Source organism: Ornithorhynchus anatinus, chromosome 12, assembly GCF_004115215.2.
Source record: "Ornithorhynchus anatinus isolate Pmale09 chromosome 12, mOrnAna1.pri.v4, whole genome shotgun sequence".
Lineage (NCBI taxonomy): Eukaryota > Metazoa > Chordata > Mammalia > Monotremata > Ornithorhynchidae > Ornithorhynchus > Ornithorhynchus anatinus.
The window spans coordinates 10,025,321-10,294,198 of NC_041739.1; the positions used below are offsets into that span (position 1 = coordinate 10,025,321).

Sequence of the window (268,878 nt, forward strand, 5' to 3'; positions counted from 1 at the left end):
CTGCTCCCCTAATTTAGTCATGACCCCAGTGTTTAGTACAATGCCTGGCACCTAGTAGGCACTGTGAGCTCGTTGTGGGCAGGGATTGTCGCTCTTTATTGCTATATTGTACTTTCCCAAGCATTTAGTAATAATAATACTACTAATGGTATTTTGTTAAGTGCTTACTATGTGCCAAGCACTGTTCTAAGCCCTGGGGTAGATACAAGGTAATCAGGTTGCCCCACGTGGGGCTCACAGCCTTCATCCCCATTTTACGGATGCGGTAACTGAGGCACAAGGAAGGGAAGTGATTTGCCCAAAGTCACACAGCAGACAAGTGTGCTTGGGAAGCAGGGTGGCTTAGTGGAAAGAGCCTGGGCTTGGGAATCACAGGACATGGGTTCTAATCCCTGCTCCGTCACTTGTCTGCCGGGTGACTTTGGGCAGGCCACTTCACTTCTCTGGGCCTCAGTGACCTCATCTGTAAAATGGGGATTAACTGTGAGCCTCATGCGGGCCAACCTGATTACCCTGTATCTCCCCCAGCGCTTAGAACGGTGCTCTGCACATAGTAAGCGCTTAACAGATACCAACATTATTATTCTCTGGGCCTCAGTGACCTCATCTGTAAAATGGGGATTGAGACTGTGAGCCCAATGTGGGACAACCCGATTACCTTCTATCTACCCCAGGGCCTAGAACTGTGCTTGGCACAGAGTAACCTTCCCATGAAATAGAAACTCCTCACTTTTGGCTGCAAAGCCGTCCATCCCCCGGCCCCCTCCTGCCTCACCTCCCTTCTCTCCTTCTCCATCCTAACCCGCACGCTCCGCTCCTCCGCCGCCCACCTCCCCGCCGTCCCCCGTTCTCGCCCGTCCCGCCGTCGACCCCCGGCCCCCGTCCTCCCGCCGTCCCGGAAGGCCCTCCCTCCTCACCTCCGCCAAACTCATTCTCTTCCCCTCTTCCGAGCCCTACTGAGAGCTCACCTCCTCCGGGAGGCCTTCCCACACTGAGCTTCCCCTTTTCCCTCTGCTCCTCCTCTCCCCACCCTCTGCTCTTCCCCCTTCCCTTCCTCACAGCACTTGTGCCTATTTGTATATATTATTTATTACCCTATTTATTTTGTTAATGATGCGTAGATCTCTACGATTCCATTTATCTTGACGATATTGACATTAGAGAAGCGGCGTGACTTAGTGGAAAGAGCCGGGGCTTGGGAGTCAGAGGCCGTGGGTTCAAATCCCGGTTTCACCACTTGCCCGTTTTGTCACCTTGGGCAAGTCACTTCACTTCTCTATGCCTCAGTTCCCTCATCTGTAAAATGAGCCCTACGTGGGACAACCTAATGAGCTTGTATCTACTCTAGCACTTAGAACAGTGCTTGGCACATAGTAAGTGCTTAACAAATACCAACATTATTATCAGTACCAAATACCGACGCCAGACTACTTGTTTTGTTCTGTTTTGTTTTGCCGTCTTTCTTCCCCTTGTAGACTGCGAGCCCGATATTGGGCGGGGATTGTCTCTATCTGGTGCCCGACTGTCCATTCCAAGCGCTTGGTACAGTGCTCTGCACATAGTAAGCGCTCCACAAATACGATTGAATGAATGAGTGAATAAGCGCTTAGTAAATACCATCGTCATTATTATTATCATTAAGTTCATTCATTCAATAGTATTTATGGAGCGCTTACAATGTGCACAGCACTGGACTAAGCGCTTGGAATGGACAAATCGGTAACAGACAGAGACAGTCCCTGCCCTTTGATGGGCTAATCGGGGGAGACGGACAGACAACAACAATAGCAATAAATTAGAGTCAAGGAGGGGATTAAAAAAACATAATGATGGTATTTGTTAAGGGCTTACTATGTGCCAAGCACTGTTCTCAGCGCAGGGCGAGATCCAAGGTCATCAGGTGGTTCCACGTGGGGCTCCCAGTCTTCATCCCCACTTTCCGGATGCGGTCGCTGAGGCCCAGAGAAGTGAAGCGACTGGCCCAACTTACCCAGCTGACAAGCTCAGCGGCAAGAGCCCGGGCTTGGGAGTCAGAGGTCATGGGTTCGAATCCTGACTCTTCCACTTGTCAGCTGGGTGACTTGGGGCTGGTCACTTCACTTCTCTGTGCCTCAGTGACCTCATTTGTAAAATGGGGATGAAAACTGTGAGCCCCACGTGGGACAACCTGATCACCCTGTATCCCCCAGCGCTTAGAACAGTGCTCTGCACCTAGTAAGCGCTTAACAAATACCATCATTATTATTATTAAGTGAAGCAGCGTGGCTCAGTGGAAAGAACCCGGGCTTGGGAGTCAGAGGTCATGGGTTTGAATCCCAACTCTGCCACTTATCAGCTGTGCGTCTTTGGGCAAGTCACTTCACTTCTCTGGGCCTCAGTGACCTCCTCTGCAAAAAGGGGACGTAGACTGCGAGCCCCACGTGGGACAACCTGATGACCTTGTATCTCCCCCAGCGCTTAGAGCAGCGCTCTGCACCTAGTGAGCGCTTAACCAATACCAACGTCATTATTGTTATCGCTCCAGTGCTTAGAGCAGCGCTCTGCACCTAGAAAGCGCTTACCCAATATCAACGTGATTAATATTATCGCCCCAGCGCTTAGAGCAGCACTCTGCACCTAGTAAGCGCTTAACCAATACCAACGTGATTATTCTTATCGCCCCAGCGTTTAGAGCAGCGCTCTGCACCTAGAAAGCGCTTAGCAAATACCATCATCATTATTATTATCGCTCCAGCGCTTGCTTAGTACAGTGCTCTGCACTTAGTAAGCGCTTAACCAATACCGTGATTATTATCATCACCCCAGCGCTTAGAGCAGCGCTCTGCACCTAGTAAGCGCTTAACCAATACCAACATCATTATTATCACCCCAGCGCTTAGAGCAGTGCTCTGCCCCTAGTAAGCGCTTAACCAATACCAACGTGATTATTCTTATCACCCCAGTGCTTAGAGCAGCGCTCTGCACCTAGAAAGCGCTTAGCAAATAGCAACATCATTATTATTATCACCCCAGCGCTTAGTACAGTGCTCTGCACCTAGTAAGCGCTTAACCAATACCAACGTGATTATTATTATTATCATTCCAGCGCTTAGTACAGTGGTCTGCACCTAGTAAGCGCTTAACCAATACCAACATCATTATTATTATCACCCCAGCGCTTAGAGAAGTGCTCTTCACCTAGTAAGCGCTTAACCAATACCAACATCATTAGTATAATCGCTCCAGCGCTTAGTACAGTGCTCTGCACCTAGTAAGCGCTTAACCAATACCAACATCATTATTATTATTGCCCCAGCGCTTAGTACAGTGCTCTGCACCTAGTAAGCGCTTAACCAATACCAACGTGATTATTATTATCGTTCCAGCGCTTAGTACAGTGGTCTGCACCTAGTAAGCGCTTAACCAATACCAACATCATTAGTATTATCGCCCCAGCGCTTAGTACAGTGCTCTGCACCTAGTAAGCGCTTAACCAATACCAACATCATTAGTATAATCGCTCCAGCGCTTAGTACAGTGCTCTGCACCTAGTAAGCGCTTAACCAATACCAACGTGATTATTATTATCGTTCCAGCGCTTAGTACAGTGGTCTGCACCTAGTAAGCGCTTAACCAATACCAACGTGATTATTATTATCGTTCCAGCGCTTAGTACAGTGGTCTGCACCCAGTAAGCGCTTAACCAATACCAACATCATTAGTATTATCGCCCCAGCGCTTAGTACAGTGCTCTGCACCCAGTAAGCGCTTAACCAATACCAACATCATTAGTATTATTGCCCCAGCGCTTAGTACAGTGCTCTGCACCTAGTAAGCGCTTAACCAATACCAACGTGATTATTATTATCGTTCCAGCGCTTAGTACAGTGGTCTGCACCTAGTAAGCGCTTAACCAATACCAACGTGATTATTATTATCGTTCCAGCGCTTAGTACAGTGGTCTGCACCCAGTAAGCGCTTAACCAATACCAACATCATTAGTATTATCGCCCCAGCGCTTAGTACAGTGCTCTGCACCCAGTAAGCGCTTAACCAATACCAACATCATTAGTATTATCGCCCCAGCGCTTAGTACAGTGCTCTGCACCTAGTGAGCGCTTAACCAATACCAACATCATCGCATCGCTGCATCTCGAGGCTCAGGAAGAACGACTGAGTGAGATACCATCGCTCCCCTCCCCCCCCGCAAAAAAAAAAAAAAGAAAAGCAACGACCGCGCCAAGGTCACGCAGCTCCCCGCGCCCCCCCCCCCGCTGATTGACAAGGGGCGCCCCGCCCCCCTCCAACGGCCAGGCGCGCGCCGGGCGGGGGGCGGGGCCGAGAGGGAGGGGCGGGGGCGCTGGCCAATCCCCGCCCGCGGCTCCCCCGCGCCCCCCCGATGATTGACAGGGAAGCCCCCCTCACCCTCCTCCAACGTTCAGGCGCGCGCGGGGGGGAGGGCGGGGCCGGGGCGCTGGCCAATCCCCGCGCGCGGCTCCCCGCGCCCCCCGATGATTGACAGGGAGGCCCCCCTCGCCCTCCTCCAATGTTCAGGCGCGCGGGGGGGGGGCGGGGCCGGGGCGCTGGCCAATCCCCGCGCGCGGCTCCCCGCGTCCCCTGGATGATTGACAGCCCCCCCCCCCCCGCTGCCTTCAAAGTCCTGGCGCGCGCCGGGCGGGGGGGGGGAGGAGCGGAGACGCTGGCCCATCCCCGCGCGCGCGCGCTCCCCTCCAGCCCCGCCCCCGGTCCCCTCTCCCCGCGCGCGCGCTCCCCTCCAGCCCCGCCCCCTCTCCCCTCCCCGCGCGCGCGCGCTCCCCTCCAGCCCCGCCCCCGGTCCCCTCTCCCCGCGCGCGCGCTCCCCCAGCCCCGCCCCCTTCTCCCCGCTGCGGCTTCCGATTGGCGGGCGGCGGAGGTGGTGCTCCCGGAAGTAGTTGGCGCGCGCGCGCGCAGCGGCCCCGGCCCGAGGAGAAGGAGGAGGAGGAGGAGGCGGAGGAGGATGAGGAGGAGGAGGATGACGACGACGACGACGACGACGGGCGGCGGCGGCGGGAAGCGCAGGACCCGGGCGGCGGAGCAGGTAGTCCCTCCCTCCCTCCCTCCCTTCTTCCGCCATTCCTACTCACTGACCGCCCCTCGGGGCTTGGGGGACGACAGGAGAGCGGCATTCACTCATTCAGTCTTCATTCATTCAGTCCTACTGATGGGGCGCTTGCCGTGTGCGGAGCACTGGGCTGAGCGCTTGGGAGAGGACAGGAGAGCATCATTCATTCATTCAGTCAGTCAGTCCTGCTGATGGAGCGCTTACTGTGTGCGGAGCACTGGGCTGAGCGCTTCGGAGAGGACACTGGTATCATTCATTCATTCAGTCCTACTGATGGAGCGCTTACCGTGTGCGGAGCACTGGGCTAAGCGTTTGGGAGACGACAGGAGAGCATCATTCATTCATTCATTATCAGTCCTACTGATTGAGCGCTTCTGTGTGCGGAGCACTGGGCTAAGCGCTTGGGAGACGACCGGAGAGCGCCCTTCATTCATTCAGTCTTCATTCATTCAGTCCTACTGATTGAGCATTTACCGTGTGCAGAGCACTGGGCTAAGCGCTTCGGAGAGGACACTGGTATCATTCATTCAGTCCTACTGATTGAGCGCTTACCGTGTGCAGAGCACTGGGCTAAGCGTTTGGGAGACGACAGGAGAGCATCATTCATTCATTCATTATCAGTCCTACTGATTGAGCGCTTCTGTGTGCGGAGCACTGGGCTAAGCGCTTGGGAGACGACAGGAGAGCGCCCTTCATTCATTCAGTCTTCATTCATTCAGTCCTACTGATTGAGCATTTACCATGTGCAGAGCACTGGGCTAAGCGCTTGGGAGACGACAGGAGAGCACCCTTCATTCATTCAGTCTTCATTCATTCAGTCCTACTGATTGAGCATTTACCATGTGCAGAGCACTGGGCTAAGCGCTTGGGAGACGACAGGAGAGCACCCTTCATTCATTCAGTCTTCATTCATTCAGTCCTACTGATTGAGCATTTACCGTGTGCAGAGCACTGGGCTAAGCGCTTCGGAGAGGACCGGAGAGCATCATTCATTCAGTAGTCCTTCTAATGGGGCGCTTACTGTGTGCGGAGCACTGGGCTGAGCGCTTCGGAGAGGACACTAGTATCATTCATTCAGTCAGTCCTACTGATTGAGCGCTTCTGTGTGCGGAGCACTGGGCTAAGCGCTTGGGAAAGGACAGGAGAGATTCATTCATTCATTCAGTCCTACTAATTGAGCGCTTACCTTGTGCGGAACACCGGGCTGAGCGCTTCGGGGAGGATAGTAGAGCATCATTCTTTCATTCAGTCCTACTGATTGGGCACTTCCTGGATGCTGAGCACTGGGCAAGGCGCTTGGGAGAGGACAGTAGAGCACCATTCATTCATTCAATCGTATTGATCGAGCGCTTACTGTGTGCAGAGCACTGTTCTAGGCGCTTGGGAGAGGACAGTGGAGCATCATTCATTCAATTCTATCGATTGGACACTTCCTCTGTGCAAAGCACTGTTCTAGGCACTTGGGAGAGGACGGTACAACATCATTCATTCAAGTCGTATTGACTGAGCGCTTCCTCTGTGCAGAGCACTGGACTAAGCGCTTGGGAGAGGACGGTAGAGCATCATTCATTCACTCAGTCGTATTGATTGAGCACTTCCTCTGTGCGGAGCACTGTTCTAGACGCTTGGGAGAGGACGGTAGAGCGCCGTTCAGTCCTACTGATTAAGCGCTTACTGTGTGCAGAGCACTGTTCTAGGCGCTTGGGAGAGGACGGTAGAGCATCATTCATTCAATCGTATTTATTGAGCATTAACTGTGTGCAGAGCACTGTACTAAGCGTTGGGCATGTACAGTTGGGCACCAGATAGAGACAATCCCTGCCCAACAACGGGCTCATGGTCTAAAAGGGGGAGACAGGCAGCAAAACAGGTAGAAAGGCAACAAAACAAGTAGACAGGCAATCACATACGTTCGCTACTCGGTTCCCTGCCCACAACGAGCACATGGTCTAGAGGGAGAGACTGACATTAAATAAATAAATAAATAAATAAATAAATAAATAAATAAATAGAGCAATTACAGATGTATAGAGATCTATTATTGTTATTATTAAGGGCCATTGAGTCGTTTCCGATTCATAGCGACTCCATGGATATACTTTCTCCAGAACGTCTAGTCCGTGGTATTTGTCCTCTGCCATAATCCTCGATGCAGATATCTATATATACATATAATAATAATTAATAATGATGATGGTATTTGTTAAGCACTTACTACGTGCCAAGCACTGTTCTACAAGAAGCAGCATGGTCTAGTGGATAGAGCACGGGCCTGGGAGTCAGAAGGTCATGGGTTCTAATCCCAGCCCCGCCACCTGTCCGCTGAGTGACCTTGGGCATGTCACTTCACTTCTCTGGCCCTCAGTTACCTCATCTGTAAAAACGGGGACGAGATTGTGAGCCCCACGTGGGACAGGGACTGCGTCCGACCCGGTTTGCCTGTATTTACCCCAGTGCTTAGTACAATGTCTGGCACATAGTAAGCGCTTTATAAATACTATATTATAATTACTATACAAGGTGATCAGGTTGGTCCACATAGGGCTCACAGTCTTAATCTCCATTTTACAGGAGAGGTAACTCGGATACCACGGACTGACCCCAAAAACCAAACAAATGGATTTTGGAGCAAAGTAAGCCAAAGTGGTCTTTGGTATTTTGGACACGTAATCAGGAGGACCGATTCTCTGGAGAAGACGCTAATGCCAGGAAAAATCCAGGGAAAACGTGAAAGAGGCAGCCCGGCAGCTGGAAGGATAGAGACCGTAATGACCATAACGGAAGAACCGTTAGAAAGGTTAGGGATTACGGCAGAAGACGGGACGTTCTGGAGAAAATAGATGGGTAGAGTCGCTATGGACGGGAAACGACTCGACGGCACGTAATGATATTGGGGCATGGAGAAGTTTAGTGACTTGCCCAAGGTCACAGAGCAGACACGCAGCGGAACCGGGATCAGAACCCATGGCGTGTGTTGTGGAGAAGGGAGGGAGGATGAATGGAGGAGCAAGGATGAGCGGCGCAGAAGGGAATGGGAAGACAGGAGGGCTCAGTCAGGGAAGGCTTCCTGGAGGAGATGGGCTTTCAATTAAGCTTTGAAGTGGGGGAGGGCAATTGTCTGTCCGACGTGAGGAGGGAGGGCGTTCCGGGCCAGAGGGAGGATGTGGGCTACATCGAGGTCTCCCCCGATTAGACTGTAAGCCCATCAAAGGGCAGGGACTGTCTCTATCTGTTACCGATTTGGCCATTCCAAGCGCTTAGTACAGTGCTCTGCACATAGTAAGCGCTCAATAAATACTATCGAATGAATGAATGAGGTACGGTGAGAAGGTTAGCGGCACCAGAGGAACGAAGTGTGCGGGCTGGGTTGTAGTAGGAGTGTGGTGAGGTAAGGGGAGGCGATGCTTAGTACAGCGCGTTGCACACAGTAAATGCTCAATAAATACGATCGCGTGAATGAATAATAATAATGATTAGCTGATGAAGGCCCACTGTTAATGCTGGGGTAGACACGTTTTGACCGTGAGGGGATCACGGTCCGAGAGAGCGGGAAAACAGACCCTCCCCCCCATTTCAGAGATGAGCACACCGAGCCACAGCCAAGTTAACCGACTTGGCCGAGGTCACACAGCAGGCGAAGAGCCTAGCAGGAATTAGTATGAATCAGTCCATGGTATCTGTCGAGCGCCTATTGTTTGCAGAGCACGCTACTGTATTGTACTCTCTCAAGCTCTTACTAAGTGCACTTAGTATTCGATCAATTGCACTACTGCGCTGTCCGTGCAGAGCACTGTACTAAGCGCTTGAGAGAGGACAGCTCAACAGAGTTAATAATGTTGGTATTTGTTGGCACATTCCTTGCCCACGATGAGGCTACAATCCGGGACGGGAGACAGACAGTAATATAAATAAATAATTCAAGTTATCGACGTGGATAAAAGTGATGTGGGGCAAATACGACATGCTCAAAGGGTACAGGTCCGAGTCTACAGGTGACACAGAAGAGAGAACCAGATTCCCAGTCCTGCCCTTGATCCCCTCCACTCCGGGAACTCCATTTATTCCACGGGGTTTCAGCTCTGGGAGCTTCTGTTTTCCTCACAGCCCCTTGAACTGGAACGAAGCCCTTAGCACAGAGCTCTGCGCACAGTAGGCAATCAAATGCGATTGATTCATTCACGTGGAGCGGCGTGGCTTAGCGGAAGGAGCCCGGGATTAGGAGTCAGAGGTCGTGGGGTCTAATCCCGGCTCCGCCACTGATCAGCCGTGTGACTCTGGGCGAGTCACTTGACTTCTCTGTGCCTCAGTGACCTCATCTGTAAAATGGGGATGAAGACAGCCCCACGTGGGACAACCTGGTTACCTTGTATCTACCCCAGTGCTTAGAACGGTGCTCGGCACGTGGTAAACCCTTGACAGATACCCTCATCGTTATTATTCAGTCATATTGAGCGCTTACTGTGTGCAGAGCACTGTATTAAGCATTTGAGAGAGTAAAATGTAACAGGCACATTCCCCGCCTACAACAGACGTACAGTCTAGAGGGATGGATTGATCGATTGACCGATTGAGTCCTAGCCTTTCTAATCCCAGGTCTGAGGGAAAAGTCGGAGAGCTTCCCAACTGGAGAAAAGAGCCCCGATCCGGCTTTTCTGACCCATTAGCCGTTCAAAACGTGCCACCGCAAGGTCCAGCCGGGCGCCAGCCCCATCTGAAGACGGGTCCACTGAGAATATGGGATTGGCAGCCAGTGACAGGGGAATGGAGTTAAAATTTGCACTGAGGCAGGGACAGGTATTTCTGATGTGCTTGGATTCCCACCTCGTAATTGATTCTCACCCCAAGGCATATGAAGTTGGAGAGGGGGGTTGGCTCCCTGAAATGTGAGCCTTCCCAGAGCCCCAGGGACTCCAAATGTATGGCTGACCCAAGCTTCTCAGCGGGGAACAAAAAGAACCTGCATTTAACTGCATTTTGTTGCACCCTACCTTCAACTCTTTTAACGTTGGTATCTGTTGGTATTTGTTAAGCGCTTACTATGTGCAGAGCACTGTTCTAAGCGCTGGGGGAGATACAGGGTCATCAGGTCGTCCCACGTGAGGCTCACAGTTAATCCCCATTTTACAGATGAGGGAACTGAGGCACAGAGAAGTGAAGTGACTCGCCCACAGTCACACGGCTGACAAGTGGCAGAGCCGGGAGTCGAACTCATGACCTCTGACTCCGAAGCCCAAGCTCTTTCCACTGAGCCACGCTGCTTCCCGTTTATTCATATTCCCGTTATTCATTCACTTTATTCAGTCAGTCAGTCAGTCGTATTTATTTTGCGCTTACTGTGTGCAGAGCACGGTACTAAGCAGTTGGAAAGTACAGTTCGGCAACAGATAGAGCCAATCCCTACCCAGCAACGGGCTCCCAATCTAGTACTGTTACTGTACTGATGTGAAATCAGCAATGCAACCATAAAGAAACAGCCATGAGTCCAAGACAGTGGACAGAGTGAAACACTCTTAATACATTCTAGAAATTCAGTTTGGGAGAGTTCTTCAGTAAGGGCCAGATGGAATGAAGAAGTTTTGTTTTTCCTTGAGCTTAGCTATTGCTTTTGTCTCTGCAACTCTGATTTTTTTTTTCTGAAGCATCTGTGGGTCAAAGGTTTGTCACCCAACAGGTGTTTCAGTGCAGATCATGCGCATGATAGGATGGGCAGGGCCGGGAAGGAAACAGGCTCTGGAAGTGTGCCGCTTTTCCGTTCAAGGAGGGTGCTTCCTCTTGGAAGCCACCTGGCCAGGTTAATCTTCTGCTCTGCCTGCTGCGGCTGCTGCTGCCAATCGATGGTATTTTTTAAGCGCCTGCTCTGTGCCGAGCACTGTTCTAAGCACTGGGTTAGATACAAGGTCATCAGGTTGTCCCACGTGGGGCTCCCAGTCTTCGTCCCCATTTGACAGAGGAGGGAGCTGAGGCACAGAGAAGTGAAGCGACTTGCCCAAGGGTCATACAGCTGACAAGGGTCGGAGTCGGGATTAGAACCCACGACCTCGGATTCCCAAGCCTGTGCCCTTTCCACTAAGCCACGTTGCTTCTCAGTGGTATTTACTGAGTGCTTACTCTGTGCAGAGCACTGTACTGAACGCTTGGGAGAGTACAGTATAACAAAATTGGTAGATACGTTCTCACCCACAATGAGCTCACCACAGTGTTAGTATCGCTCTCTAGTGTGGACATACTTGTTGTTGTTAAGGATGTTAAATCCAAATGAGGAGTGAAGCACGTGGGGGGCGGGAAATACCTAGAAGGCAAAGAAAGCTGATAGTAATGTAGGAAGACGGTAGCTGTCCATAGGTAGCTAAAAGATGGAGAAGGTATGGACACTGAGCCGGTTGGTAAGAGTGTTTGGATAGAGTAAGAGTTGAATTTTTTTTTTTCTAATGGTACTCGTTAAGCACTTAACTATGTGCCAGGCACTGTGCTGAGTGCAGGGGTAGATATAAGCCAGTCAGGGTGGTGTACTCGTCTGCTCAACTGTATATATTTTCATTACCTTATTTATTTTGTTAATGAAATGTACATCGCCTCGATTCTATTTAGTTGCCATTGTTTTTACGAGATGTTCTTCCCCTCGACTCTATTTATTGCCATTGTTTTTGTCTGTCCGTCTCCCCCGTTTAGACTGTAAGCCCGTCAAACGGCAGGGACCGTCTCTATCTGTTGCCGACTTGTTCATTCCAAGCGCTTAGTACAGTGCTCTGCACATAGTAAGCACTCAGTAAATACTATTGAGTGAATGACACAGTCCATGTTCCACTTGGGACTCACAGTTTTAATCCCCGTTTTGCGGATGAGATACTGAGGCACAGAAAAGTTCAGTGACTTGCCCAAAATCACACAAGACAAGAGGCGGAGGCAGGATTAGAACCCAGGTCCTCTGACTCCTGGACCCGTGTTCTTTCCGCCAGACCCCACGGCTTCTCAGTTATGAGATGTCAGCTCCAGAGCGTTGCGGTATTATCGCAAGGGGAACGAAAAAAAGGTAAGTGGAGGAATGACGCGATTCTGTTGGCAATTTGCAGGGTGAGAAGACTAAAGAGGCGAAGAAGAGACGATCCAATCAGGCAAGTGTTTCCGATGAGCTGCGTCAGGAAGTGGAAAATCGCTATAGACTCACAATGCCGGAAGATTTCTACCATTTCTGGAAGTTCTGTGAAGAACTCAATCCTGCCAAACCAGCCGGTGAGTGGCCACCTGTGGTGCTCTCCTTCCTGCCCTCTTTATTTTCCCCTTTTGTAACTCCCCGGCCAGTCAGGTGCCAGGGCTCTGTTCACAGGGAGCCCTTAATAGATGCCATCGATTGCCAATTTTAAGATCTCTTTATTCAGCAGGCCGAACGGAGCAGAGATGAAGCCGTCAACTAACTAGCTCGTCGGGTTGATGTTCGTCTTCTAAAATGGGGTCAGATGATGCTGGGAATCGAAGACCTATTTAAAGATCAGGCCATATTAGATCGAGTAGAGCGCGTGGAGGAAAAGAGACTTTTTTTTTTAACGTAAGAGAAAAGAAGCGGAAGAAGGCGACGGTAAACCACTTCCGTATTTTTACCCAGAAGACTCTATGGATCCGCTTCTAGAACGACGGCAGATGGAGGTGGGGCGTTGTGGGAGAGATGCGTCCGTGGAGTCGCTCTGGGTCGGAGACGACCCGACGGCATATGACAAGACAAGAAGAGAGAAAGGGCGTTTAAAGTCACTGATTTTGATTTTAAATCCGTTTCCTTCTTAGGAAAGGAAAATCAAACTCACCAGTTATCCTACAGGTTCTAGGTCCCTGTCGGTTGATTTAGCGATCTGCCAAAGAAATCGGTCTGGGAAAATGGCCCGTGATCTGGTAAAGGTAGCTTCTCTGGAGATGAGGGGAGCAGATCGTTGTTTGTGCCCCGTAAGGACCGTCCTGCACGTGTCCGTCTTAATCTTTGCCTTGTTAGACTCCCCCCCACGCTCCGAGTCCGGGGAAACCTCCCCCGCACACACCTCTGCCAGCTGCTTCCGATCCCACATCTAACGGACCCGGCCCTGGCTTCCCGTTCCGACCCCACGCTTGCCTACGGTCCCTCGACTCACTGCAGGTAGGTGAGTTGACGTCCCGATTGCCTTGGAAGCCGTGCCAGTCTCCCGGCGGCGTCAGGAGCCCCCAGGCTCACGAACATTTTGAAATTCAAACCCGTCTTCCAATAGGCAGGTAGCCTGGCTTTCTCATCCGCCCACCCGGCACGTGATCAATCCTGGCAGCCCGGGCCGACCTCTGACGACCGTTGCCGGAGGCCCTCTGGGTCCATCCTGTCTTGTAGCAGAAAACAACTTTCTAACCTGTTCACACCACCATCCCTGGTAGGGCTTCCCCAGCTATTCTGGTTGGGGGTACTTTCACCGGACCTGGTCCGCGGACACCACCTCCCGGGTTTTGACTATATCTTTTCCGTTCATCGACGCTCTCACTGATGTCTGTTAATTCTGTTGCATTGTACTCTCCCAAATGCTGCTTAGTACGGTGCCCTGAACGTAATAAGCACTCAATAAATGCCTTTGATTAATTGATCAAAACCTGAGGAGGTTGTTTTGGGATATGGCCAAAAGACTTTGCCAAAGTCAGCATAAATAGCAGCTATTGCTTCTTGGCTCTGAATTATTTTACAGAACTTTTTTTTTCTTTCTTTCTTTCAACCTTCTGATATTAAATGTCCACCTGGAAACCTCAATACGATTTGCCTCCTAAGTATTTTTCCACACTTGGAAATAGCCTTTTCTTTTTTTCCTAATGAAGCTTGAAACTGACCCAGCCTTTCAGCAGGGCAGTAGTCTCAGCCTACTTCTTCAAAGAAGGCCAGAAAACGTTTAAGACTGAGTTTGTGCTTGCACTGAACTTCGGTGGTGGTTGTTTTGTTTAAACGGGAACAGATTCCTGGAGATGTAAATATGGGATGTCACTCTCTTAATAAATCTAAACAATTAACTGTCTATGAGACTCCAGAGTCTAATAGAACCTCTAGTGATGTTTTGTGGTGGTTAATGTTCATAGAAGATATCCAACACACTTTAGTAGTATGCACTTCCAGCTTCTGTGTATTTTTCAAGAATAATCCTTTTTTTTACTGTGAAAGTAGCTATTTTGTTGTATTTTGTTCGACAGTGTTTTTGTTTCTTGAAAGTGTAGTCATTCTTAAAGTCGGGTTCTTTTTGGTATTGCAAAGTTTGAATTGCCTGGTTAACTTTGAGGATTTCTGAAGCTTTTAAAAAATTCCTTTCAAATAACGTATTCTGGACTTGTTTCCCGCCAGGTGCTACCCTGGCTTCTTTATGAACTCACTGTTTGGGAATAGGACTGTTGATTTCCGTAAACGTTGCCCTTTACGTGAACTTAATTTTATTTGCAGATGCGTTGTCGATAAGCCTTGGACTTCAGCTAGTTGGTCCTTATGATATCCTTGCTGGAAAACACAAAATGCTGAAGAAATCAACAGACCTGAACTTTAACCTTCACTGGAGGTTTTTCTATGATCCTCCAGAGTTCCAGACTATTATTGTCGGAGACACCAAATCTCAGTATCACATGGGCTATTTCAGGTTAGGACCGCTCAGTGCTGTGTTCCCTCTGTCCCCACTAAAGAGCTCTTGTTCTCTCTTGACTCCTGGCAGCCGGCCCCTTGGCCAGATTGTCCCTGGGGAGGGATGGTGCGGGGTCCGGGCCTCGAAGGGCCTTTTGCCGGCACTGGGTGGTGGTCACTGCCGACGTCTCGTGAACGTACGGGTCCGGGCTTTGTCCGATGTGGTGGTCGGCCGGCGTGCGCTCCTCCATCCCCGTAGTGCTCGCCTGGCAGCCATGCATCCCGGTCCCCAGGGCAGGATAGCTCCCGTTCCCACCTGGAGACAGAAAGGCTTGTCTTCCGGATGGTGCCCTCTATGCCCGTGTGCTCCTGGGAGCTTCGGAGGCAGCTTCCCAGTTCCTGGACTGGGTTGGTGGGAGTGTGGGTGGGTGGGTGGGTGTGTGTGTGTGTGCGTGTGTGCACGTGATGTGATGTCTTCCCAAATCTGGCAGATGCTGGATGAGCACAGTGAGAGGCTCCCCCCCAGCTTGTCCCTCTTGCTCTGCAGACTATTATTAGAATTATATAATGTATCATTATAATATTATTATTATGTGATAATAATAGTCTGCAGAGCAAGACTTAAGTGCTTACTATGTGCCAAGCACTGTTCTGAGCACTAGGGTAGATGCAAGTTGATCAGGTCGGGCACAGTCCTCGTCCCAGGTGGGGCTCACGTTCTTAATGTGAAGCATTGGGAAGCAACGTGGCTCAATGGACAGAGCCTGGGCTCGGGAGTCAGAGGTCATGGGTTCTAATCCCAGCTCCGCCGCTTGTCAGCTGGGTGACTTTGGGCAAGTCACTTGACTTCTCTGTGCCTCAGTTCCCTCATCTGGAAAATGGGAATGAAGACTGTGAGCCCCACGTGGGACAAGCTGATCACTTTGTATCCCCCCAGCGCTTAGAACAGTGCTTTGCACATAGTAAGCGCTTAAATGCCATCAAATTTTTTTTTAATTCCCATTTTTGCAGATGAGGGATCTGAGGCACAGAGAAGTTAAGGGACAAGGTCACACGACAGACATGCGGCGGAGCCAGGATAAGAACCCAGGTCCTTCTGACTCCCAGGCCCATGCTCCGTGTGCCCGTTGAGGTGAAAGGGCTGCTCCCATGTGACCTTCCTCCTAGCTTGATCCACTGTAGGATCTGGCTTGTCCAGGTGACCTTGAAATGAGGTTTCATGGCTAAGCTAAAGACACCTTACCCCTTCTCCAAGAACTAGGAAGGAAAATGACAAGAAGGAGCTTACCGTCTCCGGGTGCTTCCTGAAATTACTAGACACTGGGCTAGCAGAGGTGAGAATGCGGCAAGGAATGCAGAGCCAAGTAGAGAAACGATTCTCGTTCATGAAAGATTCCTACTGCTGCTAGGGATAGTGCACCTTATGCCGTCAGTGGGCTTTTTGGGAAAGCCGTGTCAGCTCTCGTGATATGCAGACGGTAAATATAACCTGTTCAACAAGAATGTGTGTCTGAGTGTTTCTCTCTCGCTTTCCAGAGACACTCCAGATGACTTTCCGGTGTGCGTAGCTGCAAATGAGGCCAAGAAAAGCTGTACGATCGCTCAACTTGGAGAAAATGTGTTTGCTGCAGTCAAGTGAGTCATAGCTCTTCCTCCTAGCCCTCCCTCCAAACAAACCGAATCCATTCCTTCTGTGGCAAGGCGGGGGACTGGAACTCCTGGAGCAGGACCCTGGTTTTGCCAGCCTCTTACCCTTCTCCTTGCTCTGCACCTGGCCTCTCTGAGGTTGGTGCGAAGTGGGCAGAGCTGCAGGTCAGAGGTCGTCATGGGTTCGAGACCCGTCTCTGCCTCTTGTCAGCTGGGTGACTTTGGGCAAGTCACTTCACTTCTCTGGGCCTCAGTTACCTCCTCTGTAAAATGGGGATGAAGACTGTGAGCCTCACGTGGGACAACCTGATGACCCTGTATCTCCCCCAGCGCTTAGAACAGTGCTCCGCACACAGTAAGTGCTTAACAAATACCAACATTATTATTACTATTATTATTTTCCCTCTTTGGCCACGGGTGGCTACCTTATGACCTCCCCATTCTCATGCTTTCCCACCTCGGGGCTGCCACGGAGGTAGAGAAGGGAGGGCAGGGAAAATGTCTACCAACTCTGTTATATTGTACTCTCCCAATCGCTTAGTACAGTGCTCTGCACCCAGTAAGCCCTCAGTAAATACGGATGGATCGACTGAGGGATGACCTCCAGGTCCATGGGGACCTGAACCCTGCTTCGGGCCCCTGGGCCATGGCTGCTGCTCCTGTGGGGCAAACCTGGAGATTCCCCAGAGCAGTAAAAGTAAGAGAAGCCACACGGCCTAGTGGATGGAGCACGGGCCCGCGAGTCAGAAGGACTGAGTTCTAGTCCTGGCTCTGCCACTTGTCCGCTGTGTGACCTTGGGCAAGTCACTTAGCTTCTCGGTTTCCTCCTCCTCTCTAAAAGAGGGATAAAGACGACGGTCAGCCTCACGTGAAACAGGGACTGTGTCCAACCTGGTTATCTGGTATCTATCCCAGGGCTTAGAACAGTGCCTGGCACATAGTAAGTGCTCAACAAATACCGTAAAGAAGAAGGAAAGGAGCTGTGGCATCCAGGATGCCCAGGGCCGGGCCCCACCAACTCAGGAACTGTGAACCCAACAGAAGCTGCCTTTTCTCTCCTCTCTTCTCCTTGGATGTGGAGCAGGGGTGACCTTAGGGAGGGAGGGTGGTTTGGGCTTCGGGGTAGCTCTCCCGTTCTCTACCGTCCATCCTCCTCATTCTGCTCTTATTCATTTCTTGCGGGATTTCTTTTTAGAGTTCGAGCTTAAAGTTATTGCCTTGTCTCTTCAGATACGAGCCTCCGGTCTCACCTGATGAACTTTTGGGGTATTCATTTAGGCCGGTCGCACTAGGGTGACTTTATATTTTGTGGAAGGTTTTCTCCACATTGGGTTCCCCCCTGCCTTAAGGCAAAGCTGAACTCAGGCACTCCAGGGCCTGTGAATTAGTTTGTTCCGTGCTTCTTCGGCCTTTTTCTGAACGGGGCTTGGTCGGCGAGTGTCATTTCCCTACGATAATGGCACTTTGTTGTTATGATTATAAGCGTAGATACCAAATTGAGCAGAAAATAAATTCCATGAAACACCTATCAGATCTTCTTGCCAAGCCACAAATGGGTACTGGTTCACAGCTCATTGCCCCAAGTCTCTACAGGAAGTCTTCAGGCCTCTTGAGCTCTGCAGGTGTCCTGAGGTGGTCTGGAAAGATTTGTTTTTCATGTTGGCAACATTAGGGCCAAAATCAAAACATCTCTCTCCTCCATTTTATTTTATAGGGTGAACAAAAGTGTTGATGAGACCTTACCCCTGTGGTCATCCCAGTTACGTCAGAATCAAAACTTCACCAGCCTTGGGAAAACAGGATTCGAATAATAATATTAATAATAATAGTATTTCTTAAGCGCTTATTATGTGCCAGGCACCGTACTAAGGGCTGGGGTGTATACAAGCAAATCGGGTTGGAGGCAGTCCCTGTACGACGTGGGGCTCATAATCTCAATCCTCATTTTATAGATGAGGTACCTGAGGCACAGAGAAGTGACGCGACTTGCCCAGGGTCACACAGCAGACACGTGATCCATCTGTCTAGGAGCCTATAGTTTTCTTTTTAGACTTGCCAGTAATAAAAGTGAAATTTATGCTTGGAGCCTGCAGTTCATTAAGTAGATACCTTAGCTAGGTACTGGCCCTTAACACTCCCCAGCTCCTCAGAGTTTGGCCCTCCTGTTTTAACCATTCCGGACCAGTTGAAATATTTCCAGGAGCAAATGCACATTCTTTTAAAAATAACCCTTTCTTGGTTTTGTTCAAAAAAGTCTGTGTCTAATGGGTAAAGTAGTTCTGCGGTTTCTTTGAAGGACGGGTACGTGGGAGTTTGAACCACTTTGGCTAGACTGTAAGCTAGTTGTGGGCTGGGAATGTATCAAAATACATTCTTTTGATTGTCGTATTCTCCCAAGCACTTAGTACAGTGCTCTGCATACAGTAAGCACTCAGTAAATACGACTAAATGAATGAACAATTTCTGCCTTAAAGCAGTTTTCTCCTACTCGTTGAGTCCCAGTGTTTTGTTTCTTCCCCCGCCCCCCCCGCATCCTTTCTTCTAGAAGATCTCTACTCAGGGCCTTAGCCTAGGTCGTAGTGGAAGAGTTGAGACAACCAGGTGTGCAGAATGTAATGAGTTACCTGGATGCCTTCTTTGAGAGCTTTGAGTTTTCTAATGATCAAATGAGAGGATCAGCAATATAATGAGACTATTCCCTTCTGTTTCAGATTGTTTTTATCGAAAAAACTGAAGGAAGTAACAGATAAAAAGAAGAGTGGTCTTTTGAGAAACCTAGATGAAAAACTAACAGAAGCAGCCAAAGACTTAGGTTATTCCCTGGAACCGAGGACCATGAAGATGAAACAGAGAGATAAAAAAGTACGGTTTAAAACCCCGGAGCTGATAACGTATAAAGTGTGATTTTTTTTTTTCCTTTTCCATTCCACTTCATAGAGAAGCAGCGTGGCATAGTGAATTAGAGCACGGGCCTGGGAGTCAGAAAGACCTGGGTTCTAATCCAGGCCTCGCCACGTGTCTGCCACTTGTCATTTCTCTGTGCTTCAGTTACCTCATCTGTAAAATGGAGATGAAGACAGAGCCCCATGTGGGTCATGGACTGAGTCCAACCTGATTAGCTTTTCCCTATCCCATCACTTAGTACAGTGCCTGGCACATAATACCTGTTTAACAACTACCATTAAAAAAATTTCTTGTTGCTGTAGATTTTGAAGGACATGAAATCACAACTTTATCAATTTGCCTTGGATACCCCAAGGCAGAATGCTAGGAATTGCTCGTTTGAGGATGTTAAAGGATGGTGGGAGGAGGGAAGCGTCGTGTCGTCTGCTCTTTTACGTCGCCAGGTGTATTTACTGCGACAGTTCTGCTTTTCTGCTTTAATTTTTTTAAACTCCCTTTGTGACTTTTCCCTTGGATTTAGGTGGTGACCAAGACCTTCCATGGAGCAGGCCTCGTCGTCCCCATTGATAAAAATGATGTCGGCTACAGAGAGCTCCCTGAAACAGATGGTAATCTACTTCTTAAAAGTGGTTGTTGAGGTTTTTGTTTTTTTATGAGGGGGTAGATTTGTAGGCAGATGCTTGATGGAGCTGGTCTTCCTTTAGCAGCGTGGCTCAGTGGAAAGAGCCCGGGCTTGGGAGTCAGAGGTCATGGGTTCGAATGCCGGCTCTGCCACTTGTCAGCTGACTGTGGGCAAGTCACTTAACTTCTCTGTGCCTCAGTTACCTCATCTGTAAAATGGGGATCAAGACTGTGAGCCTCACGTGGGACAACCTGATTACCCTGTATCTACCCCAGCGCTTAGAACAGTGCTCTGCACATAGTAAGCGCTTAACAAATACCAACATTATTATTATTATTATTTAGCAATCCAAGACACTAACCTAATTCTAAAAGTATTGTTTCTTTTTTCCTGCTCCCTTTGTGGCATCATAGACCACTCCTTTAGTAATGAATGAATCCATTTATTAGGCAGCCTTACAAGTCCAGGGTTTGTTTGGTTTTTTGTTTTGTCTTGGCGGGGGACGGAGGGCTGCCCCCATTGACCTGAAAACTTTCAGCAGTTGGCCTGGAAGTCTGGACCTGGCTGTGCTGATTTATTTTTTATTTCAAAGTCTGGCCCCGGCTGTGCTGATTTCTTTATTTTGTATTTCAAGATAACTTACTTAAAAAGTAATCACACACATATGAAAAGCTAATTGTTATTCTTCCCCGTCATAATGTAAACTCTTTAAGCAGCGGGATCGTGTCTTTTCCACCTGTCATACTCTCCGAAACACGTAGCACAGTGCTCTGCGAACACGGGGGGCTCATTTTAATGCTATCGATTGAAAACTCGGCTTTGGAAATGGCCATGTTGCGCTTGTGTAGAAGCAGGGCTCTTTCTCTGCATCCAGTTCTCCTCCGAGGCAATTCCCCGAGGGTTGGAACTGTTCTCACCGCCCGGACTCAGACCTAACTGTGCCTAGCACCTCTGGGTGCCTTCTCACTGGCAAGTTAGAAGGAGGTGACATCATTTCTCCCCTCCCACCTCCCCAGTCTCGTCCAGACCTCCCGTATGGGCTTGCCATCTATTGAGGAAGGTGATCTCAGGTTGGCTCACTGGCTTGGTGTCAAATGTCTCTTGAAGGAATGTTGAAGCAGAGAGTTAAGGCCCTGAATTATTTCTGTTCCTGCTCAGAGAGAGAGCAAAACTGGCATTTGGGAGCAGACTGCATAGGCGCCCCCCCCCCCCCCCCCCCCGGCAGCTCGGGGACCACGTGTGGACCGTTAAACAAATCACAGCCTGAAAACAAGGCCCTAACCCCGAGCCCTAAATGGCGATTCCATCCCCTTTGGGAAGCTCTGTCGTAAAGGCCTGGAACGGTGTCTGCTCTTGCCGCAGCTAACCTCAAGAGAATCTGCAAGACGATCGTCGAGGCCCCAAGCGACGACCAGCGAATGAAAGCTTTTGCCCCTCTTCAGGAGATGATGACGTTCGTTCAGTTTGCTAATGACGAATGCGACTACGGGATGGGACACGAGCTGGGGATGGACCTCTTCTGCTACGGCTCCCACGTGAGTATGCGGGCGGGCGGGAGCTCAGGGCGGGGCCCGTCTCGGTCGGCGCTCCAGAAAGGGACCGGTTCTAACACTTTTTTGGCCAATGATACCCCAAGAGCGGGGAGGACCAAGTCGGTTATATGAAAGCGGTCCCGATTGCTGGTGCCGATTGCTTGGACGGTCAGCGATTGATCGAACAAGCGACGCGGCCTGTACAGGGTGCACCCCAAAGCACTCGAGAAGCGGTGTGGTCTAGCGGGTGGGGCACAGGCCTGGGGGTCGGGCGGGCCTGCGTTCCAACCCCGGCTCTGCCACGTCTCTGCTCTGACACCTTGGGCAAGTACCTTAACTTTGCAGTGCCTGAATTCCCTCATTGGTAAAGTGGCGATTAGACTCTGAGCCCCATGTGGGACACGGACTGCAACCGACCCGATTAGCTTTTATCTTTCCCAGAGCTTAGTACAGTGCCCGGCCCAAAGGAAGCGCTTTACGGATACCGTTGTTTTTCCCCAAGGCACTTGGAAAATCCGAGTGGATCGTCATCATCCTCATCAACGGTATCTATTGAGCACTTACTGTGTGAGAAGCACTATCCTGAAAGCTTGAATAGAGCATGGTCCTGGGAGTCAGAAGGTCACAGGTCTAATCCCGGCTCCATCATTTGTCTGCTTTCCGACCTTGGGCAAGTCACTTTGCTTCTCTGTGCCTCAGTTACCTCATCTGCAAAATGGAGATGGAGACTGCGAGCCCCTTGTGAGACAACCCGATTTGCTTGTGTCCACCGCAGTGCTTATTACAGTGCCTGGCACAGAGTAAGCACTTAATAGATCAAATAATTATTATTACCACATAACAAAATAGGTAGACGTGTCCTCTGCTGAGCTTACGGTCTGGGGTGGGTACCAGGGGTAACTTTGGAAACTCCATATTTAGTTTTTGTTTTCCTCTTAGATCAACCTCCCTTAACTTTTCACTTTGAAGCCACTGACTGTTTTGGCTCTGATATGTAGTTTATGTTAAATATTATAGGATAGCGCTGATAGGAGGCATCCAAAGACCCTGAAAGAACTTTCTGTAACTGGCATAGTGTTTTCACCGTTTTCTCCGTCAGCCGAATTTAGGCCGTAGGCGGCTTAAAAATCACTCGAGCAGAGTCGGGAATCCGCCGTGGGGAAACTGGCCGATCAGAAAGCTCCCCCGCTGTAAGAATTAGGCTCATGGGAGAGGCACGGGAGGTTCACGCCGTGGTCCTCCGTACGAAGCGGGCAGGGAGAGGAGCCCCTTGGGTGGCCTGTGCCTGATGTCACTCTGATCCGACATTCAGCTCCAGGGCACCTGCGGCTGGGCCGGGCCGTTTCAGCCCGTGGGTTCACCAAGGCCTCGTCCGCTCCGTGACGCTGACCGTCACGGTACAGTCTCGCCGGCGGCATTTGGAACCGGAGGGCAGCTCCGCTCGGGCCACACGGCCCGCGACCTTTTGGCAGAAAGAGACGGTCTCACACTGTGAGAGCTCAGGATTTCCTGAGCATGGTTTGGGGCTTTGCGTGTCTGAGGTTGTCTGTTCCAACACCCCTGGAAGCCGGCGGGGGTTCACCTGAACCCCCATTCCATTCCCCTCTAGTGAGATGACTGTGCTTTTCTGTCAGCACGAGCTTTTCTCACCGGGCCAGAGTTTCTCTTTCTTACTCTGTCTCTTGGCCAAAATTCCTCACTGGGTTGAAAAGAGGAGTGGGAGACAAAACTGTTGTTTGGGCCATTCCTGCTGACAGTAGCGCATTGAAACTTCCTCCTCCGTGGAGAAATATCTTCTCAGGGCCCTTGACGGTTAACGTTGCCACTCTGCCGGGTCTGGAGTTTTGGTGGGCGGAGCACGGCCCTTTGGGTCCGCCGCCTTCATCTCGTCGTATTGGGGTCGGGGGGAGAAGGGTGCTGCCAGCGGTCACCGTCTGCTCACTTCATCTTCCGATCTTCAGTATTTCCACAAGGTCGTCGGGCAGCTCTTACCTCTTGCCTATAATCTGTTGAAGAGGAATCTGTTCGCGGAAATCATCGAAGCTCACCTGGCCAACAGAAGTAAAGAAAACGTGGACCAACTCACGGGATGACTAGAGGAAAAAAATGGCTCTACTTCTATTTAAGTATTAATGGTGTCAGTCAAGTCTGTGGTGGTCTATTTTGGCATTGCTGGTACTGTTTTTTTTTTTTAAAAAAAGGTGAAAATAAAAAAAAAATTGTGGTAAATAAAACTTCTTTTTTCTAAAATCCGGGCACATCTAAATTTTTTTTTCCCTACTTCCCATTTCTGACCCCGCTGCGTTCTCTCGGGCAGTTCCCCAGCTACCCCTGGGAGAGCGTTTGTGTCAGATGAGGAGTTTCAGCAGCCGGCGGCGTGACCGGCGGGGACAGGTGCGGATCCGGAGGTGTCCGCTGGCCCCGGCTTTCTAGAGAGCGGGAAGGACCCGAGCTGTGGGCTGGTGGGGCGTGGCCCACCTGGACTAGGCAATTCTGAACGTGTGAACGAGGTGGACCAAAGCTATTTTACCGGTACCAGACGGCAAAGGTGAACAAACCTACCCTTAAGGAGCTAGCGCTGGCTCACTAAAAGGGCAGAGGGGGAGAAACGAATCCCCAAAGGGCGGTGGGTGTGACGGTAATTGGGTTTCCTGACCTTTTTGTTTATATCCTTTTTAGGAATAGGCCGAGGGCCCAAGAAGGGTCCAATTTCCTAATCTCTGAATATGCGACGTCCCAGTCGGGTAGCCAGACTTTTAAAATTCTCACCCAACCCGGCTGGCTACTCCCTAACCCCGTTGGAAGGCGTTTTTTTACTGGGCGCTCTCTATGGAGCCAGAGAGGTCTTAGCCTTTTACTGGGCTCTGCCCTTTTCAGTCACCGGATGAAGGGCAGCTGTTAAGCGTGGCATTAGAAATAGGCCGTCGGAGCGATTTGGAGCGCACCGTCACGGGGGCTACCGAACCAGAAATAACCTCCAAGGGAGAATTAGCGAATTAGTGTGTTTCCTCTAAGTCGTTCCAGGTCCCAGCTCCCTTTGAACCGTCAGGAGTTCAGTCCACAGGTCTACACGGGAAGATAAAAAGATCCTACTGTCACAGACTTAATTCTGTGGCAGAATACACCGAGTCCTCTTTTGGCTCGCGAGGAGTGGCATTTGGGGACTGTTGGAAAAGGAAAGCAGAAGAGCAGCATATTCCTACCCCATTCTTCCTTGAATGACCCGGCAAGTGTCTTTGCAAACTATCTGGCTGTGGTACCACTAAGGTTGAGTTAACTATTAGGAAAATTGCACAATACACCACTCCCAGCGTAGGTGTGAACCGACGGTGCAGATACTGATAAACCTGTTTTGACGGTTGAAGACACTGAGGTTTTAAAACCAAAAACTTAGCCCCTTGTGGACAACTGGCCGATCCCTCGATCCAGCTGGCAAGTCTGTTGACCGAAGTGCGGCGTTAGCTCACTGACTCACGTTGCGATGTCCGTAAGGGCCCGGGGACTGCTCGACTTAGTTCTGGCCTCATTTCTCCAAGCAGAGAGGGCTGTTGACAAATCAGTATTTACATCACTTATTTTCCTTTCATTCCTTCAATTAGTCCGGAGTCCTGTCAAACATTGGGGAGTGACAGTTTCAGTTTGGGGATTTTTTTCAGCTCCTAGCCGAAAATTATATTAAGCCTCTTAAGGTCATCTCTCCGCCTGACTAGAGAGAGGTAGGGGTAAAGATGCTCTCCCCATAGAGCATCCAGCAGGCCCGACTACCCCAAATACCTGGTTCCGGGTCCTGAGTGCTGAACGTTAACGTAAAGCCGAACGTTCCTGCTGAACGTAAAGAAGCCCCTGGCCTGCTGAAGAGGAGAGGCAAAAATCAGAACGTGGTCCAAATGACCCTGATGTGGTCTAGAAACCCGGGCTTTTCGGAAAAAGTCATTTTCTGAATTGCTCAAGCCATTCCGACTTGGAAGACAGAGCGTGGATGGGTTAAGTGGGAGGCTACTTTGGTTCTCAGGCCAAGCTCCTCATCGATGCTTGGGCTGTGCTGGTGACAACTGGGTGGCTGGTGGCTCCCCTGGCCGCCTAAAGTCACAATAAAAATAATAATGATGATAATGGTTTTTGTTAGGCGCTTACTATGTTCTAACACTTTTCTAAGCTCTGGGGTAGATCCGAGCCAATCAGGTCAAACCCAGGTCCTGTCCCTCACGGGGCTCAGTCTCAAACCCCATTTTACATATGAGGTAACTGAGGCCCAGAGAAGCAAGTGACTTGCCCCAAGGTCACACAGCAGACAAGGGATGGAGTGGGATTAGAACCCAGGTCCTTCTGACTCCCAGGCCTATGCTCTATCCACTAGTCTGTACCGCTTCCTCGGAGGTTTACCAGTTTTCCTAGCTCACGCAACCATCTTAGACGCTTAGTACAGCGCTCTGCGCCATAAGCGCTTAACAGATGCGACAATGAACGAACGGTACCGTGTAGACCCTGGGTAGACTCGTTTCCAAGCGATGCCGGTGGGGGGGCCCCACCCACTTGGGACCCCTGAAGACCACCAACTCCGCATGTGCCCACGGATCACCTCCCAACCCTTGGGTCGCCCCTGCCCGGTGACCGTGGAACCGCATCCTCCGTGGGGGCTCCGGCTCTGCACGCCGCTCCCGTTTCACCCCCGGCCCTAGGAAGAACGCTATCTGTTCGTCTGCCAGAGCTTTCCCAAAATGGCCATCTCCAGTCTTGCCCGCAAAGGGAATTCTCGGAAACCAAACGGTGCCGGCGGAGCTCGGCTTGGGGGTGGGGGTCCGTTGCTCGCAAACTACAGGCCGCTTTACTTTTCCACCTGTGAATGCGGAGTCTTAAGGGCAGCAGCAGGAGCGATGGGGAAGACTTCCTAGGACACGATAATTAAGAGCCGGACCACCACTGTCATACAGATTTTTTTTAATAGAGTGTAAGTGACATCACGGTAAATCTCTCACCGCGACGATACGGAGCTCTACTACACTAGTATAAATAAAAACAGATCGATATTAAATACGGCTCTAGGCAACATCACGGATTAACGAACTAAGCATTCTTCATGAACCCATAATCGAACAGTTTGTTAAAAACAAAGAAGAGATGCTGACGCCCTCGCCCCCTTCTCGCCACCGATTCGAACAAGGCTCTGCAACGATCACACCGGTCGTAAACTTTGGCCGGACTGCACAGGCACGCGGGGTTTCCAAACTGTTTCTCCGTTCGGTCGTCCACACCTCGCTTTACGTGGCGGAGAAGGAGAGCGTCGGCAGGTAGCGAACCGTACCGAAGGGGACGACCGCATCCACCGGAAACGGCGCTCGGTTCTGTTGTTCGGCAGTGAGACACATCAGGGGGTCCGATTACACCGTTTCACTTCGAGCAGAGAAACAAGATGTGACTTCACAACGCCCATCCTGAAGTGTCAGACTGCAGAAAGAGCTTGGGAGGGCTTGGGAGGGTAGAAGATGAACCGAAAGAAATAAATAAAAATGAACAATTTGGAAAATGAGACGATGGCTTGAGGATTCGGGTCACGATGGAAGCCGTGAAGGGAAGGAGCCGGGGCTCCCGGTGCAGAAGGCAGGCGGGTTGCCGCCCTCCGCCGTGCCCGGGGCCATGTCGACGAGGGCCCGGTGCCCGGCCGGGGGACCGCCAGACCGATCTCTAAAATCCGTCGGTGGCTGCAAAACCACGCCTTCGAACGAGGCGTTGATGGGCTCCGGCGGGAAATCTGGCCGAGTCCCGGGGGAGGGCTCGCCATCCGCTCCGGACGGACGGGGCACCGTCGGCAAGGGGGACGGACGGCTGCCCGGTCCCCGCTAGGCGGGCCGCGTCCCCAGCCCCGACTCCCGATCCCAAAAGTTTGGGGCCGTCGGGCCGCCCGGCGGAGCTGCCTTTCCTGATAAATGGAGAGAATTCAGAGTCGCCCTTGATTAAGACAGAGATTTCTGAAAACAGAACATGAAAACCCAGGAAGGTTTCAATCCATCCAGTTAAAAAAAAAACCCAAAAAACATGATGTGGACGGACTTTCCATTCCATCCAACACTCCAAGTGACAGTTTTGACTTTTGCCCAAAGATTACACTTCAGCTAGAAATGCAGCTGCTAGAAATCTAGATTCCTAAAAACAAGGGTGGGGTGGGTGGGGGTAAAAGTCAACACTGGTCTACACTAGATTGCTTTTGTTTAAAAGAACAAACAAACAAAAAAAAAAACCAAAACCCACCTCCAGCAAGGTCCTGCAGTGGGAGATGCAGAGTTTGCATTTTCCAGTTAAAGGGTAATTTTTCTGCTTACGATTAGCTCGCTCTCAGGGTGACGGCAGTGAAGGTCGGGATCGACAAAGCTATCGTGGACATATCGGATCATAAAAGAAATAGCGACAACCCCTTTTTAAACCCTTATTATTCCCCTTGTAAACTTTTGCTCGATGCTCCATCCTCAGAAAGGAGTCTGAATTCGTTTATAAAAATCACATTAAAAAGGTAAAATTATTTAAGTGAGATATTAACTGATCGACATTTAATAGATCTTTTAATCCATAAAAATATAAATAAGAATGGTAAAATTGTAAGGAAAAAATATACATTTAGTGCAAGTTATGAATTACATTTCTTCTTTTGTGTCAGCAGTGGCCACCTTGTGGAAAAGAAAAATGACTGAATCTCAAGAAAAAAATATTTCCAGTGTTTTAGCATGCAAACATTACCCAGGTATAGCTAAACAGAATTATTCCTTCGCTTTAACTGAGCAGCTGAATTCTTTGTTTCCTTAATGCTGCACAGCATCGGTACAGATCATAGTGTTTTCAAGCATACAAAAATGTCCAGAAGTCCAGGTCACATTATCCAGAGTCTAAGGCAAAAGACACCGTTTTGCCTCGGAAGTCAAGTTTTGCGTGTGTTGTTATTATTTTAAACCGCAGCACCTGAGGCTGCAAGATTTCCCCACTCGCTTCGTATGAGGTTTTCCCTGGTGGATTCATTTTCGCAGTGCATATCTCCCCGCTCCAAGCATTCCGTCACCAACGAACCGCCTGCTCAATGGCCCAAGGGACCCTCCCTTCTTGCCACGAGCCCCTCACAGTAAGGCCACAGTCCCTCTCAATATGAGAAACGACTGCTTCGAAAGGGCACGCCAACCTTAAAGAGGTTTTGTAACAGCTCAGGAGAGAGAGACAGAGAGAGAGCGCGAGCGTGCGCACGAGAGAAAGAGAGACAGAGAGAAACCAAGAGCTCTTCGGGAATGATGGACTATTACCAGACGTTTCATGAGATAAAAGGAACAGGTTTCAATGGTGAAGTAGGGCACGACCTTCCAGTCTCAAAGGCAAAGAGGCCCTCCGGAGATGTGGTGCCTCCTCAGTGCTAGGGGAATCGCGCCAGGGACTGCAGAACCTCCCATCACCTCCGCGGAGGCTCGCACGGTACCGTCACGGCCGAGCAGACGCCGTGGAGCATCCGGAGCAGAATGAGCAGGACCAGACATCCCCTGCTTTCCGCTGTAGTACCTCACCTCTTTTTCCTCCTCTCTTCTCCCTCCAGCCCCTCCCCAGACCAACTCCTTAAATCCAGAAGCATTATTTTGCCAACTGGGCTGCAGAAACCCAGCTTTCACTTACTTCCCCCCGGCCGGCAAAAAAGAGAGAGAGAGAGAGAGAGAGAGAGAGAGAAATAAAAAGACCATCCCCCCACCACGCCCCCCAGATTAAAGTGTTGTGCTATTCAACAAATGAACTTCCTCTTCCGTTTCCTCTCTCTCCTCAGCTATGGGATTCAGTTGAACATTATTGATGCGGGGTCGTGGTTTGCCGTCTGGGCCATATGACGGAGGATATCTTTTTTTGTTATAATGCCAAGGAGGCGCCTGAAAGGGATAAACAGAAAATGGCTATTAAAATAAAAAGGAAAAGAAAACATAAAACTAAATCTGTAGCCAAGTCCTTTTTGTTGACAAGAATAGAGCCAAGCAAACAGCCTGATTTTGGGGGGGAAGGGGGAAGCGTCTCCGACAAAATTGTTTGGGGGGAAAAAAAAAAGATCAAATGTAACCACGTAACCATCGTTCTGTTTGCCCTGATGTGAGGCGCCCAATGGTGATGGTCACGACGGGGGTGAGTGCCTTCACCAGAGAGACACACCCCGAGTTCATGCCCCGTTCAAGTACGATTTGCTTCCCACCAAGTGAACGAAATTTGGATCAATGTATGCCAACAAAAAAGTAATAAAGCAGGAGGGCCCTCCCCGCCAAAAAAAAAAAACAAAACAAACCCAAAAGAAAACAAAACAAACAATAAAAAACCAACAACCAAAAACCAAAAGTATGAATAGGAAGTGATATTGACCCCCTGAGAAGGACAATTAATTTTAGTTCTCATTTTGCTGCCCAGGAAATGGAAAGACGGCTTGACGGCCGATCGCTTTTTGCATGAATATCAAGCAATCAAAAGAGGTCGGAGTTGTCCGGTTATTAATATACTGCAATCTTCATGAAAGCACATAGGAGACCAGAATGCGTAAAAGTCAGCACTGAAAAGCATTTCATAATTCGGAATTCTAGGAATAAACCTTGGAGAGCCCCTCGCTCCCTCCCACCCACCAAGTTTCGAACCTCCACTTCGTTTGCCTTTCTGTCGACTCTGGTTTAAGTATTCAGGTGCCGTGCTTTTATGAAATGATCTTGTTATTCTGGCATCCAGAGGTCAGTGGGGAAAGAAAAAAATCGAGGCCAGAGAGCAATTGTGAAGGACAATATCACAGGAGAAGCAGAAAGCAGAAGGGATGAGCTGTTGCCCGTGGTATTCTGGTTAGTACTTTTCATTTGGGTTTTTCCTTTATAAAAAGGAGGCATGAAACACTTGTGAAATATACACAGTCAGGCAAACACAGTCAGGTGTGCGCTTAAGCAAACTGGGAGGACAGGTTTAATACAGCTGACTACTGCGGAGCAATGGCTTCAGGAAATACTTGTGGCACCTAGACAGTCTTGAAGTTACGAGTAAGATTAGAAAACAAACTCAGTCTTCGTTAATACAACGACAGGACGTGAAGCCGGTAAAAACAAAAATATAGCCGACCCTCTCGTTAGTGGCTTATGGCATATGGACAACACTGTACAGAGCGGGCACATACAGTACACGGATTTAGGTACAGTTCGTTTATGAAATGACTGGACATACGTTGCAGCACACACACACACAAAAAAAAAAATACGGGCTCCTCTTGAAAAGACCGGCCCTTGAAGGTCTTTGAGGCAATGGCAGAAAAACAACTAAGCTGTGAGAACAAAAGCATTCAAGTTACGGCCTGAACCGATTCCAGTTGAAAGATCATAAGGAGATTCTGGGCCACGATCAGCAATCCTTACATTGCTACGACCGGTGGGAAGAGTTCAAACAATAAGGTTTCCTACAAAAAACGTCACAGTCGGCGAGTAGGAAGGGAACAACAACAAAAAAATATACCAACAAAACCAGGCCTCTGCTAGTCTGGGGTACCCATCGAGTCACGGGGACTGTGACCGTCTTACTTTTTTTTGGTTGTCCAACAACATACTAGACATCTGACCTCTTCCTGCTCACATTGTGTACATCGTGGCTAGAACCTTTCTTCCGCGAACGGGGACTGTGGTGGAATTTCTGTGGGTGGAGTTTTACATATTCTCAAGTTCTCTTAGAGTTACAGTTTGGCTGATATAATACAAATGTGATTGGTTGCATAGTATGTTTTTGTTGTTCAGCTGAAAATCGGGGTAAGAGAGCACTGAACAGTTCACAAGTTTCATGCTTCCTGACTTCTAAGGTGTCTAATTAGGAGATCTGATATATCTAATCACCAGGGGTTCGACGTGCTGCTTTAGTTGCTCGAGATGCTCTAATATGTTCTTCTTTGTGATGATCCCCAAGACAATCCTGAAACAGATCATGTTATGCTAATAACTGTGTGGGAAATCAAATGAAAAAGAAAAAAAAGGTTCCAATCATAATGATAAAAGATTAGAGAAAGAAAATGAAAACATAAATCGCAAGGATGCTCTTAATGAAATAGAAAAAATCCAAACGAAACCAAAAATGATAAGAATCAGTGCCCTTTCACACAGGCTCCTACTTTGTTTTCACAAGGGCAAAATAGTACTTTAAAAATCACCTTTGGAAACCATGAAGTTACTCCGGTGCCCCCTGAAAATGAATAAACCCAATCATCCTGCCATTCATCCAATCTTCTTGGACTCTGGAAACCAAGCTAGCTTGCAGTTAGTTCCACCAGTGCCAACGGGCGTTGTCACCCACCTCGCGTTCTGGCTCAACCGTGACATGATGGCAGAATTAGGATCTTCTGGCAACGAGGAAGGGGGTGCGCTCTTGGCCGAGGATACGGCATGAATTTCAGAAAGCGAGCATCCCTACCGCAAGGGATCATCCAAAACATAAACCCCAGGGTTCTAGGAGAACTGACTCAAACCAGATTCATTCATTCATTCATTCAATTGTACTTATTGTGTGCTTTCCGTGCGCAAAGCTCGGTACTGAGCGCTTGGGAGAGTACAACGCAACCTGCCCACAAAGAGCTAACCCGATGTGCTGTTCTTGTGGATGTTGGAAACAGGTAGTCACTAAGGTTTGGGATAACCACACAGCGGGCAGAGGGGAAACGCTCCCTGACCTGTCAGTCACCGTGGAGGGAATTCTATTGTGAAGCAACTTTCGTACAACAGGAACGACTGGGGCTAAGTTCTTTGATACTTGCCCAACTTGCTCATCCCAAATAATGATAATAATGATAATTATGGTATTCGTTAGGTGCTTAATACGTGCCAAGCACTGTACTAAGCGCTACATCATCGGTCATCGGCTCAGGCATTGTCCATTTCCTGTGAATGGGGAGCAACCTTCTTGCCACAGAACAGCTTAAAGCTCACACTGTTTTAAGAGAGGGCCAGAAACTTGGTTTTCTATGTGGGTGGACATTCAGCAGTCGGACGAGATTTGACCAATGAATCTACAGTGCGAAAGGAGATGTGCCTGACACAGCACTCATGGATTCTAACTCTGCCAATTTATATCAATAATAATAATAATAATAATAATAATAATGTTGGTATTTGTTAAGCGCTTACTATGTGCAGAGCACTGGTGTAAGCGCTGGGGTAGACACAGGGGAATCAGGTTGTCCCACGTGGGGCTCACAGTCTTCATCCTCATTTTACAGATGAGGTAACTGAGGCACAGAGAAGTTAAGTGACTTGCCCACAGTCACACAGCTGACAGGTGGCAGAGCTGGGATTCGAACTCATGAGCTCTGACTCCAAAGCCCAGGCTCTTTCCACTGAGCCACGCTGCTTCTCTGGCACTTATGTATATATCTGTAATTTATCCCTTTGCCAGAAGCACTCATGCACATATCTGTAACTTTATTTACTTGTATCGATGTCTGTCTCCCCTACTCTACACTTGGGTTGGTTGTGGGCAAGGAACTGCATTGTTTATGGCTGTACTGCACTCTCCCGGGCGCTTAGTACAGTATTCTGCACACAGTAAGCACTCAATAAATATGACTGAATGAATGAATAAATGAAGAGGACCCAATGCTTCAGTGGAGCTTCCAAATTCAATTACCTCTTTTCAGCCGGGCTTGAGGTCTCAGATTCACGGGGAAGCAGAGGTAGCAGAAACCCTAACACATAGGTAAGTGACAGCAGAAACAGAAGTTCTCTTCCTTAAAGAAGGAAAACTTTTAGGAAGCTCTTTCCACATCAGGACGGTTCTGACCCATCTCTCGGTACCCAGACACATGAGAAAAACGAGGTCACTTGCATCTGATTGAAGGCTAACCTGGGACGACTTGTGCAATTTTAAAATCTGGGTTCTCCCTGAACCCAACTTGATCCCTCTGGATCAACTCTGCCTATTCCACAATTTTCTTCTTGCAGTCACTTAACCCTAGCTCTCTTCCGTGCTCCTCCGACCCTATTCCAATCAGGTCTGGATAGCTGTATATTTTTAATTCAACCTGCCACCTCTTCACACAGAGACAGACAGGAAAGCATTACAACAGTAAAGCAACAGCCCCCTGCAGAAGAGGCACATGCAGGATTTCTCAAGCCAAACAAGGAAGGGAGCTTGAGCTGGAGGAGGAAGGTAGGAGGTGGGAGAGAATATCACATTGAGTCATCAAGTCTTTTTAACCTGTGGAATGACATTCCTGAGGCACTGTCAGTCCCTATGAAATTGCCCTGTGGAGGCCAACTGTAGGATGAGGGTGCCTCCCCCCAAACCCTCCACAGAGGAATGGGGGTGGGGTGGTTCAGCCAACCCCCTCTCACCTGGATGGAGGATGCCCAGAACTGAATAAAACCTTGAGCTCCCCTGAAAGAACTACTTCCCACGTACAGTCTATAAATGCAAAGCGTGCAATTTTCTTCACTGAAGGTTGAGAAACAGGTAAGACAGTGAAGGGAATGCTATAAAACCCTGCAACAAGGCTGCCGGTTGAAACATCCCTGCAAGAAATTCAGAAATCATCAACAAAAGGGGGACAGTCTCGTGGAACTACGTTTCCTCCTCTGGTCACAAACACACTTCACACTAACTGCTGCCTCATATCTCCAGCTAGTCGGAATTTAAAGAGCGCCCCAGAAAACCTGTCGAGAAAGAACAGCAGTTCTTGGAATAGGTCCTGGTGAGAGTTTACTTTTAACAACTGGGGCTTGGTGAGCTGGAAACAAATTATAAATGTTTTTCACTGTCTCAGCCCAAATAACTACACACACACACTCTTTCTCTACACAACTGGCTTTGTGACCTTGGCAACAGCTGCTTCCCCAAACCATGCCCTGCCAGGGCCCTCAGGTTTATCTTTGAATTGGGATCACAAAGGGCAGGTTTTGTGCCTAAATCCCTCAGGCTCTGTACTGATTACTGATCTTGATATTCACAGAGGGGCTACTGTTCCAGGTGCTGGGCACTAATGAGCCCGATAAGAACGCACAAAGGAAGAAAAGCACAGTGCTGGGGGTGGGGGGCGTTTTCTTCCCCTTTTAGGTTCAGTGGGTGGGACCCTGCGTGGAACCCTAGCTCATGCCCTTTGCAAATGTGCCACTTTTCTCTGAAAACCAGCCCTTGGGTGACTTAGAAATCAGCTGATCTCATCCATTTCAGCCGGCTACCGGGTTAAACTGGGGTCTGACCCACTGCCATCGTGCCAAGACGTGGCCCACGTGGCAGCCGTCTGACAGGCTTCACGACCAACCCCCTGCCCAGACTCCACTGCAGCGGGCAGAGAGCGAAGCTCTGCTGCTGCCGCTGGGCTAGGCTGGCGGCCGGACGGGTTTCTTCGGCGGCCAGCGGACTCACCCGTTGTGCGTGACGAGGCACTGCCTCAGGCCCAGCTTGCGGAAAATATCCACCACGATCTCCATTGGGGTGTGGTCCGTCACGGTGAAAGGGCTCATGTCCAGAATACTTCGAAGTTTCAAAGGCCGTGGACTTTCGGCTGGAAGGGACGGGGTGTGCTGGGCAAAGCAGACGCGGGAGCTGCCAACGATGCCCTCTTGCTTTTTCCTGGCACTTTCTGGAAGAGGCGACAACACGGGTAAATGCAAATAAAGGGCTCGTCGGAAGGGAGCCTGGACGTTCTGAGGGAAAAATGCATCTCCTGGCCAGAGTTTCTTGACTTTTCTTGCCCGGGTCTATTTCGGTGTGGCCTGGTGGAAAGAGCACGGGCCTGGGAGGCAGAGGACCTGGGTTCTAATCCCAGCCCTGCCATGTGACTGCTGTGTGATCTTGGGCAAGTCATTTAACTTCTCTGTGCCTCAGCTTCCTATCTGTAGAAAATGGGGATTAAGACTGTGAGCCCCACGTGGGACAGGGACTGTGTCCAAACTGATTAACTTGTATTGACCCTATCAGTACAGTGCCTGACACCTAGTAAGCGCTAAATACCGTAAAATGGGAGAGGAGGAGTGATTCATAGACAAACCCAACCCTGCCTTGCATTTGTCCTTGCTCTTCCCCCGAGATGTTAGCTGAGCTGCCCGATTTGGCGAACACACGGCTTCCGTTGAACTTCGGAATTGGGTGGGGGCAGTTACACCCTTTGCAAGGGGAAGGACGGCTTCTGGGAAAATCTTAAGCGTGACCGGGGAAAATGTCACTCATCCTTTACATGATACCCACCATTGCGAAATGGATTGCTGTGGTAATGATGACCATAAATTGAAGCGTTTCACAGTACTCTCAACAAACGGTCAGTAATTGTGTTGCCGCTCCTTTATACGCTTGAGGCTGAGGCCATTTTCAAACAGGAAAATAGAACCAGAGAACCAAAGAAATAGGGGACACTATATTGCAAAACTATGAGCTACAAATAGAGAGGGTCTCCAATGACTACTTCATCTCTTAGTCTGGGGTGGAGGTTTGGGGAGGACGGCAGGGATACACTTCTTCAAACACACTCCACGGCTCTAGAGCCAGCCTGGGCTCAAGGCAGAGTAAGCCAAATTTTGGGGCGGTCCGGCTTTAAAGCACTCAGTCAGCTTGCCTCATCCTCACTGACCTATCTCTTACTCCAGCCCAGTCTGCACACTGTGTTCCGATCTCATTTATCTCACCGCTGATCCCTTTCCCAAAATCCTCCCCCTAGCCTGAAACTTCCACCCTCTCCACATATGCCGGACCACCACTCTCTCCACCTTCAAAGCATTATTAAGGTCTCATCTCTTCCAAGAGGCCTCGCCTCATTAAGTCCTCTTTTCCCCAGCTCGTGTGGGCAGGGAATGGATCTGACCAACTCCGTTAAATGGCTCTCCTCCACAAACAGTATATGCTCAATTGATATAATTATGTTTTATATCTAAGCATTTGGATCTGTGACCTTTGGGCAGTTAATATTCACCCCATCCTCAACCCCACAGCACTTATGTACATGCCTTTAAATTACATATTATAAATTACTTACTTATTTCACTAATGTCTGACTCCCCCTGCAGACCGTAGGCTTTTATGGGAAGATAACGTGTCTGCTAATTCTGTTGATAGAAATCTCCCAAGCACTTAGTACAGTGCTCCGCACTTAGTAGGCACTTGATAAATATCAGATTGGCTGATTGGGATTCGTGGTTTGACATAGAGGCAAACTAGAAAACAGCGCCAGGTAGTGCACGATGGCCTTTTCAGCCACGCATGCGCTTAGAGGTGGACTTCACTGTCAGTGGTCTTTTTTTTTTTTTTAAAAAAAAAAAGGTATTTGTTATGCACTTATTATGTGCCAAACACTGTACTAAGCACTGGCATAGGTACGGGCTAATCAGGTTGGAGACCGTCCATGTCCCACATGGGGCTCACAGTCTTATTCCCCATTTTTCAGATGAGGAAACTGAGGCACAGAGAAATGAAGTGATTTGCCCAAGGTCACACAACAGACAAGTGGCGGAGCAAGCAGATTAGAACCCCAGTCCTTCTGACTCCCAGGCCCCTGCTCTATCTATCCCCTATGCCACACTGTTTCTCCAAATACTCTGAAATATTTGGTCTTCCTCAAATGCCAAGGACAACTCTACAGGGAGTGAGTCTGGTGAAGTTCCAGGTCTCCTGACCTCCTTGGAGGCAGAGTTTTCTGATTAAACTGGTGATTTTCACTTGAAAATGAAAGATGGAGGAGCAGGGAGGGATGAGTAGTTCTTTTTCATAAATGAGAAAACCCGAGGCTGACAGCTACGATCAGGTGCTGTTAACTTCAAACAGAAATTATGACAGACAGAATGGTATACAATCAAAGCAGTTCTCATCGAACCCTGGTGAGCTCCCTGTGGTAACTATCTGGTGGTCTTACCTGCCCCTTTCCTACAACTTCAACTCAGGGCTAAAACACAGCCTGTTATGGGAATAATTAATTCCTTTTCTTTAGATGGCCTTCGCCAAGTGATGACATATTCATTGCTTTCACATTACAGTGCCAAGCCAATGAAAACCAACGCTCACCACACTTAATTTCGGCAAACACCTAGGTAAGTGAGAAATGATAAATACCATGTCACTCTTAGCGTGACCTGTCTATGCTTTCAATAGGACCAAAGTTTGCATTTTCTGATTATAATAATAGTGATAATAATCGTGGTATTTGTTCAGTGCCTACTCTGTGCCAAGCACTATACTAAGCACTGAGGTAGTAACAACACAGGTTGGACAGAGTCCCTAAAAAATCCCAAATGGGGCTCACAGACTAAGGAGGGAGGTCAGACCTGAGGAAAACGAGGCACGGAGAAGTTAAAATGGGCAAATGGTGGAGCGGGATTAGAACCCGGGTCCTCTCTCCCAGGCCCATGCTCTTTTCATTAGGCCAATAGATGTTTAAAAAATAACCTTTCGCCTCTCGTGACAGTGTTAAAATGAGAAGGCAGGCTTTACTTTCGCCACTACAAGTGGTATGCTCATTATTAAAGGGAACTGGGGTGATTCAGAGGCCCAATGTTTCAATGAGCTCAGATAGTCACTTCCAGAGGTAGAGCTGGAATAAGTGAACCCCAAGAATACCCATGAGACCCTGGCTGCTCCCACCATCAGGAGCAGCTGCTAGCATTTCACACTGTCCAGACTCCACTTCTCAAAAACCTAGCACGGACTCCCATTATCTGCATTCTCAGGTCACTCAACTGTTTTGAGACATACAGACACATGTCTATTATCCAGAATCAGTTGGAAGTGAGATGAGGTAATTACTGATATATTTCTTTCATGTTCTAGCAAATGATCAAACAGGTTTTCCGTAAAGATGAGGTCACCAACCTAAAGCAACACGTTGCCAACTACAAGCCCAAGGAAAAAAAAAAATCAACTCCATGTTCTTTGATAACAGATTTGGCCTGGGAATCTATTATCACACGGTACTGCAGTGTTACCCAAGACTTAAGTATCCCTCACCGAATCCTCCCCTCTTTCATCCTGAAGCTAAACCCTTCCTTATGTTGTATTTTGCTTTCACAAGCTCTGCACACAGTAAACACTCAATAAATACCACTGATTGTTAAGCATCTGGGTAGGGATTGGCTCTTTGTTGCTGAATTGTACTTTCCAAGCACTTAATACAGTGCTCCGCACACAGTAAGTGCTCAATAAATACGACTGATTGAATGAAGAGTTATGCTTTGTGCAGATCACCGTACTAACTACGTGGGAGACTGCAAAAGAATCTGTAGTCCCTGCCCTTAAGGAACTTAAATCTCTTAGGCAATGGTTATTTAAATTCATTTGTTCTGGGTGTTTCACCTCATTCTAGTTTTTAAAAGACCTTTTCATATAAATAGTTGTAGACAAAGGCAAATGCTGGGTAAAGGTTTAAACATCAGTTTATCCATTTTGCAATACCAGCAGATATTCTTTAAGCTCCTTTCCGAGTTCCTCTCTCGCCTTGCTTTTGCGGGTGCTCCCCAAGCAATGAAATTCGAGGCAACTCAGGTTCCGGGGAGATGTGAATGCTCTGAGGACAGCAAGAACGCCTGTCCAGCCACTGCTTCCTGTGGGCAGAGATCGTGCCTATAGACCCCACTGGGTCGTACTCTCCCAAATGTTTAGTACGGTGCCAATAAATACCACTGATTGATTGCCTGATCGATTTTTCCAAGAGCATTTCCCCATGGGTCCGGAGGCAATTCTGAGAAGAGCTGAAAGGAAGCGGGAGTCTCTTATAGGTAGGGAACTGAAGCCCTATATAGCTGCACTGGCAGAGGTAGGAGGCAAGTGGCGGCTTAGTGGATAGGGCACGGGCCTGGGAGTCAGAAGGACCTGGATTCTAATCCCGGGTCTGTCACACGTCTGCTCTATGACCTGGGAAAAGTCACTTCATTTGTCTTCCACAATGGTTCAACTGTTGACAAAACGCTCAAGGAGACAGCAGTCCTGCTTACCGCTCCAAAATAAATGTTTAATAGCCTTAAGCGCTCAATCTGATTAGCAGCTGAGCCAATCTGGGGGCAACAAATCTCTTAAACGGTGTTCAGAGTTCCCGGTTTACTTACTAAGGTGTCCTGCAGCTGTCTGCAGTCTCAAAGCAAATCACAGCAGGTAAACAGAAAGCCAATGGGCTGGAACAAAGGATCTGTAAGCTCACAGTGGGCAGGAAACATTCCTTACCAACTATGTTATGTTGTACTCTCTCCAGCCCATGGTACAATGCTCAGCACACAGTAAGCGCTCGATAAACACCATTGATGGATTAATTGAGCTGAAATTTTAAATACCACCACTCCAGAGTAGTTGCAGAGATTAAAATAGCTTCAAGAAGGCTAAACTTGAATATGACTAGGTGACCTGGGTGAGCATAAATTTTGAAGTAGAGTGAGCACCAACTGCTTAAACCCTACATTTGACAAACTCCAACACCAAAGCTTGTGTTTCGTAGCTTGACAGAAAGACCGTACGCTGGAAACAAGATACAATAAAGTCTTGTTCACTCGCGTCTGAAATAGCTTGTTCTACTGGTTAGAGCACAGACTTGGGAGTCCAAAGGACCTGGGTTCTAACCCTGACTCTGCCACATGTCTGCTGTGCGACCTCGGGCAACTCATTTCACTTCTCTGTGCCCCAGTTCCCTCATTTGTAAAATGGGGATTAAGACTCTCAGCCCTATTGTGGGGCAGAGACTGTGCCCAACCCAATTAGCTGGTATCCACCGCAGCGCTTAGAACAGTGCTTGGCACAGAGTAATCTCTTAACAAGTACAACTACTACTATCATTATAATAGTTAAATTAAATAAATTAAATTAATTAAATAATAATCTATAATGCTGTACTCTCCCCAGTGCTTAGTACAGTGTCCTGCACATAGTCAACACAATATATTCTATAGTCAACAGTGACTATATTCTACTGAATATGCCCCATTATTTCCCTCTACCTAAGGTTATTTCCCTTGCTCCCCAACCTCCCAATTTATTCACCCTTCCACCTTCTCTCAAGGCTATGAGTCCCCTGTGATTCAGGGGTAGTGTCCGATTCAATGATCCTGGACCTTTCTCCAGTGCTTACCACAAAGTACAAGCCCAGAAAATGCAATAAATACTCATTTTGAATTCAGTGAGTTCAAACTGATGAAGGAACAGAAGGGCATCAAGACCACTGGGGAATAATATTTGTGTAATATGTTGTGAATAACCCTAGTCAGGAATAACAAGGTTTCACTGCATCCTCCCCCATTAAAAAAAAAGAACCAGCCTGTTTCAGTGCCCGGGGGGCAAAGCACCTTGAACAAAGGCAACAAAAAATACAATTCATTACAATGTAAGTTTCTTCCTCAGTGTGAGATGAGATCTAGAAACCATCATCCCCAATTCCTTGTGCCTATGTCAATTTGCCAATGCCAATGTCAACACCTGGCCCATCAGGGATGCTCAATCAACATTAAATTAACTTAACTTGGGGTTTTTAATGGTATCTGATAAGTGCTCACTATGTGTCGGGCATCGTACTTAGCTCTGGAGTAGATACAAGTGAATCAGATTGGGCAGTCTCTGTGCCACTAAGGCCCTCGGTCATAATCCCCAATGTACGGATGAGGGAACTGAGGCACAGAGAAGCAAAGTGATTTGCCCAAGGTCACCAGCAGACACCCAGGTCTCTCTGACCGCAAGACCACTGCTGTATACCACACCACTGCTCCCAACAATCATGACAACTGAACTCTAAAACGTGGGAGAGGAAAACCCTGCCAGCTCTTACCTATTGCGATAGTCAAATCTCTCCGGAGGGCGAATCCCACTAGCCTTTGAGATTCCTTGGACATGATCACCGGAAACCCGTTATAGCTGGTCTCGTTGATCAGGTTTTCTATATCGTCCACTGTCATGTTATCCTGGGTTAAGACCGCCAGCGGGGGTTCGTTCCGCCGGGGCCTCATGACGTCGGCGGCCAGGGTGGTGTGGGTGAATTCCTCCTTGGCGTCCAGGAAGGGGTACCCGTTCAGCCGGATGTGTGCCTCGTAAATGCCTTCCCGGCCGAAGGCGTCGCCGACCCACTTACTGGTCATCACTGCGGCCATGAGGGGGACGATGTACTCCAGCCCTCCGGTCAGCTCGAACACAATAACCACCAGGGAGACTGTCATCCTGGTCACGCCACCTGCCAACACCCAAAAGCACTCATTAGCCTCGTGCTCGGGGAGGAGGGACCAACCAAGGGACAGGAAGCATCTTTTAAAACAATTAGTACTAATAGTATCATTGTTAATAATAATGATAACGATACCTGCCTGTCAAAGAAGCATGGTGTACTGGAGAGAACTCGGAAGTCAGGGGGTCATGGGTTCTAATCCCAGCTCTGCCATGAGACCTTAGGCAAGTCACTTCACTTTTTTGTGCCTCAGTTACCACATCTATAAAATGGGGGTTGAGACAGTGAACCCCACGTGGGGTAATGACTGTGTCCAATTCAATTTGCTTGTATCCACCCCAGCAGTTAATACAGTGCCTGGTGCATTGGAAGTACTTAAATACCATCACCACCAAATGCCATTATGTGCCATGTACTGTGCTAAGCACTGGGGTAGAGGCAACCTAATCAGGTCAGATACAACTCCTGTTCTACATGAGGCTCACAATCTGAGGAGATGAAATACCTGTTTATTTAAGACCCATTTTACAAATAAGGAAATGGAGGCCTAGAGAAGTTGGTCAGTCAGGTGATTGTATTTATTGAGCATTTACTGTGTGCAGAGCATTGTACTAAGTGCTTTTGAGAGTACAATAAAATAATAGAGAGAAAATCCCTGCCGATAACGAGCTTATAGTCTAGAGGGAGAAACAGACATTAATATAAATTACAGGTATGTACGTAAGTGCTGTGGGGCAGGGTGGTGAGGAAACGAATAAAGGGAGCAAGTCAGGGTGATGCAGAGGGAAGTGGGAGAGAGGAAAGGAGGGCTTAGTCAGGGAAAGCTTCTCCCCAGATAATATTAATAATGTTGGTGTTTGTTAAGCGCTTATTATGTGCCGAGCACTGTTCTAAGCACTAGGGTGGATACAAGGTCATCAGGTTGTCCCATGTGGGGCTCACAGTTTTAATCCCTATTTGAGAGATGAGGTCACTGAGGCCCAGACAAGTTAAGCGGCTTGCCCAAGGTCACACAGCAGACAAGTGGCAGAGCCGGGATTAGAACCCGTGTCCTCTGACTCCTTAGCCCGGGCTCTTTCCACTAAGCCATGCTGCTTCTCTCAGAAGTACTAAATAAGTACTAGACTTGCTCACAGTCACACAGCAGGCAAGTGGAGGAGGCTGGAAGCAGAATTAGAAACCCTGTGCAGTTTCCACTAGATCATGCTGCTTCCCAGTATCTTCCTATGTTTGCTGGAACACCAAACACACTTAGCACTTCCACACTGAGCACATGAGCAATTTGAAAGCAGAACACTGACTTAGATAAACCCAATTATAGATTTTTAACAGTGAATTTGGGATAAAGTGTATTAACCTGCTCACTTCAATCATGAAACACAAAAGCTAATTTAATTCCAGTGACAGGGGAAGAATAAATTTTCATGGAAACAGCATGGCCCAGCAGAAAGAGCACAGGCCTGGGAGTCAGAGGACCTGGGTTCTAATCCCCGTTCTGTCACTTGTCTGCTGTGTGATCCTGGACAAGTTACTTCACTTTTCTGTACCTCAGTTTCTTCTCTTGTACAATGGCGACTCAAAACCCATTCTCCCTCCTACCGAAAGTCCCATGTCGGGCAGGGACTGTGTCGACTTGGTTAGCGTGTATCTACCCCGGGGCTTAGAACGGAGCCTGACACAGAGTAAGTGCTTAACTACAAAAATAATAACAATAATGCTTCATGCTTTATGATTCAAATATGCAGGGTGAGAGACTCTGTTCCAAACTTGCTCTTAAGGTGCTGCAATTAGGTTTTACCCAATTGCCAATACTTTTTTTTAAATGACATTTAAGTGTTAACTATTTGCCAGGCACTGTATTAAGTGCCAAGGTAGATATGAGCAAATCAGTTTGGGCACAGTCCCTGTCCTACGTGGGGCTCACAGTCTTCACCTCCATTTTACAGACGAGGGAACTGCTGCAAAAGAGAAGTGGCTTGCCCAAGGGCAGAACTCAGGTCCTTCCGACTCCTAAGCCCGTGCTCTATCCACTCGGCCACATTGCTTCCCCATAAGCATTCATTATCTTATGAACTTGCGGGGTGATGGCTTTAGTGGAAAATCAAGTAGTGACAGCGTGAGGAAAAGAGAGGGGAGAGAGACAGAGAGAGCGCCAGCACGGATATATAAAATAGGATTACCTAAGCATGCTGCTGCTCCAACCATGGCATAAAGGCCTGGGGTAATGCAATCTGCTCCAACTTCACACCATTCCTTAAAGATGAACCAGTCGTGGTGGTAGTAGGCCAGCTGCTCCACTGCAATTCCCACAATTCTCCCAGCTATGGCACCAATTGCCATGCTGGGGATGAACAAGCCGGACGGAACCTAAACAGCAGCCACAGGACGGTGAGCAGGAGAAAGGCGGGAAATAGTAAACCGTCAGAAATGCGGTAATAAACCAAAATGTAATCCCTCCAAGTGCGTGCCTGAAACCGGTATTCTTTGAGGTTCTCTATATTCGCTAGATATTTTTCCTTCATGCTTTTTGTATATTTTCCAATTCATCTTGGATTTTTCTACGCTTGATTCGCTTCAATCAGAACACTGGGTTAAGCATGGTTTACAGGTGCAAAGGCATGGATCATGACACTCTGTTAGTGGTTTTACTGAGGTTGCCACAAATTACTCTAGAAATTGAGAAAAACAAAAATGCAAATTCCAAACCATAAACTATGGAGAAACATTATGAAATCTCCTTGTTAAAAAAAAAAATCCAAATAAAAAACTAACAATCTTCTGTTCTGGATGGTTTTGTCCTTTGACAGGAGGATGAACGAAGCCCTCATTAGTAGTCCTCTCCAGCTTTTGGAAACTATAATTTTTTTTTTGATGGTACTTGTTACGCACTTACTATGTGCCAGGCATTGTTCTAAGCGCTGGGTAGATACAAGTTAATCAGGTTGGACATAGTCCATGTTTCCAAATGGGGCTCACAGTCTTAATCCCCATTTTACAGATGAGGTAACTGAGGCCCAGAGAAGATGTGACCTGCCCAAGATCGCATAGCACACCAGTGGCAGAATTGGGGTCCTTCTGACACCCAGGCTCATGCTCTATCCACCAAAGACACACAAGCAAAACATAAACTGGTAGATCAACAAGTGGCCAGCCTAGAAATAGAACAGAATAGGTAGACTGGAATAGTGTTCTACTTCCTTGAAGACTAGGGGAGTTATTAAAATACCTAAAACCCGGAAGGTCGTTCCACAATTGAAGAGGAAAGAACCATCACCAGGTAAAACGGACTGATGCCTAAAGGTGTTTTTTTTTATGGTATTTGTTAAGAGCTTACCATATGCCAGGCACTGTTCTAAGTGCTGGGGTAGATACAAGCTAATCAGATAGGACACAGGTCCTGCCCCACATGGGGCTGACACTCTTAATACCCATTTTAAAGATGAGGGTACTGAGGCACAACAGTGACTTGCCAAAGGTCACAGAGAAGCCATGTGGTGGAGCCGGGATTGGAACCAGGGTCCTTTCGCCTCGCAGACCCGTGCTCTATCAGCGCTTAGAACAGTGCGTGGCACATAGTAAGCACTTAACAAAAACCATCATCATCATCATCTCAAGGCCACGCTGCTTCCCCAAAAGAAGCATAGGGAAGCAACTGAATGGCTGTGGATGGGGTGGGGAGAAAGGGGCTGAATGTAGGTGAGAGGCCCCTGCACCCTCCCACCTGTCTAATTCCTACCTATGTATTCTTTCCCAAAGCTTACTACATGGCTCTGCACACAGTAAGTGCTTCATGGACTGTAAGCTCTTTATGGGCAGGGAATGTGCCTAATTCTATTGTGTTGTGCTTTCCCAAGCACTTAGTACAGTGCTCTGCACCTAGTAAGTGCTCAATAAATACCACTGATTGATAAGTGCTATTACTACCACTTCTTCCACAGCCTGGCCTAATGGATAGAGCACAGGCCTGGGAGTCAGAAGGACCTGGGTTCTAATCCCAGCCAGCTCCGCCACTTGTCTGCTCTGTGATCTTGGGCAAGTCACTTCACTTTGCTGTGCCTCAAGTACCTCACCTATAAAATGGAGATTAAGACAGTAAGCACCATGAGGGACAGGGACTGTGTCCAACCTGATTATCTTGTATCTACACCTGTACTTAGAACAGTGCCTTAACACATACTAAGCCTTAACCAAAACCATTATTATTCTCATTACCACCAGAACCACCCACCTCTGAGTCTGTCTCAGGAATCCTGCTGTCAGCACTCTATGGAGTGAAAGAGCATTCATTTCTAGCCCTTTCATTTCACGGGGCCTTTCCCCTAACCCCGAAGCTTCAGAACTGTCCTCAATCCCGCTATCAAAAGAGGAGATTCCCGGGACAATTAAGAGACATGAATGGGTTGAAATCCCATGCCCCCGAAATCCTCATCTATCATTTTTCAGCCCTATCACGCTGGATCAGGACAAGCTGCCTAAGAGCAAAACCTAACAATCTCTAAATCATTAGTGTTGATTGAGTGCCTGGTGTGTGCTGAGCACTGTACTAAGTTTGGGAGAGCAAAGGTGAGTTAGAGGACTTGCCCTCGGGAAGCTTCCAATCTTGCAGGGGAGATGCACAAAATAAACTTCAGGCAGGAGGAAGAAGAGAATGGAAAGATGGATAGAGTATGTAAGTCTAAGCCCTCAGATGTGCTACTGGAGGCTCCAGAGTGCTGAGTTGGTAATTGCTCTTATTATTACTTTACTGATTCCTGAGTCTAGGATAGCCATCAAGGTTAAGACCTAGCTGAATTTCAAAAATTTTTTTCAACCTGCCGTTACCATGCACCGATGCGTATGAACTCTCTGGTATCCTGACCTCAGCTCTACAATTCCATCTTCACAGAAATAACTCTCACCAGTTGCAATGGGAACACTTTTCTGCGATTGCATCAAACTGTGCTGATTCCATTTCATTCAGAAGGCCAATGATACAATGCAAGAGGTCTGCAATGTTGTCAGTGCAGCAGAACCAGAAAATTTACCAGAAAATTTAGCTTAAAGAGCCCAATACTGTCTACAATATAAAGTTTGCGCTCAATGTGAATGCATCTATCTTTGCTGGTGGATAATCATCAGCTTCATTATACTTCAACCTTTCCACTCGTAAAAGACTATCTGCCAAGTAAAAAGCATTTCTATCACATGCCGATTTCTAAGGAGCTAAAGGCGCAATAAAAGGAAGAAATTCAATCACTAAAATTGCACTTTGAGATTTCATATTTAAAGCCACTTCAGAAGAAATATTAAAAACTGCTTAAGCAGAATACTTTCAAATGAAGCTGAAAGTAAATGTACAACCCTCAAAATGGAAGAATTTGCTGTAAGCTCAGTCATTCACAGTCATCCGGGCCAGACTGTGAAACGGCCTTAAAACATTTACTTAAATGGAGAAAGTGTTAACTGGCTGACTAATGAATAAGGAAAAAGAAGCACTAATTGTTGGAGGGTAAGACTCCATTTAAATGGTGATGACTTCAATCTGACAGAGTTTGACATGAAAAGAACCAGTGGGATGTGAGCCATCCTGGGGAAGCCTCTAGGCCTCACTTTCCCCCTCCCAGGTCCTGCCCTCAACTTCTTGCTTTGCAGGGTTGTAAGAAGGGTGGGGAGAAGGGTGTAGCAGCCCACTAAGTGCTGGGTAGATACAAAATAATCAGGTCGGAAGCATTTCCTGTCCCTCGTGGAAGGGCGGAGGAACGAGATAACCAATTCCCATTTTACAGATGAAGAACGTGAGGCTCAGATATTGGCTCAGTGGAAAGAGCACGGGCTTGGGAGTCAGAGGTCATGAGTTCGAATCCCGGCTCTGCCACTTGTCAGCTGTGTGACTGTGGGCAAGTCACTTCAGTTCTCTGTGCCTCAGTTACCTCATCTGTAAAATGGGGATTAACTGTTAGCCTCATGTGGGACAACCTGATTACCCTGTATCTATCCCAGCTCTTAGAACAGTGCTCTGCACAAAGTAAGCGCTTAACAAATACCAACATTATTATTATTATTATTAAATGACTTGTGTCATGTGTTCTAGGCAGTGGGCAAATGGCCAAGCCAGTAGTTAAGGGAGGACTCATCAGGACATGCCTCCAGTTTATTGGGGAAGGAGACAGGGAGATAGGGATTTGTAACAAGGGAAATACAGTTACCTTCTGGCCAAAATGGCCTGAGGTGAAGGGTTGGGGGAGGAAGGAGAGGGAAGAAGATGAAGGTCAGGAAAAGGGCAGGGAAACAGCCTGGATTCAGTCACCACAACCCCTGCCCTGAGGAGACTGAATATTCAGAACACTTTGCACTCATTTCTACCTTCCACCAGCAGTTACAATAAACCAACTGATTTCGATTCCTACGGCAACCTCAAGGGTGTTACCATTCATCTAACCTTCTGCAGGGGACTCAAGAAAACAGGCTCCGGATGGTGCATTCAAGGGGAAATCTAAGATGTGGCTTGAGGGCTCATTCTTATTAGTGAATTATCTACGGTACAACAGAATTTCTCACTGAGAATTAGTGAATTAATAAGTAAACCATCACTAATTATTATAAAATATACCATTTCAATAATGTCTAAATTAAATTATTATATAAAAATTGCAATATAAATATCAGATAAACTTTACAAATTAATAATTAATAAAGAACCGCAAGCATCGCTTCATCTTCAAAAGCATTTTTTTGGAGGGGAAAAACTGAAGATACTTTTTGGTCTCTTGGTAGTATAAAACATCATCTTAGATTATTCCCTCTGCAGATCTTCCTAAAAAGCAACCTTCCTGGGGACTCCACTTAACCCCACCCCCCCCAACATTCCCAGTCACACCACTCAACCAGCCAAACCGCATTATTGCACTTTTTATTTCATTCACTTGTATTTACTGAGTGCTTATGGTGTGCAAAACACTGTACTAGAGAAGCAGCATAGCTCAGTGGAAAGAGCCTGGGTTTCGGAGTCAGAGGTCATGGGTTCGGCTCCCGGCTCTGCCACTTGTCAGCTGTGTGACTGTGGGCGAGTCACTTAACTTCTCTGTGTCTCAGTTCCCTCATCTGTAAAATGGGGATTAACTGTGAGCCTCACGTGGGACAACCCAATTACCCTATATCTACCCCAGCGCTTAGAACAGGGCTCTACACATACTAAGCGCTTAACAAATACCAACATTATTATTACTAAGCACTTGGGAAAGTACAATACAGCAATAAACAGTGACATTTCCTGCCCACTGACTAGCTCACATCTAAAATGTTTTTACTTCCTTGCTCCCTGATTTAATCCATCCTCTCTCTTGCAATCATGGTTTATCCATTAATAAACCCCTCAACTCTTTTCCCATTAGATTATAAAACCCTCAAGGGCAGAGATTGAGTCTTCTTTAATATGCTCCCCAGGCACCCGAAACACAAGCGGGGGTCAGATACACTGTTTTATGGAGCTTGTTAGGCGTTTACTATGTGACAAACACTCTTCTCACTGCTGGGGTACATATACAAGTCAATTAGGTCACACACAGTCCCTGCCCTGCATGGGGCTCCCAGTCTGAAGGGGGAAGGAGAAAAGGTACTGAACCTCCACTTTACAGTGGAGGAAACCGAGGCCCAGAGAAATAATGTGACCTGCCACAGTCATACAGCAGGCAATCGGCGGAGCCGAAATTAAAATCCGGAATTAGTGCTCCTTGCACTAGGCCTCGCTGCTTCTCCGGCCGCTGCTCCCGAGGATCTGCTGGAATTGCCCCTTCAGCCTTCTTAAACACGGAAAGCACCTTCGGTCTTACCTTGATTCCGAAAGTGAAGACGGTCATGATGATTTTAAATATCAGGGCCAAGCAGAGCTGCCATATGGCTGAGTACACCCCGGTGCCGGCGGGCCGGTCGGGGATATCGTCCACTATCTTACTGGCGTTCATGTCGTTTCTGTAGTCGCACAGGGAGGAGGACTCCAGCGGGCCACAGTCCGTGAAGAGCTCCTTGATCAGCTCGCTGGTGTTGAGCCTGGTGTAGGGGTTGGGGAAAGCGATGACGGCCGTGATGGCCGCCACGACGATCACTTCCAGCACCGGGTACTTCCCGAACCTGGTGGATTTCCGTCGACGGCACCAGGCGATGTTGGCCCGGATGAAAAACGCTCCCCACAGCCCTCCGAACACCCCCAGGAGGATGAAGGGCAACAGTTCGAAGAGGTACCAGGGGGTGTGGTACTCGACGTAAAAGAGGACCAGGCGGCTGTTCCCGAAGGGATTGATGGATCGCAGAACAAATGCGGCCACTAGAGCAGCGAAAAACGACCTCCATAAGGTTTTCAGGGGGAAATAATAGCTCACCTGCAGAGAAACAAGTGAGAATCACCGTGACCATCTTGTACAAAATGGTCTCTATGTTACCAGGTCGCTGGAGAGAATTCCAGGACCGCACTCTACTTCTGCTCAAGGAATTGATCCTGCAGAGGTTCGTTACAACAAGGGACATGCTTGAATTCAAGCATCTTGCCCTAGTGGACCCGAGCAATGGTCAGGGAGTCAGAAGGACCTGGGTTCTAATCCCAGTCTCTGCCACAGGTCTCCTGTGCGACCTCGGGCAAGTCACTTCACTTCTCAGGGCCTCGGTTCCTTCATATGTAAAATGGGGATTGAGACCGTTGGGCCCTCGTGTGAGACAGGTACTGTATCCAACCCAATTTGCTTGAATCCACCCCGGCGCTTAGTACAGTGCTTAGCACACAGTAAGTGCTTAACAAATACCATTATTATTACCATTAGGTTTAATGACCCTAATGGTCACAGCCCTGACTTCAAGACAGCAGCATTGCAAACCGGAATTGGGCACAAATGTTGAGTAAGAGTAACTGCTATTTAAATACTTAAATATCCACTCTGCTTGCCTGAAGCTTTGCAATAACGATTTCTCTTTTTTTTTTTTTAAATGGTATTTGTTATGTGTTTAATATGTGGCCGGCACTGTACTAAACACTAGGGTAGATATAATCTCATCAGGTTGGACCCAGTCCATGCTCCACATGGGGTCTTGCAGTCTTGATGCCCCATTAACTGATGAGGTAAATGAGGCTCAGAGAAGTAAAGCGACTGGCCCAAGATCACATAGCAGGCAAGTGGTGGAGACGGAATCAGAACCCAAGTCCTTCTGATTTCCAGGCCCATGCTCTATCCCGTAGGCAACAATGCTTTTCCATACTTATTTCTATAAATCCTTTTCCTTCCAAACAAGTGCACTTTTATGCTCTCCCAGCTGGTGTCTGACATACAAACTATCCCCAGAAATGTTTGTTTGGTTTTTTTGGTGTTTAAAGACAAAACAAAACAAAAAAACCAAACTGCATCCTCTGAGCAAATGAAAACATACAAACAAGAGGCTAAAGAGGAAAGGGTTGACAATTGCAAGAAACCCCGGTTTCTCAAAAACATACAAAAGAAAAGGATTTGGGCATTTTCAGAAAAATAAAAGGTAAAAAGAGGTGTGCTATAAAGAGATAATCTATGTTATGCTGAGCTAAAGAGAAATGGAAAGATCAGTACAAAGTTACGGGAAAAATACATCTATGTGCATTGGACAGTTTTGTTCTCACTACTAAAGAACAGATGTTTAAAAACTCATAACTATGTAATTTATAACATTCACTTTGGTAACACTGCAATGATAGAAATAAAACCATTTGTTCCTTTAAATATACTTAAGTGTCACCGGGAGACAATTACGAACAGTCCCACAAAAAGCAATTCAATTCTATCCAAGTTTTTAGGATTTAATAAAGAAGGCAGACTTGATCACAACATAAATCAACCTTTTTAAAAATACTACAGGCAATAATTTAAAAGGCCGTGGGGACACCTTCATATTCTCAATTACAAAATTAAAACTTTGATTCCCCAAATAATTAATACCAAAGAGCAAAGAGAAGGAGCATTTAATCATTAAAGGTAAGGTAGGGACTTAAAAAAAAAATGTTCTCCAGACCCTATAAAGCCAGAGCACCAAAGAAGACTAGATCTTCTGTCCAATCCAGGGCAGAAGACTAGAACAAAGCTAAGAAAGATTCTGCAATTTCATTTCAATCCTACTTATTGAGTGTTTCCTGTGTGCAGAGCACTGTACCAAGCGCTTGGGAGAGTACAATACAACAATAAACAGGCACATCACCTGCCCACAACAAGCTTACAATTTCTACTGCTCAATCTTCACATACCTCTTCCAGACTAAAAAGGACTCCCCCAATGGGAGCACCAAAGGCTACAGACACTCCAGCTGCGGAAGCGGCGGACAGCACCTGGAAGAAAATATCATCAGGCTTCAGTTTGGTCCTTAATAACGAACCCAAATGTGCAGATCAGAGAGAACTGCTCACTCTGACATAACCCATCATTTACATGTTTTGTTGGTTTTTAAAAAAAAATTAGTATTTGTTAAGCGCTTACTATGTGCCAGACACTGTACAAAGTGCTGGGGCAGATACGAGTTCATCGGGATGGACACGGTCCCTACCCCAAAAAGGGCTCACGCTCTTAATCCCCGTTTTACAGATGAGGTAACTGAGGCACTTAGAAGATAAGTGATTTGCCCAAGGTCACACAGCAGTCAAGTGACAGAATGGGGATTAGAACACAGGTTCTCTGACTCCAAAGCCTGTGCTCTGTCCACTAGGTCAGGCTGCTTCTCACATTTTACAGGTAACCTCTTTTATATAGCTCAAAAGCAGCACTCCATCCCTAGAAGGAAATGGATTTGTTGCCTGAAAAGTAGGATTTTTTTTCTCATTCTACTTCCACAGAGGATATTTAAAGCTTAAGCCCCTTTTTTCCTCCCCCGCACCACACATGTGTATTTGTGTTACCTTAGGTTCTTTGTTTTCACTGGAGCATCAAGTCTTGGAATTCCTTACACATGCTATTATTAAAGCATTAATTCATAAATGTACATATATATACACACACACACACACACACTTCATCTTCTTCCCCCATCTATAGATGATTTCAAGGCATCTCCCCATCATAATGTAAACACCTTGCAAAATTGTAGTAGTAATACTATTTAAGTGTTTACTGTGTGCAAAGTACTGTATTGAGCTCTGGCAAAGAACAGAAAGGTGGATGGGGGAAGGGAGGGATGGGGCTCACAATTTTGAGAGCAGGGATCCAGTGTAATTCCAGTATACTCTCCCAAGCTCTTAGTACAGTGCTTTGCACGTCAATTCAACCTGGAAAAGAACTACCTGTTCATTTATCAGTAAGTGATTTCTCTTTATTAGCCCCTAAAATTCAAATGGTAGTTTTGGCTCTATCCCCGAAAAATATAAAAATTACACTGTCAGCTGTATCCCCTTAGGACATCTACACTGAATCTGTTAAAACCACCCCCATGCTTGGCTAGAAATGCAGGAAGAAGACTTCAACCTTGGATTCCTAGCCCTAAGGATGAGGCAATGGTGCCAGCTGCTACCACGGGTGACCATGGCTGGAAGGCCCCGTTCCGAACCATCGGTATGAGGACAAGGATGGCTGACAAAAAAATACAAAAATAACTAAATTCTAATGAAAAAAGGAACTCAAAGGGAAATGGGTTCATGACATTCAACCATGATCTAATGTGCTGCACACCGCACACACAATCACACTCTCTCTCCCCTTCTCCCTCCTCTTCTCCCTCCCCATTTCTACTACTTTCTACTACCAGTTGCTAGAAGTCTTCACTTTAGTCTGGAGAGTTATTTCCCAAAGCCTAATAAACCCAGAAGAATTTTTTTGTCCCCAAAACAGTGGCAGTATAAAAGGCACTTACCTCCCTTTTTTTAGCTTCATTTGTGCTGTACTTGGGAAAGAGGTAGGAAAAAATATTTCCACAGCAACAGGCCACATGTACCAAAGGACCTTCTTTCCCTAAACTCAACCCCGATGCTACTGCCAGTACTAATGTGATAGTTTTAATCATCAAAGTCCATTTGCCCAAATATCCTCTGATGATGAATCCACTTAGAATAGTTTTAATCTATAAGAAAAAAAAAATTACTGAATTTTATTTTGTTCTAGAAACATATCATAACTTAATTTCCCCGATTTATTCTCATTTTTACTTGAAGAGTATGCCCTTTAGAATGAGATTTTCAAATTATGAAAGATTAAAAATATTGAATACGAATACATGGGAATGTGAAAAAAGTACATTATTAACTGAACTGGAGAAAGAGCTAGTTTTGCAACTGAAATAATAAAACAAACTGGAGATGATCACAAATTCTAAAGCTTAGCCTGCTAAGCTAAGGACATTTTTCTCAAACTATGGTTACTCTTAAATGATTACCTGAAAGGCATTTGTGTCAATAAGTACATAATATGGCTAATGCACCACAAGAAAAACTGCTGCATCATTTGAGCATAGACTCATTGCTCCACTGCTACTAAACTGACAAATGGGAAAAGTCTCTTTCAGTCACCTTAATATTCCCTTGTTTGGAGCAAGGCTTTTGGTTTTTTTGGTATTTGTTAACCACTTACTAAGTAGCAGAGTTACTAAACTCTGGGGTAGATACAAGTTAATAGGGATGGACACAGTCCCTGTCCCACATAGCACTCAATCTCAGTCTCTCTTCTACAAATGGGGTAATTGAGGCACAGAGAATTTAGTTACTTGCCCACAGTCACACTGCAGACAAGTGACACAGCCGGAATTTCATTCCAGGTCCTCTGATTCCCAGGCTCATGCTCTTTCACTGGGGCCACACTGCTTCTCTTCTCTATTTTGCAATAGAGCATATGCCATTTACCATATTTATATGTATAAGTGCCTCTACTGCATAACCCCATCCCCACTGATTTTTGAGAAGCATGCATGGGGTAGAAAGAAGGGAAGGGCCAGAATACATGAACACCACACAGGATTATGTCAGGGAACTTCTTCTTTGAAATCCATGCCTGAGTGTTGGAGAGGGTGTTTCTTCACTGAGGAGAACAAATTCCAGGGTAAGAAAATGAGAAAGGAAATGGGAGGTTAATTCACTGAGTGACTACTGTATTACTGCTCACTCCCGAGATTGTGCAGTAATGATAAGAGACCCACCTTTCTCTTACTTTTCTCTTCCTTCTCCCCTCCTTTTTCCTCCTGCTTTTCTTATTACTACTTTTAATTCTTAGAAGACCTTGGTAATGCCTCTTTTGGGGGTGCAAAAATTATGCAAAAAGTGGGACAATCATGTCAGTAAATATGGCATTTCCTTTTTCCTAAAGGCAGAGGACAAACTTCCCCGAAAGCTTTCGATGTTTAATCCCATTCGATCCATCAGATCTTACCTCTGGAATTCCAGAGCCACAGGCGTATGGAGCAAATATCTTCACCAGAGAGACAGCTAGGAAGGCAAAGCCCAGAGCCCAGAAGATGTACATTATGTAGTTCATGATGTAAGAACCCGGTCCCTAAAAGACCACATGAGATAATGGTGAAAATTTCATCTGTAACAGATCACGAAAATCAAAGCAAATGCCAAAGGTCTTTGATCACACTCTGGAGCTCTTAATGCCACATTTCACAATAATCAAAAGGCTATCGCTATGCGTTTAGTGGGGAACACCAACGCTTCTTGGCCATGAAAGTGGCTTTGTTCTAGCTGCTTCCCCTCGGAGTCCTCCTGCCAGGACAGCTTCCTCTGGTGTAAGGGAGAGAGCTGGGACCCCCCTGAACCCCCCCTAAGGCGGGCTTCTCCCTAGCACTGGTCTCTGTTTCTAGAGATGCAGCACAGGGGAAATCCCCCCAATCCATCAATCAATCATATTTACTGAGCACTTAAGTGTGCGCAGAGCACTGTACTAAACAGTTGGGAGAGTACAATAATGTTCCCTCTAGTCCGTAATTTTTAGAGGGCAGAGATCATACCTACTAATTTTATCATACTCTGCTCTCCCAGGTGCTTAGTACAGTGCTCTGCACCCAGGAAGTGCTCAATAAATACCATTGATTGACTGGGGATAGGAATTCCCTCCCTGTCTTCTCTGCAGTCACGAGAGTCATAACAAGTGATGCCTGGCAGGAGAAAATTAGGAAGGATGGGAAGGGAGGGTCATGGCTTCACACTTTTTCTAAGTTTAAAATTAATTATTGGGCAATTTTCCACCATTTATTAACTTTAAATTCAGATAATGAAACAGGAAACATGGGGAGGGGAGCCTATTTTGGAGTCAGTACTTTGTGAGGGGTTCCCATCTTTCTCCTGGAAGATGCACCACTCCCCCTCTTCTTCAGTCCACCTGCCCACCTTTCAGGTATCATTTGTACTCATCCTAGTAAGAGCAAGCAGGGGGTTACAGAAGTAGTAACAGTATTTGCTGAATATTGCTGAGTGCAATGCACTGTACTAAGCATTTGGGAGAGAACAACAGCGGCACAAGACATGAATAGGAAAGATGAGGCTGCAATCAGTCAGCCCACACACTCACACTTGACTTTTAGTGACAAGGCTGGGCTACAGTGAATTCATTTAGGTGGAAAGAGCTATGTTTATGGATTAAACGACATGCTGTGACCACTCCACTATTGTGCACTGAGGAATACTGAATGAGTCAAACAACTCATCGCGCCATCATACAATAACATCAAGTACCCTAGAAAGAAACATTAATAATCGCACCAACTGTCTACAGAATTTCATATCTTCTTTATCTGACCAACAAGTCTTAGGGTCTGCAGAGGGTAGGTTATTCCAACAATTGAATTTCAATATCACAGCCGGGTCTCGCTGTCCTCATGTTTGCTCTACTCTGATTTAGAAAACAAGTTGTTTTTTTAATGAATTCTAATGAAATTCAATACAGTCCTTCTTCTTGAGGCCTCTCAAGACTCACACTCACCTCTGCTTGACCGATGATTAGTTCTGCCCATGTTTTCCACTGCGGACACTTATCTCTCTCTTCAAATGTTGTCTCATTAGATCCCCAGCAACACTGCTCATGGTTGTACCACAATGCACTAAGGCAGATGCCCTCTTTCAGATCAGTCATCCAATCGGCAGCAATGTCTATTAACCCTGCCAATGCCCCTGTTGGTTAAATGTTTTAAGTGAAGACTCAGTTGTTATCAAAATTAAAAAAAAAATTAATTACAATTAGAGAGGTGAATGCTGGCCACCTGAACAAACTAAATGCAAGAAAAAATTACAGTCCATTTACACCACACTAGACATCGTGGGCCACCCTTCCACACCTCTGCCAGGATAAGATCATCTTGCAGTGGCTATGAAAGCACGTTTAAATATGGGGTCTGAGGTGACTTTCTTCAATGCTTAGAGGGCCCTCAATGCCCTCACCCTGAATGCTGTGTACTACAACCCTACATCGACTACAAGTTCAAGATCTGGCTCACACCAAACCAGTATTGATCTTCTGACCATCAAGAAGTGCTCTGAGCCTCGGTAAAACCACGAGTGAACACGGGCTCATGTCCAGTGGTGTTCCTAGGTGGCGTGGAGTTTGGTTACGCCAGTAGACGGCAGCCCACAGGCCCAGCCCAATGTATGTGGAGAGGTGCACTTGCGTAGGGGAGAATCAGCACTGCATTTCTGCCCCTTCCTGCCCAGCCCCAAAACGGGATGGAGAACCTCAACTGAGTTCAGCATTATGCTGATCTGATCTGGTCCTGCAGCAATGACTCTGAGAAACGCTTTGAAGAGTTCTGTGTACCACGACTGACTGTACTAAGGGGCCTATGACCGGGAAGAACAGAAGTTACAAGCACAGTCTGAAAAGCTCCCACCTATGCCCAAGGCAACTTCTGCAGGACCATTATGTATACAGAAGAGAGACTCATAAGCAAGTCTGACCTACAATTTTTAATTGTGCTTTATAAAGGAAGAGACAAATAGCATTTCCTTAAAACAAATGATTGGTTATTTTTAAGTGCCAGTTACTTTTGTCAAAAATCAATTTCCAAAGAACCTTCTAGACCTAGAACTTACCTTAGCTTCTTCCCTCCCACTCATTCCTGTGCCTCTATGGCTCAACTGTCAATTATTTCCTTTGAATCCACCCCAGTGCTAAGTGCTTAAAACCACTATTCCGAGCAAAGATATTCTCCCCCGATTCTCCCCCGATTAGACTGTAAGCCCGTCAAACGGCAGGGACTGTATCTGTTGCCGACTTGTTCATCCCAAGAGCTTAGTACAGTGCTCTTGCACATAGTAAGCGCTCAATAAATACTATTGAATGAATGAATGAATATTCATGTCCCTTAATTTTGGATTTATTCAAGACTCATACTTCTGTCATCCAGTGATTTTCAAACCTGCTATAAACAATAATACGCTTTTCTCCACCCTTTTCCCATGGTGTCACTATGTGTTTGTTCCCTGGAGTTATGTTTGTGGTGTGAACTAACAAAGAATTCTAAAAAAACCCCCCAAACTGAGACCCAAAGTGCATGATAACACAGAAGAAGCAATCATTGCTTCATTGCTTAGAAAAAGACTGCATTTATAAATTGTCATTACCTGAAGCCAATCCCGTTAGGGTAACTACTAGCCATCCTGACCAAGCATCGTACAAACTTTTTGTCATTTCCCAAGCGGATTCTTTCTTTTTGCTGTTGATCTGGAATTAGAAATAGTTATGCTTCACTTTTCAAATGGAAAACAGCAACTACATTAAATCTGGACAGTTGACATTATATTTATAGAAGTGAGGCAATACGACTGGGAGAAATGGTGGGGGTTAGGCAGTAAGAAAGCAGTCAGGGAATGGAGAAAATAGTGCTCCTTGGCCCATAAGAGACGGAGATAAAGCACAGGGTAAAGATAACAAAGAAATACACTGCAGAACCACCCTGAGTGACAGTTCTCCAGTCATTTGTGCTATCTAAAGACAGGCTTTGGGTGATTAGTGATCCATGGGAGAATGGGTGTGACATGTCCTAAGGTTTGGACCAGAAGCTACGGAAAATGCTTTTAACTGGTCAGTCAGTTAGTTGTATTTATTGAGTGCTTACTGTGGGCAGAGCACTTTACTAAGCACTTGGGAGAGTACAATATAACAATACAGACCCATTCCCTGCCATTCCTGTCTTGACACTGTACAGTGGTCGCTGGGGGCCCTCCACCAAAGTCCACAAAAACCTTAAAATCGTGTTTCTGAAGCCGGGAGTGGGTTTTCCATAGCCACCTCAGATGTGGCTCAGCTCAGGTGTTCTCACAGCAATTGTGTCAAAGCTGACCCTCCATGAGTCAGGATTTGGCAGCTCTGTTTTAACTGATCCAGCCCCTGCAGAATAGTGATGTGGCTAGGCCTGGCGCTTCTGCTGTCTGGGATGGAGAGCATGAGAGGATTCCCCAGCTCAGCATCACTATTAATCCCCATCTCTGAGCCAGTATGTGAGGATTTGGGGATATGGGTTTGTTTTTATGTTTTCACACATCTAATTCTGGGTGTTTGAACATAATGGGAAGAAATGTTCAAAATCCGTTTGGGTGGTGGTGCAGGTCAAAGCTGTAAATAATTAAGGAGCCAAACCTGCCTAGGAACAATTGAAAATACCTAATATATTACACCCAGAAAGAGTCTTAAAAAATAATCTGTTGAGCAGCTAAGTCAGGGAAGACTAACTTTTCTTTATAAAACAGCTTACTCTAAATTGATTTCCAACACCACCAAGTCACTCCTACTATGTAACAGGAGCTGCATGTTGCAGTTAAATAGTCATATTTAATCATCTGACACTGCTTATTCTAAAGCAACTTGAAGTTTTTTGTTTTGTTTTAAATGGTATTTGTTAAGCCCTTACTATGAGTCAGGCACTGTATAAAGTGCTGGGGCAGATTTAAGGTAATCAGGTTGGACACAGTCCATATCCCCACATGGGGCTCATAAATCTTAACCTACATTTTAGAGATGAAGTAACTGAGGACAGAGAAGTTAAGTGACTTGTCAAGGACACACTGCAGACAAGTAGCAGAGCTAGAATTAGAACCCACATCCTTCTGACTCCCAGACCTGTGCTCTATCCACTAAGCCAGGCTGCTTCTCATGGCCATGTATCTTCTTGACATTACATTAGAAGTTATTTTTCTCAGAGAACGCAATACCCACAGTCCTGCAGTCAACATACAGACTGAATCTGCACTGTGGAATTCTAGTAATAATAATAATAATAATACTTTCAGTATGAGTCATTACTTCTGTTGTGTTTACCAGAAAAACATTAGTCAGCTAACATGAGAGAGATTTGCTCTATAGTCAGTCCTAAGTCTAACAAGCACCAAGGTAAACTTTCAAATGTTTTTTTTTTTGGTTAACAGGTATTTTCTAAATAGACAATTCCAAGCCTCCATGATGTTAGCTGTAATAACTGCTTTCTAAAATATCTCTTGTTACCATTTGGCTTAAACTGAAAAAAGCCTTAGGCTGAGGGACAGGTAGGAATATTTTTTTCCACAGAGTTAAACGCTTACTGACGCATCCTGAATGACTCATCAACTAGTGGGTACTGCTTGGCTGAAATTCTGAGTGGGACTAGTGGCATGGCCGCATTAGGACAGTCTTGTGAATGTCAGCATGGCTCTTAAAAATTAAACCTACTCCTCCAAATAGGTCCTATCCTCTGCCCTCAAAAAAACCGAGTGCCATGCAGTCAGGACCCCTGGAAAAAAAAATCCTTCTGGGTCCTTTTGCCTCCTAACTTCTCTATCAAAACTCTGTGGTGCACAGCTGGTTCGAAAATTACTAAAACCTAAAGTACATGTTTGAAGTCACAAATTTGTATTTTTCAAACCAGCTGTTTCTGGGAGGTGCCGGGAGATTCAAAGATTTGGGTTTTTTTCCTCCTTGACATTAGGTCGGACCATGGCTTTCATAGTCTGATATACTGCTTCCAGAAATGCCCAGTTCCTGATGCTTCAAAGGGAAACAAATATCTCCCATTGTACCCTAGAACGAATGTTCTAATTCAGAGTTTAACACTCCTAATTATTTGACATGTCAAGCACTCTAAATTCTAGGCCTTCAAAGTTTGGCAGTGCCTTTTGAGGCTGCTGTTCTATTTTCAAGGGATACTAATTTCATCATTTCTAAACAGTTACATTCACAGCAGTGGGACATGAACAGGGTTTAATAATGTGCTTGCATCATTTCCACTGTAAGTGGACACGGAAGGAAGAAAGTGAGAGAAAACAGCTAAACAACAACATTGTTTTGGTGTGAAAATGCAGATTGTTATCTGATCAGTCAGGTCACACGAAATTAAGTGGTGAGTAGGGCTAGAATTCCACCTGTCCACCTTCAAGCTGACACACCAGGGACAGCCTGATCTTTTGTGTTGCCATTTCCAGTAAATCAGTGGCCAAAGCCTAGTATTCAATTATTTAGGCCAATATTTTACCCAAACCACTTGAAATAACTAGTCTGTACATACCCGCCTGTGTCTTTCTCTGTCTTTACATTTCTCCCGCACCCAATCGATCGTGTGGAAGTCATCATATGTTCCAACTCCGGGGATGGGTTCATCCAAAAGGTCCAGTAAGTGTGTTGAACTGTTAATGCTTCCTCCATTTGTCATTGTATAATGTGTTCCTGTTGAAAAAGACAACAGACAGTTACACTTCACATACTGATATTTACAAATAATAATAGTGGGATCTGTGAAGCATTTACTATGTGCTAGGCACTGTACTAAGCACTGGGGTAGATACAGGATAATCAAGTTGGATACGGTCAGTGTCCCACATGGGACTCACAGTCTTAATTCTCATTTTACAGCTGAAGGAACTGAGGCAGAAAGAAGTTAAGTGATTTGCTCAAGGTCATCAAGCAGACAATGATAATAATTGTGTTTCTTAAGCATTTATTATGTGCCAAGCACTGTACTAAGCACTGGAGTAAATTCAAGGTCCTACAGTTTAAGTAGGAAGAACAGGTACTGAAATCCCATTTTGCAGATAAGGGAACTGAGGCACAGAGAAAAGAAGTGTCTTGCCCAAGGTCACCCAGGTAGATTCAAGGACCTACAGCTGAAGTAAGCAGGAGAACAGGTATTGAATCCCCATTTTGGGGATAAGGAAACAGACACAGAAGTGAAGTGACTTACCCAGGGTCACACAGCAGGTAAGTGGCAGAGCCAGGATTAGAACCCAGGTCCTCTGACTCCCAGACCTGTGCTCTTTCCACTAAACCACACTGCTTCTCTAATAATAATAATAATAGTACTGGTATTTGTTATGTGCTCATTATGTGAGTTCGTTGTGGACAGGGACTGTCTCTATTGCCATATTGTATTTTCCCAAGTGCTTAAGTACAGTGCTCTGTATACAGTAAGTACTCAGTAAATACGATTGAATGAATGAATGAAGTATGAAGCACTGTTCTAAGTGCTGAGGTAGATACAAGTTAGTCAAGTTGAACCCTGTCCCTGTCCTACATGGGGCTCGCAGTCTAAGTGGAAAACAGGTATTGAATACTGGTATATTTTAGAGGTGAGGAAAATGAGAGCATTTCCTACATAACTTAACAAGCTCACTTTCTAATGAATTTTGAGAGTAATATCAGCTGTGATGGTCTACACCTATCAGTCCTTCGTTTAGGTGTTATGAGTCTCCCAGAAATGGGTCACACAAGTTCCAAATTGTGATCGGTAATTAGGGAAAGTGTTGAGAGCATGACTTAATTTTTTTATATACTTATACTTCTGAACTGAAGAACTTTCGACTACTGTATCTATTTCAACTGTACTCTTCCAGGCTTTGTTCTCCACCTAGACTGTTAACTCATTGTGGGCCAGGAACACATCTACCAACTCTGTTATACTGTACTCTTCCAAGCTGTGCACAGGGCTCTGCACAGCCTTAGCGCTGCTCATAGAAGCAGCTTGGCTTAGTGGATAGAGCACAGGCCTGGGAGTCAAAAGGACTTGGGTTCTAACTCCAGCTCCGCCACATGTCGGCTGTGTGACCTTGGACAAAGAAATCACTTCACTTCTCTGGGGTTCAGTTACCTCATCTGTAAAATGGGAATTAAGAGTGTCAGCCCCATGTGGGACAGGGAATATGTCTGACCTGATTGAGTTGTATCTACTCCAGTGCTTAGAAAAGTGCCTGGCACATAGTAAGTGCTTAACAAGTACCATTATTATTATTATTAGTGATAACAATATAGTTGATTGATTTTTGCACAGAGCTCGTAGAGTAGGCACTCAAAAAATACTACTAATGACTTTGAAACTGGTTTTAGATTACTTCCCTCCCTGAAATAAGGATGAGGCCACAGTGAGGCCTGTATGAGCCTGGCCCTGCTAGAGGTCCCGCCCCTCTCAGTTTCCTCACCACTGCTACTTTCCATTAGTCAGTATGGTCACGTCTCTACTGCGGGCAAAGCACAATGGAAGGAAGACACAGTCCCTGAAAGAGCTAACAGCTGTGGAGAAACTCACAGCAGCCACAGAAGGAGAGGTCCTGCTTCACCACAAGTCCTTATGATAATAATAAAAATGAAGAGAAGTGACTTCCCTAAGGTCACACAGCAGATATGTAGCAGAGCCAGGATTAGAACTCATGTCCACTGCCTCCCAGGCCTGGGTTCCTTCCACTAGACCACAGTGCTTCTCACTGCCAATACTGCTACTGCTCCTGACCTCAAGCTACTCTGGAGCGTGGCTCAGTGGAAAAAGCCCGGGCTTGCGATTCAGAGGTCATGGGTTCGAATCCTGGCTCTGCCACCTGTGTGACTGTGGGCAAGTCACTTCACTTTTCTGGGCCTCAATGACCTCATCTGTCAAATGGGGATGAAGACTGTGAGCCCCACGTGGGACAACCTGATGACCCTGTCTCTCCCCCAGCCCTTAGAACAGTGCTCGGCACATAGTAAGCGCTTAACAAATACCAACATTATTATTATTATTAGAAACCCAGTCTTCTTCCTATCTCTCCTCTGATTCCTCTCTCCATTCCACACCTGGCTCCATACCACCCTGCAGGTGATTCTTTTAGAATACTAGAATGACAGAAGAGGCAAAGAGCCAGAGGAATAAAAATAAATGTTAAGGAAAGTTTTATGGTAAAACTCCAGGCTCTCCGGTAAACTAAAGTGAAAAATGTTAACTTGTAAAATGAAAACCGGTTAATAATCCATGCGAAAGTAAGCACAGTTCCTGAGGACTCATGCAATTTTACAATTCAGTTATTAACAACTTGACGATAATAACCTGAATGCCTGCCATGTTTCCCCTTAGTTTAGTTTTGCTATTGCTGCTTTCCAGGTTACCAGAATTGCATTCAGGGACTCACCATGCTAGTAACAGGATAAATGTATATATATTTACATACACTCACCTGCAATGCCAGGTAGAACACCAACCAAGACACTCCACTCTCATTCCCAGTTAGTTCTGGAAATGAAGGGCTGGGAGGAGAGGGTAACACAGCCTCAATTCATGGTACTTAATGATTACTATACTATATGCGGGGTGCTTGAAGTGTATTAAGTGTTTGGGAAAGTACAGTACGTAAAGGTTGGAATACAAGGTCCAGTCTACTGTGTCCGGGTGGTCAAAGTGTTTAGTTACTGCCTGTCCGGGGCACCTGAGAACCATCAAAATCGTTCTGGTCTATTACCTTAGGTAGGTTTCCTGATATTTTACTCATTGTGAGCAGGGAATGTGTCTACCAACTCTGTTACACTGAACTCTCCCAAGCACTTAATACGGTGCTCTGTACCCACTGAGCACTCAAAAAATACAGTTGATTAGCACTTGGATTTGCTCCCTTTATTCACCGCTCCCTCAGCCCCACGGCATTTCTGTCCCTATCCGTAATTTATTTATACTGATGTCTATCTTCCACCCCACCTTGACTCACTCCTTTTGCTCTACCCCCTCCCCACCCCATGGCACTTGTGTGTATATATATATACATATCTATAATTGTATTTCTTTATATTAATGCCTGCTTTATTTGTTCTGACGTGCATATACATCTCTAATTATATTTATTTATATTGATGTTATTGATGTCTGTTTACTTGTTTTGATATCTGTCTCCCCCCTTCTAGATTGTGAGCCCATTGTGGGCAGGGATTGTCTCTGTTGCTGAATTGTATTTTCCAAGCGCAGTGCTCTGTACATGGGAAGTACTCAATATGACTGAATGCATGAATACTCTCCCAAGCTCATAATACAGTGCTTTGCACACCATAAGTGCTCAACAGATACGACTGATTAGCACTGAGCATGGGCGCAGGATGAAACAGATGACGCCCAAATCTACATCTCCTCCAGCCTCCAGGACGTCTCCACCTGGATGTCTTCCTGCCACCTAAAACTCAACATGTCTAAAACTGAGCTCCTTATCTTCCCTCCCAAACCCTGTCCTCTCCCTGACTTCCCTGTCACTGTGGACGGCACGACCATCCTTCCCGTCTCACAGGCCCACAACCTTGGTTTCATCCTCGACACTGCTCTCTAATTCACCCCATACATCCAATCCGTCACCAAGACCTGCCGGTCTCACCTTTATAATATCGCCAAGGTCCGCCCTTTCCTCTCCACCCAAATGGCTATCTTACTGTTACAGGCTCTCATAATATCCCAGCTGGATTATTGTGTCAGCCTCCTCTAAGATCTCCCTTCCTCCTGTAGCTCCCCGCTCCAGTCTATTCTTCATTTCGCTGCTCGGATGATCTTCCTATAGAAACGCTCTGGGCATGTCACTCCCCTCCTCAAAAACCTGCAGTGGTTGCCTATCAACCTCCGCACAAAACAAAAACTCTTCACTCTTGACTTCAAAGCTCTCCATCACCTGGCCCTCTCCTACCTCACCTCCCTTCTCTTTCTACTGCCCACTCCGTATACTGCGCTCCTCTGCCGCTCACCTCCTCACAGTCCCCCGTTCACACCTGTCCCGCCGTCGACCCCTGGCCCACATCCTCCCGCTGTCCTGGAATGCCCTCCCTCCTCACCTCCGCCTAACTCTCCTCCCCTCTTGCAAGCCCTAATGAGAGCTCACCTCCTCCAGGAGGCCTTTCCAGACTTAGCCCCCCTTTCCCTCTGCTCCTCCTCCCCTCTCCTTCCCTCCCTCCAGCCCTCTGCTCTTCCCCCTTCCCCTCCCCTCAGCACTGTGCTTATTTGTATATATTTATTACCCTATTCATTTTGTTAATGAAGTGTATAACTCCATGATTCTATTTACCTTGATGATGTTGTCTTGTTTTGTTTTGTTCTGTTTCGCTTTGCTGTCTGTCTCCCCCGTTTGAACTGTGAGCCCGTTATTGGGCAGGGATTGTCTCTATCTGTTCCCAAATTGTACATTCCAAGTGCTTAGTTCAGTGCTCTGCACATAGTAAGCACTCAATAAATACTACTGAATGAATGAATGAACGAACCATTATAGCAAAGTTACTTTGACTGTTTAAGCGTTTTTTTATTAAATAACTTGTGTGCACTTTGATATTCACCCCACCTCTTGCCTCACAGGACTTATGTACATATCCTTACACTCTGACATTTCTCTATTTATAACTTAGTGTCTATTCCCCTTCTAGACTATGAGCTCCTTGTGGAGAGGGGTCAGTCCACCAACTCTATTATCATCTACTCCCCAAGCACCTAATACAGTGCTCCGCACAAAGTAAGGACTCAAACACCATGGATTGACTGACGTTCTCCTTTGAGTGGAACATGGTGTGCATGTCTGTATGTGCAAATACACATAAGTTTTCCCCCCTATATTGAGATCGTACACAGGTGGGGAGTTTTTCCCCAACCTTTAGTTTAGACAATTTCTTTTGAAAGCAAGCGCTAGAGGAATTTCAGCAAATTATTTTCCTCTTAAATATTTCTGATAATATTTAAGACCTGCCTGCCCCCTAAAACTCAACATGTCTAAAACCAAGCAGCCTTAGCATGGGACTTCTTGTCCACAAGACCAGGAAAAGAAGTTCAGCCAACAAGTCGTTTACCCTTCAACACACCCTTGCTAAAAGTTAAAGCCAAAGTCTGATTAGAGATGAACCTTGCACTGTGTCCTAGAATTACCAGGCATATGCTTATTGGCCTATCTCACCCTTCTTGGCCTGCTAATCTTCATAACCACCTTATCGCTAACCTAAAGAGGTCTAGATGATACTGCCAGCCTTCCTGGCACCTCTTCATTACACGTTAAGGGTGAGGTTACGGGATGATTTAGCATAAAAAGTCTAGTAAGAATAAGATACCAAGGGAATTGCTTAGACTGGAAAGTGTTGATATTTTGTGGGAAAACGCAGGATCTTTCACTTGCTCATACCATGGGGCAGGACTTTAGAAGAGACAGAACCTGAACACAGCTCTAGTAGGGTAAGCAGGATGGCTTGGTGGAAAGACCGTGGGCCTGGGAGCCAGAGGATCTGGGTTCTAATCTTGGCTCAGCCACGTGCTTGCAGTGTGACCTTGGACAAATCACTTAAACTTCTCTGTGCCGCAGTTTCCGCCGCTGCAAAATATGGGAATTCAATACATGTTCTCCCTCCTAATAAGACTGTGAGCCCCATGTGAAACAGAGACTGTCCCCGTGATGAACCTGCATTAACCCCAGTATTATCTATTATCAAGCATCAATTATGCTATTGATGCCTGTCTACTTGTTTCCTTTTGTTTTGTTGTCTGTCTCTCCCCTTCTAGACCGTGAGCCCATTGTTGGGTAGGGATTGTCTCTACTGGTTGCTGAATTGTATTTTCCAAGCTCATAGTATAGTACTCTGCACACAGTAAGCATTCAATAAATATGATTGAATGAATGAATGCATGAATGACTAATAATGCTAAACACCTTAAATACCACGAAAAAACAAAAACTGAGGATTATAGAACAAATTGAAAATTCAGAAAAACCTCAGGCAAGCCATTATTATTATAGTTGGCACTCATATTAATATATTGTCTTTTCCCAAATACTTCCAATAATGCTCTGTAGCCAAGAGTCAGTAAATACTGATTGATTTCTTTTAACTTTCCTTTGACTCAGTTTCCTCATTTCTTAAAAGAGGAAACTCCTCCATCTGGAGAACATGGAGGAACATCCATCAACCATTTAACGGTATTTATTGAGAGCTTACTGTGTGCAGAGCATTGTACTAAAAGTTTGGGAAAGTACAATACACCAGAGTTGGTACATGTGATCCCTGCCCCACAAGAAGCTCAAAGTCTACATTAACCAATCAATGATATTTACTGAGCACTTACTATGTGCAAGAGTACTGTTGTATGTATTTGGGAGAGTACAACACAACAGAATTTCCAGGCCCGTCCCCTGCCCGTATCAAGTTTACAGTCTAGAGATGAAAGTGCTTGGGAACAATGAAAGCCAAACTTGAAGTGGAGGTCATGGGCTTTATATTTTAGAAATAAAATATGTTCATTATCCATATTGCAGTTTATCCAAATAGTCTTCCGCAAGGTAAGAGTATTCCCAAGGACCGAGGACACTCTCGCTCGCTTCCTTGGCCACTTCAGCCTTCCCACTTTGAGGGTCAGGAGAGTGGGAGAGCACATAATTTGACGTGACCTTGAGCAAGTCACTTTACTTCACTGGGCCTCAGTTACCTCAACTGTAAAATAAGGATTGAGACTATGAGCCCTAGTCAGTACAGGAACTGTGCCCAACCTGATTAGCTTGTTTCTACTCCAGTATTTCGTATAGTGCCTGGCACATAGTAAGCACTTAAATACCATTAAAAAGAAAAAACCCACCACAAGCCAAGTAAACAAGCTAGCCTGTAGCCAAACGGAAAAAAGGATTCCTGAGCAACAGACGGGGTGGCATGCCGGGCCAAAAAGCCTCCAACCTTGAACATGAGAACCAGGTGCAAAAAATAATCCGGCATCCTGACTGTGGCTGGGTCCCTTCCGTCTGCCCTACATTTCTCTGCTACCTTCACGAGCTGAACTAGAGAGAGGTTGAGCCATATCATTAAGAGTTTACTGTCCATTTTCTTCCTATACTACACACTTTTCTTTCCTACTGGCAAATGGTAACTTCATTACAGAACAACTTACATGATGCAGAGTCTCAAAGTGCAGTGACCTGAGGCAAAGAGCAGCATTATTTGCCAGTAGTAGTTTGTGCTTCCTGAAGTTTATTTTAGTCCCAGAGGCTGAAATGCAGGGGGAATACACACATTTCTCTCACAGTCTCCTTTAAGGACACTTTCTGCTGATAAAGAAGGCAACTCCCAATTTTCATTACATATGAATTTGGAGGAAGCACTAAAAAACATTCACACAATAGTTTTTCTTTAAAAAAAAATATTTGGCTACTCTGCCAAAACCCATGGGGTCATATTATACAACTCAATTCCACATTTTCAAGGATATATCATTAGTTTAGCTCTGGACCCAAATAAAAATTGCCCTGAATGACCGTTGGTTGTATGAACAGCCTCTTGCAAGTGACTCAAAAATGGCAGTTGCTGATTTCTCAATGGGAGAGGTTTCCTACAGATCAAAAAGTACCACTGGTGGGAACTGGGGCCATGTTTTTATTGAGTTGCCCAGTTACCAGTCCTTAAGAGTCTGTGTGCGGAGCCCAGAGAGGGTTAAGAAAGACAGTGCTGCAACTGCACTGTCCCTTTTTATGTCTTCTCTTGGTGACCTCATCAAGTGACCTCTATTATTCAACTGCACTTCAACTACTGAGCTTATGGATCTAGAAAGCAGAAAGGAGAAAACCCTCAGCACTCAACTCATTAAAACCATTCAGCACTTCAAAAAAATTAAGAAACATCACCACGGGTTTTTAGAGAGGCACAACTGAGAGCACTGGGGAGTTCTCATGCTTGTGCTGCCTGAGGAAGGCCTACGGTTCTGTCACACGGGAAAAAGTCAGTAGCACTAAATGAAAGGAAAAAAATAATAATAAAGCACTTACCATCTGCCAAGCACTGGGGTAGATTCACGTTAATCAGGTTGGACACAGTCCCCGACCCACATGGGGCTCAAAGTCTTATCCTCACTTTACAGATGAGGGAACTGAGACCCAGAGAAGGTCACCAAGCAGACACGTGGTGGGGTCGGGATTAGAACCCATGGCCTTCTGACTCCCAGCCCCGTGCTCTAACCACTAAGCCATGCTGCTTCTCTATCCTCGCTTAGTCTGCAGTGTTTGATCACGTAAATCTGTCCCTAGCATGGATACCAGACAAGGAGAACTCCCTGACTTTCCAATCTCCACAATGCCAGGGGCATATCTTTATGTATTTTGCATTCCTATAGAAGTTGCCGTCTTTGATTGTGCCTTAGAAGGCCCACAGTCTGAGCATTTAAAAGCTGTTCTATTGTTTGTAAAACCATAACAAGACTGACTGATTGACTGATTTACATTAATCAGTGAGAAGCTGGGTTGTAGGTAATCACACAGAAGTTACAACCAGCTAGAGATTTTGAAAGCCATATTACTGCAGTAAACTAGAGATTTTGAAAGCCATACTACTGCAGTGAAGCCAAAATGAAATGTCAGAAAGTCAGAGCTTTGAGGAAGATAAAGGAATTAATCTTAAAATAGAGAAGAGCAGCGTAAATTAGAGAAGCAGCGTGGCTCACTGGAAAGAGCACGGGCTTTGGAGTCAGAGGTCATGGGTTCGAACCCCGGCTCTACCACTTGTCAGCTGTGTGACTTTGGGCAAGTCACTTAACTTCTCGGTGCCTCAGTTACCTCATCTGTAAAATGGGGATTAAGACTGTGAGCCCCACGTGGGACAACCTGATTCCCCTGTGTCTACCCCAGCGCTTAGAACAGTGCTCGGCACATAGTAAGCGCTTAACAAATACCAACATTATTATTATTATTAAAATAGCATTAGTTAACATTATCTAGTTGAATAATCTACGAAGTAAAGCAACAAGATATTGGATAACACCTATATATCTGACTAAAACCTTTTTCAAAACCCTGGTGATAAGAAAAGTCTTCTAGCTATTCTCTCTTTTTGGCCAGATATGTCACACTTGAATTTTCACTCTCAGATTCCTCCAGAATTTAAAACCTGTGAGATTTGATGGATTACTCTTATTGTCAAATTCTAGAACATTTTGCAGGCAAGGGAGGACTTGATATTTGCTCTTCTTAAATGGTGGACTATGCAACAGACTCTTTTACATGAAATACCAAAGGAATATAAAACTAAAAGACACAAGACGGCCAATGGGGCAGGTGTAACTATCTAGTGGAAAATTCCATCTCTGACCCAAATCAGCAGAGGGCAAGTCTAAGCATTTAAGGTTTCTGCTAACACTGGGAATTTTCCCAATGTAGGCAAAATTCACATTTTTTGGAGCCATTTTCCTCTAGTCTAGCCTCTCTCCTGTCCCAAGGCCTCTGATATCGACAGTCTGCTTGGTTGACAAAAATCATTTGGGGCTTTTCCAGCTTTGGGCCTTGTGCCCCACCCAGCTGTTATCTTGTGGGAAGCAGCATGGCCTAGTGAAGAGACCACGGGACTGGGAATCAGAAAAACTTGGGGTCCAATCCCTACTCTGCCGCTTTTCAGCTTTGTGACCTTGGGTAAGTCACTTCCCTTCCTCTGTACCTCAGTTACCTCATCTGTAAAATGGGGATTAAGACTGTCAGCCCCATGAGGTTTCTCTCCAATCTGATTAGCTCGTATCTATCCTAGAATTTAGAACAGTACTTGACACACAGTAAGTGCTTAAATATTATCATCACTATTATTATTACTGCAGGACCTGAGGCAGGATAACAGAAGCGTGAGGGGAGTAGCTGGAAAGTCAGGTCAATCAGGAAGCATGGGAGAATTCAGTCTAATATTTCCCAAAAAGCCTGTCTTTATGATCGGTCTATCTAATGCGTTTCAGCCTCACAACAACCCCCAATCATGAACTGACTCAGAGCTATGAAGAAATATATATCCGCTTCAAAGTTTTTCACCTGATGTTAGGTTTGTCTCATGATGATTCTGCCAATCAGAGGTGAGAGAACTGGGATGATAGCCCTGGTTTAGTGAAGGAATCAACTACTTTTTTCCTTGGTGTATATTCTGGAACTCACTTTCATTTTGCGATAATGGGTTGTGTGATGTTTAAGATCCAAGAGTTCCCCTCCTAGGAGTGGAAATAAGAGGTCCTGTTGCTCACAATCCCATAAGGCAAATAAATGTGTTAACTCCTTGTTGGTTTCTTTCAATGAGATCCAAACACTAAGACACTTGGTGTGGATGGTCAAATCATTCCTCACCCCCCCCCCTTTTTTTTTTTCCAAGCATTGGGATTGACTGGTGAAGACTTGACTTCCCACTATCAGTACAATTCAGGTCAATTATCCACAAATTTCAGGTGATGGAGGGGGGAAGCTTTCCACAGAGACAAATAATTGAGGCCAAATTGTATTCTTTGGCCTTGCCACTCAGATAACTTGCTAATGAAGGCTTGATTTCTGAATCACTATCTTCAAGTAATTAGCAAACACCTAATTCATAATAAGAATTTTGGTACTGGAGTAATATCTGTTGAAAACTATAAACCACGTTGGCCAGAACCCCTTTCTCACCTAAGGATCAGAGTTTAAGTAATAGGTTAAGCACATAAACAAGTAATCTCACTGTGGGCAGATAATGTGTCTGTTGTGTTGTACTCTCCCAACCACTTAGTACAGTGCTCTGCACACTGTAAGAGCTCAATAAATTTGATTGATTGAAACAAGCTACAAAGAAACACAGCAGAGAAAAAGATGACCCAAAGCTCACTTACAAGTACTGAGTCCAATCTGCCCATCGAATTCATTCCTCTCTATCTCCATCCAAAGAATGAGTTGACAAAACCCCCAGAGGGGAAACCACTATAACAAAATTAAAACAGCTAGAAGGGAGGATCTTGCAGCAACAACTTAGAGGTGCTATTACTGTTTATATGCATCTTCAGAAGAGGAAAACTCTCTGCGGTCAGGGAAAAGTACCAACCCTGTTGTATTGTACTCTTATAAAAGTGCTTAGTACAGTGCTCGGCACACAGTAAGACACTCAAATAACCGATTGCTTTTTCAATAGTTTGAAAAAATTGTTTTCAATTAAGCAATGTGGGGGGGGGGGGGCTGTGTGGCAGAAAGCAGCACACTGTTCATTATCTGAAAAGTGCTCAAAGGCAAGAAATATAAGCTCACTATGAGCAAGGGAACGTGTCTGCTAATTCTGTTGTACTGTATTCTCCCAAGAGCTTATTCATTCGTTTCATTCAATCGCATTTACTGAGTGCTTACTGTGTGCAGATCACTGTGCTAAGCGCTTGGAGAGTACAATTTGGCAGATAGAGACAATCCCTACCCAACAACGAGCTCACAGTCTTGAAGCTTAGTACAGTGCTCTGCACAGAGTACATGCTCAATAAATACAATCGATTGATTAATGTCAGAACTTTATAAAAAGTCTTCCAGGTTAGCTTAGGTCCCCAGGCCTAAAGCCAATCTAATCCTGGCTCGCTCACTTACTGTGTGCAGAGCCCTCTACTAAGCGTATGAAAGAGGACAATCCAACAGAATTAGCAGACATGTTGCACTTTAATTTGCACCCTTTGTTCACCCCTCCCTTAGCCCCTCATATCCATAATTTATTTATATTAATGACTGTCTCCCCCACTAGACTGTAAGATCATTGAGGGTAGGGAACATGTCTATCAACTATTTCACTCTCCCAAGCACCAAAAGCTCTGAATACACTAAGCAATCAATAAATACGATTGAATAAAAATACAATGAAACACTTTTTTAGAAAAGGGGAAACCTTATGAACTTAACTTGGACAAGATATTGTTAGTGACAGGAGGAGAAAGAGAAAAGAAGTCTAGCTCTGTAATAAAACCTAGGAGCTGGTTTAGAATGGACCTGACTTCTCTGACCAGGCTGCAAACCCCAAGGGATCTAGTCTCTTCTAACAAAGACAGAAGAGCATTCCCATTAGCACTAAAAAGATCCTAATAGTAAATAAATGGAATCAATATCTCTGAATAATGGAGTTGACTGGATTTGGGGGGGGGGAGGGGCGAGGGAGGCTACTCTGACATGTTGCACAATTATAGCTTGAACGTGAGTAGGTAACATCCAAGTTACAGTCTTAAATCCATGTTCCTTGAACCAAACAGTTTAGCTTGAGTACTGGAAGGAAACGTACAGTTCACCAACAGTTATGAACACTTGATCTCCTCCCCTGCATCAACAATAAATTGGAGATGTTTCTCCGAGTTGGCATTTATGCAGCTACCAGTTTACAATGTAACATCAAAAAGTAGACTTACCTGTCCAAATAATCATCATTCCTAACCATACTTTATAATGCATTTTTTAAACTAAAAGTTTTTTGGAACAAAAGCCACCCACAGTGCTAGAGGTGAAATGTCCCCAGATACTAGTTTCTTAATATCAGTACCAAAGCATTTTTAGGGCACTTACTGAATTCAGTCCTCAACTTAGAAGATGTAATCCCCTCACCCTCAAGTAAATATAACTAATCATCCAAGATAAAAGGTAGGTAACTGTAGGAATTTCTCTGTTTCTTTAAAAGTAAATAATTTCCTAAATGAAGCCCTACTAGACCACACTTTGTTTCACCTTCAACTGAGCATGCATGACAAGAAGTTGGGCCCTGTAATAAGTGCTTGAGTACATTCAAGTTAAACAGGTTGGACACGGCCCATGTCCCACATGGGGCTCACAGTCTTACTCTTCATTTTACAAACAAGTTGGGGCAAGAGTCAAAGGACTTTTATTGTATCACTCAATCAATAGTATTTATTGAGCCCTTGGTCTGCACAGAGCATCATACTAAGCCCTTGGGAGAGTGCACTAGTGTAGATAATTCCTACCTTCATAAAGGTTAAAATAACAATACTGAGCGTACTACGTTCTATGTTTACTATGTTCTATGCCCTCTACAAAGGGCTGGGAAGATACAAGACAATCAAGTTGAACACAGTCCCTGTCCCACATGGGGCTCACAGGCTAGGTAGAAAGGAGCAGGATTTCACCCCCGTTTTGCAGATGAGGAAATGGAAGCAGGGACAAGTCAAGTGACTTGGCCACACAGCAGAGTTATGGCAGAGCCAGGATTGAAACCCAGCTCCTCTATCAGATGGTGCTCTTTCCGTGAAGCCAGGCTGCTGCTGCACAATCTCCCAAACACTCAGTACAAGTACAATGCTTTGAATTCCGTAGAGGCTCAAATGCTAATGATTGATTACATCATGAGAAGGGTTGAAAGAACCAGAAATGCATGGGTGGGTTTTACCCTAAGGATGGGGTGGATCGGTAATATCTAGGGGTCCACGGGGACCTTCAAATGTGCCCTGGAATAAACATGAATCACTGCAAAGCCAACACTACTTGGGACCAACCTCAATGTTTGGCAAGTAGCAGCAGGTCATCAAAAGCCTTGGGGAAACAGTAAATGTCAACACAAAAAACCCTGGCGAATCTCCTCTCAAGGGATCAAGGTTTCAGATACACCCAGTTCTACAACGCAGGGGTCACATTCTTGCAGAACCGAGCATTAAGGAAAACTCACTAGGTACCGTGTCATGCATGTGTGTGCAACCGTTTCCTCGGTTAGGAAAAGGCGGTGTTAGACTCTGCAGACCAGCTTTTGCTGTCAGAAGAAACCTACCTAATGCTGCGGTTGCATTCTGGCCAGAGTGTGTGGTGAAAACAAGTATTAGGGAAGAACTGAGGATACTGAATCTGGGACCATATGACACATAATTACTTGAGATCACATGAACTGTAGTAAAACACGTTTATTTCTTATGTTACCATCTCCAGCTCTATCGTCTAAAATAGTATCATATTTTAAGATCGGAATTGATAGGAGTTAAAAGGTTAATTGCTGAAAACAAATAAGGATTCTATTTGCCCTTTCAGTCTCTCTGGAATGCTTTAAATGCCTCACAGAACGTGTCCACCAACCCTGCTGTACTGCACTCTGCACACAGTAAGCACTCAATAAACACCACTGATTGATGGAAAGGCCATTTGTGAATTATACTAGGGTAAATATAAAGGACAGCAGTGGTTTCAATTTCTAGTTAGCCAAAAATTAAGATTTAGTGCAGCGGCACAGACATCCTTAAACTGTCTGACCAGTAACTCTACCCTAGTGCAACATCTCCAATCTACAGAGCACAGCGGATTTATGAGAGGTTCAGGACTGATTAACTATTTACTGAGTACTTACTATGTGCAGAGGATTATATGAAGCGCTTGGGAGAGTGCCATATAACAGAATTAATAGGCACATTCCCTGCCCACAGTGAGCTTACAGTCTCGAGGGAAAATTTCGGGGACGGGACTTTCCGTGTTAAAGCCCTATCAGTCAAGAACTGTTCTAAGTGCTGTGGTAGATACATATTTATCAGGTTGGGCAGAGTCCCTGTCCCACAAGGGGTTCACAATCTGCCACTTTTAGATTAGAAGCCCTTGAGGGACAAAGCTCCTGCTTAGCCCCTGCCTGTATACTCTTTCCCAGCGCTCAGTAGAGTGTCCTGAACACAGTAAGTGCTTAATACTGACTACTCCTACTACTATTACAATCACCACCCCTTTCTTCACTTTCCCCTTCTAAAAGACTACAGCTGGCAGTAGCCCCGGACTGCATTTTCTTCCCTCAGAAGCTTCTGCTCTTCAAATCCTCCTTCATCCTTGCATCGGCTACCAAGGCCACTACAGGGTCCTCGCTAGCAACCCTAGCACAGCTCCGGGAGACCGACCATCTTCTCCAATGCCAACACCTACATCCCCACATGTGTGCACCCACAGACCTAATGAATGGCAGCAAACTCTGAAATCCACCGTTAAATATGGTATAGGTGGCTCTCCCAACTTGGACTTCCTACTAAAAGGGGTTAAAAAAAAAAAATTCTTACTAGTTGTGTAATGGATAGGAAGATGTAGACATTTGTTCACTAGGAAGTGAGCCAACAAGCTTATTTCATATTGGGCTCATTTCTTTCCACGGATCTGAAGGAGAAATATTTCAGTGATCCTCTTAGCTGTTATTTTCAAAATAAACAAAGTCACTTGTGTTAAATGGTATCTTAATAGCTACCTTGAATTTCATCGTGAGTTAGACTGAGGCCTAAAGAACGGCAATTCAAGAGTATTGATCGAATATGGTATTTGGTATCAAATATGGCAATATCAATGGCATTTATCAAATACGAGACGCAGCACAGCCTAGTGGAATGTACATAGGCCTGAGGGTCAAAGGACCTGGGTTCTAATCCTGCCTCTTCCACATACCTGTGTGACCCTGGGCAAGTCACTTCCCTTGGCCACAGTTACCTCATCTGTAAAATGGGGATTGAGAGTGTGAGCCCCATTTGTGTCCAACCTGGTTGGTTTCTAACAACCCCAGGGCTTTGAACAATGCCCGGCAAATAGTAAGTGCTTAACAAATACCATAAAATTGTAAAAAAAACAAAAAACTCTGTGTGGAACAGGGTTCCAAGTGCTTGCAAAGATACAATAGGGCCCAAATAACCATGAGCTCTTTGGCAACTGTTAATTGACTAAAAAAAAACAAATCTAATCTCTTTCAGGCATTAAGGATTTCAGATCATTTCTTCCTTGCCAGGAAGGAGGAGGCAGCAGTTTGCTGGGACATTATAGCAGCGTTAAGGTAAATATTAGCTTAGGAGACGAAAGAATGTAAAGATGGACCATTTTCTTTATTTCCACTGTAAATGAGAGTTCGTAAGAAGCGGTAAGAACCTACAAGCCGCAATACTAGTTGCCATATTTTCTAATATCCAGAAATGTTCATTGACCGGCCTCTCGGAAGGAATTCAAATTTCCCTGAGTCCTGCCTGGCTGAAGTCTTATCATCTACACCTAACATGCTGCAGTAATTTAGCAAGGCACCGCCACGACATTTTATTGCTTGATTACAGTGTAGTGAATAACAAAGGCGATGAAGAAATGTCACAACTACAGCTTTCGCTTTTTTCTCCTGCGTGTGAAGATCTTTGCAAGGCTCTCTGACAGTAGTCATGGTAGGAAAATTTTAACAAAGCAATGTTTCAGACTATTTCACCCACACACACCCCAAGAGAAAAAAAAACCACCTCAGTTAAGCAGGTGCAACCAAACGTGAGTGATGTGATTCAAACAAGAATTTACATGAAAAATCGGAGATCTTGAGCAAGTTACACAATTAGTTCCCGAAACCAAAAACCATACTGATTGCCATACTTTACTTATCAAAGTAAATAAAGAGCACAACTACTCCCTGAAACACTAAGTAGACTGAAAGGGCTACAAAGCCACGGAACTAATAATGATGGCATTTTGTTATGCGCTTATTATGTGCAAAGCACTGTTCTAAGCGCTGGGGGGGGCTACGAGGTGCTCGGGTTGTCCTACGTGGGGCTCAAAGTCTTCATCCCCATTTTCCAGATGAGGGAACTGAGGCACAGAGAAGTGAGTGACCTGCCCAAAGTCACACAGCTGACAAGTGGCGGAGCTGGGGATTCAAACCCACAACCTCTGATTCCCAAGCCCGGGCTCTTTCCACTGAGCCAGACCTCTTCTCTAATCTACTAATCATTGTAGAGAGATAAAAGGTTGGATAAAACCAATTACATCTGTTAATTCAGGCAGCTTCATTTGAAGACACCTCTCTTTAAATTCTCATTTATTTTTCTAGGAGGGCAATTGGCGAGGGCTGTTGAGAATAAAGAAAATGAAAGGAGGAATAACCATCTTAAATAGCATTAAAATAGGTTTGAGTAGATTGGAGTCCAGCCCGCCCCTAATCCTTCCTTTCCCCTCTCCAGGCAGAGGCTGAGGATGCTTTGCCTTTTCCCCCTTTCAGCAAGTCACCTCCCTTGTCTGGGCCTCAGTGACCTCATCTGTAAAATGGGGATGAAGACCGTGTGTCCCACGCAGGACCACCTGATCATCTTGTAACCCCCTACCCCACCGTTTAGAACAGTGCTTCGCACATAGTAAGGGCTTAACAAATGCCGGGGGAAAGAGCAGGGAAAGTGGCTCAGTGGAAAGACCGTGACGATTGGGCAGGGACTGTCTATCTGTTGCCCAATTGTCCATTCCAAGCGCTTAGTCCAGTGCTCTGCACATAGTAAGCGCTCAATAAATACTACTGAATGAAGGAATGAAGTGGCTCAGTGGAGAAGCAGCGTGGCTTAGCGGAAAGAGCCCGGGGTTGGGAGTCAGAGGTCATGGGTTCTAATCCCCCTTCTGCCACTTGTCAGCTGGGTGACTTTGGGCAAGTCACTTCACTTCTCTGGGCCTCAGTTCCCTCATCTACAAAATGGGGATGAAATCTGTAAGCCCTACGAGGGACACCCTAATTACCCTGTACTACCCCAGCGCTTAGAACAGTGCTTTGCAGATAGTAAGCCCTTAACAAATGCCATCATTAATATTAAAAAGCACGGGCTTGGGAGTCAGAGGTCATGGGTTCAAATCCAGGAGCAGCCGCCTGTCAGCTCTGTGACTTTGTTTGGGCAAGTCACTTCACTTCTCTGGGCCTCGGTGACCTCATCTCTACAATGGGGATGAAGACCGTGGGACCTCCTGACCCCCCTTGCATCCTCCCCAGCGCTTAGGGCAGGGCTCTTGCACATACTAAGCGCTTAATAGAAATGCCATCCTCGTGGTTACTATTATAACCCCACGGCAAATCTTTTCACATCTGCTGGACAAATGCAACGTGTTGGGAACAAATGAACAAAACCCAACTGCGGCCTCCCTCCTTGACATCTCGAGGGCAGGACTGCCAGCCCCGGATCGATTCTGATTGAACATCCTTCGATGGCCGGGGCTCGGTGCGCCTTCCTGTCACGATGAGGGTATTTCTAAAGGCGCTCACCCCGCTCCAAGCACTGCTCTAAGCGCTGCGCGCCCGATCCTTTTGCAGTAAATGGTCCCGGGGGCCCCTAAGGGCAGGCCATCACCCCAAGGCCAGACGCCCACCCATCTCCAAGTCCGACGGCGACGCCATCCCCCTTTTAGTCATCCAACAGTATGTTTTGAGCGCTTACTACGTGCAGAGCGCTGTACTAGGCGCTTGGAACGGATAGAGACCATCCCTGCCCATCGACGGGCTCACAGTTAAGAGCCGGGAGGGGAACCGGTCCTTGGCCGACGCATTCAATAGCATTTACTGAGCGCCGACTCTGTGCAGGGCGCTGCACTAAGCGCTCGGAATGGGCAATTCTGCAACAGATAGAGACCATCCCTGCCCCAACGACGGGCTGGCGGTCTAATCGGGGCAGGCAGAGGGGCCAAAGCAAGACAACTTCATGGCGATTAAATAAGATGATGCCCACCGGGGGAGGCATGCAAGGCCTGGGGGTGGAGGGATGGCTTGGGTGGGCGCAGCTGGGGAAGATGGAGGCCCTTGCATTCGATAGCATTTATTGAGCGCTTACTCCGTGCAGGGCACTGGACTGAGCGCTTGGAAGGTACCCTGGCCCTGCAGGAGGAGACCCCGGGGGCCGTTAAGGAGGATGCCACCGGGGCCTTGCACCCACCCACTCGGGCCCGTGCACGGCTGCACGGAGGGGCGTCCAATGCGTTACCTCGCTTATGCAGCTCTCTTAGGGGAATGCTGTCTCCTCCTCCTCCTCCATCGTAGGGCAGGTAGGGGTCGGAGGAAGTGTCCATGGAGGCTCCCTGCGGAGGAAGGACCGGCTTGGAGAGCTCAGGGGGACGACGGCGTTCGGGAAGCCAGAGGACCGGGCGCCCGCAGCAGCCGCAGCCGCAGCCGCAGCCGCCCCGCCATGCTCGCCCAGGCCCAGGCGGGAGCCGGGGCCGCCTGGGCGGGGCCGGTGACGTCACGCGGAGGGGCGGGGGGCGCCCGGCGGCGGTGACGTCACGCGCGGGGGCGGGGCCGGTCGCCCGGGGCGACGGCAACGTCACGCGCGGGGCGGGGCCGGCGGCGGTTGCCGGGGGCGACGGGGCCGCCGTGACTCAGCGCCCCGACCCCCCTGACTCAGCGCCCCCCCCCCCCCCCGCTTGGCTTTTGCACCTTCTAATAATAATAATGTTGGTATTTGCTAAGCGCTTACTGTGTGCCGAGCACTGTTCTAAGCGCTGGGGGGGGGGGGGGAGACCCAGGGGAATCAGGTTGTCCCACGTGGGGCTCACAGTCTTCATCCCCATTTTCCAGATGAGGGAACTGAGGCCCAGAGCAGTGAAGTGCCCTCTTTGTTTTGTTAATGAGACGTACGTCGCCTTAAGTCTATTTATTGGCTACTGTTTTCATGAGATGTTCTTCCCCTGGACTCTATTTATTGCCATTGCTCTTGTCTGCCTTCCCCCCGATTAATGATAATCATCACGTTGGTATTTGTTAAGCGCTTCCTATGTGCCGAGCACTGTTCTAAGCGCTGGGGGAGAGACAGGGCCACCAGGTTGTCCCACGTGGGGCTCACATCTTCATCCCCATTTCAATAATAATAATAATAATCATGTTGGTATTTGTTAAGCGCTTCCTATGTGCCGAGCACTGTCCTAAGCGCTGGGGGAGAGACAGGGCCATCAGGTTGTCCCCCTTGGGGCTCACATCTTCATCCCCATTTTATTCATAATAATAATCATGTAGGTATTTGTTAAGCGCGTACTATGTGCAGAGCACTGTCCTAAGCGCTGGGGGAGAGACAGGGCCATCAGGTTGTCCCACTTGGGGCTCACATCTTCATCCCCATTTTAATAATAATAATAATCATGTTGGTATTTGTTAAGCGCTTACTATGTGCAGAGCACTGTTCTAAGCACTGGGGGAGAGACAGGGCCATCAGGTTGTCCCATTTGGGGGCTCACATCTTCATCCCCATTTTCCAAATGAGGGAACTGAGGCCCAGAGAAGTGAAGTGACTTGCCCACAGTCACACGGCTGACGAGTGGCGGGGCTGAGATTCAAACTCATGACCTGTGACCCCCAAGCCCAGGCTCTTTTCCACTGAGCCACACTGCACACCCATCAAAGGGCAGGGACTGTCTCTATCTGTGACCGATTTGTCCCTTCCAAGTGCTTAGTACGGTGCTCTGCACATAGTAAGCGCTCAATAAATACTATTGAATGAATGAATGCTTTTTTTAAATAAAAATTGCATTTCTCAGGCCCTTACTACGTGTCAAGCACTGTTCTAAGCGCTGGACACCGTCTGTGCAGCGCGGAATGATGATGATGATGATGGTATTTGTTAAGCGCTTACTATGTGCCAAGCACTGTGCTAATAATCACTGGGAGAAGCCTGCTGTTGGGCAGGGATTGACTCTCTCTTTTGCCCAATTGTAACAATAATAATAATAATGATGTTGGCATTGTGGGGAAGCAGCGTGGCTCAGTGGAAAGAGCCCGGGCTTGGGAGTCAGAAGTCATGGGTTCGATTCCCAGCTCCGCCACTTGTCAGCTGTGTGACTGTGAGCAAGTCACTTCACTTCGCCGTGCCTCAGTTCCCTCATCTGGAAAATGGGGATTAACTGTGAGCCTCACGTGGGACAACCTGATTACTCTGTATCTCCCCCAGCGCTTAGAACAGTGCTCTGCACATAGTAAGCGCTTAACAAATACCAACATTATTATTGTCTCTGTTGCCCAAATGTAACAATAATAATAATAATAATGATGTCGGTATTTGTTAAGCGCTTACTATGTGTCAAGCACTGTGCTAATAATCACTGGGAGAAGCCTGCTGTTGGGCAGGGATTGCCTCTCTGTCGCCCAATTGTAATCATAATAATGATAATGGTATTTGTTAAGTGCTTATTATGTGCCAAGCACTGTTCTTACAATCTTAATTCCCATTTTACAGATTACATAACTAAGGCACAGAGAAGTTAAGTGGCTTACTCAAGGTCACACAGCAGACAAGTGGCAGTCCTCACATTAGAACCCATGTCCTCTGATTCCCAAGCCCGGGCTCTTTCCACTAAGCCATGCTGCTTCTCTTCTCATTTGTTAAGCGCTTAATAAGAATCATTATGGCATTTTTTTAAGCGCTTCCTATTCTCAAACACTCTTGTAAGCGCTGGACACTGTATTTGCTAAGCACTTAATAATAATAATTATGACATTTATGAGCGCTTACTATGTGTCAAACACCATTCTAATCGCTGGACACCTATTTGCTAAGTGCTTACTATGTGCCAGGCCCTGTAATAATAATGCTGGTATTTGTTAAGCGCTTACTATGTGCAGAGCACTGTTCTAAGCACTGAGGTAGATACAGGGTAATCAAGTTGTCCCACGTGAGGCTCACAGTTAATCCCCATTTTACAGATGAGGAATTTAGGCCCAGAGAAGCAGCGTGGCTCACTGGAAAGAGCACGGGCTTTGGAGTCAGAGGTCATGGGTTCGAACCCCAGCTCTGCCACTTGCCAGCTGTGTGACTTTGGGCAAGTCACTTAACTTCTCAGTGCCTCAGTTCCCTCATCTGTAAAATGGGGATTAAGACTGTGAGCCCCACGTGGGACAACCTGATTCCCCTGTGTCTACCCCAGCGCTTAGAACAGTGCTCGGCACATAGTAAGCGCTTAACAAATACCAATATTATTATTATTATTATTATTATTAAGTGACTTGCCCACAGTCACACAGCTGACAAGTGGCGGAGCCGGGATTCGAACCCATGACCTCTGACTCCCAAGCTTGGGCTCTTTCTACTGAGCCACACTGTACTAGGAGCTGGGGGTGGATATGAGCTAATCGGGTTGGACCCAGTCCCTGTCCCACCTGGGGCTCACAGTCTCAATCCCTATTTTATGGTTGAGGACACTGAGGCCCAGAGAAGTGAATTGACTTGTCCAGGGTCATACTGCAGACAAGTGGCGGAGCCGGGATTACAACTCATGACCTTCTGACTCCCAGCCCCGTGCTCTATCCACTATTCAATCAGTTGTATTGATTGAGCGCTTACTGTGTGCAGAGCACTGTACTAAGCGCTTGGAAAGTACAGTTCGGCAACAGAGACAATCCCTAACCAACAACAGGCTCATGGTCTAGAACTCCACTATATCCTATTCCTATCCTATTTGGTTTACTATGGTGCCAGGCACTGTTCTAAGCGCTGGGGTAGATACAAGTTAATCAGATTGGAGGCAGTCCATGTCTCACATGGGGCTCACAGTCTTAATACAAATAATCAGGTTAGGGAAACAGTGTGGCTTAATGGATCACCCAATTAGACTGTAAACCCGTCAGTGGGCAGGGATTGTCTCTATCTGTTGCCGAATTGTCCATTCCAAGCGCTTAGTACAGTGCTCTGCACATAGTAAGCGCTCAATAAATACTACTGAATGAATGAATGATCCAACATGCACCTGAGCGTCAGAAGGACTCCCTTGTCACTTGTCTGCTGGGTCACCTTGAGTAAGTCTCACCTTGAGCAAGTCCCTTCACTAGGCCTCAGTTCCCTCATCTGGAGAATGAGGATTAAGACCGTGAGCCCTTTGTGGAACAGGGACTGTCCCCTGCCCAATTACTTTGTATCCACCCCAATGCTTAGTACAATGCCTGGCACATCATAAGCACTTGGCAAATACCACAATTATTATTATGCTTAATAAATACCATAAAAGACCCAGCAGTTTCACCTTTATTTTTTTCCTCGTGCAAATGCCCCTGCTTTCTACCTTCTCCACCTACAAATGTGAGTGGAGATGGGAGGCTCGTTATGGGGAAGGGGATGTGTGTCTGTAGTCTCTACTTCGCTCCGCTGCCTGGATTATCTTTCTACAGAAACGTCTGGGTATGTCACCCGCTCCTCAAAAATCTCCAGTGGTTGTCTGTCCACCTCTGTATCACAAAACCTTCATAACAAACAAAAACTCCTCACCATTGGCTTTAGTGCACTCCATCACCTTGTCCCCTCCTACCTCACCTCCTTTTTCTCCTTCTATAATCCAGCCTGCACACTCTGCTCCTTTGGTGCTAACCTTCTCGCTGTGCCTCCATCTCCCCTGTCTCACTGCTGATCCCTGGCCCACGTCCCGCCTCTGGCCTGGAACGCCCTCCCTCCTCACATCCACCAGACAATTACTCTCCTCCCACTTCAAAGTCTTACTGAAGGCACACCTCCTCCAAGAAGGCTTCCAAGCCTAAACTCAGCTTTTCCTCAGCTCCCACTCCTTCCTGAGTCACCCTGACTTGCTCCTTTTGCTCTTCCCCCTTCTCCCCACCCCACAACACTTGTATACATATCTGCAATTTTATTTATTTATATTGATGTCTGTTTACTTGTATTGATGTCTGTCTCCCCTCTTCTAGACTGTGAGCTCTGTTGTGGGCAGGGATTGTCTTGGAAAGCATTTGGGAAAGTACAATTCAGCAAAAGGGAGAGACAGTCTCTTTTATTGCTGTATTACACTTTCCCAAGCGCTTAGTGCAGTGGTCTGCACATACTAAATGCTCAATAAATACAATTGGATGAAAGAATGCTAATTCTGTGGTGTCCTGAGACCATTTAGTACAGGGTTCTACACATGGTAAGCATTCAATAAATACCACTGATTAACTGACTGCTTAGAAATGTAAACTGATCTACTAGCTATGGATTAAAAAAACCCTTGTGATCCAGTCCCTATTCAATCAATGGTATTTATCAATTGCTTACTATGTCTAGAGCACTGTACTGAGTGGACTGCTGCAAACACTAAATTCTGCATTGTGTTTAAATATGTATTTTTTAATTAAAGCTAAAAGGCCTACTACACTAAAGAAATAATTTCTCAAGAAAGCTTTACCATAACCTCAGACTATATGCAATAAACCAGAGGATTCTGGCACAAATCAATATCCCTGCTATGAGATGATCGAGTCACTTTGCCTTTGAGTACATTGATCCAACTTCAAAATCATCCTGCCATTAATCTATGCCAAAGAATGTCAATCTGAATAGAGTAACAGCTAATCAGACTCTCTAGCCAGGAAAACTTCTTAGAAAGAGAAATTAAAAATTAAAAAGAGAGAAGACATAAAATGTGAATGTAGCCACTGGGGAGCTCTTAAGGGTTTTATAGTCCCGAGCTTGAAAAAATGTTTTAAGCCATTTACTCTAACTCCCCTTTCAGTAAATTGAATATCCAAGTGAAACATTGCAATTTTCCTAGATATTTGTGCAGCCTTTTTTTCATTCAAAACAGGGTTGATTTATGGTATTCAGCATCTTCTGCATTAAATATTATGCTAAGAACAGGGAAAAATGCAAATAAAATAGCATCCTGTGGATGGATCCTCAAAGATTAATTGGTGAGATTTAGAGTCAGAAACTAACAATAAAAAAATCACAGCTTCCTCAAACTTTTTGGGGTACTTTTCCTCTCCCCCCCACAACCCCGAGGATTGCTTCCATGCAAGGTTTTGTTAAAGTATGAAGAATGTGATAGTGAATTTTGCTTCATGTGACATTTACAGACACAGTGAGGCTAGGGAGAAGTTTCTCATGTAAATACAATGGTTAGCAACACCAAGGCCCAAGGATTGTGTCTCCCCCATGGCACCATATCAGCACCCCACAAGGGGTTATGAACTCAATCCTGGAGCTAGAAAAGTATCTCTAGCCTTTCATTGCCCTTAGTTTCCACATGAGGTTCACAAAAGGCTAAAAAGGACCATCAAAAAGGAAAGGACCATCAAAAAGGAAATTGCTAATAAATCCATGTTAGTGAGAGGCAGCATGGCCAATAGGTAGAACATGGGCCCGGGAGTCCAAAGGACCTGGGCTCTGATCCCGACTCTGTCACTTCTCTACTGTGTGACCTTGAGCAAGTCACTTCACTTCTCCGTGCCTCAGTTACCTCATCTCTACAATGGGGTTTAAGACGTGGGACACGGACTATGTCCAAACTTGATTAGCTTGTATAATAACTGTGGTATTTGTTAAACGTTTACCACTTGCCAGGCACCGTACTAAGCACTGGAGTGGATACAAGCAAATCGGGTTGGACACAGTCCTTGTTCCACGTAAGGCTCACAGTTTGAATCTCCATTTTACAGAGGAGGTCACTGAAGCACAGAAAAGTGAAGTGACTTGCCCAAGGTCACACAACTTGTATCTACAGTGCCTGGCACTTAGTAAGCACTTAACAAAGACCATAAAAATGAAAAAAAAAATCAGGTTCCAAGAAAGTGGTGAGCAGCAATTCATTCATTCATTCATTCATTCATTCAATCGTATTTATTGAGCGCTTACTATGTGCAGAGCACCGTACTAAGTGCTTGGAAAGTACAATTCAGCAACAAATGGAGACAATCCCTGCCCACAAAGGGCTCACAGTGTAGAAGGGGTGAGACAGACATCAAAACAAGTAAACACGCATCAATAGCATTAATATAAATAAGTAGGATTAGAGATGTATATACCCATCATTAATAAAATAAGTAATATTATAAATATGTACACATATACACACAAGTGCTGTGGGGTGGGGAGGGGGTAGAGCAGAGGCAGCGAGTCAGGGCGATGGGGAGAGGAGGGGGAGCAGAGGAAAATGGGGGCTTAGTCCAGAAAGGCCTCCTGGAGGAGGTGAGCTTTCAGTAGGTCTCTGAAGGGGGGAAGTGTGCTAGTTTGGCAGATGTGAGGAGGGAGGGCATTTCAGACCAGAGGTAGGATGTGGGCCAGAGGTGGACAACGGGACAGGCGAGAACGAGGCACAGCGAGAAAGTTAACGGCAGAGAAGCAGTGTGTGCGCGCTGGGATGTAGAAGGAGAGAAGGGAGATGAGATAGGAGGGCACAAGGTGATGGAGAGCTTTGACACCAATAGTGAGGAGTTTTTGCTTGATACAAAGGTTGATAGGCAACCAATGGAGATTTTTGAGGAGTGGGGTGACATACCCAGAGCATTTGTATAGAAAGATAATCCAAGCAGTGGAGTGAAGTACGGACTGAAGTCGGGAGAGGCAGAAGGTTGGGAGATCAGAAAGGAGGCTGATGCAGGAATCCAGGTGGGATATAATGAGTGACTGTAAAAAATAAATGGTGGTATTTGCTAAGCGCATACTATGTGCAAAGCACTGTTCTAAGCGCTGGCGGATACAAGGTGAACAGGTTGTTCCACGAGGGGCTCACAGTTTTAATCCCCATTTTACAGATGAGGTAACTGAGGCGCCGAGAAGTTAAGTGATTTGCCCACAGCCACACAGCTGACAAGTGGCAGACTGTACTAACGTAGCAGCGGTTTGGATGGAGAGGAAAGGGCGGATCTTGGCGATGTTGTTAAGGTGAGAGCGGCAGGTTCTGGTGACTGATTGGACGTGTGGGGTGAATGAGAGAGAGGAGTCAAGGATGACACCGAGGTTGCGGGCTTGTGAGACAGGAAGGATGATACTGCCGTCCACCGTGATGGGAAAGTGAGGGAGAAGACAGGCCAATCCCAATGGAGACCGCTTCCAACCCAGACTTCCACCTCCCATTCCCCAAGTTCTGCTGCATTTAGCAGGGGCCAAAGGCATTATCTTCTTTCCTCACACTCACTCTCACCTTTACTTTCTGCTTCCTTCTCCTGCTCATTCTTTCCCCTTTACTGCCACTCCAACGCTTTAACTAATAAACCCTAAGCCCTTTTTGGCACCCTTCCAACAAACACTGTTGACTCCAGTTCTGCTGGTTGAATTGCAGCTTCGCAACATCAGTGTAGCAGCAATTTCCTTATTGCTGATTCTTTTCAACATCTTCAGGCCAATTTCTTTTCCTTTGTATTAAAGTAAAAATATATCTCCCTTAAATAGGCTTGCCTCTTGCCACATTCAGTATCTCACAGGTTGTCACTAAACCTCAGATCAGTGCTCTTTGACAATAACCCAATTAATGAATTCTCAATTATCTGAGGCTCCTCGAAAGGCATCGTGTTGAGTTGATTAATAAAAAGAAACTAATATTAAAAACATTATGATTTTAATCCCAAATTTCAACCATTTGTGTATTTTGTGCCCTTTTCTAGTCCCATCTATTCTGATTACTTGGCATTCATACAGCAATTTAAAAGTTTCAGAGATTATCTGTAATTACGATTTTAACATGTTATCTCTGCAAAAAATCAAATTCAATGATTTGAATATAGGTTGCCTGGTTGCCCAAGTATTACAGTCTACCACTGTAATACTTAGGCAAAACCTATATTCAAATCACAGTCCCTCATGAATTGAAAAAAAGCATCCATCACCATAATTACCCACATGAGAGCAGCTGTGGCTGAAGAGACCGGTTTTGAGGTTTCTAGGCTGTTCGCCTATGTAATCTATTTTCTTATTGGGGTCCCAAGAGGCTTTGAACAAAGCACTGGGTCTGCAATTTTGGCTCACTTAAACAAGAGTTTTTGTTCAAACTGATAAAGTCTTAGGTCTTCGAATGTGAACATATGCAGCTCTACCTCCAGTGCCGAAGCAGCTTGAGAGACAACTTGGTTAAAACATCCTGATTCAGACTCAAAACAATTAACACCAACTTAATTTCATCTTTACTGTGGCCGGTAGCAGTTTTTACAACTAGTTTTTCTTGATCTGCCATTCAGGCATGAAGGAAGGAGGAAAACCACTGAAACTAAGTATTGGCTACGGAAGTTTACTTGATCAAATTACGATAATTTCTTCTCTATAAAAGGGTACTAACCTCAGAAAAAAGCTGTAGGTCTGGTCTAGTCAAGACACGAAAGGGGAAGGAACCGGAGAAACCTCCACCACTCAGGCTGGATCCCTATTAAAGATGGTCAGTGTTTGTGAACTAGTCTCATGGCTTTTGGGAAACGGAAGCGGGTGAGAAGCAGTGTGGTCGAATGGATAGAGCGTGGGCCTGGGAGTCAGAAGGATCTGGGTTCTAATCCCCAATTCAGCCACTTGTCTGCTGGGTGACCTTGGGCAAGTTGCTTCACTTCTCTGTGCCTCAGTTACCTCGTCTATTAAATGGGGATAAAAAGGGGCCAGGGAGGACTGACTTGCACAGGGAAGGGATGTGTAGGGCTACTAAATTAATACTTGTAGGGATATGAGTTAGAGGAATCCTCTTGGGAGGGACTGTCTCTATCTGTTGCCGACTTGTTCATTCCAAGCGCTTAGTACAGTGCTCTGCACATAGTAAGCGCTCAATAAATACTATTGAATGAAAGAAGGGTGGAGAGGGCTCTACTTAGGTTCAACATTGCCCTCCTTGCCCCACAGCACTTATGTACATATCTGCAATTTATTTATTTTAATGTCTCTCTCCTCTCTAGACTGTAAGCTTGTTGTGGGAAGGGATAGTGTCTATTTATGGTTATACTATACTCTCCCAAGCACTCAACACAGTGATCTGTACACACTCAAGTAAAGTGCACTCAATAAATTCAGTAAGCACGCAATAAATTCATTCAATCGTACTTATTGAGTGCTTACCATGTGCAAAGCATTGTACTAAGCGCTTAAATACAATAAATATGATTTCAATACAAGAAATACCATTGAATTGAATAAAAAGGTGAAAGAAGGGATGGAACTAGAAGGATCAGGAAAGAAACATTAAAATTGGCTGCCCAACTCAATCACAATCAATAATAACAATACTCAAAAGAACCGTGGTTTAGGATTTTCACTTTCAAAACTCACCTGTGAAACTAATACTTGGATCTTTAACCTCTGGGCTTTTGGAATTTGCCCCACCCTAAACCCAAAGCACCCATATACACATCTATAAATGATACATTATAAAATGATTGATTTATATTAATGTCTGTGGTCACTCTCCCCACCCCAGACTGTAGGCTCATTTTGGGCATGGAACTTGTTTACAAACTCTGTTGCACTGTACTCTCCCACACGCTTAGTACAGTGCTCTGCACATAGTAAGTGCTCAATAAATACGATTGATTGAATGAATGAATGCTCTGCATAGAGGAAGCACTCAATAAATGCCACTGACTGAATAAGCATTTTTAAATAAGGGCTGTTTTAATTGCTAAGGTCATTCAATGAAATTGACCATGGAAATGCAAAAATGCCCACCTCCTTTCTCAAGCTCTACTAGGAGTGGTTGACCAACTTGTTTACAAACCACAAACAAGTTTATCTTAACTAAAATATTTGCTTTACAGTTGCAATAGGATTCACATGAGTGTTCTGGGCTGTCTGACTGCAGGCTTGAGCTGCTTAAAACAGGAAAAAAATGCAAAATCTTTTTAGAGTGGGAAACCAGATTCAAGTCAGCTGAGCCAATACATTTCACATTTCCAGAAGAGGGACCTGTAAATTCTCAGAATTAGCTACTTCTGGAAGGTGAATACCAACCAGAGTTGCCATGCAATATTTACAGTCCTTCACACAGCATTTAGGGTGAGGCACGATTCTCTTGCTAAAACTCAGTATTTTTTCCTAATTTCAAAATAGGAAAAGGGCCTGCATTCATACAGGTATAACCAAAAAAAACCCTCATAACTTCATTATTTAAAACTCAAAATAATGATGATTTCTACTATAAATGTGTTAAATTTACCCCAGTGATAAAGAGGTGGAGAGTAAAGTAGAAAAGATTAGGATATCAAAGTTGAGAGGACAGGAGGTGGGGGGACTGTTTTTCTTATGACCTTTAAGGGTCAGAGGGGGGAAGAGCCCAGAGGAATAATAATAATAATAATTATGGTATTTGTTAAGGGCTATGTGCAGAGCACTGTTCTAAGTGCTGCGGTAGATACAAGGTAATCAGATTGTCCCACATGGGGCTCAGATTTTTAAATCCCCATTTTTACAGATGAGGTAACTAAGGCACAGAGAAGTTAAGTGACTTGCTCAAGGTCACACAGCAGACAAGTGGCGGAGTCAGGATTAGAACCCATGACCTCTGACTCCCAAGCCCGTGTCCTTTCCACTAAGCCACGCTGCTTCAGAAAGTGCTACCACCAAAGAATAAAATATAGAGCCTGAGGTGCAGTGGAAATGAGCTCAGAAATCAATCACTGGAATTTATTGTGTGCTGTGTACAGACCACTGTAGTAAGTACTCAGGAGAGTACAATACAACAAAGTTGGTAGACACATTTCCTACCCACAATGTGCTTAGAGTCTAGCTGGGGAGACAGGCATTAAAATGAATTACAGATTAGGGAAATTGAAAATGCAATTAAGCAAAATAAAGCAAAATGATAACCAAACTGTTCCATCTTGTACCAACTCATTCAAATTTATTTACCTCCACCCTTCCTGTTTCTGTTTGTTTATGGTTTATGAGGGTTGGTACTGGCCACCAATTCATTTCACAAAGTGAAATAGTCACAATGACGAACTTTAATTTGCCGACTAAAAACCCACAATTTGAAAAAAAAAACACCTAAGGTTTCTTTTTTGTAAATTTTAAGACTGCACAATGAAATGACCTGCTTCCTTAAAATCTGTGTGTTTACTGACAGAAATTATACTTGAATCAATAGTAAAACAACTCAGAATCTGCAGACTCACCTTATAATAATAATGATGAGGGTGGTATTTATTAAACGTTTATTCTGTGCTAAACTCTGGAGGAAATACAAGATAATCAGATTAAAATTTCTGTCCCACCAGGAGGGAGAACAGGTTTTGAATCTCTCTTTCATAGATGACGAACAGGTAGAGGGAAGTTAAGTGACTTGCCTAAGATCACACAGCAGGCACGTGACAGAGTCAGAATTACATAACCATGCTCTTTCTACTAGGCCACTCTGCTTCCTGGCCTAGTTGAGAGAAATGCCACACACAAACAATTACTAATAATGATAATAAAAATGATAATGGTACTTGTTAGGCACTTATTTGTTACTTGTTAAACCAAGCACTTTTCTAAGCGCTGGGGTAAGTACAGGTTAATCAGGTTGGACATAGTCTCTGTCCACTGTATATATTTTTATATATTTTCATTACCCTATTTATTTTGTTAATGAAATGTACATCGCCTTAATTCTATATATTTGCTATTTTTTAATGAGATGTTCCTCCCCTAGATTCTATTTATTGCTATTGTTCATGTCAGTCCGTCTCCCCCGATTAGACTATAAGCCCGTCAAAGGGCAGGGACTGTCTCTATCTGTTACCGATTTGTACATTCCAAGCGCTTAGTACAGTGCTTTGCACATAGTAAGCGCTCAATAAATACTACTGAATGAATAAATGAATAAGTTTTGCTCTGACGTCTATCTACCCCGATTAATAATAATAATAATAATGTTGGTATTTGTTAAGCGCTTACTATGTGCCGAGAACTGTTCTAAGCGCTGGGGTAGACATAGGGGAATCAGGTTGTCCCACGTGGGGCTCACAGTCTTAATCCCCATTTTACAGATGAGGGAACTGAGGCACGGAGAAGTTAAGTGACTTGCCCACAGTCACACAGCCGACAAGTGGCAGAGCTGGGATTCGAACTCATGAGCCCTGACTCCAAAGCCCGTGCTCTTTCCACTGAGCCACGCTGCTTCTCCAGACTTCTCCAGTCACAGATTAGACTGTGAGCCCGTCATTGGGCAGGGATTGTCTCTATCTGTTGCCGAACTGTCGATTCCAAGCGCTTGGTACAGTGCTCTGCCCATAGTAAGCACTCAATAAATGCTACTGAATGAAGTAGGAGTAGGATTTAATCCCCATTTTACAGATGGGGTAACCTAGGCACAAAACTTGTGATCTGCCCAAGGCCACATAGCAGACAGGCAGAGCTGGGATTAGAACCCAGGACCTCTGACTCCAAGGACCACACTCTTTTCACTAGGCCACGCTGCTTCCAGATAATAGTATAGTGAAGTGAAGTGGCCACACAAAAGCAAGATGGGAGAAATAAGGGGACACCAAACCACAGTCTTAAGAGATGTGGCAGAGACGTGAACCAGAGAAAAACAACAGTGGCAGAGACTGACCCAGTGTACTGACTGACATGTTATCCCCAGTGCCTAACACAAAGTAGGTGCTCAATACATACTGTTTGAGGAGAAGCAGGCAATGAGGCAACACCACAGAGTCGTTTGCCTATAAACAGCAGCTGCCGCTACAATTTAAAGAACAGTCTACAAGGGTGTGTTGCCCAAGAAATACTACTGGTATTGTTCTTCTAACCCAAACCAGCCCATGTTTTCTTTTTTATGGTATTTGCTAAACACTTATGTGCCAGGAACTGTTCTAAGCACTGGGGTAGATACGAGGTAATCGGGTTGGACACAGTCCATATTCTACATGAGGCTCACAGTCTTAATCCCCATTTTACAGAGGAGGTAACTTTAGCACAGAGAAGTTAAATGACTTGCCCAAGGTCACATGGCAGACAAATGGCACAGCTGGGACTAGAACCAATTTATAGAAGGAGTATCACCAATAAACATACAGGAAATCAGAAGGAGAAGGCAGACAGAAGGACAGTGTAGATCTCAAATTAGTCCATTCTTACAAGTACATCACCCTAGAATTGTTTAAAATATAAACTCCTTCTGTTCTTCCACAAACTAGAATATAAACTCCTTGATAGAGGGGTTTATGTCTACTAGAAGCAGCAAGGCTTAGTGGAAAGAGCGTGGGCTTGGGAGTCAGAATGTGGGTTCTAACCCTGGTTCTGCCACTTGTCTGTTGTTTGACCTTTGACAAGCCACTTCACTTCTCTGTGCCTCAGTTCCCTCATCTGTAAAATGGGGATTAAGACTGTGAGCCCCATGTGGGACAACCTGATCACGTTGTATCTACCTAGTGCTTAGAACAGCGCTTGGCACAGAGTAAGCACTTAACAAATACCATAATTATTATTATAGCTATTACCAAATGCACACAGTAAGTGTTCAATTAATTAGGGATTTGTTAAGTGCTTACTCTGTGTCAAGCAATGTTCTAAGCACTGGGGAAGATACAAGTTAATCAGGTCAGAGAACCTATGTCGGAGGAAGAATGGGTTTTAAATCCCCATTTTACAGTCAAAAAAACTGAGGCACAGAGAAGTGAAGTGACTTGCCCAAGGTCACCCAGCAGGCAACTGGCAGAGTCAGGATCAGAAAACAAGATCCTCTCACTCCCAGGCCCGTGCTCTTTCCACTAAGCTTTGCTGCTTCCCTAATAAATTTCCAGTAAATACCACTGATTGATTGAATGACGTATTTCAATGCAGGTTTTGGCTAAAACAATGGGGAATGTTCTTGTGTCAGTAAGAAGAGTGGAAAGAACACAGGCATGGGGGTCAGTGGACCTAGGTTCTAATCCCAGCTCCGCCACTTGTCTACTCTGTGACCTTTGGAAAATTACTTTAACTTCTTTGTGCCCAAGTTACTTCATCTATAAAATAATAATAATGAGAACGATGGTATTTGTTAAGCGTTTACTATGTGCCAAGCATTGTTTTATGTGCTAGAGTAGATACAAGGTATTCAGGTTATCCCACGTGGTGCTCACAGTCTTCATCTCCATTTTACAGATGAGGTAACTGAGGCACAGAGTTAAGTGTCTTGCCCAAAGTCACACAGCTGACCAATTGTGGAGCTGGGATTAGAACCCACGACCTCTGACTCCCAAGCCTGTGTTCTTTCCACTAAGCCACGCTGCTTCTAAAATGGGGATTAAGACTGTGAGCCCCTTGGGCAATGGATGACCTCCAACCTGTAAGCGCTTAACAAATGCCATTAAAAAAAAAGTGGGTCAGTTCAGACTCTGCCAATCCCATTTCCAGATGAAACTGCTCATGCTCAGGTGTCCTGCATCAGAATGGGTGAGCACTACAGCACGAGTGCTCTTAAAACCGCAACCCTTGTGATAGAGGAGAACTTGCTATTTCTGAAAAGAAATGTGATTTCATGAAAGTCGGAGACTACATAAATGCACTCATTTCTATATCAGATTAAGATTTTCAACTCTTCATTTTACTAAAAGTCCAAACCTTGAGCTTTCAGTTTTCCCAGGTATTAGTCCATCACTGAAGAGTGAATACTGACTTTCGTTTGTAGATTCACCACCAAATCTGATCTCCAAGGCCAATTCTGTCAATCAGCGATATTTATCTTACTCTGTGCAGAGCACTGTTCTACACACTTGGAAGAGTACAGTACAATGGAGTTGGTCGACTTGATCCCTGCCCTCAAGGAGCTTACTATATCACCCACTAGAACAATATTATTAATGTTAACTCTCCAAATCATTCTGATATAGGTAAACGCCAACTAAAACAGCGAAAAAACAGTTCACCTGTTTTCTACAAAAACTTCTATATGTGAGTAATTGTTGAAACTCTGCAGCAAAAAAGAACTTATTCAACCCCCAAATACTTCACTTAAATTTGAAACTGTACAGAGGGACTGCCCTCAAAACATACCTTTTTTCCCTCTGACAGAAGGCTGTGGAAGACCTACATTTTAGTTTAGAAGGTCCTGACTTGCAGAAGGCGTGCTATATGCAGTCAAAACAGAATCCATTCTAAAAACAGCAGGCTTAAAGCTCCAACTGGCTGGGGCTTCCTGTCTAAAGAGGAAGTGATTCCAAATTCTATGCCACCCTGCACAAAATGTGTTGGGCATTCCCTCAACCTACTTTCCATCTGCACTATTCTCAAGATGTCCTATTTGTTGGAAAAAATATAAAACTATAGAATGAACTAAATTAACTACAGACTGCTTTATGGGCCAGATTAATCTTGATATTAAAAGTAATTAAGACAACTGGTGGATTGGCCTTATAAAATGAAAATGCAAAGCCTAAAAAGCAGCTTTTAAGTTAATGTCTGCTTTCCATTATTATTCAATGCCTGATGTTAAAAATGTACTCATCTCTCCCAATCAATAATATCATTTTCTTCATGACATTGAGCATCCCAGTGGATGGAACTATAATTCATTCAGTCAGTCAATCAATAGTATTCATTGAGCGCTTACTGTGTGCAGAACACTGTAACAAACAACTTGGGAGAGTACAATATAACAATAAAGGGGCATGTTGCCTGCCCACAGTGAGCTTACAGTCTAGAGGGGGAGACAGACATGAATAAAGGAGGAGAGGATGGCAAAGTCTTATTTCTGAACAGTTTCAAGTGGATGGAGTCCAGGCTTAGGAGCCAGAGGATCTGGGTTCTAATCCTGGCTCCGCCACGCACCTGCTGCAATACCTTGGGAGAGCCTCTTAAAACGTCTCTGTGCCTCAGTTGCTACATCTATATAATGGGGATTCAATATCTGTTCTCCTTCCAACTTTCATCTTAATCCCTGTGTAGGACAGGGACTGTGACTGATCTGATTATCCTCTATCCTCCCCAGCACTTAGAACAGTGCTTGACACAAATTAAGTGCCTAACAAATACAACCCTCATTATTATTACTCCCTTTATTCTATCCTGTATCAGCCTAAGCTAACGGAAGAACATCCTGAAGAGGAAAAGGGAGAAAAATGAAAGTATCTTTGCCTTTATGACCAGCAGAATACACAGAAGGGATGCTGCTGTAATTTAACTGAGACTTCAGCTTTGTCCACGGACAAACAGAAAAGCGCTTTTTCCACAAAATACACTGCCAACAGGTCAGAGGCTTGGAATGCATTTTACCAGGTTAGGCTGTGAGCCCACTGTTGGGTAGGGAATGTCTCTATTTGTTGCCTAATTGTACTTTCCAAGCGCTTAATACAGTGCTCTGCACACAGTAAGCGCTCAATAAACATGACTGAATGAATGACTTCATCCAGGGTCTGTACAACAAAGATGCGGTGAAGTGTGCCACTGACTTGCCGAATCTCAAAGCTTCCAACTAGCCAATGCCAATAATCACAACGTTTATAATCCATGTGTAAATATACATTTATTCTGCAGTATTAAAATGCTTCCAAAAAGACAGAGAGAAATGAAATGCTGGGAGTGAGCAGGGGGAGTGAAGGGGTAGATATGAAAACCCATCAACAACCCAGCACGTTCTGTCTGCAGAGTCAATTCTTTCTTATTCTCAGCCCTCGTGGAAAGCTCATCCGTTGGGTGAATGACTTTAGTTCCGCTTACTGCCCCTGAGTAGAGTTGTTGGAAACCAGGGCATCGGTCCATCTGACTGAATTACTCCTTCCAGAACGGCAAAGAAAATCTGTACAGGAGAGAAGCAAAGTGTTTACAACCTTAAAGGTCAGCTCTGAGTTAAACATTAGCCTTTCCTAAAGATATGAGAATGGAAATCGGGCCACTTACAATGTTTCTGTTCTTGAATAAAGGTGACATCTAGGGCACCTATTTGATAAACACCCTGAAGAAATCAGAGAGAAAGGAGTCTTGAGACAGGGTAAGCAACAAAAGGCGTTTATACCCAAAGAAGTGATAAGAAATATTTCCATCATACCTTATTTGCTACTGAATCCAGGTCTTCTGCGTTCCGATGAGATGAAGCCTAGCGATTTCCTCTCCTTCATGTTTGCTTTAACAATATATAAGTTTCCTCATTTTTGGTCCTCCAAAGAATAACGTGTAAACAAAAGAATCCTTAAGTCATTTCTTCATACACCTTGCCTCTCAAGATCACCCATACATTCCCAGTGACTGAGATGCATTCATCTACACACAAGATCAGGGACAAAGGTTAAATGGAGCGAAGATCAGTCAAATCCTTTATTGAGTAAAGGGGAGATAAAGGAGCAGCACTGCTACAGAGAATCAGCCTTCTCTTACTGAAAAAAAACAAAAAAAAAAATCCAAAATAAAATAAAAATAAAAATCAAGTGGCAAATAACAGAAAGTCAACTCCTTGAGAAGGACTTTGTCATCTCTTCAGTGCTTCGCACAATGTTCTGCACGCAGCTAATTACCAGCCTCACCCTGCTATTGACCCTCTAAAGAATAAGCTCATTGTGGGCCTGAACGTGTATTCTAACTCTGTTGTATTGTACTCCCCCAATGAATTAGTACAGTGCTCTGCTCACGATAAGTGCCCAATAAATACGATTGATGATGATGACGGTCCACTGAAAAGAGCACTGCCCTGGGAATCAGAAAATCTGAGTTCTAGTCCAGTCTCTGGCCAGGGTTTAATCTAGAAAGGATTTAAATGCGGGCACATGAACCTTAAAATCTACTGACAATTAGGAGGAAAGGCAAATTTTTTTTTTTATGATTACAAATCGGGAATTCATACAAAGTATTTCTCAGAACTTCAAAAATTCTCTACCAAGTCAAAGCTACTTTATGAAAGAGGAACTGATAAAAGCAGAACAAATCAAGCCAATGAAATATATACCCCAAGTCTCTCAAGGGATGTGTTCTTGCAAAGGTCTGTGGCATTCACCCATTCCATTATCATGTGTATAAGCTGTTCTCCGATTACATGGCACACCAAAGCCAACTAGGCTCGCACTGTCAGATATATGTTCCCTCACACTCTTACCGCCCTTTTGTTAAAATGCAGAGTGAACGCATGTACTATAGCAGAACTGAGTGTCGCTCAAATCAAACTCTTTGGTAGAAGAAAGAGTTAACAGGCCTGTTGGCAGTCCATGAGTCAATCAAAGGAGACTGGAGAATTCAGGGCAAGTGAACAGCTGCTCAAATGATTCTTTGCTGCCTGCTCAAATTATTCATCTTTGTCTACCACCCCACAAGATTTTAAGCCACTGAAGGCCTAAGTTCCTACTGTACCCTTGTGAATTTGTCAAATACCATGCGTCAATCAATGATTTTTAACGCTGTACTAAGCGCTTGGGAGAATACATTAGAGTTGGACTCTATTCTTAGGAATTAGCACTGTATTAAATGCTAGTTAAGAATACACACACATAAGAATTAGATACAGTCCACTCTCCCAAGGGCTCACTACCTTGCTTCCTACTCAATCAATCATCATCGCCAGTGCTCTTTATTGAGTCGCTACTGAGTAGGAAGCAAGGTCAATCAATTAATCATATTTATTCAGTGCTTACTATGAGCACTGTACTAAGCGTTTGGGAGAGTTCAATGCAACAGAACTAGCAGAAACATTCTCTGCCCATAACGAGCTTACAGTCTAGAGGGGGAGGCAGATAGTGATATGAAGAAAATGATGAGGATACTATTGAGCCAACAGAAGCTCCCTCAGCACAGGGGGTGCCCAAAACCCTAAGTCTGTCATTCAGAGGAGCCCCAGGAATTTTATGTTTTAATGGCATTTCTTAAGTGCTTGCTATGAGTCAAACCTGTTCTAAGCTCTGGGGTAGGTACAAGGTAATTACGGTGGAAACACTCCTTGTTGCTCAAGGGACTCACATTCTAAGTAGGAGATTTAATCTCCGTTTTGCAGATGAGGTAACTGAGGCATAGAGAAGTTAAGTGACTTGCCCACGGTCACCCAGCAAGCAAGCGGCAGAGCCGCGATTAAGATCCCAGGCCCTCTGACTCCCAGGCCCATCTTTCCACTAGGCCACGCTGCTTCTCTGTAGAATTTAGTCCAGACCTAGATTGGGACTGCCCAAGGCAGGCCAGAGGCATGTCAGGGACTTAGCCCTAATGATAATTTCTCATCCTCTCTGGAGGAGACTTGATTTGCTCCGGGGTATCTTCTGAATGGGGATGAGCTGAGGTTAAACTCCTTTTTACCCTCAGTTTACCCTGTGGGCTCTCAAAGGCCTAGTCTGCTCAAGCCCCTCTACCTAGAGCAGGTACTGTGTCGAATGGGGAAAAGAAGGAAAAAGGGAGGAAGCGAAAAAAGGCCTGGTTTGAGCCATCAATTGGCTAATCCAATACAGAATAATCAAAAGTCTAGAGCATTTCACTAGGCTCTTTTCTCTTTAAAGAACACTGGATCTGTGTCCAGATGATGTTAAAAAAAACCACCCTATTCTGAATCTAGAATAAAGCAGGGGTTTTTTTCCTGTCCCAGTGACATTTTGTACAAATATGGTAGCTACCCAGCTATGATGGGCAGACCTGTCCTCACTGGTTAGATACCCTGGATTTAATTTTCTCTTTTAAAAAGTGAGAATTAAAAGGTATTTGAGCAACAGAACCAATGAAACAGCAAAAATCTACAAGGTGATCAAATTCCATAAGGCACAATGTCCACTTGATCTTTGTCTCATTTTGATCGGTTCTGAAAACTGAATTTACAAACTGGCACATGGAAATAAAACTGAATGTAGTTTGGTAAAATAGCAAAGTTGGGAAATATTAAACTTGGAAAACATATCTGGTATTACCTGATGGTTAACAGCCTCTTAGGGATATGTTAAAAACCTTACACTTAAAATTTATTTTCTCATATTCGCTGACAAAAAAGTTGGTTTCAAATTTTTTTAATTCAAAATTTATAAACTTTCTTCAATTACGTCTATCCTTCAAATGCTAATTCTGATACCTACCCTGGTGTAATGTAATAGCAGAGTCCATTTTATTGCTTTATTACTTTTATATTAGAATTTTTATGCCTACAGGTCCAAAATTTATCAGCAAGGTTAATTTTGAGTTGACTGAGATAAGCCTACTCCTCCCTGAGGATATGTGAAAAATATGATCAAGTTACAGAGTGATCAGCACTTTACATAAATCAATGTGCATTTTAAGGGCCTGCTGTTCATAAGAGGAGGATTAACTCTTCCTTGACATCAGCTCTACGTGCTTCCATTTAGAACCCACACGAGACAATTTATTCAATGACATCCTCTCCTGACAAAGAAGCTCATGGGGTGTTTCCCAGTCACCTTTTCCAATGGCCACTAAAACAAAAAAAGTGAGGAAGCAATATCAGCAATTTTTAGGAGATTCTCTCCACCACTGATTTAAGTCCATACTATCTTGAGAAAAGTGAATTCTCTTCACAGGCAATCTCTTCACCTAAAGAAGTTTATACACTAGATCACTACATTAAGGCCACTTTTATAAATAACAATACCTAGGAATATGGAAAAGTTTCCTTCTTTCTAAGCCATGTGACCAAAAATACATACGGTATACACCTCAATGAGCCCCTTGCAATCTGAGTAGAGAAGAGAGGCAATTTGAACCACCTGCATGGAAATTCAAAAACCCTACAGGCTGTCAGTGGCAACTAGAAAATGATTGTAAAAAATGCACCAAGATTCTAACACAGCATTTTGCACGTGGTAGGCATCCAATAAATACTAAGGATGATAACGAATGGAATCTCAAATGAAGTCCCTTTAAATGATAACAGAGAAAGGGCCAAAAATGAAACTCAGCGGGAAAGGGGAAAGGCCATCTAACAAAGAATGCACCATTCCTTGGTATCACTTTGTACATCACAAAAAAATATAGTATGGCTCTGTAAATACTTATGAAAACAACAAAAACAAACAGTGCAAACACTCTACAAAGGGCATTTTTAGCATTTGCCATTCAGGAGACTCTTTTCTATTTAGCCAGTAAGTAACCTCTCAAATGTAAGCTCCTTGTGGGTAGGGTAGGTGTCTGTTACATTGTACTCTCCCAAGCACTTAGTACTCTGCACACAGTAAGAGCTCAATAAATACAACTGACTGAGTCACCTACTCCTGGCTTTGCAAACTACACACTAACCATGGCAATACTGCAAAGTGTCTATCTAAACTGACAGGCAAAGTGTCCTGTCAGCCCCTTGGTGGGAAGAATGATTGACTTCAGTTGCTAGGAGAGTGACAAGCTTCAGCGCCCAGGATGTATTGTTTGCAAACTAGGAGCTCCCTTTTGGCAATTCACAAAAGGTTTTATAAGACTGGCTCAAGTGACTACCTTTGCAACCTATTCTTGAGACTAATATTTAGCTCAATATTCAAGCCAGGTGAAGTTTTTTGGGGTTTTTTTTGCTGTTTTTTAAGCTGGAGCTCTCCAATTTGGCTGCATACACTTTGAAAATGAGCCTGGATTCTTTAACAGTCTGCCTTTTGAATCAGAAAATAACATCCTGCCAAATTCCCTTTTCACGTATTTCGGTAGCAAAAATGATTACTGGTAAAAACTGCACATTTCTATATATCTGAATTAAATTTCCTGCATTTATACAATCAGGGAGACAGGAGTTTGACAGAAGGTGTCAGGTGAATTGGCCCGTAGTCAGAAGCCGACATGGGCTCTGGGAATCAGACCCCCTTGTATCATGTCCTTTTCTTGGTGCTCACCAAAGAAGCATGGGAATAGCTCCAGAAACAAATCTAGGAGCAATCAAAGTATCAGCAGTAGAGAATACAAATCTTGGGCATAGCAACAATATTTTACATTTCTAACCAAAGCAGTAAAGACCCCAAGACGCACAAAGGAAAACCAAAAATTAAAAGGAAAAAAGGGGAAAAAAATCCCTAATGAGTTAAAAGGAAGATTTGACCATCAGCAGAGGATTTTTAGATCATTCACTCATTCAATCGTATTGAGTGCTTACTGTGTGCAGAGCACTGTACTAAGCCCCTGAGAGAGTACAATAGAACAGAGTTAGTAGACACGTTCCCTGCCCACAGCGTTACAAATGTGGTGCACAAGGAATGCTGCTATGACCATAACACTACTTTTAGTCTCTTCAAATTGCTTTGAGAACTCAATGCGCCAGATACTGACCCTGGCTGTGAGAAAGAAAATTACATTACTCGATTTCAAGAAGTGCTATAACTCCTTAAGTTCTTCATTTTCTCTAGAAAAAGTACACTGGAGTAGATTTGCCTTAATGCATCTTTAAAAGTGAGCCACTTACTCCCTTCTAATGGGATACTCTAAACCCAATCCCTGGTAGTTTCACAGCGCTGTTAATGAATGCAGAGCGAGGAGACACTTAGTTCTTCCCATAATGTGGATTTTCAGAGAGAAAGCGCAAGGCCTAGTGGAAAGAACACGGGCCTGGAAGACAGAGGACCTTGGTCCTAATACCAACTCTGCTACTTGCCTGCTGGGTGACCTTGCGCACGTCACTTAACTTCTCTATGCCTCAGTTTCCTCATCTGAAAAATAGGGATTCAATACTGTTCTCCCACCTACTTAAACTCTGAGCCCCACGTGGGACAAGGAATGTGTCCAACCTGATTATCATGTACCTACCCCCAGGGCTTAGCACAGTGCTTGACACATAGAAGGCACTTAAAAAAGACCACAATAATAATAGCATTATCCATGTTGGATAGCTCCCTAATGAAAAACTAGGCATCAGTCTTCCCTCCTCATACGTCTGGATTTAGCACAATGTGGGGCCAGAATAAATGGTTTTGAGCACGTGTGCGGCATTAGTCAAAGTGTGGGATCTACAACATGAGTTTTCTGTAATGTAAAGTTTTTCAGGTACAAAACCCTTGCATTCTAGAAGAACTTACAGAATTTACTTTAGCAGCATAGCATTCAAGTGATAATTTCTAAACGTAAGTGATGATGACATAAGGGTCACAGCTCATTTTCATTTGACAGAACTGCGATTCCGGTAATAAGAAGTTGGGCTAAAGGTCATAGGACTGGTCTGGAAAGAAACTGAAACTAGAATCCTAGGGCTATCATTCTGGGGTCCATTCTTTTTCACTACTTCACTCCACAGATTCATGAGTTTTCCTTTCCTTAAATTCTAAAGTAAAATAAATACCACCCAAATAATTGCCCAATTTTGAGTCTCGCTTTCAGAAAATAAAGGGGAGATTAAAATGTTTCAGAGGAGGCTGGCAAGGTAATCGTTTTCATGAACTATCCTCCCCTCTTGCAAATGTTCGCCAAAGGTACATCAAGTCTCAGTTCAGTCTTTTTAGTCATCGGTAAATAAACAGCCTGCGTGGAAAAGCAAATCACATTCATTCAGGAAAGACTGTTGCTGCTGTGGGCTCTATAATTATATAATATGACGAGGGGGCTTATTTGATCCATGTCATTGGTGAGGGCAGAGTCACAGGTGAGGATTTTGTAAATCCAAAAGACTGAGGACACCATAGTGGTAATCAAAAGGAACAGTTCTGCTTTTATTGATTTATAAAATATATCTGAAACAAAGACGCTGGCTAATCGACCCCTTAGGTTCTTATGTAAAGGAATGCTTTATCCTCAAACTACAAAGTCCAGTGCCCTCGTTAATTCATATTTCCCCTCGAGATACATACATATAAAAAATGCATTTATTTGAAAACATACTTCCATCAGTAATCTGCTCCTGAACTCACCCTTAAAAATCACTAATCTGATTGCAACCCCCACTCATTTTTCTCTCGTTCTCTTTCCCCCTCCCCTCACCACCAAATTTTCAGTCAAGACCTCTCTTGATCCCAGACAACAAGCAGTTCAAAATTTCTTACTTCTGGGGGATGACACTCAGTTCTCCTGCAAAAAACCTCACTTAGAAAAAACTCATGCTGTAGAACACCCAGTGTCTGATGCTGCACACTCTCAAAGGCTGCTTCTTTTGACCCCTCGGCATTCTATAACCAAACAGGCTCATCCTCTCAAAAAAAAAAAATGCCCCCCAATTTTCTGTTACTATTCTAACAAATTCATAAAAATGCATTTGAAAACATATTTCCATCAGTAACCTGCTTCTGAACTCATCCTTAAAAATCACTAATCTGACTGTAACCCCCACTCATCTCTCTCTCATTCTCTTTCTCCCTCCCATCACCGCTGAATTTTCAGTCAAGACCTCTCTTGATCCCAGACAACAAGCAAGGATTGACCCCTCATCCCTCACCATTCTATAACCAAGCAGGCTCATGCTCTTCCCCCCGCCAAAAAATGCCCCCCAATTTCCTGATACTATTCTAACCAAATTAATTGTGAAACTGGGCAAACCTGCCTGACATAAACACTGTCTCTTGTGTTACAGACATGATAACAACAGCAACAGTAATAACAATACTTGTCCAGCACTTACTATGCACCAAGAACTCAGATTGAAGACAGTCCCTGTCCCATATGGGGTTCACAGTCTAAAACAGTGGGAGTAGGATTTAATCTCCATTTTGCAGATGAGGAAACTGAAGCACATAAAAGTGAAGCGCCTTGCTCAAGGTCACACAGCAGATAAGTGGTAGAGCCGGGACTGTAACCCGGTCCTCTGCGTCCCAGGCTCTTTCCACTAGACTACACTGCTTCCTTCATCCCATCCCTCAGTCTGGCAGGACTGGCACCCCAAACCTTCTTTAATGTATCTCTGAAATTTAAGGCTGACCCCTCAAACAGGATTTCAAACCCTCAGACGGACACCTTCCAGGGCCTCATCTGGCACATCCTGCTGCCCCGTTGGTCTTAGCAGAGCAAACCCTCAGCAACCCCCGACGCTTTTATCCTCTACCTCTAATGTTGGCTTCTTGAGAGCCTCCGAAGGATCTAAGAACTTGCATATGCTTAGGAAAAAAGGGAACAATAAAAGACATCTGATTGAGCTACTTAAAATGTGGAGTGAAGAAAGCAGGCCTTCGTATTTCAGCCCTACTCAACTGTAGGGGAAAGAAGGGTGTCAGACCCATCTTGGGATCGTCTCTTCTGAAGGGAGCGTCAACTCAGCTCTGGGAAACTGCATGGGATCAACAGCGCTGTAAATACATTCAAGCCACCACTCTCCAACTGGCTAGCCTCTACACTATAAGCTCACTATGGGCAGAAAACGTTATCTACTAACTCTCTGATAACGTACTCTCCCAAGCATTTAGTCCAGTGCCCTATAAATACCACTGATTGATTGATAGCCTGCTTACTCTCATGCTGAGAAGCCGCATGGCATAGTGGATAGAGAATGGGCCCGGGAGTCAGAAGGTTACGGGTACCAATCCCGGTTCTGCCAGTTGTCTGCTGTGAGACAACTGAGACCTTCACTATGCCTCAGTTACCTCATCCGTAAAATGGGGGTGGAGACTGTGAGTCCCATGCGGGACAGGGACTGTGTCCAACCTGATTTGCTGGTATCCACCCCAGCGCTCAGTGTCGGTGCCTAGCACACAGTAAGCACTTAAATACCATAATTATTTTAATTATTATTCCTACATCAGATGACTGACTGATCCTTGGTGCTGGCCTGCAGTGACACCTCCTGGAGAAAAAACCTTAAACCAAACTGCCTCCAGGAGAAACACACCCAGCTTTCCACACCAGTATTTCCCTCACTTGCTGCAATCGGTGGTTTTTCCTGTGTGCAGCTCTTATTCAGTCGTGCGTATTTTTCGAGCGCTTACTGTGTGCAGAGCACTGTATTAAGTGCGTGGGAGAAGACAACAGAACAATAAACAGCCACATCTTCTGCCCACAAGGAGGAGGGGAAGGGAAGGGAGGGGAGAGATCAAGGGAAGAAAGAGGATGAGAGGGGAGGGAGTAGAGTGACCTGCCTGGTTCCTGTCTACTGCCTGTGACCTACAGGATGGCAAAGAGTCCAAGCACTGGATTAAGCATTCGGGTGAGTACACTACAACAAACCTGTAAGACACATTCCCTGCCTCCAAGGAACTTACCGTCTAGAGGGGGAGACAGACATTAAAAATAAAATAATTATGGATAATTACATACCTAAGTGTGGTGGGGTTGAGAGTGGAGTGAATATCATGTAATTAACAGTTACAGATCCAGGTACATTCATTCAATCATTCAATTGTATTTATTAAGTGCTTACTGTGTGCAGAGCACTGTACCAAGCGCTTCGGAAAGTTCAATAAAAGAGTGACAATCCCTGCCCACAATGAGTTCATAGTCTAGAGGAGGGAGACTGACATCAATACAAGTAAATAAAAGTAGAGATATATACATAAATGCTACGGGACTGGGTGGCGGTGGGGGGAGAGCAAAGGGAGTGAGTCAGGACGATGCGGAAGGGAGTGGGAGCTAAGGAAAATTGGAGCTTAGTTTGGGAAGGCCTCTTGGAGGAGATGTGCCTTCAGTAAGGCTTTGAAGTGGGGGAGAGTAACTGGCTGGTGGATTGGAGAAGGGAGGGAGTTCCAGGCCAAGGGTCTGTGGCGAGACAGGCGAGATTGAGGCACAGTGAGAAGGTTAGCACCAGAGGAGTGAAATATGCGGGCTGGGTTGTAGAAGGAGAGAAGCGAGGTGAGGTAGGCAACCCAGAGGAGAGGATAGGTAGGGGAAATGAGGGGTTAGTCGGAGAAGGCCCCTTAGAGGAAATTTTAGGAAAATTTTGAAGGTGGGAGGAGTGATGGCCTGTCAGATATGAAAGGGGAGGGAATTCCAGGCCAGAGGGAGGATGTGGGCAAGGGGTTGGTAGCGAGATAGATGAACAGACAAATAATGCAAGAAGCAGCAAAGCACAGCTGATGAGCGTGGGCCTGGCGGTGAGGTCATGGGTTCTAATCCCGGCTCTGCCATTTGTCTGCTTTGGGACCTTGGATGAGTCACTTCACTTCTCTGAGCCTCAGTTACCTCATCTGCAAAATGGGGATTGAGACTGGGAGCCCCACATAGGGCAGGGACTGTGTCCAACCCAATTTGCTTGTATCTACCCCAGTGCTTAGTACAGTGTCTGGCACATAGTAAGCACTTAAGTACCATAATATTTATTATCAGTGTGGTAGCAATATGGGTGGAGAGGAAAAGATGGATTTTAGAAACACTGTGAAGATAGAACCGACAGGATTTGATGAGATCTGCTGTGTGACACAATGAGTCAAGGATCATGTCACGGTTATGGATTTGAGAGGCAGGGAGGATGGTGGTATTGTACACAGAGATCGGAAAGTCAGGGGAAGGACAGGATTTAGGTGGAAAGATGAGGAGTCCTGTTATGGACATATTAGTCTGAGGTGTCAGAGGGACACCCAAGTAGATGTATCCTAAAGGCAGGAGGAAATGTGACACTGCAGAGAAGGAGAGAGGTCAGGGCTTGAGGGAGAGGTAGATTTGGGAATCATCCGCCTAGAAATTGTAGTTGAAGTCACAGGAGCAAAGTTCTCCAAGGCAGTGGGTGTAGATGGAGATGAGGCAACACGAGACAGGCCACTGAAATACTTTCTGTTCATGACAAAAAGGCTTTTAAATGCACATTTTGCCCTTTTTCCCTTTACTGGGCAGCACACAGGCGAAGGTATTCCTGATCCCTAGCCCACGTCCTCACACTGTCCTGGAATGCCCTCCCTCCTCACCTCCACCAAACTCTCTTCCCCTCTTCAAAGCCCTACTGAGAGCTCACCTCCTCCAAGAGGCCTTCCCAGATTAAGCTTCCCCTTTTCCCGTTGTTCCCTCTCTGCTCCCCCTTCACCTGCCCTCAGATAAGCCCTCTTTCCCCCCTTTCCATCTGCTCCTCCCCCTCTCCCTTCACCTCCCCTCAGCACTGTGCTCATTTGTATATATTTTTAGTACCCTATTTATTTTGTTAATGAGGTGTACATCCCCTTGCTTCTATTTATTGCTATTAAATTGTCTTGTTTTTGTCCTTCTGTCTACCCCGATTAGACTGTAAGCCCATCAATGGGCAGGGATTGTCTCTATCTGTTGCCGAATTGTACATTCCAAGCGCTTAGTACAGTGCTCTGCACATGGTAAGCGCTCAATAAATACTATTGAATGAATGAATGAAGATTAGGGGGGAGCAGAAGCTGAGAAGGAGAGCTACTCCTGACCCCGACTCTGGGAGGGGTCAGACCATCACTCAGGCTCATCAAGATAAAGCACTCCTTGCTGAGAGGGCTCCATGGTTTGCCTATTTCTCACCATCACCTCTCTCCACCCTTTCCTCAGAATCCTTTCCATCACAATTTTACTGAATTATTTTCAGTTCATTACCTTTTCCTGGCTGTAAATAACTGTCGATATGGCCTCTGATGCTTGATAAACTTAACACAATGGAGGATCCAGGATAAAAGAAATGCCAAATAACCCAACTTAATTCCATTTTTGGGGGGCCAAGATACCAAGAGAAAGTTATCTTTCACCACACCATTGCATTTTCTGAGCACTGTGACAACATGCAGGCATAGAACGTTTTACCTGAAACTACTTGTAATTCAACACCTGATAGGTCTCTGAACCATTCATCCACCCGGAGGATTTATGGATGTGCTCCAGCCACAAACCCCTCCCATCCCATGATGCTAAGGCGTCCCTTTCCTCCACCGACTGCCATTTTGGGTAGCCGGCCTAACTCCCCTCTTGGATTTCTATTTAAAGTCGATACTGCTCCACAACCAGGACTTAGACCCAAAAGTTCCTTCCACTCAAGGCCAAATTAAAGTCATTTATATAGCTTTTTTGTGTGGTATATACGTGGGGGGAAGTGGTTCTGAAGATCTACAAATCTATCAATCATATCGATTGAGTGCTTACTGTGCACAGAGCACTATACTAAGCACTCGGGGACGTACAATATAGCAGACACATTACCTGTCCAAGACGAAATCTGGGAATAAAAATAAAATGTTGAAAATTCAACCTAAGAGAGTGAAACATCTGATCTGTTCAAGGACATCAATAATCAACAGCATTGTCAGCAACTGTCAGACAATAGATGAGGCAGACAGACAGCATTCAGAAAACATGTAACTTACCAACCGATGCATCACCGTCTAACAGATTGTCATCTTCAGAGGTCTGGAAGTCCATAATGACACCTGCTCCATCTAAAAGCTCCTCATCACTACTGGCACTAGTAATACTGTTATAACTGTTTCGATAGTAGCCTCTGTGGAACAACTGCTCAGACTCCATTTAGCTGCTTGAAAACCTAAGAAAAATACAACCATGCTTTGAGATGACATTTTCTCAGGGTAATTCATGATTCAGCCACTCCCTTCCCTCTAAAAGAGCACATAAGAATAAGTTTGGATTACTGGAGATTTCAAAAAAAGGGAAGTCCCTACCAGCAATATGGCAATAGGCTAACTTTCTTTTATTTATATCCATTTCTGTAATATATAAATGAGATTTCTGGACATATTTCCAATCAGGAAAGAGCCTAATCACCCTTTCACTGATCTTCTCACCCCTGGAAAGCCTGAGACCTAACCCTTCTCTCAAATAAGTATAATTCAGCAACAGAGACAATCCCTGCCCAAGCTGGGCTTACAGTCTAGAAGGGGGGAGATGGACATCAAAACAAGTAAACAGTCAATCTCCCCACCTTCAAAGCTCTCCTAAAAATCACATCTCTAAGAGACCTTCCCTGTGTAAACCTTAATCTCCCCTACTCCTTCTCCCTTCTGTCACCTCTTCGCTTGGATCTGTACCCTTGAAGTGCTTGACTGTGGGCAAGTCACTTAACTTCTCTGTGCCTCAGTTACCTCATCTATAAAATGGGGATTAACTGTGAGCCTCACCTGAGACAACCTGATTACCCTGTATCTACCCCAGTGCTTAGAACAGTGCTCTGCACATAGTAAGCACTTAACAAATACCAACATTATTATTAACACTATTATTACTGATATTAACACCCCATCCTCAGCCTCACAGCACTTAGGTACATATCTGTAATTTACTTTAGTCTGTCTCCCCTTCTAGACTGTAAGCTACCTTTTGTCAGGGAACGTGTGTACCAACTCTATTGGATGAAAATCTCCCCAGTGCTTAGTACAGTGCTCTGCACCCAAAAAGCACTCAATAAATACTACCAATTGATTAACTGACTGATTACCCATTCCACCTTTAGTGACTTGAAAATTCATAGGGGTATTTTAACTGACAAAACCTATCGGATAAAAATGGAACATAACTCAATGACCCCATGCTAAAGGCATATTTGAATGATCACATTTAAAGGAAGCAAAGGGCTTTACAGATGTATTGATCAAAGGCATCAAATGAATACCAAGTTTTGTTTTTTAGACAACAGCTCTGCTGTTTTCTCCCAGAGACCCAGACAACTCAGGCAACTGTTCAAGTCACAAGGATGGGTCTCGAGTTCCCAGGCAAGTTCAAACCTCTTGATCTTGTAAGATATTTTAACATATTTTTATAGTATTGCCTGACTATAACTCTCCTTACTACACGAAACAATCGGTGCAGTAAAATGGGCTGTGCTTTGGTCTCATTGGGTCACAATGAATCCAATTATAAATTCTTCTCAATTCTTATTTTCAGCATGTCTTAAGCTCAAAGTAAATTTAACTAGCAAGAGAACTGTCACTAGAAATGCAAATTAAAACACAAACACTTTTTTCTACTTCTGTCTAGAATGTTAACAACTCCTATACGCTACTCCTTGCTGAATGACAGTGTAAGAGTTGAGCTGAACTGTTAATGCAAAGACTGACAGGGATTGAAGTATGTGGTTACACTGGCCAAGTAGAAGTCCTGTTATCTCAACCCAGAGAACATAATAAAAATGATCGATTTAGCAGACTCTGGTGGGAGTTTTAGTTTTCAGGCTGACTTTTCCAACTCGACAAATCATGTGGGTTCCCTTCCAAACTCTCCTATTTACAAAATGGTGCAATGATAACATTCCAAACAGAGCCGTAAAAGGAAAGAATTAAAGTGATTTTTAAAGCTTCCCTAGTGCTCTTTACAAAAAAGTCAAATAACATTAATGGAAAATAGCCATCTGCTTACCTGCAGACTCATTCAGATTGCTTTTTACATAAAATTCCTGACAGTAAGCCTGCTTTGCAGAAATCTAGAGAAAACAGAATGTATAAATTGGCTAAGGAAGAAAAATTAATCCAGTCATGCCAGGATCATGTACTGTTTTAATCACTAATGAAGATACAGATTTCTTCAATCTAGATACCCCCATCCCCCCATAAAAAATCAGCAAGGATTTTTTAAATTTTTTTTTACATACACTACCTTGTATTTCAGGACACACTGGATAGCAAGCTGCTAGTTACCTCGGATGGAAAACTCTTAAAAGAGGCAGGAGTATTATTTTCAGGTTACTGTTTTAGATTGTGAGCCCATGTGGGAGAGGGACTGTGTTGAGCTGGATAATCTTGTATCTACCTTAGTTTAGTGGTTGGCACGTTGTAAGCACTTAACTTACCTACCACAATTGCTATTATTATCATTATTATGCCAAGTGGGGGGCATGGAAAAGTGGTAGGAGGTTCGGTAGGGCTCACTACTCTTCCTATACTGCCCTTGTCTCCTCCGTAGGAACTAGCAGCTGGGAAATGGGAAAAGGGTGGAAAGGGCTGCCCACACTTCTTGGGCAATAGTGGAATACGAGAGGTGAGACACTGCAAAAAGCTGGTTTGCCAGGGAGGGGAACTTGTTTGCTATGACACCAACTGGCATGTACGTTGGGTTTGCCCACTCCAAGTACACAGCATGGCAAAAAAGGGATTCCTACCCACACAAGTGTACTTAGAATAGGGATAACAAACCCACAGTGAGATTCCACATCAAAATACTTGAACATTAAAAGGAGAGAACCACGAAAAATTAAAAGGTAAGGCCTTTCCGATTTTCCATATTCTAAATCATACTTTCCTAGGTTCCGGAATCAATAAACTCCTTAACTTCCCATCTTCAACATAGAGCTTTCTTTTTTTACCTAGGATTTCCTCAACAACTTATTAGTAATCACCAGAAAACCTTTCCAAGTGCTTGAAAAACACTTAGTTTCATGTTCAAAATATTTTAATTTTCACCCTTAAAAGCTTAGCATTACATCCTGGACCTGTAGCCTATTTTTATTTTGCCAGGGCCCATTAAAAAGGATATTTTTAATTAAGGATGCGTCCCAGGTCCATTTTAATGGACTTCTATGCTTCCTGTAGGCATACCTTATTTCCTCTTTTAAATTCAATATTTCAGCCCAGAAATCTAGGTACTTTTCCAAACTATTCAAACCACATATTACCCTCCTACATCAGCTTGCGAGTTGTAACATTCACTTTCTCTGAGAAGGAAATTTGCCAGTCTCAGGGGGAAATCTTTAGAGAAAAGGATGTAAAAATCTGAAAGAAGGGGTCTTCCTCCGTGACCAAAAGACACAGGAAGACCCAATAAACCCCTTTTAAAAATAAGTAATTTTGAAAAATCATGTTTGGGGCAATTTCAAGGAAATAAAAGTCAAGTAACTTTCTAAAGCTTCATCAGGGTCCCAAAAGTGGTTTTCAGAGGAGGGCTGGAGGGAATCAATTAATGGTATTCCCTGCCCATAACAAGCTTACAGTCAATCAATGATATTTACTGAGCGCTTACTACGTGCAGAGCCCTGTACTAAGCGCTTGGGAGAGTACAATACAACAGAATCAGCAGACACATTCCCTGCCCATAATGATCTTACAGTCAATCGATCAATAGTACTTTTTGAGCACTTATTATGTGCACAGCAGTGTACTAAGCGCTTGGGAGAGGACAATCCAACAGAATTAGCTGACACATCCTGGCTCGTAAGGAATCAATCAATGGCATTTACTGAGCGCTTACTATGTGCAGAGCTCTACCCTGAGTGTTTGGAATGGAGAAGCAGCATGGCATAGTGGATAGAGCCTAGGCCTGCAAGTCAGAAGGTCATGGGTTCTAATCCCACTCAGGCACGTGCCTGCTGTGTGAGCCTGGGCAAATAACTTCCCTTCTCTATTGCCTCAATTACCTCATCTGTTAAATGGACATTGAGACTGTAGCCCCCATGTGGGACAGGGACCGCATCCATCCCAGTACAGTGCCTGGAACATAGAAAGTGCTTAACAAATACCACAAATATTACAATCCAACAGAGTCTGTGGACACGTTCCCTGTCCACAGAGAGGGTCCATTCTTGAAGACTGTAAGAAGGAAACAGGGCAGACGAGTGAGTCGGAAAGATACAAAGAAAGAGGTGGCAGAGATGCAAAAGCAGATGTCGGGTGGGGATTGACTCTGTTGCCGAATTGTGCTTTCCAAGCGCTTAGCACAGTGCTCTGCACGCAGTGAGCGCTCAATAAATATGATTGGATGAATGAACACAAGGCCACACTCACTCTGGTGCAGACCCAAACACATACTCCTGGCCTAGTGGTCAGAGCTCGGGCCTGGGAGTCAAAGGTCATGGGTTCGAATGCCGGCTCTGCCCCTTGTCTGCTGTGTGACCTTGGGCAAGTCACTTCACTTCCTCTATGCCTGGTTTCCCTCACCTGTAAAATGGAGATTAAGACTGCGAGCCCCATGTGGGATTACTGTGTCCAACCCTCTTATCTGGTAGATACCCCTGCGCTTAGAACAGTGCCTGGCGCATAGTAAGTGCTTAATAAACACCACCATTATTATTATTCATACTGTTAGAGAAGCAGCGTGGCTTAATGGGAAGAAACCGGGCTTGAAAGTCAGAGGCCATGGGTTCCAATCCCGGCTCCGCCACTTGTCAGCTGGGTGACTTTGGGCAAGTCGCTTCTCTGGGCCTCAGTTCCCTCATCTGTAAAATGGGGATGGAGACGGTGAACCCCACGTGGGACAGCCTGATCACCTTGTGTCCCCCCAGTGCTTAGAACAGTGCTCGGCACACAGTAAGCGCTTAACCAACACCATCGTTATCATCATCTACCCCAGTGCTTAGAACAGTGCTGGGCACAGAGTAAGCCCTTAACAAGTGCCATCATTATTATTATTGGAGACCTTACTCCGTGCCAAGCACTGGAGTAAGCGCTTGGTGCCTCAGTGGAAAGAGCGCGGGCTTGGGAGTCAGAGGTCACAGGTTCTCATCCCGGCTCCGCCGCTCGTCAGCTGTGTGACCTCGGCCAAGTCACTTCACTTTTCAATTCCCTCATCTGTCAAATGGGGATGAAAACTGTGAGCCCCACGTGGGACAACCTGATCACCTCGTATCCCCCCCAGTGCTTAGAACGGTGCTTGGCACATAGTAAGCGCTTACCACACACCCTAATTTATTTTACTTATTTGGGGAGGGTGCAATACAATGCGCCGAGAGATTCCCTGCCCGCAAGGAGCTCCCAGTCTAGAGAAAGGCAGGCGGACGGGCTGGAGGGGGCGGCCCAGCAGCAGGAGGAGGCAGCTGGTGAAAGCAGCAGCTCAGCGCAGCTGCCAGGGTTGCCCGGGGTCAGCTGTGTGACTGTGGGCAAGTCACTTCACTTCTCTGTGCCTCAGTTCCCTCATCTGGAAAATGGGGATGAAGATTGTGAGCCTCACGTGGGACAACCTGAGGACCCTGTAAATCTCCCCCCAGCGCTTAGAACGGCGCCCTGCACATAGTAAGCGCTCAATAAATACTATTGAATGAATGGCTGTGGACAAGTCACTTCACTTCTCTGTGCCTCAGTTCCCTCATCTGGAAAATGGGGATGAAGACTGGGAGCCTCACGTGGGACAACCTGAGGACCCTGTAAATCTCCCCCAGCGCTTAGAACGGTGTTCTGCACATAGTAAGCGCTTAACAAAGACCAACATTAGTATTATTATTATTATTATTCCCACGGCTGCTGCCAGGCGGGCAGCCCACCTGGGGAGCCAGGGGAAGCAGGCGCTGGGCTCGGCTGCTCTTGTCTTACCTCCTGCTGCTGCTGCAGTTGCACGGCATGGCTGCGGCCGGGCTCAAAGCGGGCCTGTGCTGCTCAGGCTGGGTACCTCCACGCTGCGCGGCCCGGCGGTTCTCACGGCGCTCCGGCCTCCATCCCGGGGCTGGAGGGAGGGCTCGGCCCGGACGCCCCCGAGGCTCAGCTCCCCGCCCTCATCTCCTCCCCCCGGGCCCGGCTAGTGGGAAAAGGGGGAGGCCGGACCCACCGCCAAGGAGCTGGAAAGCGACGCCGCCGGGGCGCGACCGTGGGAAAAAACGGCCAATTTCCCGGCGGGCATCGCTCCTCGCCCTTAGAATAAAGGAGGCCGGCGGAGGAGCGGCCCCGCCGCCTCGCCCTCTGATTGGTCGGTTCGAGGGACGGCGGGCTCCCATTGGTGGAGCGCGGCGCGCAGGCGCAGACGCCCCGCGGGGCGGGGAAACGGCCGTCCTGCGGCCTCCCCCGCCGCTTTCCGAGACACGCCGTTGCTAGGGCCGCCCGGCGGCCGTGGCAACCGCCGAGAGCGGCGGCGGAGCCCGCTCTTCTACCCCCCAGGGAGCTCCCCCCGCCCCCCCCCGCCGTCGTCGCAAGGGTACGTTCACCCCGCACTCTCTGCGGGACGCTGCGCTCCTAGGGGTGGGAGGGGGGTTTCCGGGAGCAGCCCGCCGGACCCGCCCCCCCCCCCCCCGGTGACACAGCCGTCGCCGGGCCAGGGAGAGGGCTCCGCTGGGCCCGCCTCGCCCACGGGCGACAGAAGCCAGGCGGGGGAGGCAGGGGACGGCTACGTTGGCGTTCCTGCGCCCCCTCCCCCCGTGAACGGCCGGCGTCGGGCGGCGACGTCTCATCTGACGTCATCACGTAAGCGGCGCACGTTGGCGGGCCTCCCGCGCCTGGGGGAAGAGGACGCCCGCCGCCATCTTGGCCGGGCCTCTGAGGGCCCGTCATTCAGTCATTCGGTCATTCATTCAGTCGTATTTTTTGAGCGCTTCCTCGGTGCAGAGTAGGTTTTGAGCGCTTATTATAATGCAGAGCTCTGTACTGAGCGCTTGCAACGGACATTGAGACCATGCCTGCCCAATAACGGGGTCACAGGGGAGAGGACGCCCACCCGCCATCATGGGGGCCGGGCCCCTCAGGGACCGTCACTCAGTCATTCATTCATTCAGTCGTATTTTTTGAGCGCTTCCTCGGTGCAGAGTATTTTTTGAGCGCTTATTATATGCAGAGCTCTGTACTGAGCGCTTGGAACGGACAATGAGACCATCCCTGCCCAATAACGGGGTCACAGGGGAGAGGACGCCCACCCGCCATCATGGGGGCCGGGCCCCTGAGGGACCGTCATCCAGTCAGTCATTCAGTCGTATTTTTTGAGCGCTTCCTCGGTGCAGAGTATTTTTTGAGGGCTTATTATATGCAGAGCTCTGTACTGAGCGCTTGCAACGGACATTGAGACCATGCCTGCCCAATAACGGGGTCACAGGGGAGAGGACGCCCACCCGCCATCATGGGGGCCGGGCCCCTCAGGGACCGTCACTCAGTCATTCATTCATTCAGTCGTATTTTTTGAGCGCTTCCTCGGTGCAGAGTATTTTTTGAGCGCTTATTATATGCAGAGCTCTGTACTGAGCGCTTGGAACGGACAATGAGACCATCCCTGCCCAATAACGGGGTCACAGGGGAGAGGACGCCCGCCCCCCCACCATGGGGGCCGGGCCCCTGAAGGACTGTCATTCAGTCATTCATATTTTTTGAGGGCTTATTATACACAGAGCTCTGTACTGAGCGCTTAGAATGGACAATGAGCCCCTGCCCAATAACGGGGTCACAGGGGAGAGGACGACTGCCACCATATTGTCCAGGCCCCTGAGGGACTGTCATTCATTAATTCAGTCATATTTTTTGAGCGCTTATTCATTCAATAGTGTTTATTGAGCGCTTACTATGTGCAGAGCACCGTACTAAGCGCTTGGAGTGACCAAGTCAGCAACAGATAGAGGCAATCCCTGCCGTTTGACGGGCTTACAGTCTAATCGGGGGAGACGGACAGACGAGAACAATGGCAATAAATAGAGTGGAGGGGAAGAACATCTCGTAAAAACAATGGCAACTAAATAGAATCAAGAGCAACTAATAGCCAGAGACTGGCCAGCTGAGCTGCAAATCTGGGAAGGGAGTAGAACAAGTGATACCCCTAGACAACTCTCAGAGTTGGTCAGGGAGAATTAACACCCCCATCCAAGATCTGTTTTCTCTGACTTCATCCTTCCTTCTCTTTATTAGTTTGAGAGCCACCTCAGCAGCTGTAGGAGGCTTTTCATTCATTCAATAGCATTTATTGAGCGCTTACTATGTGGCAGAGCACTGTACTAAGCGCTTGGAATGAACAAGTCGGCAACAGATAGAGACACTCATGCAGAGTATTTTTTTGAGCGCTTATTATATGCAGAGCTCTGTCCTGAGCGCTTGGAACAGACAATGAGACCATCCCTGCCCAATAAGGGGCTCCCAGGGGAGAAGACGCCCGCCGCCATGTTGTGCGGGCCCCTGAGGGACGCTCATTTAGTCATTCATTCAGTCGTATTTTTTGAGCTCTTACTATGTGCAGAGTATTTATTGAGCACTTACTACGTGCAGAGTATTTTTTGAGTGCTTACTATGTGCAGAGCTCTGGACCAAGCGTTTGGAACGGACAATGAGACCATCCCTGCCCAATAAGGAGCTCCCAGGGGAGAAGACGCCCGCCGCCATGTTGTGCGGGCCCCTGAGGCCCTGAGGGACGCTCATTCAGTCATTCAGTCAGTCGTATTTATTGAGTGCTTACTATATGCAGAACTCTGTACTGAGCGCTTGGAATGGACAATGAGACAATCCTTGCCCCAAAAATGGGGTCACAAGGGGAGAGGACACCTGCTGCCGTGTTTTGCGGGCCCCTGAGGTTCTGAGGGATGGTCATTCAGTCATTCAGTCAGTCGTATTTATCGAGCGCTTACTATATGCAGAGCTCTGTACTGAGCGCTTGGAATGGACAATGAGACCATCCCTGCCCAATAAGGGGCTCACAGGGAAGAAGACGCCTGTTGCCATGTTGTGCGGGCCCCTGAGGCCCTGAGGGATGCTCATTCAGTCATTCATTCAGTCGTATTTATTGAGCGCTTACTATGTGCAGAGTATTTTTTGAGCGCTTACTGTGTGCAGAGCTCTGTCCTGAGCGCTTGGAATGGAAAATGAGACAATCCCTGCCCAATAAGGGGCTCACAGGGAAGACGACGCCCGTCGCCATGTTGTGCGGGCCCTTGAGGCCCTGAGGGACGCTCATTCAGTCATTCATTCAGTCGTATTTATTGAGTGCTTACTATGTGCAGAGCATTGTACTGAGCACTTGGAACGGACAATGAGACAACCCCTGCCCAATAAGGAGCTCCCAGGGAAGAAGACGCCTGTCGCCATGTTGTGCGGGTCGCTGAGGCCCTGAGGGACGCTCATTCAGTCATTCATTCAGTCACATTTATTGAGCGCTTGCTATGTGCAGAGCTCTGTACTGAGCGCTTGGAATGGACAATGAGACCATCCTTGCCCCAAAACGGGGTCACGGGAGAGGACGCCCACCGCCATGGTGGCCGGGCCCCTGAGGGATGGTCATTCAGTCATTCATTGTCGTATTTTTTGAGCGCTTACTATGTGCAGAGCTCTGTACTAAGCGCTTGGAATGGATAATGAGACAATCCTTGCCCCAAAAGCGGGGTCACGGCGAGAGGACGCTCACCGCCATGTTGTGCAGGCCCCTGAGGGACGGTCATTCAGTCATTCATTCAATCATATTTATTGAGCGCTTACTATATGCAGAGCTCTGTACTGAGCGCTTGGAAGGGGCTCACAGGGGAGAAGACGCCCATCGCCATGTTGTGTGGGCCCCTGAGGGACAGTCATTCAGTCAGTCGTATTTATTGAGCGCTTACTATGTGCAGAGTGTTGTACTGAGCGCTTGGAATGGACCACCCCTGCCCAGTGAGTGACTCACAGTCTAAACGGGGGAGACAGACGGATGAGCAAAGAAAAAGAGAACAAAACAAGCCGTCTGGTGCAGACATCATCAAGATCAATAGAATCAGATGTAGACACCTCATTAACAAAATAAACAGAGTAATAAATGATATAAAGCGTGGCTCAGTGGAAAGAGCCCGGGCTTGGGAGTCTGCGGTCATGGGTACGAATCCCGCTCTGCCACTCGTCTGCTGGGCCTCAGTTTCCTGATCTGTCAAATGGGGATTAACTGTGAGCCTCACATGGAACAACCTGATGACCCTGTATCTCCCCCAGTGCTTAGAACAGTGCCGTGCACCTAGTAGGCGCTTAACAAATACCAACATTATTATTATTATTTGTTTTCATGTGGTCTAAGCAGAGTCAGAGGTCATGGGTTCAAATCCCGAATCTGCCCCTTGTCAGCTGTGTGACTGTGAGCAAATCACTTCACTTCTCTGTGCCTCAGTTCCCTCATCTGTAAAATGGGGGTGAAGACTGTGAGCCTCATGTGGGACAACCTCATTCCCCTGTATCTACCCCCAGTGCCTAGAACAGTGCTTTGCACGTAGTAAGCGCTTAACAAATACCAACAATATTAGATCGGATTGAGATATTAGATTGAGATATTCCTGGCTTGTCCGAAGTGCTTGATCCTCTAGACCATAAGCTCGTGGCGGGCAGGGAACATGTCTTTCAACTCTGTCCTATTATACTCTCCCAAGTGCTTAGTACAGTGCTTAGTACAGTACACAATAGGCACTCATAAATGTGATTGAATCATTAATTGATTAACTAATTCATTATATTATAGATTCTAATGAAGTGAGTTGGTCTTTGAAAATTAGTTCAGAAGAGCAGAGTGGCTCCATGGAAAGCTCACGGGCTTGGGAGTCAGAGGTCATGGGTTCTAATGCCGACTCTGCCGCTTGTCAGCTGTGTGACTTTGGGCAAGTCGCTTAACTTTTCTGGGCCTCAGTTACCTCATCTGTAAAATGGGGATGCAGACTGTGAGCCCCATGTAGAACAACCTGATCACCTTGTACCCCCCCCCCAAGCACTTAAAACAGTGCTTTGCACATAGTAAGCGCTTAACAAAAACCATCATTAGTAGTAGTAGTACTAGTAGATAGGAGCCAAAGTTCTGGTGGGTGAAAGTCACATAGAAGCATTAAACAGCAGCTTCTCTTATGAAAATCAAATTAATCAGTCATTTTTACTGAGTGCTTATTGTGTGCAGAGCACTGCACTAAGCGGTTGGGGGAGTACAGTATAGCAGAGTTGGTAGACCCGTTCCCTATCCATAAGGGGCATGTCTTAGGTCAAAACAGAATGAATTCAGTTTACGGCAACACACCCTCTTAACCAGAAACAGAATCAGTTTTTGAGGTGTCTCTGATTACGGTGTTAGTTTAGAACAGCCCAAGTAACACATCTCCTGTTCATTCATTCATTCAATAGTATTTATTGAGCATTTGCTATGTGCAGAGCACTGTACTAAGCACTGTATTAAGAATATACAATTTGGCAACAGATGGAGACCATCCCTGCCCAAGAGAAGCAGCGTGGCTCAGTGGAAAAAGCACGGGCTCTGGAGTCAGAGGTCATGAGTTCGAATCCCAGCTCTGCCACTTGTCAGCTGGGTGACTGTGGGCAAGTCACTTCACTTCTCTGGGCCTCAGTGACCTCATCTGTAAAATGGCGATGAAGACTGTGAGCCCCACGTGGGACAACCCGATTCCCCTGTGTCTACCCCAGCGCTTAGAACAGTGCTCTGCACATAGTAAGCGCTTAACAAATACCAACATTATTAATGACGGGCTCACAGTCTAATCGGGGGAGACGGACGGACAAAAACAAGATAACATAATCACGATAAATAGAATCCTGTGGAGCTGTGGCTCACAAGTTTAGCTCCACAAATGGGGAGAAGCAGCGTGGCTCAGTGGAAAGAGCCCGGGCTTGGGAGTCAGAGGCCATGGGTTCTAATCCCGGCTCTGCCACTTGTCAGCTGTGTGACTTTGGGCAAGTCACTTCACTTCTCTGGGCCTCAGTTGCCTCATCTGTAAAATGGGGATGAAGACTGCGAGCCCCACGTGGGACAACCTAATTACCTTGTATCTACCCAGCACTTAGAACAGTGCTTTGCACATAGTAAGCGCTTAACAAATACCACAAATGGAAGGGACAGTCACCTGGGAGCCTAATTTAGGAGACAGTGAGACTTGTTTTTGCGATTGCTGCAAGGCAAGTGAAAAGCCGATCTATTTTAAAACGGGTTGAGGCTGTGTCACCGCTTACTTGACCTGGAACTAGGAATCCTTTCGCAGAAAGCTTCGGGCATTTTCTCAGTAAAAGCACCACTAACTCCTTGAAGAGTGAATCGAGAAGGGTGATGCAACCCAAGAGAGAAACTCTAATTAAAGGGGGTCAGTAGTAAATTTTTTTGTGGGAGAAAGGCTGAAATGGAAGAACCAATGAAACCCCAATACAAAGACGTGTGGTAACGGAGGACTCCGAAATCTGCTCTCCGGCGGCCTTTCCTCCAGGGGTGTCTAGAAGGTATCTGTGCTGCACGGACCCATTCAAGAGATTTGCTCTCCATTTCGGTCCGAGCTTCTGCCTCTGTGGGGTCTAGCGGCAGGGCCCTCAGGAGTTCCATCTTAGACATGATGATTTTGAGGTTTTGGCAGATGGTAAACTGTTGACACATTTTCACAGTGTGTCCTTCCTAGCATATGTGTGAGTCTGAGCGTCCTTAGTCTCATGTTTGCCTCCTCCCCCTGCCCTCCATCCCAGGTATTGTGTAGTAGCCTGGCCGAGTGGATAGGACATGGGCTTGGGAGTTCATTCAGTAGTATTTATTGAGCGCTTACTCTGTGCAGAGCGCTGGGAATGTAAAATTTGGCAACAGATAGAGACCACCCCTGCCCAATGACGGGCTCACCGTCTAATCGGGGGAGACGGACGGCAGAGCAGAACAGAACAAAACAAAAACAAGACAACATTATCAAGATAAATACTAATAACTGTGACTTTTGCTCTGCACCTACCTAGGTGGCAAGCACTGTACTGTGCACTGGGGTAGATAAAATAGTACCAGCGCTTCGAACAGTGCTTGATACATAGTAAGCGCTTAACGAATACTCTTATTATGATATAAGGTAATCAGGTTGGACACTGTCCTTGTCCCATGTGGGGCTCACCATCTCGATCCCCAGTGGGTTCTAATCCGGGCTTTGCCACTTGTCTGCTGTGTGACCTTAGGCAAGTCGCTTCATTCATTCATTCAATAGTATTTATTGAGCGCTTACTATGTGCAGATAACTGTACTAAGCGCTTGAAATGTACAAATCGGCTACAGACAGAGACAGTCCCTGCCCATTGACGGGCTTACAGTCTAATCGGGGGAGACGGACAGACAAGAACAATAGCAATTTATTTAGAATCAAGGGGATGAACATCTCATTAAAACAATGGCAAATAAATAGAATCAAGGTGATGTACATCTCATTAACAAAATATATAGGGCTTCACTTATCGGGGCCTCAGTTACCTCCTCTGTAAAATGGGGATGGAGACTGTGAGCCCCACGAGGGACAGGGACCGTGTCCACCCCTATTTGTGTGTATCCACCCCAGCGTTCAGGATAGTGCCTGGCACATAGTAAGCACTTTACAAATACCACAATTATTATTATTGTTGTGTTGCCCTGAGTGTCTCGTTTTTTCCCTGCCTCAAAGAAGTTGTGTCCACCCCAGCGCTTAGAACAGTGCCTGGCACACGGTTAGCACTTAATAATAATATAATATAGGATTATATATTGATATATAGCGAGGCTCAGTGGAAAGAGCCCGGGCTTGGGAGTCAGAGGTCGTGAGTTCTAATTCCGGCTCCGCCACTTGCCAGCTGTGTGACTTGGGGCAAGTCACTTGACTTTTCTGGGCCTCAGTGACCTCATCTGTAAAATGGGGACTAAAACTGTGACCCCCGCATGGGACAACCTGATCACCTGTATCCCCCAGCGCTTAGAACAGTGCTTTGCACAAAGTAAGCACTTAACAAATACCACCATTATTATCATTATTATATAACACATTCTATTAAAGTGACTTTGGGCAAGTCACTTGACTTCTCTGTGCCTCAGTTACCTCATCTGTAAAATGGGGATTAATAATAGTAATAATAATGTTGGTATTTGTTAAGCACTTACTATGTGCAGAGTACTGTTCTAAGCGCTGGGGGAGATACAGGGTCATCAGGATGTCACACATGGTGCTCACAGTTAATCCCCATTTTCCAGATGAGGTAACTGAGGCCCAGAGAAGTGAAGTGACTTGCCCGCAGTCACCCAGCTGACAAGTGGCAGAGGCGGGATTCGAACCCATGACCTCGGACTCCCAGGGCCGGGCTCTTACCACTGAGCCACGCTGGTTAAGACGGTGAGCCTCACATGGGGCAACCTGATTACCCTGCATTTCCCCCAGTGCTTAGAATAGTGCTCTGCACATAGTAAGCGCTTAACAAATAAGAACATTATTATTATTATTATAATTATTATTATTATTTTGTGCTGACCAAGGCTGACCTGCGGTGTGAGGCCGCAGTGGCAGATCTCGTCCACCAGGTGGCACAAACTCCGGAGCCACTGCTGAGTCCCTGAAGCTGTTGCTAGGCAGATCATTGGAAAGGGAGAAAATTCAGAGTGGAAAAAATATCAATTTAGAGAAAATGTTCATCACGATTACCCTTTTTTACTATTCTACTCAAGTTAATAACACCATTTAAAACTTTAATAATAATAATGATGGCATTTGTTAAGCGCTTGCTATATGCAAGGCATTGTTCTAAGCACAGGGGGGATATAAGGTGATCAGGTCATCCCACGTGGGGCTCCCAGTCTTCGTCCCCATTTTACACATGAGGTCACTGAGGCTCAGGGAGGTTAAGTGGTTTGCCCAAAGTCACACAGCTGATAAGCAGCAGATCTGGGATTTGAACCCATGACCTCTGCCTCCCCAGCCCGTGCTCTTTCCACTGAGCACGCTGTTTCTCATGGCTGCGCATCTTGCCCAAGGTCACCTAGTAAGCAAGTGGCTAAAGCTGGGCTAAAACATCGTTCTGTTGAACCCTGTGCGTGTGTGATGAGGGCAGACTTGAGGCCGGAGTGCCTGAAGACATGATTAAAGCCCTCATCCCAGGGGGATGGGGACTGCGGGATCGAAGCAGATTTTGGGGCTGCTTGCCGGACTGTTCTCGGGAAGGAGGGGGGTCGGCTGCAAATTGGAATCAGGGCTGCCCTCGCGGCCACGACTCTGTCCCGTCCGTGCCATCAAGGGGGAATTGGGCGGTCCGGGCGGCGGCCAGCCCTGCACTCAGCCGGGAACACACTGCCCAGTCTGATGTTGGTATTTGTTAAGCGTTTACTACGTGCAGAGCACTGTTCTAAGCGCTGGGGGAGATACAGGGTCATCGGGTTGTCCCACGTGAGGCTCGCAGTTAATCCCCAGTTTACAGATGAGGTAACTGAGGCACAGAGAAGTGAAGTGACTTGCCCACAGTCACACAGCTGACAAGTGGCAGAGCTGGGATTCGAACCCATGACCTCTGACTCCCAAGCCCGGGCTCTTTCCACTGAGCCACGCTGCAGTCTACCATCCATCCCCGTTCCCACCTTCAAGAGGCAAATGAGCTCCTTGCCAACCCTGACTATATTCCCTCCATCGGTGTCTGTGTGTATGTGTGTCATTTTTCTCAATCAATCAATGGTTTTTATTGAGCACTTACTGTGTGCAGAACACTACACTAAGCGCTTGGGGGAGTACAGTACCCCCAAATTTTCTCCGAGACAGGAACCTCTCCTTTTACTTCGAGTATACGTGCTAGCGCAGCCAACACAGGAGGTACTCGATGTCGAGGACGATAAATAAGACTGAAAATTAACATTTGGAAAGGTTTTGAAGGAAGGGGCAAACGTGAAATCGACATCTGAAAAGAACCATATCCAAAGTTCTATGAATTTGGAGAAATGTTTTCTAGTCAGAAGACTTCCTCTGACCAAAACAGGACCTTGGAGACACTGTTTGAAGACAGAATATGCTCTAAGTACTCTAAACTAAGAGCTTTCTCTAAACACACATACAAGAGTTTGGAGCCAAGGTTTAATAATAATAATAAATAATGTTGGTATTTGTTAAGCGCTTACTATGTGCCGAGCACTGTTCTAAGCGCTGGGGTAGACACAGGGGAATCAGGTTGTCCCACGTGGGGCTCACAGTCTTCATCCCCATTTTACAGATGAGGGAACTGAGGCACAGAGAAGTGAAGTGACTTGCCCACAGTCACACAGCTGACAAGTGGCAGAGCTGGGATTCGAACTCATGAGCCCTGACTCCAAAGCCCATGCTCTTTCCACGGCGCCACGCTGCTTCTCTAGGTTTGAAAGTAGAGCTTACTGCGAACATGAGCAGATTGTCACCTCTCTGAGTTTTACATTCAGATATTGTAATTTATTTAGCTCATGGCAGTAACATGGGACTGAGAACTCAGATAATAATAATGTTGGTATTTGTTAAGCGCTTACTATGTGCAGAGCACTGTTCTAAGCGCTGGGGTAGATACAGGGTCATCAGGTTGTCCCACATGAGACTCACAGTTAATCCCCATTTTACAGATGAGGGAACCGAGGCACAGAGAAGTGAAGTGACTTGCCTACAGTCACACAGCTGACAATTTAGAGCATTATATTGGCCTTGGGGAACAAAAGACCTAAAATGCATGGAAGAGTTTTATGTTCTAGAATAAACCGGGTAAATTCAAGTAGTGGACTCCAGTGGGGTATTAGAGAGGATGTTAATGGTAGAGGGAAAATTTAGGATTGTTAGAAGACTTGAGAAGGGATTATAATCATCAGTGGAATTATTGAGCACTCAGTAGGTGCATTGAGCACTTATTGGGTGCAGAGCGTTGTATTAAGCACTTCGGAGGGTACAGTGCAACGGGGGCGAGCTGACGAGTGCTTTAAAGACGACAGTAAGGAGTTTTAGTTTGAGGAGGAGGTGGCTAGGCAACCACTGGAGGTTCTTGAGGAGTGGGGAGACATATACTGAATGTTTTTTCAGGATTTGGTAACTGAATATGTAGAGAGATGAGTCAAGGACGAGGCCAAGTTTACAGGCTTGTGAGATAGGGAGGAGAGTGGTCTTGTTTCCAGCGAAAGGAAAGACATGGGGCGGTCAGGGTGAGGTCAGGGAAGAGAACGAGTTCAATTTGGGTCACGTTTAGTTTGAGGTGTCAGAGGGACATCCGGCTTGGAGGAAATGTGAGTTGTCAGGGAAGGAATGAGGTCAAGTCTGGAAACGGAGAAGGGGGAATCATCTGCGTAGAGGTGGGGTCGTGGGAATCGATGGAGAAGAGAAGGGGGAGCTGGAAATGAGCCTTGAGGGCCCCCCACTATCAGAGGGTGGGAGGCAGAGGAGGAGCCAAAAAGAGAGGAGGAGAAACAAGAGGGGTCGGTGTCAGTGACGCCAAGGAGGCGTAAAATTTCAAGAAGAAAGGGGTGGCCTGCAGTGTCCACGGCAGCTGAGAAGTCTTGAGAGGATGAGATCGTTAGACCATAGGTTATTTGAGGGAAAACACCAGGGTGTTAGACGTCCCCCCTCTTAATGATGGCAGCTATCACTTGATTTCTCCAAGCACCTGCTGTGAATGTTGAAACTATAGAGAAGCAGCATGGCTCAGGGGAAAGAGCCGGGGCCTTGAGAGTCAGGGGACCCTCTGCTCCCTCTCTAACCCCCCTCGCCTCTCCTCTCCTCAGCTAAGCCCTCTTTTCCCCCCTTTCCCTCTGCTCCTCCCCCTCCCCCTTCCCATCCCCTCAGCACTGTACTCGTCCGCTCAACTGTATAGATCTTCATCACCTTATTTATTTTGTTAATGAGATGTCCATCCCCTTGATTCTATTTTTCTGCTGTTGTTTTAATGAGATGTTCATCCCCTTGATCCTATTTACTGCTGTTGTTCTTGTCTGTCCGTCTCCCCCGATGAGACCGTAAGCCCGTCAAACGGCAGGGACTGTCTCTATCTGTTACTGATTTGTCCATTCCAAGCGCTTAGTACAGTGCTCTGCACATAGTAAGCACTCAATAAATACTATGGAATGAATGAATGATTCCCCGTTCTGCCACTTGTCAGCTGTGGGACCGTGGGCAAGTCACTGCACTTCTCTGGGCCTCAGTGACCTCATCTGTAAAATGGGGACGAAGACTGTGAGCCCCATGCGGCACAATCTGAATACCTTGTATCTACCCTAGGGCTTGGCTCAGTGGAAAGAGCCCGGGCCTGGGAGTCAGAGGGCATGGGTTCGAATCCCAGCTCTGCCACTTGTCAGCTGTGTGACCGTGGGCAAGTCACTTCACTTCTCTGGGCCTCAGTTCCCTCATCTGTAAAATGGGGATTAACTGCGAGCCTCACGTGGGACAACCTGATGACCCTCTATCTACCCCAGCGCTTAGAACAGCGTTCTGCACCTAGTAAGCGCTTAACGAATACCAACATTATCATTATTAGAACAGTGCTTGGCGCATAGTAGGCGCTTAACATATGCCATCATTATTATTACAGTGTTCTTCACGTGGTAAGTGGTCAATGCATACAACCGAATATCCCCATCTCTACATTTTGAGATCGTTGTGGGTGGGGAATGTCAGGGTTGATTGTTGTATTCGTGGGTGGGGAACGTCACGGTTGATTGTTGTATTCGTGGGTCGGGAATGTCACTGTTTGTCGTATTGTGCTCACAGAGAAGCAGCGTGGCTCAGCGGAGAGAGCCCGGGCTTGGGAGTCCGGGGTCATGGGTTCGAATCCCCGCTCCGCCACTCGCCAGCTGTGTGACTGTGGGCAAGAAGCAGCGTGGCTCAGTGGAAAGAGCACGGGCTTTGGAGTCAGGGCTCATGAGTTCGAATCCCAGCTCTGCCACTTGTCGGCTGTGTGACTGTGGGCAGGTCACGTCACTTCTCTGGGCCTCAGTTCCCTCATCCGTCAAATGGGGATTAACTGTGAGCCTCACGTGGACAACCTGATGACCCTGTCCCTCCCCCAGCGCTTAGAACAGTGCCCTGCGCAGAGGAAGCGCTTAACAAATAGCCACATGATTATCATTCTCTGGGCCTCAGTTCCCTCCTCCGTAAAAATGGGGATGAAGAGCCCTACGTGGGACCACCTCATCATCTTGTGCCCCCCAGCGCTTAGAGCAGTGCTTGGCACAGAGTAAGCGCCGAACCAATGCCGCCATCACGATGATGATGATGATGATGATGCTGAAAACCATCCCCCGCGGCCTGGGGCGGGCAGCGTGGTGGCGTCATCGCGCCGGGGGGGGGGGGGCCCTCAGTGGTGATGTCATCGCGCAGGGAGAGGGGGAGGCTAGGTGGTGACGTCAGCACGCCGGGGGGGAAGGTGGCTAGGGGGTGACGTCGTCACGTCGGGGGGGGGCCGCTAGGGGGTGACGTCAGCACGCCGGGGGGAAGGTGGCTAGGGGGTGACGTCATGCCGGGAGAGGCGGAGGCTAGGTGGTGACGTCGGGAGAGGAGGGGGGCCTAGGCGGTGACGTCACCAGGGCGGGGAGGAGGCTAGGCGGTGACGTCACCAGGGCGGGGGGAGGGGCCCCGTGGTCCCGGCTCCTCCTCTCGGCCTGCCGGGCCCCGCCCCCCACCGCCTCCCCCGGGCTGGGCTCGGCTCGGCTCGGCCCGGCTCGGCCCGGCTCGGCTCGGCCCGCTCCGCTTCGGCTCGGTTCGGTCCCTTCCGGTCCCAGGCCCCCCGGCCCCTCCCCTCCCCCCCCCCCCCCCCCCCCCCCCCCCTCCGGGGGCGCCACCAACGGCAGCTGACAAGTTGTCCCAGCGGGTAAGGCGGACCCGACCCTCCGGCGACCCCCGACCTCTGACCCCCCGGCCCGGGACACCTTCCTCCCCTCCTCTGCCCCCCCCCCCAAGCTCCCTCCTCCTCCTCCTTCGTTCATTCAATAGTATTAATTGAGCGCTTACTATGTGCAGAGCACTGGACTAAGCGCTTGGATTGCACAAATCGGTAACAGAGACAGTCCCTGCCTTTTGACGGGTTTACAGACTAATCCTCCTCCTCCTCCCAGAGGCCTTCCCACACCGATAATAATCATCATGCAGGTATTTAAGTGCTTACTCTGTGCAGAGCACTGTCCTAAGCGCCGGGGGAGATACAGGGTCATCAGGTGGCCCCCCGTGAGGCTCACGGTTAATCCCCATTTTCCAGATGAGGGAACTGAGGCCCAGAGAAGAAGAAGAATGATGTCGGTATCTGTTAAGCGCTTACTGGGTGCAAAGCGCTGTTCTGAGCGCTGGGAGAGATACAGGGTCGTCAGGTGGTCCCACGTGAGGCTCACGGTCTTCATCCCCATTTTACAGATGAGGTCACTGAGGCCCGGAGAAGTGAAGTGAGTGGCCCACAGTCACTGAGCTGAGAAGCGGCAGAATCGGGATTAGAACCCACGACCTCGGACTCCCATGCCCGGGCGCTTTCCACTGAGCCACGCTGCTTCTCTAATCTGACCAAGATCAGCCCACCACCACCCCCTTCCGCGGCGCCCCGACTGGCTGCCTGTGCTCTGCCCCCGAGCCCCCCCTTTAATAATAATAATAATGATAATAATGGCATTTGTTAAGCACTTACTATGTGCCAAGCACTGTTCTAAGCCCTGGGGAGGATATAAAGTTATCAGGTTGTACAATGTCTTCATCCCCGTTTTCCAGATGAGGTAACTGAGGCCCAGTGAAGTGACTTGCCCAAAGTCACACAGCTGACAACAGCGGAGCCCAGATTAGAACCCATGACCTCCGACTCCCAAGCCCGGGCTCTTTCCACCGAGCCACGCTGCTTTATCTTTAGACTGGGAGCCCAGCAGCAGCAGGGATTGTCTCCATCTCTTGCTGGATTGTGCATTCCCAGCGCTTAGGACAGTGCTCTGCATATAGTAAGCGCTCAATAAGTACGATTGAATGGATGCATGTTGCTCTATATTGTTAGATTGTCCCTTCCCAAACGTTTAGTACAGTGCTCTGCACATGGTAAGCGTTCAATAAATATAATTGAATAAATGCATGCTGCTTTATATTATTACATTGTACCTTCCCAAACTCCTCTGCCACCCACCTCCTCACCGTCCCTCGGTCTCGCCTATCCCCCCGTCGACCCCCGGGCCACGTCCTCCCGCGGTCCCGGAACGCCCTCCCTCCTCACCTCCGCCAAACTGATTCTCTTCCCCTCTTCAAAACCCTACTTAAAACTCACCTCCTCCAAGAGGCCTTCCCAGTCTGAGTTCCTCTTCTCCCTCTACTCCCTCTACCACCCCTCCTTCACCTCTCCGCAGCTAAACCCTCTTTTCCCCCCTTTCCCTCTGCTCCTCCCCCTCTCCCTTCCCATCCCCTCGGCACTGTACTCGTCCGCTCAACTGTATATATTTCCGTTACCCTATTTATTTTGTTAATGAAATGTACATCGCCTTGATTCTATTTAGTTGCCATTGTTTTTACGAGATGTTCTTCCCCTCGACTCTATTTATTGCCACTGTTCTTGTCTGTCCATCTCCCCCGATTAGACTGTAAGCCCGTCAAACGGCAGGGACTGTATCTGTTGCCGACTTGTTCATCCCAAGCGCTTAGTACAGTGCTCTGCACATAGTAAGCGCTCAATAAATACTATTGAATAAATGAAGGAATGAATAAATACTATTGAATGAATGAATGAATAGTACACTGCTCTGGGCAGTCAGCGCTTAATGAAGGAGGCTGAATGAGTGCATGTTGCTTTATATTATTACATTGTACCTACCCAAACGTGTAGTACAGTGCTCTGCGCACAGTCAGCGCTTAAAGAATAAGAGTGAATGAGTGCCTGTTTCTCTGTATTTGTTACATTGTTCCTTCCCCAACGTGTGGTACAGTGCTCTGCACGCAGTCCGCACTTAATGAATAAGGGTGAATGAGTGAATGTCACTGTATGTTGTTATATTGTGCTTTCCCAAACACTCCGTACAGTGCCCTGCACACGGTCGGCACTTAATAAATACGATTGAATGCCACTGTTTATTGTGGTATTCTACTTTCCCAAATGCTTAGTAGAGTGTCCTGCACACAGTAAGTGCTTGATAAATGCAATGGAATGAATGAGTGCCAGTGCTTATTGTTGTATCGTGCTCTCCCCAGCGCCTAGTACAGTGTGCTCGGCCCACGGTAAGCACTGGATAAATACGATTGAATGACCGGCCCCGACATGGCTGCTTCGCCTCATCCGCCCCTTCCCGTCCCATCCCGGCCATCCCATCAAAGCTGTCCTCCCAAAAACTGTCCTCTCCACTTGTGGAAGCCGGAGAAACGTGGCACCTCAGAGTAAAAGGATTCAGCCCCTCCCCAGTTAATTGCCTCGAAACAGGAGTTTTCCTAGGCACCTGCCAGGGAAATATTTCGTATATTTTGAATATTGACGCGTGCATCGGGAATTGTTCAATGTAGTGAAAATCGATGCTCCTGGCGATGTCCACGCTCTGGGTGTGGCCGAGAGACAGTTGCTCGATTTATAGTCTCTTTCACACTGAACACTTGAAAGCACGGTACTAGTAAATACTTGGGAAAGGAATAAACTGTGTTTTATTCTAATCCAAGTAATCAGCAATGACAGTGATACTTTTAGGGGTGATACAGGCTTCTCATCTTAAATACAGACGACTAGAACCACTAGTGAGATCGATCCATTTTGTTGAAATGACTGAGGGTTGTTGGTGTTCTTCGACTAGATCCTTATTCAACTTGCTTTAAAATGTGAACAGATTATACCCAGGGGAAATAATCATGGTGTTTATTTAGAGGCATCCCTAAAATGTTAATCCAAACTGCTGGATTTTGAATCGGTATTCACATTTCACATGTTAGAAGTAGTTATTCAGGGTTGCTGACGGGCATTTTGATCATTCACTTTTTTATTTTGTCACAGATATGCCGGAGGTTCTTCTACGTGATACCTGTTGAAGAAGCAGAATCCATTTATTGCCTTGGTGAGTGTTATAATTAATCTTTTTGTGAAGGATTTCAAGTTCTAGCCAACCCACTCTGGCTCATTCCCCTTCTATACCTCTAACCTGCAAAAAAACTCCTGGCCCCTGGCCCACATCCTGCCTCTGGCCTGGAGTGCCCTCCCTCCTCAAGTCCGCCAAACAATCACATTTCCCACCTTCAAGGTCCTCCTGAAGTCTCACCTCCTCCAAGAGGCCTTCCCAGACTAAGCCCCCCTTTCCTCAGCTCCCCCTCCTCATCACCCCGACCCACAGCACTTGATGTCTGTCTCCCCACTTCTAGACCCTTGTGGGCAGAGATCGTCCCTATCGCTGAATTGTACTTTCCAAGCGCTTAGAACAGTGCTGTGCACACAGGAAGCGCTCAATAAATACAAATCCTCAGCAAAACTGAAGGGAATCACCTGGGGTATCTTGCAAAGCTGGGAAACAAAATGCTATGTCACTTTTCATAAGAAAATCAGTTTTTGTATCTGTTGTCTAAAATCTGATCTGTCAAACCCATGTCAGTTTCCTTGATTCTGTTTATTGCCATTGTTCCTGTCTGTCCGTCTCCCCCGATGAGACTGTAAGCCCGTCAGTGGGCAGAGACTGTCTCTATCTGTTACCGATTTGTACATTCCAAGTGCTTAGTACAGTGCTCTGCACATAGTAAGCGCTCAATAAGTACTATTGAATGAATGAATGAAAAAAATTTTGGTTAGGCACTTGAAAAAAATGCCTATATTAAGTGGCGGTAGTAGAGTTCACATTTTGCTCTGCTGCTGCTTATGAGATGAATTAATAAGAACATTTTTGGCAGAAGTCATTTTCTATGGGAAGGTTTTCCCCATCTTGTTGCTTTACTCTTTGTATTTTGCAAGCTCACACCTTCCCTTCCTCTGTCTCATGAGGCCCGGGGGAACTAGACTGAGGACCAGTGGGCTCCTGCAGGAACTGGGAGTCTTGAAGTGTGACAAGCTGCAGTGGGACTTTCTCTTTAAGTCGTGTTCCCCAAAACAACATATGACACCGAGCGGTAGACTTGCATCCCTTCAACCCACAGACTCTAATTTTCCGCAGGAAAGCATCCTAGTTTGGGGGGGTCTCGGTTGTCTGCCTCCGCCCTTCTAGACTGTGAGCCCGTTGTTGGGTAGGGATTGTCTCTTTCTGTTGCCAAATTGTTACTTTCCAAGCGCTTAGTACAGTGCTCTGCATACAGTAAGCGCTCAATAAATGCGATTGAATGAATGAAATAGATGCCCACCAGCCACACTGAAAGCTCCAGCTCTCCAACACATCCCTGCCCAGATAACATGAGCGTACACTGAAAATTCTGAGCCGTGATCACGTTGATTCCATTCAAACATTGGTGTGCTGGCTAGGGGAAAACTACTTGTGAAATATAACAGTGGCCCGAGTGGTGACTTGATGCGCCTTGTTCCTGAATCAAGGTTTCTGAGATGACTTTGACCTACCTTTTTTTTTTTCCCCTCCTGGATCGCTAAACAGTGTAACAGTGAACTTTAATTGAATCTTAATATCTTGGAGAGAAACCATTAGGTGCTGATTCATTCCCCCGAGAGGCATATGCTAATGGATAAGCCTTGAGTTTCTCTTTCTAGAATAACTCATGCTATCTAGCTTAGTGCTGTGTTGCATTGGAATATCTGAGGGTGTTTTAGGTTTCCGGGCGTGCCGGGAGTCCATACCATACAGCGTACTAATGGTGATGATCCCTTTGTCTTTCCAGCACATGTATAAGGATGCCTTAAAAAGGGACCATGGATAAATACATCAAAGTTCAGAAGATTGGCGAAGGATCCTTCGGAAAAGCCATTCTGGTTAAAGCTAAAGAAAATAATAGGCAGTATGTTATCAAGGAGATTAATATCTCACGGGTAAATCGATTTGCAGTCAAGATTGGAAGATTTTTTTTTTTCCTCCTTGACTACTTTTGAGTATTGATTTTATTTATTTATTTTTTTCAGATGTCCAAGAAAGAGAGGGAAGAATCCAGGAGAGAAGTTGCCGTGCTGGCAAACATGAAGCATCCAAATATTGTCCTGTACAGGGAGTCATTTGAAGGTTGTATAAAATTCCCGAAAGCATCCTCCTGCGCTAACCAGTCAGTCGTGGAGTATATTGGGTGTTTACATTGTACAGAGTGCAGTACTAAGTGCTTGGGAGAGCACAGTACAATTGGTGGATCTGGTATCTGCCCTCAAGAAGCTTACAGTGTCATGCAAATGTCACCATGCACTACTGATAATTAGCAACAACCAAGGCATAATTTTCTTCCTCAAGAATAGCTGGTTTCATTTATGTACCTTCATGACACCTCTTTTTGGATGTCTTTGTCACTGCAGCTCCAGCATTACAAAGGGCCTGAGCGTAAGGTCCATTCATTCAAGGCTCAGTGGAAAGAGCCCGGGCTTGGGAGTCCGAGGTCATGGGTTTGAATCCCGGCTCTGCCACTCGTCAGCTGTGTGACTGTGGGCAAGTCACTTCACTTCTCTGGGCCTCAGTTCCCTCATCTGTCAAATGGAGTTTGACTATGAGCCTCACGTGGGACAACCTGATTACCCTGTATCTCCCCCAACGCTTAGAACAGTGCTGTGCACATAGTAAGCACATTACAGATACCAGCATTGTTATTATTATTATTCAATAGTATTTATTGAGCGCTTACTATGTGCAGAGCACTGTCCTAAGCACTTGGAAAGGACAATTTGGCAACAGTTGGAGGCAATCCCTGCCCAATAACAGGTTCACAGTCTAAGCGTGGTGCTGTAACTGCCACCCTTCAACCCCAGGAGACCTGTCACTGGCCATAGGATGAAGGGTGATCCTATTAAGGAAGCCGTTGGGAATGAGACCGAAGTTGGAAAACATCTTCGCTTCCTCCTCCCACAGCAAGCTGTGTCTTCCTCACCTTTCAGAAAACTCAAAAGGCCTCTGGAAAGAGCCTAGTCTTTCCCCTCAGTGTTATGGCCCTCCATGTCCATGATAGTCATGCCCTAACATTTCCTTCCTCAAGGCGGGAAAATAGTTAAAAATACCACTGGACATTTTACTTACGTGATATCTTGTAGATCTTTTAAGAAGATCATTGTTCTTGTGGCGTAGAATGAAAGCCAAGTCAACCTGGAGGGAGGAGAGGCAAACTAACGTGCGAATGTCATGACCCCCTTGAGGAATAGGAAGTCAACAGTGGAAGACATGGAGGAATGTGATAGAAAGAGTTTAAGTGGTTTTGCCAGGGTCACGTTGCAGGCCCCCCGTGAGAGTCTGCAAGAGTCACTTGACTCCCAGCCACTTCTGTTTATGTGAAAGGACTGGGTTCAGTGGAAGGGTTCTCATGCTGAGTTCATTCTTGTCACCAAAATAATGAAATGAAAGCATAATCTGTATGCTTGCTGGACATATTTATTACAACTCTTCTCTCCCAGGATTATGTGTTCCTTCTTTGATTCTCCTCTGTCTTTTGATTACTTAACCCGGATCGCTGGGATTTTCCTTTTAGACTTCTTTTCATTGCCTATTACTAAAGTCTTCAAATTTGAAAATAGATGTTTGTTAATTTTGGTTATCAGTTCAGTAGGTGATGATCCTTGTAAGAATATATATTTCCACAGATAGCAAGCCACCTCCCACTTCGTGTGAATACACTTTTAGAGAAGGAGCACAGGTGTAATGGATTTTAAAGATGATATTGCTTATAGGGCACTCACCCACTTAGGAGATAAATGCAAACTTTACTTGGATAAGCACTTGCCCTCCCCTTTCAGACTAAGTATTTTGTTGGACTTGAATGAGTAGGGTCTATTTCAATTTAGAGTAGATAATGACATCTGTAGTGTGTTAGAATGAAGAACCTTTTTGCTGCATTGGATGTGAAAGAAAATACTTCGAAATGAACATCTTTGTGGGGTTTTTTTAATCTGTTGATCCATTTTTTGGCTCTTGGAACCACATTAAGACACGAATATTTTTTTTTCCTATGGGAAGCTCTATTTAGTGCTCTTCTCTTTAATTTATTTTCATGGAACCAGTTAAAAGTGCTAACCAGGGCTTGGCAGCATATTTTTATTTCTAGAGGTTGATAAGGTGTTACTAGGCAAAAATATTAAAACTGCTCAGTGGTAGAGTCTTGTCTTCCAGCTGATACTTATTAAAGGCCTATGCAACTGGGATCAATGTTAGGTAGCTCTCAGGAGAACATTAAAATTGCATAATGTCCCAAAGCAGCGGGTTCAGCCAACTTATTATACAACCCAGTGGCATCAAAAAACACTTGGAAGAATGGCGTGATGATTGCAGTACTTAACTTCTGTTCTCACAATTAAGGGTACATTGCACCAACATCCCCAACTTTTCACATTAATATATCTGAATTTATTTAAATCTTTTATTACTGTTAATATTTTCCACCCACACAAATTCATTCGCAAATGACGTCAAAGAGCCTAATACCCACTAAGTGAACTAGACTCGTAATCACTCTCTTTGAATTCTTAGGTCAGTTCTTTTGAAGTGTTAGCTCTGGCATTCAGTTTGATTTTCAGCTGGGCTAGTTCTTTGAGTGAGAACAATATGTAACTAAATTTTTGACTTACTAAAGCCTTGTTTTCTCTTTCTTTTAGAAAGTGGCTCTCTCTACATAGTCATGGATTATTGTGAAGGAGGAGATCTGTTTAAGAGAATAAATGCTCAGAAAGGCATCTTATTTCCAGAGGAACAGGTAACCGAAGTGTATATGGGATGCTATAAGTTACTCTGCAGCCATGAGATGGTGATGATAACTATTTTCATTACTCCGGTACTATTACTGTATTTTCACCACATTGTAGTGTGTTGTAATTAGTGCATTAAATGCTTGATGGGTACCAAATACCAATCTAATAAGAGTAATAATAATAATTGTGGTATTTAAGTGCTTACTATGTGTGAAAGCCATACTTAGCACTGGGGTAGATACAGTCTAAGTAGAGGGGACATAGTATCTGTCCCACATGGAGCCTAGAGTCTGAGGGAGGAAGAACAGGTATTACTTCTCCATTTTTACAGATGAGGAAACTGAGGGACAGAGTATATAAGTGAGTTGCCCAAAGGTTACAGCAGGCAAGTGGTGGAGTCAGGATGAGAACCCAGGCCTGTGCTTTTCCCACCAGGACACACTGCTTTTCAGTATCTTATTTCTAAGCAGCATGGCTCAGTGGAAAGAGCCTGGGCTTGGGAGTCAGAGGTCGTGGGTTCTAATCCCGGCTCCACTGCTTACCAGCTGTGTGACTTGGGGCAAATCACTTAACCTCTCTGTGCCTCAATTACCTCATCTGTAAAATGGGGATTCAACCTGTGAGCCCCACGTGGGACAGCGTAATCACCTTGTATCCCCCAGCACTTAGAACAGTGCTTTGCACATAGTAAGCGCTTAACAAATACCACCATTTATTTGTTTTTTTTAATTTTTTTAATCAGTGAACTAAGATACAAGATAGTCAGATAAGCGTTTTTAGCAAAGAAGAAAGTTTTGAATCAACTAAGCTTCAACCTCTATAGTTAGGGGAGTATACTTTTGTACCCCATTGAGGGCTTTGGGTTACTTTGATGGAATGAGGGAAAAGCAGACAAAGGGGGCATAAGGGAAAAAAGTGGGAAGAGGAAGCAAAGGAAGAAAGAGATAGATGGAGGAAGCAAGATAAGAGAACTTGAGAGGGGATACAAAGTGGGATTTAGAGTGGAGGAGCTCAGGAAGAAGTGAGGGTTGTTGGATATTGAGGATTACCGATTAGACTGTAAGCCCTTCAGTGGGTAGGGACTGTCTCTATCTGTTGCTGATTTGTACATTCCAAGCGCTTAGTACAGTGCTCTGCACATAGTAAGTGCTCAATAAATACTGTTGAATGACTGAATTGAATGATTAGTAGATGGGGTCAGTGGGGGTGGTCTGAAAAAGGTGATGAAAGGAATCTGCAGTGTGTGACTCTCTGTCAATGAGGATCTGAGAAACGGAAGTAGCAGATCTTCTGAGGAGTGATAATCCATAAAAGATTGGTAGTCTGGAAGAGAGACTGGTATCAGAGGTGTGGGGCAATCAATCAGTCGGTGGTATCTGTTGAGTGCTTACTGTATGCAGAGCATTGTTTTAGGCGCCTGGGAGAGTTCCATACAACAGAGTTGGTAGACGAGTTTACTGTCTAGAGGGAACAAATCGGTAGTTGGATGAGGGTCATCCAGAAGCTTTAGAATCATAGGCAGGAAGGGGACAGAGGGAGTTGAGCCTTGAGAAGAATTTGATGTCTCACAGATGTGCAAAAAAACCAGAACTCAAATGAATAAATTTAGGGCAGAAAAAAGATATTTAATGCATTTGTGAGGTAGAAGGAAGGTATTAGTTAATTCAGACAAATAACTGAGAATGGTCATCAAGGTAATTAATTTCCACTTTTACAGAAGTTAGAGACAATTTAGTTCCAGGAATTTGAAGAAACATCTTCACCACATCTCCAGAATATGCCATTTCCTCTCTGTTCAAACTGCCATCACACTGGTCCAGACACTTGTCATATCCCATCTCGATTGCTGCATCAGCGCCTTTGCTGAGCTCCCTGTGCCCAACCTCTCCCCTCTCCAATTCATATTTTACTCTTATTGCTCTATTTCTCTCTTTTTTCCATTTTTCCTCAAAATCTTTCAATGATCGCCCATTTATATCTGCATCAAGCAGAAACTCTTGAGTCCAGTGGCTTCAAGGCACTCAGGCACCTCTTCCCCTGCTTACCTTTGTTCCTTCCCCATTACAACCCAGCCCACACAATTTGCGCCTTTAATATCAACCCAATAACTGTGCCTCACTTTCATTTTTCTCACTTTCAATCTTTTCTTCATGGCCGCCCTCCTACCCGTAACTCCCCTCCTTCGCTACTCACAGTCACACCATTTCCAGGAGGCCTTCCCTGGTTCAACTCTCCTCTACCCACCTTATCTCCCCACTCCTGCCACTTCAGCATTTCTGCATCACTTATTCGAGTCCCTCCAGCACCGCCATCCCCAAAGCACTTAAGGATTCATTTTCCTTCCCCCATAATGGCACTTCTGGATGTATCTGTGAACTGGATTGCTTTCTCCTACCTTTAAATTATTATTATTAATAACAATAAAAGTATGGTATTTATAAAGCACTTACTCTATACCAAGCACTGTTCTAAGCACTGGGGTAGATACAAGTTAATCAGGTTGTCCCATGGGGGCTCACGGTCTTAATCCCCATTTTACAGATGAGGTACCTGAGGCATAGAGAAGTGAAGTGGCCTGCCCAATGTCACCCAGCAGACGAGTGGCAGAGCCAGGATTAGAACTCACATCCTCTGACTCCCAAGCCCGTGCTTTCTCCGCTAAGTCATGCTGCTTCTCACACGTTTCTTCATTTTATTTTACTTTATCGTATTTTAGTGTCTTTCTCCCATCGCTAGGTAGTAAGCTACTGCAGGCAAGCTCTTACAGTAAATAGTTTTGATTAATTCATTTAGGGCCATGCAGCTGCAAGTGACAGGCTGGGATATAAAATTCTAAGACTCTGTTTCCAGGTAGCACAGGGGAGAAAGAAGCCTGTGGATTTATCTCAGGATTCCCATAACTCCTTTGTAATCTTTCATGCCTGCAGTCTTCAGCATGAGATTTCATGGTTAAATATTTTAAAGATAAAATAGTTAAAAATTATTTTTCATAAAACTAGAAGCTAAAGACCTTCCATCGATGTAGTTGTGAGTCAGATTAAAAATAAAGTGGATACCCAATAAGCTCTGCACATAGTAAACTCAGTAAATACCACTGATTGATTAGTAAGACTTTAAGCGGTGTTGTATAAGCAATTCTTTCAGCAGCTGATATTAATTTGACCATTGATTGTATTTTCTAGATCATGGACTGGTTTGTACAGATTTGTTTAGCGCTGAAGCATGTACATGACAGAAAAATTCTTCATCGAGATATAAAATCTCAGGTCTGTTGAGATATCCCTCATATGGTTTAAAATATAATTTTCACAATTTAAAATTCTCACTCTTAGTTGTGTGATTGGTTAAGGAAAATAATTTGAGCAGTCATCCTTAAAGATTGTTAAATTTCCTTTGACCGTTTAGGTAAGTTAATGGTTTTTTTTTGTCTCCCCCTCTAGACTGTAAACTCATGGGCAGGGAACATGTCTACCAACTCTGTTGTATTGTAGTCTCCCAAGGGCTTAGTACAGGGCTCTACACACAGTAAGAGCTCAGTAAATACCATTGATTTATTGATTGATTTGTGAAGTTGTGTTCTGACTTCTTTAGAGAAGAGAAAAAGTTCCTTGGTACTAAGATGAGCAGCAGGCCAAACAATCTATTGCCCTGGGCCTATAAGTCCGAACCCTGCCAGGCTTGGGGAAGAGCCCTTCCTTGTGGCTTGTCTCGGTTGTAAACGTCAAGCCTGTCAAAAACTGTGAAGAAAGATGAAATGAAAATACTTAGACGACTGATATTTAGGTGACTTTCAAATACAGAGTATCTTCAGGACATGACATTGATTAATTCTAAGGGTAGACTAACCCTAGCACTTAATATGGCACTGTCATATCTGCTACAGCATGGTAGTCGTCTTCTGGAAAACAGTTACGCTGTTGGAAAATTGAATATATGAACCGTAGTTTCAGTGGCAGATAAGGAGTTAAGGTGAAGATGGTTCAGATAGTTGCAGGACTTCTTCCGTACCCGATTAAATTCAAGAAGGATGTGGAAGATAAAAGCAATAATAGTAATGATGATAATTTTAGTAATAGTTGTTGTAATAGTAGTAAGCTCTTACTGTGTTCAGAACACTGTACTAAGTGCTGGGGAGACTAAACATGGTCTCTGTCTCAGAGGGCTCATAACGTGCTAAGCACTGCACTAAGGGCTAAAATAGATACAAGATAACCAAGCCACACCCTCCCCCTCCCCCTCCCCCCCAAATCCCACATGGAGCTAACAGTTTAACAGGGAGGAGAAACAGATAGTTAATCCCCATTACAGTTAATCCCCATTACATCCCTTTTTACAGTTGAAAAAATTGAGGCATTTATATAGTGCCTGGATTCTAATCCCGACTCTGCTGCTTGTTTGCTCTCTGACGTTGTTGGGCAAGTCACTTAACTTCTCTGTGCTTCAGTTTCCTCAGCTGTAAAATGGGGATTTAATACCTGTTCTCCCTCCTGCTTAGACAATGAGCTCCATGTGGGACAGGCACTCTGTCCGGCCTGATTATCGTGCGTCTACCCCGCCGCTTAGAACAGTGCTGGACACATTGTAAGTGCTTAATAAATACCATTATTATTATTATCATCAGTAGTTCTGTAGCAGCTCATGGGGAGTCAATTTGCAACTGCTTAAAGTCAAATTCCAATAAGCAGTGAATTTTAAGTAGCTGTCATTGGTTACCACTGCAAATCCTACTTTATACCTGATACCCTGTGATCCTGTTATTTTGCACGGAACAATATTTCCAATTCCACTGTAGTAATTTTATTTCCCCCGTCTTCCACTGTGCTCTACCAAAGTTGCATTCTAAAATGTCACATTCTGGCAGGAATACGTAGACCAACTTCAGCATGGAGTGGTAAAGAAGTTCTGTCGAATGACTGAAATGTGTAAATTTCAGGAGACAAAAGTATTCCGTGATTATCTAAACTTAAACTTGGAAAGAATTGGTCGTTATAGCGAATGGGCTTCTTTTAGTAAATGCCTTTCCCAGTTATTATTGAGAATTGAAAGAATTGAAACAGTTTTAAAATGCTTCATTCATTCATCGTGCCCTTTTCTTGTGAGTGGGCAGGGGCTGAAATTCTTGAAATTCCTGTTTGGAAAGCTTTAATAGCAACAGTGTTAGGAACAGCAGCCTGGTCAGTTTGAATACCTGCATATCTTGCAAGTTTTTGCACAGCTCACTTGGAAAGATCTGGTTAGGCAGCAGTATGCTTCAGTTTATTTTATTATGTTGTTTTGTTGGGTGCATTGAACATTTTTAAGAAGGGAGTGCATCGAGTTTAGTACTGTTCAGTTTGATGACTCCTATGCATCATGTTCCTTTGCATATAATGATCTTTTTCGGAGGTTGAAGTTTCCATTGGTTTTTGAACTGAATTGGATTGTACCTCTTTATTTTCTTCCCCAAATTCAGAATATATTTTTAACCAAAGACGGAACAGTACAACTAGGAGATTTTGGGATTGCCAGAGTTCTCAATAGGTAATGGATTTCTTTTGTATTTGTTTTGAAGGAACTGTTTCATCTAAATCTTAGAGAAGATCAACACATTAAATGTTCACTTTTATGCCACACTAATAATCCTGTCTTTTTATTCCAGTACTGTAGAGTTAGCTCGCACCTGCATAGGAACTCCATACTATTTGTCACCAGAAATCTGTGAAAACAAACCATACAATAATAAAAGGTACCTTAAATAGCACAATTGCATGTGTTTGGGGTGTTAGTTTAAAACCTTGCACTTTTAGTTTTAATTAGGCATCAGGAAGCTTATATTCCCCTGTAGTATGTGATATCCAAAGAGAAATCTTAGATTGTTAGAAACTATATATATACACACATACACATATGCATATATATAGTATATACAAATATATATATATATATATATACAGATATACATTATGTGTTGGGGTGAGAACTCAGTAATAATGATGTTATTTGTTAAGCACTTACTATTTACCAATCACTGTTCTAATCGCAGGGGTAGATACAAGGTAATCAGGTTGTCCCACTTGGGGCTCACAGTCTTAATCCACAATTTACAGTTGAGGTAAATGAGGCACAGAGAAGTTAAAGTAGCTTGCCCAAGACCAGACAGCAGACAAGTGGCAGGGGCAGGATTAGAACCCGAGTCCTCTGACTCCCAAGACCGGTCTCTTTCCATTAAGCCACTCTGCTTCTCACCATCGACTGATCGGAAAAAGCTACACACTGCAGAGTTTTGAATATTAGTGCCACTGTCATCAGTTCACTGCGTGAACCTACCCTGGAAAAGCCATCTATATTCAGTTTTAATATTTTTTATAAGGATTGCATTTTTCTAAGTGCATTAATAATATATGCACTGTTTCTAAATTCCTATTCAAAGCTGTCCCATTTTTTCCCAAGCATACCTCTTTTTACTAACAAGATTATTGAGCCCATTTTTCCCAAATTTGAATAAAAATAATTGTGGTGTTTGTTGGTGCTTACGATGTGCCAGGCACTGCACTAAGGACTCGGGTAGATACAAGATAATCAGTTTGGACACAATCGGTGTCCCATACAGGGCTCCCAGTCGCAGTCCGCATTTTGCAGATGAGGAAGCTGAGGCACAGAGAAGCAGCGTGGCTCAGTGGAAAGAGCACGGGCTTTGGAGTCAGAGGTCATGGGTTCAAATCCCGGCTCAGCCACTTGTCAGCGGTGTGACTTTGGGCGAGTCACTTAACTTCTCGGTGCCTCAGTTACCTCATCTGTAAAATGGGATTAAGACTCTGAGCCCCACGTGGGACAACGTGATTCCCCTGTGTCTACCCCAGCACTTAGAACAGTGCTCGGCACATAGTAAGCGCTTAACAAATACCAACATTATTATTATTATTATTATTATTATTATTAAAGTGACTTGCCCGAGGTCACAGAGCAGACAAATGGTGGAGCCGGGAGTAGAACCCAGGGCTTCTGACTCTCTGGCCCATGCTCTATTCCCTAGGCCACCCTGCTTCTCAGAAAGGTATTCTCATTCAGCTCTACCAGATTGTAAAGGTCAAAGATATTACAGGCCGTCTAAATAACCATTGTGTTCTGTCTAGTTTGACACCCTCTCTACATATCATCCGAAGTGACGAATATATGTGATTTTCAAAATGCACGTATTCCCAAATCCATTAATTTACAATTCACTTTTATTGTTTAAACAGGCTAAATAGCATTTATATTAGAATACTAAAATTTTAACTCATTAAATCACTTCCAGTTGTTACATTATTCACCTGTTGTAACAACTGGAGGTGATTTAAAAATTTAATCATTCTAATATAAATTGGCAGCAAAGCCCTTTGCATTTTTTGATGGCAGCGGAGGTTTAAGCAGTTAAGAATGGGTTTTGTTGTGTTCATCAATCCCACCTCTATGAATGTAGTAGCCCTAACCTCCTTTGAATAAGCAGGTAAAAATGTTGATGGCAGATTATTGTGGCAACTAGATTCTCAGGAGAGAAAGAATTGAAAATCTAGTTCCACATCAGTAAATTTTCTGTTGCCAAGCATATTGAAAATCTAAGTAAGATTATTGGCAGTTTTTTCTTCAAAAATTAAAGCTTTATTGAAAGCAATCTAAAAACATCAAGATTCCTCCTTTTATCATTTTGGAACGTATGCTGTTATGTAAGACCCACCTGAAGTAATCATTTTACTACATAGAACTCAAATCTTCCACAGTACACAGAAATGTGTACATATTTTTAAAAGTCACGAACAGTGGTATTTATTGAGCACTTCCTGTGTGCTGCGCTCTGTACTGAGCACTTGGGAGAATACAAAGAGCAGGTAGACACAGTCCATGTTCTCAAAGAGGTTAAAGTCTCTCTGGGGAGACATACTGAAATTGCAGATTGGAGAAGCAACAGAGTGTACGGATATATCCACAGGGGCTATGGGGTTGTGGTGCGGAACCAAATGCTTAAGGGCTTCAAACCCAATAAGGAAGGGACTTTGAATAAGGGGAATGAGAGATTAATCAGGGAAGGCTTCTTGGAAGAGATGTGATTTTAGTAGAGCTCTGAAGATGGGGAGATTGACGGGCTGTCAGATATGGAGGAGGAGGAGTGAGTTGCAGGCCAGAGGGAGGATGTAAGCAAAGTGTCATCAGTGAGACAGACAAGATCGAAATAGGGTATGGTGGGGTCAGACGAGCTTAGTGAGTGGACGGGGTTGTAGTGAGAAATCAAAGCAGCTAAGGAGGAATGGGAGGACTGAGATGACTTTGAATGCTTTTAATCGTGGAAATCTTGTCTCATTTTTCATTCTTAGTGACATATGGGCCCTTGGGTGTGTTCTCTATGAGATGTGCACACTTAAACATGCAGTAAGTAAGAGCTCTCTAAATTATGAAAGTAATTAAAACTCATCTAAATGTGGTTTCAAAACTGTCTTTGAAGTGTATCACATTTGAAGTGGTAGAGGAGTTCTCTTGCTCACTTTAGTATTTTCATTTCTTTGCCTTCAGCCACATAGCTTAGCTTCATGATCCTTTTCTGTTTTGTGTAATTATTCGGTTTAGAGAATGATGCTTATATTTAATTCTTTTCTGTGAATAGTTTTTTTACCTGCAAAAATTAAAATTAATCTTCTTGTACCAGTTCTTTTTTTTCCCATCCCTCATGGTGTAAAATATGCTTTGCCCAACCGAACCATCAGAATTAGCCAGTTTCTTTTTCACATAGGAGGACCCCGTTTAAACTATAATTCTTAAAGTTGGGCATTGGACCTATTTAAAGGATTCTATCAATAATCTGCTTCAGTGTTTTATTGAAATTAAATAACCTATTAAAAATTACAAAGGGAGAAAAGGCTATTTTCTTTTCTGTTGTACTGTCCCAAGCACTTACTACAGTGCTCTGCACACAGTAATACGATTGACTGTCTGACTTTAACTTTTTAGTAAAACCTGCTTGGTGCATCATATTTTTTCAATGCCTCAAAGTCAGTGAGGGACACTTCACAGCACAGGCTTGCTTTTTAGGTGGTCACATTCTAAGATGATATTTTTCTTTCTGCCTTTGTGATTTAACATAAATATATGATGCTGAGGCTTGTAGTGGGGCTTTACTGAACTATTTTTTTCCTGCTCTTCCTAATCAACATAAACTAAACTAATTATCTACATGATCCAAATGGTCTTCCTTAAGAAATGGGAATATATATTATAGTTGGTACAGTCAGAGATATGGTTATTCGTGTTTTTTTAACAAAGAATTAAACTTAGGTCTCCTATATACCAGTTTTGCTTCCTTTTTTTGAGAGAAAGAAGAATTGAGATGTTTTTCTGCAATGTAATAGAGAAACGTACCTCCTCCGTTTTTACCATCTCTGAGAAAAAAATGTTCCATGTCCATTTGGATAAATTTTTCTTTAAAATCTATTTTAACAAAAATTCAAAATACATTTTTCTTTTACAGTGGTTAACTACCCACTCATCTCTAGCACTGTTTAGTGTACTGTTGCTTTAAAGACAATGACCATGCAATGTTGTTGGTTTTTTTTGTTAAGAATACAGAATTATCATACTTGAATAAACCCCACCTTTTAATCCCCCATTTGTATTCAGACATAGGTGAGGAGTTTGCAAAGGATTCTCTCCCTAAAAGATGGTTTGTATCTTTGACTTTTCAGGGATGGATGGTGTAGAAAGTTCCTGATCTCAGTTTTCCAAGCAAGGATATGGGATGAGATTAGTTTGCTTAGGTTTACACCCAAATTCCTTTTACTTTCTTCCTGGAAAGGCGCCGTTACTATTACTTGGAACCGTTCACCATTAACTACGTGATTTGGTAGAGTAGGAAGGCAAGTTGATTAAAAGACCAGGAACAGATAAAAAATTGTTCAGCTATTGGGACAAAATTGGACAAGATCCTATCTGAAATAGACAAGCTCCATTTTGATCAGTTATCAAACCTTTATCTGTTTACTTCCTAATCCACCCCTTATTACATTGCATTTAGCTTCATAAATCCTAAATTTCACATCCTTTCTTCCAGTGTTCAGAGTTATTAGGTGAGGTTTATGCATCACTAGACTCTTTGGTTATACTAGGAATGGCATAACAACTTAAAAGGATCTAGCTTTTAGGGAAGGAGATGATCTTTGTCGGACTCCAAAAATACTTCAAATTTTATGCCTGAGTTAAATTTTACACTCATTTCTGCATAACGCATGTTTTCAAAACACATTTTGATTGTAACATGACTCAGTAATGTTCTCCTGACAATTCAAGCCTGTTTACATTTTGCATTCTGCATTACTGAAGGAATCGCTCAAGCACATCTGGATGTGTGCCTACGTACAGCATCAAAGTAGATGAGTACTACAGCCCAAGTTGTCCTTCACGTAAGATTCTGTAAGGTCGCTCCTGATGTATTATAAAAGTGTATATATAGTCATTTTCCTTAAAATATTGATTTCTTGGAGAACTTTGCGGTAAGGAAAAGTTTAAGATTTTTCTTAAGACTTAAGACTCATGGGTTAAATCTCATCCTCTGCCTATTGGCCCGTGAGTACACACAACCACTTTTTCCTACACCGTGTTGTGTTCTATCTTAATAGACACAAGTGGTCAGAAGAACATAATCCAATTCTCTTATACAGTTTTATCCTGAAATGTGTATTCCAAACATGCGTTGTAGTAGACCTGTCAGTGTTTAGGAATTGGTAATATCTCTGTTTCTCTTCTGCAGTTGGTTTGACCTAGAGAGAGTCTATTTTCCTTTTATTAGTATACCAATTTTTAAAATTCCTACATGTTGATTTGGGTTAATTTAATCTTTTGTAATTATAGTTTGAAGCTGGCAATATGAAAAATCTGGTATTGAAGATCATTTCTGGATCCTTTCCTCCTGTTTCTTTGCATTATTCCTATGATCTCCGTAATCTGCTTTCGCAGTTATTTAAAAGGAATCCTAGGAATAGACCTTCAGTGAACTCCATATTGGAGAAAAGTTTTATAGCCAAACGGATTGAAAAATTTCTCTCACCCGAGGTATGTTTTATTCTGTTATTGATATTATTGTTATTGATTTATACATATATAAATTGTGTATATGTAAAATTGTGTAGTTCTGTCTGGTTTTCAGATGACACAAATCCAGCAATAAACATTAGCAAAGTGATTACTACTCGAAGACTTCCCGTTAATGGAAATACTTTACATTCCACATTTAGGATGTGGTGTGACTACTTCTTATGTGGGAACTAAAAGTTGAGAATCATATTGAAATTATCAAATAGATTCCATAAAGTGTCATCCAAATAAGTAATTTTATATTGATATTGAGCTCTTTGTGGAGGGATTGAAGCATATGATGAAACTTTATTTGGACTAATTGTACTAGAAGCATTTTGTATAACAGTGGCATCTAGAGGGACATGATGGGGAAACTTCTCAGTGTAATTTTCCAAACATACTTTCCCATCTCTTGAATGATTTCTGATCCCTGCTTTGCAAGTGAATGATTTCCCCTACATGAATAGCAAAGCAAGGTAAAATACAACAGAAGCTTATTTGGTTTAAAGTAATTATTCTTGCATAGTTAGTTAAATTGGGGTCCATTACTTTAGGTAGCATGAACTGATTGTATCAGGAGTTTGTGACATTTCCCTCATTCTTTCATAGCCTTCTAATGAGCTAACATGTCTTTTCAACTTTTGTCTTCTTTTTAATGTAAGCTTATAGCAGAAGAATTTTGTCACAAAGTGTTTCACAAGTTTGAAGCTCATCCTGCACCAGGTAAATAAAACATGATTGGGTATTTTTGAGCAGGCTTTGAAGCATTAAAAAATAACAAATATTTGAATACTGATAATGAACAAATAAAAGATGAAGAAAATAATTTAGGCCCCTAATTGCCTAACTGCAAAAACGTTCAGCTTGTGTTTTTAAACATATGAACCTTGGCTAATGTGGATGACTCTATAATAGTTTTCAAATTGACAGAATGTCTCAAAATTCAGATGATATACCTTGCCTTCTTTAAACTAAAAATAAATTAATAGCACTCAGAAAAAGTATTGTCTTGAAGTTTCAAATTGTATGTATCAATTAGTAAATTTTCCTAACAAAACGTTATTGCTTTCAGATAAAAGCGTATATGCCGTTTAAAGGAAATACAGGACATCTATATAAGGATCTTTAGTTTGAAAGTCAGTTGACTAACATTTGTATTTTTATTGTGTATGAATCAGTATGGAATGTATAGTCCCATTTCCCACCTTCAGATGACAGTTCTAAATGCAATTCAAGGTTCCAGGTTTCACATCATGGGGGAATGCTTAATGCTTATCTCACAGTGCTTTATGGAGTGGAACTATTATTTAAAATTATATCAACACATGTTCTTTTATTTTGCATGTTGTAGAATTAGCAAATATCATTTATAAACACATGAATATTCACAAATATTTAAAATACAATAGAAATGTGGAGAACTAATTAATTTTGACACAGAAAGAGGGAAGGCGTTAGAAGGGTTTAATAAGGTACCTTTTGATTTAACCATAGGTCTGGATGTATGTTAACAAAGCATTGTAAAATAATGTCTGAGACACTGTTATCATCATCAGTCATATTTACCGAGCTCTTACCATGTGCAGAGCACTGTTCTAAGTACTTGGAAGAGTGCAACAGAGTTGGTAGACATGTTCCCTGCCCACGGTGAGCTTATAGTCTAGAGGGTCTACAAATCGCTTTTGAGCAGCTAAGTTTATAAAGAGCACTGAGCATTCACCAGACTCTAGAACAACTGTAGATCACCTGTAATGATCTTGTTGAATAATAATAATATTTGTTAAGCCCTTAGTATGTGCCAGGCACTCTACTAAGTGCTGGGGTGGATACAAACAGATTGGGTTGGACACAGTCCCTGTTCCAAGTGGGGCTCATAGTCTCGATCCCCATTTTGCAGATGTGGTAACTGAGGCACAGAGAAGTGAAGTAATTTGCCCAAGGTCACACAGCAGACAAGTGGGAGAGACGAAATTAGAACTCATGACCTTCTGACTCCCAGGCCCATGCTCTATACACTACGCCACGCTACCAATCTTCAGGGATTTGTGGAATGGGTTGATTTAAAAGAAATTTATAACACCTTTGGAGTAATAAATCGCCCTTTCTTTTAAAACTTCCAAATTTTCCATTTAAAAGTATTTGCCCCGTGTTAATTTAAGTATTCTCCTTTTTTTTTTTCAGTTTTGTCATTGTGTTTGCTATGTAATTAATTATCTTTATTTTTGCATATAAATTCTGCTGTTCATTATAAAAAGATTCAGGTAAACTAAGTGTGTGCTATTTTGCTAATAATTGGAAGAAGGGTTAAAATTGAGAGGTTAGCTACAGTGAAGATTTGAAAGGACACTTGAACAGTTTGGAAGTGATAATTCTGAAGAGTAAGAGATAACTATGAGAAAAAAGCAGAAATTTGATATTTTTCATCTGTGCCTTTGTCTCGTCTCACATAGCAAAAAGACCAGCTCAAGGACACATCTTATCTAGTGCTCCTCCAGCTCAAAAAATTACCAAGCCTGCTGCTAAGTATGGAGTGCCTTTAATATACAAGAAATCTGGAGATGCACCTAAAAAATCCCATGAAAGGAAACCTCCCACAAAATACAGACAGGTACAAGCCTGATTGTAGGAGTTGAAACAAGTTCAGCTTTACAGTCTGGAGTTACATCTTTCTGCAATTCTTCCTATTGTAGAAGTGTTTTTACTTTTAACTCTGCTTAGAACATTAGTGTTCCAGCATTAGTGGAACATTGGTCCTGCATGGGCTCCTCCTCTGCCTCGCACCCTTAGCTGTTGGGGATCTCCTCAAGGTTCAGTTCTGGGTCCCCTTCTATTCTCCATCTACCCCCACTACCTTGGAGAAGTCATTCACTCCCGTGGCTTCAATTGCCATTGCCACCTCTGTGTTGGCGATAACCAAATCTACATCTCCAGCCCTGATCTCTCTCCCTCTCTGCTGTTTCGCGTTTTCTCTTGCCTTCAAGACATTTCTTCTTGGGTGTCCTCCCATCACGTCTTGCAGCTACTCCCATCCCAGTTGAAGCAGATGATAAGGTGAAGGAGTAAAGCCTAGTTAGATGGAGATACGAGAGCAGGGAATAGTTGTCACACGTTTCACCTCCACCCTTGAAAGCGTCTCTTGTTCTTCTGTAGCCAGAGGGAGAAATTGCCCCTGCCTAGTTCAATCTCATGGACTCTCTTTGCACATCTGTTGCTATTCCCTGTGTGGGAATAAGATTCCATTTCGCTCTCAGTCCCAATTACAATGTGATGAACAGATGGGGGATCGATACCAGAAAGAAAGAAGAACCTATAGATGGGTAGGTGAGACAAGAAAGATGGTAATTGGAAAGAGAGGAACCTGGGACAAATTAAGATTGGGGAGAGTAGGCAATCTGAGGTAGAGGGAGGGGAGAGGGAAGAGAGGAAGTAGGAGGGAAGGAAATAAAAAATTTTAGAATTCGCATCTAAAAATCAGTCTTGCCTTATGCTGTCGAGTCGTCTCCGACTCCATGGACGCATCTCTCCAGAAGGCCCCATCTCCATCTGCGATCGTTCTGGCAGTGGATCCCTAGAGTTTTCATGGTAAAAATACGGAAGTGATTTACCTATTGCCTCCTTCCACACAGTAACCTTGAGTCTCCACCCTCGACTCTCTCCCGTGCTGCTGCTGCCCAGCACAGGTGAGTTTTGACTTGTAGCAGATTGCCTTCCACTTGCTAGCCACTGCCCAAGCTAGGGGTGGAATGTGTATACCTTTGCTTGACTCTCCCGCCTGTAGTCAAAGACTGGCAGAGTATTGGAAACTCTCCAGGTACGACCCTGAGTGGGGGAAAGGGCAGTAATAAAAAAAATGGGGAAAAGACATGCAGAAACTGTAAAACAGCTGCAAAAAAAGAATGACCAAATAAACAAGTGGCTTAAATGAGAGACGGTGATGGGGAGAATAATTGGAGACTAAGAATAAAGGAGACTAAATATGATAGATATTTGTGATTACTGTATACCAGGCACTGTACTGTGCGCTGGAGTAGCTAAAAGCTACTCAGGTTGGACATGGTCCCTGTTCTGCATGGGGCTCACAGTCTTAAACCCATTTTCCAAATGAGGTAACTGAGGCCTAGAGAAGTGAAAGTGACTTGCCCAAGCTCACAAAGCGGCAAAGTCAGGATTAGAACCCAGGTCCTTCTCACTCCCAGGCCCATGTTCTATCTACTAGGCCACACTGCTTCTCATTCCTAATAATTTGTAGTTTATGAAATATTTGAATAATTTATAGTTTCATTTTTAAAATTTTTTCTTTGTCCAGGCCCAACAAACTCCGGTGAAGAAAGTGAATCCTGGAGAAGAAAGAAGGAAAGTGCTAGAGGTATGCAGACCCTCCTTCCACTTGTTTCTCAGCTACGTCAAAACAATTTAAAAATCCATAGCTTGCGGGAAAATTGAATCATCCCAACCTTTTCATTTCTTTCCATGAAACATTATCTAGTCTATTTTTTCTCTCTCCCACTAGATTACTAATCTTTTTGATGAAAATGTAGTGAAAGTAGAAGTGATAATTAATATCTTTTTTAATTTAAGGAAGCAGTAAGAAAAAGACGACTTGAATTATTTGAAAAGGATAAAAAACATAAGGAACAGGTAGGGGTTTTCTTACATTTTCATTTTTTGAATGCAGGGATTCCTTTCCCAAATGTAGTTAAGCATTGCAATTACTCTAAAAACACATCCTTTCAAATTTCTTACAGATTAGTGTGAAGGCAGAGCAGATGAGAAGATATGAAAAAGAAAGGGTAAGAGAATAATAGATGCATTTTTCCTGGGTGTGTGTTTCTGGTTTTCTTTCATTTTTCAGGACTACAGTCATTTTAATTTCCAAACTGAAATCTATATTGGTTTTTTTAAATGAAGTCCTAGAAATTGTCTTTTCTTTCCCATAGATGGAGCGAATAAATAGAGCCAGGGAACAGGGTTGGAGGAATGTGCTGAGTTCCGGTGGAAGTGGTGAAGTTAAGGTAGGCATCTCTAGTCTTACACTTCCTTTCTCTTCTGTGGTGCATTTTATCCAAAATACATAGGTGGAATCAGTGGATGTTTGCTTTTTCTTATCAGAAACATCCTCATAGCTATCAGAAACACAATAATGCCTTTTAATTAACAAAAAGCCTCCGTGAACTGATCATGTGATATTTCATTACTATATCGAGGAATAATCATGTGATCAGTGGAAACCGTATATGAGGACCTTTGCTCCGTCTTACATATAACCAAGATCAGGCTCATTCTGTTTCATTTCTCTTAGGTAAAACCCCTGTTTTTGTTGTAATCAAAAAATCATATTTAGTAAGCGCTCAATAAATACTCTCGAATGAATGAATATTTAATGAACACTTTGTTCATTCATTCATTCGAGAGTATTTATTGAGCTCCTACTATGTTCAGAGCACTGGACTAAGCTTTTGGAATGTACAATTCGGCAACAGATAGAGACAATCCCTGCCCATTGACGGGCTAACAGTCTAATCGGGGGAGACGGACAAAAACAAGACAACAAAATCATGATAAATAGAATCAAGGGGATAGACTCCTCATTAACAAAATAAATAGGGTAATAAAAATATATACAAATGAGGACAGTACTGAGGGGAGGGGAAGGGAGAGGGGGAAGAGCAGAGGGAGAGGGAGCTTAGCTGAGGGGAGGGGAAGGGAGAGGGGAAGAGCAGAGGAAGAGGGAGCTTAGCTGAGGGGAGAGGATGGGGGAAGAGCGGAGGGGGAGCAGAGGGAAAAGGGGTAGCTCAGTCTGGGATCTGTTCAGATCACTGTACTACACTCTCCCCCTCCAGATATGCTAGACTACCACTCTCTCTACTTTCAAAGCATTATTAAGGTCACATCACCTCCAAGAGGCCTTTCCCCGATTTAGTCCCCTTTTCCCTGGCTCCTTCTCCCTTCTGTGACATGTACGCTTGCATCTGTGACCTTTGGGCATTTGGTAACCGCCCACATCAATCCCACAGCACTTATGTACATATCTTTATATGTATAAATTATATTACTGTGTATCTCACCCACCTCTCCTGTAAGCTCATTGTGGGCAGGGAATGTGTCTGCTAATTCTGTTGTGTTGTCCTCTTCCAAATACAATAGTAAGTAGGTGCTCAGTTAAGACCGATGATCACTCTTCCCACCTTCAAAGCTCATTAAAATCTCTGCTCCAAGAGACCTGCCCCACAGCACTTATTTACATTCTGTAAGTCATTTTGATGTCTGTCACCCCCTCTAGACTGTAAGATCCTTGTGGGCAGGGAACATGTCTGCCAAATCTGATATATTGTACTCTTCCCAAGCACTTATTACAGTGCTGTGCACACAACACTCAAAGCATATGAATTATTGATTAATTTAAAAAAACAACAAACAAGCCCAGAAATATTAGCTCCTTGGTCAAAGAGAAATCCACCTTCAATTCAATCCAATTTATTGAGTGCTTACTGTGTGCAGAGCACTGTACTAAACTCTTGGAAAGTAAAATTTGGCAACAGAGACAATCCCTACCCAACAACAGGCTCACAGTCTAGAAGGGGGGAGACAGATAACAAAACAAAGCCAGTAAACGGCATCAATAACATCAATATAAATAAATATAATTATAGATACACATTATTAATAAAATAAAAAGAATAATAAATATGTACAAAGGTACACAAGTGCTGTGGGCTGGGGAGGGGGGTAGAGCAGAGGGAGGAAGTCGGGGTGAAGGGGAGGAGGAGCAGAGGAAAAGGGGGGGCTTAGTCTGGGAAGGGGGGCTTAATCTGCCTCCCAGGATTCTGCAACCACATGTAGGTGCAAGGCAGGCTTGTTTTCTTAGATTACTGGTGGGAGAGAGAGTGTCCATGTGTCGATGGGTGAGCGTGCATGGGTGCATGTGTGCCTTGGTCTCTGTAAATTCAACAACGTAAGAAAAGACAACTTTTTGGGGGCCCAGCGTAGCCTGAACTATGATGGGTCCTCCATTGACCTATTCAGAAATGCGCACATGCACCCATAGACGAACTTCACAGTCGATCGTGTCTTTGAATATGAAGGGCAGCTATGTATGTGTTGTGTCTATGTGCGCATATGAACTGAGGAAGTGTGGAGGGCAGTGGAAAAGTCCCCTTAGACTGTAAACTCATTGTAGGCAGGCAACAGTGTATTCTCCCAATTACTTGGTCCAGTGCTCTGCACACAGTAAGTGTTCAGTAAATACCAGTGATTGATTGGTTAGATGCAATCAGTTTCCTCTTTCTCCCTGTCCTCAGCCAAGGGAATGTGTCCATTCCCTCCTTATATTTACATTTATTTCTTTATCAAAAAGTCAGCAGCAGATGCCACTCTGACTTGGTCCCCGAACTGAGCAAACAGTGATGTGTAAATGTTTCCTTTATTTGGGAGGGGTTGGACGTATCCACCTTCTTCTATTAGAGTTTGAGAAATCTCTGTCTACTTCTCAGGCCCCCTCTTTTGGCGGTGGAGGGAGAATGCCTTCTCGAGGAAAGTATGAACATTACCATGCTATTTTTGATCAGATGCAACCACACAAGGAGAATATTAAGCTAGCAGATGATAGAGAAGCCAAATGGAGAGGCGAAGTGCGTGGAAAACGACTTCCCGAAAGGTATGGCGGTGATCCAGTGGAGTTGCATGTGTTCGCCTTCAGTCGAAAGTAACGAAAGTCACTGTGCATATTTGTCTACAGAGGAGTTCCACCTGGATTACGTCCAGGATTTCCTAATGGGGCTGCGGTTCATCACCAACCCCCCGATGCAGAGACAATTAGAAAAAAATTGAAAAGATTGGAGGCCGTGTCTAAACAAGCCAATACAAACAGGTTGGGCTGAAAGACTCCGTGAATCCATCCCTATCTGTTATTATTTTTTTGTTGTTCTGTATATATAGGTTAATACATTGTTTAGAAGTTTTTGCTATCATAAAATTTGAAGTGTCAATTCGCGTTCTGGTTTCTTGGAAGATTTTACCCTTTTGGGACTGATGAGTGCTCTAGGGAAAAATACATTTGTCCCTTAGTCGTGTTGTGTCAAATATCATCTGCGCCAGGTCTGAAGGATAAAATGACTCACAACTCTGTTGCACTTTATCACTTTGGTTTGACAGTACTAAGATGCAAATGACTCTAACCAGCTACATTTGAAAATTGGCCCCTTTGCTATGATCATAACATACTTCCTGCTTAAAATCTAAACATCTACTTTAAATTCAACTTCTTTAATGCACAACTCCATTCTTAATTTCCTTTATTTTATATTTTTCTTCTCTCACCTGACCGTTCATTCCTGGCTTTTTCTCCTACTGGTACTGGAATCCTTTCCCCTCAGATTCACTATTAGTTTTGCCTCTCTCTGCATCATGTTTCCTTTGCTAGTCTCATTTCCAATTCAGTTATGTAGAGCTTACACACATTTTATCTTTACTGCTGTATTCTTGCAGTTATTCCAGAAGCACTCCTGAGGCCCGAATACGTTTCACCTAGGCACTGCTGACAGAGTAGAGATTGAGTGTAGATCACTACTTTCCCAAGAATTCAACTTCTGAGTTTGATGGGAATTTAATGTAGTTTAATTCTTGAAAATTCCTGAATTGTCCAACCTCGTAGGGTCCTTCCTTTCAGGTTTCCATGACTTTAGTGGTAAATATTGGATTTTTTCAAGTTCTTCTCTTTTTTAATGTTATTTTTTTTGCCCATGGGCTGGTGGTTGTAAAAATCCTAGTGTTGGAAGGTGTCTGAAATGTCAGTAGAACTTAAAGGACCTGGGCACCTTTATTGGTCAGCCAAGGGGTTTTTAGCACGTTTTCACCCTTTTTAAAGTGGAGGAAGGAAGCTCGATATATTTTCAGAAAAATTTTCATTTAACAACACCCAAATTCAAAGAGCCCTAGTTAATGAGTCATCAATTCAGTTGGAACTAGTGGGCTAGGCTTTTGACATGTAGCTTTTTCAAAATCAAAATATAAAGAATTTATAATATTTGGGAACAGCATACGGAGCATGGACCCTCTGCTAGGCGCTTGGGAACGTACAGTAGAAAAAAAGACACAATCTCTGCTCTCAAGAAGCTTACAGTTGAATGGAGGGTGCTAGCACATGTAAATTGCCAATCAGGTAACAGGGCAAAGAAATAATAATAATAATGGTATTTAAGCGCTTACTATGTGCCAAGCACTGTTCTAAGTGCTGGAATACATACAGGGCTATCAGGTTGTCCCACGTGAGGCTCACAGTCTTAATCCCCATTTTGCAGATGAGGTAACTGAGGCACAGAGAAGTTAAGTGACTTGCCCAAAGTCACACAGCTCACAAGTGGCAGAACCAGGATTAACTAACTAATGTTGGTATTTGTTAAGCGCTTACTGTGTGCCGAGCACTGTTCTAAGTGCTGGGGTAGATACAAGGTAATTAGGTTGTCCCACATGAGGCTCACAGTTTCAATCCCCATTTTACAGATGAGGCACCTGAGGCACCGAGAAGTTAAGTGACTTGCCCACAGTCACACAGCTGACAAGTGGCCGAGCCAGGATTAGAACCCATGTCCTCTGACTCCCAAGCCTGGGCTGTCTCCACTTAGCCACGGTGTTTCTGTATGAATAATAAAGGGAAGCAATTAAATAATAGATACACGTGTGTGTGTGTGTGTGCGCGCGTGGTAAGAGTTTCAGTGATATAGTATAATGTATGTATCTTTTTGTCAATATGTTTTTACTTCTGGTTTATGTTTATCTGAGCGTGTTTGAGTCTATTCTAGTTATTTAGGTCAATTTGATTATTTGACCTCATCCTGTTGATTAGAAGGGAGTAAGCCACTCGCTTTTTAAAGGACCGTTAGCATCTACAGCCCCTCAGTCCTTTTGGGGTAAGTTAGATAATGATCTCTTTCATTAATTAGAGGGAAAGAATTAAATTACCCCCCAAAGTGAAGTATTTATCTTTTTGTCGTTAGGAGCTGGCCCAAGATGAACCTACAGGAAAATGTAAATTCTAAGCATAGTAGGTGTGAAAGGGGATAGAACGCTGTTGGGAATTAGGGAATTTAAGGCCAATCTGGATAGAACATGATAAAGTGTCTCAAGAGTGGATGTATTACTGCGAGAGCTGACTGTATTTCATGTCTGTTGCTCAGAAAATCGAGTTTGACAGCTTGGGGTTATAATGTACAATTTTTTAATTTTTTTTATGGTTTTTGTTAAGTATTTACTATGTGCCAGGCACTCTTCTAAGCTCTGGGGTAGATACAAACTAATCAAGTTGGGCGTAGTCTTTGTCCTACATGGGGTCACAGCCTTAATCCCCATTTTTCAGATGAGGTAACTGAGGTACAGAGAAGTGAAGTGACTTACCCAAGGTCACACAGCAGACAGGTGGCAGAGCTGGGATTAGAATCCAGATGCTTTTGACTGCCTGCTTCTGACTTTGTAGGATTGTACAGTGCTCTGCACGTATGAAGCGCTCGAATGATTGATTAATTTTCAATTTAAATTATCCATAGTTTTAGAATCGATGGACGAGATATTAGTCAGTGGACATAGATTTTATTATGATGGCTAGTAATTTAGAACCCGTTTATCTGGTACACATTGAATTCATTTAATCAATCATATATATTGAGCGCTTACTGTGTGCAGAGCGCTGTACTAAGTGCTTGGGAGAGAACAGTATAACAGTTGAAAGACACGTTCCTGCCTATGAGTTTACAGTGTAGACGGGTAGGCAGACATTAATATAAGTAAACAAATTATGGATTTGTGCATAAATGCTGTGGGAAGGACAGTTTTAGGTGAAATGTCAGACTAGCACCTTAAGCAAAAGGAAATGCAGAGGACTTATAAATGTGATATGTTATTTTCTCATGTCCCCAACATTTCCTTTTTTATATTTCATTCTCAGTTTGTGACCCTAAATTTTGTGAAATTGAGAGCAATTAGGTAGGCTTCATTTCACTATAAAAGTAAATAGATTACTTTTTTTTACATTTTGAGAACTTGCAAAATTCTTCGGGAGGAAAAAAAAGTGTATATGAGACATCATTTAAAATATAACTATGCATCCACTGTCCTGACTACCCGGAGAATGTCTCAGGAGTAGAGTTGAGTTCATTAATCTTTTTCCACTGCAGCATCTTGGAAGAGGAGAAACATCATAAAAGGTTTTTGAATTTACCTTCAAATATTAATTGTTTTTCATGGAGTTATGAAATCTACCCAGGATCGTACTGCTTGTCAAGGATTTGAAAAAGGTTACGTGGCTTTGGCTCAGTTCTCCTAAAACATGGATGTTGGGGTCTCACAAAACTCCCTGTTGAGGGAAGATCGCACTGAAGTATTCATGTGATCGGGCACCAGAGGCACCTGAATCCAAACAGGCTCACGTTGTCGGATGACTACTCCCAGCCAAAGGTGTTCTAGACAGAGCGTACAGCGAAAACACGCGATCTGGCAATATTTGGGAATATTATATTCTGCTATTAGATAAGATGTTAAAGGTGTTGAGTAGTAAAAAATTGCTTTGCATAAGCTTTCAGCAGTGAGATTTAAAAGAAAGCAAGTTCCCCTCAGACATCTGCTGGAAATGAACAATTTTGCCGTGACCTAATTGCTTCAGAGTGCTTTCACGTCAGCAGAAGGTGATGTGGATCAGACCATGCTTTCATTAGAGAACTTCTGCATCTGGCAAAATCTGTGGTTGTAGGAGCCCCTTTTTGCCTTTGCTTTCATACATCAAGTTTTTAAAAATAAAATTATGACTGTTTACACCAGAGAAGTTTTAAATAATTTATAGACAGCCAAAATATAGTCCATTGAAGAAGAGCCTCATCTTTGCATCAAAGTAGGCATAATTGATCCTATTCCCTTGACTGTTACGTTTTGAAAGATTTGCCCAAGTGGTTTAATTAGGTTTCTGGCAATACTTCTGTTGCTTTCTAAATGCATAACATGATTTCTTTTTTTTTTTTGCATTTAGTTGCTGCCATATAGTTCAAGTATAAATATTGGACAGCCATTTGAAGATTGCTCTTCTGTAGTGAACGTATAATGTGTTTATAGTAGGCATTCATTTGTTTGGGCTTCATTTCAAGTTTCTTCATAATGGAAGTAACAAATATGTCATTAAAACAAAAGTTTTAATTCCACTGCTATCATAAGGAAGAACTAGAAATCAAGTAGAAAGAAAGTTTGAAGCCTTAAGTCAAAACATGAGTCTTCACACTCTATATTTAATCCTCAAGCTATTCATTTTAACCTTAATAATTTGGTCCAATAAATATCTGACTTTTATCTGGAAGCCCGTGGAGTTTAGAAGCAAAAATTGAATTTCAAATATAAAAAAAAGTTAGATTGTGTTCTTTTTGCTTGTCACCATAATAAACCATCTGACTTTTAACACTGGGCAAACTTTTGGAGAGATTTATTTGTAGTGGAGTTCTAAATTAAGCTGGAAAACAGCTTTTAACATATAGGTCTCCCCAAGTGATCAAAATCAGCATAAAATCATGAGAACTGACTCATACACATAACGTGTTTGGTATTTAATGCAAGATCATCAGTTCAGGGCCAGGCCTTTCTCACACTGAGAACAGATAAAAGAAAAATGAATTATGAATAATGAATTACAAACAAGAATGAGTTTAGGAACACTAAAAGTATTTAAAATCAAATTTTGGAGGGGGTAGTCCTCAAACCTCTAAGAGTTCTGGACAACCATCCAGTAAGTCTATCACTGCTTAGTTGGAAATGTGTACATTTAACATCTCTCGGAAGTAGGGAACAGCTCCCCATGAGGTTCTTAGCTTTCTGTTGTGAAGTTGTCGATTTTCTTGTGTGTGATGGCACTGGAAGGAAATGGTATCGTAAATGTTACCGATTTCTGTCTGACGGAATGGTTTATTGTCTGTTTGCCTTTCTACTGTATTATCTGTTGTTAAATTTTCTGTGCTGGAACCTTGTTTGTTGAAAATATGTAATTGTACGTATCTCTCACAATGATTCAGACAAAGAGGACAGATAGCTGCAGAAAGAGCCAAACAAGTCCAGGAATTTTTGCAGCGCAAACGTGAAGCTATGCAAAATAAAGCTCGTGCTGAAGGACATATGGTACGATACTTTTTTTAGAGTTCAAAGCATCTCAGTATTGTAAAATTCTAGGCAAATGGCTTTCAATGATTAGACACAAATAAGAGTGACATAGTCTGGTAGTCTAAATGCAATGGTAAGATCCAGAATGGTAGCAGTTGAAGTCAAGTTTGCCATCCTGTTGAGCTCTTAAGCACCAGACAGATCATTTAAAACTATTTGTGCATTTCTTCATCAGTAAATCAGACACGTTAAGAGGAATTTAGAGAATCCTGGAAGGCAGGGAGCTCAAGAGCCAGTTGGACTGGTGTTTCTTACTGATCGATGGGTCCTTCCCACCCTCAACTTTGTAACCAGATTCTTAAATTTTATTTGTTATGCTAATTTATCCAATTTACCTTTTATTAGTTATTTAAAATAGACAACCTAAAAGTAATACTAAATAAAACTTGGAAAACATTTAGACTGGGAATGCTTCTCATGGAATATAGATCACTCCCAGGATTCACTCAGTGGTTTAAACTTTGCCATGGGGTGGAAACAGAGCCTATGAGTTAGAGTTGAGCATGCTCAAAGTGCAGGAATTCTTTAAGGCCTTCCTGGTACCTACTGGATGCTTGCTGACCCAACCCCAAATTGGAGGTGATCCCTTAGCAACTCGTGAGACTTTTCATTCATTCATTCATTCAATAGTATTTATTGAGCGCTTACTATGTGCAGAGCGCTGTACTAAGCGCTTGGAATGAACAAGTCGGCAACAGATAGAGACAGTCCCTGCCATTTGACGGGCTTACAGTCTAATCGGGGGAGATGGACAGACAAGAACAATGGCAATAAATAGAGTCGAGGGGAAGAACATCTCGTAAAAACAATGGCAACTAAATAGAATCAAGGAGATGTACATTTCATTAACAAAATAAATAGGGTAATGTAAATATATACAGTTGAGCGGACGAGTACAGTGCTGAGGGGATGGGAAGGGAGAGGGGGAGGAGCAGAGGGAAAGGGGGGGAAAAGAGGGTTTTTGAAATATCTGAGAATATTTATATCCCAGGAATAAATTCCTCCCCTCCAAGAAGTGGCACACTTTGTACGGGTTCAAAGCCTGTGGATGATCCATTCTTGTGGTTTTAATATATTTTACTCCTCAGTAATAAAAATTCCCGTATCGCATGTCTGTGGCCTTTATAAAGCTAATTACTTGTACTAGGAACTAAAGATTCTTTCCCCTTCATATTGTTCAACAGTAAAAAGCTGAGGTAATACATCCCTCTTAATATCAACAAATTTCTTAGCCACCTTGGACTTCATTTACAGTTTTGGTATTCGACACCCAAGAAGGGAGAATAATTTTCCAAAGAGCAAAATACTCCTCATATTGGTAGTAATGGTATGTATTAAGCACCAGTTGAGTGCTTAATATGTGTTCGTGTGCTTGTTTGATAGATTTGTTTAATTCCTTTTCTTGAAAAGTTAAGCTTCCTGAATTTTTCCTCACCGCCTAAAAACGAAACTAATCTATGTTTTAAAAATGCCACCTTGAGGAGTGAGAGCATTATTTTCAAAAACTCTTAGCAGAATTTCCCTCAAATGATATTTTAGATTTTACAAAAATTCAAGTTAAGAAGTTTGAGTACAAAGATTCCATATTTCAGCTGTTCCCCCTCAACCAGCTGTTAAATTCATGTTTCTGATTTTTATGAATAATGTGTTTTATGTTGCCACTGAATATTTTGTTGTTCCTCTGAAGTTAAACATTCTATGTCGTGGAATATTCATTAATGTATCATCAGTCAAGCAATCAGTGGTATTGATTGAAAGCTTTAACTACAGAGCACTGTTCTAAAGACTTAAGAGAGTACAGTACAACAGAGTAGGTAGACGTATTCCCTGCACACAAGAAGCTAACACTGTAGAGGATTTTTTTTTTAACAGTACTCAAGTGCTTACCGTGCGCCACACACTGTACTAAGTGTTAATGATAGAATCTAGATAATCGGGTAGGACGCTGTTCCTTTACTACATGGGACTCACAGTTTAAGTAAGGAGGGCCTGGGATTTAATTCCCATTTTACAGATGAGGAAACTGAAGCACAGAGAAGTTGTGATGTGCCCAAGGTCACCAAGAAGACAAATGGCAGAGCTGGTATTACATCCCAGGTGTCCTGGCTCTCAGGCCTCTTTCCTGGCTCTTTCCATTAGGCCCCGATCAATCAGTGATACTTATTGAGTTATAACTGTGTGTAGGGCCCTGTTCTAAGCTCTTGGGGGAAAGAACTATACTTCAGAATATGTATTTTCCTTGGGTTTGAGTGTTTTCAAATATGATTTCACCAGGAAAGTGGATCAAAACCCAATTTTACAATAATTCCAAAACCCAGTTCTGTAATCTATTCCATTGCATAGCATTAACATTCAGAAATTTGATGCCAATAATGTCCATTGTTTCACTTCTTGCAAAAAGTCTTGATGTTTTCATGAAGTGTAAACATTTTTTATAGTATTTATCATTTAAATAGAGCAGTTACATTCATTAAAACACCAGCTATTCAAATGATCACTACGTTGAACAAAAAAAAATACTGTCAAGATTTCAGATGGGATTTTTTTTATGAATGAACTCTGGTGTATATTTGAATTCTGCTTTAAAATTGAATTAAGACTAGTAATGACACTTTTACTATCTTGAGCATTTGATTTTGGAAGAAAACTACACCACCTGGCCTTCTGCCTAATGAAAAGGTCCTATTTGGTTGCTTAATGATGTTTAATTTTGTTTGATGTGTGAAAGACATTGGTTTATCCTGTTTTTCCATACACTTCTAATGAAAGATTTTTTTAATTTCCAAACTAAAGGATAGTTGGCATTCATAGCTCTGAGATTTTTAGTAATGTATTTTAAATGTAAGGGTGACAGACTTTTTCTTGGTAAGTGGAAGAAGCTTTTTAATTGGCCTAGAATCTGTGAATTGTAAGCAATGTAGTTTTTGAACTCTTCACAATTTATTGTGAAATGCCTTTTTTGGATTCTCAGTTGGAAAGACTGTTAGCTGTTTTAGAGCCACATGGTGGGATTGGTAAATAATTATAGTTCCTGAGCAGGTGTATTTATCCCTTCCTTTGCATCCTTTAGTTAAGAAAATCATGAAACCAGATGTTTTCCTTGCATTCTCAATCATCTTTGAGAAGGGAAACATGAAATTTTTATCATGAATAAATATATTGGAAAATACTTTTAGAAAGTTAAAAGTTCTGTGGAATCTGGTTAAAGCAGTGTTTTGTGTGCTTGTTTTTGTTTTAAATGAATTCGTCAAGTGCTTACTATGTGCCAGATAGTGTTCTCAAATTGGACAGTCTATATCCCACATGGGGGGTCACAATCTTAATCCCCCAGTTTTTAGATTAGGTAATTGAGGCACAGAAAAGTGAAGTGACTTACTCAAGGTCTCACAGCAGACAAGTGGCAGAACTGGGGCCAGAACCCAGGTTCCTCTGACTCCCAGGCCTGTGCTCTATCTATGTGATTAAACACAATAACATTCCTAATGAAAATAGAGCTATTATAGAGCAGGATTTCCTGCTAATGAAGATAATGTTAGACTAAGCACACAAATTGGCACCTGTTGTTAGGGTTGTTGGATGAGTTAAACTGTGGGAGCCAAAAGTAAGCAACATCTTCCCATCTCGGTTCATCTTTTAAATAAAAATTTCAACAAAGCCCCCTTCCCAACTAGTTCTTTATTTTGTGATAAGAAAATAAGTGAACACAAAGCTTTTAGCATTTCCTTTTTTCCACTCCTCTTTCCGGTCTCATCCAGCACTCCAAAATAACCGTCCAAAAACCCTTCTCTGCCCCAAGGACTTGATTTTCTCTGTATCTCTCAACAACTCTCAACAAGCTTTCCCGCTCGTGCAAGTGCCACTTCAAAGACCAAAGAATCACCAATATGCTTCCCCCTTGTTATTTGTTCAAATAGTATATGCCTTCCCAACCTCTGCCGCAAACTGGCTTCAGGCCCTTAGCACCAAATATCTATTGCTTCATCCTAGGAAGCGCTGTTTTCCTATGGTAGTCATTTAGGACTGCAGTGTGATTTCTCAATTCTAATATTGCCCTGGAAATATGGCATTCAGAAAGAAAAAGGGAAGCACAATAGCAGGGATTGAATAAATATTGATTTTATCCTACTTTAAAATTCAGTTGTTTTTAAATCTGTTGTCCCTTGCTTAGAGACAATTCAGTGAGTTCAGCTACCCACTAAGGGAAGTGTATAGTTATAACAAAGATTTAGGTGCATGATGGTATTTCTGCTTAACAGAAACCATCCAGAAATGATGACGTGACTCTAGTTGAAGGCTTTTTGCTTTTTTTAGTGTTACCTTTTATTCTGGGTTCCTTTTTTTATTAGTGAAATTTGTAAGATATATGCATGATTCCCTGTGCAGTAAGCAAAAGGACAGCATCTAGCAAATTCCTGGATAAGATAGGTAATGAAGTGGCCCCTGTCATTCTTAAACTTAGTACATTAAATGGTAAACAGGGTACTCTGCAAAACCTGGCAGCTATCTATGGAGGCAGGTCCAGTTCTACAAGAGGAGGGAAGCCAAGAAACAAGGAGGAAGAGGTATGCTTTCTGCATGCTTGTACCCTTCATTACAAATGTAGAAACACTGTCCCATCATTATCTGCATGGTTTCATATGTCCATAGCGTTAGGGGCCCGTTAGGTGTTCAGGCAATTTTGAGGTTTTCCATGTGAGGTTTTCCATGTGAAACTTTGCATACCTAGTGTTCTCCATTGATTTTCTTTTCTGCTTGAAAAAGAGCGATTGCACCTTTTTTGTCCCCCTCTTCCTATGGAAACTATGTTAATTTATTCAGAAGTTAATTCTGTATCATTTTCTTTGAAAACAAATTGAATTGAGTTTTTAAAATTTTGCGTTTTCCATGAACCCTTTTATGCAAGGTGACAATTCCTCTATTATCATAGTATTCTTCAGATTAGCACTTTTTAAACTTAATTTTTTATTGAGCTGCTGACTTAATATTGACTTTTTTTAGGAGTACTTGGCAAGATTAAGACAAATAAGACTTCAAAACTTCAACGAACGGCAACAAATTAAAGCTAAACTCCGTGGCGAAAAGGCGAGTTTAAAATAAAGTCCTTTTTTTGTTTGTTTTTGCATTATTGGGAGTCTCTCACAAATGCTTACTGCAATGTTCTGCACATAGTAAATACTCAATAAATACCATTGATTTATGAAAGAAATGTGTTTTGCAGCATTAACTCTTAAAAATGAGGAATGACCTAAAACGCAGTAAACCAGCAGGAATGTTTTTATTAAGTCAGTAATGCTTGTAAGACTTAAAGTGTACTGTCTTTGCACCACTGTTGAATGACAAGAAGAAATCAGTCGATAGTATTTATTAAGCATCTACTGTGTGTGGAACCCTGTACTAAACACTAGGCAGAATACAGTACAGATCAAAGATGTTCTCTGACCCCAAGAAGCTTAGCTAGAAATGAGCACGGTCTTGAGAAAAGGGAGGAGGGGAATATCTTGCATCTTAATTTTTAGTTTACCTCATTTAGGTAACTCGGAGGTGGGATAGGTTCATTCTTAGGTAGAAGCTAGTTGCATCTCTTAATAAAAGTTAGACAATAAATACAAAAGTACTGGACAGAGAATGAATCAAGAAGTTCCCAGTCACCAGTTATTTAGTCATAATACCCAAATAATAAAAATAGGTCTTTAAGAGAAATGTCCAGTGTCAATTAGCATGGTAAAATCCATCATTAATGCGTTTTTTTCATTTATCATATATCTTAGAGTGAAGCTGGTGGTTCAGCAGGACAAGAAGGGTCTGAAGAAGCAGAAGTGAGACGCAAAAAAATAGAAATACTAAAGGTACCAGACTAAAACCTGAACAGTTGTCTTCTTGAAGAAATTATCTTTGATTCAAAATGAACTGTTTTATCTTCTGGATAGAATTCTACTATGAAAGAGATATGGACTTTTAGACTCTTGCCATGACAAATCACTGTATTTAACTCATATTCTTTGCCGTGTCCTATTGACATGTTGAAGCCTGTGTAATATTTCATTATATGAATTTGCAGCAAGCATGCTTTGGATCAAATTTTACATAGGTAATCAAAGTAGAGCATACATTATAAGTGTTTCAAAACATGTACAAAACATATAATTTCAAATGTCCACAAAGGAAGATACTGAGATATTGGGTTATTTGGAAAACTTTGTATAAAACATTGATAAATGCACAAATATCCGGTTTTTGTTTTAAATTACATTTTTACATATGCAAAGATGTCTTTCATGAAAAGAAACACTTGGGGAACTCCACCTTGAAAAATCCAGTTTTGAATCATTTCTAAATTAATTGGAAACACCTTGAATGTTGGGGTCTTATGCTGTTCAGTGTTTGGTGTGTTTCCTCCAGATTCTAAGCTCATTGTGAGCAAAGAACAGGTCTGCTAACTCTATCATATTAGAATAATAATAATAATGGTATTTGTTAAGTGCTTACTATGTGCCAGACACTAAAACTGGGGTGGTTACAAGCAAATCGGATTGGACAAAGTCCCTGTTCCATGTTAGACTCATGGTCTCAATCCCCATTTTAAAGATGAGGTAACTGAGGCACAGCGAAGTTAAGTGACTTACTCAAAGTCACACAGCAGACAAGTGGTGGAGCTGGGATTAGAACCTATGACCTGACTCCCGGGCCCCTGCTCTATCCACTATGCCATGCTGTGTCTCCCAAGCACTTAGTAGAGTGCTCTGCACACACTAAGTGTTCAAAAAAGGAAAACGATTGATTTGCTTGACATTTCTGCTTTTTTGCCAGGCCCAAACAAATGCACGAGCCGCCGTATTAAAAGAACAACTGGAACGAAAGAGAAAGGAAGCTTATGAGAGAGAGAAGAAAGCTTGGGAAGAACATGTGAGAACCTTATATTCTTATGGAATCTGAAGTTTAATTTACTTAAGTCTCGGTCTGAACAACTAAGACGGCAGTAGTTTTAAGGTGTTTTAAATTACGGAGTCATTTATGGCTGCATTTACCCTTCAGAAATCAATGAGTGGTATTTATTGAGCACTTACACTTACTGTGTGCAAAGCATTGCCCTAAGTGCTAGGGAAATGACTGGAGAAGCAAGCTACCCTTTCCCTGCCCACAAAGAGCTTACAACTTAATTGTATTTATTGAATGCATACTATGTGCAGAGCATGGTCCTGAACTCTTGGGAGGAGAGTACACTATAAGAGAGTTAGTGTACATGTTTCCTACCCACAATGAGCTGGGGAAGACAGATAAACTGTATTTACAGAGTGTGAGTGCAGTAGGAAGAACAAGGTAAAATATGTAGGAGCACTAATATTCCAGGATGAAATATCAGAAAAATTCAGGAAAAAAAATCATTGGATGTGTAATTGAGTATGCATATATTCATTCAGTCATATTTAATGAGTGCTTACTGTGTGCAGAGCACTGTACTAAGTGCTTGGAAAGTACAATTCAGCAACAAATAGAGACAATCCCTGCCCTTGACGGGCTCATAGTCTAGAAGCGGGGAGGCAGACCTCAAAACAAGTAAACAGGCATCAATATAAATAAATAGAATTGTAAATATGTACACATCATTAATAACATAAATAGAATTTTGAAAATATATAAGTGCTGAAGGTGGGTATAAGCAAGTATATGATTAAGGTGCAAATTGCCTAAGGTACGTTTGGTTTTCATCGGTTCCTGAGAGCCCCTATCCCATCATGTGCTGGGTTCGAATCGTGGCTCTGCCACTTGGCAACTGTGTGACTGTGGGTAAGTCACTTCACTTCTCTGGGCCTCAGTTACCTCATCTGTAAAATGGGGATTAACTGTGAGCCTCATGTGGGACAACCTGATCACCCTATATCTACCCCAGCGCTTAGAATAGTGCTCTGCACATAGTAAGCGCTTAACAAATGCCGACATTATTATCATCTTCCACTTAATAAAAGGGGTTGATTTCTGGAACGCTCATGAGCCATGTTCTCCATTTGGTTCTGCACTTGGATCTGTACCCTTTGAACACATAGCATTCCCCCCACCTTCAGTCCCCCAGCGCTTTTGGACAGACCCGTAATTGACTTACAGTAACGTTGATCTCCCCCTCTAAACCTGAAGCTCATCGTGGGCAGGAAACGTGTCTACTGACTTGGTGTCTTGTGTGTACTCTCCCAAGTGCGTTTTACAGTGCTCTGTACACAGTCAGGGCTCAGGAAATACCATTGATTGATTAGTTTCTGTAGACAGGATCAAACCGATGGGAGGATCTGCCAATCTTCTGACGCAGTGAAATCGTAGTAGAACACAGAGACCGAGAGAAAGACAGAATGTTTCTGAAAAATCAGAATCGGTTCCCTGTCACCAGCACTGCTGCCACCCCTCCTCCAGAAAAAGAAAAAAAAAAGATGGCATTTGTAAAGCTCTTAGCATGTGCGAAGCACTGTTCTAAGCGCTGCGGGGCGGGGAGGGAAATATAAGGTGATCAGGTTGTCCCATGTGGGGCTCCCAGTCTTAAGCTCCATTTTCCAGATGAGGTAAATGAGTAGATGAGTTTCCATTGAAGCCCAGAGAAGTGAAGTGACTTTCCCAAAGTCACACAGCTGACAAGTGGCGGAGTCGGGATTCGAACCCATGACCTCTGACTCCCAAGCCCCGGCTCTTTTCACTGAGCCAGGCTTCCAGAAGACAAGGGGGAGGCTGGGGAGGACTCTGGAGGTGTCATGCTACCACCTCCTCGCCAAAGGTCAGAGGGGAGGCCAAGGGGGATTCAAGGAGTGTCATGCCATGGCCACCCCTTTGGAAGGGAGCGGGGAGGTGGTGGGGGAGGCCCGGGAGAGATGGGATCAGTGGGAGGAGACAGAGAGACCACTCCAGGAGGGATAGAAGCCGAGATCACCGGAATGTTCTACCTCCCTCTTCCTCAGCTCTTGTCCCTTCCTCGCTAGGTTGGCGACTACTTAGTTGCAACTACGTTCTGCACACAGTAAGCTCTCAATAAATACGATTGAATGAATGAAAGAAGCCATTTAGATGAGGTGAGGAGGCAAGAAACTGCAGCTGCTTATCCAGTCATCTTGAAGGACTTAACGAGATAAACGGGTCCTAGTTAAAAATGGTGGTAATCATTGGTGGAACCATATGAATGAATAGGACTTAGGCTGTCCTGTAACTCTCTCCCTTATATATACAACAGGGCACCATTCATTCATTCATTCGATGGTATTTGAGCACTTACTATGTAAAGTACTGTACTAAACGCTTGGGAGAGTACAGTATAACAGACACATTCCCTGCCCACAGTGAGCTCACAGTCTAGAGGGGGAGACAGACATTAATATACATAAATAAATAACAGATATATACATGTGTGCTGTGGGGTTGGGAGGGAGAATTAATGAAGGCAGCAAGGCAGGGCGACAGAAGAGAGTGGGAGGAGAGGAAAGAAGGGCTTAGTCCAGGAAAGCTTCTTGGAGGAAATGTGCCTCCAGTACAGCTTTGAAGTGGGGGAGAGCAATTATCTGTCTGATATGAGGCGGGAGGGCATTCCGCCAGAGGTAGGATATGAGTGAGTGGTAGATCTTGTCAGCGGCGAGATAGACAGGGTGTACTTCCCAAGCGTGTAGTGCAGTGTTCTACACACAGTAAGTGCTCAATAAATACGATTGATTGAATGAATGAATGAACCACTCTCCCCACTTTCAGAACCCTACAAAAATCACATCTCAGCCAATTAATAGTATTTACTGAGCGTTTACTGTGTCCAGAGCAGTGTAATAAGCATCTGGGAGAGTACAATACAGCAGAATTCAAAGACACATTCCCTGCCCACAAGGAGCTTATCGTGTAGAGGGGGAAGCAGACATTAAACTGCAAATATGTGTACATAAGTGCTGAGGGGGAGAATATCAAGTATTTCAAGAGTACAGATTTCCTCCAAAAGGAAAAGGGAGTTCCATGCAGGAAGAAGCGCATGAGCAAGGGATTGACAGCGAGAGAGGGATGAAGGCAAGGCGCTGTGAGTAGGGCTGTATTAGAGGTGCAGAGTGTGCAGGCAGAGTTCTGTTGGGGGGAAGAGTGAAGATAAGTTGGGGAGAAAGTTGATTGAGTGCCCTAAAGCCAATGGTCAAATTTCTGCTTGATGTGATGGATGAGCAACCATTAGTGGTTTTTGAAGAATGGGGAGATGGGCACAAAATTATGTGTTAAGAAAATTGTGTGATCAGCAAAGTGAAGTATGGACTGGAGAAGGGAGAGGCTGAAGGCAGGGAGATCTACAAGGAGGTTGATGTAGTAATCGAAATGAAATATGACACGTTCTCAAAGAAGCATAGTGGCAGTTGGAATGTAGAGGAAGGGGCAGATTCTGGCTGTGTTTTGAAGATAAAACCAGCTGGATACGGTGACCAGATGATTATGCAGGTTGAAGGAGAGAGAAGAATCAGGGATAATATCAAGAGTGTAGGTTCGTGAGATGTTGGAGGAGAATGGTGGTGCGGTCAACAATGATAGGAGAGATGCGGGGAGCAGGAGAGGATTTGGGAGAGAAGATGAGTTCAGTTTTAGACATGGCGAGCTTGAGGCAGTCCATCCAGTTGAAATGTCCAGAAGGCAGGAGAAGATGTAGTATTGCAGAGAAGGAAAGAGATTTGGCAGACATCTGTATAAAGATGGTAGTTGAAGCTGTGGGGATCAATGTAAATGGACAATAAAAGGAGACCCAGAATTGAGCCTTGAGGGACCCTTTACTTAGTAACTCTGGACTGAAAGCTCATTGTGGGCAGAGAATGTGTCTGCTGTATTGTTGTGTTGTTCTCTCCCAAGCACTTAGTACAGTGCTTTGCACACAGTAAGTGTTCACTAAATACAATTGAGCGATTAATTGGGTAGGAGGCAGGAGAGGCTCCAGCTAAGAAGACAAAGAAGAAGGGGCCAGAGAGGTAGGAGAACCAAGAGAATCATGTCAGAGAAACTAAGGTTTGATAGAATATCAAGGAGATGGGGGTTGTCCACAATGTCAAAGTTTGCTGTGAATCCATTGTTGGGCAGGGATTGTCTCTATCTGTTGTCGAATTGTAGTTTCCAAGCGCTTAGTCCAGTGCTCTGCACACAGTAAGCACTCAGTAAATTTGAATGAGTGAATGAAAGAAGGATTAGGATGGAGTCGAGTCCATTAGATTTTGCAAAGCAGAGGGTACTTTGGAGGGAGCAGAAGCCAGATTACAGGTGATCGAGGGGGGAATTGGAGCAGAGAAGTGGGGGCGGTTGTTAAAGGCAATTCATTTAGGAAGTTTGGACAGGAATGGCAAGAGGTAGATGGGACGATAGCTGCAGAGGGCAGAGGTTATGGGAGGAGATTTTTAGGATAGGAAATGCGTGAGTGTGTTTCAAATAGGCAAAGGAGCCATTGGAGAATCAGCAATTGATCATGGGATTGTCTGATACTTTCCTGAGCTGGGATTTTTGCAAACTAAGGATGATGTAGCAATATTTCCATCGGATTCTCTGATACCCCGAAACTGCTGGTTTTCCAAATGAAACCATAGAGCTTGCTTCTGTCTTCCCAAGTGCCTAGTTCAGTATGCGACACTCTTTAAGGACGCATTGAGGTGATAGAGAAGAAATAAACAATTCTGGTTGGGGTGCAACGTCTCAACTCTCACTTGGTGGCAGTGTTGTTTAATATTTAAACCAAAACAGTGGAATTAGGTGATTTAGAAGCAAGTCTAAATTAACCATGAAATATGTTCCGCTCTTCACGAGTATGTCCATAAATTTTTTGGACCCCCCCCCCCAACTATCACTTTCCCTAAAATCTACAGAGAAATGTTTATTCTTGTGGTATTTGCATTTTTCTTTAGAACTTTAAATTCTGAAAGAGGGGGACCATGAAATACCTGTACTTTCATTGCCATGTTTTCTTTTTTTGTTTTTGATTTTTTTTTTGTTATCTAGTCTTCTGTTATTTTCCCTTAAATCCCTAATGAAATCTCTCTATGAAGGGATTTTAGTTGTAATATTTAGATTTTAGTTCTGCCCTGAGACATGTTTCTATTACAGGTTTTGGCTTAAACAATGTAGGGAATTGAGAAAAGTTTGGCCGATTTAGAAACCTGTTTGGGTACTGGAAGCTGCAATCATTCCCCAACTCTAGACTAAGCTCGTTGTGGGCAGGGAATTTGTCTGTTAAACTATCATACTGTATTTTCCTAAAGTGCTTAGTACAGTGAACTCTCCTAAGCACTTAGTACAGTGCTCTGCACACAGAAAGCGCTCAATAAATATGATTGAATCTAGGGGAAATTTTAAACTTTTAACTTATTTAGAGTCCATACCCCCTAAGCCATTAATTACGTACCACCCCCACCCAACAGCACTTATGTACATGTCCTTATAGTTGGTGTCCTCCCTTCCTATAATTCATTTTAAAATCTGTCTCCATCTCTAAGTAGTAAACTCCATAAGGCCAGGATCATGTCTACTTCATTGTATACTATCAAGCACTTCGTACTGTACTCTGTGTATAGTAAGAACTCATTACTTACCATTCAGTGATTGTGTAAAAAAGTACACATGTGCCCAGTATCAGAAAAGTGCTATAGAGCCAGTTCTCTTTAAAGTAGGGGTCTGCAAAAATGAAACCTTCAGCACCCAGAGAACTGGGTGTACTGCTAATATCATGTTTGTACTTGTCATGCAAAGAATAGTCTCCCAAACATCTCCTATTTATTACTGAATATTTATGAAGTGCTAATAGTGTTCTAAGTGTGCAATAGAATAAAAATGCAACACTACTCTTACTTTGTAGCAGTTCGGTAAACTTCAGTAGTTTGCACTGTTAGACAAATCAGGTCTGCTGACGTGGCTGGCATTAGTAGAAATTTGCTTTTCCTGGCAAAGTAAGCCCAGAAAAACTGATCAGCCCTGATTATTAGCTTGGGTGACCAGGAAGGCCATCATCTCACTCATCCTCCAAGCAACCTATTGCCACTGTCGGACGACTGAATATCGGGGTGGATGGACCCCTGCCCTCATCCAGTTATGGTATTTTTAAAAAAATATTTTGAATATTTTTAAATATCAGGTATTTGTTATGCTCGAGAGAAAGAATCAGGATGGCTTTTCTGTAGGCATGGTGAGTTCTGGGGTAGTCCAGAGAAAGTCACAGGGACATCTGCCAGACTCTGAGGGTGAGATGTAGTCATAAGTGCTACTGATTCTCGCACTTCCAAGTTCGAGCTGATGCTTCTGAATCCTGGACCTTTCATGGTAGTAGTAATAATATATATTATGCACCTGGCTTATTAATATGTATTATACACCTGTACTACTAAGCGCAGGGGCAGATTCAAGCTTATCAGGTTTTACACAAACCGTGTCCCACCTGAAGCTCACAGTCTTAATCCCCATTTTACAGATGAGATAGCAGAGGCACAGAGAAGTTTAGTGACTTGCCCAAGGTCACACACCAGGTAAAGTGGCAGAACCAGGATTAGAGCCCATTATTGTGTGCAAAACATCATGCCAGGAGGTGGGAAAAATATGTGGGTGAAAATTAGACGTGGTCCCTGGTCCCCCTCAAAGTGTTCGTGATCAAAGGGGTCTTTCTACAGCTTGAGCAGAAGCCAGAAAGGAGAGAGTGTTTGGAGCAAGTGGGAATCGGCAGGCTTCATACGAAACCCTAAAGTTACGGCTCCAACTTGGAAGCGCGTTACCGGTGCCTGAACAGAGGCTGGTAGCCTAACTAAGATGGGATGGAGACCACAGTTGCTGGACTCTGTCATTTTCTGGTGTAGTAGTGAAAATCTGCACCCTAAAACTGTCTGTTACATGTGCTGCGTCTGATATGCTTTTTCTGGCGGCTCTGAGGGCTAATGGACTGTGATGCTGTCGTTCAGTTGGTAGCGAAGGAAGCAAAGATTCCCAGCAATGTGGCACCAGTGGAGTCTGGTCTTTCCCAGGGGCAGCAAGAAGCAGATGGCTCTCCTTCCAGGCAGCAGTTGCCACTGAAGCCCAGTGTCCCTGTTCTGTCCATAACTTCGGCTTTGAAAGAAGTGGGTGCGGTATGTATTCGGAAATATCAGTGGTACCAAGGTAGGATGGAAGAGAAATCACCTTATAGCAGTTCGAGAAAAAGATGTTGATCTAAAGCTAATGTTAATGTGTGATGTTTGATGACTCTTTCACAGACGAAAGACCCATTTTTCTTTATAATAATGGCCCGTAGAAAATATCTTTGGTGGCGGTGTATGACTTTTAGATTTTGGGGGGCTAAAATGTCCGTGTATTTCTGTGCTTGGTGGTCTGATTCATTTATTCGTAGCTTCTTGCGGACAGAGAACTTGTCTACTCTGTTGCATTGCACTCTCACAAGCACTTAGTACAGTGGTCTACACACAGTAAGCACTCAGTAAATACCACTGACTGATGGACAGATTGATACTGATACTCATTAAGATCCATTTCATGAAGACATTGAAATACCAAAGTGAGATTAATTTGGACCAAATTGTGTGTAACAGATGAACTTTGTCTCACCCATCAGTAGACTTGGACTCTGTTGTTTTATCATGCTGTAATCCATTGTATTAATTGAGCACACACTATGTTCAGCACACCGTACTTAGCCCTGGGGAGAATATGATATAACAAAATTATCATTCATTCATTCAATAGTATTTATTGAGCGCTTACTATGTGCAGAGCACTGTACTAAGCTCTTGGAATGTACGAATCGGTAACAGATAGAGACAGTCCCTGCCCTTTGACGGGCTTACAGCCTAATCGGGGGAGACAGACGAAAACAATGGCAATAAATAGAATCAAGGGGATGAACATCTCATTAAAACAATAGCAAATAGATAGAATCAAGGTGATGCACATCTCATTAACAAAATTAATAGGGTAATGAAAATATATACAGTTGAGCGGACAAGTACAGTGCTGAGGGGAGGGGAAGGGAGATGGGGAGGGAGGAGCAGAGGGAAAGAGGGGAAAAGAGGGCTTAACTGAGGAGAGGTGAAGTGGGGGTAGAGAGGGAGCAGAGGGAAAAGGGGGAGCTCAGTCTGGGAAGGCCTCTTGGAGGAGGTGAGCTTTAAGTAGGGTTTTGAAGAGGGGAAGAGTAGGCCTAAAATTTGTATTTGGGAATGTGGTACACATTACAATACGGTACAAGCCCTCTTCTCTCTTCCCCACTGTTAATCCAGCCCAGTTGTGTCATAGTACAAAAGGAGGACTGAAGGAGTGCTGTTTTCTGACCCTAGGTAGGGTCAGGGTTCTCCCTAAGACCCCACCCATCATGGACATTTTCCTTATTTCCTGAGCGGAAGGACTATTTCTAAGTAGAAGGGCTTCACACTATTTTGGCTGCCTTGAAAGTGATCTCAAAGATACCAGGTATTAGCCCTTTGAAAAGGTTTATAGGTCAAATAATAGGCATAATAGACTTTTTACTAAGCAGCACTTGCAAGTAAAAAGGCTTCAGCATTCTGAAGCATAATGGAATTCTCTAGTTTAGAGATAACGGAGGCCTACACAATTTTCAAGGCAAAAGTCTCAATTCGATAGGGTAAAAGGATGTGGCCTAGCGGATAGAGCACAGGCCTGGAAGTAAGAGAAGAACCTGGGTTCCAATCCCAGCTCGGCCACTTGTCTGCTGTGTGACCTTGGGTAAGTCGCTTCACTTCTCTGGGTTTCAGTTACTTAATCTGGAAAATGGGGATGAAGACTGTGAGCCCTTTGTGGGACAGGGACTGTGTCCAGCTTTGTATGTACCCAGAGCTTAGTATAGTGCCTAGCACATAGTAAGTGCTTAACAAATACCCCAATTATTTTTATTATCAGTATATATGAATATCCCTTCCTCCTCAAACCTATGCCTAGGAGCCAAAATTTTCCCACCCCGATGAGTGTTGCTTCTGTTTATTTTAGGTTGAAGAAGCATAGCAGAGCAGAAAGAGCATAGAACCTGAGAGCCAGGAGTCCCGCTCTGCCACTGATAATATGATCATAATTGTCGTATTTAAGCACTGTGTGCCGAGCCCTGGTCTGAGTGCTGGAGTTGATATAAGCAGTGTAGCTCAATGGAAAGAGCCCAGGCTTGGGAGTCAGAGTCATGGGTTCGAATCCTGGCTCTGCCCCTTGTCAGCTCTGTGACTGTGGGCAAGTCACTTCACTTCTCTGTGCCTCAGTTCCCTCATCTGTAAAATAGGGATTAACTGTGAACCTCACGTGGGACAACCTGATTACCCTCTACCTACCCCAGCGCTTAGAACAGTGCCCTGCACATAGTAAGCACTTAACAAATACCAACATTACATAAGTAGATGGAGCACAGTCTATTGTGACTTTACATGGCACTTAATCTCTCTGGGCCTCAGTTTCCTTATCTGTAAAATGGCAATAATATACCTACTCTCCCTACCTCTTAGACTGTGGTCCCTGTGTTGGCCAGGGACTGCATTCAATAAGGTCATGCTGATTCTGTCCCAGCATTCGGCTAATTCTTAGCACATGAATTCTTAACCAGTGCTATAATTAATTGAGCTCGGCCTGTTCGCTTTTACCAGTGCTCCTCAGTTAGGTTCCAGGATAGCTGAAAGATGTTACATAGAAAGAGTAGCCAGAAAGACTGTACTGCAGCCATAAAACCACTGGTAGCTTTCTTTACAGCCTTATCACTAATATATTAAGCACTTAAAATATGCAAAATGTTATGCTAAAATCTATAGAGTAATTAAGCAAAAATTAATTGACAGTCCCTGGCTCACCATTCAAGTGGGGGAAGCCATACATACATAATCCAGTCAACTATAAAAAAAAAATTCACCAGACAGTAAGTAATTCTTTTGTATTTCTTTTTTATTTTCCCTACTGCTGAGTATAATGCTCAGCACAGAAGAAGTGCTCAAGGAATACTATCGATTGACAGACTCAACAGTCAGATATGTCAAACGAGGTTTAGAGGTGATAGTCTTAGAATTATAATAATAATAATAATAATGAAGGTACTTGTTAAGCTCTTACTATGTGCCAAGCACTATTCTAAGCTCTGGGATAGATTCAAGGTTACCAGTTTGTCCCACATGGAGCTCACAGTCTTAATCCCCATTTTGCACATGGGGTAACTGAGGCACAGAGAAGTTAAGCAACTTGCCCAAAGTCACACAACTGACAAGTAGAGCAGGGATTAGAACTCACGGCTTCTGACTCTCAAGCCTGGGCTCTTTCCACTAAGCCACGCTCTCATTGCTTCCTCTGAATGCTGCTTAGTGAGAAACGGCCACGTCCTTCCCAACCTTCTAAAAGTAGTGATAATTATAGAGCTTCAGCTTTTCGGGGCCGGGATTCTTCTGCCGTGGTTTGGAGTAGGTAATAATAAAAGCAATTACAGTATTTATTAAGTGCTTACTGTGTGCCAGGCACTGTGCTAAGCGCTGGAGTGGATATGAGCAAATTGGGTTGGACCCCAACTCATCCCATCATCCCTTTTAGACTCGTGGGCAGGGAACTGCTCCACCAACTCTTGTTCTGTTGTACTCCCCCAAGCACTTAATACGGTGGTCTACACCCAGTAAGCACTCAATAAATACCTTTGATTGATCCCCACAAAATTTCATGATCTTCCAGAGCTAACATTCTTTTTCTGGTTATATGCACTTCTCCCTAATTCCTTCCTTTTTAGTTTATGACAAAGACCTTGTAACTCTTCCATTACTGTCACTCCTTTGTGGTGTCCTGTATGGTGCCCAGACTTCCAGGTCGTCCACCAGTCAGTCTCTCTAGTGGTGGTGACTAATCATTCCTGGTTTCTTTTAGGGGGAAAATGTGTCCCTTGCCTCTTTCAAATGTTTCAGTAAGCTGCCACGTCATGCTACCATACGACCATTTTTCCAGGTGGCACGAAACCAAAGATGAGCACTGAAACTTTTACTCCTTTCAGTTCATGTTTCTGTTGCTCTTACTGCTTTGAATACTATCACCTATTAGCCTGATTCTAGAACTGCTGGCCTTCGTTTCTTTCTTTAAGTACTGATTTATTTCCCATATAACCTTGCTTCAAAATTCTGTGTGGCTCAAAATGCTGCGATGAGGCTAATCAACCTTAGGATTGTTGTCATTTATTAGTGTACATTGGTTCCGATTCATTTCCAGATTCTCTTTACGTTGAGAAAAATAAACCTATGTAACCAACCCTTAATTTTACGCAGTTACATAGCCCGGTTATAAAGGAATGCTACAGATAATGTAAATAACTTTATTTAAACAGCATCTTCCGTCTCGTTCCTCCCTCAATATTGTCCACATTTGTCTATGAGAGACAAAATTGACTCATTCAAAATGAATCTCTTCCTTTCCCTTGTCCGTTCTGGTGGAGATGGTCAACAACACTAAAATGTCCACAAGAAAGTAGTGTGTTGCAAGAGGAGGGACTTTGCAAAGAAACTTAAAAATTGAATAATCGAGCCATGGATAATTGGAAATTGACCACTTTTATGCTAATGAACTTGAATGTGACAAAGCAATTTTACAGTAATAAAAATATTAGCATGGGTTTCAGAATAAAGTCATAGACTAGAATAACAAAATAGATTTCTAAAAACATTCTAATTTCTTAATTTTCTGGTTTTAAAGGATGCCCAGGGAATCTCGGAGGAAATGAAAAAACCAGATATTGCTCTTCAAGTGAGTAAAATTTGAATTAGTTTTTCTATTGATATTTTATCCTGGTTCATATTCATATTTTTAAATCTCTAACTCTTTCAGAGTAAACGAGAAATACTACGCAGGTTAAATCAAAACCTTAAAGCTCAGGAAAATGATAAAAGGAAAAAGGAGCAATTTGACATTTGTGAAATAGCTTTGGACAATGATATTAAGAATCATGAAGAGGAAGAAGAAAAATCTGTTTTAACAGATCGTAAAAAATGGGAAGCAGGGGCTCAGCTGGTAGTTCCTCTAGCACAGTTAACGATGGATGAGTCCTTCTGTGCAAGTGAGAGTAAGTATCAGAATTTTAGTGTGTCATCTTAAAGCTGATTTACTTCCAGTCTTCTGGAATCTTTCAATTTAATACAAAGTAACCCCAGTAGGAGCTAATGAAGGGTTTTTGTACGATAGATTCCAGTTGCTAAGATTAAGAAGAATACTGAATTATAGCTACTTGTCAGTTTTTTCTTCTTGGAAAATATAATGGAATTAAAATAAATGCATATATACCATATACAGTTACCGTTTTAAATCGGTTTGACTTTTTTTTTTCCTTTTGTAGTGATACAAAAGAATACCATAAATTTCCCGTAATATTCTGGTAGAAACTGGTTGTTGTATTAACCAAAAGAAATCCACCAGCAAATTACTGAGTGACGAATTAAGATTATAAATATTTCTCTTTTAAGAGTTTACTTTCATTTGTTTAGATTGTGTATTTTATATTGCAGGTGTTCATAACACAAAGTGTACATTGTTTACAGAGCAAATTTTTGAAATATATCACTAATTAGTCAGTATATTGACTTCTTACTGTGAGCAGAGCACAGTACTAAGTGTTTGGGAGAGTATAATGCAGCAGAGTTGGTAGACACACTGCCAGCCCACAAGGAGTTGGCAACATTTTGTACTTCATTTCATTAAGCTGGTATCAGAAATAGCTGCTACAGGAAACATTGAAAAATCAGAAAGCCTCCCCGCCGCTCCCCCCAGCACACACACACAGCCCCAGGAGGTTGTCATGAAAATTGAGAATGACTGACTTAATGCGAAAAAGGTTATTTTTTTAGACAACCTCACCAAGTTCTTTCTAGCAACGGACAAAGACTCAATGCCCTAAAGTAAATAACAACAGTTTCTTCCCAAAAAGTAGAAGGTGGGTCAGTCTGTAGGTGGGGAAACTGTAAGCAAACCATCTCTAAGATTAGCCCTTTGACTAGTGACTTTAAATGGAAATAACTGTATCATTTTGTGGTGGTAAGTACTGCATTACTACTGAACATACTGAACAATTTAGTATTAGTACGTAAGTCCCCGATGTAAGACTTTTGCAACGCACCCATTACTAAACCAACGCTGCCCCTTCTCAGCTGTGTGACTGTGGGCAAGTCACTTCACATCTCTGTGCCTCAGTTCCCTCATCTGTAAAATGGGGGTGAAGACTGCGAGCCTCACGTGGGACAACCTGATTACCCTGTAAATCTACCCCAGCGCTTAGAACCGATCTCTGCACGTAGTAAGCGCTTAAATACCAACATTATTATTATTATCATTTATAGACTTGTGGTTTTAGTACACAGCATTACTAGTCAGATACCCCTATTTACTGGGTCATTTTTTCTTTTCATGTTAATTTCGGTAAAATTTGTACTGCCACTGCTTCTTCGGTGGGAAAGGAGTCTCTGTGATTTGGTGGGGAGGGCTTCCTTCCTCCTCCTTGCAAGGGCATGTGGTCTTTTGCTACTCTATGGGAAATACCAAGTTACTTCTGTATTCTCATCTCCACCTTTTTCCGTGGACAGTAGTAATAGGAAAATGCAGTTCGATCATTGAATCATTCAGAATATTGACAGTTCCGCTTTTAAACACCCCAAATATAACTTGTCCCAAACAAGACTCATCATTCCCCCTGCCCGCCTTGTCTTTCCCATCCCTGTATACAACAGTACTATCCTTCCTGTCTCACAAGTTTGTAGTATGGCATTATCCTCAACTCATCCCCCCTTTCAACCCACATAGTCTCACCAAATTGTCGGTTCTCCATTCACAACATTGCTTAAATCCGCCCTTTCCTTTCCATGAAAACTGCTACTCCGTTGATCCAAGCACTTATCATTTCCTGCCTTGACTACTGCATCAGCCTCCTCACTGACCTCCCTCTCTCCCGTCTCTCCCCACTCCAGTGCTTTCTTCACTCTGCTGCCCAGATCACTTTTCTGAAAAATGTTTGTCCATGTCTCCCCACTCCTCAAGAACCTCCAATGGTAGCCCATCCAATTCCACATCAGACAGGAACTCCTTACCACCCGCTTTAAGGTACTCAATCAATCTCCTCCTCTTGCCTTACCTCACTGATGTCACACCACACCCAAATTCTCGCACTTTTTTTGTTTGTTTTTATGGTATTTGTCAGGCACTTACTATGTGCCAAGCACTGTACTAATCACTCGGGTCGATACAAGATAATCAGATTGGATACAGTCCATCTCCTATATGGGGCTCACGGTCTTAATCCTCATTTTACAAATGAGGTAACTGAAGCCCAGAGAAGTTCAAGTGACCTGTCCAAGGTCACACAGCAGACAAGTGGCGGAACCAGGATTAGAACCCAGGTCCTCTGATTCCCAGGCCCCTGCTCTTTCCAATAGGCCACGCTCTTGCTTCGCTTCTCTTGACGCCAACCTCCTCAAAAGTAAATTGTCTTGTCGTGCCTATCTCACCACCGACCCCTCACCCACTTCCTCCCTCTGCCCCGAAACTCCCTCCCACTTCATGTATGCCAATCCACCAACCTCCCCGCCATCAAAGCCTTATTAAAACTGTATTACTTCAGGAGGCCTCCCCCGACTAAGCCCTCATTTCCCGTAGTACTTCTAACTTCTGTGTCGCCCATGCCCTTGGACCTGTACCTTTAAGCACTTGATATTCACCCCACCCTCAGCCCCGAGCACTTGTGTACATACCCCTAATTTATTTTAGCTTTTCTCCCCCTCTAGACTGTAAGCTCCTTGTGGGCAGGGATCTTGTCTGCCAACTTGGTTGCATTGTCCTCTCTCAAGTTGTTAGTACGGTGCTCTGCATACAGTAAGCACTTAATAAATACCACTGATGGATTACTGGTAAAAATAATATATGCTTTGTTTTAAGGTTAATAAATTTCATGCTTATTTTTTTACAAATGCTAAAAAAACCTTCATGCTTAAATTCTGTTATTGAGAATGAATAAGGCTATAGTTTTCTCTGTAATGACTTTACTTTTTGCAGTATAAAGGCCTATTTTGCTAGTTGAGATGAGAAGCTCATTAAGAGAAGCAACTGTTTTGTCAGTCTTCACAAATACGGATTATAAAGAATATTCAGTGGAAGAAAATGCAACTGCCCCTATGAGAATGTAAATTCCTTGTGGGCGTGGAAAATGTCTTGGGCTCCTGTTGTACTTCCCAAGCATTTTGCACAGTGCCGGGCACTTAGCCGCTCAGTAAATACTGCAGCTACTTGAACTCCTGCTCTTTCACATTCCTCTGTTTTGTCAGAGGATAAGGCAGGAGGGAGTCTTTATTTTCACATTCAATCAGTGGTATTTATTGAGCTCTTACTCTGTGCAGGCACCTACCAAGCACTTGGGAGAGGACAGTACAGCAGTAAGAACAGACACATTCCCAACCCATAACAAGCTTACAGTCTAGAGTCCTTTCCCCCTTTCCCTCTCTCCACTTCCATTATTTCATTCCCTAGCAGTTTGTTCATCACTTTTCGGGATCCAGCATCACCATTTAAACTTTTTTCCTCAATATTTTCCAAGTTTCAAACTCAAAATCCACCTTGCCAGTTGAATGTTGTTGGTATTTTGCTTTTCCAAATCTTTAAAAAATGGTTTTCTTTTTTTTTTTTATAGAACACACAGTAGGAGCAGTGATCAAGTTAGACGAGGGTGAACCCCAGAGGCGAATTTGGGGGAAAAGTCCCACGGATTCTGTTCTGAAAGTACTTGGAGAAGCAGAACTACAATTTCAGACAGAAATATTGGAAGTAATGACTGTTCAGAATGGTAAGGAGAACTGGTCCCGTGGCCATTTAAAAAAAAATAAATTAAATTTAAAAAAAAAAATTTAAAATTTATTGGTGTAGATATGTTCGTATTAGTCAAAGGGATATCATTTCAATTTAAATATGAAAGACCGATTCCTTCTTCATTTGGTTTCTTGTTTTGGTGAATTACTTAAAGAAAATGAGGAAAGGAAGGAAAGAGGACACAATGGCTGCGAGAATGCTGCTCTTTTGGTTTTGCTTATGGAGCAAACAAACTTCCTTTGACATGCAGAATCGGTGGAGGCCATGATTTCCTCTCCCCTACCAATGGAGCAGAGTGATTAAGGCTGGAATTGCCACTTAATATCTGAATCTAAACTATAAAACCACAAACAGATTCAAGAGAAATAGCTATCCAAAGAGGTAGATAATTCATAGGGTTTCTTTGGCATTGCTTTGCGTGATATAACCAGAGGCCCACCCATGTTTGTGTGCAAACTAATTATATGAAGAATGTTCTGAATTTCTTCTAATCCAGGCAATAGAAATTAATCTCAGCTAAGGAAGAAAAGGCTTCTCTGTGAAAGTGGCTTAAGCGACTCTTACACTAAGGCCCAAGACCCTACAAATAATTTTAGAAAGAAACAAAAGAAGCTAACAGGATAGCAAATAAAGGCAGAGAACCATCTGTCTCCAAAATAGCAATTTTTCAGAAAAGGGGAGTTACTTCTTGACCCCTGATCGACTCTGATATGATTCTTAGAAGCATAAATATCCATCATTTTTCATGCTTTTTGGATCTGTTCATAAACAGTATATTTGCCACCATTCACTGGTACCTTCATGTGGGCTCAGTTTGGTCTTCTTATCAGAAGAACAAAAGGTCATGGAACAAAGCTTCCTTGAGCCAAAGCAGCCACTTGGTTTCCTCCTGTTGGCACAACAGCAGTGAGTTCTGAACCTCTACTCCTTGCTTGTCCCAATTTTAGATGTGAAAAATAATAGGCTTCTTTTATTCCATGGAGATGTTGGTTAGAGGTGAGTTTGAGAGTGATAAAGTACTGCTATTTTCCTTCCTGTAACTCTCTGGGGTTATCATGTAGTTGTTGTCCATTTGTTTTTGTTATTGTAATCATAATAATCATGATATTTAAATGCTTACTAGTGCCAACCACTGTACTTAAGCACTGGACTTTAAGCAATATAAGCCAGTCAGACACTGTTCATTTCCCACACTGTGATGACGGTCTAAGAGGAGGGAGAGCAGGTATTTGATCCTCATGTTACAGATGCAGAAACGGAGGCACAGACAAGTTAAGTGATTTGCCAGGGCCACGCAGCAGGTAAATGGCAGAAATGGGATTGGAACCTAGGTCTTCTGACTCCTGGGCCTGTGCTCTGTTGCAAGATCCAGGTATGTTAAAAAAACAGCAAACTGGGGACAAAAGATTTAGGTTACAAATGCGATACTTCAATTCTAGGGGAAGATTGGCATATAAAAATATTTCAAGAAGTTAATTTTCCAGTTTTCTAAGTTTTAATTATATTTAGTTTTCCCCTTGTTGGCAGAAACTCAGTTAGGTCTTGTGTATAATTTGAATTAGTTGAGGATACCAATACCTCAACTTAGAGTGGTGTCCAAACCTCAATAACAAGTGGCTCGATTATCTAAAAGAGGGATGAAGGGCTTTGTTGGGAATAAGTTGGTAAATGTGCTTGTAAGTTATTTTTACGTATAGGCATGTCTTTGTTACGACTTTTTGTAGTTAACTGTAATTTCCCTTTAAAATAATTAATACATCTTGGCAAAAATATATAGCAAATACTTCTTTTTTTCTTGAACTTTTATATGAAGGTTTTCGCGGCCTCCAACACACAGAGTGTGAAGATAACTCTGTGCAACTGTCCTATGAATGGTAGGACAGGTTATCTTACTCTAGAGAAAAATTTTTCAATACTTGAAAATGCATTCTGTATGAAAACATTCAGTATCTCAGAACATTCCTTAGTAGCTCACTCTGCTTTATAGTGCATTGTTCCATGGTTATCCCCTACACACTTAAAAGCTTTTCAGATATTGATTTCAGGCTTGCCATAAGCACATTTCTTTACCTGGGGGAAGCCAAGGGTATAGGTCCTGTATTCGCTTTATAGTCACACATATTCTGGAGGCCCAAGATTTTGTAAATAAAGTCCTGAACATTAGGAACAAATCTAGGTATATATGCACTCTTTGGGTTTTCTCCCTCCCTTGATTTCAGCAGCCACTCTGCCTCCAGAAATTCAAAACGGACATAAGATGGCCTTACTAGTCCTTAAACCATAATGTTGCAAACTTCCAGTAAGGAAAGCATAAAGATAGTGGGGCGGGTTATAAAACATGTCCACTCTCCCAACTGGGAAGAAGTAAAAGACACAGAATCATCTTATTGTAAAGTACTGATAACTAAGGTTCTGGGGAGAAGTCAAGTATTGTGGATTAAGATAGGCAGATAAACTGTGTAATAATGTGGGCCTAAAATTAAATGGCTGTATGTGCTCAATGCATTGGATAGGAAGACAGTGTGGACTAGCTACAAGAGTGGACACTCCTAAAGAACTATATAGTGCTGCACGCAAAGTTAGTCATAAAGGGATAGAAACCCTCATAACAGGGAAATGGGGAAAAATAATTAAGTTCAGTGAAATTAAAAGGTGAATAGGTTGTTTATTTGGTAATTACCATATGCAACTTTGACCTTTCTTTGTTTAAAGAATGAGTAGAAGGATTTGGAAAGGAAAAGTTTTCAAACTTAGGGGCAGTTGGAGAATTTTTCTTTAGAGTAAGATAACCTGTCCTACCATTCATAGGGCAGTTGCACAGAGTTACCTTCACACTCTGTGCGTTGGAGGCCGGAAAACAATATCTCTGTGGGCTCTCTTCAGGAGGAGACTGATTTGTTCTCTGCAATTTGGAAGCAGCCATTGAGTGAGACACAAGCATTGAAATTTTCTCTGGGAATCCAGATGAGGTCTGGATCATTTGTGTTTTTGCACAGATGATATCAGGAATATGCCCATATATCTTCAAGTCTACTTCCCTTTCCTACCTGGTGAATGTTTCCTGAAAATGGGTGTTTTAATAATAATAATAATTGTAGTATTTGTTAAGCACTTACTATGTATCAAGCACCATTCTAAGTGCTGGGGTAGATACAAGTTCATTAGGTTGAACACAGTCCCTCTCCCAGATGGGGTTCACAACCAGGCCCCATTTGGCAGATGAGGTAACTGAGGCACAGAGAATTTAAGTGACTCCCCCAAGGTCACACAACAGACAAGTGGCAGAGCTGAAATTAGAACCCAGGTCCTTCTGACTTCCAGGCCCAGGCTCTTTCCACTAGGCCACCCTGCTTCTCTCTAAGTGTAGGAAGCGGTATTCTTCAGAGACTGTCAGTTGAAATGAATGTTTCCTTCAGATTTTGAATTAGATAATGTAACGAATTAAAGCAATCATGTTTTGAAGGATTGATATCAAAGAAACTGTCAGCAGATTTTACCCACAGAATATGTCAAATAATGTCACTTTTTGAGAACATAGTAATGCAGTCAATTTCCAACTCTTTTATAATGTCATATTTTCACATCTCATTATTACTGCATATTCATTTAATGTATTTGTTTTTACATTCTTTAAAGTACACATGTCAGCTGGATGTTATTATTAACATTCATATTTAACACACTTGGTAAGTGGACTTTATCACCCATTTTATTCTGCCAAATATGGAGAGAGTGTTTGGTATGAAAGGGAAAGCAATCAAATTTCTGTGCTATAAACAAGCATTTTACGATAGTGCCTTTATGAATCTTCAGAAGATATTTGTCAGTTGCTTCATAATTTTGTCACAGTTTCTTTATCTGTTCGCAAAGTGAGAGTAAGCAGCAATTAAAGAGTATTTTTGATGTTTCCTCCGTCGTATTTTAGTATTAAAGCCAGTGTTCAGCCAGTTCTTCTATTTCCCAAGAGTGTAGTACAGTGCTTTTACTCAGTAGCTGCTCAGTAAGTGCCATAACTACGACTAATAGTGGAAAGAGCCCGGGCTTGGGTGTCAGAGATCATGGGTTCTAATCCTGGCTCCGCCACTTGTCAGCTTTATGACCTTAGGCAAGTCACTTCACTTCTCTGGGCCTCAGTTCATCTGTAAAATGAGGATGAAGACTGTGAGCCCCACGTGGGGCAACCTAATTCCCTTGTATCTACCCCAGTGCTTAGAACAGTGCTTAGCACATAGTAAGCACTGAACAAATACCAACATTATTATTATTATTATAAGCAAATAATCTTTCAATAGGTTATCATTATCATCACAATTGAAGATTTGCTCCTTTTAAACAAATAAAATATTTTTGTCCAGCTCTTTCCAGAAACTGAGACGAGATAGCACATTAGTAACCCCCGAGTGATTTTCTAGTCCAACATACAAATGAAATGACATCTAGCCAGATGGTTAAAATTTAAAAATTTAAATTAACTTTAAATCAGCACCTTCTTATAAAAATTGCATCTCCTCCAAGAGGCCTTCCCCAACTAAACCCTCATTTCCTCTTCCTTCTATATCGTCCTTGCACTTGAATTTGCACCCTTTATTCACCCCACCTTTGGCCCTACAGCATATTTGATGCATCCATAATTTTTTATTTATACTAACATCTGTCTCTCCTTTTAGACTATAAGCACCTTGTGGGCAGAGAATGTGTCTACCAACTCTGTTATATTGTAGTCTCCCAAGTGCTTATTATAGTACTCCACAAACAGTGTAAGCACTCAGTAAACACCACTCATTGATTGACTGATAAAAGATCCTCCAAGGATCCCTTTGCCTTATTCCTTCCTTGATCTTTCAGGGTTTGTTTTTTTAAACTTTTCACTTCAACTTAGGCCGCAACTTCTCCAGAGATATAGTAAATCCATGTTGGATTGCAAGCACTTTGTAATCAATGAGTCAGTCATATTTATTGAGTGTTTACTGTGTGCACAGCACTGTACTAAGTGCTTGGGAGAGTACAATGCAGCTGTGTTAGTAGACACATTCCCTGCCCACAAGGAACTTACTGTCTAGAGATGGGAAACGTTTCAAAATTAATTATATTTTTGTACATAAGTGCTGTAGGATTGAGGGTACGGTGAACATCAACTGCTTAATGGGTTCAGATCCATTTGCAAGGGTGATGCCGAAGGGAGAGGGAGTAGGGGAAATGAAGTCTTGATCAGAGAAGGCCTCTTGGAACAGATATGATTTTAATAAGGCTTTGAAGGAGGGAACACTGGTGGCCTGTCAGATAGGAAGAAGGAGGGAGTTCCAGGCCAGAGGCAGGATGTGGGTGAGAAGTCGGTAGCATGATAGATGAGATTGAGGTACAGCGAGTAGGTTAGCGTTTAGAGAAGTCAAGTGAGAGTGCTGGGTTGTAGGAGAAATGAGCAGGGTAACATAAGAGGGGGCATGGTGACTGAGTGTTTTTAAAGCCAATGGTATGGAGTTTCAGTTTGAGGTGGAGGTGGGTGGGCAACCACTGGAGGTTCTTGAGGAGAGGGGAAACATGGACTGAAAAGTTTTGTAGAAATATGATCCAGGCAGCAGATCATCATCAATGGTATTTATTGAGTGTTTACTATGTGCAGGCCACTTTACTAAGTGCTTGGGAGAGTTCAATACAGTATGAACTGGAGTGGGGAGAGGAGGCAGAGAGATCAGTAAGGGGATTTACAATAATAATAATAATCACGGCATTTGTTAAGTGCTTACTTTGTGCCAAGCACTGTTCTAAGTGCTGGGGTAGGTACAAGGTAATAAGGTTGTCCTTCGTGGGCCTCACAGTCTTAATCCCCATTTTACAGATGAGGTGACTGAAGCACAGAGAGTTTAAGTGGCTTGCCCAAGGTCACCCAGCAGATTAGTGGCAGAGGTGGGATTAGAATCCAGGTCTTCTGACTCCCAAGTTTGTGCTCTTACAATAGTCAGGGTGGGATAGGATAAGTGCTTGGATCAACTTGGTAGCAGTTTAGCTGGAGAGAACAGTGTGCATTTTAGCAATGTTATGAAGGTAGAACCAACAGGATTTGGTGCCAGATTGAATATGTGGGTTGAGTGAGAGAAATGGGTTGAGGATAATGCCAGAGTTATGGGCTTGTGAGACAGGATGGCGGTGCTCTCTACAGTGATGGGAAAGTGAAGGGAAGGACAGGGTTTGTGTGGAAAGAGGAGTTTTGTTTTGTAAGGGTAAAGTTGGAGCTGTCGGCGGGGCACCCAAATAAAGATGACCTGAAGGCATAAAGAAATACGAGACTGCAGAGAAGGGGAAAATCAGGTCTAGTGACAGATTTGGGAATCATCTGTATTAGAGATACCAGTTGAAGCCATGGGGATGAATGAGTTCTCCAAGGGAGTGGGTGTAGGTGGAAAATAGGAGACCCAGAATTGATCCTTGATGGACTCCCATAGTTAGGGGGTGAGAAACAGAGGAGGAGCCCACATAAAAGACTGAGAATGAGCGGCCAGAGAGATGCGAGGAGAACCGAGAGAGGATAGTGTCCGTGAAGCCAAGGTTGGATGATGATTCCAGAAGATATGGGTAGTCCACAGTGTTGAAGGCTGCTGAGAAGTCAAGGAGGAATAGGGTGGGCTAGAGGCGGGAGGATCTGGCAAGAAGGAGATCATTGGTGAGCCCTGAGAGGGCAGTTTCCATAGAGTGAAAGGGGTGGAATTCAGATCCTAGGGGATCAAGGAGAGAATTGGAAGAGAGGAAGTGAAGGCAGTGGGTGTAGACAGCTCTCTCAAGGAGTTTGGAGAGAGGTGGGCTGGGAACTGGAGAGACTCGTGGGATCATGGGAGGGGTTTTTATTAGGGTAGAGGAGACAGCATATTTGAAAGAAGTCATTGGGGAGTGAACAGTTGAAGATGGTGGTCAGGGAGGGAAGAGGCTAGGAAGCAAGTGTTTTGATAGAGAGCGTAAGGATGGGGTCAGAGGCACAGGTGGAGGGCTAGATTTCAAGAGGAGGCAGGAGATCTCCTCACGAGGTAGTGCTGGGAAAGGTGGTGGAGTCAAAGAAGGGGTAGGAAGAGGGAGGGACTGGAGGGGAGCAGAGAATTTAGGGAGAGAATGTCTGGTAGGTTCAGATTTCTCAAGTATGTGGTCGGGTCATTAGGAGCAAGAGGTGGAGGGGGCAGGGGATGCAGTTTGAGGAGGGAGTTAAACTGTTGAGGGAGATGCACTTGAGAGTTAATAAGGGTGGAGAAATAACGTCACCAGGCAGAGGAGAGAGCAGAGTGATAGTAAACTAGTATGAACTTGAGGTGGACATGGTTGGCCTTATAAGCTCCTTGGGAGAGTATTTACTCTTTGTACTCTCCGAAGCACTGATTAGTTCAGGACTTTGAACAGAGTAAGCACTCAGTAAATTCTACTATTGAATAGTGATTCATTGAAATCTTGTAGAAACTGCTATTGTGCAGAAAGCCTAGGCAGAAGGAAAATGGGGAGGAAAGGCGATGGGATTTGGTGTGGAAAGGGAATGGGAGAGGGAGGTAAAAAAAAAAAAACCCTCACGGTGGCAGTGAACTTGTATTTTAACATAGGTAAGAAACGTTCCAAATTATGATCAACATTTAAAGTATTGGTTTCTCAGGAATATTAGTGGAAAGGAAAATAAAAACAAATTTCTCTAATAATATTGCCCTCCCAGAAGGCAGCGGACCTTGTTGAATTCTTCATAATTAAAATAGGGTTGCAAAGTCCCTGTAGATGAAATAGCTCACCAGGAAGTATATATTCAGGTGCCTACTAATTTTAATTTTGATAATATGCAGTGTTTTTTTGACAGCTAGAATAATTGTGTTCTTTTTGTTTTTGCAGAAATTCTTGATGGGGAAAATGATAAAACAGTAGTCATTGGAAGAGAAAAAGCAAGATTGGCTTCTATTGAAGTAAATCCTTCGACTGCAGTTGATAATACACAGATCCAAAGACCAGAGCCTGGGGAAAGAATCGAATCTTCAGAGATGGGGTCAAGTCCTGTTGTGACGGAACAAAAAGTGGATGGTATGGTTTCTCCTAATGATTCTTAATGAGCCAAACTTTGACCTAATGAAATTTGAAGTGCTTCTTCGAACTTCGTGGAAGTATGGTCAGTTCCGAAATTCGTAGATGAAATTCTCTTCACCCATCAGAAAGTTCAGAATTATGGTTCTCTCAATACTTAACCTTACTGGCATTATATAGCTATCATTTTTACCTTAATAGAGACTCTAAGTATCATCCGGCCAGGGTTATAGTTGCTGTTGGAACCATAACTGTGAATTTCCTGAGATTTTGCATTTGCAAAAATCCCAGCTATAATCATCTATCCGCTTTTAATTTATTTAAAAGATCATTTAATGGCCAAATACCCTGGAGAAAGTGGAATTGTAAAAGAGCCCTTTCAAACATGAATCGATCAATCAATGATATTTATTGAGCACTCACTATGTGCAGAGCACTGTACTAACGGTTTAGGAGAATCCAGGACTTAGTACAGTGCCTGGCACATAGTAAGCACTTAAATAGCATCATTATTATTCTTTTTGCAGCGGAATTAGCAGATGTGAATGTATTTCCATTTCTGTGGGCACAGCTGTAGATGTTGTAAATCAAGCCAGTTTCCACGTAATAACTTTCAGAAGCAGGGTATCATGCTTAACAGGAAACATAGAAAATCAGACTTTCTTATTGTAACAAAACAGATGAAGATCCTTTTTTTTTTTTCCTTAGATGGTCCCTGAACAACTGCATTTAATTTCATCATGCTTTTGGTGGTAACCAGATGCTTCTGTTCATAACAGTTTTCCTTCCTGGTTATGTTAAAGCAAGAGCCTTTTAATAATGTCAACAAACAATGGGGAAAATCTTTGCCTAATGATCGTTTCATGTTTATCGTACTAAGCCTGGTCTTTCACTTTTGTCTCCTTTACAGTTGCTTTCCCTTGAATAGTCCATCCTCTTTCATCCTATTCTTTTTTTGTATGGTATTTGTTAAGTGCTTACTATAAGCCAAGCATTGTAGTATGTGCTGGGGTAAATACATGAAGGTCAGATCAGACACAGTCCTTATCCCGCATGCAGCTAACAGTCTAGGTAGGAGAGAGTAGGATTTAATCCCCATTTTACAGATGAGGAAACTGAGGTACAGTGAAGGTAAGTGATGTTCCCAAGGTCACAAAGTAGACAGGTGGCGAATGTGCCTATCGACTCTTTTATATTGTTATATTGTGCTCTCCCAAGAGAGAAGCAGCGTGGCTCAGTGGAAAGAGCCTGGGGTTGGGAGTCAGAGGTCATAGGTTCGAATCTCGGCTCTGCCACTTGTCAGCTGTGTGACTGTGGGCAAGTCACTTCACTTCTCTGTGTCTCAATTACCTCATCTGTAAAATGGGGATTAAGACTGTGAGCCTCACGTGGGACAACCTGATTATCCTGTATCTCCCCCAGCGCTTAGAAAAGTGGTCTGCACATAGTAAGCGCTTAACAAATACCAACATTATTATTACAATTGAGTGCTCTGCACACAGTAGGTGCTCAGTAAATACGATTGATTGAAGTGGCAGAGCTGGTATTAGAGCCCAGGTCCTCTTACTTCCAGGCTTGTGTTCTTTCCATTAGAGCACGCTACTTCTTCCTCCGTAGTTCAACACTAGACTTAGGGAGTTTTCCCAAATACAATACAAGTAAGAAGAAGAAGAAGTGTGGCTTAATGAAAAGAGCATGGACTTGGGAGTCAGAGGTCGTGGGTTCTAATCGCGGCTCTGCCACTTTTCAGGTGTGTGTCTTTAGGCAAGTCACTTAAATTCTCTGTACCTCAGTTATCTCATCTGTAAAGTGGGGATTAAAACTGTGAGCCCCACCTGGGACAATCTGATAACCTTGTATCTACCCCAGTGCTTAAAACAGTGCTTGGCACATAGTAAGCACTTAACAAATGCCATTATCATTATTATTATAAAGAAAGCGCCCTTGAGGTAGCACACACTTGATGTCAATTCAACTTTCTCAGGAAGGGAAAATTTGTAGCAAGTTGCCATTTCCTCAGACCCAGGATATGCGGCCCAAGAGAGCCAATGGCTTAAATTCAGCTGATGTTGCCTGGATCCCTGCCCCCCCAAGAGCAGTTTTGGGGGCTGCAGGATCTCTGTGGGTGAAGGTTTGGGTTAAACCCATTTAATGTTTCCTCCCAGTCTGGAAATTCCCAATGGGCGTGGTGGTCCCAGGAGCCCCCATTAGATTAGACTGTAAACCCGTCAATGGGCAGGGATTGTCTCTGTTGCCGAATTATACATTCCAAGCACTTAGTACAGTGCTCTGCACATAGTAATCACTCAGTAAATACTATTGAATGAATCTCCAATAAACTCAAGATAATTATAGGGTTCTAGGGAGAACTCTTCTTACCTTCCCCTCCTCAAAAATTCTCAAAGGAATTCCTAGACCTACCCCTTCCTCCAGGAAGCCCTTGAATAAAGGTCCCAATATGTTTATTAACCTACAGAAATGGGAAAGAGATTTTCTTCCCCGGCTCAGAAATATTCTGATCATTGAGTAAAATAGTATTGTGAAGAAAGGTGTTGTTTTCTTTAATGATACTCATTAAGTGCTTACTCTGTGCCAATTAGATAGATAATCAGATAATAGATAATACAAGATAATCAGGTTAGACACAGTCTCTATCCCGTGAGACTCACAGTCTCTGTAGGAGGGAGAAGAGATGTTGAATCCCCATTGTATAGATGAGGAAACTAAGGCACAGAGAAGTTAAGTGACTTTCCCAAGTTCATATGGCAGGTAATTGGTGGAGCTGGGATTAGAATCCAGGTCCTTTGACTTCCAGGCCAGTACTCTTTCCACTATGCCATACTGCTTCTCTAAGTGATCATTAGCGATTATAAAATATTAATAACAAGCACTGTACTAAACACATGAGAGAGTACAATACAACAGAATTGCAACCCACTCCCTGCCCATAACAAGCTTAAGATCTAGAGGGGGAACAGACATTAATATGAATAAATAATTATAATATATCATTTAAAGATATGTATAGTAGTATTGATTAAGATAAAGTGTATAGACATTCCTTAAGGTAGTGAATGTTAATAAAAATTTAATTTTACAAAATGACAGATATACCTTTTATGAACTTTTTTTTACTTGCAGAACCCGATGATTTGGAAACAGAAATTGTAGATGAACCAAGTAAAACCAAAAATAACGATAAGCAACCAAGTACTGTTATTGATGTGTGGGTTAAAGAAAAGGAAGGAGCCAAGGAAATTGAGTATGTAACATCCCTTCTTGACCCCAGAAGCATTTGCATTACTTTATTTGGGTGTCTATAATTCAATAATTTGCAGTGTTTTAATAACTTAATCTCACACGAATGTATGCCTCACTTCTCGTTAGCAAATAGGATATATTTTGTTACCTTTTGTATGTTGTCTAATGGCAGGTCACAGAATAAGATTGCCCGTCGACAAGACAATGATGAAGTCACTTCGGAAGACGGAGCCCAAAGTGATGCTGAAGCTCAAATAGGTCAGCCGTGTTGCATAATCTGTAAAATAAGTAATTCCATCATGCACTCGGATGTGTATGTGTGTATATGTATGTATATGTATGCACTTGCAGTTCTCCCATAGTGCAAGGGTATTTTCTTGATGCACCACTTAAAAGAAAACTTTCACTAAGTAGGCATCCCTTGGTGAGTGCTTGCACATGCACATTTCTTCCAATCTGAGAGCCTGTGTTGAAATGAGCCTAGCTTCAGTGCTAGGAGTCTGACTTTGTTGCCGGACTTGATTGATTTAAAGGACTTCATCATATATAATCCTGCTTTAGCCTTTCGATTTTGAGTATAGTCCAAAAACGACTGTTAGAACTTCTCGAAGGATTGGATGCGGCATGTGCGAGAAGTCCAGATCGCCCAGCTGTACAGAGATTTGGACAAGAATAAAGCTCTATAGACCTTCAGCTTGATCCGGAGCCAAGTACCTTGTAACTGTCTTTCGGTTTTACGTGGACACTGTAGGTGAACGAATGTTGCCCCATCGAGCTTCTTATCCTTTTTCAACATGGAAGGCCGTTCTGGAACTAGGGCTGGATGAATGGTCCCAGAATTCAGGTGCAGCCAAGAACAAGGGCCTGGAATAACTCTTTCTTGGGCTTTTCCGCTCCCACTCTTTAGAGTCTTGCCCCTGGAAAGGCTGTCTAACACTCTTACCCCAGGACCATCACAAAAGCAGAGAGGGCAGTTCAGTCCAGCCTCTAGTTCTCAGCTCATCTCTAGGGCTCAGGGAAGAGAAGCAGCGTGGCCTAGTGGATAGAGCACAGGCCTGACAGTCAGAAAGGACCTGGGTTCCAGACTCAGTGAGCTTATAGTTCAGACATAAAACACAAGAATCAGCTGTCAGCTTTAAGGCACTTGCATCTTTTCCTTCTGTCGTACAGGTTAGTTTCTTTAAGAAGTCATTGAAATGGATGATTTCATTAGACAGATGAATTTGACTATAAAAGAGCTGCTGGCGTGACCAGGTCATTACAGTTGAGACTGTGTCCTAAATATTTTGTCAATTTTTTTGAGTGGGAGATGAGAGCTTTGGCAAGAACTGGTTTATTTCTCCATAATGTTTAGATTTTGAAAGTTCTTTTGGAGCTTTTGTCAGAAAAGGATGAAAGCAGTTAATGGTAGTCAAATGTGCCAGCCCGAGTGTGTCTTTTTACTAGGCAAACAAAGGACCGTTTTAACATATCCAAGAAAAATAGCACTATTTTGTGAAGACTCAGTGAACCAGCAAGAAAAATCAACAAAATCACATCATGCCACTTCATTAGTATTTTAGCAGTTTATTAGTCAAAAAACAAGAAAAAAATAACTTCCCCCTTTCCCCAGATGAATAAAAGATAAACGTACCCAAGTTAAATATCACTAAATAAAGCCTTTGTCTCCACACATAAATAAACTTGTGATTTAGATGTACATTTAAAGTAAATAAAATAACAGTGAAAATAAAATCTATTTTCCTAGACATGTTTGACCATCTTGATTGAAATTGAACCCGGGTCTTTTTTTAAAAAACAAAACAAAACAAACCCAAACTATACATTAAACAATTCTCACCTAACCTGCTTAAATTGAAATATATCACATTTTGATTGTTTTCCTGGTAGAGCTGTTAAAAGGGATTATTTTTACAGTTTTCTTCATCCCTGAAGAATTTATAACATTATTTCTCTTTTATATTTCAGACTCTGCTCCTCCTTCTATGCAACCGGAACCCTTTTTCCACAAAGTGACTCATGCACAATCCATAAAAACACCCCCCCTCACTCTGTCAGCTCAGTCTTCACAAGAAGAGTCTTTTCCGTCTCGTTCACATTCTAATTCACCTGTAAAAAGTAAAGGCAAAACTTCATTGTTAATTGGACTCTCTACTGGACTGTTTGATGCAAATAACCCAAAGGCAAGTACCCAAAATAAGTATTCTTTGCTTCATAGGCACAGTTCAAGTACAGAAGGGTTATTGTGTGACGAGTGTATGTGAGACATTGAGAGTTTTTGTCTGTAAAAGCTCACACTTCGATTTCACGTGTTTCATTGCTAAATATTGCATCTCCCAAGTTGTAGTATGGCGTAGTGAATAGACCACGGGCCTGGGAGTCAGAAGGTCTTGGGTTCTAGTCCAGGATCCCCACTTCTCTGCTGTGTGATCGTGGGCAAATCACTTCACTTCTCTGTGCCTCAGTTACCTCATCTGTAAAATGGGGATTGAGACTGTGAGCCCCACACGGAACAGGGTCTGTGTCCAGCTCTGTTTGCTTGTAACCATCCCAGCACTTAGTATGGTGCCTAGCACAAAGTAAGCACTTAAGAAATACCATTATTATTATTATGTAGAAGACTACCTGTAGCCAAAAGGAAGCATTTGTTGGGTCCTTATACATTCATTCGATTCATTCAGTCGTATATTTACTAAGCACTTACTGTATGCAGAGCCCTACTAAGCAGTTGGGAAAGTATAATAGAGCAATATAGAGTGACAGTCCCCGCCCACAACGAGCCCACAGTCTCGAGGGGAAGAGACAGACATCCATCCAAATAGACATGAAGTGGGTGCAGTCAGTTCTATAATGCAGGGGTCATGTTCTCAAAGACTCTCACTGGGAGAAATTACTTTATAATGCTCAGGCTTTTACCAACCCCTCATGCTACACACCTCTGTTCCCCCTGATGTCAGACGGTGTTCCGCGTGGAAGGACATTGGCTAATTCTTCAACTGTGTTCTGTTCGTACGACCACTTCTGAGATGTGGGGCTGGGATTACTTCCCTGTGCAGGAATAACACTCATCAAATCACTTCCCCGTCCCTTGTGACAAAGAATGGGACCTTTTTCTTCTGGACTTCTCAAGCCACACAACTTGTCCCCTTCCAAAAGCCTTAGCAAAGGCCTACTTCCCCCTCCCCTTAAAGCAACTGTAATTAAATGTGCTACTTTATATATATGTAGCGACTTAGAGCAACACCTGATATTTTCACATTTGGTGTGAGATGTGTGAAACAGGCTGGGAGAAGTTAATAATTTTTAAAGGATTTTGAAAATTGTGCTTTCCGTTTTTTTATTTGGCCTGCTGATCATGATTTAAAATGCTCTGGAGGCTGAGAAACTTAATGATATACAAAAATTGGATTTAGTAAATTATGAGTGTTTCCTTTTAAAATTGCTGAACTTCTTGGAAAAGATTATGCTAGTTCTGACTTTCTTCACCAAAATTCATAATAGTCTGTTTCATTGGTTAATGCTAATAATAACAGAGAAGCAGTGTGGCTTAGTGGATAGAGTAAGGGCCTAGGTGTCAGAAGGATCTGGGTTCTAATCCCGGCTCTGCCACTTGTCTGCTCTGACCTCGGGCAAGTCACTTTACTTCCCTGGGCCTCAGTTACCTCACCTGTAAAAATGGGGAATAAGAATGAGAGTCTCATGTGGGACAGGGATTCTGTCCAACCTCATAAGCTTTTATCTACTCCAGGGCTTAGTACAGTGCCTGGCACATACAAAGTGCTTAACAATTACCATTTTTAAAAAGTGATGATAATTGTGTCATCTTAAGTGCTTTCTGTTTGCCAAGCACTCTACTAAGCACTGGAGTAGATAAAGAATAATCAGAATTATGAGGATGGACACAGTCTGGACTCTGTCCTAAATAGGAGGGAGAACAAGTATTGAATCCCCATTTTACAGATGATGAAACCGAGGCACAGAGAAGTGTCACACAACAGGCATATGACAGAACCAGGATTCTGCAAAATGGGGTTTCAAATACCTGTTCTCCCTCCTTCTTAGTCTGTGAGCCCCATGTGGGACCTGATGATCTTGTATCTAATACAGTGCTTGCCATATAGTAAGCACTTAAAAATATCACAATTATTATTAGAATCTAGGTCCTCCGACTCCCGGGTCCATGTTCTTTTCTTTAGATCATCCTACTTCCTGTGTAAATTAGGTTGGTCATAATTGGATTTTCCCCTCCCTCGAGGTGAAACTCTGTGTTCTTAAAGACAACTGCTAATTCTGGAAAAAATAAAATACGTGGACCAAAACCTCAGTGATGTGCTCTGCTAATGGTAATTGGTACTTACTGCATCTGGGATTGAAGCTCTGCACAAACCAGGCTGAGCCCCTTCAGAATTGGCCAGAGTTTGAGCAGGCTCGAATACGTCCCCGGCTTCCACCTGGTCTCATGCACCAGGGCTTTCCATCTCCCGTGTTATTAGCCAGAGGGGACACTAACAAACAGTTACGGTGAGTTTTGCAGGCTTGGTGGTTTTTGAGGGCTCTTGGGACTGTGTTGCTTACCTTGAGTACGTCCTGAACCCATCCCTGTCCTCACCCCAACTTTATGCTGAGAAGTGCTGCCATGTCCCTAAAACAACACAGCATTTCTAATGGCTTTATCCCATTCTTAAAACAAGATAGATAGGTAAGCAGTTTTGTAATTTCTTGAAATTTTGGCTACAAGCAGATACTGTTAAAAGTTTCATCCTTTTGTTTTGTCTAGTGTTCAACCCAAATAGTTTTAACGTGGGCCAATTTTGTAATGTTAAGGAATGAAGATGTTCACATGATACCCAGTGACTCATCCATTAAAACAATCTGCGGGTGTTTCCGCCGGTTTTATTTCAGGGAAGAGAAGTGGCAGTTTGAATTAACTGAGTGGCAGCTGTATGGTGAGGACTCTGACTCACTTGGCTGCTCGGCTGTAGAGAACAGAGTGAGAGTGGGAGGGCGGAAGCGAACAGGAGACATTATTGCCTGGGAGTCGGTTCTGGAGAGGGTTTTGGTTCAAGACCAACCCCTAAGGCACTGCGGGGTTGAGAGTGAGAGGGATGAGCGGGATTCACTTGGACTCAAGCCACTTGCTACCACTGCTCCTAGTAGTCGGTTTCAGTGGCGAAAAGGAGTGTTCTCCGGGAAATATATTAGATCCCTGCGTAGTCTGGGAAAACCAGGTCAGGGAAGGGTGGTGACTCGTGTATAAAGCAGGCTGCACACCCTCATTTTAGATCACCTTCGGCTAAGAGGAGAAAAGCTTATGGTGAGATACCCATGGGCAGGCCTCAAAGAATCCCAGACACAAGAAAATGCTTCATGATTCTCAGCAGTCTCAGATGACTGATTAGGAAGGCCAATTTAGATATCAATATTTTCTGAATCAGATTAAAGGAGGGCTGGTCTTGCCAGTTTTGGTCAAAATTCCAAATTAATGAGTTCTTCCCCCTTTCCTCTCTTTCAATCAGTCAGTCAATCAGTGGTACCAATAGCACTTACTGTACACCGATCACTATACTAGGTGCTAAAGAAGCAGCATGGCGTAGTGGACTGAGCACGGGCCTGGGAGTCAGAAGGTCATGGGTTCTATTCCTGGCTCTGCCACTTGTCTGCTGTGTGACCTTGGGCAAGTAACTTCCCTTCTCTGGGCCTCAGTTACCTTATCTGTAAAATGGGGATTGAGACTGTGAGCCCCATGTGAGACAGGGACTCTGCCCAACCCAATTTGCTTGTATTCACCCTAGCGCGTCGTAGTACCAGTAAACACTTAAAAAATACTATTATTATTATTATTAAGTATAGTAAGATGTAGTCCCCAGTCCCTGCCCAGAAGGTTTTCACAATCTGGAGGAGGAGACAGATATTCAAATAAAGTATGGATAGGGAAAATCGATTTGTACAGAAGTGCTATGGGGCTGGAGGGGAGGCAAATATCAGGTTCTTAAAGGACACATATCCAAGTGTCTAAGAGAATAGGGGGATTGAGGACTTAATCAGGGAAGACATTTTAGAAAAGATGTGATTTTTAGTAGGGCTTTTGAGGGTAGGGAGACAGGTGATATGTCGGATATTAAGTGGGAGGGAGTTCCAGGGCAGAGGGAGGACATAGGCCAGAGGTCGGCAGTGAGACAATAAAGAGTGGGTACAGTAAATAGGTTAGCTTGAAAGGAGCCAAGGCTGTGGGTGGTGGTGTCTTAGGAGATCAGTGAAGTAAGGTAGCAGGGGGAGAGCTGATTGATTGCCTGTTTGGGAGAAGAAAGATCTCCCTGTGGTAGAGGGTTGGAGCGGACGCCACCCCAAATCCCTGGAGCCCCGCTGGAGAATCCACTCCAGATCGTATGGTTGCATTGCCTTACCTTGGCTTTCAGCATTGTTGAGATGATGTGTGAAATTAATTTTCATCCTACTAGCCTCCAATTATAGATAAGCAAATATCGACTAGTTAGCTGTGAATGTTATTTTGTGGAATAAGCGGAGCATTTAAAATGAGGGTGAGATTCCTGTTTTGAGTTATGGTGTTTAATTACTTGATTAGCAAGCACTTTATAAGTATAAATTGCCATATAAATGCCAATTTGTGTTAGCGCTAAATAGAATTGAACCTTCAGATAAGCTTCCTAAAAAATATACTGTAAGTGGAATTTCTAATGAAGTTCCTCACACCTAGATGGTAGGCAGTTCTTCCTTTCTCTGTTTTTTAAGTGCCACCATCATGTCTAAGGCTCGGGGGGGGTGGGGTGGAAGCAATAGAATCGTCCAACAGAGAGTAAGATTAAATGGAAACATTTACTAAAGCATCCTCTTGACTACAGAATAGCTCTACACAACATTGACCCACATGTTGCCCTGATGTGGCTCAAAAAGGAATTTCAGCTGCCCAACCATGTAGAATTATTGGGGGTGCACCTCAACTCCATCCTTGGGATCAAATGGATAATTAAGGTGCATGTTTTATAGTATTAGTACCTTTACATTAGTACCATTACCTTTACATTAGTACCTGCACAGATGAAAATCCCCCAGTAACGGCTTTAAAATTGTTCCTGCGAATTTCACTAGCGTTTGCAAAGCAAGGCCACTAGCATTTGCTTTTGGAATATGACACTTCAAACCACACAAAGGGAGAGCACTGCTGGTAACCAGGCAATGGTCTTTTTCGAGTTCTTACTCTGTGCAGAGCACTTGGGAGATTACAACACGATAATGTCAGTAGACCCAATCCCTGTCCTTAAAGAAGTTGAGAAGTGAGACAGACATTCTTTTGCCTTCTCTGTGCCCTCTATTACCTCATATGTAAAATGGGGATTAAGACTGTGAGCCCCATGTGGGACAACCTGATAATCTTGTATCAACCCAGTGCTTAGAACAGTGCTTGGCACTTAGTAAGCGCTTAACAAATACCATAGTTATTATTATTATTAGAGGGAATATAAATAAAGCCCTCACACATCTTGTTTCAAAGCCTGGAGGTTACTCTTTATTCTTGACATGAAGTATTTCTGATGCTCATGTTTCACCTTCACCCTCACGTCCTCTGTAGTGTTTATTTGTTCCCTAGAATCAGTGACTATAGGTATTATCTATTTGTCATATTATCCATGCAGCTCTCCTGCTTGGATGAGATGCTCACTCAAGCAGAGTGATGTTAGTATAACCAAACATAAATTCTTCCAATAGTGGGGAGCCCAGCACAGAAAAATTTAAGAATATGGTCTCCTTTTCATGCAAATAAGTTACAGTCTCCTCAGAAGTATTTTAAATTTGAAAAAAGTATGTACTAATTTCATGAATTTATCAGTTGCATTCATTGAGCACTTACTACGTGCAGAGCTCTGTACTAAGCGCTTGGGAGAGTACAGTATAACGGACTTGGTAGAAATACTCCCTGCCCATTTCTGGTTTAGTGAATAGTTTTTGTCACAGTACAACATTCAAATTGCATATTGTCAAAATTTGCGTAACTTTGCGTAAATTGTCACAAATTTCCTACGTGTGAAAACAGATTTCACCCATCGAATTAGCCAGATGAAAATTTTCATTAAAATTGGACAATATGTTTTTCTTGTATTCTCGTCCATCTAGTACAGGACTGCCTCGCAAGTCCCATGTTTCAAATTCTTAGAATTCACATGCATTTGGGGAAGCCTTTGTCTCAAAGCTGGGGCTCTACCAGCCGTAGCTATTATATCGTCTGAGGGGTTTCCTTAGAGGTTTTAAATCAGCCATTTAAAAAACCCAACTCAGTAATGTTTATCTTCAAGTCGTTTTCTTTCTCTTGACCATCTAAGAAAATCTCCTGACCTTTTAGATGTTGCGGACCTGTTCGCTCCCAGATCTCTCCAAGTTGTTCAAAACTCTGGTTGATGTTCCCAGTGTAGCAGACGTCCATCATGACAATCTCGAAATGGATGAACTTGAAGATGAGCACGTTAAAGAAGGGCCTTCTGATTCAGAAGACATGTGAGCAAAAAACTGTTGGCAAATATTACAGATCTGACGATAAGTAAATGCATTTGCCACTGACAGCTACAAAACCATTCCACTGTTAGGTAGAAGTCTAGAGGTGGTGCTTAGCCTGGGTGATGCCGGAAACCCTGGCCTTGAATATTTGGAACGTAAAACGGCCATGTAATTTAAAAGCAGTGCATGCATCTGACCAGTTAGGAAATATATGTAGTACGCGTCCCATGACTGTGTGACTGTGGGCAAGTCACTTAACTTCTCTGTGCCTCAGTTACCTCATCTGTAAAATGGGGATTAACTGTGAGCTTCATGTGGGACAACCTGATTACCCTGTATCTACCCCAGCGCTTAGAACAGTGCACATAGTAAGCACTTAACAAATGCCAACATTATTATTAGCCTTCCTCTCTGTGCTCTTTTGGGTCATCTATCTCTGGTTGTCCCTCTCTATTTATAGCTGGCACCACCTCTTGTTCTCCAGCCCTCCCGTGTTAATCAGTCAATACTATTCATTGAGCGTTTACTTTGTGCAGAGCACTGTACTAAGCTTAGAATCGATATAAAATAGTTAAAAATTAAAAATACTTTGGGTGACATCCATTTTACTCGTAGTCCTTGCTCAAGTCTCTGTTCTGGTGATAGAAATGTTTGTGCAGTAACTGATAAGCAGAGTATTTTAAAGCTTAAACTGAATTGTCAGCCATTTTCCTGCTTGTCTTAAAATTACATGTTCAAGTGTTAGTTCTACCCAGGGACTGGTGGGGCTATGTTTAAAAATGTTTAATTTCCAAAACGTTTACTGCAGCATCCCACGGTCAAACATCATACTAGGATTGGCAGTATGGCATAAATAACATAATCATTTTTCTGAGGAACCTGAACACTCAATAGTAATAATTTGCATCACATGTTTCTATGTGCCAAGCGCTGTACTAAGTGCTGGGAACAAATACACAGGTGAGAGACATGGTCCTCAACTATCTAAAAATAAGACAGAGGTGGGTTTGGTGACAGACACAGTAGATGAGATGAAATAATATACTTGAAAAATAATTTAAAAAAAGTCCAACAAGCCCAGTGGTACCTTTAGGGCACTTCTAAAATGTGTGGAGGCCTGCGTACTGCTGCTGCCTAAATCCCTGGTGACCCTACGTGTACCTCGCATGTCAGGAGTCAAGTGCCCTGAATTTCACGTTGAGAAGGTGGTAAGGGTTCTCGGCGTTTTTTCCTGGCAGTCCAGAGGAAAAAAAGACCAAGAGGGACACTGCTTCAACTTCAATACAGTATTGTTAATGCCTCCGCTACCAGCTCCCAAGTTGACTTTAGATCCCAGTTCCCCCAGAGTGATTATTTGTGCATTAGATGATTTCACCAGCAGGTGCATGTTTCCCTGGCTGAATTCTGCCTCCCTGAATGTTCATCTTCTAACTCACCTCACATATTATTATTATTGTATTTGTTAAGCATTTACTATGTGTGAGGCATTGTACTAAGTGCTGAGGTGAATACAGGCACTTCTGATTAGCTCTTTGTTTCCACCGTATCATTCTGGAATAATCATAAGTGATGTATACCTATAAGAAACTAAAAGCAGCACTTCTGTTACCATAAGAGATTTCCTCATATACTGTAGGTTTTTCAGGAGATCTGTCAGGGAGTCAAATATTTATTCTTTGGGGCTGGTTGTGTGGTGATAGGTTATATCTTGTCCAAATATTTTCCCCCTCTCTTTTCCCCTCCTTTTTACATTATTCCCTCTTAATGTTTCGTTGATTCCTTCTCCTGATTAACTCGTGATCTCCCCCAGTGCTTAGAATAGTGTTTGACACAGAGGTCCTAATAAATAGCATGATTATTATTTTTCTCCACCCACCCACCTATCCCTGCCCCCAGTAGTTTTGCTTACTTGGCTACCTGGTTTGGTTCATTTTTTCCCTGTGACTTCATCTCTTCCTTTCCAGCCAGGTGACCTGGGGTTGGCCGCAACACCACCCACCTCCCGCCACCCCCCCAAACTCCACCAATCCGACTTAAACGGGGGTGATAGGTTTCTGTCAGTCAATCATATTTATTGAGCGCTTATTGTGTACCAAACACTGTACTAAGCTCTTGGGAGAGTATAATATAGCATAACAGGCACATTCCCTGCCCACAACGAGCTCAAAGTCTAGGGTGCTTTGTGAAGTCATCCGTCCTGAGGCACCGGATCCCGGGAGATCAAGTGCTTGTCACTGGTTTCCGAGGTGGTCGCACACTTAGCCAACCCCAGCAGTATGATGACGCATGTGGTTGTCATTTTAACCACGTGGGTGAGCTGCCTAACTATGTACAGCAGTCATTCCCTAACACCCGTATCTTGGACGGTCATCCCCCAACACTCTATTGGGCCATTTTTATTGGGTAGTGTTTATTATTTTATATCGTTTTGTTTATAAGAGGCCAATCTTCAGAGGATTATGAATCAGCTCGAAAACTCAAGAGTTGTTCGTCACACTGTTTGTCCCCGGGGTGGCTCTCCATCGAGGCATGCATTCTCTTGTTAAATAAATACACTAATTCCCGTACATGACTTTGCCATTGTAAAATCACCCAAAAGACAAGGCCACAGGAAATTAGATGCATGTTTTGGGAGGACGGGAAGCCCTGCTTTTAATTTGGCTTGCTGGTAGTTTTGAAAAGAGTGTCAATAGAAAACTCTACAAATATGGTCTCTTCCCTAATGCTGTGAAACTTTTCAGTGTGACATAGTTTAGAAGGACGATCTATCTGGCATAAATTGGCTTTTCTGTTTTTAAATCTCAGTGTGTTTGGGGAAGCAGACACAGACTTGCAAGAGCTTCGGGCCTCTATGGAGCAGTTGCTTAGGGAACAACCAAGTGAAGAATACAGTGAAGAGGAGGAGACTCTCTTAAAGGCCAGCGATGGAGAACCCATAATAAATGGCCCAGAGTTGGATGATGATGATAATAACCCAAGCAGTGAAAGTGCACTTAATGAAGAATGGCAGTCAGGTGAAAGATGATGAGATGATTAATTTTTCTTGCTTTTATTGGCCCTCAGGAGCAAAAATGTTTAAGGCTGTATATTATTGGGAGGGAAAAAAACAATGCATGAAGAGTTGCCAGGTCTAAATATTATTGTGGAAACAGTCCACTAAAATAACTGGCTTGGGGTTTTTTTGTTCCCCAGTAACTGATGGATATCGAACCCCTTCTAGAGTTTGTCAAAATTCTGGCTCTCGGAACCAGAGGTAATGGCTGCAACCATTTCCCTACTTTTCCAGTAAGAGTAAAATGGTTGCATTAGATAAGGATCTCGGTCAGTTTAAGAAACGCTTGACGTTATTGTACAAGTTTGAAGTTAAGACTTTTTAACCCTTGATCTCATTTTGAGTTATGAATTCTAGTAATTCTCTAAAAGTAGAATGTATGCAAATAGAAATAGGAAATCCCCAGTCACATTATTCTTTTTTTTAGAAAGTTGGATGGATATGAACGGTGATTTTTAATGGCTATTAGCATTTCTAACTTGTAAGTTTAAACTTACACAGAGGTTAACTTCTATTAAAAAAGGAATTACAGTAAGAACCTTTCGCTTTCCACCTCTTGAATTAAAATGAACAGAATTTTGGTGCTTTCTGCTAGTCTTTAATGTAATCTAGGCATGTCTTTGAAAAATATTGGCACTTAAAAGTGTTTTTCCTACTCACTTGCCCTGTATTTATGCTTGGAAAGCCTCTAGTTGCACTGCCTGTTTTCCATATTGTGTATTTTTTTAATGTGGTTCACATTTGTCATCGCTCCAGCTAAAATTAAATTTAAGAACTGTAATTCAGAGTTTCAGATTGTTTACAGGGATAATATTAACAGCACTCGAAACTATATTTTCCCATTTTACTCTCATACACATTTATATTGTGGAAAGAGCACGGGCTTGGAAGTCAGAGGTCTTCGGGTTCGAATCCCGACTCTGCCACTTGTCTGCTGTGTGACCTTGGGCAAGTCACTTAACTTCTCTGTGCCTCAGTTACCTCATCTGGAAAAATGGGGATTAAAAAATGGGGGCTCCACATGGGACAATCTGATTACCCTGTATCTACCCCAGCGCTTAGAACCATGCTCTGCACATAGTAAGCGCTTAACAAATACCATAATTATTATTATATTTTAGTGAAATGTATTTTGGATGAAACTTTAAAACAATGAGAGACTGACACTTGTTAAAGTAGAATTATGTACCTTGATGGTTATTAATTAGGAGTAATAGTGCATCTTTTCACAGAGTGATTATACGTCACTGAAAATAGAGAAGGAATATTGCTTGTTCTTTGGAGGAGTGTGTAATTTTTCCTTTTAGAATGTCTTTTTCATTTAGCACAGATTTTTTTGCCTTCTTTGCTTTTTTTTTTTAACGTTTTTTAACCAAAATACTCTTTTCCCGTTTTTTAGATAACAGTGATGGTGATATGGCCAGTGAATGTGAAGAGTGTGATAGTGTTTTTAGCCATTTAGAAGAATTGAGGTTTAACCTGGAGCAGGAAATAGGCTTTGAAAAATTCATTGAAGTTTATGATAAAATAAAGGTTAGTAAATTATTAATTTCCTTTGAAGTGTGATATATTTCAATATTAATTACCTCTTTAATTTCGTAGGCAGTAACTCTGTAACAGTTGTTGAAAATATAATAGCAGCCATGATAACTTACTAGCTAATTTCAAATGTTAATTTACTGTGGGAATTCTCATTTGGTTTAGGCTATCCATGAGGACGAAGATGAGAATATTGAAATTTGTTCAACAATAGTTCAGAGTATTCTGGGAAATGAACATCAACACCTCTATGCCAGGATTCTTTATTTAGTCATGGCAGATGGAGCCTATCAGGAAGGTAATTTTTTTTTTAAAGATCATAATCAAGTACTCCGTGTCTGCTGTACAGTTTGTTAGATTAGAAACAATGCCATAGACACCATCTGTGTTCTTCTTAATAAAAAGGTCCAGAACTATCCACTCCCACTGCTGTATCCCGGCTAGACTACTGTGTCAGCCTTCTCTCTGATCTCCCTTCCTCCTCTCTCTTGCCGCGCCCCAGTCTATTCTTCACTCCATTGCCCGACTCATCTTCCTGCAGAAACACTCGGGGCATGTCACTCCCCTTCTTAAAAACCTCCAGTGGTTGCAATATCAACCTCCGCTCCAAATAAAAACTTCTCACTCTAGGCTTCAATGCTGTCCATCACCTTGCCCCTTCCTACCTCTCCTCCCTTCTCTCTTTCTACTGCCCACCCCGCACGCTCCCCTCCTCTGCCGCCCACCTCCTCACCATCCCTCGGTCTCGCCTATCCCGCCGTTGACCCCCGGGCCACGTCCTCCCGCGGTTCTGGAACGCCCTCCCTCCTCACCTCCGACAATCTAATTCTCTTCCCCTCTTCAAATCCCTACTTAAAGCTCACCTCCTCCAAGAGGCCTTCCCAGACTGAGCTCCCCTCTTTCCCCTCTGCTCCCTCTACCCCCCACCTTCATCTCTCCGCAGCTAAGCCCTCTTCTCCCCCCTTTCCCTCTGCTCCTCCCCCTCTCCCATCCCATCCCCTCAGCACTGTACTCATCTGCTCAACTGTATATATCTTCATCACCCTATTTATTTTGTTTAATGAGATGTACATCACCCTGATTCCATTTATTTGCCATTGTTTTAATGAGATGTTCTTCCCCTTGACTCTTATTGCCATTGTTCTTGTCTGCCTGTCTCCCCCGATTAGACTGTAAGCCCGTCAAAGGGTAGGGACTGTCTCTATCTGTTGCCTATTTGTACATTCCAAGCGCTTAGTACAGTGGTCTGCACATAGTAAGCGCTCAATAAATACTATTGAATGAATGAATGAATAAGTCAGGCTAGGAGATCAGCGTTAGGAAACAGAACAGTTGGTAAAAATTTAGTCATGACCGTGGTCCCAACGATTGGAGCTGGAAGACTCTGGCAGCATTTCAGCCTTGGCAGAGGTAGAATAGTAGCATTCATAGGGCAGCGGGCCAACTTTAAATCGGCTATTGACCGGCAACTTTGGCTCAGGCCGTAGCAGAATGGCTTCTCTGCCAGACTTCCTCGCACCCACCGCCAGGCAAGAAACATTCATGGATCCTGCCGGTCTTCCCAGTCCTGCCACTCCAATACTCATATATTTACTTATCTATTATTGTCTATTATGTATATCTTTTCTCGTGTGCTTAACGTTTTGCTGTAGGTGTCTCTTCCTGCCTGTCCGTTCCCTCGTTGAACTAGACTGCTTCCCCAGATTAGGGATTGTGTCTTCTCAAAGTAAAGGGATGGCCATTTAGACTCAGTCCCCTGCCTACTGGAGCTCATAGTCTAAAAAGGAGGGGCAAGGCAACTGTCTCAGAAGGATATAAATAGCACGCTAAATCCAACAGAAACGATAAAAAATAAAAGAAACTCAAATACCTCTGACGCGGAGTTAGGCTGAGACAAGTGACCAGACGAGGGGGGTGCCCCCTTGGATAGAGAGGAAGAGGTGAATCCAGGAAGCAGTGTGGAGGGAAAAACCAAGATCCAGCAACAGACTGAATGCACGAGTTGAAAAAGTGAGGAGTGAAGGAGAAACAAGATAGATCAGTGAGTCGGTGAGAAGCAGCTTGTCCTTGTGGAAAGAGCACAGGCTTGAGAGATGGAGGACCTGGGTTCTAATCCCACATCAGCCACATTTACCTTGGGCAGATCACTTTACTTCCCTTGTACCTTGGTTACCTCCTCTGTAAAATGGGGAACAGGGACTGTGTCCACTATGATTAACGTGTATCTACCCCAGAGCCCCAATGTCGGCATATAGTCAGCACTTAACCAATACCATAGAAAAAATCTGTCAGTGGTATTTATTGGGCCCTTACTATGTGCCAAGCACTGAGTCGTTGGATGAATACAATGCAGAGGGTTTGGTAGAAATGAACCCTGTCCACAAGAACCCTGTCCAGAGGGAGAGACAGACATCAAAATAAACTGCAGAAAAAGGAGATGATAGGGTGTACAGATGAAAGATTGTAGTATTATCAACTCTGCTGGGCACATTAGGTGGAGGAAAGATTGGGGAAGAGAAGTTGAGTTGAGTTTTAGACATATTGTCCTTAAAGTGTGGAATCATTCATGTGGAGATAACTGTGATACTTCTTAAGCACTTATTAGATGCCAAGCATGGTGCTAAATGCTGATGTGCAAGCACATCAAACATGGTCGCTGTCTCACATGGGGCTCACACTGTAAGGGCGAGAGAGAACAAATGAGGAAAAAGGAGACGTTAAGTGATTTGCCCAACGTTACACAGCAGGCAAATGGCAGAGCTGGGATTAGACTCTCTGTCTTCTGACTGTCAGCCCTCTGTTTTTTCTTCTGGTTCTGGTGACAGGAGGAAATGCAAGATGTGAGAGGTCAGGTGTAATGAGACAGATCTGGGGGTCATCCACGTAGAAGTGGTAGCTGAAGCCAGTGGACTGGAAGAGCTCCCCAAGGGGAGAAGTGTAAAGTGAGAAGACAAGGGGACCCAGAACAGAACCTTGAAGGACACTTAGGGTTAGGGGATGGGAGGAGGAAGGGGAGCCAGCAGAAGAGGAAGAAAGGTGGCCTAGGGGAAAGAGTGAGGCCCTGGAAGCCAGAGAACCTGGGTTCTGAGCCTGACTCTGCCACTTGTCTGCCCTGTATCCTTGAGCAAGACACTTAACTTCTTTGTGCCTCATTTTCCTCAACTATGAAATGGGGATTCAATACCTGTTCTCCCTCCTACTTTGACTGTGACTCCGCTGTGGGACAGGGACTGTGTCCAAACTGATTAATCCCCAGAGTTTAGAACTGTGCTTGACACATAGTAAGTGCTTAACAAATACCATAATAATAATGAGACTGATGAATGGTCAGAGGGATAAGAGGAGAACCATGAGAGAACTGTGTTGGTAGAACAAAGATTTAGATAGCATTTCTGAAGGAAGTGAGTGCCAGATTTCCAGCCTGATGAAGTGATTTTCTCCAACTCCCTCCACACGATGAACAGAGGGGAGATGAGGTGAGGCCTAGAGTAGCCTGTGTATTTCTAGAACTCTGGGTTTCCTAGAACTCTGTGTATTCAATGAAAGTTCATGTATTTGAGGCCTAAAAGATATCTGAATCTGCTTGGATTTTTGTCTCTTGGTATAGGTATCAAAACAAAATTCTCTCTCCCTAAAATCGCACTGAGAGTGAGCAGCGATAAGTGCGACCGTAGAGCCACCACCATTGACTCTGGTAGATAATAGTAATAACGTTGGTATTTGTTAAGCGCTTACTATGTGCCGAGCACTGTTCTAAGCGCTGGGGTAGACACGGGAATCAGGATGTCCCACGTGGGGCTCACAGTCTTAATCCCCATTTTACAGATGAGGGAACTGAGGCACAGAGAAGTTAAGTGACTTGCCCACAGTCACACAGCTGACAAGTGGCAGAGATGGGATTCAAACTCATGACCTCTGACTCCAAAGCCCGTGCTCTTTCCACTGAGCCACGCTGCTTCACAGCGTGGTTTCCCCGAGTGCCATATAGATTTTGGTTACTACCTGAGGACTTTGGACCTTAATCTGAGCAGCTTCTAAGGAACGTGGACTCCAAAGGAGCCCTAAGAGAGGAAAGGGGTCAGAAGCTGCCTAGGCCCTGAGAGCCAACAGGCCAGAATATTTGCCTCCAGCCCTAGACAAAAAAAAACAAAAAACCCAAAAAACTAGGTTTCTTTGGTAAAATCCAGTACACACAGATGGATAGCCAATACTTCAGCAATCTAGTTTTATTCTCATTACCTTTCCAAAACTATTCTTTCCATATCATTTGAAAGAGGTGGCTTTTTGAAAAAGGATTTTGAAAAGAGCGACTGCCTCTTTTTTGACAATGATTGGAGTGGGTGTATTTTGGAAGAAATGTAATATTAAACCTGGAGAGAAGTACATGTTTGTTGTTCAGTGATTTCTGTCACTCGGCTGTTCAACGGAACCAAATGTCATGTCTTTCATCGATGTCAGATTTCAAATTTTTGAACAGTTGAGCAGATGTCAACCTTCTCATATTAGAGAATACGTACCCAGTGTTTCTCCGGAGTCATTTTAAGGCTGCCGTGACTGAAACCAAATTTCACATCCCTAAAGCTAAGAATATATAATAGGACTAGAATAAGCATGTTTTCTTTAAAAGACTGTTTTATTTTAGTCCTTTGAAGTTGCCGGAAACATTTTAGCACATGCTGAAAGTTTTTTTCTATTCACATCCTTGCAATAAGGTATCATTTCCTGTACATCAGTGCATGCTATCGTGGTATTTTTAGAGGAATTAAATCTAGAAAATGCCTCATTTTTCTTAGAGTTAAAATGCTTTTGTTGGAGAAACTTTGGTTCAGAATTCCATCACTCCTAGCGTTTGGCAGTACCGAAGCATGAATTTTCAGCATCTTTTTGGCAAATTATCAGTCCCAGTATTGCTCTTAAATGATTTGGAGCCTTGGATTCTGAGACTGCGGGCAGGACCAGCTGCAGGCCAAGGTGGAGTGGTTCATGATTTGGAGACCCCTATAGACCAGATAAGCTCCCTGGCGTTCTGATGGGTTCCCGGGGAAACCTAGAAGATCTGCTTCTCATTCACTCATTCATTCATTCATTCGTATTTATTGAGCACTTACTGTGTGCAGAGCAGTGAACAAAGCACTTGGAAAGTGCAATTCAGCAAGAGAGAGAGATAATCCCTGCCCACAACAGGCTCACAGTCTAGAAGGGGGGAGACAGACATCAAAACAAGTAAACAAGTGTCAATGGCATCAATATAAATAAATAGAATGACACATATAATTATATATATATGTAATAGAATTAGAGATATATGTCTGGCACATAGTAAGCGCTTAACAAATACAGTTATTCTTCATCTTCATCAATGGCATTCATTGAGTGCTCACTGTGTGCAGAGCACTGTACTAAGCACTTGGGAGAGTAGAATTCAATGCTTGCCCACCACGAACTTACCGCCCAGAGGGGAAGAGAGACATTGAGCAGCAGCAGGGCCTAGTGGATAGAGCATGGGGCTGGGCGTCCAAAGGACAGGGTTCCAATTTGGCTCTGCCACTTGTCTACTATGTAACCTTGAGCAACTCATTTCACTTCTGGGTCTCAGTTACCTCATCTATAAAATGGGAATGAATACCATGAGCCCCATGTGGGACATGGACTGCATCCAACCTGATTATTGTACTCTCCCAATCGCTTAGTACAGTGCTTTGCACACAGTAAGTGCTCAATAAGTATGGTTGAATAAATGAACGAACAGATACCAGTACTTAGTATAGACCCTGGCCCATAGTAAGCACTTAACAAATGCCATAAAAATTAATATAAATTATGGATATTCATAATTTGTGAATGTTCAATCATATTTATTGAGCGCTTATTGTGTGCAGAGCACTGTACTAAGTGCTTGGAAAGTACAATTCAGCAATAAAGAGAGACTATCCCTGCCCACACCGGATTTACATAAGCATAAATGAACATAAATGAACATGGGAAAGTGCTGTGGAGCGGAGGGTGGGATGAATACCAAATACCTAAAGATCACCCATCCAACTGCATAGATGACACTTCTGTCCTAAAGGTCCCGAGGACCCCAATCCCCTCACCCAGTAGAAGCCGTGGGGACTCTCAAACCATTCTCCAGACTAGGAACCGTGTCCAAGTCCATCCCAAACTCCCATGACAAATCTCAAGGTAACCCAAATCTATCCCAGCTTCCACACGTGCTGGGGGGAGGTAGAGAGGTGTGATTCCTAGAAGCCTCATGAAATCCCTTTGATGGCATACTGCCCTTTTCGTCGCAGGAGAGAAGACAGTATTCATTAGATTTTAATTTTATGTGCTCTGTGGTGCCTTGCGTGGTTATTCGAGACATGTCATTTCACAGCAGCTAATTTGGTTTGCCCAGTATCATCTTTAGTCCAGGTGAAAACTTAAGAATGGAACTTTAGGGCACTTGTTGGCCTTTGCTGCCATGGGTTTCAGTTCCAGAGAGTAGTTTGTCTGTTGGTCTCCCCATAACTTTTAGACCAGTCAAGGCGGTTATTTGATATTTAGAGCAGCTGCATGCCTGGGTTGTTTTTTCTTTATTTTGTAATTTAGTTCACAAAATAGATCACAGTGTTCCTTCAGATTAATTTACTGGAAACGAGCCAGTTAAGGGAAACTGTCTTCCCCTGGTTAGCAACGGAGAAGCAGTGATGACTGGTGGCTTTTTAGGGAGAGGAGGCACTCCTCACTACAAGAGGGTATTGACGCCCCCACCTTGCCTGTTTCAACCAAGTTGTAGAGACCAGAATTAGTACTGTGATTCACAGTGTTGGTGTCATGATCTGCAGAATGCCCCCAGCCCCAGGTTAGTAGATGAGGTGTTGGAAACCTTCCTTCTTCTCCAGGTTTTTCACCAGAAGGGTTAACTAATAATAATTGCATTCATTTGAATCTTTTTTTGCTTCCTCTCCCACCGTTTAGTAGAAGTGCTAATAAGTGGGGAAAATGACCAAAAGGCATCAGTGTAGATATATTCGTTTGCATGATGGTTTCAGAAATCAACTAGAAGTGTAAACCCTTTTCATATTACCGTAATACTTATTTTTTAGTATTTCTTTCTCCTGTAGCTTTATAATGAAATCTATGATGCTGTAAAATGTGGTTTTCCCATTTGTTTAGGACTCATACCCCCCTCTTTTCCTTCCCGTACCTTCTTAAAAAGAATCGTGGTGCCCCCCAAACTCCATTAGAATGTACAGCCTCCATTGAGAGTTGAATTGCCTTTCAGTAGTATTAGAATTTATTAAGCGCTTACTGTGTGCAGAGCCCTGTACTAAGCACTGGAAAAGAATATTCTGGTGAGAATTAGTCATAGTTCCTGGCCCTCGAGGTTTTAAAATATATATACATATAAATAATATCTCACATCATTTCTACATACATAATCTCCCTTTCATCTTTTATAATAAAGTATTGACTCTCAACGGAATCCAAGTTTAGGGAAATAATTCTGACTGTTGGCCTTTAGTAGTTTTGCAGTATTACTTAGTACAGCTTGTAAAAGGAATGAATGTTTAAAAGTGTAGGGCCATGTTTTGACCTTAAAATGGAATGAAGAAAGTCTTTAATAAAAAAAGAACAGTTTTAGAAATGGATATTTAGAAGGAAACCTTTGGGCCTTTTTTCCGTACTATTTTGGGATCCCAATTATTGGCTTTTTAAATGTAACATGAGGAAGTAAAAATGCCACACTGGGTGAGCTTTTAATGACTGATCAAGCCCAGTATTGTTTTTCCAATGGCAACACCAAAAGATGCATGGAGGAATAGTGTGATGGTTGCCTCCTAAATTAAGAATATAAATTTTAACAATCAGGAATTTTCCCTTTAATATCCCACCTTAGCTTTATTGTCCAAGAATCTAGTTATACCACTTTGAGTCTTGTAATATCCCAGAGCTTTGCCTTCAATAATCCATTAATAATTAGCCCTCGTTGGATTTATTCACTCCCTTCTTGAACCTATGTTTTGCCTCCCACAATTCCCTGTGCTAACAAATTTTGCCTGCTAAGCACTGCTGTGAGAAGAAGTGTTTCCTTCGCTCTTTGGAACCTACCATTTTCAAGTTGCCTAGTCCAGAGTGTGTGATATTTGATAGCCACCAAACACGTGAGCCCGTTATTGGGCAGGGATTGTCTCTCTGTTTCCGAATTGAACATTCCAAGCGCTTAGTTCAGTGCTCTGCACATAGTAAGTACTCAATAAATACTATTGAATGAATTAATGTGCGCATGCACACACACACCCAAACACCCACTGTACACACACTGTTTGAGAAGCAGCATGGCCTAATGGAAAAAGCACAGGCCTGGGAGTCGGAGGAACCGAGTCCTAATCCCGGCTCTGCCAATTGCGTGCTCTGTGACCTTGAGCAAGACACTTATATTCTCTCCTCAACTATAAAGTCCCAAAGGATGTTTTGACTTTCTTGATTTAATTTTCTACTTCTCTATTGTTGCAAGCTTGGACAGACTACTACATAAGTAACATAATTCTGTGGAGACATTCACTTCCACGTGGCTAGTGAAAAACTTCGATTAAGTGTAGGTTTTCTGTAGTTTAAGCACTATAATAGGTACTATTACTACTGTGTTATGATTCCAATTTTTTATAAGACTTTAGTGTGGAGACTTTTTTAAATTTAAATTTATTTTGTTTGGTTATCCTCCATCTGCATTCTTTATTGACCAATTCAAGGAACTCCAGCAGATTAGTAAGGTGTGATTTCCCCTTTTAGAAGCTATGCTGTCTTTTTTCCAAGAGACTAAGTACTTCATTTATCCTTATTTAATAATAGTGTGTACTGGTATAAGAACAGAAGGGAAAAATCCCTGTCCTATAATTCCCAGGATCAGCTCTGGACTTGTTTTGAGTAATACAAGTTACATTGGTAATGCGCCAGTCATGTAATGCAGTGGCCATTTGCAGTGATAGGTTGCAAGTTTTCAGCTTCCTTTCCTAGGTCTTCAAGAACTCCTGGGTGACACCATTATGGCTTGATCACTCCTCCACAGCACCTCTATGAAGTGTGATACCTCCCTCCTGCGCTAACTCCCATTCATAAATAACTGGCTTTGGGAAAGTAACTTTGACCCGTGATTTTAACAACCTTCAATTTTTGTGCTGATTGTAAATCTCTCATTTAAAATGATTCCAAGTAATATATCTTAGTACTGCTTATGCACCACATTGAATTGCAGTAATACTGCCAAAGTTAATTAACTAGGATCTCCATTTTCACATATTTTGCAGGGTGTGTAAATTCAAATGAAAAGTAAAGGTGTGAACTAGAATAGTCGTGATCCACATACATTTCTAATCCTTATGTCTAATGCCATCCCAGATAATTGAATTTACATTTGCTACATATGGAAGAGAATCAACTTCTTCATTCCACAGACTAATGCTAGCAACCTTTGTTAAAGCATTACAGATCAGAGTAAAGATCTTCACTTGCCTTTCACAAGAACCCCAGATAGTCTCACTTCTATCATCCCCCACTCCCCCGCCCACCTTTTCCATTTCTCATTGGCAAATTGACTCCATCTTCCTTACTTTCAGTTATCTTGCACCCACTTTTGGGTGGTCTCCTAAACCACATCTTATCCCTAGATATCCCAACTTTATCCCAGACTAGTCCAGTTGACCAAACTCTCCTTCTTCCTTCATTCAAACAGCTATGGAAATTCTGTCTCCCTAGTCCTTGGAAAAGAGGAAATTATTCTCTGCAGTGATTCACAACTTCTCCAGTAAAGGCACTTCATTCGCGACCCCCACTTAATGCACAGCTCTGCCACTGGCTTGCCACTGGCCTGTGTGGCCTCGGGCAAGTCACTGAACCTCACTGGGCCTTAGTTTTCCCTTCTGTCAAATGAGATAAGATCCCACTGTGTCCATTGGCAGTGTGTCAAGATAGTGGAGTGTTTACCCAATGGTTAGCTACTTGTGAGTACTTAACAAATGCCAATATTATCGTTCAGCCATTTTATGCATTGCCATTCTTATCTGGAATGGCTGAACTACTGACCTCACCTCCCAGCCTTGCTGGAGAGTGTGGCCTCCAGTGAGTCCCTGCTTTCTGTCAATACCCCTTCCCAAACAGCTTCCCTGCTCCCCTAACTCAAGTTCCACCACTAGATTTAGGTCCTTTTTTGTAGAAAAAAGGCATTACAGATTTCCTTCTTCCTAAATTGGTGGTCCCTGCATCAGTTTTTCAGCTTGGTGTAGTGTAAAACAGTTGAGGCTTTGGACTGCCCAGCTGGGACACCTTATTGATAGGAAACTGAGGATTTGAGACATATGAGGTGTGCGCTGTTCCCTGTCAGCTTAGGGTACCATAAAAGAGTTGAGGCTTTAGATTCTCCACCTGGGGCCCCTGATTAGTAGGAAACCGAAGATTGTAAGCCTCGAATTAGTAGGAAACCGAGGATTGGGGCTTCTAGAGTCTGCACTCTTCCCTGTTGAGCCTTTTATTTTGGCTAAAGTAGCAATTGTAGAAAACATTTTCCCTCCCGTCTGCATCGGGGAATTTGCAGCATAAATGCACTACTATGTTTCGGCCGAAGTGAGGATTATCATAGTATGTAGCACAGAACATAACTTAATTCTCTGCCTCTTGTGCAAACCAGTTCTCGATTAGGCTCCCCAGTGCAGGGGGGGAAACCCTGACATGGATCACTCAACTAAGCATAATGGAAAGAATATGCAAATTAGAAAATAATTTTAAATTTGTGCAATTATCATGCTTGGAAGGTTATATGAAACATGTGACTACAAATGCTTATTTGTTATTGCTGAATACACTTCAGAATGTTAGGAAAGAATATTTAACTCCTGGTGAAACTGCTTTATATATATTCCTCTTGATTTTGTTTTGATAAGAATGAATCTTTACTGAATAGGCTTAGGTATAGAACTTCAGAATCTATGGGGCCACCATACGCTTTAGTAATGGAGTGCTCAGTCAATCACTGGTATTTGTTGAGGACTTACTATGTGCAGAGCACTGTACTAAGCACTTGAGAGAGTACAATATAACAGAGTTGATCGACATGTTCCCTGCCCACAACAAGCTTCTGCTGTAGAAGGGGAGACAGACATTAATAAATAAATTAATGGATATGTACATAGCTGCTGTGGGGATGGTGGGGAGGGTGAATAAAGGGAATAAATCAAGACAACGCAGAGGGAGTGAGAGAAGAGAAATTGAGGGCTCAGTCAGGAAAGGCCGATTGGAGGATGTACCTTCGTTAGTCTGTCAGGTATGAAGAGGGAGGGCTTTTCAGGCCAGAGGCAGGGCATGGGTGAAAGGTTGGTGAAGAGTGCTCAGTTTACTATCATGAACTTGTAAAAAAAGAATAGAAAGCAAGAAAAGAGAGTAAGGAAAATAGACTGAGAAAATTGTTTTAATTGCTGTATTGATCCCATTCGTTGTAATGTTTACTGGTTTGAAAGAACTGTATCTTGTGTTCGATACAGACAGGCTTCTAATTGCAGCCCTTCATATTTTTTGCTTGGGCGAAAAAAATAGGGAACATAAAGTACTGTCCTGAAAACTTTAAATGGATTTACCATCCGACTTGACTATTTTGATTCACAATTGGTTATCCTACTGTGTTGGGTAATCCATAACCTCCTGCATTTTCTGAATGATTGGGAGAGTGTATCTTAGTTGTTAGAAGCTCGAGCTTGCATAATTTGCAGCTTGCACGACGAGGCACCATTTCAGAACTGAAGAGTTTAAGAGTATTAAGAGAGGCCCGAAGGCCACTGAGGGAACCTGCAGGAGCATCAGAATAGGTTCAGAAATTAAGGCAGAAGGGGATAGAAAGCACCCAAGGAATAATAATGAGTGTGCAGTGTCACCTGCTTCTGGTTAGGAGGAGGAAGCAACAGAAAGCCAAAAGCAGTCAAACCCATTGCATTCCAAGCATTTAGTACAATGTTCTGCACCTAGTAAGCGCTCAATAAATACTATTGAATGAATGAATGCAGCTAGGAGTTCAGCAGTGCCAGCAGATCAGGAAGTAGTTGGGCAGATATTTAAGATGGCAAGAGCTTCCAGCTGTTCCCAAAACACTTTGCACACCATTTGCCCACCTTTTCCCCTGACCCCAAAGAGGCTTCATTCAGCCTCTACTTCTGCAGTGGGGTTATTTGTTAGGCAGGCATTCCATTGTCGAGCTTTATTGATCGATGGTGGTTTTACCACGATTATTTTTTTTTACTATTAATAGCATGAGCTTCCATCTTGATTATCTCTTTTGGTGTGAAAAGAGTTAGGAAACCATGATTTGGGAAATTGGCAGCTGCTCTCCATTAGTTGCATGTGAATATGAACGGTGCCCTAGGTAGCAAGTCATCTCCCTCTACACCCCCAGCTCACACTCTTGGTTCCTTCCAAGCTAACGCACTCACCGTGCTTTGTAAAGACTCACCTCTCCTGTGGGTACACACCCTTCCCCCTCCCTCAAATTTCCTCCCTCTCCCCATCATCGAAGCTCTTTGGGAATCAGAACTACTCCAGGAAGGCTTACGTAGGTAATGTGTTAATGAGTATTTCCTTTAAAAATGATTCCCAAAACTATTACAGAACCGAGGTTCTTCTCCAAGGTCTGTCAGTTGCAGCCTTCTGCAAACATTTAGGTGACCTTCGGTTTTTACAGGTGTCTTCTAAGTGAATCCTATGATAAGTAAATTGTCTTTGATGTTGCCAAATAACTTTGAATACAATTTGCGGGGTTTCTGTAGCTTGTGCCTCACTTTTGGAGCAGTCTAGCAGCTAATCATTAGAAGGTAAAAATAATCACTTTGATGTAAGGAAAAACATTATGCTAAGAGATAACTTGAGGGCACGTTATTTTAAGCTTACTAATACTTTTAAGTTAAAAATCGGTAGACTTAGTGGTAAAAGGATTTCAGTGTAATGGCAGCTTGATTGTGGAAGATTAGATGAAACGGGATACTTAAGATGACAGTACATAAAATTTTCTAACCCAGTAAAGCTGCAAGGATGTTCTTCAGATTCCAGGATTTAAATTTTTGGTTTTTTTATTGCTTTTCTGATTTCTAGATTTGGTAGCCATGTATTCTAAGTCAAAGCATACAAATGTGACTTCTAATTAAAGAATACGCATTTCCTTTCAAGTGAAAATGTAGACTGTTCAGAGCAGCATGTTAATTTTTTTCTTCCCTTTTCCAGATAATGATGAATAAATGAACAGAAGACATTCTTTAATATCCGGAAGAATGAATGGATTTGAATTCTGCAAAGCAGAATTCCAAGCTTCAGTGGAAAATGTTGCAATCATCTCCTAGGATAAAGAGCATACACGTTGAGACAGGCATGACAATTGCATGAAGGATAGGGAATACATACCATTTTTCAAATAAATGTTTCTCTTTTATGTATTTTCTTTAAAATGTTTCTTGTGTTCTCAAGTTACAGTTATAGAATCTGTACTTCATATTAAAACATCCAACCAAAGAGACAAAGAAGTTCACCCAGAAATGGATTTAAAGGTGGGAAGGATTTATCGTGAAATAAATTGGCATTAACTGTTGAATGTTAGTCTTAGTGCAGTTGAGGGTGCCCTTTGTTGTGAAGACCTGCCTTGGACTTTACATCTATGCACTTAAGCAGAGCCTCTTTCCATTGAATGCTAAAGGCAGTATTTTGTGTTTTTTCAGATCAGCGAGGCTGGGTTTAAAATGCCCTTTCTTGACAAGGGCCCTCTTAAGTATTTACATTTTTGAAAATAACATTTTTAGCCTTTTAAAGTTTACATTTTCTAAACTTTTTTTAAACCAGTGCCACCTGAACCAACCTAATGGATTTTACAAACTTAGGGGAACAGGTGTATCACTGACTTAGAGATCATTGAAAAGGCTTGATTTAAAAATGATAGGGATGGAGAAATTCCATTTCTTGACATTTAGGAAATCGGTCAGATTCTTACACAATTTTGTTTGAAGGCAGGAATTACTAAAGTGAATTCAGTTTTTCTAGCTTTGGTAAACCGTGATTCAGTATTCAGCTTAATAGTTCCTCCATGGGTCCTTACCATGCATTTCTCTTCCCATTGCTGAGGGGAGCAACGGGAATTTAAAAAAAAGTAATTAAGGGCTGGCTAAAGTACCATCTTGACCTTAAATTTCTCTGGGAAAAGTTGCTTTAGTTTTTTTCCCCTTCCTCTGTTGCCCTGTCAGGAGGTTTCACTAAGGCAAGCATTCCCTTCTGAGATGTCTATCTAAAGCCCTGCCTTCAGCAAGACACAAATTAGATGGTTGGGTAGCAAATTTCCGATATCCAGATGCCTTGTGGTCCAAGCCGGAATTGTCAATTCCCTAAGTCAGAGCTGCCTGGATGGCAAAAAGGACTATCTTGCAACTCTACGTTAAAATTATTACATCTATCATTTCTAACATTCAAAAATAAATATTTGATTTTTGTATTTACTTTTACTGTGTTCCTATTAAATTTATTTCTTACCTACTTTAAAAATGCCCAGTATGAATTATGTTCTGCTTCTCTTCCTTGATGGTGTTCTTGTGTTAGATTCTCATATGTTAAGCTTTCACCTTGTCCTGTCTGTATTTTCTAGCACTATTCATGCCATTAGATTGAATTATTTTACACTTTTACTTCTTGCTCTTATAGATTTGATTTCTTTTTCTGAATTAGGCGATTTCACCTAAATGTATTAATTAATCAAAAGCATAATAGTATTTGTGACTCATTAGCCAATTCTGAATTAACCCTTCAGTTGGGGTGAAAGCTGCTTACAAGGCTTAGAAAACCAAGCTAAACTGATTCTAATGGAACGTTTCTTTTTTCAAGAAATTTAACATCAACTCTGGTTAAGTAAATGTTAAATTAGACTTTAGTAGAATCAAGACATGTTAAAGAAGTGATTCTTTTTCAAACTTTTTTTTTAGATATTTCTGTGGTAGAGAAATTGAAATCAAGAGAATCAAAGTACAGTATAATTTAATATAGTCGATAGTCGACCATGCATTCTTCTATTATATTTTCTGTTATAATGAAATAGTCTTGTATTTGTAGCTTTCAATCTCTTACAGAAAATCTAAATTGAACACTTTTAGTCCACAGTCAGTACAAAAGATAACACCAGGTCACTCTTATGACTAAACACATAGTTTTTTCTATTTTCCCTTAATTTCATTCTATTTCTGTTATCTAAAGGAAGACTAATGTTATTTTACCTTAATTGAACAAAAGAGTTAGCTACTAATAGCAAGAGGAAATTCCTCAAAGCCTATGTGGCATTTTTAATACAAGCTAAGGAAAAGGAGAATTTGAGGTCTGGAGACTTAAAAGCTTGGCCTACAAAATAACGGTAGAATACCTGAAGAAAGGAAAATTTTTAAAGATTAAATAGGAAGTTTGTAGAAGAGACCTCCACCCAGGGTTGAACTGCCAACCTCTTGGGGGGGATAGAGGAATGGTGGACCAGTTGTGCTGCCGACCTCATACCTGTACCTTGCTTCTAAAATGAATCACATACATTTAATTTTTTCTTTGAATACCGGAAGTCGCAGGACAAGTAAGCTTATTTTTGTTTTTATATATTGGGCAATATTGAAATCGAAAGCTTTCAGAAACTTGCTATAAACATTAGATATGAAAGGATATTCCATCCTTTGCCAGGAAGTACCTAAAACCCAAATGAATGCTCATTGAATACCACAGTTATGATTTTTTATTCAGGATAACTAAATATACAGATAAAAATATGCATAACTGCTAAAGGAGCTGGTGGGTCGAAATATAAATCGAGAGTTTTTTAAATTATTATTACCAGCACTAGAGTACTTGAAATAGCTCATTGTGGCCAGGGAATGTGTCTGTTTATTGTTGTATTGTACTCTCCCAAGTGCTTAGTACAGTGCTCTGCACACAGTAAGTGCTCAATCAAAACAGTTGAATGATTGAATGAATAAAGCCCTGGGCTAAGTGCTGAGATAATGGTATTAAAATTAAGATCCAGTCACTGCTCAGAAAGAGGTGCTCAGTTTAAATAGACAAGGACAGACACACAAGATAAAAAGAAATCAATCAGTAAGGGCTCAAATTACTCTGTGCAGAGCACTGTATTAAGCGCTTGGGAGTGTACAGTACAACAGAGAAGCACATGGCTTAGTAGATAGAGCATGGGTTTGGGAGTCAGAAGGACCTGGATTCTAATCCTGGCTTCGCCACTCATCGGGTGACCTTGATCGTGTCATTTAGCTACTCTGGGCCTCAGTTCCTTCATCTGTAAAAATGGGGGTTAAAACCATGAACCCAAATGGGACAAGGACTGCATTCAGCCTGATTATCTTGTATCTACCCCCGGGCTAAGTCCAATGCCTGGCACATAGTAAGCCCTTAACAAAAACCATTCAAACAAAAAGAGTTGATAGAGACTATCCCTGTTTACAAGGGGGTTGGATTGGGTCAAGGCTGGGGAGAACATGGTGAAGTCAAGCCCTGGAAACATAAGTCCTTTGGTGGTGGAATTGGGTAACAGGAGGTGTACAGAGCAGTTAGAAATGTTGCCCGGAAGGGAGCTTCACTGTCTATGCATTTGCTTTGGGGCATCTTTTGGCTGGGATGAAATGCAGTTAAGGACAAAGAAGAAAGGTCATGCTGTGATAGGTCTGAAATAAAATCCGGTCTCATAATTGAAATGGAGTATTTTATTAAAAAGAAAATATAATTTGTAAACCATCTGTAAACTCCTGCTATGTGCCTAAGCACTGTACTAAGTACTGGAGTAGGTACTTGATAATGGGGTAGGACGCAGCCCCTATCCCACAGAGGGCTCTCAGTTTTAGAGGGAGGGAAATGGGTATTGAATCCTTACTTTACAGTTGAGGAAGCTGAGTCACAGAGAAGTTAAGCGATTTGCCCAGTGTAACACAGAAAGCACGTGGCAGGGCCCTGATTCCTAGGCCTGTGCTCTTTCCATTAAACCAATGAGAGCAACACGATTCTCTTTTGCAGTATTTGTTAAGTGCTTACTATGTGCTTAGTACAGTGCTCTGCACATAGTAAGCGTTCAATAAATACTATTGAATGAATGAATATGTGCCAGGCACTGTATTAGTCACTGAGCTAGATATGAAATATTGAGGAGGGACACAGTCCATGTCCTACGTGGGGCTCACAGTTTTCATCCCCATTTTACAGATGAGAAGCAAAGTGACTTGTCCAAAGTCACACAGCAGACAAGTGGTAGAATAGAGATTGGAAGCCAGGTCCTTCTGACTCCCAGTTCTCTGCTGTTACCCTTAGGCCATGCAGGCGAACGGTCTTCTGAGTCATAATTTTCCCCAAGCTTTAAATATGCTACAGGGGATTCTGTCTGCCTTCTTTTTTGGCAGGACAGGGTTCATTTGTCCTGGTGTCAAAAAATAGGATAGGGCAAACACGACCCTCAAACTGCTCCCCATGGACAGAAGAGATGACTTGAGACCATGTAACAGGAGCTACCTACCTTCCAAGAAACATTTCAACTTGGCCAACCGTTTGCCTCCACTCAATTCTGTGTACAAAACACGTATCAGCTCCACAAGGAGCTTACAGTCTGAAGTGGGAGACAATCATCAATATAAATAAGCAAACTATGGATATGTGCGGAAGTGCTGTGGGGCTTGGGGAGGGGTGAGTAAAGGTTGCAAATCCAACGCAGAAGGAAGTGGGAGAAGAAGAAATGAGAGCTTAGTGGGAAAGGCCTGTTGGAGGAGGTGTGTTTTTAGTGAGACTTTGAAAGTGGGGAGAGTGATCGTCTGTCAGAGTCTCAGGCCAGAGGTGGGATGTGGGTGAAGGGAAGCGGTGAGATATACGAGATTGAAGTACAGTGAGTGCATACGCTCACTGTAATGAATCAGTGCAAGTAATGGTATTTATTGAGCCCTTACTATGTGCACAACACTGTGCTAAGAGTTGGAGAGAGTACAATTCCGGCCTTCAAGGATTTACACTTTACCTTGCCCATATAAGTAAGCTGAGAAGGAAGGAGCACAGGCTTGGGAGTCGAATTCTAATTCTAGCTCCACCACTTGCTGTGTGACCTTGGGCAAGCCACTTCACTTCTTTGTGCCTCAGTTACCTCATCTGTAAAATGGGAAGTAAGACTGTGAGCCCCATGTGGTGCAACCTGATTACCTTGTACCTACCCCCGTGCTTAGAACAGTGCTTGGCGCATAATAAGCACTTAACAAATGCCATAATTATTAGTATTATTCTTTGAAAATTTCAATATCTTGACTGTGACCAGGCTTTCTTTATTTCCCTTTGCGGCATAACTCTTAGTGTCTGTTTCAAAACTCTTTACAGGCAGGTGAGACTGTGCCCTTTCCTCTTCCAGGTAGTCATTTATTTGGTTTAAATCAATCAAGTGAACTGTGGTACAGTCCTATTTAATTGGAATTCTTCAGTCCAGTGGTTTCAAAATGTTAACTGCCCTTTACAGTTACAGCTATACACAGCGTACGTTGCAGTGTGCGAAAGCGTATCTCAAACTAAATATAGCAACCAAAGCAAATTTTAGTTATAAATCGTTCTACTCAGGGAGTTTAGTTACCTTATCTGAATATTATGACCCAGCAACATAGGCTATTCAATGCACCGAGAAATAAAGGGATGCTGGAATCCGTTCCAGTTTGGCAATTGAAGCGCTAAGATACCTAGGACTGATCTCTGTATCTTGAGTTAGTAGTAAAGAACTCTAGATTTTGATATGGTAGTTACTACCATAAAGGAGAATTAACGAAGTAATGTTTATGTCGCTTGGCGATTCTAGGGCAAAAAGTAATATAAACATAGGATCACCCCTACTTCTGTGTGCACAGCTTAACCAGCCCCAGCTGACCTGTCCCCTGAGTCACCCCCCTTGCCCTCCTTTGAACCGCAGTTCCAAACCCTAGAGCTGTTTTAGGGACCTCGCTTCAGGACCTTTGGTGGCCCCAGACAATTCACCCTGGCCTATCGATGCGCCTCAAATGTTCTATCTACTCTGGAGTCATTTTGAGCTCATCAGGATCCTTAAGGAAACCCCCAGAGTCACCCTGAAACTTCTGGAGTCCACCTGGCAATCCAAGACTGTCTGGAATAGCAGCTGGCCTGGCCCAATTCAAAACCCGGGGTTACGGCCTTTAACAGAACTATTCATTAATTTTAAAAATAGTCGGTCATTGGCTCTGTAGTTAATTGCAATTATCTCGACTTTAAAAAGCAGAGTGGGGACCATGAACGAGTCCCGCTATTCAATACTGGGAAATAAACCATCCCTCGCAGCTACTTTCTGCAGCATCCGAGTGGTAGTTGTTGATTTTCCCCTTCCTTTTTTTCCTACCTTGTTCGTTTTAAGCGCCCTCGGCACTTTCTCTAGACTATAAGCTCGTTGTGGGCAGGGAATGTGTCCGTTATTGTTATATTGTACTCTCTCCAGTGCTTAGTACAGTGCTCGTCACACAAGTAAACACGCAATAAATACGATGGTGACTTCTTTCCCCTAAAAACCTGAACAAAACCTCAGAAGACTCAAAATCCGAAGAGCCACGTTCTATGTAGATGTAAGGCATTTTCCCCCAGGAACATTGTTTTTCGCTGTGGAATGGAAAGCATTAAGAACACGGACTATCGAAAATGCACCACTAACTCTTTATGGTGCACATCCAGACCAAAATGCCCAGATTAATAAAGTACTCCTGGTCCATTACCCAAGGGGGGGAAAAATTCCTACTCCCTGCCTCTGGAAAGAGATTAATTCTTTCTGTTTACACATTAGGGAATGTAAGTGCATTCAATGGCTTCTTGAAATTGTTTCTAATGATATGAAAGGAGAGCTTGAAATGTGCATTTAGTGGGCTAAAACCACTCAGTCAAAATTGCTTAATTGTCCTTAAGTCAGGGTTCCCAATGATCAGAAAAAAATCCAGCCAAAGTGAAGTAGCTTTTATTAAAATTACAGTAATTTTGTCAATTAGTCAGTATGTCTTTTCAGAGAACAGAGTAAAATGGTATCTGGAAGCAAAGATGCGTGGTTAGAGTCAACAAAATTGAGGACGTTCCATAGCTTTTAGGGTCTTTTTGCTTTTTTCATTTGTTCCCTTAACCATGGGACTCCTAACCCTGAATCTCCCCTAAAGAAATACTAGGGATGGAGGAGGAATGCAGCAGGCTTGTTTCATAAAAGCTTCATGGTTAGCTCTGGATTAGAGTCAGAGTTCAAGCTTGAAATTTTTTCCACATTTGCAGGAAAAGCAAAACTCACTCAAGCGTTGTGTTCTTCCTCAAGGTTACAGCAGATCTTCCATTCATCTCCCAAGTGCTTTTAAACATGCAAATCTCACATCCAAAACGAATGTTTTCTGGAGTAAAATCATGATCTCCTACCAATCCATCAAGATCTATAAATTTTAACTTCTACTCTACAGTTGTTTATCACGGACTTGAAGTCTATTTTTGTTCCAGCAGAACTCATGTACTAGGACAATACCTTGTGAGGACAAGATACTCTGTCATTACTCCCCACCAGATAAAGCAGAAAAGTTATGACCAACCTGGCCAATTTGTCGCCTGAGGGTCAAAAGTACCCATGGCACAAATGAGTGACTGAAGAAGGCGCTGGAGAATCGACAGGAGCCACTCGCAAATGGTTCAGGAGGGGAGGAGAAGGTGTAGACATTGGCTTGGAAAGGTTTAAATGATATCTACTTATTAGACTGCAAAAAAAGCAATGAGCCAAAGACAGCAAGAACCTGGCATCCTAGCATTGATTTAATTCATTTTTTTCCTGGGATAGGAGTGTCTCAGTCTTAAATGAACAGAAAAGGAATGGTCACCAGCTTGAAGCAGCATGGCCTAGTGGAAAGAACACGGGCCTGGGAGTCGGAGGACCCGTGTTCTAATCCTAGCTCTGCCGATAGCTTGCTGTGTGACCGTGGGCAGGTCACTTAATTTCTCTGGGCCTCAGTCACATCATCTGTAAAATGGGGATGAAGACCGTGAACCTCATGTGGGACGGGGACTGCGTCCGGCCCGACTACCTTCTATCTACTCCGGTACTCAGAACGGTGCTCGGCACTCAGTATGTGCTTCACAAATACCACAGTTATGATGTTGATGATGATGTGAGAAGAGCCAATTCTTGATGGATTCAGAACTCCAGTTATTTGCCTGGTGAAGCCGTTGGCTAAATCACTAAGTACTAATGTGTCCAGCTCTCTTTCCCTGGATATACAGTGTGGGTTTCTCGGAGGGAGGATGGTCCTGGGGCGGGGAGCGGGGGAGGTGGAGCTGCAGGATGCAAACTTCCTTCTGTTTCACAGAACAGTAAAGAGAGGGCAGGGGTGGTTTTTCCCTTTGCCGGATAAAAACCCTGGAACTCAGCAACACGCTGAGCCCCGCAGCCCGAGCAGTAGCACTTACAGAGCACCCACTCACCAGATGCAATGCACTGTACTAAGCACCTATACTAAACTGCTCCTGCCCCTCAACTTCCTTCCCATCGGCCTCTGCCGCCGCCCAGGAAGGAGCGGAACGGTGGCAGTTTGAAGCCTTCTTGACCTCTGGATGGTCATTCATTCATTCCATCGTATTTATTGAGCGCTTACTCTATGCAGAGCACTGTAGTAAGCACTTGGAATGTACAATGTACAATTCACAGTTGTGACTGCGCTGACTATTGGGTAGGCCGGGAGAGATATGCAAGCGCTTAGTACAGTGCTCTGTACACAGTAAGACTCAACAAATGCAATTGAATGAATGAAATCCTGCTGCTCCTTTCGTGCTTATCGTCATCCCTGACTTCTGGATTTTTGATCTCCCTTCCCTCTGTGTCTATCTCCAACTCTCACCCCCTATGTGTTCTTCGATTGAGAGGCCTCTGTTTATCTTATCCTTGTTGCTTGGCACATAGTAAGCGCTTAAGCGTGGCCTAGTGGAAAGAGCACAGGCTTGGGAGTCAGAGGTCGTGAGTTCTAACCCTAGTACCGCCACTTGTCAGCTGGGTGACTTTGGGCAAGTCACTTCACTTCTCTGGGCCTCAGTGACCTCATCTGTAAAAATGGGGATTAAGACTGTGAGCCCCAAGTGGGACAACCTGATTACCTGCTATCTACTAGAGAAGCAGCATGGCGCAGTGGAAAGAGTCAGGAGTCTTTGGAGCTTTGGAGTCAGGGCTCATGAGTTCGAATCCCAGCTCTGCCACTTGTCAGCTGTGTGACTGTGGGCAAGTCACTTAACTTCTCTGTGCCTCAGTTCCCTCATCTGTAAAATGGGGATTAAGACTGTGAGCCCCACGTGGGACAACCTGATTCCCCTGTGTCTACCCCAGCGCTTAGAACAGTGCTCTGCACATAGTAAGCGCTTAACAAATACCAACATTATTATTATTACCCCAGCGCTTAGAACCGTGCCTGGCACATAGTAAGTGCTTAACAAATACCATCATCATTATTATTTCTTTCCCAATGTTGATTGATTCATTCATTCAATAGTATTTATTGAGCACTTACTATGTGCTGAGCACTGTACTAAGCGCTTGGAATGTACAAATCGGCAACAAATGCAGTCCCTGCCCTTTGACTGGCTAACAGTCTAATCGGGGGAGACAGGCAGAAAAGAACAATGGCAATAAATAGAGTCAAGGGGAAGAACATCTCATTAAAACAATGGCACATAAATAGAATCAGAGTGATATACATCTCATTAAACAAAATAAATAGGGTGATGAAGATATATGCAGTTGAGCGGACGAGTACAGTGCTGATGGATGGGATGGGAGAGGGGGAGGAGCAGAGGGAAAGGGGGGAGAAGAGGGCTTAGCTGTGGAGAGGTGGAGGGGAGTAGAGAGAGCAGAGGGAAAAAGGAAAAGTGTTTAGCACAGTTCTTGGCACGTAGTGAGATCATTGTGGACAGGGACCGTGTCTACCAGCTCTGTTATACTGTAATCTCCCAAATGCTTAGTACAATAATAATAATGTTGGTATTTGTTAAGCACTTACTATGTGCCGAGCACTGTTCTAAGCGCTGGGGTAGACACAGGGGAATCAGGTTGTCCCACGTGGGGCTCACAGTCTTAATCCCCATTTGACAGATGAGGTAACTGAGGCACCGAGAAGTTAAGTGACTTGCCCAAAGTCACACAGCTGATAAGTGGCTGAGTCGGGATTCGAACCCATGACCTCTGACTCCAAAGCCAGTGCTCTTTCCACTGAGCCACGCTTACAGCGCACACAAGCGCTCAGTAAATACCACTGATGGATTGATAGTGTGTAATAAATACTGTTTAGTATTATTACCTCAACAAACTACAAAGTGGAACTGGCAGTCCCAGCTCACTACCCAGACTGCAGTGAGAGTACACAGATAAGGGAATCGTTTGAGCATTTGGAAACCACAGTGGTGAGGAGCCTTAGGGAGGTGACTGGGAGAAGAACTGAAACAGGACAGAGAGTTTCAAGTGTTTCTTCAGTTTCATATCCAAGAAATACAAGATGGGGGTGATGATCCAGAACTGGGAAGTTTTTGTGACAAAGTAAAGATCAATAGTCTTGGAATTCGGTACAACTATTTTTATTGTCACTAAGCCAAAATATCCAGAAGCTTGCCTTTCTGAGCTTTATTAATTTGAGAGGATGAAAATTTGGCAATATTTTAATTCAAAGAGATACTAGTTAATGGACAACAATCAATCAATCAATGGGATCTATTGAGAGCTTACCGGGTGCACAGCACCGTACTAAGCACTTGGGAAAGTACAACAGAGTTGGTAGACACGTTCCCTGCCCACAACAAGTTTACAGTCTAGAGAGGGAGACTGCATATATGTCCTCTAAGGATGAAATTATGGTGAATGTCAGGTACTTAAAGGGTACAGATAAAAGTAAAGATATAAGGTGATGCATAAGGGAGAAAGCGTAGGAAAAATCAGAGTTTATTTGGGGAAGTTCTCTGGAAGGAGATGTGATGTTAATAAGGTTTGAATGTGGAGAGAATGGCAGTCTGTCGTATATGGAGGAGGGGAGGGGGTTCCAGGCCAGAGGGAGGACGTGGACAACAAAAACAAATACTTTAGATCTTTCCCACTGAACCGAGTCAGATGATCTCTTAAATTCCCTTCCAGCTCTTTGATTCCAGTGAAAGGTGGAAAGTGAAATAGAAGGAATGAATTGTGGCTTAGAGGTTAGCCTTAGGAATTCAGAATTAGCAGTCTCAAATCGGCCACTGATTTGCTATTTGGCCCTGATAAAGCATTTCATACCAGAAATAATGCCACTCCAATCACATTATTGGTCCATTGAATCCAAAATTCCATCTCGGACCATGGCTCCAAGTGTGCTTGGTGAAATACATGCTGGTTGTCCTGCTTAATGAACAGGAATAATCCATAATAATAATAATGGTATTTGTTAAGTGCTTCTATGTGCCAAGCACTTTTCTAAGCGCTGAGACGGATACAAGGCAATCAGGTTGTCCCAAGTGAGGCTCACAGTCTTAATCCCCATTTTACAGATGAGGTAACTGAGGTTCCAAGAAGTGAAGTGATCTGCCCAAAATCAGACAGCTGACAAGTGGCGGAGGCAGGATTAGAACCCACGACCTCTGACTCCCAAGCCCATGGTCTTTTTCCTTCCAATATCACATCATGAGACTGTCAACCAGCAATCTATCAAGCCCTAACCTTTTCTCTAATAATTTGAAGAGCAGCATGGCCTAGTAGTAAGAGCCTAGGCCTTAGAGTCGGAGGACCTGGGTTCTAATCCCATTCTGCCAGTTGTCTGCTGTGTGAACTTGGGCAAGTCATTTAATTTATCTGTGCCTCAGTTACCTCATCTGTAAAATGGGGATTTGACAGCTGTTCACCCTCTGACTTGGACGGTGAGCCCTATGTGGGACAGGGACTCTGTCCAACCTGATTATCTTGTGGGATAGACGAGATCGAAATTCAGAGAGTAGGTTGGCGTTAGAGGAGCGGAGTGTGCAGGTTGGGTTGTGGTCGGAAGAGAGGTATTTTATACCCATTTTTCAGAGGAGGAAACAGAGGAGTAAAGAAGTTAAGTCACTTGCCGTATGTCACACAAAAGGCAACCGACTCCCAGTTCCATGCTCTTTCCATTAGGCCAGCTGCTCTCTGTCTTGGGATATTAAGGGTTTTACTGAACGACGATTCAATGTTTACCTGCCCAATCCCTTCCCAATTTTGAAAGCTTTTACCACGTCTCCTCTCAGCTTTCCTCTTTTCCAGGATGAAGATCCCTACCAATCTTGTCAGTGTATCCTTATGGGGCAGCTGTTCCACCCACCAATCATCTTGGATGTCCTTCCCTGGGCCATCTCCAGCCCTATTATGTCCTTCGACTGGGCCCGGAAAGCAATTTTCACTCCAATGAAGTTTGAACAATTCATATTTTAAACACTTAGCCTCTAATGATGAGTCACATAGAAAGGGTAAACAAGCAGGTTTTCAGCCGTTCGTGAGCTCTTTCCTTTGGAACCAAATCACATTTCTAGTGCCACTTAACGCAGCCTTGCTAATAGCCTGGTTCACATGCGCCTGGAGCCAAGAACTGCATATTTACGGTAAGCAGGGAGTAAAAATAGATTTTATTCATTTTACTTTCTGCAAAACACAGACTGCATAGCTTGAGAGGAAAAGAGAGAGTTTAGGAGAGGGGAGTATGGTGGATGGAGAGACAGCAAATGTTTATATGGTTTACACCCACCGGCAAGACGTATCAACAGAAACAAATGTTCCAATGCAAATATGATTTTTAATCTGAAAGTATCCATTTTGGTTTATCTGGATATGACCACCTCCCTGGACTTTAAACTCCTTGTGGGTAGGGAATGTGTCTGCCAACTCTGTTATATTGTAATAATAATAATTGTGGTATTTGTTAAGCGTTTACTGTGTGCCAGGCACTGTACTAAGCACTGTGCTCTGCGCATAGTAAGCGCTCAATAATTACTATTGAATGAATACAAGAAAATCAGGTTGGACACAGTCCCTGTCCCACATGGGGCTCACAGTCTCAATCCTCAACATACAGATGAGGTGACTGAGTCACAGAGAAGTGAAGGGACTTGCCCAAAGTCACACAGCAGATAAGTGGCAGTCGGGATTAGAACCCATGATCTTCTGACTCCCCAGACCCACGCTCTATCCACTACACCATGCTGCCTCTCTACCTTCCCAAGTGCTTAGTACAGCACGCTGCACACAGCAAGTGCTCAAAAAATCTGATAGATTGATCATTCAGTGCCACCTAGACTGTAAGCTCATTTTGGTCAGGGAATATGTCTGTTGTTATATTGCTATCTCCCAGTGCTTAGCACAGCACTCTGCACACAGTAAGTGCTTAATAAACACAATTGAATGAAGGAATGTCTGGGGTCTCCTGGATCCAAACACTGAACCCTTTTTACCTTAGGAAAAACGTCTGGATAATTAAGTTATTCTTGAGAAAACATATTTCCTTGTGAATGAACCAAGTAGCCCAAGTCTCACTGGTTCTACTGGGCCTGGCCTCACTTTCCAGGCTTGGACTACCTGGCCGACTGTTGACCTTGAGGGCCCAGTGAATCTCCTGTCCCATAGAGTCTTTTTAGCCCCCTTCTTCTTGGGAGCCTCTAGGCAAAAAAATCAAATCACTGCATTCACACTATCTCAAATCCAGATCTAGAAATAACGACAAAAGAGAGGGTAATTATGCAAATTCTAAGAACATTTTAATGCTAGCTTCTGCTAATTTTTCATACCATACACTCAGGCTTTTTGTGACTTCTCGTACATCAGATTGTGAACCCCTGCTAGTTCTGTTGAAGACTACTCGGTTTCGTTCCTTAAAAGCGTTCGCTCGAAATGTCTCCAATTTGTTTGCCTCATTTCAGGCTATTTCTAATCAAAATTTCAGAGACGGAGCCAAAAATGTAGATCCCGAATTTAAAGAGGAGGACACTCGGTCATTGTTACCCCATTAGGCCCCGGTGACTGTATGTTTAATTCAAGACAGAGATATTTAGTCTAGTTTAGCCAATGACTCCATCTGACTCCCTGCCAATTTCACAACATGAAACTTTGAACCGTTTACTCTGTTGCAAAAATTATGGACGTTTGACCACATGTGCTGGAGTGGTCATATCTAGGAGCTGACATTCTGCCAGAAATTAGAAACCGATGCAAGAGCCCCACGATGGCTTTATTTAAGGAAGAGAATTCCTCCCATAGAGTCAATTATACTGACCAGGGCAACTTGTAAATGTTATTTCAACATTTATTGTTACTGGTGGTATTGCAAAGTGGTCATGGAAACATGTGGTAAGAGGAAAACAATGTTTAAAAAAAAGAAGAGGAAATGGAGTTGAGGAAATTCAGGCAACTTGTTAATGGTGTCATGTTGAGCATATGCTAACTACACCTTGGGCTAGAATCTCAAGAGAAAGATCACTCTCTCCCTGTTTGTGATGGTTTCATTCAGATCTTTAACACTCATTTGACTCCTTTGCTGAATTTTAATCTGAATACCTCATTTGTCTCTTCTCATCCAGAGACTGCTTTTGGCATTGTTTCTTGTCAATTTAGCAATTCATTGTCTTCACGAGAATTTGTTTATTTCCCTTTAGGATTCACCGGTTCACTTGGATCCAAATGTTAACAGCAATGTCCCAAATATTTCATTATCATATGTAGTGGGAAATCATGAAATTGGTTTAGCAAACCTAAAGCCTTAAGGTAAAAGTGAAATCACCATGTCCGTATGTCCATACCAACAGGTAAGTAACCTAGGAACTGTGAAAGTGTTATTTCTGCTCAGCCGAAATTTACATATGAGAGTAAATGCTATTCCTTTCATTATTTTAAAAACTGTTCTCAATCAGTCAAGCAAGCAAGCATATTTATTGAGCATTTATTGTGTACAGAGCACTGTACTAAGCACTTGGGAGATACAATATAGCAGAGTTAATGATAATAATGTTGGTATTTGTTAAGCGCTTACCATGTGCCGAGCACTGTTCTAAGCGCTGGGGTAGACACAGGGGAATCAGGTTGTCCCACCTGGGGCTCACAGTCTTAATCCCCATTTTACAGATGAGGGAACTGAGGCACCGAGAAATTAAGTGACTTGCCCACAGTCACACAGCTGACAAGTGGCCGAGCCGGAATTCGAACCCGTGACCTCTGACTCCAAAGCCCGTGCTCTTGCCACTGAGCCACGCAGAGTTGATAGACACTGTTCTCACAACGAGCTCCCCGTCTCCTTTTTCCTTTCAGGAGGCAATGCTGTCGAGCGAACGCTTCTACTTCCAAAGAGGAGTGAATACTGTGAGGACACTCACTAAATAGTGGTAATGATATATTGAATTGGAATAGAATTTCTTACAGAAGATATTACTGGCTTTTCCAATGAGCCTCTAGTTGCTGCTCTATTTTAAGGTTATTGGCGCATAATTGGTAATTAGGGGGACCCTAATTATGAATTAGAAAAATTTCTGAATCATTAAATAAGGGGAACTGTGCAGTTTCTGCCCAACAATAAAGGCACTTTAATAATAATAAAAATAAGTATTTGTTAAGTGCTTATTTTGTGCCACACGCTGTACTAAGCCCTGGGGTAGAAACGGGATAATCGGATCAGAAAAAAACCCTTTCCCCTGTTTCATAGATAGAATACATTCAACTCTGGGCCCACCAATTAAGCAGTGGTATTTATTGAGCGCTTACTTTGTGCAGAGCATTGTACTAAGTGCTGGGGAAGTACAATGTAACAGAGTTATAGATCCATTCCACGCCCATGAGAACCCTGACGTCTAAAGAGAGAGACAGATGTTATAGTAAATTAAATTAATGTACATTAGATTATGAATATGTACATAAGTACACATTACTATTACTGTACTAAGTACTTCTCATGCAACAAACACAGGGCTAAATACTGGGCTATATACAAGGAAATTAATTATAGTCCCTGTCCCACTTGAGGCTCACAGACTAAGATGTAGGGAGTGCAGGTATTTTTTTTTAAGCAGTTTTGTTAAATGCCTACTATCTGCCAATCACTATACTAAACGCTGGGGTAGATCCAAGCTAATCAGGTTACACCCGATCCATGTCCCACATGGGACTCACAATGTTAATCCCATTTTACAGATGAAGTAACTGAGGCACAGAAAAGCTAAGAGACTTGCCCAAAGCCGCACGGCATTCAGTCAGTCCGTCAATCGTATTTATTGAGCACTTACTGTATGCAGAGAACTGTACTAAACACTCAGGAGGGTAAAATATAGCAGACACATTCCCCGACAAGTGGCGGAGCCAGGATCAGAACCCAGGGCGGCACTTTTCCAATAGGCCAGACGGCGGCTCCCATTTTATTTCCACTTTATAGATGAGGAAACCGATGCATAAAGCAGTTCAGCCACTTGCCTCGGTCACAGAGAAGCCAGTGGCAGAGATTAAAACCTGGGTCTTCGGACACCCAGGCCTGCCGTCTTTCCGCTAGGCCACGTTGCCTTTCTCATAATAAGGAGCAGAGCGTCAGCACGTGAGGAAACTGTTGAAGCAAGAAAATATCTCTGAGTCAGCCGCTGCTCCGCACTCTCCTGAAATCTCCCGAAGTCACTTGGCGACACGACTTCAGAAGCAACAAGCTGTGGAGAAGTCAGTCTTCACAAGCAGGACATTGGAAGAAGGGCTGATCAGCCTTTCTGGGAATGTCGGATAATAATAATGATGGTATTGGTTAAGCGCTTACTATGTGTCGAGCGGTGTTCTAAGCGCTGGATACAGGTGATCCTCCGTAAGCACTCACCAGGTCCATCCCTGTTAGGTGGAGAGCAGGCCGAGGGGGGATGCAGAGGGGATGATTGATGCAGGGAAGGTGAGAAACCTTGAGCGGTGACAGTTAGTTGGCAGGAGAAGGGCAACTTCTTGCCACACCACCCACGGAGACTCATTGTCTCAGCCTCCAGGGGGCAACAGGAGCTTGATTGTCATGTACCGTTGCCTCTGCGTACCCACAATAAATGCCAGTATTTGCATCTTCACGCTGGATTAGGATTTCAGCAGAACACCGACGCACGGGGAGATTCCCATCTCTGCTTCTCACGCTAATTCTATTCCAGCTTCATCCTGTCATCGCCGGCATTCCGAAATCGTGAGGCCAGGAGCCACCGAAGCAGCGTGGCTCAGTGGAAAGAGCCCGGGTTGGGGAGTCAGAGGTCATGGGTTCTAATCCCGGCTCTGCCGCTTGCCAGCTGTGTGACCTTGGGCAGGTCACTTCACTTCTCTGGGCCTCAGTTACCTTATCGGTAAAATGGGGATTAAGACTGTGAGCCCCATGTGAGACAACTTGATCACCTTGTATCCTGAACAGTGCTTTGCACATAATAAGTACTTAACAAATGCCACCATTATTATTATTATTATCTGAATCAGTGGCTTGTTCTCTCTGAAAAGACATTTTACTTCTTTTTTTGGGTATTGGTTAAGCGCTTACTACGCGTCAAGCACCATCCTAAGCTCTGGGGTAGATACAACTTGATCAGGTCGGACAAAGTACCCGTCCCACATGGGGTTCACAGTCTAAGTAGAAGGGAAGCAGAATTTTAACCCCCATTTAAAACTCTAAACTGTAAACTCGTTATGGGCAGGGAACATGTCTGCTAAATCTGTTGTATGATACTCTCCCAAGTGTTTAGTACAGTGCTCTGCACGTAGTAAGTGCTCAATAAATGCGATTGATTTAATCCCCATTTTACAGTTGAGGAAATTGAGGCACAGAGAAGTTAGGTGACTTGTCCACGGTCACAAAGGAAACAATCGGTGGAGCCGGGATTGAAATCCGGGTCTTCTGACTCGGCGGGCTGTGGTCTTTCCACTAGGCCACACTGCTTCTCTTTTTGGATAGCTAACAGCTTGAGAAAACACCAGGTCATTTCTTCCCACTTTCCCCTTGGCAGAACTGGTCTGTCTGTGTCCCCCATAGCCCCCAGAGAATGATGTTTTTGTTCCCTCCCGGTAACTCGATTCGGCATCTCAGAACCTTGGACCTGATAGCTTTGGAGTGCGAGTGCTGTGGTCCAGGAGATGGGTAGATCTCCACAGCCACCAAAATATCCGTTTTCAATTCTTTGGGAGCCAATTGAAATTCTGTGTAAACGCAGCCAGAGCTCCAGCAAGTGCCACCACATTGAACAGAGGATTGGGATGCAGTGAATGGGGTTCCAGGGTTTGTTTGGTCTCCATTTATGCATTTATGAGAGACAAACTTCATGACTATTTGAGATAACTCAAAAAGGTAGTTGAAAAGGGCACTAGACGGAGCAAAGTAGCCAACGGTGTCGTGAAGTGAACAAAACAGAGCTATTAACTGGTGTTTTTATCATAGTGTGTCCATGTGAGAAGCAGTGTGGCCTAGTGGATCGAGCACTAATCTGGGAGTCAGAAAGACCTGGGTTCTAATCCTGGCTCTACCACTTTTTAAAAAAATTAATGGTATTTGTTAAGCACTTATTGTGTACCAGGCACTGTACTAAGCTCTGGGGTAGATCAAGTTGGATACTGTCCATGGCTCATGTGGGGCTGGCTCACCATCTTAATCCCCATTTTTCAGATGAGGTAACTGAGGCACAGAGAAATCTACCACAGCAGAGAAGTGGTAGAACCAGGATTAGAATGCAGGTACTTCTGACTCCCAGGCCCGTGCTCTATCTGCTTGTCTGCAGAATGATCTTGGGTCTGCCACTTAGCTTCTCTGTGCCTCAGTTACCTCACCTGTAAAATGTGGACTAATACCGTGAGTCCTATGTGGGACATGGACTGCGTCCCACCTGATGAGGTTGTATCTACTGTAATGCTTAGTGCAGTGTCTGGCACATAGTAAGCTTTGAATAAACCCCATTACAAGAAAAAAAGAGGTGGAAAATGTGGGGTCGAGCAGTGGAAAAGGCTCTTTTTCTTGGGAGATTGCAAGGTCAAATGGACCTTCTGGTTGGCTCCTTGAGCTGGCCTGATGATTGACAGACAGCAGCTTCCTTCCTTCCTTCCCTCCTCACTCTCCCCACCAGTCTGCCTGAGTTTTCATTCATTCATTCATTCAATAGTATTTATTGAGCGCTTATTATGTGCAGAGCACTGTACTAAACGCTTGGAATGTACAAATCGGTAACAGAACTCCTGGGAGCCCTCCAGGCTAAGATTGAGTTGGGGAACAGAGAGGGGAAGGATGACCCAAGTCTAAGAGGACTCTATTGGTCATCAAGGCCTGAGGTGCAATAATTCATTAATTCATTCATTCAATAGTATTTATTGAGCACTTACCATGTGCAGAGCACTGTACTAAGCGCTTGGGCTGTACAAATCGGTAACAGATAGAGACAGTCCCTGCCCTTTGCTGGGCTTACAGTCTAACCGAGGGAGACAGACAGACAAAAACAATAGCAATAAATAGAATCAAGGGGATGAATAATAATCGTTTTATTTGTTAAGCGCTTAATACGTGCCAGCACTGGGGTAGATAAAAGATAATCAGGCTGGACACAGTCCCCGTCCCACAGAGGGCTCATTCTTAATCCCCATTTTACAGATGAGGGAACTGAGGCCTAGAGAAGTGACTTGCCCAAGATCACCTAGCAGACAAGCGGCAGAGCCGGGATTCGAACCCAGGTCCTTCTGCCTCCCAGGCCCGTGCTCTATCCAGTAGGCCGTGCCGAGCTTAACGGCGGGCCTACTGGCTCATGGGCTTTGAGCTGTCTTTAAAGGGAGGGAGTGATGTGGTTTGGCAGGAGCAGAGAAGCCATTCTGTGCAATCAGGGCAGCTTGGGCTGAGGCCCAGAGGTGGGAGCGGGAGGATTGATGACGGGGGTCAGCCAAAAGGCAAGCCTGGCTGCAACCCGAGTTGTCGGCTGGCCCACTGGCTGGGGTATGGTGGAGATGAGCAGACTCGTTATATAAAAAAGCACATTAGGGATCCATAATAGGGATGATGCGAAGGAGTAGCCGGTGGATGAGGATGGAGTATCTTATGTTCGATAAAAAGGCCGTACTCTAATAAGGCGAATCTAATGTGTAATAGTAGTGCTTTGTTGTATCCTTCAACTGGGCGGCATTAGGCTGGTGCCGCTTCGATTTTGCAGTCACTGTCCTGAGCTAAATAAAAAGCACAGTCTCTGAGACTTTTCAGTACGCACTTTTACCAGACAGAAACAGTAACATTAGAAAAATCGGTCTCTGGCAAATTAGTTGGAGAACAATTGGATATTTACAGGAAACAGAAAAATCAAAGCCTTTTACCGGGAAACAGAATCAGCTCTACGAGGCGACCTATTTAAAGGGGGTCGTGTGGAATGATACAAACGGAAAAGTCCTGTGCACTGGTATTGGTTACACAGGCCTCAGGTGAGAGAGGGTAGATCGTCAGCATCTTCGATGGTGTTTATTGAGCGCTTACTGAGTGCAGAGCGCTATGCTAAGCGCTTGGAAGAATACCATACAACCCAATTGGTAGACACATCCCCTGCCCAAAGTGAGCTTACAGTCTAGAAGGGGATGCCTGAGCACAGCCCTTCACCTCTTCTGGATGAATGGTAGATGGAAGGATATTCTTTCCTAGCCTTTGCCTTTAAATCTGGACCTCTGGCATTAGGCAGCCCTGAATTGTCTTCAGATGATAGGCTGGGAGGCTTTTGACCACACTCCTATTTGAAGAATGTATTGCCCAGTCTAGACTTTAAGTTCACTTTGGGCAGGGAATGTGTCTGTTTATTGTTATATTATACTCTCCCAAGCACTTAGTTCAGTGCTCTGCTCACAGTAAGCACTCAATAAATATGGCTGACTGACAGTCATCTCCTTCTAGACTGGAAACTCTCTATGGGAAGGGAATGTGTCTGTTATACTGTTGTGTTGTACTCACCTAGGTACTTACTACAGTGGTCTGCACCCAGTAAGCACTCAATAAATACAACTGATTGATTGATTGGGAAGAGGCTAGGAATGCCACTCCCCTCCTCCCCCCTCCCCAAAAATGGTTCAGGTGCATGATGTGAAAGCAATCTACCTCTTTTCTACCACAATTTAACATGGGGTGAATCAATCAATAAATGGCATTTATTGAGTACTTACTGGGTGAAGAGTATTATACTAAGCACTTGAGAATTTTTTTATGGTATTTGTTTAACATTTATTATTCGTTTAGCACTCATTATGTGTAAGCGCTGGGGTTGATAAATGTAAATTAAGTTGGACAGAGTCCCTGCCCTGCCTGAGACGCACAGTCTAAGTAGTAGTTAGAATAGGCGAACTGAAGCACAGAGAAGTTAAATGGCTTGTCCAAGGTCACACAGCAAGCAGTTGGCAAAGCCAAGATTAGAACACATGTATTCTGACTCTCAGGCCCATGTGCTTTCCACTAGATCACGTTGGTAGACACAGTCCCTGCCCAAAAGGAATTTACAGTCTAGAAGAGGAGACAGACATTAAAAGAAATTACAAATAGGTAAATAAATGAAGTGAGGCTGAAGATGGGGTGAATAACAAGTGCTTGGGTGCATGGGTTTAGGAGTCAGAGGTCATGGGTTCTAATTCCGGCTCCTCCTCTTGTCTGCTGTGTGAACTTAAGTCACTTAACTTCTCTGGGCCTCAGTTACCTTCTCTGTAAAATGAGGATTAAGATTGTGAGCCCCATGTGGGACAACCTGCTTACCTTCTATCTACCCTAGTGCTTAGAACAGTGCTTGGCACATAGTAAGCGCTTAACAAATACCATAATTATTATTATGATTATTAAATCCAAGTGTGCAGACAATGTAGAAGGGAGAGGGAGTAGAGGAAATGAGGATTTAGGGAAGGCCTCTCAGAGGAAATGTAATTTTAATAAGGCTTCGAGGGTGGGGAGAGTGATGGTATGTGTGATACGAAGCAGGTGGGCGTTCTGGGTCAGACGGAGGACGTGGGCAAAGGGTCGATGGTGAGATAGATGAGATCGAAGTCCAGTGAAGAAGTTGGTGATGGGGGAGCGGAGTGCGCAGGCTGGATTGTATTAGATCAGTGAATGAGGTCGTGGGGATGATCTGATTGAGCGCCTTACAACTGATGGTAAGGAGTATCTGTTCGATGCAGAGACAGATTAGACTGTGAGCCCGTCACTGGGCAGGGATTGTCTCTATCTGTTGCCGAATTATACATTCCAAGCGCTTAGTACAGTGCTCTGCACATAGTAAGAGTTCAATAAATACTACTGAATGAATGTGCAACCACTAAAGGTTCTTGAGGAGAGGAGAGACGTGGACTGAACTTTTTTTTTTTTTAGAAAAATGATCTTGGTTGCAGAGTGAAGGACTGGAGTGGGGAGACAGGAGGCAGGGAGGTCAGCGAGGAGACTGATGCAATAATCAAGACAGGAAATTATCAATGTTGAATCAGTGTAGTAGTAGTTTAGATGAAGGGGAAAGAGTGGATTTTAGCAATGTTGGGAAATACATTTAGTGGCAGCATTTTGGTACTCCCTCATTTCCCCTATTCCTTCTCCCTTCTGCGTCGCCCTTGCACTTAGATGTGTGAGCTTTAGGCACATAATAATAATAATAATTGTGGTATTTAAGTGCTTACTATGTGCCCGGTACTGTACTAAACGCTGGGGTGGATACAAGCAAATCGGGTCAGACACAGTCTCTGTCCCACAGTCTTAATCCCCGTTTTACAGATGAGATAACCAAGAGAAGTGGAGTGATTTGCCCGAGGTCACACAGCAGACAAATGGGGGAGCTGGGATTAGACCCCAGGCCCTTCTGACTTCCAGGCCTGTACTCTATCCACTAGGCCACTAGTGGATTATCCCCAACCTCTGCCCTACAGCAGTTGTGTACATATCCGTAATTTATTTTAATGACTGTCTCTCCCTCTAAACTTAAAGCTCCTTATGGGCAAGGAATGCATCTACCTACGCTGTTGTAATAATAATAATGATAATGATGGTATTTGTTAAGCATTTACTATGTGTCAAGCACTGTTCTAAGTGCTGGGGTAGATACAAGTGGGGTAGGTTGTCCCACGTGAGGCTCACAGACTTAATCCCCATTTTACAGATGAGGTCACTGAGGCACAGAGAAGTGAAGTGACTTGCTCAAAGTCATATAGCCGATAAGTGGTGGAGCCAGAATTAGAACCCACGACCTCTGACTCCCAGGCTCTGGATCTTTCCACTAAGCCATGCTGCTTCTTTTGTATTGGACTCTCCAAAGTGCTTAGTACAATGCTCTACTCACAGTAAACACACTATAAATATGATTGAATGATTGCTCTTCTCAGTAAGCCCTCAATAAATACAGAATCTTGTGCATTTGATATAGTCCCCCAAATCAAAGTGATTTACAGCTACATGTCTTTGGATAAATGTTTTATTTTACTTAATCCTCCAAAGCTGAATCTGGAAAAAAAAACTGCCAGAAAAATTGATTGACAGAAACTTCCAATTAGAGGACCTCGCCTGTACTCGGAAAGCATATTCCTGTTCGAGGCAATGAAGAAGAGTTTAGCGATGAAAAATGATATCCTCTCTGAGAGGAATGTCAGGTCTTTTAAGAATTTATCTTGTGCTGAGTTTATTTATAAAGTAGAGTCTTTTGGCAATACTGGCTTTTTGAGCTGCCAAAGCCATTATTAATAAGATTCCGATGCTGCCCTTTGTTAATGTCACCAGGAAGGGTCATCAGCAGTTTAGTTGGACCAGCATAGATTATGGATGGACACTTCCACTACTTCCAAGTTCTGTTACGGATGGTGCTGGAGGAGGGTTTTTTGGTAAACCTGGTATTTTTATACAATTATAATGAACCAAGAGAAACTAAGGGAGAGATCATCGTAATGGCAAAAATATGTTTGAAAGACAAAACCTCCAAAGCAATAGAAAAACCTATCTACAGGCCAGCACATGCTTATGGGCCTGAGTAGCCACTTTGATCCTTTTGTTCTCTCCTTATCCTTCCCGCACAACGCCCTCTTCTTTATCTAGTGCATTCCTATTCTCCCACATAAGCATTCGTTCTTTCTTCTCAATCGACCCCTTCTGCCCCACCCACTGCAGTTATGAGTTTGAGGTGGGTGACTAAGGTTTTAGAGGTTTAAACCACAATATCCAACATAACATGCTGTGTGACCTCGGGCAAATTCCTTAACTCCTCTGTTCCTCAATTCCCTCATCTGTAAAATGGGGATTAAAACTGTGAGCCCCATGTGACATGATGTGTCCAAGCTGATTAGCTGTGTCCAACCTGATTAGCCTTAGTATAATGCCTGGTACATATACACACCTATATGTGTATATATGGTATAATAATATATATTAATTTTAAAATTCCCCTCTCCTGTCTGCTTATAAGAGAGCTTATCTCAGCCACTGCCTCACCCCCATCAGTAAAGGTGCGAGAGTGATAGTAATAGCATTTATTAAGCATTTCCTATGTGCAGAGCATTGCACTAAGTGCTGGGAGCTGAGCTCCTTGGCCAATTTTTGGTTCTGGGTGCCTCTCCCAGAATTGAGGTCAAAGTTCCTTGCCCATTCAGGTAAATTCCCTGCAAGGTTTCTTTTTAAATTGGGAAAAATAGTGAGGTGGGTCTTCCCCATTGTGCGTGTTATGTAGAGCTGAACCAGCCAGGCCAGAAACCTTTGATCTAATATGGAATTTATTCCCTTTGTTCAGGTCTCCAGGGTGGATCTTTTATGTTCCACTCAAAAGCACCCCCAACAAGTAACTTCAAGAGCCTTCTTTTCAAGCTTAAAAAACAGTAGTGATCGATCAAATGTGATGGTAATTTATGAGCAGAATTATACACTGAATCACCACTTATCCTTCATGGAATTCACGTTAAATTCCGTTGTCATTTTTGAATTCCTCACCCTCTTAGATGATTGATTATGTATTTTTTCACATATTCCCAAACCACTGCATTTTTGTTTATGCATTTACATTTCATTACTAAGTCCGATTAAAAAACGGAGTACAAAATGCAGATCAAAGAAGCTGTGATTATGGAACATGAAGAGTAGCTTTTGTAAATATCAAATTTTCACCATTTGCAGCACCCATCACCATGGCGTCTACATTCAGATATTCTGTGGGTTACAGGCATCCCACAATAAGCATCCCCCCCCACTCCGCATTATTAACTATCTTTTTTTATGATATTTGCTAAGTCCTTACTATGTGCCAGTCACTATACTAAGTTCTGGGGGAGATACGAACTAATCAGGTTGGACTCAGTCCCTGTCCCACATGGGGCTCACAGTCTTATCCCTATTTTACAGATGAGGTAACTGAGGCACAGAGAAGTGATGTGACTTGCCTAATATCACACAGCAGACAAGTGGGGGTGCCAGGATCTAATCCCAGGTCCTTCTGATTCCCAGGTCCATGCTTTATCCACTAGGCCACACTGTAAATCTCAGCATAAATACCTCACTTTAGGACCAATTGAGGCCAATATGTCAAATCCCTCCTGACTTTCTAGCCCTGTTAATTTTACTTAATGCTCTCCTCCTCTTTCTTTCTGGTGTCTCCACTCTATCCAGTGCAACAGACTAGGTGTCTGCCTTCCAACCTCCTTGCCCATATCTATTCCAGTATTTTTCTTGCGTTTTTTTTAAAGTGCCCTTAGTGATAACTGCTGCTGCTGGGAGGTCAGCCATTGCCAGCCTCCTTCCTTTCATTCATTCATTCAATCGTATTTATTGAGCGCTTACTGCATGCCCAGCACTGTACTAAGTGCATGGGAGAGTCCAATACAACAATAAATAATAATAATAATAATAATAATGATGATAATGTTGGTATTTGTTAAGCATTTACTATGTGCAGAGCACTGTTCTAAGCGCTGGGGGAGATACAGGGTCCTCAGGTTGTCCCACGTGGGGCTCACAGTTAATCCCCATTTTACAGATGAGGTAATTGAGGTACAGAGAAGTGAAGTGACTTGCCCAAAGTCACACAGCTGACAAGTGGCAGAGCTGGGATTCAAACTCATGACCTCTGACTCCCAAGCCCAGGCTCTTTCCACTAAGCCACGGAACGGGTACGTTCCCTGCCCACAATGAGCTCACAGTCTAGAGGGAGAGACAGGCATTTATATAAAGACACAAGTTTTTCCCATGATATTGATCCTTAGGCTTTCCTCCTTGTTGGAACTGGGACTTTATATCGCAGCGACCTAATCTAGCAGGTAAACAATCCTTACTCCTCAAATAAATGTAGAAAAGAATAAGGATTTTCAAAGAATCCAATTCTTATGGGAGAAATATGGGAGCAAGGGGAGGAAGGAGGAAGAAGAGGAGATATCCTAATCCTGGCTCCACCACTTTTCTGCTGTGTGATCTTGGTCAAGTCACTTCACTTCTCCGTGAATTAGAGCCCCTTGGAATGCCATTCCTCTTAACCCTTGGAGCCCCTGCCTCCCCTCCTAGAACAAAATGGAGGCAGGGAAGAATCGGGGCATAATGGGGGATGTGGGAGGTCCCTGACCCCCCTCCCCTTAAGTTTCTGCTGCCACTCCATCCCCCACCCCGACCGATCCCCATCTCAGTTCCCTAGCTTTGCTAGGGTGGCCTCAGCTATCCCTGTAATTATAAAAATAAAGGAAAATACTGGAACCCGAGGGGCAGTCCAGGGAGAGGGAAAGGGCTAGAAGGTGCTAGGGGCTAGAGTGAACAGAGGCAGAATTGACAGGGGAGGGGCACAGAGGAATTCACAGTGGATCTCGGACACGTGAAGCGATAGCCTCTTCTTAAAGATCTGCAAGGAAAGTTATTCGACAAGTTCTCTCAGGGACTCATTCCACTGTCGAACCATCCTCCGTCTCAGGAAATGATTCCCTAAATCTAAACTAAAGCTCCCATGCTCCCATTTAAACCTATTTCCTCTCGAGCTGTCTTCGGTAGAGATAGAAAACAGCTGGTCACCAACCCCCCCTTATATGAGGAAGTCTTCCCTACAATAAATAATCCCAGTTCCTCATAGGTCTCTTTCTCCAACCCTTTAATCATCTTTTCTTTTCTTCTCTGAATCCCCTCCAAGTTCCCCCTGTTCCGCTTCAGTTGTGGAGCTCAGAACTGGACGCAAGACTCTAGTCAAGGTTGAACTGGTGCGGAGAATAATGGGAGGAAATTCCTTCAGGTTAAACTTCTATTTCATTCATTCATTCAATAGTATTTATTGAGCGCTTACTATGTGCAGAGCACTGTACTAAGCGCTTGGAATGGACAAATCGGTAACAGATAGAGACAGTCCCTGCCCTTTGATGGGCTTACAGTCTATTTATACCTTGATTAGGTGACAAGAGGTTGGGATTTCTGGGGCCTCAGCCCCGGTCATTAGACATGTGCCTGGATACCAACTCTGTTATACAGGGGTCTCCCAAACTCTGAGTCCAGTGCTTTGCATATAGTTAGTGCACAAGAAATACAATTGGTTGATTGCTTGATCCACTAATGCTTGGAAAGAGCCACAGGAGGAGCAAACCACATAGAGGAGCTACAGGAGGTGGACACCTAGAGAGGGTGGCGACTCTACTCTGCCCTCACATCTTGGGAAGCTGCCAGGACTCTTCACTAATGGATTGGGAATTAGATTTCCAAGAGCAGTACGTCTCCTCTCCTGAGGCTCTACCCCCAAAGACATGGTTCTGGGAACATACCCTCTGGGGTCAAGCTCAGCAGGCCTAAGGCTATGTCTTGACCTTAAAGAGCTCCAGGATCAAGCATTTCAAATCTGTTTTGTAACAATACAACTTTCCTTAGTCCTAGATTGTGAATCCCTTCCAGATTCACAGATTACGAGCTCTTTTATAGATTGCGAGCCTTTTCAGATTTAGATAATAGTAATATTGGTACTTGTTAAGCGCTTACTATGTGCCAAGCACTGTTCTAAGCGCTGGGGGAGATACAAGGGAATCAGGTTGTCCCACATGGGGCTCACAGTCTTAACCGCCATTTTACAGTTGAGGTAATTGAGGCACCGAGCAGTTAAATGACTTGCCCAAAGTCACACAGCTGACAGGTGGCAGAGCCGGGATTGGAACCCATGACCTCTGACTCCTAAGCCCGTGCTCTTTCCACTGAGCCAGGCTAGTGAACCCTTCCTGACTCAGAGAGATTGTGAGCCCTTTCATAGTTTGTGAGTAGTTTTTCATAGATTGTGTACCCTTCCAGATTCATAGACTGTGAACTCTTTCATAGATTGGGAAATCTTCCAAGAATCATAGTTTGTGTGTCCTTTCACAGATCGTGCGCCCTTCCAGATTCAAAAATCATGAGCCCTTTCATCGATTAATTAATTAATGATGGTATTTGTTAAGTCCTTACTATGTGTCAAGCACTGTTCTAAACACTGGGATAGATACAAGGTTATCAGGTTGTCCCACCTGGGGCTCACAGTCTTCATCCCCATTTAACAGCTGACGGAACTGAGGTACAGAGAAGTGAAGTGACTTGCCCTAAGTCACACAACAGACAGGTGGCAGGGCCAGGATTAGAACCCAGGTCCTTCGGACTCCCAGGCCCATGGTCTCACCGCTAGGACATGCTGCTTCTCTGCCTTCTGCATCAGTGATGATCCAGAATCTTATACTCTCCATCTTCTGGTCTCACAGTCAGCCTCTGGCTTAGAAGACAGGAGTCGTGTTATCTTTGTTTAAAGAAAAAGAAGCATGGGCAAACAGCCATTTTTTCACCCAAATGAGGAGTTTCAGCTTTTAAAGTAATACAAAAATAACCTCAGAAGGCTCAAGAAGGGTATAGGAAAATTAGGGGATGATAGGTGGATGATGGATTATTAGGGGGAAATATTAGGTATGATAGAACCTCCATCCTTAATTGCGAGGATAGTAAGGAAAGTAATTATCTCCAAGTGAGCCACAGTGGGAGAGTGAATACTGAGTTGGTTTAGCCACTGGTTTAGCCCAATATGGCATTTCTTATAATAGATCACAAGCCACCCATATCTTGTATTTTTTTGAACACAGCATTCAGCTCTCTGTTGGTTCTCAGAAGTGGGAAAAAAAATAAACCTACAGAATTTTTTTTCCTCCAGATGAATGATAGGGTGGCTGTTAAAGTCAACTCCTGTGTTAATTGCCTGTCATTTAACCAGGAATATTAAGGATTGCTATTAAAATTTTTCCTACCATAGATGGAAACTGGGCTTCCCCCTTTTGACATTGATAAATACCCTCTCATTAGTTAAAATGCTGATTTTTCCTCTCATCTTCCAGGGAGAAAAGGCATTTACAAAACGACTGGCTCATAAATGCGTACATATTTCCTTGTGTAACAGGAAGTACAACTGGAGACATATATGACAGTAAGTAGATCTGTGGTCAGCTGTGACTTAGCTGCATCTTATGAGGTTGATCTTGGTGTTGTTACAATGCACTCTTTTTAATCCATGGTTTGGAAGAAATAAAGGAGAAAAGTTTGCAGCATGGTCTAATGAAAAGGAATGGCTCTGGGAGTCAAAAGAATCATGGTCTAGTCTAGTTTCCCGGGTGACCTTGGGCAAGTCACTTCACTTTTCTGGACCTTGATTTCCTCATCTGTAAAATAGGGCTCCCCTTTCAGGGTCACACCTGGAGAGTTCCCAGTACTCTACCAGTCTCGGCTACAGGAGGAAGAGTCAGGCAGAGGCCTACCCATTCCATTCCTAGCTTAGACAGTGGCTAGCGAGTGGAAGGCCATCTGCTACAAGTCAAAACTCACCTGAGCTGGGCAGTGGCGGCGTGGGAGAGAATCAAGGGTGGAGACTCAAGTTTACTGTGTAGAAGGAGGCAGTGGTAAACCACTTGTGCATTTTTACCAAGAAAACTCTCTGGATCCACTATCAGAATGATTGCAGATGGAGGTGGGGCCTTCTGGGAGAGATGCGTCTATGGCGTCATTATGGATTGAAGATGACTCGACGGCATAAGACAACAAAATAGGGCCAGTAATACCGATTTCCCCCTATCTCACAAGGTTGTTATATGGGCAAAAATAAGAAGCAGCACGGCCTAGCGGATAGAGCGCCGGCCTGGGAGTCAGAAGGATCTCAGTCCTAATCCCAGCTCCACCCCACATCTCACTTTTGTGTGACCTTGGGCATGTCACTTCACTTCTCTGTGCCTCAGTTACCTCATCTGTAAAATGGGGATTGAGACTGTGAGCCTCACGTGGGACCTGGGCTGTGTGCACCCTGATGAGCTTGTCTCTACCCCACCACTTAGTACAATGCTTGGCACACAGAAAGTGCTTAACAAATACCAGTTAAAAAAAAAAGATACATACTATGAAAGCGTCTGGGACAAATTCAAGCAATCGGGTATTTAGTGTATTTACTGTGTACAAACCATGGTACCAATGGTATCAAGCGTTTGGAAGAGTGCAATGTTGAAATGATCCCTGCCCACAAAGCACTTATAATCTAGTGGGGGGAGACAGACAATAGAAAAAATAAATTACAGATAGAGGAAGGAACAGAGTATATGGTACATAAGTATGCTGGGGGTGGAGAAAAGTGAATATCGAAGTGCTGGAGGTATGAACGCAAGTGCATAGATGATGCAGAAGGGAGAATGGAGTGGAGAGATGAGACGTTAGTTAGGGAAGGCTTCCCTAACTAACTTCCTAACTGACATCCCTAACTAATGCGAAGGCATATCTCCTCCAGGAAGTCTTCCCTGACTGATCCCTCTTCTATTCTCCCACTCCCTTCTGCACCACTCATAACTTGCTCCTTCATTCATCCTCTCTCCCTTCCCCATGGCTCAGTGTATATATATATCTGCATATATCTCTAATTTATTTATCTATTTATTTATATTAACATCTGTCTCTCCCTCTAGACTGTGGGCTTTTATTTATATTAATGTCTATCTCCCCTCTAGACTATGAGCTCCTTGTGGGCAGGGAATGTTTTTGATGTTATATTGTACTCTTCTAAGTGCTTAGTAGAGTGTTTTGCACACAGTAGGCACTCACTAAATCTGATTAATAATAACAAATAATAGTGTGGTTTTAGTAGGCCTTTGAAGATGGGGAGAATGGTGGTCTCTTTTGGATATGAAGGAAGAGGGAGTTTCAGGCAAGAAAGTGGGTGTGAGCATGGGGTCAATGGCCAGAAAGATGATATTGAGAAACAGCAAGGTTTAGTGGAAAGACCATGGACCTGGGGGAGAGAGAGGAGGTCTGGCTTCTAATTCCACTTCTGCCAATTACCAGCTGTGTGTCTATGGGTAAGTCACTTAACTTCTCTGTGCTTTAGTTCCCTCATCTGTAAAATGAGGATTCAATATTTATTCTCCCTCCTACTTAGATCGCGAGCCCCATGTGGGACAAGACTGTGTCCAACCTTTCATTCATTCATTCAATAGTATTTATTGAGCGCTTTCTATGTGCAGAGCACTGTACTAAGCGCTTGGGATGAACAAGTCGGCAACAGATAGAGACAGTCCCTGCCGTTTGACGGGCTTACAGTCTGATTAACTTGTGTCTACCCCAGTGCTTAGAACAGTGCTTGGCACCTAGAAAGCAATTAACAAACACCATCATTATCATTGTTATTGAGTCACATTAAGTAGGTTGGCATAGAGGAGCAAAATAAGCAGGTTGTGTTGCAGTGGGAGAAGAGAGAGGATGGGTAGGAGGGAGATTGCTGATCGAGTGCTTTAAAGTTGGTGGTGAGGAGTTTCTGCTTGTTGCAGAGATGGATGGGCAACTGCTGGAGGTTTTTAAAGAGTGGGCTGGTTTCCACTTCAGCCTTAATCCTAATGGGCTGAAACAATTGCAGCAGAAAAATTAATCTACTCAAAAAGGAGAAACCTATCTTCCTGTGGAGAATCCATTATAATATTTTAAACCTGTTTAACCAGGAAAACAGGATATTTTATGCATCAGAGAGAAGTCTGAGATAAGAAGTGGAGACTTTAGTGACATATAATATTTTACAAGATCTCGTTATCTCCTTTGCAAATTCATGTGGAGGCGACACTGTTTCGGATGGAAGAATCTATCATTCCCGCTCATCAACTCAAACTCGACACTGAACTGATCGGTTGACAACATGTCTTCAGGTAACAGACACATATTCGCTCCAGACGGCCCGACTAAGGAACTGTACTGATGCATGTTGAGTTCCATGACGTGACTTTAATTGATGCCAATTGTGGTTAAAGGCTGTAAATAGCAATCTGAATGTCATCATTTAAAACAAGGCTGGACAAAAGAGTAGAAAGAATCTTTGTAGTGAACAAGACTGCAAACTGATGGTCAACAGGACCTAAGAGGCATTTTCTTTATGCTTTGCAGGTCTGTCCTCTGGAAATAATGATAATAAGTGCTGGGGTAGATACAGGATAATAAGTCCCTGACAAAGTCTCAGCCCCACATAAGGTTCAAAGTCCTATGGAAGAGGGAGAGCAGGTATTTAATTCCCCTTCAACAAATGAGGAAACTGAGGCACAGAGAAGTTAAACGACTTGCCCAAGGTCACACAGGAGACAGGCTGGTGGTGCCTGGATGACAGCTCTGGCTTCCAGGCCCATGCTCTTTCCACTAAGCCTCACATCTCCTTCCTGTGTTCATTCATTCAATCGTATTTATTGAGCATTTACTATGTGCAGAGCACTGTACTAAGTGCTTGGGAGAGTACAATATAACAAGAAACAGACCCATTCCCTGTCCACAATGTTGTGACTGATAGCTCCGAACTCATCATCACGGAGTTATCATTTGGAATATTTTTCCCTTGGTGCATCACCTTAAACTTGCAGACACCAAAGTTCATCTGTCACTTTTCTGCCCACTCGCTCAGCTCTCTGAGGGATCTCCTGCAGTTTATCCCCAACGGCCCGGCATTTCACCACCTGGAATAGCTTAGCGTCATCCGTAAATGTGGAGATTTCACCGTGCCCGCCCTTCTTCACATCGTAAATTACCGTGTTAAATAAAATGGTTTCAAGTACCAATTCCTGAGGGCCCTACTTATTATTTATATTTCCGTGTCCAGAAAAGTGGCTTTCCCCTTTTTTCCTATCTCGTAGTCATGTTTGGGTTTCTTTGCTTAAACCGACTTGTTGGAGGATCCAACAAGTTTGAGAAATTTGGCCTTTGGGCTAGAGAGTCCATCAAAATAGTTTCCTTCTGGATGCAGAAAGAACAACTGAAATGTGTTTCCTTTCCCAAAGAGGAATGGGAGAGCAGGAACAATCAGACATCTCAGCTCCTTGTGGGCAGGGAACAGCAGCGTGGCTGAGGGGCAAGAGCACGGGCTTGGGAGTCAGAGGACATGGGTTCTAATCCCAGCTTTGCCAGTTATCTGCTGTGTGACCTTGGGCAAGCCACTTAACTTCTCTGTGCCTAAGTTACCTCACCTGTAAAATGGGGATTAAAACTGTGAGCCCCACGTGGGACCACCTGATTACCTTGTATTTATCCCAGCGCTTAGAACAGTGCTTGGCAAATAGTAAGAATTTAACAAATACCATAATTATTATGTCTACCAGCTCTGTTAAATTGTACTCTCTCCAGTGTTTAGAACAGAGTTCTGCACACAGTAAACCTTCAATAAATATGTTTGATTGATTGATGAAGTGTCAAACATCTTTCTGGAGCCCCACAGCACTTATGAACTTATCTGTAATTTATCTATTTATGTTTTTTATATTAACATCTGTCTCCCCGCTTCTACACTGTAAGCTTGTTGTGGGCAAGGAATGTGTCTGTTTATTGTTGTATTGTAATCTCCCAAGCATTTAGTACAGTGCTCTGCACAAAGTAAGTGCTCAGTAAATATGACTGACTGAATGAATGAAAATCAGGAGATGACTCCATGAGGGCCCATTTCGGAGCGGGCTTGAGAGGAGCAAGATGATGTCTGTCTCTCCTCCTCTAGACTGTGAGCTTGTTATGGGCAGGGATTATCACTCTTTAATGCTGAATTGTGCTCTCCAAGCACTTAGTACAGTGCTCTGCACACAGTAAATGCTCAATAAATACGATCAAATGAATGAATCCCCTGTCAAGAACGTTGAAGACAAAACTGAAAATATCTCTGCTTTTAGGAAATGGGATATAGAGCCCTGAGAAAATCTGTGTTGACACCGACCTCCACACACTCAGCTGGGGTGCTCAGAGGTTTCACTGGGAATAGATGCATTCCAAACAGGAAGCAAAATCATCCTGAAAGACAATCCTCCGTGATTGCTACATGAACCCGAAAGAAAACTCAGTGGAACCAAATTCTGCAGGAGTCGCTATGGATTAGGCATATGATAATGTATTGATAGCGGTCTTTATGTGAAAAGAAACAGAAAAAGAAAATCCACCAAAACTAGACCTTTGGTGTAGGGCTCATGTAAAGTTCAATTTCAAAGGAAGCCCGCTAAGTGTTAAAAAATATTGCGTAATGCGTTCATTTCCTAGAGTTTTTCTTTTTAATGGCATCAAAGCGATTTGTAAAAGTTTATTTTGGCAATTCTGGCTCCTCGCTCCCTCTCTGAGAATTTCAGAAGATCCCAACATTTGTGGTGGAAACACATTAGAGCATTAGGGTGTGAGATAATGTCCAGTCTAGAACACAGGCTCATTCTATGACCTTCAGGCCACCAGGAGTCCTGACACTGTTCCAGAAAGAAGATCCAATCCAGTCCCGGGCATACTCCAGAGAGCCCCTAGAATGGTCTCTGGGACTGTTCCAATCAATCGGTCCATCAATCAGTGGCATTTATTGAGCACTTAGTGAGTGTAGAGCACTGTATTAAGCACTTGGGAGAGTACAATTTAACAGAGTTAGTAGACACGTTCCCTGCCCACAAGGAGTTTACAGACAAGTTGAGGAGATAGACATTAAGATAGGGATGAGCATCCAAGTGCTTAAGGAGCAGATGTGGCACAGCGGGGAGGTTGAATAGGATGGGGAAATCAAGGCAAGTCCAGAATCCCCTGAGGATTCAGATGGGGTAAGGGACCAGAGAGGATGGATGGCCAGCTTCTCAGAGGCTCCTTGGACTTGGGAGAGTTCAATTTAACAGAGTTGGTAGACATGATCCTTGCCTACAAGGAGCTTACAGTCTGCAGAGGGAGACAGGTCCCTGTTTGCATATGAAAGGGACGCTTTCAAATTTCTAACCACCGTGACCGTCCACCACCATCTTCGTGACACAAGCATTTCACTCACCGTCTCAAGCCGGGCATGGCTTGCCCCCAGCAGACCTAGCCCTTTGGGAAAGTGATGGTAAACTAGCGAGCCTTAAGAGGTGCCAAGTAGCTTGAGCTACTAGGTCGGTAAGACCGGGTAGGCCCACAGAGCCAGATGAAAACAAAAGTTAGTTACGACCCGATCCTTCATCGCTGAAGCAGAAGTAGCAGTCCTTTCGCCGCCGCCGTTCTTTCCCAGAGTAATGTAATCTCACTGACAGCAAAAATTACTTGGGTCTCCTTGGATAGCTCTGTGAAAATAAGTTAAATTCAATTATTGGCTACTATACTTATTAACTTTTTTTGAATTTTGCTGGAAGGCTCAGGGCTGGCTTATTGCAAAGTTTATTGGATAATTTTGATCATGTTTTGAGTTCTTTCCCTGTTTCCAATGTCCTTTCTCCTAACTTAAGGACACAGACTGTAAGTTCCTTGTGGGCAGGGATGGTGCCTACCAACTCTGTTGTATCGTACTTTTCCAAGCACTTAGTACAGTGCTCTGCATGTAGTAAACACTTAATAAATACCGTTGATTGATTAATTTTTTTAAAAAATGGTATTTTTTTAAGCGCCTACTACGTGCCAGGAAGTGCACTAGGCTCTGGGGTAGATACAAGCTAATCAGGTTAGACAAAGTCCATGACCCACATGGGGTTCTCAATCTTAATGCCCATTTTACAGATCGATTGATTTCTACACAATATCCCACCGAGTCAGACCAATGGCCACTCAACCAGAAGTCTGGCTCTGACGGACACAACAGGATGCTTGGAAAGTACCGTGTGCTCATTGCTCTCCTAGACATCCAACATCCAACCTGATGATTGGAAGTGGTCCATCTAACTTTTCCATTCAATCAGTCATTCATCTTTATTGAGCGCTCACTTTGCATGGAACACTGTACTAAGCACCTGGGAGAGTACGATATAACAGAGTTGGCAGATATGGTCCCTGCCCACAAATAATTGAAGAGTGAATTTAATTTTATCAGTGAATAGATTTTTGAAAGGTACTTTTAAAATGGTATTTGTTAAGTGCTTATTATGCACCTGATACTGTATTAAGTGTGGGTTAGATATGAGCTAATCAGGTTGGACACAGTCCCTGTCCCACATGCAGTTTACAGTCTTAATCCCCATTTTACAGATGAGGTAGTAATAATAATAACGGTATTTGTTAAGTGATTACTATGTGCCAAGCACTATTCTAAGCACTGAGGTAGATACAAGGTAATCAGGTTGTTTGGGCTCACAGTCCTTAATCCCCATTTCACAGATGAGGTAACTGAGGCACAGAGAAGTGAAGTGACTTGCCCAAGATGATACAGCAGACAACTGGCAGAGCCAGGATTAGAACCCACATCCTCTGACTCCCAGGTCTGTGCTCTTGCCACTAGGCCATGCTGCTTCAAGTGACTTGCCCAAGATTACTCAGCAGGCAAGTGGCAGAGACAGGACTTTTCTGGAAGCAAGTTTCCCCAGTATTATCTACAGCTCCCATGGTGCAGTATTTTCCAAATACTATGACCAGGATTTCTGGTTCTCTGAGCCCAATAAAAGTGAGTTAGTTTTTTTCTGTTGTTGTTATTTTGCTCTTTTTAAAATGCTATTTAAGTGCTTTCCATGTGCCAGGCACTGTACTAAGCACTGGGGGAGATACAAGCTAATCAGGTTGGACACAGTCCATCTCCCACATGAGGCTCACAGTATTAATCCCCATTTTACAGATGAGGTAACTGAGGCATAGAGAGGTTGAGACATTTGTCCAAGGTCACACAACAGGCAAGTGGAGGAGGGGAATAAGAACCCAGGTCCTTCTGATTCCCACTCACTGGATCTTCCCAGGTTCCACCAGCAAGTTGCCTCGCCCTCCAAGCACTTATCGCCTCTCTCGCTGATTGAAGAAATAGGAAGAAACAGTGGACCATTTTTTCAATTTTACAAGGGGAGATTGGTGGTCCGGGGCTTTTAATAATGATAATAATTATGGTATTTATTAAGCACTTACTATGTGTCAGGCATTGTACTAAGCACTGGGGTGGATACAAGGAAATCCAGTTGGACACGGTCCATGTCCCACACAGGGCTTGCATTCTTCATCCCCATTTTACAGATGAGGTAACTGAGACACAGAGAAGTGAAGTGCCCAAGGCCACACAGCAGACAAGTGACGGAGCCGGGATTAGAACCCATGACCTTCTGACTCCCCGGCCCATGCTCTATTCACTACGCCATGCTGTTCCTCTAATCCCAAGTGAACACTGTATGCCTTGAGAGTGCCAGGCTGGGCTCACGGACACAAGGTAATGAAACTTCTCAGAGTCTACATCTAAGCACAATTTTCAGTTGCTCCCCAAAGATGTGAGTGGTCCTGGTCCCCTTTTCTTCCCCCCACTGCCACAGCCTGCCTTCAGTTTGGGAACTGCCCTAACATCTCCCAAGGTTGCAGTGGAATTTGAGGGGTAGGGATGAAGAGAGTGGAGCTTTCAGTCAATCATGCTAGAATGCTGATACATTAATGAAAAGAGCACAAGATTGGTAGTCAGAGGATGTGGGTTCTAATCCTGCCTTCGCCACTTGTCTGCTGTGTGACACTGGGCAAGTCACTTAGGTTCTCCCTGCCTCAGTTACCTCATCTGGCAAATGGGGATTAAAAGTGTGAACCCCACGTGGGACACCCACGTGGGATTACCCTGTATCTACCCCAGTGCTTAGAACAGTGCTTGGCACATAGTAAGGGCTTAACAAATACCATAATAATAATTATTATTATTATTGTTTGGAGAATGCCCTTGGAGGTGGGACTAATGTTGCATGTCCCCTTCTGGATGGTTACAAGGGCACAGTTTATCCACTGTGAACATGAATTGGGTGATGAATGGTGTCAAAGTACTAATCTTCATAATAATAATTATGGTACTTATTAAGCATTTACTCTGTGCCAGGCACCGTACTAAGCGTTGGAGTGGGTACAAGCTAATTGGGTTGGACACAGTTTGTACAAGCTAATTGGGTTGGACACAGTCTCTGTCCCTCATGGGGCTCACAGTCTTCATCCCCATTTTCCAGATGAGATAACTGAGGCCCAGAGAAGTGAAGTGACTTGCCCAAGGTCACACAGCAGACAAGTGGCAGAGGCGGGATTAGAACCCAGGTCCTTCTGACTCCCAGGCCCGAGCCCTATCCACTAGGCCATGTTGCTTCTTTCTGATCAATGTCATGGGCCCAACACGGCACAACTTGAAGGGGCTTCATTTCTGCCTTCCAGCCCATGTGCCCTGAGGCATTGGTCAGTGAATTAGCAGTGGGGCACTATTCACTTATTCATTCATTCAGTTGTATTCACCGAGTGCTTACTATGGGCAAAGCACTGTACTAAGCACTTGGGAGATTACAATCTATTGATAATAGTTAATTACAATAATCACGGTATTTGTTAAGCACTTACTATTGTGGCAGGTTCTATTCTAAGCACTGGGGTAGATACAAGATAATCGGGTTGGACACAGTCCCTGTCGTATATAAGGCTCACAGTCTTAATCCCCGTTTTACAGATGAGGGAACTGAGGCACAGAGAACTGAAGTGATTTGCCTGAGGTCACACAGCAGACAAGTGGCAGAGCCGGGATTAGAACCCAGGACCTTCTGACTCCCAGGCCTGTGCTCTATCCGCTAGGCCATCCAGCGCTTAGTCCCACGCCTGGCACAGAGTAAGTGATTAACAAAAACCATTATTAATATTATTATTACTTTAACAATAAACAGACATTCCCTGCCCACACTCAGTCCCACTGCCATCTATGAAATCAATCAATGGTCTTTAAAGATCCCTTCCACTGTACTAAGGTCTCGGGAAAGCACAATAAAGTCGACAGACCCGATCCCTGAGCACAAGAAGCTACCTGCCACATTCCACGACCATGTCAGACTTGGTGAGGCCAGAGAGCATCATTAGGGAGCAGATTCATTCATTCATTCAATAGTATTTATTGAGCGATTACTATGTGCAGAGCACTGTACTAAGCGCTTGGGATGAACAGGTTGGCACCAGATAGAGACAGTCCCTGCCGTTAGACGGGCTCACGGTCTAATCGGGGGAGACGGACAGACGAGAACAATGGCGATAAATAGAGTCGAGGGGAAGAACATCTCGTAAAAACAATGGCAACTAAATAGAATCGAGGCGATGTACAATTCATTAACAAAATAAATAGTGTAATGGAAATATAGACAGTTGAGCGGACGAGTACAGTGCTGTGGGGAGGGGAAGGGAGAGGTGGAGGAGCAGAGGGAAAGGGGGAAAAGAGGGTTTAGCTGCGGAGAGGTGAAGGGGGGTGGTAGAGGGAGTAGAGGGAGAAGAGGAGCTCAGTCTGGGAAGGCCTCTTGGAGAACGTGAGTTTTAAGTAGGGTTTTGAAGAGGGGAAAAGAATCAGTTTGGCGGAGGTGAGGAGGGAGGGCGTTCCGGGACCGCGGGAGGACGTGGCCCGGGGGTCGATGGCGGGATAAGCGAGACCGAGGGACGGTGAGGAGGTGGGCGGCAGAGGAGCGGAGCGTGCGGGGTGGGCGGTAGAAAGAGAGAAGGGAGGAGAGGTAGGAAGGGGCAAGGTGATGTAGAGCCTTGAAGCCTAGAGTGAGGAGTTTTTGTTTGGAGCGGAGGTGGACAGGCAACCACTGGAGTTGTTTAAGAAGGGGAGTGACATGCCCAGATCGTTTCTGCAGGAAGATGAGCCGGGCAGTGGAGTGAAGAATAGACCGGAGCGGGGCGAGAGAGGAGGAAGGGAGGTCAGAGAGAAGGCTGACACAGTAGTCTAGCTGGGATATAACGAGAGCCCGTAGCAGTAAGGTAGCCGTTTGGGTGGAGAGGAAAGGGCGGATCTTGGCGATATTGTAGAGGATGAGAGGCAGTGGATTCCTGACAAGAAAGTAGAGACCCACAATGGTTGGAAGCCAGAAAAAGAAGTTTGTCCCCCTCAAGTCAAACTGTCCATCGCCCTAGCTCCAAGGTCAGGCTGTCGTTCAATATCAGCGCGCCATCGGGTTGGAACACCGGAGTAAGGGGGATGACCTACCTCTATGAGCAAGATGGCTACTCATGGATGGAGCTCCTTGCCCTTAGCCTTTCAGGATGGCGAGACGGGAATCGATCGGTGGAAAGCGTTGGTAGCATCTGCGTATGTAAATATTAAAATCCAGGGGGAGTGGAACTAGCCCAAGGGGAACTAAAAGTGTAAGAAGCCTATTCCAGTACTGTTAATGACATAACTTTTTTCTGGGGACCACTTTTCCTAGAATCCTGAAGGAGCCCCCCCATTCCCAGAATCCTGTGTGAATTGGAACCATCTGGGAGGAGGTGGACTTTGCTCACAGGAGCCTTGGAGGAGTCGGCCAATGAGTGAGTCAGAGATAGAGCTTTCAAAATCCAAGAGAAAGGAGAATGCTGTTTTCTTTCCTCCCTCCAGTGGGCCGTTTGCCCTCCTCCACATGGTTGGCCCGCAAATATCTAGGCCCAAGTACATGTACTCAGGCCAAAGAAAGCTATTTTATCACTGATTTGTAAGGACTTGAATTTAGTCTTTCTCTCCCCCTTCTTTTCTTCCTCATTAAATTTGAATTCTTGAGTCTCTAACTCCAGTGGGTGATTTGCCAACATCTAGCGCAACGAGGAATGCTTTTCGGGACTTCTCCTTCATTAGTTATTCTAACAGAGATGCTAACTGGGGTGCTCTTTGGCCTGGCCCCAGATAGTACCCAAAGAGTAGATTACAGTGGAAGGAAACAGTGGATATTGCTCACAGTTGTGGGGGCGGAGAGTGGCACAATCCTTTCTTTCCTCCTCTGCCATTCCTTGGATATCCACGATATCTAGCCCAGGTTGGCGAGGTTGTCAGGGAAGTAGCCTACCCACCTCTGGGCACTGCCCCGCAGTTCCTGAACCTGCTACTGGGTCTCTGGAAGAAAAACTGAAAACCTGCAGGTCTACTGTTTGAATCAGAAGTCTGGGGAGCATTTGAGTCACCTCTGAATAAGAATATTGGGATGGGCCTGTCTGTGGTGGGATATTCAGCAACCATTTTCTGCTTTTTGTGTTGCTTCAGATTGTCTGTTTCTTAAAACTAAAATCAGTCACCCAGTAGTATTTTTTGGGCATTTACAGTGTGCGGAGCCCTCTACTAAGCGGTTGGGAGAGTACAATAGAGTAAGCGTAAGAGAAGCATCACGGCATAGTGGAGGGAGCAGGGACCCGGGGTCAGAAGGTAATGGGTTCTAATCCCGACTCCGCCACTTGTCTGCTGTGTGACCTTGGGCAAGTCACTTCACTTTGCTGGGCCTCAGTTCCCTCACCGGTAAAACGGGGATTGAGACTGTGAGCCCCAGGTGAGACAGGGACTGTGTCCAGCCCAATTTGCTTGTATCCACTCCAGCGTTTAGTACAGTACCCAGCACATAGTAAGTGCTTAACAAACACCATAATTATAAGAAGTTTACCATCTAGGCAGAGACAGACACTAAAATAAATAAATAAGGAGGAAGCAAGAGAATAAAATGGGCAGAAGTGGGTACCCAAGAGCTTAGATGACATGGACGTGCTGAAGCCAACATACACCCCTCCTAGCCCCTCAGCACTCGGGTACATTTCTGTAATTTATTTATTTATAGTAATATCTGCCTCCCCTTCTAGACTGAAAGCTCACTGTGGGCAGGGAATGTGTCTGTTACATCATGATATTGTGCTCTCCCAAGTGTTCAGGTACAGTGCTCTGCACCCAGTAAAACTCAATAAATACAATGGACTGACTGACTGGCCGACTGTGGGGGATACAGAGTGGAGATGAGAGATGGATTCATTCATTCAATAGTATTTATTGAGCGCTTACTATGTGCAGAGCACTGTACTAAGCGCTTGGGATGAACAAGTCGGCAACAGATAGAGACAGTCCCTGCCGTTTGACGGGCTTACAGTCTAATCGGGGGAGACGGACAGACAAGAACAATGGCACTAAACAGCGTCAAGGGGAAGAACATCTCGTAAAAACAATGGCAACTAAATAGAATCAAGGCGATGTACAATTCATTAACAAAATAAATAGGGTAACGAAAATATATACAGTTGAGCGGACGAGTACAGTGCTGTGGGGATGGGAAGGGAGAGGTGGAGGAGCAGAGGGAAAAGGGGAAAATGAGGCTTTAGCTGCGGAGAGGTAAAGGGGGGATGGCAGAGGGAATAAAGGGGGAAGAGGAGCTCAGTCTGGGAACGCCTCTTGGAGGAGGTGATTTTTAAGTAAGGTTTTGAAGAGGGAAAGAGAATCAGTTTGGCGGAGGTGAGGAGGGAGGGCGTTCCAGGACCGCGGGAGGACGTGACCCAGGGGTCGACGGCAGGATAGGCGAGACCGAGGGACGGCGAGGAGGTGGGCGGCAGAGGAGCGGAGCGTGCGGGGTGGGCGGTAGAAAGAGAGAAGGGAGGAGAGGTAGGAAGGGGCAAGGTGATGGAGAGCCTTGAAGCCTAGAGTGAGGAGTTTTTGTTTGGAGCGGAGGTCGATAGGCAACCACTGGAGTTGTTTAAGAAGGGGAGATGGATCAGGGAAGGCCTCCTGGAGGGAGCGTGATTTTAGAAGAGCCTTGAAGATGGAGAGAGCAGTGGTCCGTTGGATGTGAAGAATTCCAGGCATTAGGGAAGGTGTGAGCATGAGTTAGCGACAAGAGAGATTGGCCCAAGGCGCAGGGAGGCGGTGGGTTGGTGAGGAATGAAGTGTGCGAACCAGGGTGAAGGGGGAGAAGAGTGAGGATAAGTGGAGAGGAGAGAGAACTGATTAAGTCTCTTAGAACATCCGGGCCTATTTCTGTGACTAAGCTTGCTGTTAATGTGATAGCAACAATAAGCAACATCCCTTTGAATGAGTTCCCCAGCATTCCCATTATTACCGTTACTATTAACGACCAAAATAATACACACTTACATAGCATGAGCCGAGTGGCTTATAGCAGCGTATCGGTTGTTCTGTACAATATTTTACATATTCCTTTCCCAGGGATTGGAAGTGTGATTTTACCAATCTGTTTCTATGCAACCATATTATCCCACCCTCCTGGGAACTGTGGAGAGGAAAACAGCCTCTCTTTAACCCCTTATCACTGTTTCTGGAGTAGGCTTTATCTTATTCAATCAATCGTTCGATCAGTGGTATTTATCGAGCACTTACTGTGTTTGGGAGAGTACAATACAACAGAGGTGAGAGACACGTCCCCTGGTCACAACAAATTTAGGGTCTAGAGCATGAGAAGCACCATGGTGTAGTGGAGAGAGGCCGGGTCTGGGAGTCAGAAGGTCGTGGGTTTTTAATCCCTGCTCCGCCACTTGTCTACTCTGTGACCTTGGGCAAGTGACTTTATTTCTCTGTGCCTCCGTTGCCTCATCTGTAAAATGGGGATTGAGACCTTGAGCCCCACGTGGGACAGAGACTATTGGTATTTGTATTTGTATTTGTTAAGCGCTTACTATGTGCCGAGCACTGTTCTAAGCGCTGGGGTAGATACAGGGTAATCAGGTTGTCCCACATGAGGCTCAGAGTTAATCCCCATTTTACAGATGAGGGAACTGAGGCACAGAGAAGTGAAGTGACTTGCCCACAGTCACACTGCTGACGAGTGGCAGAGTTGGGATTCTAACTCATGACCTCTGACCCCCAAGCCCGTGCTCTTTCCGATGAGCCACGCTGCTTCTCAGAGTCTGTGTCCAACCCGATTTGCTTGTATCCACCCCAGCACTTAGTACAGTGCTTGGTACGTAGTAAGCGCTTAACAACTATCACACATTATTATTATTATTAGAGGGGACGACAGACCTTAATATAAATAAATAATTTCAAGCAGAGAATCACTCTGTATGTCCTTGAGACTGTGAGCCCCATATATGATGTGTCTATATCTATAATTCTATTTATCTATTTTGATGGTATTGATGCCTGTCTACTTGTTTTGTTTTGTTGTCTGTCTCCCCCTTCTAGACTGTGAGTCCGTAGTTGGACTGTCTCTATCTGTTGCCGAACTGTACCTTCTAGGCGCTTAGTACTGTGCTCTGCACACAGTAAGTGCTCAATAAATACGATTGAATGAATGAATGAGACAGGGCCTGTGCCTGATATGACTATCTTCCGTCTACCTCCCCCTCTCAAGGTGGCACCTGGTGAGTTTCCAGTCCCCCACCAGTCTCGGCTATGGGAGGGAGAGTCAAGCAGAGGCCCGTCCGTTCCATTCCTCGCTTGGCCAGCGGCTAGCGAGTGGCAGGCCGTCTGATCCAAGTCAAAACTCCCCTGTGCTGGGCAGCTGCGGCATGGGAGAGAGTCGAGGGGGATGACTCAAGTTGACTGCACAGAAGGAGGCAACGGTAAACCACTTCCGTACTTTTACCAAGAAAACTCTCTGGATCCACTACCAGAACGACTGCAGACGGAGATGGGGCATTCTGGGAGAGACGTGTCCATGGCGTCACTACAGGTCGGAGACGACTCGACGGCATAAGACAAGACATCGACCTCAGTGCTCAGTGTGATAGAGCGGGGCATGTCCCTCCCTTCCTCCCTCACCTGTCAGCAGAGACATCCCAAAGTGAAGTTAAGAAAGAAGCAGCACGGTCTAATGGAAGGAGCACAGGCCCGGAAGTAAGAGGATCTGGGTTCTAATCCTGCCTCTGCCCTTGCCTGCTGTGTGACCTTGGGTAAGTCATTTCACTTCTCTCTGCCTCCGTTACTTCATCTAATCCTGACTCTGCCACTTGTCTGTCTGCTTATGATCTTGGGCAAGCCACTTCACTTCTCTGTACTTCGGTTACCTCACCTGTAAAATGGGGATTGAGACTGTGAGCCCCACGTGGGACAAGGGACTGTGTCCAACCCAATTTGCTGGTATCCACCCCAGCACTTAGTACAGTGCCTGGCACATAGTAAACGCTTAACAAATACCGTCATCATCACTATTATTATTATTAATACAACAGGAATTAAATGCCCCTCCCTCCCACTTAGACTGTGAGCCCCAGGTGGGACAGGGACTGCGTCCAAACTGATTACTTCGTATCTTCCCCAGTGCTTAGAACAGTGTTCGGCATGCACGTAGTAAGTGTTTAATAATAATAATAATATTGGCATTTGTTAAGTGTTTACTATGTGCCGAGCACTGTTCTAAGTGCTGGGGTAGATACAGGGTCATCAGATTGTCCCACGTGAGGCTCACAGTTAATCCCCATTTTCCAGATGAGGGAACTGAGACACAGAGAAGTTAAGTGACTTGCCCACGGTCACACAGCTGACAGGTGGTAGAGCCTGAATTCGAACCCATGACCTCTGACTCCCAAGCCCTGGATTTTTCCACTGAGCCATGCTGCTAATTATTCATTATTATTAAGATGGCCTAATCTCACCCTATGGAGAGATTTGGGCTCATTACTTTTTAAATAGGCTTTCAAAACTGCTGTTTAAAATTGGGCCAGGATTCAGTTACACATTATCTGCCCGTTTCATGTATCGGGCGCAGCAGTGAAAAAATATTGATAGAGCACGACAACCCTACAGAGTTGTGAACACTTTCGTAGGAAAATGGTTGCAATTCACCAACCAGATGAAAAGCTTTTTGTAGTTTCGAGGGCAGAAGGAGAGTGATCATGGGAACGAGAACGGAGGTGGGAAGCAAAGCAGTGGATCGAGCCAGCTATTCAGAAGATCAGAAGATATTTTCTGTGCTCTAACAAGCTCAGCTAAACAACATTATCGTCATCACTATTTATTGAGGATCTACTGGGAGTAGAACACTCTATTAGGTACTCGGCAGTCTACGGTCAATTGGTCGCTCATACGTATATGAGTGCATGTGAGTGCTTACTGTGCGCGGAGCACTGTACTGAGCACTTGGGAAAGTACAATATAACAGAGTCGGTAGGCACATTCCCACAGAACAGAAGTGAAAGACTCAGCCTGAACACTCGAGGGGCTACTACAGGTTGTGTGGGTTGTCCGGCTCATGATAAAAGCCAGGACGGAGAGTTCTGGGCAACCTCTGCTCTTGGAGTGGTCACATGTCACACGCCTCAGCTTTGGGGATTTGAGGGGAGGGCGGGGGAAAGGAAGACGAGGAAACAAAACCTCCGTGCCCAGTTGCGAGGCTGGATATGATACTCGGGTGACCTCCCAGTGACACACACAAGAGGCACTTTTGCACATATCATTTACGTACTTACCGTTTAAGCATTTATTTATTCACCTCTCTGTGTTTCCCTTCTCTTTGTCCTATCTGTAACTTATTCTGTGTCTGTTTCCTCCATGAGATCGTGGACGGGGATCCCATCTCTTTGTCTCTATCATTCTCTCCCTCGAGCACTTTGAACAGTGCTCTGCAAGAGGGACTAATGACTGATTGATTGATGGACTGTCAGGAAAATGGATGATTGAGGGAACTTGGTGCAGAAGGTTCTTTCCCTACTTTGAGTCCCTGAGCAATTGGTTCTGGGGGGAGAATTGGGTTTTTTAAAAATTTTTTTATGGTGTTTGTTCAGAGTTTACTATGTGCCAGGCACTTTACTAAGCACTGGGGTAGATATAAGGTTGTCAGATTGGACAGAGTCCCTGTACCGCAAGGGGCTCCCAGTCTTAATCCCCATTTTACAGATGAGGGAATTG

The 268,878-nt window shown here is 44.0% G+C and overlaps 3 protein-coding genes and 1 non-coding gene across 13 annotated transcripts; 3 read left to right on the forward strand and 1 right to left on the reverse strand.

Moving 5' to 3' along the window:
- Window positions 1-4,947: 4,947 nt before the first annotated feature.
- Window positions 4,948-23,630, forward strand: LOC100076975 (histone PARylation factor 1). Its single transcript, XM_029077134.2, has 8 exons — window positions 4,948-5,056; window positions 12,151-12,310; window positions 14,505-14,694; window positions 16,212-16,310; window positions 19,034-19,184; window positions 19,747-19,834; window positions 21,211-21,383; window positions 23,342-23,630. Exons 1-8 carry the CDS (start codon window positions 4,976-4,978, stop codon window positions 23,471-23,473), a joined length of 1,074 nt encoding a protein of 357 aa, XP_028932967.2. The 5' UTR covers window positions 4,948-4,975; the 3' UTR covers window positions 23,474-23,630.
- A 2,671-nt stretch (window positions 23,631-26,301) lies between these two features.
- On the reverse strand, window positions 26,302-115,984 carry CLCN3 (chloride voltage-gated channel 3). 3 transcript variants are annotated; one of them, XM_007673030.2, is made up of 15 exons: window positions 115,668-115,984; window positions 111,790-111,853; window positions 109,788-109,963; window positions 60,925-61,082; window positions 58,013-58,112; window positions 56,379-56,566; window positions 54,828-54,950; window positions 53,323-53,529; window positions 51,731-51,811; window positions 49,308-49,853; window positions 43,680-43,866; window positions 41,110-41,508; window positions 34,752-34,968; window positions 31,235-31,310; window positions 26,302-29,266 (listed from the first exon to the last, which is right to left on the reverse strand). In XM_007673030.2, exons 3-15 carry the CDS (start codon window positions 109,945-109,947, stop codon window positions 29,108-29,110), a joined length of 2,601 nt encoding a protein of 866 aa, XP_007671220.1. In that variant the 5' UTR covers window positions 109,948-109,963; window positions 111,790-111,853; window positions 115,668-115,984; the 3' UTR covers window positions 26,302-29,107. The 3 variants fall into 3 exon arrangements, with proteins under 3 accessions (XP_007671220.1, XP_028932341.1, XP_007671223.2); XM_029076508.1 differs by lacking the exon at window positions 31,235-31,310 and having other exon boundaries at window positions 115,668-115,983; XM_007673033.3 differs by lacking the exons at window positions 109,788-109,963; window positions 111,790-111,853; window positions 115,668-115,984 and adding an exon at window positions 80,071-80,299.
- Window positions 115,985-116,146: 162 nt separating this feature from the next.
- NEK1 (NIMA related kinase 1) lies at window positions 116,147-223,488 on the forward strand. 8 transcript variants are annotated; one of them, XM_029076499.2, is made up of 36 exons: window positions 116,147-116,262; window positions 132,705-132,765; window positions 134,516-134,663; window positions 134,754-134,850; window positions 137,409-137,506; window positions 140,684-140,767; window positions 142,954-143,021; window positions 143,140-143,226; window positions 145,832-145,886; window positions 148,356-148,556; window positions 149,243-149,303; window positions 151,031-151,188; window positions 152,887-152,946; window positions 153,159-153,218; window positions 153,326-153,370; window positions 153,518-153,592; window positions 156,071-156,234; window positions 156,316-156,447; window positions 161,618-161,720; window positions 166,241-166,324; window positions 166,761-166,844; window positions 167,531-167,608; window positions 168,570-168,665; window positions 175,670-175,834; window positions 180,405-180,455; window positions 180,537-180,771; window positions 184,375-184,527; window positions 192,402-192,587; window positions 195,729-195,849; window positions 196,021-196,106; window positions 197,817-198,031; window positions 204,205-204,356; window positions 207,162-207,370; window positions 208,808-208,941; window positions 209,113-209,245; window positions 222,187-223,488. In XM_029076499.2, exons 3-36 carry the CDS (start codon window positions 134,547-134,549, stop codon window positions 222,198-222,200), a joined length of 3,861 nt encoding a protein of 1,286 aa, XP_028932332.1. In that variant the 5' UTR covers window positions 116,147-116,262; window positions 132,705-132,765; window positions 134,516-134,546; the 3' UTR covers window positions 222,201-223,488. The 8 variants fall into 8 exon arrangements, with proteins under 8 accessions (XP_028932332.1, XP_039769685.1, XP_028932336.1 ...); XM_039913751.1 differs by having other exon boundaries at window positions 175,733-175,834; XM_029076503.2 differs by having other exon boundaries at window positions 148,461-148,556.
- A 28,105-nt stretch (window positions 223,489-251,593) lies between these two features.
- Window positions 251,594-251,731, forward strand: LOC114815854. The gene has a single exon (XR_003763655.1). It is a non-coding gene; the product is annotated as a small nucleolar RNA SNORA7 (small nucleolar RNA).
- Window positions 251,732-268,878: the final 17,147 nt, after the last annotated feature.

What these genes read in the sequence shown, in the direction of transcription:
- LOC100076975 (XM_029077134.2), top strand. Translation starts at nt 4,976, where the DNA reads ATGAGGAGGAGGAGGATGACGACGACGACGACGACGACGGGCGGCGGC. An exon ending in TATCACATGGGCTATTTCAG is followed by an intron (nt 14,695 to 16,211) that starts GTTAGGACCGCT and finishes CTCGCTTTCCAG; the next exon opens with AGACACTCCAGATGACTTTC. An exon ending in TCTTCTGCTACGGCTCCCAC is followed by an intron (nt 21,384 to 23,341) that starts GTGAGTATGCGG and finishes TCCGATCTTCAG; the next exon opens with TATTTCCACAAGGTCGTCGG.
- CLCN3 (XM_007673030.2), bottom strand. Translation starts at nt 109,947, where the DNA reads ATGGAGTCTGAGCAGTTGTTCCACAGAGGCTACTATCGAAACAGTTAT. An exon ending in TCCTTTTTAGTCTGGAAGAG is followed by an intron (nt 49,854 to 51,730) that starts GTATGTGAAGAT and finishes GTTTCTCTGCAG; the next exon opens with GTGAGCTATTATTTCCCCCT. An exon ending in TGGAGCAGCAGCATGCTTAG is followed by an intron (nt 41,509 to 43,679) that starts GTAATCCTATTT and finishes GGGTGTTGGCAG; the next exon opens with GTGGCGTGACCAGGATGACA.
- NEK1 (XM_029076499.2), top strand. Translation starts at nt 134,547, where the DNA reads ATGGATAAATACATCAAAGTTCAGAAGATTGGCGAAGGATCCTTCGGA. An exon ending in TGAAGCTCATCCTGCACCAG is followed by an intron (nt 149,304 to 151,030) that starts GTAAATAAAACA and finishes CGTCTCACATAG; the next exon opens with CAAAAAGACCAGCTCAAGGA. An exon ending in GTCCTTCTGTGCAAGTGAGA is followed by an intron (nt 180,772 to 184,374) that starts GTAAGTATCAGA and finishes TTTTTTTTATAG; the next exon opens with AACACACAGTAGGAGCAGTG.